Source organism: Cygnus olor, chromosome 3 (assembly GCF_009769625.2).
Source record: "Cygnus olor isolate bCygOlo1 chromosome 3, bCygOlo1.pri.v2, whole genome shotgun sequence".
Classification (NCBI taxonomy): Eukaryota; Metazoa; Chordata; class Aves; order Anseriformes; family Anatidae; genus Cygnus; species Cygnus olor.
Genome location: NC_049171.1, coordinates 51,142,914 through 51,431,271, shown reverse-complemented (window position 1 = coordinate 51,431,271; position 288,358 = coordinate 51,142,914). Strand labels below are relative to the sequence as shown.

Below are 288,358 nucleotides of genomic sequence, written 5' to 3'. Positions count from 1 at the left end.
GACTGTAGCACTGAAAAGGAAATGGAGGATCCACTCATTTTCTTTGCTTATCATTCCACTCTATAATCAGAAACCAAGTCTCCAAAAATTCCCAGTAGACTAGGAATCTCTGGGCCATCAAGTCTTAGAAACACTTTAAAACCAGCCTGGCTTGTGTTGCAATTCATTGCTTTCCTTGAAGTTATAATAGCGGTAGCTGCAGCAATATTCCTCATCTCAATTTCTCCTCCTGTTAAGTTCTATTTATAAGAAGACTTCAGATAATAAAAATGCAAAGAACGAAAATGAGTTCTTCTGGCAATCTATTTTGTGTGTTTACTTTCATCACAGTTTTCATTAAAAATGAAACTTAGTGAGTGCTTAGAATCCAAACTCTTTGAATTTTCTGAGAAATAAAACAACCCAGATCATGAATACTGTGTTAAATATGAATTAATTTATTTCTGTCTATATTATTGCATGTAGACATACTAATACATATGTAGACCATTATGTGTATATTAACCTTCAGAAAAAAACTCTTTAAAGATCTGTTTCACTACACATTAAAATGAATATCTATCAAAATTTGGAGTGTTATTTGGACATAATGGAGTATATAACACTTTTTTTGAATGTAGCATTTGCCATTCCAAAAACAGATCTGGTAAACGCACATACTGAGCTTCTGAGGAGCTTTATATCATGAACTTACAGAACAGAAGAGTCTTTTCTTTCATTGAATAAAGAGCATGTTAAGTCAGACATGGCTGTCTGAAATGTGTTCTAAAAATGAATATATATATATATATACATTTTGAAGTTGAGAAACATAACAATTTGCTGAGAAGCCTTTATCAGGTAATGATTTATATATATATATATATATATATACATATATATATATATATGTTCTTTCAAAATTGTTCATAGTTATTTTTATTGGGAGCAGAAATAACCAGAACTGCCATACTGTAGCTTTGTTCTTGCAGTAGAAAACATACAAACCAACCCTCTCCCTCAGTCCCCACCATGCTAGCAAGAAAATAAGGTTTGCATTTATAACATAATTTTCAACAGGCAAAAACATTGATCAAAATATTCTCTAAATCTAATTAACTAATTGTAATCAATAACAGTCTCAGTATTTCACTCATTTAAGCAGGTTTTGTTCATTTGACATGTTTAATTTTGGCTGCCAAGCACAGAATGGGCTTTCTAGTCATTTAATTACCTGAAATTATGAGTATCTTCTTGATAGAAAATGCCACAGTCATGGTTAGATAGTCAGGGCAGAATTCTTGGCTTTTTTTTTTTTTTTTTTAATATTGCTTCAGCCTCATCCTTTCTTCAAAAGTGTGATTAAGAGAGGAATCATAGGAACAAAATGGGCATGGGAAATGTGGAATGGCATGTGCAGTGTTCAGTCAGATCCTTGGCCATGAGTAGTGTGTGCAGCATCGTAATTTAGAGTATCCTTAAAAGGTTCTTAAATTATTGGGTGGATTTTCTTGACTAAATGGGAATTGTAAAAGCATAGAGAAATGGCTGAAAGGCACCCTCTGCACCAACATTTCTCTAGGTACTGTGAAAGAGTGAATTCTCTGCTGACACCAGTGTAAGTATACAAAATATCAAATTTCTGATATACTAAAAGCTTGAAACAATGAATGCCATTTGTTTGTTTATTTGTTTTAACTCTTATTACTTAATGGCAACCAACATAGGGCTGTTGGAAGAAAAAAGTATATTTCAGATCTTCTCTTGGAGCACTATTTTCTGCTAACTTAGCAGGGCAAATGGTCTACTGCTCTGCTAGAACCAGTCCTGTTATGCTTTTTGACATGAAAAATTAGAGACTGGGTAGGCAAGGAGAATTGTCAAATATAGCAATGGCAGTTAGCATGGATATTAACATTTAAAGAGTGTTATGTGCCTACATAAGAAATGAGACATAGTTAGCTGTATCGTTGCTATTTCTATGTTGCAACAACTCCAGGTCACACAGCAAGGCAGCACCTCATCTAAAATGCAAGAGGGAACAAGTAGACATTGTTTCCATCTATCTTGTTTCAAATACGGTCTCAGTTCTCCGAAGTAAATTTATACAGTTTCATTTCTCTCCCCAACCTACGAAATTTCAAGAATGCCCATTTATTTTTCATACATATTTTTGAGCGTATTCATGCTGAATGCTGGTTTTCATGTTTCTGCAAGTTCAGAGTGCTTGTCTCATGCAACTTGAGATATAATTAATCACACAGGAGTAGGATGATAAGTTTAACACTTTGCCTGTCTTTTGAGAAAATCAAACTCTCCAGAGGCTGCTCTGTTTTCAGTTTAGGAATGTTTATAAGGAACCTTCCATTAGCAGAGATGTTCAAGCAGCTATACATAGCTTTACAGATTCTTATTGGTTTCACAACAAAGAAAAAAAATACAGACTTGGTTACTCTAATGAAATAGAATAACTTGCTTTAAAGAAGTTTTTGATGGGAAAAAAGAAAAAAGTAAATGAATGACTTTTCTAGATTCTCTTCATGGTTCAGAAATGTTTTAATTCAGTATGACTGATACATGATATACACTCACACCAGGGATACAAAAGAAAAAACAACTAAAGAATATTAGGAAAAAAGAATCAGCCATTGAAACCCTTGGAGATTAATTCTCTCTTCTGTAGAAAATCCAAGCATCAGATATTGCTCAAAGGAAGTCCTACAGCAAATAAGGGTGAAAATACCTTTCAATACTATGCTGTGTTAGGCGCTCTGCATGGGATTCATCTGACCAAATGTAGATTTCTATGTCTGAGTGAGGTTTTCTTTATAATTTCTGCATAGAAATAGGCATTTATATGCTTAGGTTTCTCTCATCATGAACTAAACATCTACATCTGGTCAGATGAATCATGCTATATCTCCCCACTGTGCTTCTCTTCCCCAGAAAGTTCAAGGTGACTAGCTCAGATGTAGGTGTCCTTATTGTACTTTCTGACTTTTAGGTGACAAGAATCCCACCCTAACAACATTAGTGACAACTACATCTGCACCTGCTTACAATTACCTTTTACCTTGATAGTTATCCAACTATACCTTCTCAGGCAACTGTGAAAAACACTCCCTGATGGCAAACCTCAGCTGGGTATTATTGCTGTCCCACCTTGTAGTGTCTGATAAAGACTCTACAAGTCCATATGGGAGGAGTACTGATCATCAGACTAACATATTATTTCCAGTATTATAGAATACAAACAATGACACAGTAAGATCAGAAGGAAATTCAGTAAAATGTATAAAGCTATAAAGCTATGAAGGCAAGGCAAAGCAAAGCAAGACAAAGGCAAAGGCAAGGCAAGAAAGGCAAGGCAAGAAAGGCAAAACAGGGCAGGGCAGGGCAGAGCAAGGCAAGGAACAATGCTTCAACTAAGTCAATCACTAATGGCTAAAAATTTGTTGTAAGGTGAAAAATCATAGATAATTTTAATGATGGTTGAAAACCATTGTCCTTCTCCGTTGCACTCTGACCAGAAATCATCTCAAGTCTGACCTGTACAATCCTCCTGAGGGTTCTCTGAGCTTTCACTCCTCACTATTTCTCTATAGAGAATAATTACATTTCTAATATTCTTTTTTGAACTCCATGTTCAAGCTGATACTTATTAGCCTTTTTTTCTATCATTTTATTTATTTTTTTTACTTCCCTCACAACCCACAAACTGATATTCTCTCAAATAATAAATTGACCTGTTTCTATTACTCAAATATAGGTGCTTCCTGACACTACTAAAGCAGCCCTCCGTCTTCTCTCCTGTTTTCAGTTGCACCTGGTCTGTGGACTATAAGTGAGAGGGAAAAGCACAGCTGTTCTTTTAGACACAATATGTACAACACCTTAGTCTCCTAAAGGAGTCATGCCTTCAGTCCGTTTCAATATATATTACTCTGTGTTAAAAAAAATAAAAATAAAAATAAAAATAATAATAAAAAAAAAACAAAGAAAAAAAAGAAGGAAAAGAGAAGAAAAAGAAAAATTATAGGACATGTTGAAGAGTTCTAAATTCTGCTAGGGAAATGACATTCATTCATAAATACCATCTAGCAATTTCTATCAAAAATACTGTGAAAGGTACTTTTCATCATAATGGCGGTAGCTAGAAAGAGAAGCATGATCAACAGTTGCAAGTAGTTGATATGACTAGAAACAACAGTTGAGGGTAATCAAAATCGAACTTGTGCATGCTAAAGAAAGTGTATTCTGAAAACTGTCTTGGGCTGGCCTTGCCCAGAGGAATAACAGAACATCAGAAGGGCCTCCAACTGAGTGTGCCGTCTCCAGCTGTCACTCATACTAGATAACGGGGGGAGAGTAAGAACCGGTAATGTTGTTTCTCTTTACAATTGCTCTAGCCTTCAACATTTTTCATCTCAGAGCATTTCCTGATCCAGAGTGTGTGTGCTTATTGAGTAATCCTAAGTGAATATGCCTTCCAAGGATTTACCCAGTCTACCTTGAACTCCATGCATCCATAATGCCCTTTGGTGAGGATCTCCTCAGGTTTGCTACCTAAAAATTAGGACAGCAGAGTAAGACCAGACACCACTAATGGAGACACACCTATATTTAATTCTTATCATATATACCCAGAATAGCTAATGAGGATTTTCACAAACCTATTGCACCTCCATATACATCTATTTATAAATTATTTATTTATACTGCAACAGTGTTACTCAGAATTTCCTATTACTGTCTCCAAATGGCATGTTCACATCAGTGGACATTCTGTAATGTTTGAGTCTACTGTTTTTGTATAGGGGTAATTCATATTATATTAAAGTAAATGTCACATGCTAATTAATTTAGAAGGCTATCGTACATGTGAGCCTTCTTGGTTTGTTTGTTCATTCCTATTTGTTGTTGTTGTTTGGGGGAGGAGGTATTTTGTTGTTGTTGTTGTTTTTGTTTGCATGTTTATTTGTTTGCCAGAATATCATAAGTGGAGGTTTAATTTTTTGCTGACTCATCCCATAAAATTTCTAACCCCATCCTGTCTGCAGACTCTTCAGTGTAGTGTTTCTTTCCCTTTGAAGAGAAACGATACTGTGTTCTATCAATTTGTAAGCTGCATGAAGGCAACCTACCAAATCAAAGTTTTAGGCCTGAACTTGACCCTTTTAGGTTGGCTTTCTAATTTGCTGTGAACCTTTTTCATTTTGAATCTTTTACTTGTAAGAGAGTATATGGCCTATAAATCACTCTTCAGAAACATACACGGCAGTATCCAACAAGAGAGTAGAAAGCTTTGTGTTTGAATCTTAAAAAGAAACATTTTCAGATGGATTCTACTGGAGCTAGCAGAAGAAATGATAATATTTTTTTTTCCAAAAAGAATAACTTAATAAAGTTTTTGTTTGTTTGTTTGTTTGTTTGTTTGAGAATCAGTAGAAACATAATGCTCTTGTTTCCTAAATACATTGTAAATTATCAACAGCTTATGCCTTAATATTTTTCCCCTTGTGAAGATTTTTAAGTCTCAGATGCCTGGGTTTCAAGGACTAATGATATAGATAGTGTGAGAAAGAACACAGAGGCAATGTCTTTGCATCTTAATTATAGCAGCTCTCTTCTTTCCAGCATCAACCAAGCTATACTCAGAGTATAGGGAGATAAATGTGGGAGCTGTAGGCTTGACGTCTAATATCTGCTACTGAAGATTTGGGATTTGATTTAGTGCCTCTGTTGGAAGGTTTGAAAAAAACAGGTCTTCCATCTTCTTTTAATAAATTCATTTTCAGACCTGCAATTTACCTTTTTGGCAGTTTTACGATTCAAAACAATAGGCCTTTTTTAGTTGTGTAATTTTTTTGGCTGTTTCCGTTTTCTCTCTCATTTATAAGTAGAAAAGTGGTGTTCAGTAATTTACAGAATAGGGAAACAGGAACCATTCATAGGTCCCTAACTGGAAAAAAAAACTCCGGTATAATTCCTGATTGCAGCAAATGTTGGGAAAATATCTGACATTTTTGAATAGTGACAAACTGATACTTGCACATAACCAGGCTACATCATATTAACTCCATATACAATTTTATACTGGAAATTCTGAAAAGCAACAAGTTCAGAAGAGACTCATTACAAATAGCTCTAAGAAGAAGGAAAAGAACTTTTTTTTCAAGGAGTGAAAGAATCCCAAAATAGAACAACTTTTCTTTTTATTCCCCAATAAAATAAAAATAAAATACATTGGTGTGGGATGGGGGGGGGGGGGGGGGGGGGGGGGTGAGGGGGAGGAGAAGTTTAAGTGGACAGAAAGAAGCTCTGGAGAACAGTGATTCTGATGATTCTGAGACCCGATAAACTCAGGAAACCAAAAGCTGGCCAAATTTTTGCAAGGCCACCAACAGACATAACAATGGTTGTATGATTCAGCCCACATGGAAGAAGGTGGTGGCTGCTATGGTTCCTAGAGGCCACTGATGCATGAGTACTGAGTAAACATTTTGGTTGTCCTCTTAGTTGTTGCTCCCATCATGCAGTTATGAGAGAATATGTGTGATTTGTGTGAGGAAACAAGTAAATGCAGTGTACGAACAGTTATCTGATATTAATAACAGATACATTCTTTGAATAACAAAAAATTAATAAATAGAAATTGTTCTTATGTCTTGAATATGATCTACCTCTCCCCAATCAAGAACCTGCCGGGGAAAAGAGAGGAGACAAGTGCAGCCATCACCCCTCTGCATACATGCACTGCATCCTGACTGATGGTGCTACTGAGTAACACATGCATTATAATTGCATTTTCTTAAAGAATTGTACAGTCTAACTCAGAAAATTAATGAGTGGCAGAACTGTTAGGTCAAAATCATCAGTTTCTCTACTGCATCAACCTTTGATACCTTGAACACATTGTTCTACCATTTTTTTTAAACAAATTTTAATTGCCTTTAGCTGTAAAGGAGGAATAAGATGTTCTGCATCCCACATAGGTAAAGATAGCACTATGTAATCACTTCTGTTAACCAAAAGAAAACAAAGAACTACTGAGATTAACACAATGACTCAGCTGTGTCTTATCAACTAACAAACAAACAAAAAAATAACATCATAGTAAACCAGTCTTGTTATGTCTGCAACAAACAGAAGACATCCTGTGCTCCCGGTTCCATTTCTTTGCTAGGGAGAAGCTGCTGGCAATGTCTCTTGGTCAGAAATTAAACTCAGCCTCAAGGTTCTTTCATGTCTTGCTGCACGTAGGCCTAGATAGGATCCCAGGATGTGAATGCTCCGTGTCCACCTACTTGTGCCAATGACATCCCCTGTCATTAATTGTGTAAATAGGATGATTTGGACTTCTATCTGAACAAGATTTGTAATTGGTGTTTATGTGGGTGTTTCTACAGGGAAAACATTTTCCATGTGTCAGATCCAGTAATGGCAAAAAGGCTGTGGTATGTTCTTATTTGGGTTGCTTAGGGGTCCATGAACAGAATGTGTTGTTAGCTATAACATGGATTTGTTTTCTTTTAGATCCTTTTAGATGGTGGGAGGAATCCTGGAATGGTGTTGCACTTAGTATTTATCTAAAAAAATAAAATTGCAACGTTACTCATATAATAAAACATGTCTTCCCACTCTCAAGATTTACAAAGAAGTTTACTATGTTATTAAAAGGGCAACACAATTGCTTTTTTATTTATAATTCTGTTAATCAACAGAATTAAAGAGATTCTGTTATAGGAGTCAGCGCTGTATTCTTGTTCTTTTGATTCTTGCAGTTGACAAGCTTTTCAGTAAATGAGGGCAACTTTGCCCTTCCTATTTACATATTAGGTTAAGCCCAGTAAGAATGGAAGACAAAAAAAAATAAATAATAATAACACAATATAAATAGGACAGCTAATGATCTAGCCTCCACTCAGTACACTTACATATCTCCGATTAACATTACTGAGATAAAGACTCTAAGACTGAAGGATAGATCCCTTAGCTCAGAAGAGAGAATTACTCTTGCATCTGACTGTGTCCTTTTAAAAAAATGACCCTTAAGTTTATCCCACAACAACTATTTTCCTTTTTACTACATAATTGATACTATTCTAGTTTGAAGTACTGTCAGGAAAATAAAATCTTGTTATAAAATTCCCCACCAAATTTGAACCACATGTTTAAAAAATCACTTGGTATTAATTGCAAGATATGTGGAAATAAATTCTATGATACCCATGTGGACCATCTCACAGATGGCAAGGGAGCTATACAGATGTACAGGGAAGAGATACCAATTTATGCTCCTTAATGCAACACCATACATGAATATTTTTGTAGAAAAGGAAAAGGAAAGAAAGGGAATTGGAAATGTTTTACCCCTTTGTTTTCTCAAAGGTTATGATGACTAACAATCCACATATTTCCAGGTCTATATTCTACAGTGACAACAAAAAGGTAAACATCTATATACAGATATGGGCTCCAGTAAAATATATATACATATCTTTCAGATACAGAATCAGATTACAGATTATAGAATCTTACTTCTGTTCCAGCTTCCCACATTGTAGATGAGAGGAAATTTATCTTAGCAAGCCATTTACTGAAACGATTGAAACAATCCTCAAACCTATTTCATTAACTCATGTTCCTCATATCAGCTGACAAGGAAAATACTCAAGGTTTTGCTTTCTCAGCTCTTTTGATCAGCAAAATATTATACCTCCCTCACAAATGTGCCATCATGCAGGGCTGCTTTCAAAACACTTTAAACAAGAAATACTGGACTGGCATTTAAATTCAATCACTCTGTTTAACTAAAACATTCTGAACAAAAATCTCTTCCTTTTCCAAGTAAAATACAGAAATATTTCTAACTTACTGCATACACTTGAATACCACCAGATTGTTTCTACCTACATATACCAAAGATGATCCATTGATTTGATCCCAGGTGCTGTAATTCACTTGAGTATATACAGTTCGATATCTCTAGTACTTCTCTGTGTGAAGTCTGTTATCTCTACAGTAAAAAATAGATGTGTTTAATCCTGATAGCATGTGATTTTTCTGTAAAATTTACTGAGAATGGAAAGTAATTAAATAACTGGTGTGTGGCCTAACAAGGGTAATGCTCTTAGTTATTTTTACAGAAAAATATCTACTGAGGTCAACTGGTGTGTTTGAGTTGGCTTCAGAGACTTCTATGGGTAAAAGGAATCGTTCAATCTTCCACTCTGAACTCGTTCATATTAAGTTTCATCTAATTAGTGAGTTCTCTAGCTTGGTTCTAACTAAAGCATATCTTTCAAAAAGGCATCTGACTTTCATTTTATGACCTTAACTGTTGAAGGACTTCCATACATATGTTGTTCCAGATATTAAACTCTGTGAGAAAATAATATTTAGAAACTTGTGATTTTACATGTTTTAAATTTGCTTCTGTTCAGTTTCTAGAAGTAGGCTATTCTTTCTATCATTAATAAACTTTAGCCTTTTACCACCCACTACTTTGCTCAGAAGCTCTCTCATTGAAATCATTATTTTTCTGTTTTCTTTTAACAAACAACAGATGTGTATGACTTAAAGATTTATCTAGTTCTAGGTAATTAAAAGTTATCTCAAACTAGTTAATCAGTTTCTCTAGTTTAGTAATCTGTCTATAGCAAACATAGAGGATAATCTCATTCTTTTTCTTCTACAATTTTTGGCTTATATTAGCATATATGGAAACAAGAAGACTGGTTTCCAACAGTCTGGTTTAAGTCATAGGTAGATGTAAAATTATCTAAAGATTTCCTAAATCTTGCTCAGAGTTTCTTTGTCTATTGTCCTAACATTGATTTTGTCTTTTTACTGTAACATCACCCTGGACAGGTTCTTTTCTGGACTATAACCAGTTCTCAGAATCATTGCTTTCCAGATTTGTGGTCCCCCATTCTGTAATAACAGTCGTGTTCTTCAGCTTTAGATGTATGACCTAGATCTAAGAAAATATGATTCTGTGTTATACTACTGCTTTGTATTTCAGGCATTTTCTACTGACCTTCAGCTATGCTTCACCTTCAGTTAATAACAAACTTCTGTACAGGATGCTAGCATGACGCTAATACTTAATGCTACCTCATTTTAACTCTGCACAAAGTTATATAGATACTAAGGGCTAGTGACTGTCACTGCTGAGTTTCAAGCTTGCAAGCTTGTATGTTTGAGTGAAAAGAGTAGGAAGTGCAGCGCTAGAAGATATATTACATCATTCTCGAATGCAACTGTGCCAACAGCAGCAGCTGGGAAGAGTATGGGTTTCTAATTACAGATTGCATCAATCTCTGTGAACAGAAGCAAATCTCCTTCCTAGGTTTCAGAGTTGCAGTTTGTTTGGAGAGACATAATGAGTTAGGATTAAATGTTCACTTACAATAGGATGACATTATAAGTTGTAAACAGATGTTGCATGTTAGAGCTCTAATGATATATATTTCAGTGCACCAAATTTTTGAACTTCTAAATTAAGTCTTTATTAACCTAACTGTAAGCATAAGAATTCCTGGCTTTATTTTGAGATGCAAAATTTGTCTTGCATGTTAAGTAAGACCTTAAACCATCTAGAAACATCTTCAAACAAATACTGGGTGGAAGGTTTCCACACAAGAGTAAACCAATGAATACTGAATGTGAAGAGAATCTGTGAAATTACAATAGTACAAGTCAAAGTTTACCAGATCATATGGACAATATGTTATGTCATATTATCATGCTATTTCTCCCATCAAAATATTAAGCCCCAAGGACCACAAATTAAGATAGCTTTTTTTTTTTTTTTTTTTTTTTTTCTAATGCTTTCAGTAAGGAAATCATTGTTATTAACAATGCAATTGCAACTCTGAGATGTTAATGAAATTGCATTTAATAAGTCTGGCTTTAAAGATCACACATTATAATACTTTGTTCAGTTTCAGCCATGTCTCCAGTTTATTTGCTTTTTTTTTTTCCTATTGATCTAACTTCACTGCTACCAGTTTCAAAATATATATATACATATTTCCCACTTTATAAAGATGTTTATTCAACAAAAAAAACATATTGACATCCCCATTAAAGGATGTACTAAAATGAGTGTAAAGTGTTAAGATGGATTTCCTCTGCACTGTCTGTACTATGAAACCAGATGTATCAATGCCCTTGTCCTCTCTGCTGTTAAAAAAACTACTCCAATACACATAACTCTCCAGGTGTTTGGAAGTCTAAGCAGAGTTTTAACTAATAGTGGCAAGGGAATTATTTAGAAGTGGAAAAGTAGACCCCTGTTTCAAAAACCTGGCAAACCTGAGGAATCCTTACATCAGAAGATCTTTAGAGCCAATGTATCTGAGCTTCTTCTGATCTCCAGGAATCATATTTTCCATGAGCATCTTCTCATCAGAGAAAACACTGCTACACCAGCCTTCTACCATTGTAAAGGGCTCTTAGATATATGTGAAAGTTACGACTTCCTGGCACTAAGTTCGTCTTTCAGGATCAGGCAGCCATAACCAGACACTGACAAACCCTCCTTCTCTTGTGCCAAGAGGTCTAGTGCAAGACTGTTGACAGCATCGTCTGTTTGGAAAAACATTGTTTGGACTGTCAATTCAGCTAATGTTAGGGGACAAAAAATGCAAGGACTAAAAAATGAAAATAATCTCTTCTGTTTGCTGGAAAGGAATAAAAAGGAATGAAGAGAACTTTATTTGATATTACTAATAGTTCCTTCTTGAGCATATAGTTATGTTGTCTGAAAACAATATCTTGCTAAATATTTTTTTTCTTGTTTACTAAAAATAAAATGAAAGGAATCATGAACATGCAAAATTTTCAAATGACAAATAAAAGTGTTAAAGTACTTTCTAATGGAACTCCCTAGATAAATTTTATGGTAAACTCTTTGATGTTGTATAGAAGCATCTTTCAAAATAGAAGAAAGAGCTGATAAATAATGAACACTCTTAACAACTACTACTTCCTTTAGCAATTACACTAAGCTACAGATGTTTCAGAAAAGGTTTTATTTCTGCATTACTCTTATATCTGCATTACTCTTATAGTAAGAGTATTCCATGCACTCATTTATATGAATGGCCTACCTTGTACAACATTCATATCAATACAGATTCTGTAAAGAACAGAGGCATCGAGGAAAAGGTGGAGCTGCATTGCTGAGGACAAGTTGGAGCTGAAGGTGACCTGACCTGAGGACAGACTGTCCTGACCATCCCAGACAACCCAAGCAGGGAAGGAGGGAAGGGTGGTGACAGTAGTGGATCTTATAAATAGTCCAGCGAAAATTAAACAAATGTGAGATGAAGAGCCAGGTCCAAGGTCAAGCCAACACAGGAAATTCAACCAATATCAGCTGAGGACAAGGCACAGATATGTCTAAAACACAGCTCAGCAACAGCTGCAGGTGGAGTTCAAATTGGGTGCCCAGGCCTATTGGCAGAGTGTGAGTGAGAGCAACTAAGGCCTGTGGCTGCCCTCAGGGTCCTGACACAGAGACCCTCTTATTTTTTTTATTTTTTTTTTTATTTTTTTTGTTTAATGTTAAGAGCATTTTTTCCTGGGATGTACTTACAATGTAATAATTACTTTTCTTATGTCTTGATGGACACATACAGCCAGCTGTATTCTTCAAATATTTTAAATTCTTTTTAGCATATATATTTTTTTCATTTAAATAAGAGCAACATGTAATACCTATTCATAAATAAGTATGAAACTGAGTCAAATTAGTTCAGTGACAGTAGTTTTTTTGTGTCTAAAAACATCCTATACAGAATTGGCCAGAAAATATGAAGAAAAATTCTCTTAGTGGTCTCTTAGGACCTACGCATGGAAGCAGGTGGATTTATCTAACCACCCATTGCTGCAACAATGACCGAACTGCTGAGCCACATAATTTTCATGAACCACAAAAAGTCCAGTGCTTTCTGAGAGCTCCTGTCTCTTGCTTGCCATTTGTATGCACACACCTGCTTCCAGCAGCATGGCTCCATCCCTACAGGCAATTCCCAGGCACAGTGTGTTATTTTCATTGCTATGGGTTGGAGAGCCTGAATTTAACACTGAGATTACTTTTATTTAAACATTGCACAACTCAAGCAGCAAGAGCTTGGCTTTGACTGCAGACTGGAGCCTCAGGCTTTGAAAATAGAAGCCAAACTTTGTTCTCTATAGCTGAAACCCACATCCTTACCAAAAAATAGCAACTATTCCATGCAGAGCCTATGCAGAAGTTGTACAGTTTCACAAGGATAGATTTTTATTGAGAAGAGCCCTGGCACAGAGAAAATCTTACTATTATCGAAGTACTGAATAAACACGGTGACACAGAGCAAGGACAATTAGCTAAATTTGGTGCACAGTTTCAAAACCCTTCACCTTGTATTGCTGATTATGTCTATTTTTGAAGCATAGCTGCCAATAGAGAAAGACATTTCTACAAGTAAATTAGAACTGTGGTGGCCTGGAGGTGCTATTTTATTTCTACAGTCCATACACAAAGTCTAACTGACTTTCCTATTTTAAATGGTCTGTGCTAGGTGATTTGCATCTGAGCCTAGAATAGCAACTGGTAGAAATATCACTTCTGCAAATCTTTTTTCTTTTCCACCAATGTGTGCTTGAGTTTAGAATAAGATCACCCATCTTTATCAAATGTATGAGAGCACAGCCATTCTTTCCCTCATGTAGGCTGCTCAGGAGTTTGTCTTCTGATCAACAGAACTTTTTGTGTGCCTAGAAGCAGTACTGGGAGGAGACATGGCTGGTAGGATAGGCATGGTGTTGTTAGTCTAGTCTTATTGTGAATCCAAGAGTGATCCGCAAGAGATCTGAATGGTCTTAGATTTATTCTTTGTTTTATGTTCTCACTGAAAGTGAGTACCAAAGTGCATAATATTGCCTGGAAATAACCTTTTATTATTATTCTCCTAGATGTGTAGTTGTTGTGGTTTAAGCCGGTTGGCAGCTAAACACCACACAGCCATTTGCTCACCCTCCCCCCTCCCTCTCTGGAATGGGGGAGAGAAACGGGAAAGTAAAGCCTGTGAGTTGAGATAAAGACAGTTTATTAAGCCAGGAAAATAATAATAATAATAATAATAATAATAATGATAATAATAATAATAATAATAATAATAATAATAATAATAATAATAATAATAATTTGTACGAAACAAGTGATGCACAATGCAATTGCTCACCACCCGCTGACCGATGCCCAGCCTAGCCCCCCCACCTCAGCTAACCACCCCTATATATTGTTTAGCATGACGTCAGATGGTATGGAATACCCCTTTGGCCAGTTTGGGTCAGCTGTCCTGGGTCTGTCCCCTCCCAGCTCCTGCTGCACCCCTAGACTGCTCGTTAGCAGGACAGAGAGAGAAGCTGAAAAGTCCTTGGCTTGGTGTAAGCACTGCTCTGCAACAATTAAAACATCAGCATGTTATCAGCGCTCTTCTCATCCTAATCCAAAACATAGCACCCTACCAGCTACTAGGAGGAAAATTAACTCTATCCTAACTGAAACCAGGACAGCAGTGTACTCAACAAACACTGCTCTTTGTTCTCTCTCAGTTGTGGGCTAATTCCAGTAAGAAACTAAGCACTACACAGTCACTTTCTCATTACCCCCACCCAGTATGACAGGGAAAGAGGAAAAAAGAGTAAAAGCAAGAAAATTTATTTGCTTTTTTGTTTGTTTGTTTGTTTGTTTTGGAGAGCCAGTACAATCTCCAAATGACTTAGCCCTTTTTGAAACTTTTTTCCTGTTTAGTTTCACAACCTTATCAACCTTCCTTTGACATCTTTTTTGTGGCCACCCTTCTTGAAGATCACTTTTCCTCTGTCAACCACCCATGTATAGCTTGATCTATTCTCAGAAACCAGAATATACCTTTTTCTCCTTATCCTCTTCAGTACACAGTATATTCTGTTTGATTTTGCATGCTTGCCATTCTTGCTTTTGTGTTTTGTTTTAAGTTTTTGTCTAAATTGTATTTCTCTCACTGGATGTCTTTAAGGATCTGGTTGGCACAGAGAAAGCAAAAATATAATTACACTGGATTTTTAATGCTACTTGTGGATTACACTCCTATTTTAGACCAGTGCCTTTTAAACTAGTTAATCTAGAGCCCCTCAAGTTAAGGAGACTTGCTGTTCTCATGAAGCACAAATTCTATCACACAACCAGTATTATAAATACATTGCTGGCTTGCTCAGTCAACATCACCATTATAGATCTTATTCTTCTAACTCACTAACTCAACCATTTCTAACTGTAAGTGGACCAAAAGCTGTCCTAAGTACTGCCCCACTAACATGGTTAAAAATAGAAAAAAAAAAAGGAAAAAAAAATAAAAAAGAGAGAGAAAAAGGAAGAAAGAAAATTCCTTTTTGAGAGTTCTTATTCTGAATCCAAGTAAAAGCCTGTCATGGCAATGGCTAGACAAAAGCTATTACCTGCCCTGACTTCCTTTCCCATTCCAAGGCAATATTACTGCACGTAAAAAGTGCTGTTCTTATACACATCTTATACTTCATCTTTAATTTAGACTTCACTAGAATTTGTCAGCTTAAGCCAAAGACTTAACACTGTTTTTATGCAGCTTTTTTGTACTTAACAACAGACAATCCATTCTGCTGCAGAGCAGTAAACAAGCTCACTGCAAGATGCCAATTGGGAATCACAATGGGAAATAACTGATCTCCTGTGTGATATTAACTAAAATGCTATGTCCTACAGCCAACCTTGAGACTTGGTAAAACATTATTGTGTGAGAGATTAACTCACGCTTAACACAATGTACCGCAAGCCCCATGTGTTATCAGATAATACAAATGGGTTTTTAAAACATTTTTTAGTTTATTGAGAGGTGATTAAAGTGAGCAGTCTGGTATATCTGACAAGAGGTGTCTGGGTATTTATAGTTCACATGTGCATGTGCACATGTGCATATGAAGTAAAAGACAACTTTAGATCTGACCTGATATTTTGTTACAAATGATATTGGCACAGTACTGAGGTATTGTTTATTAAATTAGAAATACATAGAAAAATATAGACCGACTTTATGCACAGGTGGCTATGAGATGCAATGGGTCACACCAACATAAAAGAACCATAAATCTGAAATAATTAACAAAGTGGGCTTGGGTCTTTTACTATTTTGACTCAGAAAAAATAGTCCAAAGTGGCTAAAATATGCTAGTGAAGCTGGCAAGCAGTTTTAGTGAAACATTTTCATTACAAAATAGTCAGACTGAAAGAAAGGAAATTGAGGAAAATCCATCTCTTCATATCTATTAAATACTTGTCCTCGCTCAAAAAAAAAAATCATAAAAAGCTCAGATCAAAGTTTAATCATGGTGCATGTTTGGAGGTGAAAGGGTATAAAAAAGAGCTTACTTTAAACTTAATAGATACCAAGGGGTGATATATCATCTTTGAGCAGTTTAGGGTTATTTAGGTCATAGAAAAGGTAAAACAAAATCCAACAATGGGAAAATGATGTAAAAAGAAAACATGACTTAGGATGTGTGAAAAATATTGTCTTAATTTAAACAGGTTAGTTGCGGCCATATGATTCACAATCTAATTATTGTTCTTTTCTACACAGACAAGAAAAAAAAATAAAAAATAATTCTCATTTTTTCCTTTCAAAGCAATCATGAATGTTGCTGCACAAAGCATAGTTGCATTCACTGTGAAAGTATACTGTAAGAAAAATAAAGGAACTCCAGTGGGGGAAAAAGAATTTGTGATGTTAGGTGTCCAGGTCTCTCCTACTGTCCTATTTCGTACAATCAGAAGGCTGTAATTGGAGATGTATCAGCGTACACCAGTCTGCGTTATTCCATTTTTTCTTGCCACCCACTGGCTGAGAATTTCTATCTTGTACTGTTCAAGTCGCTCTGCCACCTGTCAGTGTTATCTTGACAAGTACCTTGCCTTTCCCAGTAAAATGCATAGTAGGTCATGCATATGAAAAGCATTCCTATTTCTTGTAAATGATCAGAGCACACATTATGTCCCGGGGTTATAAAATAGCCCCTATGAATATGTCCAACTGTTCCCCAGCTCAGGTGATGCTTAAAGTTGCACAGTATGAGATTCAGGTATTGCTGCTATTAAATGCTTTTCTCTGACTGGGGAACTTTTATCAGAGGAAGCTATTATCTGCCTTGCCTCCTGGAAAACACCATAAAGCTCAAAATTTTTTGCTGCTATTTCCGCTACTCGCTACATTTAAGTTGGCTGTGCTTCCCTTTGTGTATATGGATATATGAGAAAGTTCCCCATTTCATTCTGCAAATGGAAAATTAACAATAGCAATTATCTCCATTTCTTGCTTAATTGCACTTCCAGGCACAGTTGCCTTTTTAAATAGCACATAAACAAAATGTGCTATTTGAGCACTGATAATATATATTCCCGAAACTCACTTTTACTTGAGGGGAAAGAAATGACAGCAGAAGTAAACATTTCCATATGACGTGCCTATATAAGAAATTCATGTTTAATATTGTACCACAGAACAAAAGAGGAATTTGTCTCTTTACGTTCCTTGCCCTAGAGGCTACCTGCACTATAGGTTTCCGAGTATGTAGGGTGGAGGTCTTGGTACGAGGACAGTATTATTTCCACATGTTTGGAGAAGGGAATGGGCAGTGTTAGCAGAGACAAGGAGGTCAGAATGGGGTGGAAAGGTTTTCTCTTTTCAGATGATGCTGAAGTCATTGAGAACCAGCACACACTGTAAACATTACAGGGTAAGTGGATAAAAATATCATTTCTCATGTAATACAGTTTTTTCAGGCTGTACATGTAGACTAATGGGATGCAAGGGGAACAGTATGCCATAAGGCTCATCCCTTGGAAAGATTAGAGCCCAAACTTTTTACAGGAGAGTACATCGTCATATAGATAAGAAACATAGAGGGAGCATATATTTGGGTGTATTGCAGAGGGAGTCCGAACTTTTGACCTGGGTCTGTTCGATTTTTTGTATGCTATTATCTTCATGGGAAGACCTCAGCCAGGAACAAACATCTCTTCACACTGATTTCACACTGATGTCTTTTGGTATAAGACTACATAAGACTACATGGCTAGATCTTATTATGAAAACAAACAACTGAAAACAAACAACAAAACACACATATATATATTTTTCATTTGTATCATGCTAGTAAAGGCAGAGCAAGGGAAACTAATTTCTATCACGTCACTTCATCATGAGGGAAAAGTGAATTCATTAACATCTCCTGCACCATCTATGTTAAAAAAAAAAAAAAAAAAAAAAAAAAAAAAAAAAAAAAAGTATGCTTTGAAAGAAACAGCCTAAGGAGTTTATATGCCTAATTTCCTAGACTGTTAACAGTGAAGCCTAGAGAAGCTTGGCTCATACTATCAACATGTTTAAAGCTAATCCAGGGCCCTAGCTACAGCCCAAAGTTTACTCTGAAATAGGAAGTTCTTGGCCAAAAATGCAAAGATTTACGTGGTTCAAATCAAGCAATGTAGCAAAGTGAGGTCAGACGATAAGAAATGTGCTATTGACCTTCTTGTAGGTTTTTGTGTAATCATTCAGAAATGTAGCATAGATGACAAGTTCATGCATATTACACATCTTTCCAGTATCAATATGATTTTCTTTTTCTCTCAGACAAATCTAGAACCAGCATGTGAAAGATCACATCCACCATGTCCACCTTACATTTGAATTTATCTCACACAGGTTAGAAGCCTAGTAATAGTGCTTTTGTTTTTCTCTTCACTAAATTCAGGTCATATATTGCATAGAGAAACTGGCTAAGTTCCATCTGATACCCAGTCCTACGCCGGTTTATAGTTGTTATCTGATTCAAAGAATTATCTTACTCATGGGTTGTTTTAGCATTGGATTTTCTCAATAAATATACTGGAAATTGATTTTTTTTTTTCCTGAGCTATTGGATGTGTATATGAAATACTTTGTACTTATTTCTCCTTTTTAGCACTCTAGATGATTTCTCTCAAATTAGTAAAATAACATTAAAAAGCAGAGTAGCAAAACCATGTTTGTTGATCTCAGCAGCAAAAGGTGTTATTTCTTACATGCAATAATGCATAGAAATTCTGAACAGGGAACAAACCAACAATCAAGAGCTGAAGCGTATAAAATGAAAGCTTTTTACATTTTAAGCTGAGTGGCTAGAAGAAAAAAAAAAAAAAAAGTGGAAAAATCCCATAAAGGAGACAAATCAAGTCAATAGGTTAATTCCATATGATCAGCAGCAGTTCTAGAACACTCATTACTGAACCAAATATGTTTCACTGGAATCCCAAATTATTAGATAAGCAAATATTTTGCCTTTAGAAAAACTCTGAATGATCTGATACAGGTCACATGGCACGGTATAATTGTCTTCTGCTTTAATCTCAGCTTGTTGCACTGCATAGTTTAGGACGAATCACTTTTCACCTCTCACCATCTTCTAAGTGTGAATAATTATAGCTATGCTACTTCACAAAGGTGGTATTAGGAACAATTTAATTGATGCCTGTGTAGTGCTTTAAGAAACTTGGGTGGGTAGATCAATGCTAAATTAGAGCAGGCAATTATATTCAGCCTGAGGGAGAGAAATCAATATCCATATGGTAAGGCAGGAGGAATACTTTCATTGGCCTGTTTTAAATCTCCCTTACTCCACTCTCACATCCCTGTATTTTGTGCACTTCCCTGGAGTTACTTCTGGACAGCATTAGAAAGATGAAAGCACAGTCAGACTCAATGAGTCCATGTCTGAGGAGCAGTGACCAAAATGCTCTCTGGGGTGCTGGAAGAGAAAACAGGGAGCAAAAGCAGTTACAGCTGGAGCTGCCCTATACTGTACAGAATGTTTTGATTTCTCCAGTGTTACACAGGCTTGGACTTTTGCCAAGTTTTACTTTTTTGGGGGGGGAACTAATTCTATTACATTTCTAGGAGAAAACTGAAAATGCTGACACTGAGTTTTTACATTTTATGGAAGAGTCTTTTTCCCTTCCTTTCTTTGGAATAATGACCAAAACTTTTATTTGGTTATTGTCTCCGTAAAATTCATTCTTAAATGAAGAGATGCATGACCTGAACCTTCCAAAACAATTCTTTGATTTTATCTTAGAAAAAAAAAATCTAAAGGTAATATATTTACCTAAATATATAAATTCAAGTAATAATATGTTTCAAAATGCTAGATCTATCCCAAAACAATACTAAAACATTAAAACTTTTTTCTCAAGTGGAACGTGGGGAAAAATCCAGTCAAAATTTATGGAAAAGCACACTTCTGCAAACAGAAAATGCTTTATAAATAAGTTAAAATTAATTTTGTTTTCATTCACAGGACCCAGACCTTAATTTGTTTTTGTGATCTCTGTAGCACTCCAAAAGGTTTGGAAAGCTTTTTTAACTGGCAGGTGGGGATTGTTCTGGTGAGGGGTGAATTACAGCATCTACAGAGGTCTATAGTTATTAGAACAATTCCTTTGGGGAAAGTAGGTGACAGCTGGGATTATGCTGGGGTAGCCCTGGAGCTTGAGACCGCCTTCACTTCTCAGATCCTATGCCAGAATTAGACAGCAACTGAGATTTGGGCCTGGAGAGTACACCGCATTAGTACTGACAGATGTCTGTGGAGAAAGTGCATGCGCAGGTGCAGATGTGTGCTGCACTTAGTGCTCCTGGGAAACAGGAGTCTTTCAAGTCAAGACCAGATTAAATTCGAGCATAGGCTTTTCTTCTTCTTTCTTTTTCTCACTAATGAAATGCGCCTTTTGCAAATTTGGTGCAAAGCACATTGAATTTCCACATGCTAAAAAGGCCAGATCTTTTTATCAAAATGTTCTTCTAAAGTTGGGGTAGATCTACCTGAAATGTTTATCTCTACTGTTGCTGATGATGTTGTTGCTGGTTGTTGGGACTTGCAATTAAAAGTTAAGTGAAAGTTTTTGTGTATTTTGCAGTAGAATTCTTAAATATTTATGAAGGACCATAAGACTAGCTCGCCTTGAGGAAATATATATGAATTAATAATTTATGTAGTTGTTTTGTAGAAAATTAAAGGTTGGGAAGAAGTGTTTAAAAATTAAATCATACACAATCTAAGATAACAGATGTTATTTTGTTAAAATCTTGCAAACAAAAAAGTAAAATGAGGTGTTATCTTCTCCTTGGTCCAACAGAAATCTTGACGATTCATTACGATTGAGCAGATTCTAATGCCTGAGGCTAGCTAATGTCAGAATAATGAAGAGGAACTTCAATTACATATCCTAGCTTTTTTTATATTTGTTTTTATTTTATTTTATTGCCTGCAGTGAGAAAGACTCTATCTGTAGATTGCATAATGATTTGTAAGATGTTGCACTCCCACAAAAATCATTGTATATTTCATTAACAATCCTACAGTGTTAATCCCTGCAATTAAAATACGTATGCAGCTATCTATTTATTTTTCAAAAGCAAAATAAAAATAATAATAAATAGGAAAATTTAGATGGGAAAGAGATCCTGCAGTTACTTAACTTAATAGCTAAATGATTCTTGCTCTTTTTTCTCATGTTTTTATTTATGTGTTTGTTTGTTTGTTTGTTTTGTTTATCAGTGACAGCTCTCTCTAACTCTCACTTAGTCTAGACATCATAGCCAATTTCTGGTTAGTATCATTAAGTCAATAGCCTAGGCAAGGTGGCTTTCAAACAAGGTTTATAATAGGTTTCCTTCTTGCCTGTAATGAGCTGTCCTCACAATACAGTTTCATATTCTGCTTTTGTATACATAAACGCCTTCCATAATGAAATCTCTATTCAAGAGATGTAAACAAACTAACTTGCTGGAAGTAAGGCCAGGCATGCAGGTAGTCTTTTTTAATTGTCTTTTTGGGATAGAATTTTACCTGTAACTGCAGTATTGATGTTGAAAACGTGATCTGATAGCTTGGTCTGCTTCTAGATCTCTTTCCAGCACAAGGTTTTATTAAAATGTAGGGAATCCCACCACCAACACCACTCCGCCTCCCCTCAAAAAACAAAAATAATAAAATAAATAAATAAATAAAATCTGTATGTCTGTGAGTGCAAAACTTTACACCAGGGTCCAACGACATCATACATTAATTTCTCCTCCTAATTTTTCCCCCTTTGACACTGATTTCAAACTGCATATATAAAACTTGGATGTTTTTGGCAACTTTAAGACATCAGAATGTCAGTCTGTAACCACAGTTGCAAATCTAAAAGAGATTTTTTACCCTTCAAATAAAAGACCTGTACAGTGGCACAGATGAGAGAACCTTGTGCTTAGATTCCATCTAATAAGAACCCAAAGGACGTCACTTCTATTAAAAATGTAAGTTAAGCAGAGACTTCTTAAATTTAAATAAAAAGCATATGTAGGAAAAATGTAGTCATAAAGCGGTGCTCTTTCAAGATACCATGTGAGGATTCAGCAATGTGATTCCCAAGATGCAAGTAAAGGCAGAACAGCTAAAAACTTGTACTTTGCTTGATAATGTAATTCAGCTCAGCAGTTTGGCATTTTCTGCTCAGAGGAAGTCAAATATTGGCAAGTCATACACATTGATGGTAAAATATGATATAGAAATATGAGATTACAATTGCATAGTAATAATAAATGAGAAAGTTTCACAAAAACTACATACAAAATATTTCATAGATTCAGTCTGTTCCATTTTCTTTCTAAATGTTCATCTTTAATCAACATAGAAAAAATGTATTTTTTTTTCCTGTTTTAAATACTAGTTGCTATTTATGAGATTGACTATTCCTAGTGATTTCAGAGGAAGCTAGTTTTACCTTGCACACATATCTTAATTAAATGACAGCACTCTGAATAAACTGAAGTACTTGAAAGTAGAACCACTTTTGTAAATATTAGATATAAGGGACACAATGTGCAGATTGATTTTATAGCATTAAAAGCTTGCATCTCCTGGCATTCTCTAGATGTGCATTTCCGTATATGTAATCATTCCTTTTTTCAATGTTCTTTTTACTGAGAAAATTAATCTCACATTCCCACTTAGAGAGTTATTTTCATCATTGATTGTGTCTGCGTTATTCAACACAGACAAAACATAAATCTAGTACCTCAGTTTTTAGAATCCATTATGAGATGACAACCATTTTGTTCTCCCTTTCCAAACACAAAATGAAGTTTATGAATGTGATTTAGTTCTGGAGGATTCATACATGGTGCAGAGCATCCCTGTGACAAGTACTAGTACCACAAGGACAAAATATTAGAAATATTCAAATTTTGAAAGCTGGTTTGATTTGCTGCAGGATATGGTTGAAAACTACAGTGATAGCATACAAAAAAAAAAAAAAGAGGACTGAAATTTGTTCTTGTTTACTAGTGGTTGAGAGAAGAGAGGAAAAAACCTTTTGAAATTAGTCAAATTAGTCATGCAACAGAGGAGACCACCTGGCATGCTTCAAAGTATCTGGCAACTCAGTGGTTAGAGAACACACCTCAAATCTTGAAAATCAAGGGTCAGGTCTTTACTATGACTGGTTCAAATTATGCTGAAATCAAAATCTCTGCCTTCCTCTTTCCTTATAAAGTTTATATGAAAATTCAGTTCTTTTAGTTGCAATGAATTATCTTTTCATAACAGGGAAACTACATTTGGACCAATGTTGTTAACTACTGAATTAAATTTTATACTTTTGATTGATTACAGAACAGTTACACCTCTGTAAAATAGACTGGATTTAAATTTGTTTAAATGTCTGAAGCTCTATTAACTTCAGTAAAACAAAAACTTGTTTAATTCAATTGGAGTTCTGGCCCAAAGAATCTAAGTAAAACTGTCAAGTGTTAAATGAAAATAGTTTATAATTTCTAAACAAACAAACAAACAAACAAACAAAACCACTCCTTTTATCTAGAAACCAAAAGTAAAATACAGAAATATTTTAAGAAGGTGATAGCATATTTGACACTTCTTCCAATTTCCAAATGATTTGGAATTCACAAACAGCTGGTTTGCATAATATCTACAAGCATTGCAGATTAGATGCAAGCTATCACTTTCAACAGAACTAGCCAATCTGAAAATGTGTTCTCCTTTACATTTTAGAAGTCATGTTTCATTACACAGCTAATGTTCTATTGCTCTGTCTAATGTAACATGACATGACTGGTAAAAATTCAAGGAAGCAGACAATTTTTCATATTAGAAACCCACTTTTCCTCTCCCTGAACTGGTAGTGGATTCCATTTTGAATGCACCAAACTCTAATCTTATCTAAATCATGTATATGGAAGAGCTAGCTAACATAGCAGCTATCTTACTATTACGGGAAACAAAAGAAAACCTTGAACAGCTTGTCATGTCACTGGAAAAAAAAAAAAAAAAAAGCATAACATATGATGTTTGTTTTTTTTGAAATTGCTTTGAAAGCCTGTTATGGTTGAATACAAGCTTTTTCTCTTCTGTTTATGTATTCTACTACCCATACATACAAGATATAATCAGATTGTGCATTTTTTAATTAAGGGAAACATCACATATATAGATATTAAAGAAAATATATTGCAAAATTTGATTCCTTTTGGAAGGTTAATACTAAGAGTTGAGAGCAGATGGAAATATCTTAGTCCTGTACATGTGACATCTATATAGTCCCTAGAACAAATACAATTCCTGTTAAATTTGGCAAGTGATCAAGTGATATGTTTTGGTAAAGATTTTGAAACATAATGAACAAATAAATCACAGGCATATCTATCTGGAGTATGAGAAGGACTATGTCCTGATCTGAATTGTACTACAGCTACAGCTGAATCCTCAGGGGGTTTAGTTTGATTTTACCAGTTATCTTTGTTAGCATTGACTGTTTTATTTCGGTTATAAGACTGATCTGAAGACAATCTTCAGACTGATACTACTCCAGTCTTAAGACTGGAGACCACAACACAGACTTAGGCCTATGAGGTTTCCAATAATCTGAATATGCCTCCGAGCTATGTGAGACTGGTATCAAAAGGAAAAACAAAAATTTGTATATAAACCTTGATAAAGCTTGATGAAAGAAATATTTTAAATGAGACAAAATAAGACTCAATAAGTGCAATTACGATCTTTCTATAAGAAATGTATAAAAATAATTAGATTCACCTAGCATATTTCTAAATGCTAATGAACATTATTTAACATTTCAGGACAATATTTTCATGATCACAAAAGTGACCAGGCAAAATTAAATCATTTACAGTAACAGAAGCACAATTACAGAATCAGTAATAACAGTAAGGGTAAGTAAGGTAAGTAAGTAAGTAAGGTAAGTAAGTAGGTTGCTAAGGATTAGCAACAATCTTACAAGGGTGGGTTCTCTCGAGTTTGTGTCAACCCTATATTTGTCTAGATCTTAGCAATATTAATGCCTGTAACTGGTGGCATTACTTACACATTGTTAAAAACAATGATTATTAAATAAGATTGTTAAACACAGCCCTATTGCGTAAAAGGAGGGCCCTCAGCAAAAACAAAACAATGCAGAACAAAAGAAAAACAAACAAACAAACAAAACCTGCTCTATTCTGATGTAAAGCAATACTTTCGTTCTCTCTCTCTCTTTTTTTTTTTTTTTTTTTTTTTTTTACCAGTCTTTCAATGTCTTTGGAGACAAATTCTCTTTCATGGCAGTAGATGGGTTATTAATTAGATAACAGTATTTTATGTGCATTAAGTGCAGCTTTGCTAGTAAATCAAGGGAACTGTCCCACTCTACTCTGTGCTGCTGCAGTCTCACCATGAATACATTGTGCATTTTTGAGCACCACAATATAAGAAGGACATAAAAGTATTAGAGAGCATCCAAAGGAGAGCAACAAAGATGGTGAAGGGTCTGGAGGGCAAGATGTATGAGGAGCAGCTGAGATCATTTGGTTTGTCCAGCCTAGAGAAGAGGGGGTTAAAGGGAGGCCTCATGGTGGCCGCAGCTTCCTCACAAATGGAGCAGAGGGGCAGGCACTGATTTCTGCGCTCTGGTGACAAGAAATAAGACATGAGAGAATGGCATAAAGCTGTGTAATAGGAGCTTAAGACTGGATATTAAAATCATAGAATCATAGAATGTCTTAGGTTGGAAGAGAACTTAAAGATCACCCAGTTCCAATTCCCCTGCCATGGGCAGGGACACCTCTCACTAGACCACGTTTTTCAAATCCCCATCCAACCTGGCCTCGAATACCTCTAGGAATGGGGCATCCACAGCTTCTCTGAGCAAACTGTGCCCAGAGACTCAAGTACTGAAAGGCCACAAAGAGGTCTCCCTTGAGCCTTCTTCTCTCCAAGCTGAACATCCCCAGCCTCCTTCAGACTTTCTTCATACGAGAGGTACTTCAGCCCTATGAACATCCTCATGGCCTCTGGACTCGCTCTAACAGGTCCATGTCTTTCTTGTGCTGGGGTCCCCAGACCTGGACTCAGGACTCCAAGTAGAGCCTCACAAGGGCAGAGTAGAGAGGAAGAATCATCTCCTTCAACCTGCTGGCCATGTATCTTTTGATGCATTCCACGATGCAGCTGGCCTTCTGGGAAGCAAGTGCTCACCGCTGTCTCAAGGCAAACTTTTCATCTACCAGAACCCTCAAGTCCTTCTTTAGTCCATCGAGAGCAGGGTTGCTTTCAATGAGTTCTTCTCCCAGTTTGTACTCAGGTCTGGGATTGTCCCAACACAAGTTTAACACCTTGGTCTTGGTCTTGATGAAGCTCATTAGGTTCACATGGGCCCACTTCTCAAGCTTGTCCAGATCCCATTGGATAACATCCCTTCCTCCTGGTCATTGACTGCACGACTTAGCTTGGTGTCATCTGCAAACTTGCTGAAGGTGCACTTGATCCCATTTTCTATGTCATTGATAAAACACCTATCCCAGTATGGACCCCTGAGCAACACCTGCATCACTGATCTCCACCTGGACATAGAGCTGTTGAATGCAGCTCTCTGGCTGTGGCCATCCAACCAGTTCCTTATCCACCCTTATCCTTCCAGTCCTCCTTTCAGATCCATATCTCTCCAATTTACAGATAAGGATGTCATTTAGGAGCATGTCAAAGGCCTTACAAAAGTCCAGGTTCTTCACTGAGATGGTAGCTGGGCACTGGAATGGGCTCCCCAGGGAAATGGTCATAGTACCAAGCCTTCCAGAGTTCAAGAAGCATTTGGACAATGTTTTCAGACATATGATTTTATTTTTGGGTGGTCCTTTGTGAAGCCAAGAGTTGGACTTGATGATTCTTGTGAATCCCTTCCAACTCATTGTGGTGGTTTTATTTGGATGGGCGGCTGAACTTCACCACAACCACTCTCTCACTCTCCCTCCTCAAAGAGGAACGGGGAGAAAATATGATGAAAAGGGCTCAAGGGTTGAGATAAGGACAGGGAGATCGCACAGTCATTATCGTGACGGGCAAAACAGACTCAGCATAGGGAGATAGTAAGATTTATTACCTATTACTAACAAGCTAGAGAAGTGAGAACCAAAGGAAAGAAACCAAAAGCACCTTCCCCCCAACCACCCTCTTCCACCTCCTCACCCCAAGTGGCGCAGGGGAACAAGGGACCGGGGGTTATGGTCAGTCTATAGAGCTTCTTCTCTGCCGCTCCTTCTCGGTCACTCTCGTCCTCTGTCCTGTGGGGTCCCTCCCACAGGATGCAGTCCTTGGTGAACTGATCCAGCGTGGGCTTCCCACAGGCAGCGGCTCTTCAAGAACTGCTCTAGATATGGGTCCATACCACGGGGTCCATCCCTCAGGAGCAAACTGCTCCAACCTAGATCCCCCATGGGCAGCAGCTCCTGCCAGGTCACCTGCTCCTGCATGGTCTCCTCTCCATGGGCTACAGGTCTGGCCCAGAATCTGCTCCGGCAGGGGTCTTCCACAGGCTACAGCCTCCGTCAGTGCAGGTCCACCTGCTCCACCCTGGTCTCCTCCACGGGCTGCAGCGTGGAACCCTGCTCCACCGTGGTCTCCTCCATGGACTGCAGCGTGGAACCCTGCTCCACCGTGGTACTCCATGGGCTGCAGGGGGACATCCTGCTTCACCATGGTCCTCACCACAGGCTGCAGGGGACTTCTGCTCCGGCGCCTGGAGCACCTCTTCCCTTCCTTCTTCACTGACCGTGACGCCTGCAAGGCTGTTCCTCACTCCTCTCACTCTCCCAGCTGCTGTGTGGCACAGTGTTTTTTTTTTTCCCCTGCCTTAAATATGCTCTCACAGAGGTGCAAAACAACATCACTTGTTGGCTCGGCTCTGGTCAGCAATGGGGCCCTTACCAAACATGGGGCAGCTTCTAGATTCTTCTCACAGAAGCCACCCCTATGGCCTCCTGCTACCAAAACCTTGCCATGTAAACCCACTACACTCATATTCTATGATTCTGTGTGGAAGAATTCATTTGAGTTTTGATGAATCAAAGCTTTACACTCTTAAGGGAGGGTTATAACAGCAGTATTTCTACAGATATTTCAGAACACTAGTGAAATCTCTAAGAGGAAAAATAACAAAATTATTTCTCATCACTTAATGACCTAATGATTTCATCTATGCATTTAGTATTTTTGATAGTTCATAATAGTCTTTCCTTAATTTAAGTATACATAACCAATACACAGCATATTTACACCTTGCACCAGGAAATCATTAGAAATATTTCATTTTTTAAATAGAATTTGTATGAAAGATAAATTTTGTTTTGTGGGTCTCTTATAAAGAAAGGTTTATTTACAGTTTACAAAAGGACATCCTTGCCCCATTGCCAGAATTTTTTAAGGCCAGGTTGGATGGGGCTTTGAGCAATTTGGTCTAGTGGAACGTGTCTCTGTCCATGGCAGGTGGGGTGGAATTTGATCTTTAAGGTCCCTTCCAATCCAAATCATTCTGTGATTCTATGATTCTATGACATCTTCACCTTGCATTACTGATCATTCTAAATATATAGTATTTTAATAAACAGAAGATTACACATTTTCCTAATCTGCCAAGTTAAATATACTTTACTTTAAAAATATATATATTACTTGTTGATTTTATTTATTTATTTGAGGTAACAAATACAGTAAAGAGTTTAATCTCGAGAATAAATCTATATGTAAATATACATATTTCATTTGAATAGCTGTATATAAGAGACTGACATTAAAGAAAACTCCTGAATTTTACCTCAGTTTTTATTACAAACTTTCTCTTCAGGAAGGACATACATTTACACTGTTTATGTTTTTCATACTTACAGCAAAAGGATAAATGGTGAGGGAAAAGAGTAACAGAAGTTTGAAGTTTTTGTTAATCACACCATTAATTTCAAGGGAAAGGCAAAACAAAACAAGTAAAAGAAAGGAGAGTTATTTGTTAAATATCTGATACAGCAATGGATAAAACTTTCTTTACATAACTACTAAAACACATTTAATTTTTTTATATTTTTTTTCATTTCTGGAAAGTGTTGACTAGAACCCATTCAATATATGTTGTCACTTCAGCTGTTTCTTTTTTTTTTTTCTTGACTGACCTATTTTTTTCTTTATCTTTCTTTAGTTTTTTTTTTATTTAGCTCTCCCATTTTTTAAAATCATGTATGAAAATGAAATGTTTGAATACCAGTTTCCAGCAACTTGAATACTTCTTGTTCTTTTTATTTCTTTCTCACTTTGTATCATTAATATGCACTCAGAAAACAGTGTTTACTGTGCAACACACCTATCTTGCAGAGTAGCCAATAAGACTATAGACATCCATTCTTGGGCAAGGAATTCCTCATAAATGACCAGAAGGTGACTTCACATAAATAGAAACAGTAAACATTGGGATGTTCTTAAAACAAAATGTTTTGGATAAATACTTTCAGATAAAGTGTTTTAGGGATTTTTGCTTACCAGTCAAACCCCATAGAGAATTGTTTAAAAAAAAAAAAAAAGAAGGTCGGAAGAAGGAGCATGAAATGTCATTTAGTCATTTAGCTTAACTGTTATCCAAAGCACAATAAGTTATGACTATATAAAAAAAAAAAAAAAAAAAGCAAACTGTGAAATATTTATGTACACTGCTCTCTAAACTTCCAATAAAAAGGTTTCCCTGTGTCTTGGTTTCGGCTAGGATAGAGAGTTAATTTTCTTCCTAGTAGCTGGTATGGTACTCTGTTTTGGATTTGGGATGAGAATAATTTTGATAACATGCTGATGTTTTAATTGCTGCAGAGCATTGCTTACACTAAGTCAAAGACTCTTCAGCTTCTCACAGTGCCCTGACAGTGAAGAGGCTGGGGATGCACAAGGAGCTGGAAGGTGACAGAACCAGGACAGCTGACCCAAACTGGCCAAACAGATACTCCATACCATATGAAGTCATGCTGAGAAATTAATATGGGGGCGCTGGCTGGGGTAGGGGACTGCTGCCCATGGATAGGATGGTGAGCAATGCATTGTGTATCACTAGGTTTTATAAACATTATTATTATTATTATTATTTCTGTCTTAATAAACTGTCTTTATCACAACCCACAACCTTTTACTTTTTTTTTCCAGTTCTCTCCCCGAACCCAAGCATGAACAAATGGCTGTGTGGTGCTTAGATGCCATCAGGATTGAACCACAAAACCCTGATATCTGCAAGAAATCTATGCCTATATTTAACCACCAGAAAAAAACTTGTATGGGTTGTAAGCCCTACAAAGAGCTAGTGTCCAGCAGAAGAGAAAAAGAAAAGGAAATTTTTCTTTTGCAAAGGTATGTTTAGGAGAGTTAAAGGCAATAACCCTGCCTGCTATCTGTTGTGGACTTCATCAGGAGAACCAGTGTTTTCTTCTGCTGAAAGGCAGTTATTTACCATTCTAGGGTGACCAATGTTTACGTTCTGCTTTTTTCTATTAAAGATATTCCAAAAATAGTCCATATTTTCAGTAGTCATCTCCTTTCTTAAGTTTTGTATTTGCTGGCTTCCTAGCTGTACACATATATATACAATGTGTGCATATGTTTATATACATACATATGGTTATATAAATACATATATTTACATTTATAATATATACAATTACATATTTATATTATATATATTATATTCCAACCTGACACGTATTTTAGCTGTATAAGAGAACATATCCTTGCTATGATGTCTGTGTGCCAACTGAATTGGTATCTTTTTCTCTTTGTAACCAAGACTATTACAGTGAAATTGTCTCCAATTGTGTTTTCTTATTATAAAGGGTCCTGAAGCTCTGACAACTGAAGGCATTATGATATACTTCTTAGTTAAGCAGACATGGAGAGCAGGGTATTCTGTAGAGCATAAAGATTTATAGACCTGGTGAAACACTCTTCCCCGCTGCCTTCTTAAAATAATTATGACTTTCCATGAATCTCTTTCTAAATCAAGTGCAGAAAGACAAAAACATAAGGAAACAAGCCACAGAAATGTCATTTACAATAATCTGTAGTAGACTTATTTCAGGGTCATATTACATCCTTCTGTGAAAACTGTATATAATTATTTCAAGAAGACTTCTGTGCCTTAATATGTAAAACAAGTATTCATTGTATTTGCTTCTATGTTTCAAAAATTTGCTTTCTGCCTCAACTGTTGTATTCCTATAACACTTCAGTATATTATTAAATATCGAAGGAGTGAACAGGTATGAAGTAAGAAAGAGACATAAAAAGACACTATATGACACAAAATAAACATAATAGATTGACCATGTTTAACAGTCATGAAGAAGTATTCTTATTTACAAAACAAAGTACCCCTAAAATGAAAAAAAAAAAAAAAAAAGTTATTTTTAAAGAGGTTGTTCTTTGTTCAAGCTGCAAGAAAAAGCTCTCTGCTTTTTCTAATCTCTCAGTAGCAGTCAATGTTCTTAAGGATGCCTGGGGTTAGGTAGTTGCTGGCAGGCTGTAAAACCACCCTCACATCTGGCTGGTCAGATTCTTCTGTTCTGCCATCCAGCCCCTCTTCCTTCTGGGAAGGTGTCCCCTCAGCCTCACAAGTGCTGGGCATCACACACAATCTTCCCATAGCAACAGGGTTATTTCACTTTATTAAGTGTCATCCTGCTCATGAGACATCATCAACAGCCTCTTTAATGAGCAAATTTAATTGTCATCCTTAACTGACTACTTCCCTCCTAAGTGTCATTTCCAGGCTGCTGGGGTGATGCTGCTGTGTGGCTTTGTGAAGGCAGGATGGGTCACCCCAGTCTCTTTGGTTTTGTAACCCCACCTTCCTTGACCTTAAGACACTGGCATGTCTTCAGTTGCTCTCTGTGGCTTCTTGGCATGAAGCTGGTCCCTGCATTAAAGAAAAAGTGTTAAATCCATTCAGATAGAGTCCTGCCATAAATAATAATACATGCAATTAAAATACTTAGGTCCAGCAAAAGCCACTAAATGTGGGCATTGAAAAATGATCTGGACAGACAAAGGGAAAAAGAACTAGTGATCTAAACGATTTGCATTATTAAAATACATTAAACCAAAACATAAAATGTTTTATGATGACTTCAAAGAAAACTACAAGAAAAATCCAAAACTTTTTAGAACTACAGAGCATTAGCGCTCAAAACAGTCTTACAGCAGGCAGACATGACAAATCACTTTAAATAAGACTTTGAGCAGTATAATACTAAAAGTTTAATTTCTGCAAAGAAACCAAAAATAACTGCTGAAAAAGTAGTGATATTAGTCCCATTATGTTTGACTTTTTTCTTTAACCAAACATTTCACACTGATAAACTTCTGTGACAGTGGATCTTGGTGGATAGCAAAGTTTTCTAACAGCTTGATTCTTTAATATAAGGCCCATTTATTCTTTTAAATAAAGCATTTCCAATGCCTGTTTACTTGGAAATCTTGCAGCAAAATAATTAAAACTGTGTATCCCTGCACATGCAAGGAGTGAAGAAAAAAAAATGTGTGTGTGTGGGGGGGGGCTAAACTACACTTGATTTGCAATAGAAAAATGCCACGGTTAAAGGTTTCAGATACAAAAAAAAAAAGACTGTTAGCAAGGTCTGTGATTATGTGCTCTGGGGTGGTCAACACTCTGGAGAGACAGGATGTCATCCAGAGGGACCTGGACAGGTTTGAGAGATGGGCCCATGTAAACCTCATGAAGTTCAACAAGACCAAGTGCAAAGTGTAGCACCTGGGTTAGGGCAATCTCTAGGAGATGAAAAGATTGAAAGCATACCTACAGAGAAGGACCTGGGGGTGTTGGTTGATGAAAAACTCAGCATGAGCCAACAGTCCATGCTTACAGTCCAGAAAGCCAATTGTATCCTGGGTAGCATCAAAAGAAGTGTAACTAACAAGTTGAGGAAGGTGATTCTCACCCCTTACTCTAGTCTTCATAGAATAGCTCGAGTTGGAAGGGACCTCAAAGATTACCTAGTTCCAACCCTCCTGACATAGGCAGGGACGCATAGGCTCTCTTGTGAGACCCCCACATAGAGTATTGCATTCAGTTCTGGGGCCTCCAGCACAAGGAAGTAAACATATTAGAAGTCCAGAGGAGGGCCAAGAGGATGATCAGAGGGCTGAAGCACATCTGTGAAGACAGGCTGAAGGAGTTGGGGTTGTCCAGCCTGCAGAAGAGAAGGCGCCAGGGAGACCTTATAGCAGCCTTCCTAAAATACCTAAAGGAGGCCTACAGGAAAGCTGGAGAGGGACCGTTTATCAGGGAGCTTAGTGATAGGACAAGGGGTAAAGTCTTTAAGCTATAAAAGGGTAGATTTAGATAAGGAAGAAATTCTTTATTATGAGGGTGGTGAGGCACTGGCACAGGTTGCCCAGAGAAGTTGTGGATGCCCCATTCCTAGACATGTTCAAGGCCAGGTTGTATGGGGATCTGGGAAGCCTGGTCTGGTGGAAGGTGTCCCCCCCATGCGGGGGGTTGTAGCTTTAATGTCCCTTCTGACCCAAACAATTCTGTGATTCTATGATTCTTTGAGTAAGACAACAGAGGAGGTTGTGCTCATATTTTTGTTCATATTTTGTCTCGCTGCAGTACAGCTTTTTCTCTCTTGGTAGAGAAACAAAACTTAAGAAATAGCTAATGGTAGTCTGAAGGAGTAGAATAGTTTCTGAATTTTGTGGAAAAAAAAAAATCTCCACTAAAAATAATAGGTCAGTAATGCTGTCTACATCTTAGAAAAATTTCTCTCTGCAAAACGACTTGTTGAAATTTGTCTTAGACTCAATGGATCTTTGAGTCATTAAGTTCGCTAACCCATAGGTAAGAATGTTTTTGAAATTCCAGTACCCTTTACAAAAACTGTACTTAGATGAAGAAGAAAACCAACCAATGTACCAATAAAACAGATTTGTTTTCTCATTGTTTGATATATAAAGAACAGCAATCAAAAAAATTAAAACATATGGAAGTGTCACGCAGAGGTACACAAACTGGAAATGAATGCATTTAATGTAGCTTTTTTTTTTTTTTTTTCCCTCAATACTGCATATATTTCAAAGTTCACAGACAGCTAGCTTTGCTGCATTACATATGGTAATTTCCACTTCCTCTTGGACTTGACCACTATAAAAATTGTATCATGCTCAACAAAATCAAACAAGAAAATCTGTACTGTGCTTTAACTGTTAACCTTGCCTATATTGCAAATCTGTCTCTGCTGTACTTGTTGATGAAAGATAGATATTAAGCACTTATAACTGCATACAGACTTAAAAAAAAAAAAAAAAAAAAAGCCTTTTTTGTAGGTAATTTATTCATATGAAACTGTTTTTGCTGTTTTTACAGGATGAATAATACTCATGCCTATCACTTTCTTTTAGACAAGTTACATGGTAAATTATGAAGTTTCATTATTCATCAGAATGAACAAGGTCAAATGCATGTCCATTTTACTTTCATTAAATTCAATGAAGATTTTAATTAGATATGAAAATATTTAACTATTTAATAATGTATTTAATAATTTAATATTTTATATGTATATAGAGAGAATTATAAATAACCTATATATATTATAAACAGACTATACATGATTTGATAAACACTATAAACAGAGCGCATGTCATTATACACTGTTATTGTTATGTAGCACCTATTATTATTATATATTAGGTATGGATATTTCTGTGTACTAATCTCTTATTTGCAATGGCAGCAACAAGTTTCATCCTACAAGACAGAAGAAAAGTTAAAGCAAAAGTCTCTATGCAATTTTTCCACCCAAGATTACTTTTAAATATGTTATATGTATTAACATATATATATAATTATATATTAATACTTTATATATATATATAAAACTGTCTTTTCAGTCAGTTCAACTACTGCACAGGCTCACTCTTAGTGTAGGTCTCTGCTTCCCCTTCAACATTTTACTAGCAATGTGCTATTTATTTTTTCTTGTGCCTTATATTGCATTCACATGGCTTTTGTGTAATTAAATGTGTTACTCCTCACACTCATACAGAAAACTTTCACATTTTAATGGGAAGTGTTGTGTGGATGAAGAAAAGACCTATTTGTCATCCTTCATTATGTCAATTCACCATAATAAATTAACAGAGAAGAAATATTCTCCCTATTTCCACTATGCATTCTATATAGCTCTTTTCCTTCAGCATGTTTAGAGACCAATCTCCTTAGGGAAACAGTACAGGAGTACTTAAAAGCACTTTGCAATCTGGTATCTGAATTATATTCTAGTAAACTCTGTTTGACATTGGATTAATATCTATTTTTTGCTCTGAAAAGAATAAGCAAAACTTATGCCTGTTAAATTGCTTATTTAGGCTGAATATGAGAACAGTTATATATATATATATAAAAAGCTACCAAGAGGAGCCTGAGCTATGGAAATAAATAAATAAATAAATAAACTGCAAGACATAGTAACAGTGGCAGTCCATGTAGCTATGTACAAAAGAAATTATGCAACATAAAAAGAAATTATACAACATACTTGAATGTTTTAATCATCTCTTTCAAACTCTATGCAATATATATGAGCAGTCACAGAAGAAATACAGACATATGAATTATGTTGACAGAAAATGTAATGAAAAGGAGTAGGAAATAACATATAGCCTACATTGTAAGAAAAACGTGTTCTGAGATGTATTATTAATTGGTAAAAAGATCTTATGGGAACATTATATAATAACTGCCCACCATAGTAATTTTGCCTACACGACTTCAGAGAATATTTATAAAATTATTGCATACTATAGATGATTCTTGGCTAGATCATGACCTACTTCTATGTCATATTTATTCTTTGTATCACAATTGCTGAGTTGTTTAAAACAAAACAAAACAAAAATCAATGGCTTTTTTTTGTGTGTGTGTGTGTGAAATGATTGGGGAAATTAATCATTTTCCTGACTCCTATGTGTTATGACCAAAGATCTGGTTTGATTTTGTCACTTTTCAAAAATTTAAATATATTACTTATTACTACCAGTTAACCTTGAGTACACTGAAATCAGTGAAAGAATCACCCCTGATTTTAGTGGAAGACTTCAGCTAAGTAATTGAAAATTTCAGTTTAAAAAATATTTTTCCTGAAAGCTACTCTCGTCTCATTTGGAGAACTAGAAAGGATAGACTTGATTTTGTAGAATCCCCACATGAACCGTAGTACTGAAGTATTCTAGCATCAAAATCATAACTTCTGTTGTGCTTGAGTATATGAGCAGCCACAGATATTTTTAATATAGATGAGAAAGTATTCTTATTGCAACAAAATTAATGTGAAAAACACCTCTTCTTTCCTTGAGAACTATTATGAGGATTTTTGTTACCCATACAGTTCTTTGACAACTTTACAATCTTTTCTAAACAATGTAGTGGGATATTTCATATAGTAGTACTTGGAAAACTATTCCTAAATTTGGGGAAAAAAAAAAAAACAGATTTAAATTAATAGAGAAATTGTAAAATTAACCAAGATACATTCTTTTACAGACAGCAGCATGCACGAGTTTCAGAGCAGTATCAGGCTAGGAGGTGGTATCTAGTTAAGTTCCTCAAAATATGATCTGAGAACTCATCTTGTTTGTTGTTAATGACCTGGCACAGTTTTAGATGTGTAATTATAAAGTTTGCAGATGTCATGAATCCATGGAAGGTAGAACAGAGGAGATTAGAAAGGAATACCAAAAGAGCTAAGTGAACAGAAATAGGAATAGATTGAAATGTAAGGTCATGCATGTGTAGCTAATAAAATGTCCTCCAGTATGCTGGAGGCTTATCAGCTGGAAATGTTTTGTGGGAATGGGATGTGATAGCCAGTCTCTAAATGAATGATCTGCCTGTATGATACTGCATAAAAATGCCAAATGCAAACTTAAAATGCATTGCAAAAAGTGAATCCATGACAGACAGACAGACAATGGTACCATTACACTGGGGTCTGGTTAAGTTTTGCCTGCAGAACAATATTTAGTTTTCTGGTCAAGAAAGGTAACCTTGAATGACAATATATGCAGAGAAGGCTATGGAAGAAAACAGGAGCAGAGGCCCAGTATTCAAGATGAGCCTAAAACTGTTTTATTTTGGTAGGAAAATGTGTAGAAAATGAAGCTGAGAGAGAGGTGATTGGGGTCTGTAAATACATCAATGGATAAATAAAGAAGAAAAAGCTCATTGATTAATAATGTTGAAAAAAAAATATCTACATGGACATAAAGATATTGAGGTGGAAATAAAAAGGTCTGTTAGCCATTACACCAAGCAAAATTTCCTGTGGCTTTCCAGTCAGCTTACATAGGAAGAAAGCTTTTAAAAGCTTGGTATATCTTGGTATATCTAATCCCATTATGAATGGGATTATTTGACATGTACCTGAGCCAGCAGGGAAATGGGATACATGACACATGTCCCTTTCATTCTCACTATGTAGTCTCCAGGGCATCAGTGCTTCTAAATTACTCTAGAAGAGTAATACATAGTTCTGTAACACCTAAACATATAGAGGTTCAGTGATGTGTGTCTCAAGATAAAACTGAGCAAAATCAAAGATTAGATTCTAAAATCTGAGCTTGAAAGATAAAAATAATTGTACACCATCTTCAAAATATGGTGATCAACTAGAAGGACAAATGCACTTTTTAGGTCGTCACCTGCAGTGCAGGTGCTGCTTATCTTTCTCTATTTCTGCCAGCTACACATATCATGAAATGTAAATTTAATTATGTATGTGATGCTGAGTGTTTGGATTTGTTATCAAAAAAAAAAAATCTTAAATATGGAGGTAAATGTAAACAATCACATTCACGGGCAGCTCTTAAAATACATTATTCAACACGTACTTGTACGTTTTTTTTTGTTCGTGGTTGGTAGGTTGGTTTTTTTGTTTGTTTGTTTGTTTGTTCGTTTTGTTTTCCATAAACCTAGAATCTGAGTTAAAGAAATCCAGCTGTTTCCATTGTCCAGAGCTAGTTGTGGATCAACAGTTCAAGAAGGAAACACATCAGCAAAGGTAGGGTGCTGAGATGTGCATGTTAAATTTTGTGATTTTCATAGAGAAGAGCATAGAGCCTAGCTCTTCAGCATCTCTCCACTGTGATTAAAATGCATGGATTCTAATAGGCATGTAGGTCAGTCAAAGTTTAGAGAAGCAGTCTCCAATGTAGTTCCACCAGAACTAGTAAAATTAACATAAAGGATAGCTACAGTAATAGATAGTGGTTACAGAAATGATGAAGAAAAACAGTTCTTAGCTGCCATGACCTTAACCAAGCTGTTCTGGGAATATTACAAATCAGTCTATCTTGGCCAAAAAAAAAAAAAAAAAAAAAGAAAAAAAAAAACATTCTGATCAACAACACCCTAGTCAACAAGGGAATAATTCAGGGGAACTATTAATTTAGAGATTCTTACAAAACTCCACACAGATAAAAGTCCTTCCTGCTGTTTTTTGTTGTTGTTGTTGTTGTTGTTGCTGTTTTTTTGTTTTTGTTTTTGTTTTTTAATCAGAGAAAAAGAAGCCCGTCTCTTGTATGTCAGTCAGATCTTGTTAATCTTAAGGTTTTTGTTCTTCAGGTTCAGTGGAAAATGAATTTGAAAATAACTGTAACATTTCATGTCCTGTTGAAATTCTCTGAAGGCATAATCTAGCAAAGAAGTTTCTTGGTGCAACAGTAACAGAAAAAATGTCATATTTCACTTTTTCTTCAGTGTTTTCAATCAGAAAACAAGAAAGTTATTTTGGCGACTCTTTTGTTAGAAAGCTGGGAGAGAGAAGCAAAGGTTTCCAGCTCCAGAAATTCTAATCAATTTCCATTTCCTCTAGTTCTGCTTGGATCTTTTCTCCCCCTGTAAGTGTAATATCTTAAGTGTTAAAAAAATGCAATGACAGCACCAGAAGTGAAGCAGGGTGTCAAATTCAAAGCTGGAAATTTTTCAGGTACTTTCTGGAAAACAGGCAGACCTTTCCAGTTTAGCTCCAAAATAATTGTTCAGCAAACTTTTAAGTTGTGGATTATTTTGAGAGTTAGATTTTCATGATAATGCAAGAATTAATAAATACTTGGCTATAATCTAAGTTTGAAGCATAAGTGATTTCCAGTTTAGCTCAGACATGGGTTATGAAGGCATTTTTTGTTTCTACAGGACATCTCATCAGTGCATAGGACAGCACATCTCTGGGGATAAATTGAGTTGTGTCAGTTTAAATAATGCTGTCATATATTTTTTTCTTTTCCTTTTTTTTTTCTTTTTTTCCCTGACTTTAGAAATTATGTAGTAAAAAACATTTTAGAATGTTTTTCAGTGAATGTTTCATTCTTAAGCCATTTGAAGGGTGACATGGAGAGCAGAATACTATCACCTTGCATTGCTGGATGGTGGAAAAGCCAATGCTACTGAACTTTCATGTATTTTTCACAAGTTATGAGTATTTTATATTTGGATACACTACTTAGAAGCCTGGGTCTCATCTGTAGACCTCACCTCTGTTCACCTTAAAAAAAAAAAAAAAAAAAAAGAAAACAACTTTAAGTAAAATGTTAATTCCTAGGTTTTTACATGTAATCTCAGAATCTGCAGATACTACTGCTTTAATTTGTTATGTTTGAGTTCCCTACTCTAAAATTGGAACAATGGAAATGCTGTTAGAATAACTTAATATTAATTTGTGAGGTATGTATATGGAATATTGACTGGTATGATTCTATGGTATCGGAGAAATTTCTCTGAAGGTGTAATTAATATTTTTTTTCTCAGTAGTGTTTGAACTCCCATGTTTAAAAAGGGCAGAAAGGGGGAGCCAGGGAACTGCAGACCAGTGAATCTCACCTCTGTGCCTGGGAAGATCATGGTAAATATCCTCCTGGAAGCAATGTCAAGGCACATACAAGACAGGTGATCTGATACAGCCAGCATGGCTTCACCAAGGGCAAATCGTGCCTTACCAATCTCGTGGCCTTCTATGATGGAGTGCAACGCTTGTCAAGGGAAGACCAACTGATGTCATATACCTGGAATTCTGTAAGGCCTTTGACACAGTCCCACATGACATCTTGATTTCCAAACTAGGGAGATACGGATTTGAAGGGTGGACCATTTGGTGGATAAGGAATTGGCTGGATGGCCACAGCCAGAAATCTCCAGTCAACAGCTCTACGTCCAGGTGGAGACCAGTGATAAAGGTGTTGCTCAGGGGTCCATGCTGGGGTAGGTGCTGTTTAATATATTTAACTACAACATAGACTGTCAGATTGAGTGCACCCTCAGGAAGTTTGCAGATGATACCAAGCTGAGTGATGCAGTTAATACAACCAGAAAGAAGGCACACTATCCAAAGGGATCTGAACAAGCTTGAGAATTGGGCCCATGTGAACCTAATAAGGTTCATCAAGACCAAGACCAAATGCTAAACCAGGTTTGGGGCAATCCCAGACTGGAGTACAAACTGGGAGAAGAACTCATTGAGAGCAGTCCTGCAGAGAAGGACATGGGGGTTCAGGTGGATGAAAAGCTCCAGTGCACACTTGCATTCCAGAAGGCCAACCGCATCCTGGGCTGCATCAACAGAGGAGTGTCCAGCAGGTCAAGCAAGGTGGTTGTCCCCTTCTGCTCTGCCCTTGTGAGGCCCCTCCTGGAGTGCTGCGTCCAGATCTGGGGCCCCCAGCACAAGAAGGATGTGGAGTTGTTAGAGTGGGTCCAGAGGAAGGGAACAAACTTGATCAGAGGGCTGCAGCATCTCTCTTATGAAGAAAGGCTGAAAGAGATAGGGCTGTTCAGCCTAAAGAATAGAAGGCGCCAGGGTAACCTTATTGCAGCTTTTCAGTACGTAAAGGAGGCTTACAAAAAAGTTGGAGAGCAACTTTTTGCTCAGTTAGATAATCACAGGACAAGGGGGAATGGTTTTAACCTAAAAGAGGGGAGATTTGGATTAGAGGTTATAAGGAAATTTTTCACTGTAAGGGTAGTGAGGCACTGGCAAAGGTTGCCCAGAGAGGTTGTGGATGCCCCATCCCTGGAGGTGTTCAAGACAAGGTTGGATGAGGCCCTGGGCTAACCTGATCTAGTGGGTAGTATCCATGCCCATGGCAGGGGAATTGGAACTAGATGACCTTTAAGCTCCCTTCCAACCCAAGCTGTTCTATGATTCCTTGCCTTTCCTCATGTTTCCTTGCATTTCATTTCTCTCTTTCTTTCCCTCTTCTTCCAGTTTTTATCACTTCTCTATTCTTTGGTGAAGAATTAAAAAAATATAAAAATAAAATAAAAAAAAAAATCCAAAAACACAGCCTGATACCAGTAAGATTCATCACTGAGATCAAAGTTAGAGCTACAGGACATATTTCTGCCAGTAGAGCTAATTCCAGGATTGATAGGGGTAGCAGATGGTCATCCCTTGTGCAGAGCTGCACCAGAGGAGAGTGAGGAGCACACTTTACAGATTTCAAAGATATTTATTGACAACAGATAAATGCTGAGGTTTGGGATGTCTGGTTCATTTCCAAGTTCCACATGGCAGTATGATCTTGTATTAAAGACTCTTCTGTTTCTTTTTCTGCCTTCATGTCTTTTTCCACTCTCTCTCCCCAACTTCTGGAACTTCTTTCTCATGTTCACATCTTCACTGGCTTGTTTCCACCTGACTTTTTTCACTTAGCCAGCTATGGTCCTCAGTATTTAGATTTCTTCTTTTTCCTTATCAGCATATCCAAAATTATAAACTTCTCACATAGTTTTCCCATCTGACAGCCACACAGTCAGATCTGTTGTCTCTTCTCATGTTCTCTTCCTGTACCCATCAGTTAGTCATTCGAGCTCAGTCATGTAAAACTCAGTCAGATAACTACCAGTTTCACCCAGGTTTCATATCTTTCTCTGAAAGATCATTGAAATCCCTTCTCTTCACTCCAGCTTTGCCAGCTCCCCAGTCTCAAGACAGACAGGGAAGACTGCTTGCATTCTTGCGCTCAGATGAGCAAGCCTCCTTCTCAGTGCAGCTTTGGCTCTTATCAAATGAAGGGCATAGGAAAGACAGAATCTTGCTTAAGAACAACAGCACTGGGTGAGACAAAACTATGCAGCATCCGAATATACCTGGATGGAGAGCAGCTAAAGATGTTCATACAGTTGCATAACTCAAAATGCTATTAGCATGTGTGAACTGAGTTTTCAAATGTTCATGAACTAGGGAGATTTTGGGGGTGTCCTGGCAGATTCCAAGTGGTCCTCAACTAAACTTATCACCCTGCCAGCTTACAAATTTCTTCTCCATTGCTTGCAAGTACTATAGTTCTTAGAAAGTCTTATAAGGAATGGATTAGCAAGAAATGAAACAAAATTAAATCAATCTTGTCCTCAGAAGTAGCTAAGCCATTTTTGTTGGATGTGCTAATAATATGTAACCTGAGGTAAACTTCCAGCATGCAGAATTTCAGGGAAGACCATTGAAGTTTAGCAAAGTTATAAGAAGCTATAAGCAGGATAAGATGATGGCAGTTCAGGGGAAGGAAAACAACAACAACAATAACAAACATGGAAGGGATAGTAAAATAGCTGAGAGTTATTCCTCTTATATACAAGCCCCATATATTTTGTTAATGCTTATATGAATAGAAAACAGGTCAGTAGGATTTGTATGTTAGTTTGGACATGAACAGAGCAGTAAAAACACTATAAAACTTTGAAAATAATGATTTGTATGTGTGCCCAATGACCAAATAATTCTGGGTGCATGTATATATTGATATTCTATTAAAATTTATGTTAGATTTTGTACATCAGATTTTTCTTCCTAAAGGGAATCATGAACGGACATCTGAAGGTAGAATTTGATTCAAAGCCTAGTATCTTTGGATGTTTTTTTCCTAAGATGAAAGTCTCTCTTTAACATGCTAGTCACATTTCACTATGATTTTAAATAATCTAGCTCTCAACCTATTATGGTTTAGTATGTTTTCCTGTATATTTAGAAAGAGTTGTCAAAATTCTCAGGTGTTGCAAATAAGCCTGCAAAGTAGATCTTCAACAAAATAAAGGAGGAGATGGTATAAATTCTGAAATGTGTCAAGGTTAGATTACCTTTGTTGCTTTGTATAACTAAGACTTGAATTGATTTTTCTGGTATAGAAACAATGGGGGGAAGGGACATCTGATGTAATGTTTTGCAGAAACCAGAAAAGTCAATAATATGCAGACAGCTCAAAAATATAATATTTAGTGACTCAGTGAAGCATGTTTTTAGTGGGTTGTGATGGCACGTTCCAGCCTAGCAGAAGAATATTTGTTAGGTTTCTTTAAAATTATATTTATTTTTCTAATACATTAATTTACATAATCCTATAAGATCCTTAAGCACCTTAGTTTTTTATGAAGTTTCTGAAGAGCACAATTATTTTTCCATAAAATAAGGCCATAAATTTATGGCAACCTGTTGTAAATTAATAAAAGGTTAGTGTATGAGGTATTTTAAATGGAACATAATGCAAGGTTTAAAAATATCATTACATAAAATATACCTTTATGACAGACCAGATGTTTAACAAATAAAACCTCACTGTATTCTAATTACCAGAACTGTTACTGGAACCTGAATATAAAACTGAAAATGCAGGCAGAATATATTCCTATTAGCATTAGATACATTATTTTTGAACAACTGAGAGAATGTGTCTACATGTGAGAAAATAGCATGAATTTTAATGGACAGATGATAAATTGCAACCTGAATTCAATATTTTGTCAAAACACCAATATTTTGAGGTACAGTCTTGGTTCCTTTCTTTGCATAAGAAAGAGGAACCATCCTATACCATTCAATATCATTTTCTCCATCTTGTTTACTTTCTTAGAAAACATTTGAGTGTCAAAAAAAGCCTTAAAGGGGTCAATGAGATTACAGACAATGCAGTCATATACCAATTGCAATAGAGGATAGGAGTTCAAATATTCTCAGTCTTACATATGGTAATTGGGATCCAAACTGTTTAATGTCCTTATTAATGACATAGACTGTGGGACCAAATGAACCTTTAGCAAACTTGCAGTTGATAACAAGCTGAGTGGCACAGTTGACCCAATATGAGGAAGGGATGCCATCCAGAGGGACCCGGACAAGCTTGAGAAGTGGTCCCATGCAAACCTTATGAAGTTCAATAAGACCAAGTGCAAGGTGCTGCAGCTCGATCAGGGTAGACACAAGTATAAGTACAGGCTGGGAAGTGAATAGGTTGACAGTAGCCCTGCAGAGAAGGACTTGAGGGTACCAGTGGATGAAAAATTGGGCATGAGCTAATAGTCCATGCTTGCAGCCCAGAAGGCCAACTGCATCCTGGGCTGCATCAACAACAGAGGAGTGGCCAGCAGGTCAAGGGAGGTGATTGTGCCCCTCTACCCTGCCCTTGTGAAGCCCCATTTAGAGTCCTTTGTCCAGGTCTGGGGCCCCCAGCACAATAAGATTGTTGAACTGTTAGAGTGGGCCCAGAGGAAGGCCATGAAGATGATCAGAGGGCTGGAGCACCTCTGCTATGGAGGAAGGCTGAAAGAGCTGGGGATGTTCAGCCTGGAGAAGAGAAGGCTCCAGGGTGGCCCTATTGCAGCCTTTTAATACTTGAAAAGGACTTATAAAAAAGATAGGGAGCAATTTTTTACATGGGCAGATAGTGCTAAAACAAGAGGAAGGGTTTTAACCTAAAGAGGGGAAGTTTAGAATGGAGGTTGGGAAGAAATTCTTCACTCAGAGGGTGGTGAGGCACTGGACCAGATTTCCCAGGGTAGTGGATGCCCCATCACTGAAGGTGTTCAAGGCCAGACTGGGTAGGGATTTGGGCAACCTGGGCTAGTGGGAGGTGTCTGTGCCACCGGAGAGGGGGGAGAGCTAGGTGATATTCCAAACTAAGACATTCTGATTCTACGATTCTGTGATGTATTTTGCTGGATTTGCTTTTTCTCAGAAAATTACATTTTTTGCTTATTATTTTACTATCAAATAGTATTTTTATTGTCATGTTTGTAATAAATGACACATATTTATTCAAGTTACAGTAGTGAAAATGAATACAGTAAAACTTGTAGTAGAAAAAAGATATGAAGTAGAAAAACCTTGTAGTAGAAAAAGAAATATGTGGAAAAGAATATAATTAAAGAACAGAGGGCTCAACTTTGTAATTCCTTAAAATAATATCTTCCAAATATCAGCTATTTGTGTACCATGTGACAGACAGGAAGCTTGGGTAGCTAGGAATATTACAGCTTTGGATCAGCTATTATCTATGTGATTATCGTACACAACATATGCAATATACCCTCTACATCTCCCCTATGACACTGAAAACTCTTGAGTAAGAAAAGAAAAGAAAAAGAAAAGAAAAAGAAAAAGAAAAGAAAAGAAAAAGAAAAGAAAAGAAAAGAAAAGAAAAGAAAAGAAAAGAAAAGAAAAGAAAAGAAAAGAAAAGAAAAGAAAAGAAAAGAAAAGAAAAGAAAAGAAAAGAAAAGAAAAGAAAAGAGGAAAGGAAAGGAAAGGAAAGGAAAGGAAAGGAAAGGAAAGGAAAGGAAAGGAAAGGAAAGGAAAGGAAAGGAAAGGAAAGGAAAGGAAAGGAAAGGAAAGGAAAGGAAAGGAAAGGAAAGGAAAGGAAAGGAAAGGAAAGGAAAGGAAGGAAAGGAAAGGAAAGGAAAGGAAAGGAAAGGAAAGGAAAGGAAAGGAAAGGAAAGGAAAGGAAAGGAGCAGAAATGGAAGGAAAGGGAAAGGAAGGGAAGGGAAGGGAAGGGAAGGGAAGGGAAGGGAAGGGAAGGGAAGGGAAGGGAAGGGAAGGGAAGGGAAGGGAAGGGAAGGAAAGGGAGGAAGGAAGGAAAGGGAAGGAAAGGAAAGAAAGGAAAAGGAAAGGAAAGGAAAAGGAAAGGAAAGAAGGAAAGGAAAGGAAAAGGAAAGGAAAGAAGGAAAGGAAGGAAAGGAAAGGAAAGGAAGGAAGAGGAAAGGAAAGGAAAGGAAAAGGAAAGGAAAAGGAAAGGAAAGGAAAGAAAGAAAGGAAAGGGAAAGGAAAGGAAAGGAAAGGAAAGGAAAGGAAAGGAAAGGAAAGGAAAGAAAAAGAAAGAAAGAAAGAAAGAAAGAAAGAAAGAAAGAAAGAAAGAAAGAAAGAAAGAAGGAAAGAAAAAGAAAGAAAGAAAAACTTTAAAATTTGTGAAGGAAACACAAGAAAAAAGCAACCAGCTAAAATATGCATGCCTTCAATATTTAATATGTTATCTACAGGAGTGGAAAATATTCATTTTTGAGCTATTAATCACTACTCTTCCTAAACAGGTGCAATATAGCCTAAATTTAACGCTTTTTTTTTTTTTTTCAGTGTCGATTTACATCTCTTTTTTTTTTTTTTTTACATCTTTTTTTCTTTCCCATCCCAAAAGACTTCCCTTGAAGCCAAGCATTCTCCTGCACTCAAAACATTCTGATAATGTGTTAGTCAGTTCTTGCATTTTACTATCTTAACAAAAATGGCATCAAGACTCCATTTTTCTCAGATTAAAACCATGCAATAGGCAGCAAAGTCCTGTGTCTTTGTTTCTTCAGAGAAAGACAGCATGGTGGCTGCTGGCTATGGCTGAGGTGTTGGTCAGAGTGACAAAAACAAACAAGCAAACAAACAAAAAACAAACCACCACCACCAACAAAAGCACCCTAAAACCTTGGGGAAAACAAAGATCCTCTGCCAAGAAGTGGGTGAGTTCCATGAACTTAGATTTTTTAGCATTTCCCAGAGTTTCTTTGTGTTTTCTGGAGGACTTTTCTAAGGCACAGATGATCATTGAGAAGGAAAGTGTGTAGCTCCCAAGATGATGTAGGTATTATCTTACACTCCTGGCAATGGGAAGTGTTTTACAGTACAACTTGACCATGAGAAATGACATTAGCATTTTTCTTGATGTCACCTCCTCCAAATGAGATAGCATTTTATTTCAAGGCCCATTTTCCCCTGTTACACCCCAGCTTCTCATATCTTCTGTCTTCACAAAGCTAGCCCTGTTGCCCATCCCCAGCATCTTTCCCATGTTTTTGCCACAGATCCTTGTAAGATCAGTCTCCTTTTTGCACATATTATCTTCCATCCCCACACCAGACAGCTCCACTAAGCAGGGAAAGATTTAAATTCTGTGAATGTAGATTTTCTAAAACAAATATTTTAACACATTACAATTAGGATGTCAGCCTAATGCTAAAATGTCTTAAAAAAAAAAAAAAAAAAAAAAGAGTTGTATTTCCTTATTATTTTTTTTAGTTGTAATCTTTCATATTCTTTCTGTATCTGTAATTCTATGGCTTCTCCACTTTTTTATAGATCTCAGCAGGGGGATTAAGAGCTCTGTTTTTAGCTTTACTTCTTTTCTATACTCATTTTCAATATTATTTTTAAATGATTTTGAGCTATGTTATTTATATACTGGGTATATACATATACAACACCTATGTGTGCACAAACAGTGTATATATATATATATAAAATATATATATTATATATAATATACATATAATATATATTATATAATATATATAATATAATATATAATTATATATTATATTATAATATATAATATATAATAATATAATAATAATTATATTATAATATATAATATATAATAATATATTATAATATATAATATAATATATAATAATATATTATATTATAATATATAATATATATATTATATTATAATATATAATATATAATATATAATATAATATATAATATATAAAATAATATAATATATATATAAATATAACTTCAGAAAATGTATTTGGATTAAAGGACATATATGCATATATTGCCTTTTCCCTGGAGGTTATTTGCCCTGTCCCTGGAGGTGTTCAAGGCCAGGTTGGACAGGGCCTTGGCCAGCCTCATCTAATGGGTGGCATCCCTGCATGTGGCAGGAGGGTTGGAGTTAGATGATCTTTAAGGTCCCTTCCAACCCAAGCCATTCTATGATTCTTTGATTCTGTGATTCTATGATGTATTTCATATATAGGGAATAAAGAAAAAAAAAAAAAAAAAAAAGACATATCTCATTTTCATACTCTAATTGATATGTTGGGCTTTGCTTTGTTTCTCTAGATATTGAACTAAACTTTAAATGGCACGTAGTCTAAAAATAGATAATGAAATAGTGAAGGTAAAACACTTCAAAATACTTGTTATAAAGTATGATTTTTTCATATGTCAATGTCTACCTTTGTACATACTACGTTAAGCATGGGAAAATGTTTTTAATCCAGAAAACGAACACAAAGTAGCTGAAAAACACAATTTATTTTATTCTTACTGCTTTATTATTGAAGAACCCCTTTTTAATTGCAACGTGGGAGAGTGGAGTTTACTACAAAAAGAAAATGACTTGTCTTTAGAACACAAGAATTTGATCGTGTGCTACTGTTGCCTGCCAACAATGAGCTAAAGAGGTTAATGGATCATAGCTCTGGCAACCAGCCATGCTACCTCCAGCTCGATACATTTAACTGCATAATCTGGGTTGAGGTTTGGTGCTGTTTGTTTTTTCCTGTTGGTGGCTTTGTTTTAAATCAGGGCATGAGTCGCTGGTAAATAGAAGTTAGATTTTATCCGATCTTTTCCTGAAAACAGCACCACTCGTCACTGGATTTCCACAGCTGATGGAGCGAGGGACAGCAGCAGTGGCCTCCTGTGCTAGGAGGCTCCTTGCTCCGCAGGACACGGGCGCGGGGGGAGAGGGAGGGCTGTGGGGATCTTTCTTCTTTATTTATTATTTTATTTTATTTTATTTTATTTTATTTTATTTTATTTTATTTTATTTTATTTTATTTTATTTTATTCTATTCTATTCTATTCTATTCTATTTTATTCTATTATTTTATTTTATTTTATTTTATTTATTTTATTTTATTTTTCTTTTAAGGCACAGAGGTTGAGGGAGAGAACTACAGCCGGGAAGGACAAGCACACCAAAAGTACATAGCTCCCCCTCTCCCGTCTTGCACGCTTCTTGGGTACGCTGCTGGAAGAGGCAGGCAGCGGCGGCAGCGTTACAATGCGAATCACAAAGCGAGCAACTTCCAACGCTCTTGTGGCTATTTTGGATTTCTCTCCCGAGAACGGGCTTTTTTTGGTGTATGTTGCCCCCCCTCCAACCCTCCCTTTCCATACGATTGTTATAATTATTCTCTCCCTCCCTCCCTTCTCCGCTGGCTCCCCACTCCCCGCCACGAAACCCGGCAATAAGGATGCACCGTCCTCGGTCCTCTTTCGGCAGGTCATTGCGCTCGGGCGGAAGGTGAGCCGGGTTGGGGAAGGAGAAGCGTTTGCAGGCAGGAGGAGAAGGAGCACCGCACCGCTGCCCGGCTGAGGCGGGCCCTCGCCGCCTCTTCCTCATTCCGCCGCGGTTGCTCCTGGGGCCCGCCGGCAGCTCCCGCGCGCAGCAGCCCCCCAGATCCCCCCCAAACCTCCCCGGCCTCGTCCCGGGGAGGCCAGCCTCCACTTCTCCCGGCGGAGCCCGGCCTCTGCCCGCGGAGGGGCCGCGCAGCGCCGGCGGAGGGCCCTGCCCTGCACCTGCCTCGGCGGGCTGGGAGGGAGGAGAGGAAGGAGGGAAGAAGGGAGGGAAGGAGGGAGGGAAGGAAGGAGGGAGAAAGGAGGGAGAGAGGGAGGCTCCTTCGTGCGCGGGGAGAGGCTCCGGCTCCCAGCTGGGCGCTCCCGGCAGCTGCTGCCGTGCTGCACCGCGGGCGGTGGCGGCTCCCGGCGCGGCGGGAGCGCGCCTGTGCCGCGGGACCGCAGAGCTTCGAGGCGGGGGGCTCGGAGCTCAGCCGGGAAGTACAGCCAGAGAGTTGCGCTGTTTTCTGTTTCTTTTTTTTTTTTTTTTTTTTTTTTGGAGATTAAGCTTTTTTACACCCATTATTTTTAATCACCCCCTCCTCCCTCCCGCCCCGCTCCCACCCGACTGCGGTGCGTGTGCAACCAGGGGAGGATGCGCGGCTCCCCCAGCCCCAGCCCCGGCAGCTCCGGCCGCGGCGGCGGGGCGCGGGGGACCGCGGAGGGCCGCGGGGCCGGGGGCGCGCTGGGCCGCACCTGTCCGCGCCGTGCTGCGCCCCCCCAACTCCGCCACCTCTCGCCGCTGCCCCTCGCTGCCTGAGCGCCCGCTCGGCCGTGCCCGGCAGCGCACACGCACCGAGGCACTCACTCACTGACTCGCAGCACTCTGCCGAGCTGCCCAGGCTGCCGAGCAGCGCCGCCAGGAGCCCCCTTCCTTCCTCCCTCCCTCCTTCTCCTCCTCCTCTCTCGCTCCCGCCGCTCTGGAGGATGCCCGGTAAGTAGCGGCGAGGACCAGCACCTCTGCCGGTGCGTGATCTCACGGCTTAGGGACCGCTTTATAATGCTGCCGCCCGCCGGGGGAGGGCGCGGGGAGGACGAGGGGAGGGGAGAGGAGATGACAGCGATCCGAGGCGGGAGGCAGCGGGGCTGGCCGGGTGCTCCTCAGAAGGACTTTTAGCTGCGCGCCCCGGGCTCGGATGTGGGCGCCGAGGGACGGGGTCCGTGCGCCGCAGCGGGCAGCGGCCGGGGCGGGGGCTCCTCGCCTGCGCTGCGGGCTGCCGCCTGCTGCACCGCGGTGAGTACGTGGCTCCGAGACTCTCCGGGGTCCCCCGGGGACGAGGGAGAGGTGGAGGGTGCCTTGCTGGGCTAGGGGCCCTCGGAGGTGGCTCCGCTCCGCGCTTTGCCGGAGCCAGGGTGCGGAGCGCACTGTGCCCCCAGTGCGACCCGGGGCCGCTGCCCTGGTCTCCCCGCCTCCGTTTTGGAGGCGTCCCCTGGGGTCGTCGGCGGGGTCCGGTGTTTTGGAGAGCCCGGAGATCCGCCGGGCGCTCACCTGCGGGGGGGGGCGGCTAGGTGCCCCAGCACCACGGCCACACCGTGCCCGCTTCTCCCCTGCCCCTGTCCCGTGCCGTGGGCTCCAAAAGCGGCCGTCCCCCAGGGAAGGAAGGCTCGATGTTTGCAAAACGCCCGCCGTCGACTCAGCGCACGGCGGTGCTGAGCTGGGGCTTGCGCACGGCCAACTCCTCGCAGCCCGGCGTCCCAGCCCGCTGCCGAGTGCCAGAGGGCAGCGGGGCTTTGCTTCGGCTGCACCGCCGGGCGTCATGTGCGGGAAAGACAGACAAAAGCTGGTGGGTGCTGCAGGTTGAAAAGTGGGTTTTGGTAAAGTGGATTTTGGTAAAATGTTTTTCTTACTTTTAACTTTGACAGTGGTGTCTTTTCTCACTGCGTTTTACAACCTGGGCATGATCACTCTCGCATTGACTTCAGAGAAAGAAGGTTTTGGGCAATGCAGAGTACTTTTCAAATGAAGGGGACTGGGCAGAAGGCTGTGAGAAGGTGAAGTGAGAGATATATGTAAAAGAAACTTCATTTCAAAAAGATAGCCTTTTAACCAAAGAGATTTAGCTGCACTCTGCCAGAAATATCTTCTGGATTGTCATTCTCACTTTGCAGTGAACAAGTATCAGGATGATTTCTTGATGTGTTTGACATCAAGATGAAATGAAGCCCATTGTTTTACCCACAGATATTACAAAATATTACCAGATTCACGCCTTATACTATTCTGGTGTTGTATATCTTTTTTCTTACTAAAAAGTTAGAAGCAGTGGGAGACCAGATACAAAGCTCGCTGAGGCTACTGGATGAGCTCGCACTGACTTCAGTGGTGTGTGGATCAGGCCCAGAAAGGTTCGATAGAGGGGTAATAGGAGAGATGTGGTACACTGTGTAAGGAAAGGTGTTGCATAAGCATTTAACTCATGATCAGCCTCCCTCTAGGGAGGAGAAAAATCTAAATGTGCATTACTTTCTTATTCAGTTTTAAAGAACTGTTTCACAACACAGATACAAATAAGAAATAATGCTTCTGTTTAATAATTAAAATGCCCATATTCATATGGACTGCAAAGATTTTATGAAGGGAAAAAAAAAAAAAAAAAAAGATCCATTAGCAAATGGAAGCTCTAGTTCACCGAACATCTTCTGTTCAGTGCAATATTTAGACTTATTTAGAATAGTCAGATATATAATTAAATATCATACAAAAAAAATGATATCCAAATGGCAAAAGTTATTCTTACTCCTGTAACCTGACTAACCTCTCACTTGGTTGGAATGTATTTAAAAAGGAAGTGTGAAGAAATGCTTTTATTTTACTTTATTTTCAAATCTGAGTGCTGAAAGAACTCCCAAAATACGGCTAGTTGTCCACTACTTGTCAAGTATCAGAATTATGACCATATCTCATGAAGACTTTGACTATTACATTGTGATAAGTAAGTGTTTCATAAGTATAATAAACTTTCTCAGGGTTCAATAATAATGTTTCCATTCTATGCACAAGTGTGTGTTAATACGCAAGTGTAGAAAAAGTTTGAGGTGCTGCATTTCTCCTTCAGCTTTATTTGTAAGCATCTGGTAAATTTATCGTTGATGATTGAGCTGAATGTACCACATTGTGAAGAGATTAAGATATTCATGTTACAAAGGATTTAAAAAAAAAAAAAAAAATAGAATGGACAAATGCTTCACTGGTTATTTCTTTCTTTCTCTTCTTGCCTTGGAATTACATAGGGAAAATGAAAAATCCTTCCTCAAATGTCATATTATAGGTTCATTTCTGATTTTCCTATGAATTCAAACGTGCCTTTTATCACATATCATATATGGGAGTAAAGGATACATATTTTATGGGACACTGCATGGAGAAAAATTCATTTTGAGTTTCTTTGTTGCTTCTTGTCTCTATTCTATCTGCTATTTACTCACACACCATAATGCCACAATCTATTTTTGCTGATAGTATTTCAATTTCAAGTCAAATGTGAAAAATATAATTATTCCGTATTAAGAGTTTGGGTCTGTTTGTTGTTGTTGGCGGTGGTGGTTGGTTGTCAGTTTGTTGTTGTTGTTTTGTTTTGTTTGTTTGTTTATTTTATGGTTCAAAGCTATGTTTAATTCTCTTTCCTTGTTTGGATGAGGAGAGTCAGTAGTTCACAAAATTGCGATATACACTTGAATAAATTTTCTGTTTTGTCCTGAGAGCCATTGGTGTGAAATTCTATATTCTTTTCACTTTGATGTTCCAGTACTTCCTCCTCATATGTGCATGTGGGAATACAGCCAGATGTTCTTGTGGACAGCATCTGCAAAATAGAAAGTTATTTTTTTTTTAGTTTTACCTGTAACTGAAGAGTATATAAAATTTGATTATATAAGGCAGAGTCAAAGGAAGCAAGATGATGAAGTATAGAGAACCGCTTGGAGAAGATTTTGAATTCCTGTTACTCACTTCTAGCATCTTTATAAACCTCACCCTGTAGAACAAGTGCTGCTTATCTTAATTCGGATATCTCTTTTTTCTAGGCTACTACAAATTTGCTGTCATTTGCCTGACTCTGAAACATGTTTATGGCATTGTATTACTGTGTTATTAAGTGAACAGTCACAGGTGTTTACAGGTCTCAGTGTTCAAATATAGGAAATAATCATAGAGAGATTATTCAAAACTGACTTTGTGATTATTACATCTTTAAAAAACTTTTTCAAAATAAATTTTATCATTTGTTAATGACAGAAGATGTTTGTCAGATAATTTATTTAGGACTATATTCTTATATCCAGCAATTTAAGAACAAAAAGCTTCCACTGTAGCTCAAATCAATCAAAATATTGGTTTTAGGTTATACATTGTACATATGGAACCTGGCATGTAAAGCAGATGGTATGTAAAATTATGCATAGCATGTCTGGAGAGCCATACAATATCCAAATGCAGTGCAACAGAACGAGGAAAGAGTGCCACGTTCACATGTAACTTAAAATATCAGTCACTGGCCTATGTCTAGTCTCAGCTGCACTTCGTTTTCATGTGTGTGTGTGTGTATGTGTGTTTGTGCATGTACATGTGTTCAATTTCTTCTTACTTAATTCAAGACCTTTCCTTTATAGTATGATCTTCCCTAGAAAAGTGTTCAGGCTGAAATGATATGGCATTACCTGAATGAAATAAAGGTGGATAGAGAAGGAAAACTAGTTTGGTTTAGTTTTGGTTTACAATGCAGTTGCACACAAATTTAAAAACTAATCGAGAACAGAAGTTTTAGTCTTGTAAAGAAATTAGCCAAACACTGTTTGCTACCAAGACTGGGTTCTTCTGTATTATTTATGAATTTCATTTGCCCAGCTCCGCAATAGTACTTAGTAGTACTTCTGGCCTGTTACATAAACACTGTGTTAGCACCACACATTCTCTCTCTCAAGTATTACAAATCTGTAAGCTCAACTATTCTTCCTGAAAAAAAAAAAAAAAAAAAAAAAAAACAAAAACTATTACTGTGCATTGTTAACATAGCAGATGAAATGATCATTGCAGAAAGATTCACTTCATCAAAACCCTTAAATAAATATTAGTCTTTAAGCATTTGCTAACTTCAAAGGGACCAAATCACACATAGAAAGAGTTTCGTTGTACACAGATGCTTTCCTGACCAATGACCATGAAAAGCAATATTTTTCCAAAGTTTATTCAAGTGTTTAAATGTGTGCTTATGAAATATAGTCAGTCACACATCTCTCTCTCTCATTTGCAGTGGAAAAGTTTGAAATGTTTCTACTTAAAATAAATAAATAAATAAATAAATGTATATGAGTGCTGCAAGCCATTAACTATTTTAAAAAGATTTGGGTAACAATAGTCTTTGATGGTATTTCTAAACCAAATGTGTTATTATAGACAAGATCTGAAAGATTAAGTTTATAATGAAAGATTGCCACAAAATTAAATATAATGTCAGGAACCAATATTATATAAGGTAGAGTTTGCTAGCTAATTTTTTAAGATCCAGCCATTTTTCAAGGAGGCAAATTTAAGGAATGACCCCCTGTTTAAACTGTTGAATATCCCCAAATATTTTTAAGGTTTTAAAGCTACCTGAGTTGATATAGAATGTCTTATGTTACAAAAAAAAATGTGTTCATTCCTGGTACTTTTCATGCCCTGGCACCTTTAGTCCATATGCATCTTGCTTGCAAGCAAACGTTGCTTGAGAAAATATAACTTTCTGGGGGATTAAAGTAGCAGATTTACCCTGATATGTTACAGAACAGTGTCTATCAATCCATTCCTCTTTTGGAGTTGAAAGAACTTTTATCTATTCTAATCATTTTAATACAATCTTGTATTGTAATGGCTTGAACAATCTTGACTGCACACAGTTGCTGGAGTCTACAAAGGACTGTCATAAATAAAACTATTAGACTCTATTGTAGCAGACATTCAGAATCTACCAAGGGATGACAAGATTCTGCATTGAAGCAAAAATCACTACAAAATGTCTGTGAATACCAAAAAATGATTGGTAGGAGGACATCGTGAACCAATTTATGATCTATATATATATGTGCTACTTTTTTCTTTAAAAATATATAAAGGGAATATTAGTATTACTGGGTTAATCCTATATATAATTAATTGGAAACTGAGCCAACGAATAAGGGATTTGTCCTCTACAATGGTTACTTTAGCTTGCTCAGCAGCACGTAAACTTTCTACATTAGCTGACAGACTCTCAACTTAAATCAAAACCTTCCTTTGCAACCTGGCATTGCTACTATGATGACAGCATCAGAAAACTGGCATTTCATGGGAGTCAGTTTACATCAATGGAAATGGATTTACTCTTCAACCTAGATTCTGTGCAGACAGGTTTGTTTTCATTTTTCCTCCTACCATGTACTAGTACAGAAGGCATGGCTTTTGCCAGAAATGCAGATACAACTGGCAAAAAACGTAACTGAACTTAGAGGCAAAGTTGGAAATAGTGGAGACATGGCAAACTGAGGTTAAAAAATACAAGGATTAGTTTTTTGTTTTCTTTCATGAGAGGAAAAATATATTATTTCATAAAAAAATCTTTAAGAGAAAAGTAAAAAGGAAAAAATAAAGCAACTGAGGTTAAAAATAAAATTACAAAAGTTAAGTTATCTAACATGTTCTTGCCACAGGAACAGTAACTAAAGATAGTAGGTTGGGAGCTTCAAAAGAAGACAAAAGACAGAAAATAACCATTTCACGTCTTGGAAATCTAGATGGCCCCAGCAGATTTTATGTGTATCTGCATACACATTTATCTATGTATTTATACACACTCTTTTCTTTTTTAATATAAAAATATGCATAATTTCCAACTTTGTTATTGTCTGGTTTCCTCATCCGTAGCAGGAATTTGCTGGTTGTTCTTTCTTTCTGAACAAGAAGGCATGGAGGAAGATGTGACAGCACAATAAATAGCTGAGAGTGGTTAAACTCTTTCCTGAAGGTAAAACAACAGGGTTCAATGGTTCTCCTGCAGAATGTTTTAAACCCAAGGCTATAAATAATATCCAGTACTGCCAAAAATAAAAAAATAAAAAATCCCCTAATCCCGAAAAAGGAGAAAACAAAATGAATCTTCACTTCAGTGTCTGAAGCCAGCATTATGCTATGTCCTGAAAAACATGAAACTGAAAGATCTTTTCCCAGCTACAGGCTAGTGTCATCTAAAATCACAGTCAAGATCTTCCTTCTATGGCTCAAAAAACAGTTATAATCTTACATGGAAGAGCCAGGAAAGAAGAAAAGATCATCCCTGAATGCAATGTGCAGCTTTAGAAAAATAGAAGATGATATATTTAACACAATACTCAATTTAACACAGTAAATAGATATACCATTTTTAACATCTATTTCTGACGTTGAAAAAGCAGTTACCTGAATTGAGTAGAGTTAACTCTGGCATGATGTCAGAAGTAAGATTTGGAGAAAACTATTTTAAATAATTTCCTGCTGCACATCTTCACACTTGCAATAGCTGTATAAGTATAAATAATGGCAGAGGTGGCAGCAAATCTCTACTATTTATAATTTCACATTCCTGCCTCTTGTAAAAGGATTAATCTGCAATGTAAAATAAAACAGATTTGCACTAGGGAAAAGGTCTATTGGTATAGACCCTATGAGTAGAGTCAAACAACATGTCTTTATTTGTATTCTGGTGGAAAATTATATTCCTGAATGAAGTAAAATCTGGCTAAAATAATCTATTAGAATCTTTTTTGATAAATAGCTCTAAAAGAGAAAATATGACTGATTAGCTAATTACCAGCCAGTCAGTCTTCACTCAGAGGTAGAAATAATTTGAGAATTAATGAAAATTCCTTCTAGGATTAAGAGCTCTCAGTTTACATATACCAAACAGTTCTGGTTACATTTGACATTACTATCCCCTCTTTCAGTGTCTCAGAGTGGTTTCTAACCTAAGAATGAAATGTGTTTCCTTTATATATAACCGAAGTACCCAGGCTTCAAAAAGGTGAGTCATGCAACTGTGGAAAATGAAATACAGTCCTTCACTCAAGACTTTCCTCATGTAAAATTCTGGAGTGATTGCTTATGGTTGCTTTCCCAGCAGCTCCTTCATGACTGCTATGAGGTACATCCAGGTAAATGTGAATCAACAGCTGTTTGTTCCCTTATATATCAGACCTATGGTCCTGTAACTGCCTTGGCTTGTCTTCTGGAGACTAGCAGACACTGTTTATGATGCAGGTGTTTGGAGAGACATTTTTTGATACCTCCTTTTTACACAACTTAATAGCAAGAAACAACAAAGGATATATCTCATGACATAAGCCTTACTTACCAGCTTTATACCTACACAGAAATTGTTTTCTTTAACAAAAAAAAAAAAAAAGAGTTGAAAAAGATTTTTCTGTTGTTTAGATTTGACATCTTTCTTCTTATCCAACAAAGAAAACTAGAAACTTTTGTGGTTTGTTTGCTTCAGAACCAAAAAAAGTGTATACGCTACTTCAAGATGTGTATATCATTTTCCTTTTCTCTTCTGTTTTTCTTGCTGGAGAAGCAGGGAGGAATTTCAGTGAGAAAAAGAAAAAAAAAAAAAAAGAAAAAAGATAACATTTTTAAGCTTTCAAATTTTTTTTTCTTTTGCACACGGTAAAAATGTCTGCTTAATCTCACTTTATTCTTTCATTCCTTTGAAAATATTCTGTATTAAATTTAAAAATAAATGATGTCAATGCAAATTGGAGTAAACTTTTTTTATTGCAAAAATTTTGTCTTTGAAAATATTTTAGTCAGCTCTGATGAAAATCAGGGAGTTGGTTGAAATTCCTTTGTTATTTGATTTTTCAGACTTAAATCTTTTGAAACCACAGCTGTCTGTAGAAAAGGTGTGTTTTCATGTTTTCTGTGTGCTGTGATCATAAATTAATTAAAGGTATACTTTTTCTTTCTTTTTATTTTTCCCAGCTATAAAATGATTATTTGTAAAAATAAAAAACTGAAAAAAAAATCTACAAAATATTGACACAAGACTCTTGATTTGTCCCTAATCAAAATGTTTTATTTCTAAATTTTAATATTTTTAAATTCCTTTTACGACTTCCAAAAAGAATTTTAAAAACTCTAAATGTGTTTCTGGTGAGTAGAATACTTTTTATTTTGTCCTAGAGCACACATCTCAGAATAGATCACATTTTTTGTCTGATGGATCACAAGAAACTATGATTCTTGGAAAGGTAATCAGGTGCTTTCCTGGAAAGGTACTAGCTAGTGAAGTGCTGGTTATTATTTTATTCCTGAATGCAACTCATGTAATGAGGAAGACTTCAGGTGATAACAGAAAGAAAGGAACAAGAAAGTGTTCTTGTTTGTTTGGTTGTCGTTGTTGTTGTTTTGCCATAAATAAAGAAAACAGGGAGTGGAAAATCAAATGTGTCTTTCTAACAAATTTAAGAGGGGAATGTCCTCTGACCATGCAGTATTTAGGCTCAGGATGTAGATATTAAAAGACAATTAGTGGCCATTTGGAAAGAAATTTAATTTGCCTAGCTTACCGCTTCAGGAATTTAAGTTTAATATATGTTATGTGACTTGACAACGTATCAGTAAGTCATGCTTATGAATGAGACAGCTTGCCTCTGGTCTGGGATGTATACCAGCACCAGTGCACTGGATCAGTATGGAACACACAGCATGGGGAGACACAGCACAGTCCCCAGCACAGTGATAGGCAGAAGCTGGCCACTCGCTTATGTTTATCCCCCAGGGACGCATGAGAACAGATTTGTCAGGGTTTCTCTCTTTTATTCCGGTAATAATTAGACCATAATTGGCAAAATTTACTGTTGGCCACAGCACATTGTTGATTGGAAGCATGGATTTTATTTTTATTTCTTCCTATCACAGCTGCATTTCTGTTCTTTGCTTATATTTTATGAGTGAATAGCGCAAGGCATCCCTCTAGCCTTGATGTCAGCTAATCATGGCCACTTCCATACGGTTAAACTCTTGTAGCCTCCGGAGCACAGGCTGCGACTAACCTGCCTTTTGGGAGCTGTCCCCAGCCTGGGCACGCGCCCTGGCTGTGCCCAGGAAGCCCTTGGGAAGCAGCTGGTCAAGCAGCCAGGATCAAATGAGGCATTGCCTTGAAAAAAAATATATTTTAGAAAACAACAGTTGAGCATGGACTATTTAATTCACTTGCACAGTTGTAGTCTTAATAGTATTTAGGTCAGTATAATGGCTCCATATATATATATATATGTATATATATATATACACATTATTTATTCGTTTTTTTTTTCTTTCTGAATGAGAATGAGCTCCACTGATTTAAGTTGTGTTATTACAGCAGAGCATGATGTCTTTATAAATCATGTAAAACAGCCTTAATATTTCTTTGTAAACAGCCATCAACTGCGGTATATACAATAGTGTTCTGAGAGTACCAGAAGATTTAAACATGACAAAATGTTTTAGGAAATGATAGCTACTTTTCTGCAGTTTCTATTTATAGTTGTTTCTTATTGAATGCTGAGGTCAGTTTGTTGAGAAATTGCTGTTATAGGAAAGCTATTGTCTACAGTACATTTGTTGTCAGAATTTTGTAAAGTATTGAAAAACCTGTTTTAGAAAAGTAAGAGTACAAGCACTTCTTCTTAAAGATATGTTATTAACTTTTGCCAGAGAATAAAAATGTAGACAAAAATGCTTGATTGGTAGTATATTCAGTATTCTGTGTGTCAGAAAAAAATCATGTCAAACATTTTAGGGTGCTGTCTCAGAAACCAAACTCCTTCAGTCTTTAAAATACAGACACCCTCAGCTAACAGTGAAAATTAAGCTTACTAAGGGCAGTTGGGTAAACTTTTAATAAGTAAATGCACAACACTGGACTAATCGCATAAAACAAAATAATACTTCAGTTAATTGTGGAGGAAAAATACTTTCATTTTTACCGGTTCTTATCACAAGTTTTCATTTCTTGGTATTTAGCATCACTGTTACATCTGTTACATATTTTGCAACATCTACAAGTCACCTTTTTTACTCTTTCTTCATATTTTACTGCTGGGCTTTGGCAAAGTTTTATGAGTGTTTCATGGATGTGGGGCAACACAACCTGAAAAATATTGAAAAATGTATCTGGCTGTGGGTAAATCAGTGTCTTACATGAAGCCCAGGAGAGATTCTGCTTCTCACTGCTAATCCTTCAGTACCATTTTTGTGGTTCATGGACTACATATAAAAATTACAGTGCTCCTTGGGGAAGTCCCCTAGCAGAGAGAGGACTTTCCAATAGCAAAATAATGGCCTCCAACTATTATGACCTCAGGTATGTGGTTATACCAAGTCCTGGGGGCAAGGTCATGAGGTTCCGGTGGCTTTTCTGGACAATGCTTTTAGTCAGAGCTCCTGGAGGCTGCATTGATTTAATACCTTTGGTGGTTTGAACGTGGGAGAGAGAACAAGCCTAAATCTTTTAGCCATTTCTTTCTCTTAGTGAGGCTTTTAGGATTTTATCTCTCAGGGTAGTTTCAAGGAATCTTGACTTTACCATTGTGTAAGCACATATATAAGCTACCTGGTGGACCTAACCTACAAAAATGTGGATCTGAATCTGATAAATAGACAACAGTCAAATATCAGTTTCAGTATTCAGCAAGAGCTATTTGGCTTGACTTGCAAAGAAGTGACAAATTTTATTTTTATTTTTTGTAGAAAATTCCAAGGAAGCATATCAGTATTTTAAAATGAGCTTTGTTTTAGAGGTCTGCATGATATATAAATCACTTTACCTTTCTCTTGTAATCACTGAGTTCCCTAAAATCCTTCGTGTTTAGAAAATCATATTTTAAACATAAAAGCATAGTAATAGATATTGTAAGATTCCTGGTAAAAAAATCTGAAAAAAGGTACTGTATGACTATGACATACCTGTAGACACTGATTTTTAATTTGTTCTTAAGTATATATTGTACACACTCACATCAAAACATAAGTGAATTTTATCTGAAGGTAGAGGACGTAATGATTACAGAGAAATGAAAATGTTCTGAAAAGTTTAACATATTTATCAGTGATACTTTAAAAAGAATAGTTAAATAAATAGCTGTCAAACTGTCCTGGAGCTTCTTTTGGTGTGTGGCTGAAGCCTGTCTAGAAACCACAGATGTGTTTCATGTTCTAAAGAACATCCTGCCCCTGGCATATTGCTGTAAGGCCCCTGGTGTCCCTGTCTTTCTCTTCTCTCCCTTCAGTGGGGTCTGCAAGGGTGATAGCTCCCAGCTGGTAACTCCAAGTTATACAGTCCAGGGTAAGAAAAAACTCCTACCAAATGATAGCTCATGGATAGCTGGTCTCAAACTGGGAGCAGAGACTTTACCACAAGCTTGAGGTTTCCTTAGGCATCTGTCTCTCAAAGATGATGCCTTTTCATCCAGACCATTTATTGGAAAAAGCTGCAAAAGTACACTCTAGTTCTGCAAATCTCCCTGCAGACTGCCTCAATCTTAAAACATTGTCACTTGTGGCATTAATATAAGCATCTAGTCAATGTTTCAGTCTATGCTATAAAGGTACTTTGTACAGATATTAGGTTGAGACATCCATTGAGAAAGATCATGGTGAATTTGGTGACAATATCATACTGGTGCCAACAGCTTCTTATAAGCTACAAGGCAGTGCACGTTTCTTCTGAAAAAGCAGCTGTCACTTTGGCCAAAATTGTTCCTTCTTCTCACCTTCTCTCTGTGTGCAGTAGGCCTGACTGACCCTTGCAAACTAACCTTGAAGCTGCCATTATGGTAATGGAGACCTGCCTCTTAGCCCGGTCCTGCAACCATTTGGCATCCTCTCGCAAAATTGTCCTAGACCAGCTGTGTCAACTGCCGCCTCAAAAGTCATCCTGTCTGCTTATAACTCAAAATGTAACTCTGTCATACATACACTTAGTACAGTATGTTTCTTAAAAGGCACTTTAATCAGCTGGCATTTTAGTCTGTAGGCCTCTGGGGGTCAGGTTGAAAAATTACACTAATGCTGGACTCACTCTGATATCCTGGGCAACCTTCTGAATTTTAAGTAACTATCCTCAGAAGGCCATACTTTTCAAAAATTATCTTTAAGTCTGCACAGAGAATCTTGAGCTCAGTTCAGCTAATAGCACATTGATATGCAGGCTAAAATTAATAAAAAGGTAGGGTAAGAATCTGAATTTATAGATACAAGCAGTTATTTTAGTGTTCATTATCTAAGTATCTGCCCCGTAGATTGTTAAGTATTTGATTTCAGTGTTACCATAATTTTAATATTTGCATCTGAATAAACTTTTTTTTTTTTTTTTTTTTTTGGTAACTGCCTACTCAGATATGTGGGATTACTCTCAAACCCTTATAGAAAATGATCCTTTTATAATCTGGAATTATGCAAAGGTTAACACCCTCTTTGTCTTGAGAAAGTAATTTCTGTTTTGTATAAGTATTTTACATGCATTTTCTCCAGTATTTTTACTTCTCCTGGTGCCCTACCTTGTCCTTTTACTGATTCTTATCGTGTAGTGATTTTCATGCCCTCCAGCCCGTATTTTACAGCTTCTTCTACTGTGGGCTCTTCAGTTGCACAAGTATTGCTGAAACTTTGTCATCCAGCCCAACCCACTGGGTTCCTCCTCTGGTCCTCTCCTTCCTCTTCCTGTCTGACCCTGCTCTTGCCCTCAGAATATTTCCAAACCACAGATTGCAGTGGGCATCCAGCCATAGAATGGGACCAGCTTTTGGACACAAAATAAACCGTACTGCTTCCAGGCAAGGACTGCAACCCGTTAGCCATCTGTTCTGCTGGATCGTTAGGGATAAAGGCTACCCAGAGGTAGTTTTTAACAAGGCCTTGAGCAACTGTACCTTTCTGTTTTATCTGAACTGTCTCTTGTTGATAGCCTTAGAGGCATGTTAGATCTAACCTTCTCGATATTGAAATCAAATTCTGAAAAACTGGAAACAGTTCCCAGCTCACAGCACATCTTACTCAGTTTGACTGGAGTGGTTCTCCTCTGGGAGGGGGTCTTTTTGAGCCAGAGGGAAAGGGAGAATGAGCTCAATATATTCTTTGTTCTACCAGCTGCCACCAAATGTATTTATCTTCCCTCCAAGGAACCGTGAGTCCAAATCCATTCACACTGCACACACTGATGAGACAGAGTGACATCTTCCATCACAGGTGATGAGGCTGTAGTTCCAATCTCTCTTTCTTTATCACATTTAATGAAGAATGCCAAAACAGATGTGTTTCACTGTTGTGCTTTCAGGAGCAGAATGAAGTAAAAGTTTAGGATGGCTGCTACAGTCTTGCAGCATGTGAGAAAAAAAGAGGTTCTCTGGCTTCTCAGATAAGTCACAGAGTCAGAGTCTTTTCTGAGTGTTCCAGCAAGCTCTAGGAAAAAAAGGTTTAACAATTATTCATGTACTCTGTGTTGGAAAAAGCTTATTAATTTTGAAATATATCCAGCCCTTCTCCAGTTAGTAAAGAGTTTCTAGAATGCTTCTTTGGTTCCCTCTAAGGTCGTGTGTCTTATTTTTAGATTGACAGCAAACTGTGCCTGGCAGTGACATCTGCAAGCTATTCTTTCTGGGACTGAATGGTTGCTTTTGTGCTAGATGTGTGATTCATAATACACCAGTTCTGCTCTTTGACTAGAAGGAGGGCAGGACTTGCTTCAGAGGGCTTATTTTATCCTTGTCCTGGTCTAACATCATTGACTTCTTAGGAACTGGGTGACTTTTTTGAGTTGTTAGATGAGGTAGCTAACAGTCCTGATTCTTTAAAGGAGTCTTTTGGTACAAATATGCTCCAAATCATGCAAATAAGAAAGTAGTTATATTGTTTTATATTATCAACAACAACAACAAAAAACAAGGAAAAAGAAGATTATACAACCACAAATAATCCATTACTTCATCATAGAAAAAGTGATGTTAATTTCTATAAGCATACAGTTGTATAGAAGATACTAATGTATATCTAGAAAGCTCTATGTCTTTTGATATGTAGACACCTGTTTTGAGTTATGGTCCTCCATGAGTTGGAGCCCTGATGAGGATGGAGTCTTCCTGTAAAAATATTCTGTTTGATTAGTTGTTCATTTTCTCATTTGGGGATATCTTTGCTGGGAAAATAAATAAATAAATAAATAATAACCAAAATGTCATTTCATTACCTTTTTCTTCCTCTTGGGAACACACATACAGTTTTTGTAAACTGCAAATGTGATTGTTATCCGACAGATTCAGATCTTGATAATGAAATAGTGTATTACTTGTTCTCATCATGTTAAGTGATCCATCTCAATTCTTCACTTAGATGAAGAATGACCTATGCTTTCTTACCCTTTCCTCCCTCCCAGAGTTTAACACAGAATTTCAATGTCACAGGAAGAAAATAACAACATTACATTTATGCAAAAATAATCTACTTTATCATATATCATTCTCAGTAACATCAGACTTTCACCTTGTTCAAAATTAGATGATGGATTAATAAATTGGTGTTTGTTGCAATCATAATGGAAAACGGTGACTTCTTAACATACTCATGCCCTCCCTGTAATTGAAATTTGCAAATATTAATGAGATTATGCCTCTGTTCTGCCAATAAATATTATCAGCTGAGTTTATTTATGCTGAGGTCTTGCGATTTCTTTAGAAAGATTTTGCATTGTTGCTCTGAAAATGTCATTATAATTCTAACAGACTGTGACTACCTTTTTTAATTAACTCAAGTCCTCTCAAACTTTATATGACATGTCACTGGGTATAATGTATAAAGCTCTTGCACATATAAGCAGACAGTGAGAATGCACCCTGACATGACTGTTGCTTACGAAGAGTAACAACTACCTGGAGTCTTGCAGTTGCTTCCTTATTTTTCCCTAAAAAATAAGTGAATAGCAGATAATCTAGATTTATTCCACACATAACTTGTTTCTGGGTGAATATATGTCTCTCCTGAGTGGAGGTCAGGAACCACCTAGTTCTGTCTTGGAGGCACAGACCCAAACTCCTACCTAATTTGTATGTGTATTTTTTAATTTATTTTTCAATAAAAGATGACTCTGCAGTTAACAAACTCCTTAGTAACTCATGCAAAGTTGATGGATAAAGATTGCTGTCTTTTCATAACCAAAACTAAACATTCTGATAGAAGAAATGGAAAGACTGTATATAACAGAGTCACTCAGTGACACCAGCCAGCCATAAAAATATTGACGTTGGGATAGTTCTAACCACCTTAGTTATGTTTAATAACTGTGAGGATGCCAACCTCAGTTTTGAAGGAGTTATGAGGTTCTGAAAATCTCTCTTAAATAAAATTTCCTGGATGAACCTATTGCTGTAGGTAGCTGGAATGTTCAAGGAAAATTGTTTCTCTTTTTATCTATGGGGAAAACTCAATAATCACATTAATCATTAAAAAACAAAAGTCTTGGATATTTTTACTGCTTGTGAAAAGAGAAACTTCCAGGTCTGGAAAGCTGAAAAAGGTACATCCAAAATCATTGCACAAATAACACTTTCTTACAATGGATTTTGTCAATTACCAATGTCAATTACCATTGACATTTGGCTGAGACACAGCATTTCAAAAAGTATATACTACAAGATTTTTTTTAAACCTATGCATAAATGTAGTTCTATATATGTTTTTGAAACATACTAAGAATGCAAAGGAATGAGAGGGATATATCGTCCTCTATATTTAGCGCGAAGAATGCCTAATGTGCATTTCCAGCTTTTCATTGAAGAATAATGCTGTCCTGTGGATTTCTTGCAGAAAATGAGGCAGTTCATATCTGAGACAGGCAGTTAAGTGACATTGTGTAATACACAGTCAGCATATTTTAAACTGATAAATAATAATAATAATAATTATTATTATTATTATTGTTGTTGTTGTTGTTGTTGTTGTTGTTGTTGTTGTTTTCACTTCATACCTTCCTCTGATGTTTTTCTTTAAAGCAACATCACCAGATAACCTTGGAAAAATCCTACTGGAAGTCCATTCAGTGAGAGAAAATTAAAGCTGTCATTATGCATAAATGTAAACTTAGCAAAAATAACTTTTATTGCAAGTATTGCCTCCCGATTTTCTGTGCCGTGTGTTTTGGAAAAGGTCAGACTAGATTATCATATTGTTTCCTTCTGACCTTAGAAACTGTGTCAGCACATTTTAGTCTATTGAAACCTGGCAAAGGCATTTCTCTGGTGCTTCTCTGAAAGAAGAAAAGTTCTGTCGTTTCTTTTGGAATAAAAATGGGAAGAAAAAAAAAAAAAGTCTAGCTGTGACAATGACAAAGAAAACTTTTTTAAAGAAATTGAGTTAAGATTATGTCTTTTTTGCAGACAGTGATTGGCACTTGGATTTTACTACTTGACATAGTCTAATTTTAGGTGTGAATAGTCATATTGCTGTTTCTATCTGCATCGGGCATGAATTTGCTTCTGTAATGTGCAAGAATTGTGTCTCCATTTCCAATAGCCTGAATCTTGCAATAAAACTAAGCCATTCCAGATTTTTTTTCAATCAATTGCAAAAGAACTTCTGTGGTATAGGAGACTTTCTGAAGAAATGTGAGATAAAGAGAATATAGATAATAAGAAATTCTTAAAATAATCATTATCCTATCTTTCAAATAATTTTCCTGGAGATTTTCTTCATTATATTCATTTCAGATAAATAAATAAATAGGGAATTACTTCTTGAAATGCATTTTTAAAAATGATTGTAGAAACCGTTACAATTGATTTTTTTTGTCACGTCCCAAGACCCAGTCTTCTTCTAATACTTTTTTTTTTTTTAATAAGCTTTATATTTTAATATTCTGTAGATTACCAAATGTTATTTTAATATTCAGTGCAGTATCAGATCTGGGGAAAAGGTGAGGTTCTCTCTAAAGAACACCTGCACAAGGTAAAATTCACTGCGAGCTTATAAAAATATCTGCTTTTTTTTTTTTTTTTTTTAATTGATCATATATTCATGGAATGATCACATCTGTGTTTTTCATAAGAACACATCCATGGGGTCTGCCAGTGTGAGCATCCTTACATGACATTAAATTCTTAGTCACATTTTTCAGTCCTTTTCTCTCTTTATATACATAAACCAACTTACGCACAGAGTTGTATTTCAGTAGAGACTGAGTTTTGGAAAGATGTTCAACTACTACTATGTTAGTATTTAATACTAATTTATTATCAATATTTTCTTTAAGTATTTCCAGAGTATAAATTACAATAAAAATTTGTAGCCTTTTTTATCATTAATATTCATTGCTCTGTAGATTCCCCTAAAATGTACATTTTAAGAAATTAGCTTTTCATATAGCTGAGTTATTCAATTTATTTTCCTCCCTTTTGCATATCTGTGCATTTTCCTTTTTCAAAGTGTGCTATTCCAATAATTTATAAGGAGACTTAAGATACCTAATGGTACTGAAAGTGTTCAAATACTCCATAAAAGGGTCACTTTTCCACTAGTAAGAGGAAAATGTCTGTACCAGAACTGGTCACTAGCTCCTGATATTTTTTAATATGATTTAAACCACAGGCTTCTCTCTGACAAGACAGACACTTTCATAAATCTATCTCATCTCTTAGTTCACACTCCTACCAGCTGACCAGCGCCTGCAGCAAAGGAATTTTACCGAACAGTGCCATCATTAGACCAAATTACAATGCTTTTCTAAACAAGGAATCTGCTTTTCTGGGTATTCTTTCGTAAAATGAGTTTTTAAAAAATATATTTAAAAAAAATAGTTAAAAATATCCTGCCTAAGAACTCTTCATGTAATTTCCTTCATCTAACACAAGAGAAGTTTCTCCGTTTTTTAATTCAAGTTGGCTACTCCATAGTATTTGCTTCTTACAGGGGCAGGAGAAATTTTTAGAAGAAGGGTAGTCTGCATATTCCACTTCCAGAATGGTGATAGGAGAATGATCCCATTATTAGAGCATTGTTATTGCTAAACCTAGAACCCTTGCCTTGCTTTAGGAGGACGTCGAGGTCTAAAGATTTGACCTGTCATATAAAATGTTAATTAAAGCCTCTGCAGCGTTGGTAACAGTCATTCCATGTAGAGGTAAAGGTAAAGTCTATGGCAAGATGTACAGGCTTCTTTATAAATTTTTTGAAGAATCTGAACTATATTAAGGTTTTAAGCTTCATTACATTGAAAGGTGAAGTGTGTGTGTGTGTGTGTGTGTGAGGAGGGGGGGAGTGTGGGCATGGGGATGGGGTAATGTTTAGCCACAACAGTGAGGCTGTTAAGTTGCAACTGATAGAGTTCATACTCACAATACAGAAGTGTGTCCATAGGTACCTTCATCCTGAGCCCTCTTGACTCTTTATGAGTGATGAATGAGACAAAGCATGTACTGAGTGGTAAGCCCTGGCATGTTCACTGCCCTTGAGGATGAAAGCAGAAAAAGCGTATCTATATGCAGACAGCTATTTTCCAGCAACACCCCATGCACATCACTTTTTTCTAGTCCCTTGCTGCTCCTCAGAGGGGAGGATGGATAATGTCCTGCATCAGCACAGAAACAATCATGATCTGCGGAGAAAGATCTGTGGTGGACACTGCTCTCCATGGCATAGATAGGAACACATATGGCTAAGAAAAAGTATGGAAATGATCTGAGGATGGCAGGAGGAGCTGGCAAAAGTGTATCAATTCATTGAAACAGGCAGTGATCCTTTTGGTTCAAAATTAACATGTGTGGCTAGATGGCCTAACAGGTACTAACTGGCTAACTGTAATTTTCCAAGCACAGTTTGAGGCAGGGTTAAAAGAGAGGCATAGGAGCAGGCATTACCTTTACAATCTGGTAGTGTTAACTGCAGGACTTTCATCACTATCTCAGAAGAATCTGTGGCATGGAAAGGTAGGAGTGTTCATGTATAACCAAGCAGTAAACCCAGATGAAGACTGTAATACCCAACATACCAGTAATTATACCTTCCTTTGAAAACAGGCCTCTCCCTCCCCATTCCACCCAGTGCCTGTGATCTGAGACAAGTTCCATGTTGGGTGAGAATGTGGGAACACAGCAGGCTCTCTGTGGTGGTGGCTCTCCCATACATGGGCTGGTGTGACACGAGCTGTGCTCCCAGCAGGACTGCAGTGCAGGCATCCCTTTGAGATTCCCACATAAGGCAAGTTTTCAACAGCTGCCTTAGTTGCTAATTAGCCCTATCCATTCTTTGATATGTGGTTCAGTCACTAGATGATGAAAAATCTTATTTACATATTTTCCACCTGTGGCCTGTTTTTCTATCAGTCTAGGGGTTCTGAAAATATAATATGATGCCAAGTTTTCCCAAATATTATGACATTATGTTTGAACCTGCACTACTTAAAGGACTCCAATTTTGTACTGTTATGACCCAAACCAGATGCCTTCCAATATTTTATTTTTCAACAGCATTATATTGTCATGTTGCTTTTCCTTGAGTCTTCTTTCCCAAGATGAAATAAGATTAGTCCAGTGCACTAGAAGAAATAAAAGCAAATCAACCTGTTGGAAGTGACTTTTCCTTTATACTGATATTGCATATGAAGAGGGGATGTTTGGTATTACTTTGTTCTTTGTTTTTATTAAAGGGGGGGTGGGGGTGGGGGGAGGGTAGATTAAAGGACTAGGAAAGCTAAAATGTTTCTCATTCTCTTCATGGCATTTATACAATTCTCCTATAAAATGCAGAGGTCTTAAACTTGGAAATTGGCCATGATAATCAAGGGGCCAGCTGAGTCTTTCCTTGCTTTGCAAAACTTTGGACATTAATTTCCTTTGAGTATTTATAACTATTCTACAATTGTGCACAAGTAACTGATATTTCTGTTAAATTCTGGCAGTATATAGATTTGCATAGTATGATGGCACTTGAGTTTTTGAAAGCAAAAAGGAAAAGTAGGAAAAGACAGGAATGCTCTTGTAAGGTGTTAAAGCAGTAAAAAATGTTTCTAAATCAAACCATCCCCAAAATGGCAGCATTTCTCATAGTCCCTTGCACACTATGACATTCACACATGATAGTGAGCTGCCATTTTCCACAGAAGCTTAACCTGCCATGCATTTGAAAAAAAAAAAAAATCCTTTTTTTTACTGGTCTTCCTCACCCACTATAATAATTACTGCACTGTCTTGCCTCCTGTGCTGTGTCTGCAAACAGTGCTGATGGTTATGTCACTGTGAAAGAATGAAATCCCAGCTTGTCCCTATGGATGACTGCTGCCGCTCTTCAGCATTTCATACTTTCCTGCACAGCTCATAGTGTCATATGCCACTGCCCCTATGACTGTCTGCAGCCTGCAAAGTGGCTGCTACAGTTTTGTTGTTGACATACTCACACTTTCTGACATGACAAGTGTCAGCATCTGCATTTAAACTAGAGGACCTGATATTATTTCCATCTCAGAAGCTAGAGGTGAAAATCTTCTCTTGACCACTGATTGATGGTAGATATGAATGCAGAGCAGCACGTTATCTAGCACTGAACCACAGAACAACTTGTCTTTCTGACCATCAGCAGCATGTATACAGGTGACTAGACAGCATGATCTCTGGCCGGAGCAGGCCATTTCTGCATGATTATTAGCTGCATCTTCTGGATTGGAATGGCCTTGTTTTCTTGTCTATCCTAGAAAATCCTGAAAATATCTCTTTTCTTTAGTTGTGGGGTCCTTGCTAGTTATCCCATGCCTGTAAGGTGATATGGGACGTGTGGTTTTGCACCACAACAGACTAGAAACAAAGACCCACACTCTTGGTTTTGTTTCTGTATGTGCTGCAACATTGGTGAACTCTGGGGATGGGGAACATTCTTTGCCTCAGTGCAATGGATGTGTACTGGGAGAAAGAGATGAGGGACCTAATTAGCCTGAGAATTCATTGATTCTTCCAAGTTTATGTTGGAGACTGTCACACATGAATGATTAATGTATTAGAAACTAATTTTTAACTTTTAAAATGTCTATAGTAGAGCATAGTTCCCCAAGAAACCTATTAGTTGATTTGAAATATCTAAACATATTTTTGAATAATTTCATTTGTCTACAGATCCTCTTAGACACAGGCATAAGGGTTTATTTTAAAATAAAAAAATAAATATTAATTTTGTAATTCATGTATAACTTTCCATAATCATATGAATGTACATTCTAATTAACAGTATAGAAATCAAATTATTCTGTTAATCCATGACATACCATTAAATCTGATATTTTAACCATGATGAACTATAATTAGGTGAAATATAATTAGATCAAAATACTGTCCTGAACATTTGGTATAAAAGGGAAAAATATATGGCTGCTTACATATGCACCATTATGATAAATTTATTACAAAAGTACATAAGCTAGTGTATTCTAGGTTGGTTTAGTGGTCTTGCTCAGAACATGGCAGAAGTAATTTAAAAGGAGTTCACTATCAGTTTTATCTGCATTATACATAATGAAACTGTCAAATTGAATCATTAGTAGACTAATTTTAGCTCTCTTAATAATCCTTTTTGTATTGCATAATCCATTTTTATTTTTATTTTATTTTTTGGTACAATGATGGGGAATGTATATAATTGTTGGTTGCACCAACAGCTTGTCTGTATAAAAGGAGAACAGATCTCAAAAATAGCCACTGCTTTCAGTTGTGGAGTTTGAGAAACCTTTTCTAGTCACCCAAATCCAGAAAAAAAAAAAAAAAAATGAGAGATCATGACGTCAAACTAGTAGCTTGTCTTTTAACCAAGCAATAAGCAGGTAAGTAGCCATATCACAAATGGCAAATACTTTACTTTCAGCCCTCTTATGTGGATGCATTATGATTCAGACTTCAATTACGTGAGCACATTATACCTTTCAGAAGGAATCTTGACTCATTTGGTACAATGATTAGAATAAGTTCTCTAATGAGCAACATTTATTTTTCTTTTTATTGTTTACTGAGTAAATCCATGCTTCATGCACTTCATTCTCACATGCAGTCAGAGCCTTATTTTGAAGACAGAAATTCTGATTTTCTTATTGGTGTTTTCCAGTGTTCATCATCAATAATATATATTAAAAATAAGAAGAATCACTAATTAATTTTCATAGACCTTAAAGAGGAAACAGGTTATCATTAGTCCATTTTCACAGTTCAAAACTGAAATTCAACTGAACATAAAGATTATTATTACTCATTGCTATTATTTAGCACGAAATTCTGCAATATAAGTATGAAGAGCTCAAAAGGAAAAATAAAAGAAGTGGATGTTTCCATGTATAAAAAATTGAGTCTTCTGAAGGAACATTCTAGGTGCACAAATATTCAGTTCCAGAACATGAGTCATTCAAGCAAATTTGTCATGTTTCAAACCCAAACTGAAAAACTGATTTGATTAAAAATTTGATTTGAGAGCTTTATTTTTTGAAATAGGGATTTCTCTCAGCCTGTTTTGGGAGACTGCAACAATACCTCTCTAACCCATGAAGTAGTAACGAACTCAGAAAATGTATGAGAGTAGATGGGGATGTGGCTGGGTAATATACTAAAATATTAAAAGAGTACTTGTTGTTGTTGTTGTTGTTTTGTTTGTTTGTTTGTTTGTTTTAATATAGATTGACTTATTTATTTAATTATACGCTTTACTAAAGTCCATAAAAGTCCTAACCAAGAACTATGATAAGAACTATCAGAGTTGTAGAGGTCTATCTATGTAGTTGTAGAGGTCTATCTAAAATCTATATCAAAGATCTACTATCTTTTCAAAATGTTGGGAATTTGAATAGTGGCCAATACACATTCAATAAATATTTTTTATAATTGTTTCCACATACATTGTATCAGAAATAGGCGCTCTATATGACTTCTGTACAGAGTTAGTTTTCTTTGTAGAGGTTCACATAATGATAAAAATACTGTTGATAACAGAGGGATGTTTCAGTCACTGCAGAGCAGTGCTCGCACAGAGCCAAGGCCTTTCCTGCTCCTGGTACTGCCCGGCCAGCGAGGAGGCTGGGGGTGCCCCAGGAGCTGGGAGGGAACACGGCCAGGACAGCTGGCCCAGGCTGCCCAAAGGGATGTCCCACACCGTGTGGCACCGTGCCCAGCAGTAGCAGCTGGGGGAAAGGAGGAGGAAGGGAGGACATTGGGGTGATGGCGTTTGTCTTCTCAAGGAACTGTGCTGCAGGATGAGCCCTGCTCTCCTGGAGGTGGCTGAACTCCTGCCTGCCGATGGGAAGAAGCAAATGGATTCCTTGTTCTGCTGCGCTTGTGCACGCAGATTTTGCTTTGCTTAGCGAGCTGTCTTGGTCTCAACTCACAAGTTCTGGTTCTTTTACCTTTCTGATTCTCTCCCCTCATCCCACCTGGGGGCAGTGAGAAAGTAGCCGTGTGGTGCTGAACTGCCTGCCCAGGTTAAATCACAACACAACATGCTGCCAGAAGTCAGAAGTTCTTGATTTGAAAGGGCTTTTGTTTTATGAATTACATTATTGATTTTCAGTTATTACTCAATTTTGATGCAATTAGAGAACCGAAAAAAAAAAAAAAATCTTCCAAGCAATTTTTTCTAATGGTAAATCTTTTTTTTTTCCTTTTTTATTTTATTTTTTTTTTTCCATAAGGAACTAATGAAACAATGCCCTAGTTTGAGATTGTGTTTGATTTTCACTCGGGCATTATTCTGCAAGGTTCTCAACCTCTCATGTCATAGGAAAAATATGCAATAAATATGCAACGGTACTTTTTATGGGAGCATGGAAGTTTAGCTCTGGTGTCCTGGTTATATTCCAGTTGATTAATTAATATTCTGTATACACTTTTTATAAAATTTTAAATGAAAATATTCTTTATTTAGAATCCTAGCAAATATAATATGGCTTGTACATTGCCCGCTACAAAAGACTACATTTCTTATTGTAGTTTAATTTTTGAACCATTTTCAACTTTGAAGAACAATAATTGTAGAGATGTTAGCAATTCATAAAAAAACTAAGGTTACCTATTCAGATCAATGCTTACTTGTTGCAGGGTGTCAAACCTTTCACAGTAAAATCAACTTTATGTAAAAGACCAAAACTTAAATGAGGTACTTGTGGTACATATGGTACAGTAATATGGCAATGTTACCATATAAAGATAAACCATAATGGATTTGAAGATTTCTGTGACCTTACTGACCGTTATGAGGACAGGAGCAATCAGAATCTTAAGCACAGATGTGCCTGGGGATATTAAGTGGTGCTCTTGACTCGGAGGGAGACAGGGCGTTGTGCACTCTTTCCTTTATATTGAACAGCACAGCTGGCCTGTGCAGATCAGAGCATCTGCTGCTCTCTCTTAAATGTTGTTGCTACAATCCCTTTTCCACAAGCTCTGCGTTATGCTTGACTCCAACACCTACCACTTGGATAATATAACTGAGAATTACCCCAGCACAAGGTAGAAACTACATTGTGCAATCCATAACATCACATTTACACTTTTAAAATCCAATAAGATCATTGTATAAGTAGAGCTAGGATTAAAAAATACAGTTACACAGACATGTTTCATCTTGTGTTTTAGAAAACATCAGAGGATAGGTGAATGAACTGGTTCTCTCTGTCTTTTATCTTATGAAATATAAATACTCAGCAATCCAAATGCAAGAGATGATGAAGATCAATATACTTATATTCAGAGTTAATGAGTCTTTTTCTGTGGTATGAGTAGTAAGAAGGAATTTGTGGAAGGGTTGTTAGCCATGAACTGATGGATTTACTTGGATTTGGTTCTGGTGATATGATTTTGACAGAAGGTGTTTCTGATATGTTTTCAGGACTGTAAAATGCCAGCCAGGCTGACCGGTGGGTGTACTGCATATCTGTGAATTAGTCAGTCAAATCAGGATAATTAGGGAACCCATGAAAATAGAGGCTGAGGCCTTGGCTTCTTCCAAATTCTGTCAGGACTTTGGCCAGGAGCTTTCAGCTGGTCTCTGCAGGAGATCTGGTTCTTCTACCCTGTCGTGATGCCATGTTGTAGTTAGCCCAGGCTGCTGCAGCCTTCCTGGACATACTGGAGCCAGAAGGATCAATTATCATGAAGAGATCTGAAAAATGTTCCTGAAGACTAGGGCTGCCAGACCGACTGTTGGCTCCTGAGTTTTCAGAACTACCAACACACTCATTTTATCTGAGTCAGCTTCCAAAGACTGTGTTGGTGTTAAATCAGCATTGCATAATCCTGGGGAATCTCAGTGCCTCACCTGCTTTAACACAGACAACTAGATGGCTTGGTCCTTATCTGTTGCATGCCCTTCACCGAGGGCTCTGAGGAGGCAGTGATTTGATGATAGCATCTCACTGAGAAAAAGGATTTGAAAACAGTCTTGTTATAAGAAAAAATTGCAAGAAAGGTAGGAGGCCATTATGTGGCAGGGCAGCACAGCTCACCACCAGCTAAACACTTCTCTCTTTGGAGACTGAAAACAAGCAGGAAATAATATCACTCAGAAATGTAACATTGCCCTTGCCTGGCATGGTAGAGGTTTTTTTTTGCCCCTGAGATAGGCAGTTAGTAAACCCCTGATAGCTGGAGGAAAAGTAGAGGGCTCAATGCTATCTCATACTGTAGCTTACTGCAGTCCCAGCTACAGCAAGGCAGAATTATCTGTAGGCTGGAGGGTTAGTGGGGGAAAGAGAGACCCCTGCCCATATGCACAGTCTCCCTAATCTCTAATGATACTTGTCCAAAAGTTTTAATGGTCTCATGCTCCCTGATGACATTGTAACATTATTTATTTATTTATTTAATATCAAGACTTTGAAAAACTCTAAAGTGCTATCCATCACTATTACCTATTGGCTGTAGGTGCTGTCTGAAATAGAAGTCCTCAAAGCAATTCTCAGAGTCAGAAAGGCAAAACAAAACAAAACAAAGCAAATAATAATAATAATAATAATAATAATAATAAATGTTTACTACAGCATGTTTTCCTTTGGAAGGATCATTGCTAGTTGGTCGAGGGAAGTGATTGTCCCGCTCTACTCTGCGCTGGTGCGGCCTCACCTCGAGTACTGTGTGCAGTTCTGGGCACCACAGTACAAAAAGGACATTAAATTATTGAAGAGTGTCCAGAGGAGGGTGATGAAGATGGTGAAGGACCTAGAGGGGAAGACATATGAGGAGCGGCTGAGGTCACTTGGCCTGTTCAGCCTGGAGAAGAGGAGGCTGAGGGGGGACCTCATCACAGTCTACAACTTCCTCGCGAGGGGGAGTGGAGAGGCAGGTGACCTATTCTCCATTATCACCAGTGACATGACCCGCGGGAACGGTGTTAAGCTGAGGCGGGGGAAGTTTAGGCTGGACATCAGGAAGAGGTTCTTCACCGAGAGGGTGTTCGCACACTGGAACAGGCTCCCCAGTGAAGTAGTAACTGCACCAAGCCTGCCTGAATTTAAGAAGAGATTGGACTGTGCACTTAGTCACATGGTTTAAACTTTTGGGCAGACCTGTGCGGTGCCAGGAGTTGGACTTGATGATCCTTATGGGTCCCATCCAACTCGGGATATTCTATGATGCTATGATTCTATGATTTATTCATCACTAGTATCATGGATCTTATTCTAGCCTCACACTATCAGAATAGCAACAGAAGGAGCAATATATTCTTCCAACATAGATGTAAAGACTTTATGCCATCTATGTTGGATATAAGGACTTGATGACATAAAGTCATCTTGAGTCTCTTGAAAACTCCAGTCTCTCAGCAGGAATAATTATTGCGAAGTATCCAGTCCAGACCTGCTGAGGCTGTGCAAAGCTGCTCTGCAGAATACCGTGAAGCATCTCACTGGACAGTTTGACTTTCCGGCAGTGTGGTGGCCACATGGGGACTCTCATCCAGGTCACAGAGCCTGCATGACTGACATGAGAAGTAATCTGTCAGAGCACAACTCTGCTACTTGAAGCTGACTATATCAGAGTCCTTGATGGGTCTGAAGCCAGCTGTACAGATTGGGGATGCCTGTCACAAGGTATAACATTCAAAAGATCAGGTCCATCTCTCTGACACACCTCTCTCCTCTCTCTTCTATTTAGGAGAAAATATAATTATCTCGGTCATATCTTAACATCGTGTATCAGAAATGGGCTGAGGTGTTTACATTTCTCTGATATATACCTGGTGTCTGACCTTCTTTAGGGTTTTGACCATTTTTCCTTCCCTTTCTAATACATCACTCCTGATAGAGAGGTTGTGGTAAGTGAATGACAGTGTTATGGACCAGACTGGAACAGGAAAGAACTGTCGGTCAATATTTTTTAGGTGACATAAGTATTAGCTGATATCTCCATAACACACGTTCATGTAAAATAACTTTTTTTTAAGTTTACAGTAACAAAAATGTATGTAAATTAACACTGAAGGAGAGTATCTCTCTTTAGAACTTTATGGGCTAGCTTGGATCTTGTGCCATCTATTACAAATGCCCCAATCTCCGAAGTCCCAGTAGCTATATCACTGTTCATTAAGAAAAAAGGGATATATTCGTTGACAATGAGGAAAATGATCTTAAACTGGAAGAACACCAGCTTTTCATATCACATTAAACTACTTTGTTATCATGAAGAAAACACTATAGGCTAATGTCTTAAGAAGATGTCAAACAAAATTTGACTTCAGCTTTGAAAGTTTCATGAAAGTAATATTTTTTTTTGAATGATGCCAACTCTTTAAGAATTTTAAAAGTTGCTTTAATGAAAACTATGATCATTGTATTACATTATATATTCAGTAAGAGTAGTGGAACATTGTGTATTAGAATGAATAACTGAAAGCTGGAAGAGACATTTATGCAGTTCACTAATGCATTATGAAAGTGCTTAATCTTAAGCAAACACAACTGTATATGCTCTTATTATGTACCCTTTCAGATTTAGCTATGACAGAGTACCTTACTTAGCATTCTAAGATATTAGATAAAATTGAATATAACGCTTCAATTCATCCTAATTTTAAGTAGGTATGCCTTGTTTTTTTTTAAAGAAAACTTTTTTCCAGTGAATGCAGAAACCGTCATGAGGTGGTACACTATGCTACCACTTCTTTTAGGCAAATAGTTGCATCCTGAATGGCAATTTATTTTTTCTCTCTGAGTTTGCTTAATGATGTTATTCATAGAGAGATAATTTGTCACAGTATGAGGCTGCCTGCTCCAGAGGAACTCAGCAGGGGCTGGGAGCTGCTGCCTCTCTCAGGTCACTCTGCTGTGAGGCAACAGCTTGTATGCCTATAGGAACTTGCTTACACCCACCCCTTTCCCCAAAGACATATCACCCCTCTGTTCCCACTGTCACTTTCTTCTTTTTCAATACTGGGTAGCATCTCAAAAAATCCCCCAAGAAATAGTAAATATACTTCTAAACACTGATGTCTCCACCCAAACGTGGATTTTATAAGTGGAAAGAATGTTCTCCCTGAATGCATAAAGTAGTTCTTTGAAGCTTTGATCTATGTCCATCAACAAATATCAAAAATATTGAGGAAGAAGAAACTTTTGTGACAAAAATGCCAGCCTAAAAGTCAAAAGTGATTAGTTTCATTATTGAACTGAGGAAATCTGCTATAAGGAAAAAAAAAAATATATATATACTTTTCAGTGTCTTTCCAGATAGATATGTCTTGCATATCTTCATCACTGTGCATGTATGTGGCTACTACATGATGATGTCTGACACCAGTATTACTTGGAGTGTTATAGCCAAACACCTGTCTTTGGCAAATGTGTATTTAATTTAATTTCTCAAATTCCTCTAGCTGTTAACTTCCACAGCTTTTTATCTGTGGCCATTTTTAAAAATAGATGGGAGCTATAGAATTTTATTTTTTTTCTCCAGAGTTACCAGAAAATTGTTAAAGGATTAGATGAATGTTTCCTCCACCATTATAGAATAAATTGTACTTGGCTCAGTGGTTCATTTTATAAAGTGGATATTGTAATATGCTCATTTAGCACTTCCTAACGACTTTGGAGAGCCCACAAACTTAATAGATTGGCTTTGTTAGGAAGAGCTGTCGTTAGATGTGAAATTCAAAACTTGAGTCTAGTTGGGAAAAACAAAAGCATCTCTCAATCTCTTCTGCCTTGTGCAGTCCTTTGGAATTTAACACCTCTTTGTAACCCTCCCCCTTCTTCCCTGCTTTCTTTAGTTAGTGCCCCTGTGTACTTATTGAAATCCTCAGCAACAAAACATTGTTAAAATACACAGAAGTGCAGAATTGCTTTAGCACGAGGTTATAAAAAATTGTTTTTTTCAGGATCATTGTGACTTTAGATTTCCTAAATATGCTAATTTAGGTGGAAATGACCTAGACATTCACAGAGGGAGAGGCAAAGGGACTGGGTGGTGGACCATTTTTTGAAAGCAAGGAATCAAGTGTTCTCCTAGACCTATGGCTTCACTTGAAGTAGTGCTGCTTCGCTAGGATAAATGGGAGATGTATGGGTTCAGACTTTGAAAACGAGGTTATATAAACTCTGTAGGGATCCTTACTTTCTTTCATGCCCTCATTGCCAGTGCCATGCAGAAGTCACATGTGTCAAAGAGATTATAGTTTCCTCTCTCCTAACACTTCGTGCCTTCCATCCTTTCTTATCTTGAACTCTGGAGTACACACGTTGTCTTGAACAGCATTCTTCCCACATGCCTCACAAGATTGATTATGCAGCTAAATTTAGACAGAAGCATACTTTTTTTTTTTTTTTTTTTTTTTCCCCTGTGGAGAGGTGGATCTATAATTTATGCTGTTCAGTACTGAAGTTGACTTTTGTTGTAGTACTGTTTTGTGTAGGGGTCTAGAAAGCCATGTTTATTTCTCCCCTCGTGTGAAAGAAGTGGCAAATTAACTGGTTTTATATCACTTGGTTATTCAGGAGGGTGACTCTTCCTTATTGATTTATTTGAGGGTTTTTTGTCAAGAACTCATAATTTAGACCCTCTTTAACTTGCTGCTTAAAATTGGATGTTCATTTCTCTATATCAGAAGAATTGCCCAAAACAATGGAAAACTAGCCATGGATATTCTGGTTAGTTATAAATCATGGACATATACGTATACGTATATATTTGTTACTTGTGGAAGATGAAATTTTAATAGTGATAATTTCAGTGTGGTTTTACACATTTAAATTTAGCAATGGTAGTCAATTAGAGAAGTGTTAATTAACAAAGAATACTTTAGAGGACTTAAAATCTAGGCTTATCTTAATTCTGGCAGTACTATAGACCAACTTAGGTAATAAGGAGAGAGCTAAGTCTGTCTGTTTTTTTTCAGCTTGAGCAGAATTATTTACTTAAGTTCCAGTCAATTACACTCATGCAATTCCATTGCGGTCCTAATCTAAAGACAGTGGGGTGGCCCAGCATTATCTGGGTTTTAATTTTGCCTTCAGAATCTTTATTACTGGTGATGATGTGTGAAAAAGAAAGAGCACAGCTTGGCTTTCAGAAACCAGGGTGAGTTTGTTTGGTTGATGCTTAGGAATAAAAACTAACAAAGCCTTTGTAAACTAGTAACAGATGAAGTAGAAGTCCCTTGAAATAATAAAGATGGGAATCTACTCAGAAATTCATCATTAGAATATATCATCAGTTTAATTTGTAGGAGATGCAAATTTTGTGTTTGCAAAGTAATTATAAAATACTTATTTAAAGGGATAGCTCATATTAAACAAAACAGCATGTAACACTAACTTCCAGCATTTATATCACTTAGATGGCCTTTATAATCAACAGAAAGACAGATACATGTTTAGAGTGTGATTCATTTGGCCTGTTTCAAATAGGAAATAGATGAAATGTCACGCAAGTACCTATTTCTCTTCACTACCTACAGAGAAAACCTAGACTAGATGAAATGCAAATTTATTATTGTCGTGTTTATATTAATGCAAATTAAAAATCAATTTAGTGTTTGAAGTTAATTAAAGATGTGCACTTCTGTACAGAGCTGGCATAAAAGTCATTTTTTATTATGTATTTTTAACTTGAGAATATATTTTTCTCATACAATATTGAGCATTGGTATTTGTATCTTTCCCTACAAATAAACACTACCTTCTGAAATAGCATACTGTTGTGGAGGGCTTGGAAAAACAGAGAGAAAAAGAGTGACAGGATAAAGCAAAATGACAATTGCAAGACTTGCTCGAAATACTAAGTATAATTTATATTGGTATCTAGCAAACAAAATCTAATACAACAAAGCACATATCATCTCCAGTGAGCCTTACTAAAACAAGACAATAAAATGGAATAAAATGTCTCTGATAATATCTTTTCTTAGACTAAGTTTGCCCCTAAAACAATTTGCCGACATAGCCGGGCTGAGAAGGGGTGAGATATTTCACCATCCTGACTGACATAAGTATGATAGCATCTTCCTGGATGTATAAATGCTTGTAAAATGGAAGGATGGAAGGATGGAAGGATGGAAGGATGGAAGGATGGAAGGATGGAAGGAAGGAAGGAAGGAAGGAAGGAAGGAAGGAAGGAAGGAAGGAAGGAAGGAAGGAAGGAAAGAATAATGCTTGCTCTATCTCCATTGTTAGGGTTTACCAATGTGCCTCTAGTGTACAGCTTTATCAGCAGGCCTTTGTAACTTTATTGAAGTCCTTCCTGTCCTTTGAAAAAATCAGCCTTTGTATTCCAGTTTTTTGATAACGTTATAAACATTTTTTTAACATTTGATAACATTATTTGATAACATTATAAATCACCTCCAATGAACAACTTTCCTAAGTGACCACTTGAAAAATATCCCCATGTGGTCTTTGGAACAACTTCATTTGACCTTTTATAGAATACCATTTTTTTTTTTTTTTTTTTTTTTTCTTCTCTACAGCCAATTTACACTGGTCTCTTGAGTGGTCACTTATTAGATATGCATTGTCACTCATTAAAGATGTGCTGTCTAGCTGAATATATGCTAAAATTTTATGAATTCCCCCCCTTATTTCTGCCAAACTGTATGAATCCACTTAATAATTTCTGGCATATTGTGTTATGTCACTATGTATGACCTCAATGTATCCAGACATATATTATATGGAGCCTTTATCTACTCCTTTTCAGTAGGTGGGCGAAAGTCAATTGCTTATCAGGAAACTGCCATGTTTAATTCTTGAGGGTATTTAGTTCCAGAATATAGAAGGATTTGCATATTTGGGATACTTATTTTATGCTACCCTGGCAATTCTTGGTTCTGTAACCTTCTGAAAAGTTTGCAGTTCTTCATAGCACTTAGGGACGAAGGTGTGTGCTACTATATGCCCTAGACAGGAGGTGGCTTAACATTCCTCACAGCAGCACATTTTTCACACCGTTTTAAGTACATCTGCTTTCAGTACAGTCAGACTACAGGGGGGTGGTTGGGCATTGTGGTCTTGTCAGCTTAGGGGAAATACAGCAGTGTTAGAAAACTCAATGTTTTAAATGCTGTAAGTCTACAGGACTAAGCCCATTTGTAATTTCTCTCATTTTAATAGTTTTAAGTTGGATTTGTTTTGTTTTGTTTTCAATTTAAATGGAAAATGAAAAACTACAAAACAAACCCCAAACTTAACCATTATGAGACTATTCATATGAGGTGTTATACCAGTGACATATATGTTTTAAGTAAAAACATCTGTGCTTTTAGAACACAGACAAACCCTTAGAGAGGAACTTTTTATAGCTCACAAAGCCTCCTCTGTTTTTCTGTGTGGCAAAGCTCTGCTACTGTGCTCAGAGGGATCCTGATTTGTACCTTGTGCCAGCTTAATGCCCTACTGGAAATGTTGTTATACTGGGATTTCCTGTGCATAATTTTTTCTTGATGGCTGTCTTTCCTCTATCAGTATAACAAATAGCTCTGTTAGCAAAATTACTTCCTTACTTTTAGTTTACGTGTAAACTGCCTATAACAAAACAGTAAACCCAGTCACAGTTATCTGGACTTCTTCTATCAGATTACTCTGTCTCCTCAATTAATCCAGCATGACCATTTGACTGCTCTCTACATTAAATCTATAAAAATTATCCAGGCTGAAGTCAGAGCAAGGGATATCGTTCTGTGGGATAAAAAAAATAATAATAAAAAAATAAAAAAATAAAGGCACTATTGCATCTGACCTGAGATTTCTGTAGGATCTATGTATCTCAGTTACTAAGCTTTTTGTGAACCACAACAAAAATTCAAGCACAAATTCAGTGTGATGAGAGTACAGTCTAGTAAAAAAAAGCAAGTGAGATCTCATTCAGTTGTGTCTAATAGATTTTTTATGAGAGGTGTGCAGAAAATCTCATCTTCTGTAAAGCCCTTAATAGTGTTTGCTCTTATTACTAAATATTGCAAAATCCCTTTGGGGATTTCTAATACATAACCAACATAACATCACATATCTTACCCTGGAGATTCCTAACATCTTGCTGTCCCTATTCTTTCACCTTATGCATCTTTCTGAGTTAACTCTTTCTTAAGCAACAGCATATCAGGAGAAACAAATTGCAAACAATGTTTGTCTGGCACCTGAGGCTCTTTAATTAGCTAGGACACCAAACTATAATGAGAACAAATTGCTAGAGAGAGCTTTCTGATGTTTTCTTTTGTTTCTCATTGAGCAAGAATATGGTGAATAAAAGATAGCATTGACAAAGTTCAGATAGGTGTTTGGATTTTTTGTTAATAATAGGAACATTTATATCTATATATTTTTTTATTATTATTATTATTATTTTTTACATTAACTCTGCAGACCTGCTGCAATATATGCACCCTTTAGGGCTCAGAGAAATGAAACAGCAGCCTGGTTCTTCCTGGTGCCATGGTGAAAACTTCACAGTGCTAACTGCTCCATGCTTGTCAGTGCCCCTCCAAGAGGTGTGGTGTGAGGAATCCCTAGCTAGCTTCCAGGGCAGAATGAAATAAGCTATAGAAATGGCTTTATCGGCTAGGCTGTACAAAGCTGATCTCATCTGCAATGGATGAGGAAGCAGTTGTATGAACTATAATGCTGGATCTTCAGTGGGAGCAGAAACTCTAGCCAAAGAAGAAGCAAAAAGAAACAGGGTGTCTCGGTAGCTCTGCAGAGCCCAGTAAGTATTTTTTTCTCCAATATACTTCATGGCTGAGCTATGAACCAGTTATGCCTCATTCAGTTAACACTTTGTAAACATGGCACATCTAAATTAGGTGTATCAGGCCCATCTTATATGTTATTTTGGGAAGTATTAAACAAAGAATACTAAATAATGTATCACAAAGCTATTGCCACCTCCAGCTATTGTTGAAATAGTTGGTGAAATGTGTCTCTCTGTTATGTTCTTTTCACCCATTTTATACAACAGTGAAGTTATTGAAAAAAATGTATGCTTACCCACCACTTCTGGATTTACCTCATATTTGGACAGCAAGTCAAGGTACCTAAAATAAGAACAAAAGTGCTTGTAAATCATTATCATGACATTTTTCAACCAATACCCCAGTAAAAATAATTATATGAAATACAAAGTAGAGCCACCAGAGTCAGCCCAAGAGAGTGTGAGAAAGCCTACAAGTACTTACACATCCACTGCATGCATCCTAGCCACACAGGTTAGGTAAAGCAGTGCTGTTCAGATAATTTCCCCGGTATATACCTGCCACCTACCTCAACAGAAGATCTCTGCCTGAGGCAGCATGACCTCAAAATCGTTCTTTATGTAACTTTAATCCTTAGGACAGAATTTCAGTGCCACTGGTCAAGAAGATTCCCTCCTGGTGGATCAGAAATTGTTCAGATTTTCTGTAAGTTCAAGGACTTCAGTCTTTGATTACACCACTGAAAGAGCAAAAGAAAAGAAAAAAGAAAATCCACCCATTGTGCTTGATCAAAAAATCTGTTTCCTCAGTGGAAAATATTAAAATAATTAAATGTTTTCTTTTTGTTTGTTTGTTTTGTTTTGTTTTGTTTTCTAGGCTTGATGTGCTTGAGCATGTTTTCTTCATGTTTTGAGAAGGATTTAAACCAAAATAATTATATACAATTTGGTTTCCTTTTACATTTCAGAACTTCAGTCATATAAGAAAGGTGACCTAGCAGCTGGATTAGGACCAGAACAATTCCAGCGGTGAATTATTTAATTAGTTCTTTACAGCAAGTAACCCATCTGTAATATGGTTGCTTTGATAGATCAAAACCTCACAAAAGGCTATTTTATTTTCTAAAATATTTACTTTAGAAATACATTAGTGCCATTGCTCAAACATGGAAGCTTGCTTCAGGTTTCTGTACCTGAAATTCAAATGCAAACAATATTTAGTTATTCTAATATTTATATAATGTTTAATTAGATGAAGTTTTAAATAAGGAACAAATACAAAAGAGAGTGTAAAGTAAGCCACCCTCCTTTGCCTTCTGTTACTAATCATCAGCCAAGGTTTTCCACCTTGGACTGGATGCAATGTATTAGTTGTTCACTGCTTGAGATTTGCACTTAGTTTTGACTGAAACCATGAATAAAATTAAATTAATTGATTTTGATTCTACTATATATTTGTCTGTATGACAAGACTATCACAGAGCCAAGCATAATTTTCAGTACCAAGGTAGCAGCTGTAAAAAAGTAAAGGTGTTGATAGGCACATTTTATGCCTTTTGGCAGGCTTTTATGAAGACACTTACAGTGTTGTGCATACATGATTTTATTCCCATATCTAGCCAATGAGTTTCCCATTCCTTCCACAGGAGATCTAAGAATTCCTTAAAAATTTCTATATGCAGTCAGAAGTCCAACTTTGAACAGAATATTCAACTGGAAAGATGTAAGGTTCAGGAAACAATCTTCTTTCTTCTTTTGTCTTTCAAATGAAATAAAATAACTATTGGACAGACTCCAGATTTTTTCTGTGTTACCCAAGGTATTTTCTTTAGTATGAATATTCTTGCAGATTCCTATAGATTCTTTATTCTTATGGTCATGATTGAACACTGTATTTTACTACTTTGTTGAAATGTCCAGCAGAGCTGTCAAGAAACTAAGTCTATTTTGTCAAACTCTCTATTCTCAGATTTTTAATTAGAATCTGAGTCTTAACAGAGTTTTAAGCTATTTCTCATATTAAAATGAATTCTGAAAACTTAAGAGCGCACAAACTTCAAAATGGTTCAGCTTGAAAACAGAATGGAGTAGCTTGCCTTTTAGCAGTGTGAGCCAGCAGCGTATCTATTGATTACAAACAACATAAGCTTTGGAGCTACCTGATGACCCAGTTTTAAAATGTTTATTGTTGATTAGAACGGTCATTTCAATTCAGTGGCAGAATACACAATACTGGACCACATCCAGACTCTTAAAACTGTTAATGGCTGCCCTCCTCCGACAGATGGCCACTGTGTTTGTTTTATGGGAGTGTTTGGATCCATGCAGTTAACTGCACTGCTGTCTTGTTGCAACTAGAGGTGCTACAGTTGGAAGAGCCATTTCCACAAGCAGATGACATCATGGCATAATTTATACAAAAAATAAAAAAAAAAAAATCAACAGTCAAACCACTGTAATGAAAGAATTAGTTTCTAGTGATTTGAAGAAAGGGTTGAAATCAAAGTGGGTAAGTCATTACCAGTTGCTCATTCACTGATGGCCCAATTTATTTTGCATTATAATAAATTTGGTAACTGTTGATAGAAAAAGTCATACACAAATGCCTGCTTCCATTTATCTTAATAGTAGTGCAATGTTAAACTGCAGCATGAATGAAAAGCTGGTATGTTTCAAAGCCTTGGCAGCTTGCGGTGACCTTCAGGAGAAATGAAATGCTCTGTTGGCTAGGGAAACAATTGAGCTGAAACCAGTCAGGCGCAGTAAACTCAGAGAGAGTCTTTCCAAATTAAAGGCTGTTAGAAGCAGTTCAAAAGAAGGCAAAAAGTGAGAATATACCATCTTGCTGCAAGGTGATTTTATGCACAGATTACAACAGGAGGAAAAAAAAAAGGCAAAGTTCAGATCTAAAGGAATTCCCATTAACTTGAAAAATTTTGAGATTAGATTGAACATTAGCATCTAAAGGTAGTTGATGTATGAACATGCTGTAGAAGCCATAACCTGTTGAAAAGCACTGAGATAAATTTAGGCTATTGACCTTTTAGCGCATTAGGGCATGAAATAAATCACTGTCTGCAAGTAGTAAATTTGCTACAATCAAAATGCTTTCCAAGTACTTCTAGTTATAGAATTTTGCAGTCAAGAACACTACATATGTGGAATAACCCTTTAATATTTCAATTATGTTTGAATATTATGGACCCAATCCTGCATTGTTGTTTGTTCAAAATTCTTATTAATGTCTATGGGCATGGGTATTTCAAAGGACAAGGAAGAAAAGGTCAGATTTGAAATCAGCCAGCAAAGTCCTCATAAATTAGTGGTTATTTACAAACTGATAAAGAGCCCAGATTAATCTCTAATAAATTTTCTCATATTTCAGTTGGAATGCTTAGGCATATATTATTTGGTGTTAAGATGTGCAAGATCTTTATTTCTTCAATGTATGGGCAGGTACTGTGAGGAGGCCAGCACAGTGTGAGAACGAGCTACTGCTGCAAGTTTCAGCCCATACTCAAAGTTCTGCTGGCTTAAGTGAACAAACTGCATCTGAAAATGCCAACATAACTGGTTAATAGAGATTCTGCTATAGACACAGTTATATAACGAGGTGTCCTTTTGAATATCTTAACAATGTTTCAGAAGTAGATTTTGTAGTTCTGTTTGTTGCGCCTTGATGACACAGAGGAAATTGTGTTTTCACACAATTTTTTGTTTCACATCCTAGCAACACAGCTGTGACAAGAATTTGCTTCAAGATAGTTAATGCTTTGGTCTTCTTTCTGCCCATTGCAGAATAATTTTATGAGTGATATATAAATGCTTACATGATTTTAAAGGAAAAGAAAGTACTAACAGCATGTATTTGGGGAAAGGAATTATATCTTTTTCTGTCCTTGTGCATTTTCTTGGCTTTAATGCCACTTAGACATGTTTCTCTTTGCAGAAGACATAATAATATATAAACCACACAACGCGTATTCATCTATAAATGTCAAAAGGCATTCCTCAACGTGACAAAGGCTTTATTTTTTCCCCTTATAATTGTAATACATACAGTATTAACTAGCCAAGGATGGGTTTTTCCAGAAATTCATGGGAACTGTTGTTCCCTTGGAAGTTTGTAAAAGTTATTTGGGGTTTAGCATGTTTCAAGATCAGATTTTGGCAGAGAGAGGGTGAGCATTGTCTTACTGCAGCATGAGATACAGTTGATTTTATCAATGCTAGGCCTAGTTACATTCTCATTGTTAAAAGAATTTGAAATCTGAATGAAAGGAAGCATAACTATGCTTTATTAGTGGAAGCTCCCTCACTTTACCAGATCAGAAATGTTTCTTGACAGCAGAAACCCTGTCCTGGCCCCCTCCTTGGCTGAAGCAAAGAATAGTCTCCCTTCTCTTCCAACGAACCCTTTAAAAGATTCTAACTGGTGGATAATCAGCTTTTAATAAAAGAAAATGATTTACAGAGTGCTATTATGGATAGGGTCCTGTATGTTATTAATCTCAACAAATAACAGCAATTACCTGATTATGAAATCTTTTTTATATGTCTTTTTTTACCTTTAGTATCCAACAAGTCTATGTAGGCATGCCTGACTTGTACTGTTACATATCCAATATATTTTTCCTTCCCTGAAATAAGTATTCAAGACATATGCTTTTATCGTGCTCATGGGAATAATTCTCCCCAGACAGCTCTCTTCTGAGATTTTCAGGGAATATCATGTAGGAAGTGATTTTTTGCACAACTGTCTTAGAGAACCCAGAAGGCTGAAAACAGCAGATTTTCTTCAATTCTGATGTCATATTAACATTTGAAGAGACAATGAGAGGCCGGGTTCCATATACTGGATGTTATTTATTAAAAAATAAAATAAAATAAAATAAAATAAAATAAAATAAAATAAAATAAAATAAAATAAAATAAAAATTTAAAATATATACTAAAATAAAAGCTTTGGGAGTTGAATCAGTCTCCTAGCTTCCTACTCCTAAGTTTAACAACATTAAGGATAGTATGAACAATCACATGTGCCCTGATATCTACCCTCAATTCCTCAGAGTGTTGCTTGTAGTAGAAATGCTGTCTTTTGCTAGGCCTGCTGCCTTCCAGCAAGGCCGTGTTAAGATCGCACAAAGATAACATGTAAAGGAAAGATTTGTATTCTTCGACATTAATTCAGGGGGAAAAATAAGAAAGAAAATATATATAAAAAAAGAAACCTTTTGTCTTTTTATTATTATTATTTTTTAATTTGACTACCAGCCTGCTTATCAGCAACTTACTGATTTACCTCACAAAATTATAAAAAGTCTATTCATGAAGCTCCTTTATTTGGTCTTTCTTCAGGGTTTGATTACATGATGTCCACAGAAAATCTGAATACAAAACAAGCATGTACTTGTACTGTCAGCATATTACTGGAGTTCAGAGCTCTGTACATCTTATTTGGCTCTCTGCATAATGCCCTGTTTGGCAAAGATATTGGGCTAATAGGTCCTATGTATACAGAGCATTCTAAGAGTTTGGTGAGGGACAGAGTGGGAGTATTTGGGAGGATGCTGTGATAATAGTCGACCTTGCATGCAACAACCAAGGACATAAATAAGTTGCAAGAGTAGTAAAGTATACAGAAAAGGAAACACGAAAGTGGAGAAAACCAGTTAAAATAAAAAAGGGCACCTGAAAGTCAAAAACTTAAGATCACTTTGCATATATTTCTTTTATTTGAAGCTAATTTTCACAGAGATCAAAGAAGAGTTATTTCATCCTAGCCTTCCCTTCTGTTATTGTTTTTTGTCTTTTTTGTTTTGGTTTGCTTTTGTCTTATTGATTTTGTCTTCTCATCTTTTATTTTGTTTCTTTATTTTTAATCTTTCTACTTTTCAGTTTGGGGGGATATTTTTGAAGCTGTGTGTAACATGATACTTTCATGTTTGCCTGTCTAACTTGGTAGCCTCTGATCTATTGACGTTAAAACAAGATTTTAGATTATCAGCTGTTGTTTCAGGTGAGTATATAATTACAGGGAAAACAAGTGTTTTATCCATACATATTTAGAATTATTTGTGTGATTAACCAGCAACGAGTGAGAAAGAAGTGGTTGACCATTAGGTGGTCATGTGTCAGTCTTACAGGAGAAAATATTTACAGTTATAATGTCTGTACAAATAGGAAGCTTGGTAGTTATATTTTCTATTGGATCAGCAAATCACTACTAAGCACAGAGGATTTGCAATAGAAAAGAGAAGTAACAACCAGCATGTTATGTTATTTACTTTCTTTTAGGCATTTTGGCAAGTATTCTCCTTAAGGGTACAGACAATAAAAAGCCACAAACTGCAACATAGATCAAGACAAATTGAAATTCCACTAAATGTTCAGAAGAACATGTGTCTCAAACACACATTCTCAAGTATTCTTTTTTTTTTTATTTTTCTCCCACTGAAAATGTCAAAACTATTGTCAGAAGTTGACAGCAGTTTTCTGGAAAAAACAACACCTGAACTGAACTCTAATGTCTTCTGCGTACCCAGCTTGAAATATCCATAAAAGTCCAATTTTGTGAAGTCCTGAGCACAGCTCATTTAAAATCAATTTCTTGATGTGTGTCAATTTGTACAAACAAAAATTCAAGTACATTAATTGCTAAAGTTTGAAAATCTACACATGGACAAAATTCTTAGTCTAAAATTCCTGATACTCTAGCTCTCAAGTAAAATGTAACTAAAAAGTTTCATAGAATTCTAACTTGTGATCAGAGGTTGAATTTTGGTCCAGGCCTTTAATATCCTTGAAAAGTAGATATTTCTGGAATATTAAGTATATTATAATCTTCAGTAGTTTTCTACAGAGGATCACTGCTAACATGAATGCTGACACTGTCTGTTCTTGCACATGTACAGAAAGTGAAGTACATGAAGCATACAGACCATGCTTCAAAGGGACATTAAATGAATATAATATACCTTTAAAATACTTGTTTTATTCATTTATTTATTGATGTTAATGCCTTATTTTTATAATTATGTTTATTAATTTAAAGCGAAATTCTTCCACGTACATCTTGGAAGTGTCCTTTTGGAATCTCAGCAGAAGCTGCTGCACATTTTTTTTTCCTTGGATAAGAAAATTCCCCTTGCTCTTTCTGATCTAAATATGAGGAATGGCTAGTGGAAAGTCAAGAAGCTCAATTAAAATGAAGACCCTTTGCCTTTATGTGTTACAGACTGTATATTGGTATTTGTTTTGAGAAGTAAAGTAACGCTACGCTCATTTAGCACTGAAAACGGAAACATGAAATTCCTGATTTAGCACAAGCCAAGTAATTATGGTGAGATGCCTGGTAAAAATCAGCCTACAAAAACTGGAGGAGTAGAAAGGTTTCGTTTAGTCTCTTTGTCAATATTAAACAAAGAGCAGGAATCCAAGCAAAAAAGACAGGCACTTTCAAGCAAGACCAATCCTTCATTTCAGAAGAAAACTAGATGATATCGTCCTCTCCTTTGCTGTCACCCAGAAACTTTCCTTAAAGCTTCCTGAGTCCTTCCCAGAGCCAATCCTGCTCATCCTCCCATAGAGCCTTCTTTTCCTTGCTGATATTCTTCCAAGTCACTCTTTGCAGCTCAGATGTGACCTTTGCAACTCTGGCTCATGATAGCAGAGAACTAATTTATTCATTTTTTATTTCCATTTGTTTAAGCTCTATCTTTGTTTTAGATGTGGTAGTTAAAAGCTTAAATTTTCCTGAATCCAAAATGAGCAGTGGGCAGCATCCGAAAGGGTTCTAAATATGAACAGAAAATTGAATTCATCATTTAGCAGCACTAATTAAAATTTTTGTTTGTTCAGTGCCTTCGTTGTTTATTTTAATATTAATATTTTATTAGGCATTGAGAAAAAAACTGCAGTTCTTAGTAAAATGCAAATTCACTTTTGTTGCTTTAAATAAAAATGCAAATTCCTTCTTCCCACTTATCTCTTCAAAAAGAGAACACAGCAATAAAAAAGGAAAAAAAATCTTTCTGCCACCTGCACTTCCTTCTCTAGCCTTGGCCACACAGGAAAGTTACATAGGTATAAACCAAAAAGATGAATTTAAATTGCTTTACTAAATAGGTCAAAATTGGTTTGTGGACACCATTTTCATTAGAATAATGAAATATAAATGAATAATTTTTATGGGTCAGCTGGGATCAGATTTATGAATTAAATCAGCCTTGCACAGATATGAAGCCATGGACATATGAACACAGACACAGAGGTCAAGGCATAAACCAAATCACCATACTTCATGCAAAGAAAAAAAAATCATATTAACCCTCATTTAAGGCAGTGTAGATGACTGCCACTTCAAGAATCCGTTTCATGACTCTAAAGAGTTTGAATATCTTTAGGATGTGGATGTCATTCCTTGTCAAAAATTAATGTATTTGTATGCTTGAAGATTAAAGAATATATCTGTACTGAAGCTACAGAGGCAACTTTAGTTTAACACGAAGACATAGATCTATCCTTAAATTGTATAGATTATGACTAAATTGTATTGGTAGCGGCAACATAAAAATTGCAATAGACTAATCTACTTTACTCATGTGAAATACCTAGATATTCTCCTTTTCACTGTCTGCACAGGTGTCTATCACAGTATAACTATCAGCTTTGACATATTAGGAAGTGACCGGGTGACAATATGTTACCAGGCATCAGTGACTCCATGATAACTGTACATTGTGCATGCTCCATTTGCTCATGGTAAATGTGAGGTATTTGATTCAGGTTACCCTTCGATAAGGAGGGTAAGCTTCTTGACTTATGCAGAGGATGCTGAAGAGTAAGATTATGCATAAGAACATCAGAGCAGCTGATTCACAGTACTATATTTGTGGGTTAAAGCTTTATGCCAGATTGAAATCCAATTTAAGTTAAATCAGTGCAATTCTGCCCCACAGGTGGGACATTAAGATTAGTGCATTAGTACACAATAAAAGCTATACTGGCACAATCTATGATTTAAGTAATCACTCAGTGTTAGTAGGCATAACCTATATGGAAAAAGAATATGACACCAGTTTTGGCCAAATTTGCCTTAGAGGTTTTACCAGCATATATCACCCAAAAGCCTGATGGTCCACCCTTTGGTTGGACACAACTATAGCATTAAAAGCACCTAAAAGCATGTAAAGAAGCAGTTAAGCCAAAAATATGAAGCTTCTGCCAGCAGCATTCAAAGATGTTATGTTTCTGGTCAGTCTAGATATAATATCCCTAAATGAAACAGTATGAAAGCAGAATTGCTAGTTCAAAAGCCGGGGGGAGGGGTGGGGGGCAGTGGTGGGGGGAGGGGGAAATCTGTTAAAGGAGTTGACTTAAGCTGTACCTGCAGGGAAAGCTATTTTATCAGAATGATCTATTTCTGTACTACAAAGGAGAGGCTGGTGTAATTCTATCAGTGCAGCACTTATCGCCAAACCTGTTAAGTACAGCCAGGCTCTCAAGATAACTTATTTATCATAGGAAGAGGAAAGGTGTGCTGGAGTAAAAGATACTGGATGGAGTACAGTTCTGATGACTTGAGTTGCCTTCTCAAGAGGAATATTTTGCTTGTCGTATTCCAGAACAAAATACTTCTGTAGTAGACCTGACCTTAGACAACTTTATATTGTGTAAGTGGTCTTATCAGGGTTATACCAACTATGTATTTAAAAAGTAACTAAAAATGTTAAAGTGCTTAGGCAGTAGCCAACAATCTTTTTAAGGACAGAAGCATTTTTTTTCTTTTAATACCAGCGAAAAGATTGAGCTACAGCTCATAATATGGAAAGGCTAGAGAGGTAGTTTGGGGTTCTCCGTCCCACAAAAACAGGGATTGCACATTATGTAGCAGCAGCTACATAAAACTGCATTAAAAAAATCTCTGTGTAGACCAATATTTAGGCTCCAAATATATTTCCTTGGAAATTGTGATTGAATTTTATTGTAGATTAGCATTTAAGTGGACCTGGTTATTAACTTCATGTGTAATACAGGCTATTTTTAACTTGTTCTTTACTGTAATAAATAATGATCTTATCGTGATGAGACCTGAGAAAGGACCTAGAGCTTCTGATCTCCTGTGCTGTGTTCTGCTCTGCCTGAGGTCTTACTCATGCACTGCATCCTAAGAATTCCAAATTTATGTTAAAATTCTCTGCAAAGTTTCACAGCTATGTATATATGTATGTAGATAGGGAGGACACAAAGAAAATTATAAAATGATTTATTTATTATAAATACTAAATTGAATTGCAGTGGTTGAAAAGAATGCTCAAAGAAAACTTATCTCTTCAGATGCCCATGTTTAATTTGAGATTTTGGCAAAAATTTGTGCTACTTTGTATTTCTTCCTCATTTCTATCCAAGATTTATCACCTTTTGTTTACATTAGCATTTCTTTTCAGTATTCCTGCCTGTCACAGCTTTTTTTTCCTGCTCTGAAGGGTGCCAGAATAAGCTAACAAAGTTATTACTCCAAGTGACTTTTATTCATTAATTTTTCTGGAATATGAGATACTTTTTCTCCGTTCCCATGTTTATTAAGTTCAAAAGAGAGACATCCTCTGTCCCAAATAGAGTAGACAGACAGGGCTTTGTAGTTATTCTATCTCTTTGAAAATAATCACCTAATACAATGATTTCTTGATCTTGACATTTCTAACTTATACCTGAAAAGTATTTACAATTGAACGCAAAACTGAAGAGGTACTGTTTTTTCACACATATCCTATACATTAGAAAACCTATACTCCTGTAAATGCTTTGGCATTTAAAGTGATTCTTACATTTAAATAACCTGCACAAAATCAGAAGCTCAGGTCAAGGACTTTTTGGAAAGAGGGAGGACTCAGTGGCAGTCATCTCCTTGTCCTTTTTTCAGTTCAGATGCATTAACATGTTGTACGTGCCAACCACTATTGTTTGAATTTTTGGTCAATAATAATGGACTAGTATTTTGCATGATGCTAATGAGATTACATCAAGGGTAAATTTAATATTGTGATAAATGCAGGGAGTACTTGTACTTTGATATTCTTAAGAACTATTTATTGAGTTTGTAAACATTTTTGAATAATTATTATTTAGTTGAGCTTTGTATTGAGTAGATAGCATTTTCTCCAGGGATGAAGTATGGAAAATGTGGAAGAATTAGTCCATTGACAACAATAAACTGACTATTCAAAAAAATTTAGCCACTAATGTGTTTTCTTTTATTTTTAAAGTACTGTCATTGAGAAGGTGGCTTTTGTGTGTGTTATTTTTGTTGTTCTTCTTTCTAAAGTCTTAAATTTTGGGCAGTCATGCTACAGAATCTCAGCCAGTGGGAATTTGCATCTTAACCTGGAAAAGTTGTAACTGCCTTGCCAACTGGGGAGTCAGTGTAGACTATGAGCTTTCGTTACATCAATTCCATCTTCTAGGTAGCAGCTCTAGGGCTCTATTGTTATAAAAATAAAATTAAAAATGCAAAAAACATTACTAGTTGAATCATTTCAAAGTTAACAATAATATTAAGACCTTAAGTAATCCCTTTGCCAGGGATTCAACATAGTATCCTTCATGGTTTTCCTCTCTAAAGATACTTGATAACCGAGGTAAGTCATTGCAGGATTTGTAAGATGATTTGTAAAACACTCATTTGAGAGAGAGCAGGAGTGTGTACAAATCTATGCAAATATAAGGGAAGATACCTTTTTTACACAGCATAAAATGGAACTTTTCCCTAGTGAAAAGCTGGTCCATTTATATTTGGGGTTATTAGGTTTTTTTATATATATATATATATATATATTTTTTTTTTTTCTTGAGGTTTTAGTGATAGGCTGTAACTAGAACAGCATGCTAGTTGTTACTGACCAGTAAATTGAGAACACTTTTCTGTGGTCATTCCTGTTCACATACTATCCTTATAGGGATCAAGATCATGGCATCAGGAACGAATGTTTTCCCATCACTGGTCAGTAGGGATCCTCGTGTATATCAGATTTCTCTGCACTGTGGGGTTATGTGAATCCTGTTGTTGAGTTAGCCAGGCATATCATACTTTTTCCCAGTTCTTCCCATCTATTGCTAGCTATTGCTATGGTTCTGAGAAACTGTGGCACCTTAGTTTCTGGTCTTGCCCATAACAAGTTAATCACCTGCAGATCAAAACAATTCAGTCCAGTCAAAATATTTGATTCTAAATGGGCAAATGGATGACATTTAAGAAGCTGCGATATTCCAGAGGTCATACTAAATGATCAAATACTCTTTCTGGCATTAAATTTTCTGAAATCAATGACACATGAGGAAGGAGTGGTGGTAAAGTGAGTTAAACATACTTTCCATTAAAAAATGCAGAAGTTTCACATACTGTTCAGAATCCTTCTGTTCAAGGAGAGAAAATATAGGCTACTTAAAACTTATATGAGAATTAAATAGTATAATTTTTTAATTCTAGTTCCATAGAATTAAACTGCAGCATATTTTATGTGAGCACAGTTAAAAGTAACACATTCTTAATCTCTTAAGAATGTGTTTAACAGTCCAGAGAGTTTAATGGTATCTTTTCCCTCAGCTATTTTGGCTCAACCAAATGCTTAACAAGGTTTTTGGCCATACAAGTCAATTTTATACTAATGAGAATGTGGAGAGATAAATGCCCTTTAATTATAGGGTACTGTGACATTAGTCTTGTGAAAAGCCAAGATGCCACTAATAGAAAGAATTTTGGCAGGCTACATTAGCTAGGAAAAAAAACTAATTTTGTCTGAATGTACTGTCTGTCTCTAAGATCAGCCTTTGGAGTCCTTTGAAGCCAATGTCTCCCAGTTGTGACTGAAAAAAATGTGTGGAAATGTAGTAGCACACAACCTGTTCTAAACGATGATAGTTTTTGTTTGCTTGTTTGTTTGTTTGTTTGTGTGATTTCCAAAACAGAAGATACTGGATAGAGATCAGGGATAAGATAAACAGAATTTTCGCAAATCCTATATGCGTATTGCAGTTGTTTTTAAGGTATGTTTAATTGAAAGGAAACTCTGTTTCTGCTTTATAGAGAAACCAAAGTATTTTGAGCTGTAGAATGTCTGAATAAGTTACCCAATGTCAAATTGTTTCTGAAGCTGCAGGCACTTTTTAATCTACCTCCCTACTCTACCGTAAATTTCATGTCATTCTGTTACCTCAAGGAAATCTCAAGAGAACAAACCTAACCATTTAGCAGCTAAAGATGTTGGTGCTTCCTCCTGGGTCTACTTCTCAGCTGTATGATGCACAGAAGTTAACCTGTGATGAGTTCAAGCATGTCCTCATGCTCTGAGCCTCAGTAAGCCTAACTTGTTTCTTCCCATAATGGGGATATCTCATTATGTTATCAGTGTTGATGTTATCATGCAGTGTACATGTGGCAGGACAGCCTCACTTGAACTTCTCTAAAGCCACACATTAGTCTCCCCTGAATAAATCATATTGATTTAGTGGCTACTTAATTTCTCATGTATGTCAACGAAGACTCCAGTAGTTCTTCTATAGTAACAGTCAATCACTTGATTTCCAGTTAAGATTTTGATAGCACCACTTTGGATAGTGGCCATTGCACACGTTGAAATCCTATTCCTTTTATCATAACTTCAAAATAACTTCAAAATCAAGCTCTAGGTTGCTAGGTGGTTTTGTTATCTGCTGAAAAATACATAATTGTAAAGTGAAGTTGTTTAATAATGGAGTCTGCGAGAAGCAGTGAACATTAGAAATGTATTTCTTTGAATGGAAGAGAGGGATTTAATCAGGACATAATAGTAATTTCTTTTGAGATACTGTTCTGATGTGATTTGTCCTGACATTAAAATTCGAAGAGGATATTAGAAATATATACATCTCAGTTGTACATAAACACTGTCTGAGTTACATTGGACAGAAACACATACACATAAATAAAATAACATACACAAAAAAACACCCCTACACAAAGGAATGGTATTCTGGGAAATACCAGATATGAGGTGTTTATGACATCTTCACAGAGTGTGTATCAAGACATGGGGATCATACGGTCATAGTCTTTTCTCTGTGCCCTCTGCCACTGGCCAGAACAGTGTTCTTGTGATACAGAATCATATAATCATAGAATATCCAGTGTTGGAAGGTATCCACAGGGTAATCGAGTCCAACTCCTGACTCCACACAGGACCACCCAAAAATCAGACCATATGTCTGAGAGAATTGGCCAAATACTTCTTGAACTCTGGCAGGATCAGTGTCTGGACCACTTCCCTGAGGAGTCTGTTCCAATGCCCAACCACCCTCTCAGTGAAGAACTTTTTCCTAATACCTAACCTGGACTTCCCCTCATACACCTTCATGCCATTAGATGCAGATGCATAGTGCCATTCTTTGTCCTCATAGTTTCGTATGTGTACTTACATAATATTAGCTATATATTAGTTATGCCTCTTTTGAATATAGTGGTATGTTTTTTTGTGTGTCTTTCCCTACTCAGGTTTTCATTACAATTTTGTCTTATTCATTCAATATTAATGCTTCTTCTTCAAAATGTCTTGTGAGAAGTACTAGATCCATTTTACAGGTGGATAAGTAATATATATGGGCATTAAAATTTAAAAAGTCAACTGATTTTGGAAGTCCAATTTGAGATGTCGAAGACCTTTTTTTGTTTGTTTGTTTGTTTGTTGTTGTTTTGTTTTGTTTTTCAATATTAGATAGCAGTTTGAGTGCTCAAAACTCAGCATTTTTTTGCACCTGCATAGTCAGAGTTTCTGCAAATCTGGTACCAGCAAAATAAGGAACAAATGAGCAAAGATTAATCTGATTTAAACAACTCTTATAACTTTACATAAAAATTCTTTGACTTGGTCAAATCTCCAGAGTGTTTTTACTATAAAAATATGTTCTGTTTCTGTTTTGGAAGCATTGCTTTATCACTAAGCACCTTCTATCTCCCATAGGAGGTAAAGCAAAAGCCGCTGCAGCTTTCAATCCTCTCTTTTTCATGCTCCAGAGTCACTTCTACAGCAGGTCCATCCCACTAAAAAAAAATAAAACAGAAGTAAAATCTAAAGATAATATGTTGCTTCCTTCAAATATTGTTCTTATGATATCACATACCTCAGCAGAAACAGAAGCATACCTGAAGTATACCTCAGCAGAGCTGAGACTCTAGATTCCCTTCCAAATGTTTCTTACTTGAAGAAATAACTATATATGTCTCTACTAAGGGTACTATACATCTGACAATGAAAGTGTGTTGATATTAACGATATGGATCAGCACTGCAGAAGAAACAAGCACAGATAGGCAGCTGGTTTCACTGATACTTCAACAGCCTTTTCAGGTTCTTCCTCCAAACTTCAGCATACTGTTTCCTAGGTCACCTCACTCATTTGCAGCTCATTCATCTTCTTAGGCTTTCTTATCCTGATGTATACACATTTCTTATTATATTGTGAAATATCTTTCCCAGGCCTTCTCCAGTAGCAGCTTCGCTGATCAGTAGCAGCCTTTTAGACGTTCCTTCATCTATGTGCTCTCTGTTTTTCTTATATCATTTTGCCCTTTCTGTCTTCTTCCTCAGAAGCTGCAGTTTTCAAGTTGGTTTGGCCTTTGCATTCCAACTTTTTTAACCTGTTGTCATCTCTCAAATTCCTGGCCCCACTTCCACTTCATCCCTGACTTTCCAAGTATTTTGGCTGATCAAGTTACACCTCTGAAGTTCTTTGGTGTCCAGTCGTATTGGGTTTATGTGGCAAGATTTTGGTAGTGGGAGGCTGCAGCGCTGGCCTCTGTGAGAAGAATCCAAAAACTGCCCCATGTAAGATAAGGGCTAGTTTCAGCCAGTTCTAAAGGGACCTGCCACTGGCCATTTGGGCCAAGAAGCAATGCTGCTTACATCTCTGTGAGAGCCTATTTAAGAAAGGGAAAAAACCTGCTGCACAACAGCAACTGGGAGAGAGGAGTGAGAACCAGCCCTGCGGACCCCAAGATCAGTGCAGCAGGAGGGCAGGAGGTGCTCCAGGCACAGAGCAGAAGTTCTCCTGCGGCCTGTGGAGAGGCCCCTGGTGAAGCAGGCTGTCCCCCTGCAGCATGGTAGAGCAGATCTCCACACTGTAGCCTGTGGAGGAGTCCACAGTGGAGCAGGTAGATTTTCCCTGAAGGAGGCTGCGGCCCCTGCAGGAGCAGGCCCCAGGCCAGACCTGTACTGGTGGAGAGGAGCCCATGAAGGAGCAGGTGATCTCGTGGGAGCTGCCACCCATGAGGTACCCATGTTGGAGCAGTTTTCTCCTGATGGATGGACCTTGTGGTACAGACCCATAATTGGAGCAGTTCTTGAAAAGCTTCTGCATGAGAAGCCCATGTATGATCAGTTCAGGAAGGACGGCATCCTGTGGGAGGGACCCCATCCTTATCTCAACCCTTGAGCACTTTTCATTGTATTTTCTCTCCCTTTCCTTTTGAGGTGGGGGAGTGAGAGAGTGGTTGTGGTGGAGTTCAGCTTCCCAGCTGAGTAAAACCACCACACCAATCAATACTAGTCATCTCATGAACTCCAAACCTAAAACCCCCTCTTCATCCTGTCCCTGTCTCCCACTCCTCCAGCTGACAGCTTCCTGTTGCACATCCAAATCACTGACTCTTTAACTGCAAACTTTCTTCTTGCTTTTTACTTTCTCCTTCTATCCCAGCGCACACATGCATGCAAGTGTACCTTGCTCTTGTCTTCTTGTCACATGGGTTAGACAGCTTTCCCCCACTATGTTGTCCAGGGTGCCATCTCCTATGCCCATTTCACAAGCTCAGATGGGCACCTGGGGGACCCACACAGCCGCCCAGGGCTGGTACATGCCTATTGACAAGAGGATCTTCAAGAAAATGCAATTAGAATAGATGATCTCTGAAGGTCTGAACTATCCTATCCTACCCTATCCTACCCTATCCTATCCTATCCTATTTTTCTATTCTATTCTAAAAAATAAACAAAACAAACAAACAAAAAAACAGCTACAAAAGTCTATTCTACTAAGTATAATTTATTTTATTTTATTTTTCCCTGTGAAAATATATGTTTAGATATATGAAAAGGTAAAAGACATCTTCATCACAAAAATCATACCTGTACAAGATCTGGGGGTCTTGCTTCCAAACCATTAGGTACACTGAAATCTATAAAATAAATTGTCCTCACAGATTTGTTGGGTTTTGTTTTTTCGTTTGTTTGGTTTTAGGTGAGGTGTTATTGTTGCTGTTTTGTTTTGAGTATTGTTGTTGTCTGAGTTTCCTTCTTTAAAATGACTGAAATTTACCAAAGCATTGCAATCTGAGGCAGATACTTAACAAGAATGTTTCAAATCTCTGTCATTCAAATTTGGGAAGGTTACAAACAACTGAAATTAAGACTTTATGATGGAAAGCATTACACAACTTTTAATTTTCTGTTGCTGAATCAAATTTTAGGTTATCACTTGATTAATAACTATAGAGTTAATACATATGCAGAAGACATAAAAAGAATAAATCATCTCTCCCTGTGCCCTTTGGAATGGCTTAGTAGCTTTGGCACAAATTTACAGTAGGCTGTTGCTTTTTTGAAATTCTGTACACATGAGAGAAGGCTGGGGCAATGATTCTGCCCCACTTATTCTACCTTTGTTCCCCTCCCCCCCCCCCCCCCCCCCCCCTCCAGCTTTCAATGCTTCAAGAGTGGTTTTCAGGCTCTCTGGCTTTATGAATCTCTTTGCTTCCAGCTTTCATTCCTTCAGACCCTAACATAGTACAAAATGTTTCAGTAAACAAAAATATGACACTGCAAATGAAAGTCTGTATTTTTGGTTAAAATATAAGCAATGTAAAAACTGGGGCACAGCCTGGCTTTACATAGTTCTAAAGTCTGGAGAACGTTTATTTTGTCATCAGCTTATTTATCAATAATATCCAACTTCTTTTTGTACTGATGCTGTTAATAACTAGAAAGATATGAAATTGCATTTATTAGTTTTAAATGAAAGGTCCAGTTTTGGTATCTGAGAGATTTGGCATTTGTATACAACTCAGATATCTAGTGTTAAAGATATCTGAAACTGTCTTAAGAATTCAAAGAAGCCTCAAATGACCAGATCTGTTCAACTTGCAAAATACGTTATATTTTGAAAAAATAATAATCTGGCTATATAAAGATTTGGTCTCTAGAGAAACAGTCAAGCTGGAAAAAGATTAGACATTTCAACAAGGCACTCTTCTGTGCTTTATAAGCTCCTGAAAAATATAGAGTATGCAAAATATAGAGTGCATATCCAAATTAGCTTAAATTTCTTCATGTGAAACACTGAAAAAGCCAATTCTGTCCTAATCTATAGTGGTTATTTTGAGTATTTCAAGTATGAATATCTTCCTATCTGTGGTGGTTTCACACCAATGGACATCTCAGCACCACCATGACACCTTCTCACTCCCCATCCTCAAAAGGAAAAATATGATGAAAAAAGTCCATGGGTTGAAATAATGACAGGGAGATCACTCACCAATTACCATCATGGACAAAACAAGCTCACCATAAGGAAGTGTAATGTAATTTATTGCCTATTAGTAACAGACTAGAGCAATGAGAAACTAAAAGTAAAATTTAAAACATTTTCCCCCCAACCACCCTCTTCTATGTCCTCCTCCCAAGTGGTGCAAGGCAACAGGGAATGGGGGTTGTGGTCAGTCCATAAGGCTTCATCTCTGCCTCTCCTTAATACTTGTTCTCTTCCTCTGCTCCAACATGGAGTCCCTCCCACAGAATGCTGTCCTTCCCAAACTGATCCTACTTGGGCTTCCCACAAGCTGCAGATCTTTACATTATGTTTCTACAACATAATACCACCAATGTTGATAAAAGTCATGTATGCATAAATGTGGATGTTCAAGTTCAAAATGCTTTAGAGACCTTTGATTTAAGATGAAGTAGGTATTACTTTAGGTCTTTATTATTCTTTAGCTAGAAGGAATTGTCATGGAGATACAGGACCAATAAAATGGTATTTTATAGCAAATTTTTACTACCTCAGACAAAATTACATTAAAAAGAAAAAACGTTTTTCTTTAATTTGAAAATATATTGAGAATATAGAAATAACCAAAGAGTGATGATATTTCAAAACCCTTTACCAACTGGTAGAAAACAAGGTTATAGCACCCAAACTCCAAAGTTCTGATAAGCTATGCATATCTTGTCAGGTTTGTGTCTAATCTGTTCTAAGAAACCTTTAGAGAAGACTTCACAGCCTCCCTAAGCAGTCTAATCTGCCACCTGTCTCTACTGTTCACAAGTCTAAACTGATGCCTGAACTAAGCCTGTAGTTTCTTCATGCTCCTATTCTGTCAGGATCATATCACATGTGAGATGTGTCTCCCCCTTCCATGGGTGGCCATGCATTCCTGCCTTCCTTTGAGACCTGATGGTTACTTATGCCAGTTCAGCAGCTTTTTGCCCTGACTATAAATTAGACAGATGAAATGGTATGTTTTTATTTAAGGACAAGACTTACGATTTATTTTTTTTATTATTATTATTTTTTTAAACCCAGCACTTCATTCCACAGGTCCAGTTGAGAGCACAGCCACATAAAAAGTTGAATCAGCATAATGGAGAAGAGAGAAATCTCCAAGGGGGAACTGGAACAAGTGGCTAAAAGTAGAGAAATTGAATAGAGTTTGGTCTATTATAAATGGTATGGTTAATGCTAAACTATAGTCTGCAGGGCTCTCATTAAGAGATCAACACATTACTTGCTTCTCTGTTCCCAGTGATTCCTGATAAGAAGCCAAATTATAGACCTTTCAAATAGAAAGTATTGAAGAAGTCATAATGTAGGTGCAGGCAGGTGATGGAGCTGGACCAATGTAACCATATAGCTATAATGAAAGAGCTGGTTCCCAAACTCTGTGCCTGTTTTGCTGTTCCTCTTTCCTGCCCCATCCTCAGCTGTTACCTGCCCCTTTTTCCACTTTTCTTACCACCTTCCCTGTACAAGTTCTGGTGCACCTCCAGCACCACAGCAGTCTTATTCAGCTCACTAATCTACCAGAAAATCACTTGCACTTTTTGCCGAATTTATGATCTGCACTGGTTCAGCAAACTGTCAGAAGAGCAGAAGCAGGTAAGTCAACAGTGTAGCAGTGGCAGGAGTGGGAAGCTGCATTGTAACTGTGTGTAGAAGCCCCATCAACAACATCTTGAACTCCCTTATACAATCAGTAACACCACAGCATGAGTGATTCCTTGTATTAAATAAGTCTATGTAAATGATGCCGTTCTACCTTTCAGGGTCTTTAACAAACAAAACCTGAAGAATTGCAAACCTATGACTGCTTTGTTGTAGTACAGTTCAAGTAACTTTGACATTGATTTCAAGTAATTCAGAACAGTTAATAAGTATTCACACTGGGGAAAAAAAAAAAAAAAAAAAAAGGTTATTATTTTAATCTATAGAATGAACTTAATTTTCCTTAAATCTAGCAGAAATGCTGACTGCAAAACAAACAAGCAAACAAAACAATTAAGAGAAATGTAAGGCACAAACAGAAGTGTTTGAAGCAAAATATTGGGCAAAAACATTTTTGTTTCTCTAGCTGAAGACAAGAGACTTGAGTTTGAGCTCATCTCTTTGTAGAAGAGTCAGTATGACTCAACTCTTCACTTAAGTTTTAGGTAGGTGCCCTTGTCCTGTTACATCCATTCAGCTGTGAAGGAAACAGAACAAGTCATTGGGGAAGGACAAGCTCCAAGAAGAAATCTTCACTCAGAGCATAATTAGGCTTACTGTTAAGATGTCTTAACAGGGTAGAGACGGACTGATGCTGGAGAATTTATTCAATTTATTGAATTAGGAATAATACTGCAGAGACCAACATCTGAAATCCTACTTCCCCTTCAACTTCAGCTTTCATTGTAAACACTGGTTTTCTTCTGGCTTTCTTTTCTCCTTTTTTTTTTTTTTTCCTTTTTTTTCCTTTTTTTTCCCTTTTTTTTTCTTTTTCTTTTTCTTTTTTTTTCTTCTTAATTTTCATTTTTTAATTTTCTTCTGAACAAACAAACAAAATAAAAAAACTATAATAATAAAAATAAAAGTGCAGTTCTACATTCCTAAAGATCTGGAAGCTTAATCTTTGTCCTGGTGTTTAAACTACTTAATTCTAGTCAAAACTCAACAAATACAAATACCGGAAGATACATATAAGTTCCTTTTGGGTATGACCTTGGGCTGCATCAATAGAGGTGTGATCTGCAGGTTGAGGGAGGTGAATGAGACTCTCTCCTCTGCCCTAGTGAGTCCCCAGATGGAGTACTACATCCGGGTTTGGTGCCCCAAGAATAAGAAGGATATGGACCTGTTAGAGTGAGTCCAGAGGAGGGCTACTGATCAGAGGGCTGGAGCACCTCTATTATAAAGAAAGTCTGAGAAAGCTGGAGATATTCAGCCTAGAGAAGAGAAGGCTCTGGGGAGACCTCATTGCAACCTTTGAATACTTAAAGAGGGCTTATCAAAAAGATGGAGAAAGACTCTTTATTCAGGTAGTTAATGATGGGGCAAGAGGGAATGGTCTTAAACTAAAAAGAGAGATTAAGACTAGACATTGGGCAGAAATTCTTCACTGTAAGGGTAGTGAGGCACTGGAACAGGTTTCCAAGATAAGTTGTGGATGCCCCATACATGGAGGTGTTCAAGGCCAGGCTGGATGTGGACTTGGCCAACCTGATCTAGTGGGTGGCATCCTTATCTGTGGCAGAGGGGTTGGAGTTAGATGATCTTTAAGGTCCCTTCCAACCTGAGCCATTCTCCATGACTCCTTGAATGTCTAATGAAATGCTCTTTTTTGTTATTATTTGGTTTCATGTAGCTGGCAATATCAACAGTTAAAGGTTATGATAATTATTTATATGGCTGATATTTAAGATTTGTCCTCAAGTCCTTTTTTTTTTTTTTTTTTGCTTCAGAAAAGTGAGTTGCATCTACGGAAAGTAATAGCTAGCTATAGTCACTGATTTCCTATTTCTCTCCTTTGAAGTTTTTGCTAAAATTAGATTGGTATTGCTGTTAACTCATCCTACAGAGTTGCTGCCTTCTCTCAAACTGATTATACATTCAATGAGATTAAAAAAATGTTCAGCTTGTTGAAAGCTTGAGGCTGTCAACCTTTTGCTGAATTGACAGAAAAGAATTTGTACTTACATTGTGTTTTTCTATGGCAATATCACATCATGTAATACTAAGAAAAAAAAAAAAAGTTTGGAGTCCAGATATACATTCTCATAATACTGTTACTAGTAAGCTTTATAGCAAAAAATATATCTTTATGTTTCTGTAGTGTACAAAATGTTCATTTGGCATTCCTTATCAGCTTATAGCTTTCTGAATCAAAGTTCAGTTCTGCTTAGGATTCTCACACAATTCTGACTAAATTCAAAGGTTTACCATTAAAATTACATGTTCATAAAGCAATGGATTGTTCTATTGACTTAATTGTTTTAAAATACCCTAAATTATTATTCAGTGGAGATCATTCTTATTAAAAATAGCTTTATGTCTTCATTTATAGTGTCTACTCAAAAATTTCCAAGATGTGTCCTTTGATACAAGTGTCCACTATAGTTGTTTCTTCAAGATACTTTCCATGGTGTTTTTAAAGAGAAATATTTCTTTCATAGTTGCACAGTAACTACAAGGATTCCTTCTTCCTAGTTGCCACTATAAGGTTGCTGAAAACAAGTACAGAAGTAAACTGTAGTCATTCTGATTACTTGGTAAGAAAAGTGGATCCTTACTTAAACAGTACAACCACAAATGACTGATTAGTTAAAATCTAGCATACAGTACTGGATAATGCATACCATATAATGATATGGACAGTTTAAAAATATTGAACTGATATACAACATATGTCAAGCAGGTTTTCTGAAGGCTGTCTATCAGTATACAAAATATTGGTTAAAACATTTTTTCTTTACTTTTCTGTCTTATCTGATCAAGTTCTTAAAGAATGCAGGTCCATCTTTGTCTAAAGCTCAAGGTGAAAACTGTAATTTGTAAAGAACATTTAGAACGATACTCTATTCCTTTACTAATGTTTTTGTAATTGTATCTGGAGGAGATCTTTGAATCCTCTCTTCTAAATCTTTCAACTGCTAATTATTCCAAGCCTACACAAAGAACAATAGCATAAAGTATTTGTCATTTTAAGCCTGCAGCATGATATATAGAAGTTATTGGTTTTGGTACAGTGAACACTTTTAAAAGCTGATTCATGCAGTGTTTAATGCATCTTTCTAGACTGCTTTTTGAACACTAATTAGATTGAATCTGAAAATGTAACAGCAATAGCTAACTACAGGAGAGGACTGATATATATCTTATTTCATCACGTTGACATTGTACACATGCATGAAAAAAAAAAAAAAAGGAGAAGAAAGGTTAAAGGGAAGTGGGATTCACAATTACATACTGGATTTTAGTAACAAACAAGAAAAAAATTGAAAGCTTCACCACTGCAGAGTGGCTTCAGTAATTTATGCATCCAGGAAGACTGTCAAGAACTCTACCATTTATCTTTTTCTAACAGAAGTTGATCCTTGTTACTTTAAACTGAAAGCCAAGATCAGTTCTGAACACAAAAAAAGAGTAATGAAAGAAAATAGTTAGATAAATTTTGAACATTGAAAAAGCATTTAAAGATGGAGAAAATATCTGTAATTTCACTGGTAGTCCATTTTAACCTTATGATCCTTGTATTCAGCACAGCACATAAACTAGTTGCTATGTACAAAGGAGTTCAATCTATTATACCCTGACAAGATCTACAACAAGCTCTGTTATGCAGGATGAGGGAAGAAGGCCTTTCTGAGGTTGAGTTCCCCTTTAAGAAGTTCTTGCTCTTTTTCCTCTGTATTCAAATTACAGAGATGGCCTTTTGCTATTGATGATAACTGCACTGCACATGAGATAGTTGTTCAGGTAGGCAGGGCACATGCTAGTGCTCACTTAAAGTAAAAGTAGACCTCCAGAACTTCACTCAGAAGTCACATTGCAGCACCAGCTAAGGAGGGTGGGGACACACTTCTGTGTCACCGTGACACAGGAGGGGTTATTCATTCAAACTGCATGATGCCCTTAGCTTTTATTAATATTTTCAAGTATAGATGAAACAAGAAAGTCACAGCAGTCTGAAAGTGAGTAATGCTTACATGCATATTTAGAAAATTAAGAAACTTTAACATTTTTGCAGGTAGAAGGAAGAGAGTGTCTTCTGTTAGTTCTTCTGGTGACCAGCAATAGAACCTGAGGGAATGGAGTCAAGCTGCAAGAGGGGAGGTTCAGGCTCATTTTCAGGAAGAGTTTCTTCACTGACAGGGTTGTCGTGCACTGGAACAGGCTCCCCAGGGATTTAGTCATGGCACCAAGCCTGTCAGAATTTAAGAAACATTTGGATTATGCTCTCAGTCATATGGTCTGAATTCTGATTTTTAGGTAGACCTGCATGGAGCCAGGAGTTGGACTTGATGATCCTTGTGGGTACCCTCCAACTCAGGATATTCTATGATTCTATGATAATCAATAATAACAGAATCACAGAATAACTGAGGTTGGAAGGGACCTCTAGAGGTCATCTGCTTCAGTCCCGCTGCTCAAGCGGGGACACATAGAGCGGATTGCCCAGGACCATGTCTAGACAGCTTTTGAAGATCTTCAGGGAGGGAGACTCCAACCTCTCTGGGCAATCTGTTTCCATCTTCTTTGCACCCTCCCTTCCTGCATTTGTGTATCTATGTGTATCATTGATGAGCTCCCCCTTAAACCTTCTCTTCTCCAGGCTGAAGAGATTCAGATCTCACAGCCTTTCATCATAGGAGATAAGCTCTAGTCCCATGATTGTCTTGGTGGCCTTATGTTGGACTCTTTCCTGTATGTCCATGTGTATGCTGTACTGGGGGACACAGTACTCCAGGTGTGGCCCCTCCAATGCTGAGCAGAGTGGAAGGGTTGCCTCTGCCTCTCTTCACCTGCTGATGATACTTTGCCAAAAGCAGACTGTGTTAGCCTTATCAGCAATGGCACATTGCTGACTTGTTCAACTTGGTGTCCACCAAGACTCCCAGGTCCGTTTCTGCAAAGCTTTTTTTTCAGCTTGGTGGCCCTGGGCACATACTTGTGCTTGTGATTGGTCTTTCCCACGTGCAGGATTTTACACTCATTGAACTTCATGAGGTTCTTGTCAGCCCACCTCTCCAGACTGTAAAGGTCCCTCTGGATGGTGAGTCAGTCACTCCTCCTAGCTACATGTCATCTGCAAATTCACTGAGGGTGCATTCTACCTAATTGTCCAGATTATTAATAAAGATCTTACCTACTCCAAAGACTCAGAGCAACTTACCATTTAATTCTCAGTTTTGGATTCTCCTACAATTTTAGTTGACAGAACAATATCACATACATACTGTATCTAACATCAAAAGTTTATTGTTGAACCGCAGTTTCAACTTTGCATCTCTTCTTAAAAACAAGACTTTAAAATTTGATCTATGCCTTGTCAAAAAATGCCTTCTTTGAGAAGGTAATTATTACTGCTGTTTTGCTAGGTGCTAGATAAAACACACAAAAGTCACCAAAACTTTATTACTTCTTTCTGGGAATGTTCATCATAGCTTACAATGACTGTATTGCACCTGCCAGTTTTAAAATGTGCATATATGTTAGTATTTCAAACACTCAATATTAGGTCTAGTAACACCGATTATTTTTTATTGATGATCTCTTAACTAATCAGTTGACTTTAGATCTTCTGATAAAATATATTCTGATTATCTCAGAGTTCAGAAGACTGTGGGAATGTCAATCATACAAATCTAATCATATTTAAAGGTCATAAAAAATTTGATGATAGAAAAATGTTGAAATATTTGTTTAGTGTGTAAAAATATGAGAACATTCCAACTATGGAATATACTAAAGTCAAACTGTAATATAATGATGTTTTTCCTCAACTCTAAGTAACAGCATTTTAATGATCTTGTCTCAGAAATGAAATATTACAGTGGGCAGAACACTAAAATATTTTCTGAGAAGAAATAACTGATGGTGGCAATCTGTAAGAGAAAATGATGAGCTTCCACATAAAGACATTTAAAAATCTAGAGCTGTTGAAACATGTGAAAACCAATATACAATTTAATTATGTATAGTGGTTGGTGTTCAAACTCAAAGTAACAACCTGCAGACTGGACCCAACATTAATCTGTGTTCTGAAGATAGGTGTGTGGCTGTGCAGAGGATGCTACTAGGAGCACTTTAGTTTGACTGACCTGAGATGAGGTTTCTTGAGCAGTTGGACAGAGATGACAAAACCACAAAAAGTAGGAAATACAAATTTAAAGCAAACAGGTTCTTAACAGGAACATAAAGGATGCTAATGGATCAGTCCACTGAAAAAATAAGATACATAAAAACATACTACTGAAAAAAAAAATGTAGGAATAAACAGCAAAAGCTGGAAATCTCACTACAAGACCAAAATATGACTTAACTGGTATCACTCAACTCACGTCATAAAAACATTACAATAAAATATTGCAGTTTGAAACTGAAAGCTAGTAGCATTTATGTCTTACTAATCTTCTTCTCTCTCTTCTCTTCTCTTCTCTTCTCTTCTCTTCTCTTCTCTTCTCTTCTCTTCTCTTCTCTTCTCTTCTCTTCTCTTCTCTTCTCTTCTCTTCTCTTCTCTTCTCTTCTCTTCTCTTCTCTTCTCTTCTCTTCTCTTCTCTTCTCTTCTCTTCTCTTCTCTTCTCTTCTCTTCTCTTCTCTTCTCTTCTCTTCTCTTCTCTTCTCTCTGCCCTGCCCTGCCCTGCCCTGCCCTGCCCTGCCCTGCCCTTCCTTGCCCTGCCCTGCCCTGCCCTGCCCTGCCCTGCCCTGCCCTGCCCTGCCCTGCCCTGCCCTGCCCTCCTCTCCTCTCCTCCTCTCCTCTCCTCTCCTCTCCTCTCCTCTCCTCTCCTCTCCTCTCCTCTCCTCTCCTCTCCTCTCCTCTCCTCTCCTCTCCTCTCCTCTCCTCTCCTCTCCTCTCCTCTCCTCTCCTCTCCTCTCCTCTCCTCTTGACAAGATATAGGAAGCTGCATCCCTTCCCTCATTGCAGAGGGAAATCCCCTTCTTTTGCTCCAACACATTCTATCTGCACTGGAGTATTTGCCTGACTTCATGCGTTAGCAAAATCATTTCAATCATTTCAAGCAAGAAAACAAATTTAAAACTCAATGGTTTTATATGTCTTTATCACTTGGATACTCATTAGCAAACTTAATTCACTCTACCAATACTCACCCATCAAACTCACAGCAAATATTAAGATAAATCAGAAAAGCATGTGAAAGACAGACTGTTCTGTGATGTACTTGTGTCAGAAGGAATAACAGGGAAAAAATAGGGCAGAAAAGAAAGATAAAACCCATGGGAATATATCTGACTTTCCTGTTCATCTTGTTCACTGGTTACAACTTATTTAATTTGGTATACACAAATGAGATTTAAATTACATTACCTGTAGCCTAAAGCAATAAGCATTTATTTTAATTTGTTAAAGGGTAAACTATATTTTGCTGTCTGCTTAGTTCTCTGTTATCTAATTTTTGGCAAATATTGACCAAAGAAAGAATCCTGTCTACTTCCATTCTTCCTCGGTGTCTCTCTCTTCTAACATGTATACAGATAAAAGAATATTAATCTTTTAATCTAGTTTTCAAAATATAATGTATGGTCAAAATCTATGAGTCTATGGCTCAGAGCATAGATTTCAGTTTTCTATGTAAGTGGAAAATTACCCAATATGTTTTTGTACAGTTAAGTTTCTACAAGATAGCTACAACTATACAAAGGAAAGTTCTTTTGCAAATGTCAGTTTTCTACTGACATTTTATTCACACGCACACACACACAAAACTTCATTTTTTAATAAAAAAATCAATAAAATAGTTACTATCTGTCCTGGTTTTGGCTAGAATAGAGTTAATTCTCCTCCTAGTAGCTGGTAGGGTGCTGTGTTTGGGATTTAGGATAAAAATAATGTTGATATCACACTGATGTTTTAATTGTTGCAGGGCAGTGCTTACACTAAGCCAAGGTCTTTTTAGCTTCTCACACTGTCGTGACAGAGAGTAGGTGGGACATGCAGCAGGAGCTGGGAGGGAACAGACCCAAGACAGCTGACCCAAACAGGCCAAAGGGGTATTCCATACCAAGTGGCATCATGCTGAACAATTAATATGGGGTGGCTGGCCAGGGTGAGGGGACCACTGTTCCGGGATAGGCTGGGCATCAGTCAGAAGGCAGTGAGCAATTGCATTGTGCATCGCTTGTTTGTACACATTATTATTAGTATTATTATTATTATAGTACATCCCATGGCGGGGGGTGGGGGTGGGGGTGGGTGGTTTGGGTGGAGAGTAAATGGCTGTGTGGTGATTAGTTGCTGTCTGGGTTAAGCCACAACACTATCAAAGTGTAAATAATTCTAAATCAAACAGCATATTTCTTTCAGTGAAGGAGGGTGGAGCCAATGGTGTGTTGCAAAGATTGTTTCTAGGTTCTTGTTTTCTACTGAACAGCAATTGGTGATAATAGTATTCTCAATTCAGAATATTTAAACCATACATTTTTAATAGGAAAACTATTGGAAAGTTCAGCATATACCAGATGCTAAAATTATAATACATTTGAATTATCCAGAAAAGAAATTCACAAAATAAATGGGAAGCATAAAAAGCATTTTCTTTAAAAGAAAGACAAGAGAAGATCAGAAGTCTCATATTCTACACCAGTTTAATAAGTAATATAATTCTATGAAATGTTTGATTCAGGCACTCCAAATGTGAGTGAAAGTGTTTCTATGGATTTAGTAAAAAACTAGAAGTAGGCCTTTATCCAACAGAAGTGTAGAAAAATATTTGCAACTTCCAAGTACTCTAAAAGGGGCCTCACAAAGGCAGAGTAGAGGGGCACAGTCACCTCCCTCGACCTGCTGTTGATGCAGTCCAGGTTGCAGTTGGCCTTCTGGGCTGCAAGCATGCACTGCCAGCTCATGTTGAGCTTTTCATCCATCAGAATCCCCAAGTCCTTTTCTGCAGGGCTGCTTTCAATGAGTTCTTCACCCAGTCTGTACTCATGTCCAGCATTGCCCTGGCCCAGTTGTAGCACCCTGCACTTAGATTTGTTGAACCTCATTAGGTTTATGTGGGCCCACTTCTCATACCCGTCTAGGTCCCTTTGGATGTATGAAAATTTCACAACTCAGAATGCCACCAAGACAGAGAACGCTGCCTGAGACAGGAATCATAACTTCAGGGATCAAAGAGTTAATTAAGTCTAATAACACTTGTGTTGGCCTATTTATCAGTCTGTAAGAGGAGAAAGAAGTTCATTTCATTCAAAATCCCACTTAAAGTATCCTGGAAAAGACTAAAAAGAGCAGTTTTGCATCCCCACACTTTTTACAAAGGGATAAAAATTATTATTAAGTCTAGAATACCATAGGGAATGGCCTGAAGTTGCGTCAGGGGAGGTTTAGGTTGGAAATTAGGAGACATTTCTTCTCAGGAAGAGTAGTCAGGCATTGGAACGGGTTGCCCAGGGAAGTGGTGGAGTCACCATCCCTGGGGGTGTTTAAGAAAAGGTTGGACCTGGTGCTTAGGGACATGGTTTAGTGGGTGATATTGGTGGTAGCGTGATGGTTGGACCAGATGATCTTGAACATCTTTTCCAACCTTTTCTATGATTCTATGATTCTAGATAGTATGTTCACTATATTATTCTTCTCATCACCTCCTGTTTTTATAGCTTTCTCTTCTGCTGTTGTAGTGAAGACCATGCATGCAGTGTTTATAAACAACACTAATTACTAATTTGAAGTTAAAGAGCAGACCTCCCCAGCACGTTTAGCCTTTGGCCAAAGTTCAGAACGCCTCAAAATTATCTTACAAAACCATGCCCTACCCTAGAGATTACATAATATTATACATCTGTGCAAACCTTTAACAATGTTTCAGTCAGGAGACTATACAGACTGAATCAAATTTCTGTGTACTCTCCCTGGGGTCAGTGACAAACCAGCAGCTGCTTGTTTCCATCAATAATATTCCATCTGCTTCTTCTGCTACAAAAAAGACAAGTCTGAATTCTTGTGATTCAGATCAGGCGAGGCAGTGGGGTAGGTGACTGGGTTTACAGATTTTAGACCAGGTGCATCGTTGTCAGCTAAGCAGAATGGATGGTGTTGATGCTTAATTTTTGTGTACTTGCGTAAGTCACAGATCACAAAGTAAACAGAGGAAGAAAGGTTCACAAGGTAAGTTGATCTGTTTAAAATTATCTGTATAGCAACATTGTCTGGAGATTAGAAAGTTTCTAAGTTTAGATTTGTGCTGCTTTATGAAAGCTACTGCAGTATTTGATTTCTATATGATTTTCTGCAATGTGGTTGTATGCAAGAACTTACTAAGTTGCCAGCCCAGGTAAAGACGAATGCATTAAAAACTTCCAATGGTGGTGATAATAATATATACTGTTTCTCCTTTGGGAGTGAAACAGTGGGAGCTTCCAGAAACCCAGTTATAGTCCTTCAATTCTCAAGGGAAAGCTTCAGTTTTAATAATTTATAGCAATCTAAAGAGTAGCTTGCTAGAGTCAAAGTGCTTTCCTTTCCACGCTTTTCCCTGTTCTTTGAACAGCTGCCTGCTAGGAGCTCTCAGAAGGGGTACATGGCTCTCCCACAATAGTGACATTTCTGCATGGACAGCCCAAAGTGAATGTCATAACACAGCAATGTTCCAACAAAACAAATAATACTGTAAATAATCTTCTACAGATATTTATCATAGCTCAAGGGGCTTGGATACATTTTTTAAAAAATGATGTATAGCATCCTTTTATTAAATATACTATTCCATTTAACAGATAACTCCATGCATTTTTTGTTTATTTGTGTTTTTGTTTGTTTGTTTGTTTGTTTGCTTGTCTGTTTTTAAATAACATCTTCTAAAGTCAGTTCAAAGCCCTTTTATCTGGATGGCTTCTGAGATGCAGAATAAGAAGCTTAATAAGATTCCAGTCAGGTTATGGATTTCATTCTGCTATCATTACTAGAGAAATCTTATTATGATTTAAATTTCATATATTTGTTCTTTAAATAGAAAATTTTTAAGATCTCTTGGACAAGATGTTTTCTGATGCAAGACTCAAAAAGGTCTTGTCTTGAAAATACTGTTCAAGAAGTATTTTGTGTTTTATGTAAAGCTCTATCTAAAACCTGACTTGACCTAGAACAGTTGTATTAAATTTATTGCCAACGGAAATGTGGTCTATGAAAAAAAAATCCAAATAACATGCAAAAAGTAACACAGAAAAAAACTTTATTATAGATAGTGCCACTCCGCAAATGGCTTCCAATCTTTTTTTGTTGTTGTTGTTGAAGAGTGTTTAGAGTTCACTGATAAACAAGATTAAGAACTGATGTAGCTGATAAAGAACTGATAAAGCAAGATTCTGAAGAAGTCTCTAGGAAAATTTAAACCTATGATACTTCTAAGTGGCTTCAGGCTCGTAAAAGCAAATATTTCGCAAGTTGCTTGATATGTACATTTGATTTACAGGATGTGAAATCCATCACAAAGCTTTGATGAAGATACTCAATTGAAATTTGAGGCATTTAGCCCTATTTCAAATACCTAATATCCACTTTCTGCTTCATTTGAGTGAAGGTATTCCTTAAGTCTACCCCTAGACTTTTATAAATGTTTGCAATACCACTAGTTTTTGATATTACTAGATCATTCTCGATGGCATTTAGAATCTAATAACAAAGTTTATAGTTTATTTAAAAAAATAGATTATTTTTAGGTAATTAAGTAGTACAAAAATTTAAATGTCAAGTGGACAGGTAATCTTAACTTCATACTGATCAACTTACTACAATTTTTTTTAGATGGCAAAAACACTACATCATTTAAGGGGGGGGGGGGGGGGGGGAGAACATGAATCTGAACAGTGAGTCTGACACCTGAGAAGTCCTAAGCATAGATCCTAAGAAGATATAATTTAAGTTAAACTGATCCAAGCTCTAGATCTACTCACGTGTTACAACAGAGGAAAAGACAGTTCATCTAGATCTAAGCAATGAAGGCATTAGAAGTTCAAAAACATCTCTTAACTGCAAGTGCAGTTATTTAACTTTTGTATGTGTTCACAGTAGGATTTCCTCCATAATATTTAGGAAACTGCATTCATAATTTCTTTTAGCTTCCAAATGATGCACTACTTGAATCAGCTGTGTACTCTTGAAGTGATGAATGCTAATACCAGACTGCACTCACAAGTTATTTTCAGTTGATCAAGTAAAGTGCATATTTCCCTAACACTGACACTTTTGAGACTTCAGCTGAAGAAATCTGTCCAGTTTGGGGCTCCCAATATATCAAAGTTGTTGACACAGTGAGGCAAATCCAGAGGACAGCAACCAAAGTAATAAAGGAGCTGGAGCTCATGAGGTGTATGGAAATGCTAAAGTACTTAGAAGGGTCCCAAGAAGAGAAAACAAGAGGGGTCTAAGGGATGTCTTCAGCTGCCTGGAGGATACAGAGAAGGTGGAACCAGTTTCCTCTCTAAAGTTCAAAATAAAAGGACACAAGTTATAATGAATAATATTCCACTTAAATATTGGGGGGGGGAGGGGGGGTAATAATTTGACTCTCAAATAAAAGGTGGTAAAACATCACACAGGTTTTCCAGGGAGGCTATGGAATGGTCCTTCTTCAGAGACATTCAGAACGACTATATATGACTCTCAGTAGCCTGATCTAAATTCAAAGCAAGATCTAACTTTAAGGGTGGCTCTGCTTTGAGCAGGGACTTGAAACAGATTACCTCCATAGGTCCCTTCAAACCTAAGATGTTCTATGACTCTGTGATATAGAACTACATGCTTCCCAGTTCAACTTTGTTTATAATCTCTCTCTACCAGAACTCCCAAATGCTTCTCTAGACTTATGAAAGACCTCACTTCCTAGCACAATAACTCATAGCAATCAAAAGTTTTACATCTTATGTCTCACAAAAATATCCCCCAAACTACTTTCTTTGCTACTTTCTCTTTTTTTTTTTTTTTTTTTTAATATATTAAAAAACTGAAATACTCATGCGCCTTCTCTTGTCAGCGAAAATACCTACAAGCTGTGTTCAGTATGTTTCTAGATAAGGTCTCTGACTCCAGACAAGACGGCTGACCTGGCTACGTTTTTGACCTAATTACGTGCTCTAATGTCCAGTGTGGATCTTTTTCTAAAACACGTTTGATGGGATATGGATTTGTTATCTCCTCCACATACAAAACATGGAAATCAATGTGCACAAAAATTATTGGTCTCCTAATAGCTGATAATAAAGAATGACAGTTCAAAATACTGACCATACATTCATATCTATTGTCCAAAATGTGGTCTGTGCAGTGTGGAAGAGTAGTAGAAGGGGACTGAAAGTCACTTGTGAATTTTCGAGGCAAATCATCTGCTATTTATTAAAACATCCTTGAAGTCAATAGAGCTATGAAAATTTACAGCAGCTACAAACCTGTCCCTTCTAAGTCTTAATTTTCCACATTTTAGTTTATTTTTGAATCAAAGCACATTAAGAGTCTTCTTTGGAGCTCAATCAAAGCTCACTGAGGTCAATGAAAATGTTCCCAGAAAAGGCAAGGAGCTTTTGATCAGAACTATTACATTTAAGTTACTTTCATTACACTTACCTCAAGTCTGTCAAAATTAATTTACATATTTGTAAATATGTATATATATTCAGGAGCTCTGGAATATACAAAGAAATTATTTTAATAAATATTAATGAAATAAACTAATAGAAAGATTGAGTCAAACGTCTTTGAAATTTAAAGAATCTGATGTCATTAGTCAGGATTTGATGCTTTCTGGAAATTATAATGTTTCTTTTTCCTCTCTTGGTCACAATATCCCAATATATAGCTTTTTCCCCTCCACACCAGCATCCTTCAGCCTTTAACATTTTTTTCTTGTTGCTTTTCTCTGTTGTATGGTTTTTTGTTTCCTTAAGGTCCAGTTTCTTCAATTAAGTTCTAATGGACATGTATTTTGATAGCAGCTTTATCAGCCAAGTGACATATTGGTAGCTGAGAGGCAGTTCAACATCTCAATGGAAACGATGTCTCACAGAAACAGGAAATAAAGTTCTGTCAGTGAAGCCATTCCATTCCGGGTATGGATAATGGAAGAAAAACAATATTAAAAACATGTATTTTTCTTGTACTGTTACAGGGAATATCTCTTACAGCCTATCTCATTCGTTTATTTATTTTCTTTTAATTATTAGTTAGATGTCAAACTTGAACAGCTTCTCAGGTAGCCATAAGGAAAGGAAAGATGGGATTAGAGAGGAGTGAGTATTTCAGTTTTCTGTTGTTGTTTTCAAGACCAATTACACTTTAGTTCAAAATATTTTAAAATGTTAAGTAATAAAACTACCACATGAAAGCTGGATGTGATACTCCATAGGACCTTCTCTGACAGTCCAATTTTTTCACCATATCATAAATATTTGACACTAATTTAACACAAAAGAGTCGCGTCATAACAGAAATAGTATTGGAATTCGTGTTCAGTCTGCTCTTATGATGCATAACTATTAAGAGAATGATAGACATGTAAAACAGCATGAAGGGGAAATGAACATTTATTTAAAAATATATATATTTTTTCTGTCTAGAGAAGTTCTGTCTCATTATTCATACTGTTAGAAATATTTATATAAATAAAGGCACATTTTTAAATTTCAAAAGACAACTTTTCAATTCCCTTCATTAGAAGAAATCCCACATGGAAGCAGCAATTGTCTCCTCCACAATAGCTTTAGATATTGGAATAGTTTCAAATTGCTGTTGTTTTCTAATAAAAAAAAAAAAAGACCTTGTTAAATGTAATGAAAAATGAACATTTGGAGCTGTCTAATTTCAATGGGATTATTCTCAAGGACTAATAATGTCTGCAGTATTAAGGTGACAATTTATTAGCCCTTAACGTAGGATTGTGAAAGAAGTTTCTTGGCTGCTAGAACTTTCGCTACTACTAAAACTTCTCTGCAATAGATTATGGATATATATATATTTTTTTAACAATTGACCATTTGTGTTGTGTACATTTCTGTAATATTGCATTACAGTCTTGAATAATGACAGTTTTAATGAACAGCTTGTATAATAGATATAATGGTCCTTTTCTAAAAATTGACTCTTTGTTCTAATATTGATATACTATATAAAAAATATCCAATTAATTAACTAAATTTATTAGCAGAGATATGAGTTCAAGATGTCTGGAACAAAGAAGGAAATAAGGAAGTAATTTTTATTTTTTTTTAAGTTACTTCTTTAAAACTTTTAAGGTAGCTTACAAATTCTTCAGGTATGATTTCAGCTATATTTTGTTCATGGACAACCTTGTAGGGAAGATGGATCCAGTCTGCTGTTCGGTACTGCCTGTAGAAGACCAGGTTCAGTTTCACTGGCTTGGTATTTTTTGATAGCAGAGTTCAGATATCTTGAATTTGTAAGGGTTGTGCTACATTTTTAATGGTTTCCTTTTTTTCAACAGTGTAGGACAAATTATTGCATTTGGAAGGGATTTATACTCAGTTTCCTATTCTAGAAGGTCAATGTAGACAGGAAGCTGATGCTGACTAGCTGGTGTTACCACTGATAATATTTTAGGTTCAAATGTGAACAAACAAGACAGAAACCTGTGTTCTTCAACTGTGGTAAAGTCTGCCTGATGCAGAGCACAGTGACCAAAATTCTCTGATTTGTGACCAAAAGTGACTGATTTGTACACATTGATCCAGAGAAAGATTTGAATCTGCCTATTGAAACTAATGCCAGCTGTCTGCAGCACCCCTGGGACAAACATGCCAGATGGAGTTTGCCAGAAGAGTATAACCATGTCCTTTCACTGCCAATATGTTCCTTTACACCAGTGGGACTTGGGGAAAACATTTGAGCTCACCCTGTCACAGGGGAACTCCTCAGCTGGGGTTTTCTTATTCCTTGATCCAGGAGATGAAATGGAAATAAATATACAAATATACACACAGTTATATGTATGAAGCCAGTGAACACATCACTACATCTTCCTAACAATTAGCAAATTATCATCATCAAAATTATGGCACAATAGTATTGAGGATGGCATTGCAAAGCTGCAAACATGTTTCCACTTGGTTCTTATTCTGACATTTTCCTTAGCATTTTATCACTTAATGTAGAATTTCAGTATGCTTCTTATAGGTTGTTTGTTGTGTCAAAAAATAAGGCTGCTGTTTGGTCTCAGTACCATAGCCTGTGGTTTTATTTCTTTCAAAATCCTTTACATATGACTTTTCTCAGGACTTAGCTTTCTGAATTTCAAAATAGTTCCACTTGAATTGTACTTGATTTCCAATTCATCAGACAGTGGTTTCTGTAAATCCACTAGTAAATGTGGTCTTTCCCTATTCCTCTTCACTTGTATGTACCTCACTTTTAAAGGCAATGGAGCTGTAGCACAGGCTAAAGAGTTATGGACAGACAGATCTCTTTAATGCTCCTTAACCAGTGATGGGATAGGGCTATCATGATTTTCATTTGGTCTGGTTTAATAGAGGTGCTGTTAACACAGTCAGACCTAACTCAGTTTTAAAATACTTCATACACGTTCAGTTCTACTGTGTCCTTCTGGGACCCTGGCTTTCCACATTTCTAGAAGGGTTCTTTTAAATTTGCTGTTCTTTGGAAAGCATGGTTGTTGTTTCTTCTTGTCCCTGACATGGGTACATGGGAAGAGGTAATCTAACAGTGTGTTATTATGATAAAAATTGTGCTGTCTGCTTCTTAGGTGCAGATCACAAAAAGACTAATCCTGTATGGATTTTCCTGTTTGTTATCAGAGGCATAATAGAAGTCCAATATTCAGCTGTAAAAAAAAGTGTTTTTTTCTTTTTTTTTTCTTTTTTTCTTTTTCCTGCATTCTGTAGAGTGTGAGAGAAGACATGTATGTTACTTTGATAGGAAAACAGTAATTTAAACTAAATAAATTTGCTTATAAATTGGAAAGTCATCTGTCTTGCAAGTTAACTGCATTGTGGCTGAGATGATGCTCTGTATTGCAATGCTTTCAGAAACAAGTTATCGTTTCCACGTAACTGAGGTTACCTGTTGTCCATCAATGGTGTGTTAAGTTTACTTTTCTTACTTTTTAATTATGTATTCTTACAATCACGTTGTACTCTGTTATCCATGTTTTTGTATTTTACACACATTTGTTTAGTGAACCTGCCTTTACCACATCTTACTGTGAGTGTTAGAAACCTTCCACCAAGAGCAGAGGCCTTTATGAGGAGACCATGGTCCCACTGCTCCCTTCTAGATGGAGACAAAGCAGCTGGGAGTTCCATGGGCTTAGAGAGATGTACATAGGCAAAGGTTTAAAGGCTCTTGGGGACCGGCAGTCAGCTACTGACCTCCAAGTAGCAAGGAATGGCCATAGATGGAATATTTTTATATTTACTATTTTCTATCAATTTTCACATTTGTGTGAAAGACTTTGTTGAAGTTCTGCATTCTCACAATAAACCCAGCTGCTGTTTCAAGGCAAGAGACTGCATAATAAACTCAGTCTCTGCTGCAGGATCCTTATAAGTGATTAGTCATTACTGGAAGTGGTATTCAGTTGCACAGCTAGTGTCTCCTGCCCTATCACAATGATTTTTTCCTACCTTGTTGTAAAACAATAAATAAATAGAGTAACATCAGTTTCAAACAGTAAAGTATATCATGGTGACTTCAGATTTTGCACACTGCTAGGTTTTTGTTTCCTCCCTGCCCTCCCCCTTAATGAGTGGTAAGCTACTGGTGATCTATCTGGATTGTCTGGCACTCTGCAGGCTATTTCCTATTACTTCACTTTTCATTTTGAAAAATATGCAAACTTCCATCTGTTTCTTGAATACAATCCTTCTGAGATCCATGCATGTATGAGTTTTTTGTGCTGAAGAGGCAGGTTTCTTAGGACTGTCATTTTATGTAAATGCATTTTGACATTAGTTTTCTGCATCCACAGTCATCCTACTGAATATTGTGTTTTAGGTGCCACTCAAAGTAATCACTAAACTTCTATAGTGTTCATAATGCAATTGGACAGAAATGTTATGTACAAGTGAGGGCAGACCTGATCAACAGTAAAATCTCAGGTTTCTGTTTTTAGCCGGGGTGTATGTGCTGGTCCTCTACAGCAGATGTTTCTGCTTTTGACACAGCTGTAATGCCAAGCTATTTTAAATTATTCTACATGAACAAGTAAATTCATAATTAATTCTACTTTCAATTTTTCAAGACTTTTTTTTTTTCTTTTTTTCTCACTGAAGGAGAATGTGTTACTTCCTAAAACATAATCCCTGAGAGTTTACATAATCCTTGTTTCATCAGATGATGTTTCAGCAACAAAGGATAATGTGTTCTGACCAGAGGTGGCTTTGATTCATACCTAACACTGCAAGGTAGGGCATGAGGCAGATAACTAAAGACTGTCACTATATAACTTAAAAAGTGCATATCAGCCAGACTCTATTAGAACACATTACCTAAAAATTCTGTATCTCTTTGAGACGGGTGATAGAGACAAGACTTTTCTCTCTGCTGTCTGTCCATATAAACTGTGTTTATTAATTAAGCTTGGGAAGAGGCTTGCTTTGTTTGGAGACCCTGATCATGCCACATCTCCTCAGAACTCTCTGCCAATTTCACTGAAGTTTCAGGGTACCATCTCTAGGTGAAGAGAGGCCACTCTGCCGAACAGAAATAAACGATACTGGCAGCTCTCTGTATGCACTTGGACCTTTTCTGAAGGGATGTTTTTATGGCATCTCCTGGTGTGGTAAATGAGTTGTTGTGTTGACTTGTGATAGCACGTGCCTGTTCCGGTCTTCTGGAAGGAAGACGGGGGAAACTGTGGAACTGCAAAAGGCATTATCGTCTCTGGAGTGGTTTAGTGTTATGTCTTGATCCAAAATTAAAAGTTACTGGTCCAAATGAAACTGTAGATTTTAGGCAAGTTAGCACAGGTTTGAACACAAACAGATTTAGATAAAATTTACTGAATAGACACAAACAAAAGGAAAAAGGCACCTGTGAGAGTGTGGAAAGAGCTGTCTATTCAGCAAAGACTACTGAGATGCATCAGCCTCAGGTGAGCTGATATATCTATATAGCTCTGTGCAGTGATGTCTGATTGTATCCCAGGGGCACCAGGGTGGCACAGGGAGATGTCGGGACAATTACCTTTGTCCTCTAGGATCTAGGACATCTCTTGGATGTAGGATATCTCTGATCCAGAGGTGTAGGTCTTAGTTCAAGCTGCTGAGTGAAGAAGTGACACACTTCACAGATATCCTATGACTTGAGATACTATGTTCACGCTATGTTCACATCCTCATAACTATTACCTTGCCTTTTTCCTTACCTCTGGGATGGCTGGAATTTTATGTATTATTATTGTTGTTGTAGTTGTTGTGTGTGTGGTATTAAAGTGATGGGATCATGTTTTTTTTGTTTGTTTGTTTGTTTTTTTCATTTAAGGGTTCTCAGTAACCAGATTATAGTATTTGTAATAACTATTATAGTATAAAATTAACTAGAAAAACAAACAAACAATCAAACAACAACAACAAAATTTAACCTGAAGAATATGGTCTCTTGGATAAAAATACACCATTGAGTAAGGCAAAGTAAGTTTTGGGTCATGAAATAGCTTCTTTTTCACTACTTCAACATAATCTAGTGGTGGTGTACAGTGTTAGCAATCAACCCTTAGGGAAGAAAGGAAAAATCACTAATGCTGACAGCAGGAGCAATTGTTCTGCATGGCCTTGTGGATTTAAATTTCTTTTTCCTTGCTCCGGTGTGTATATTTACATTGTGCTTATTCTTGAGGATTTGCATGTAGGAGTACAAATGCATCTTCAGACAATATAGTAACATTTTCTGATCAAAGGATTGCTAAAGCATAAAAGCTTCTACAGCTAATATATTTTATCTTTTTATATTCTACAATGAGGGGAGAGGTGGGGAGGGAAATTTGAGATTTTATGGTTCTAATTCTCTTTCATGTAAGTCTGTATTGGGTTTTAATGGCAAGCCTTTGGTAGCAGGGGGGCCACAGGGGTGGCCTCTGCGAGCAGAGCCCAGCAGCTGCCCCAGGTCAGATCAGAGCCAGCTCCAGCTGGCTCCAAAGGGGACCTGTTGCTGGCCAGAGCTAAGCCAGTGGGCGATGCTGGGTGAGCCTCTGGGAGAGCAGACTGAAGAAAGGGGAAAAATCTGAAAAACAGTAGCTGTACCCATGTTGGAGCAGTTTGCTCCTGACGGGTGGACCCTATGGTACGGACCCATGTTGGAGCAGTTCTCGAAGAGCTGCTGCCTGTGGGAAGCCCACGCAAGATCAGTTCGGGAAGGACGGCATCCCATGGGAGGGACCCCACGTGGAGCAGGGGCAGAGAGTGACCGTGAAGGAGTGGCAGAGACAAAGTGTTAGGGACTGACCGCAGCACCCATTCCCTGTTCCCTTGTGCCGCTCGGGGGAAGGACATAGATCAAGTTGGATGGAGAGGAAGGTGGTTTTAGTTTAGTTTTCACTTCTCTAGCTTGTTAGTAATAGGTAATAGATTTCTTCAGTCTCCCTATGCCTGTCCTTATCCTAACCCTTGAACCCTTTTCATCATATTTGCTCCCTTTTTGCTTTGAGGGGAGGAAGTGAGAGAACAGTTGTGGTGGAGTTCAGCTGCCCAGCTGGGTAAAACCACCACAAAGTCAAATGTTCTTTTTCAAATAGATATACCATTTTTCCATAAATGCTAAGGGAACATTGGTCCTGATAATCAAATAAAAATTATATTAGTTAGTTTCAGGTCCAAAGTGGCAGAACAGAAAGTAACAAGTGAGGTGAAGAAGATGGGGGATGGTGGAATAAAGAAACAAAAGCGTTTTTTGAAAACACAAACTGTGTGTCAATTGACTAAAGCAGGAAGTGACAACTACATTTTATTAAATATATATGGAAATGAGCAAACTTATAAATGCTGTGTTCACATAGCCCCAAGTCAATGAATGACTCAGTATCAAAGACTTTGTTTTTCATTTCAGGAAGTGATGTCTCAGACACAGGCTAATTCCTGGAGGCAGCCATTTATCTAAACAGAATTTGTACATAAAACCAATGGCTTTTAGTCCATAATAGCAAAGAAAAATAAAAGTGTGTGAGAATACCAGATTTCTTCTCTTTCTTTCTTGAATAAAGAATAAAAATAAATTAATAAATAAATAACTTTTTCTTTGACTTGCCTTTACTAATTGTCTATGGAATTAAGTGCACTGTCAAACTTCTTGTCCTGACTGCTCAAAACACTATTTGGTCAAGTTGGCAGCTATTATAAAAGCCTTTACTTGAGTCCAAATCATCTTTTCATTGCTGCTGAAGTGCCTCGGAGAATATGAAACAAAAGTGAATGTGTTGCGTTTTATAACTATTAATGAGCCTTCTTTCTAAATGTATAAACTGTCAAAAATGGTAAAACATTGTACAAAATCTCTGCCTATTTAATATTTCCTAACATTGCCAGATCCCATCATTTTTTTGGCAATCATTCATGTTATGTCAGTTTTAATGCTTTTGAACATGGTAAAGGATTTCCCTCGGCTTTAACCTACTTTTACTATTTATGTGAAGTAATTTTCCTTTAATGTAAATGACAGCACCTTCTTTTCAAATGTTTTGTAACTTATTATTTTATTTTTTTTTCAGATACAGGTTATATTGTAACATTATTTTCTACTTACTTCTTCAGTAATTTATTTTTGAAAAACTTGAATGAATTAATTTGTAGCTGTTAGATTTATATAAATAGAATCTAAATTAGTTTGTGCAAAAGGCAGACTAAGTCCCAATTCCAGAAATTTTGTGAAAATGTCCTTAGATCAAAGTACTTAAGACCTACTTAAGTGCTATTCATTCCTGTTCACATCCTTGGTTTATATGAGAATTTAGCTCAAGTTTAGCTTAAGCTTCGCTGTTCAAAAATCATGATCTAAAAATGTGGCAAAACAAGCCACCAACATTTGCATTTTTGTTGCGTTTTTTTTTTTTTTTCTTCTGTTTTTATATACTCTGATAATATTTTCAGATTTTTAACACGTCTATTAGGACTAGCAATATGCTTAGCAACTGTAACTTAATAATTAAGCAAGCATAACTTCTGGAAGCTAGTTCTTTAAGAAAACCAGGAGATACGCAAAAAGTTACAGATGCTCTCAATGTTACCTTGAACAAACTACTTGATGTTGAATTATGGATTATATCTAATAGCAAAATGAGTAAGCAAGTGTTTTAACAGACTTCTTATGCCAGGCTAGCTTTTTCCCCAGGCTTCTGTTTGGCTGGATATGAATCAGCTCTGGTCCAGGAACTACATAACTATGTCTGTGTGTTGCTAATTTGCTCTGCTATGTCTCACTTACTGTCTCCCTGGCCTGGGAGGCTGGTGGGTCTGCCCCCTCTCTAAAATGCCATAACTGAAGGTTTTCATGTTTAGAACACTTAATCTGAATATTTTGGTAATTCACATTTATTTCCCATTATTTTAAAGCTGTTCTGGTTCTCATTAAAACATGTAGCCTATGTTGCGGTTGGTATTTTTTCAACAGTGACTGTTTTGAATTGGCTTCTTTTTCATTACAGTGGGTAACAAATCACTGTGCTGAGGAGTCTCACTAACTGTTAATGTTTTATAAATACATGGTCATTATATTGCAGTATGTTACTTTAAAAATAGCTCTTTTCATATTATTCTTATAGTACAAAGGGGAGAATAAAAGGTAATTATGTGATGCTTCACAAATCTGTATTTAAAGTGATTAAAAATTGGGATGATGTTTTCCATTGTGAGTCTTCTTAGTAATGACAATTGATAATGAAAATACACAAAGAAATGGAATTAAGTATTCTGCATTATTTTGCATATCCTGTTTTTTTTTTGTTTTTGTTTTTGTTTTTTCCCAAATGTCTAAATAATAGCTTAGTTTTTGAATAACATTTTTTTTCATGTTTATTTCTCTTTGTGTTGTGGTTAATTACTTTTATAGTGATCAAAGAAGCTTAGGAATCTTGATTTACAAGTGCTAAGCTAGAAGTTTTGTTTCTCGCAGTTCTGATTCTTCTGTGATTAGGGTTTATTAATGTTGCCAAAGACTTAAAAGTGCTTTTGAGGCTGTGGCTTACTTTCAAATAAAGCAGAAGCTGTGGGAAGTATTAGAAAGAATGAACAAAAGCAATTACGTTATTCCACTAGCATAGGCTATAACCCTATTGCTACATTGTGTTGGTTAGTGTCTTCAGGACTGTGCACATCATCTAGGCATTTAAGTCAGATGTTAGCAAAGGGCTCCTGCCAGTTCTCCTTGGCAGTACTGTCTGAGGGTGGGATTTGTTTCACCTAACTCCAACTGTCAGAAAATCGGGTGTCTAAAAAATATCAGTCACCTATTGTGGCACAAATGAGATAAATTCACATGTGTAGAGATTTATCAGCAGGTCCATAGCTGCCGGCATACATTGACAGTTGAAGTTAGATTTGGGGGGGAAATAAAAACAGAAGAGAGAGACAGGAAAGAGAAAGGAAAAATCATCCCCAGTGGGCATAAGGGGAGAAAACTGACAAAGTCCACAGCTGAGCGCCCCATGGTCCCAGCTCAACTCTCATCAGAGCAGGTGTTTCCCAGCACACACACACAAATTTCTCTAGTAACTATCTTCCTTCAAGACCTCCTCAAACATCAGTTCATTTGTAGGCATAGAATCATGGAAAAGACCTTCAAGAACACCAATCCCAACCATGAGACTCGGCCTACTAAGTCTCATCACTAAACCACGTCCCTTAGTGCCGCACCCAGACAGGGACTCCAACACTTCCCTGGGCAGCCTGTTCCAATGCCTAACCATCCTCTCCATGAATAAATTCTTCTTATTATCTAATCTAAACCTCCTCTGGTGCAACTTGAGTCCTTTTCTTCATGTCCTGTCACTTGTCATCTGAGAAAAGAAACCAACCTCATCTTAACCTCCTTTCAGGTAGTTGTAGAGAGTGATGAGGTCTCCCCTCAGCATCCTCAGACTGAACAGCCCCAATTCGCTAGGTCAGTCATCATGAGTCTTATTTTCTAGTCCCTTCACCAGCTTTGTTGCTCTATCTCTGCATATACTCAAGCAACTCAATATCCTTCTTGTAATGAGTGGCCCCAAACTGAACACAGTAGTCAAGGTGGTCTCACCAGTGCCGAGCAAAGAGGGGCAACCAATTCCTTAGTCCTGCTGGCCACGCGATTTCTGATGCAGGCCAGGATGCCATTGGCCTTTTTGGCCACTTGGGCACACTGCTGGCTCATATTCAGCCAGCTGTTGACCAACAGCCCCAGGTCTTTTTCTGCCAGGCAACTTTCCAGCCACTCTTCCTTCAGTCTGTACAACTGCATGGGTTTGTTATGACCCAAGTACAGGATCTGGGTCATAACCTTTGCTGAATGTCATGCAAATGACATGATGTTGCTAGCACTGACAGAAGCACACCTTGAAGGACAAGGGGTATGCTTTGGTTAAGCTATGTGTTATGTGTGTGCATACATGTTACTGTGTGCACTGAGTAACAAAAAGGTATGTGGAAGAAGGGTGATTCTCGCACTGGTGGAAGTTGTTTCCCACAAGAACACACAATAACAATTTCTGAGCTTAGAGATGCAAAGATATGAGAAAAATTACAGGATAATACTGTCACAAGGCTTTGGAAAAACGCTGCCATGGGACGCGACTTATGTGAGAGAGCTATGAGTGAAAGGTTGACTTCAGAGTTGCAAACAGAAAGCCATTGGCAATAGAAAACCCAAAGGTATCGTGTTGCACTAAGTAGGGAAGGAATGGGCACCCCAGGGGAGCTGCCTGTCTCCTCTGTCTGCAGACAGGCTCCCATTACCTACCTGAAGTTTGTTGCTTAGCTTTTTTTACTGGAAGTTTAATTCTATTCCATATACACCTGACAAAATGGCTCTTTCAATGTAAAATGCTGTTATATATCTGCCTTCAGGAATCTTCTTACATCATGCTACTGGTAATACTATATATATTTTTTGTTGTTGTCGGTATGCTTATAGCTCTCTTTAACTTAGCAGCTTTCAGTAGAATACTTTTATTTATATCAAAATGAAATATTGTGTAAGGAATTGACACTCTTCTAAAATGATCTGAGTAGATGGCCTTGTCCACACACACCAGTTATAGCACTTCAACTCTGTCTGGAAGCTAAAAAAGGCCTGTGTGCAATAACTGAAAATGATGCTTAAATATTTCAGAAGCTCATGTTGTTATGTCATCAGTTATATCTTACTTATCCATGCCTATTCTCAAAGGTTTTAATGAACTGCTTATACTGGTAGTATTTCAGTCCCATTAGCAGCAGGAGAGGTAAAAACAATTTCAGAGGAAGGAAGCCCTTCCATCATAGAAATAGTTACACAGGCACAATATGTCATGTAGAGCAGGGCTAAGAAACCATTGTAGGATGATTTACTGACTAAAGCACTGTGTTGTTTTTTGTTTGTTTGTTTGTTTGTTTTGTTTTGTTTTGTTTTTTAATTCTCTTCCCTGTCTTCCACCACCTGCTGTACCCAGTGTTTGAGTTGGATTCTTCCTTTGACAGAGCATCACTCATGCAGATCACTGTCCTGTTACAGTTATTCTGATATATTCCCTTTGTGTGACTGTGTCTCTGAAGATCAGACCCTTCACCCAAGTCTTCCAGGTTGAACAGCTGCCTGCTGCTCCAGCTATGATCTCTAGTTCAGAAGTGAAAGGAATAGCAGGAATAAAACTAGTCCCTGGACTTTTTAACATGCAGTACCTCCAGTACAGTGAACTGGCTTATCTGATCCCAGCTCTTGTACTACTCATCTCTGTTTCAAGCAGATACTGTTATCTTTCGGTGGGTGCTACATTAATCTGAAGTTCACTCTGCACCATCACACACCTACAAACACATGAATGCCAACACACACTGCAACATCCATGAAAGAAGCTCTAACAGTCAGACTGATAATCAGTAATCCACATACCTATAATTTTTATGATTTGGTGGCAACTTCTGCTCTCAAGGATTAAAGATATTCACTATTTCTATCAGCAGTAAGACATGCACTTGATGACCAGAAAAGGGTAGTAGTAGCAATAGCAATAGCAATAGCAATAATTAGTAATAGTAATAGTAATAGTAACTAATAGTAATAGAACATATAACACAAATGATGCACAATACAATTGCTCACCACCTGCTGACAGATGCCCAGCCAGTCACTAAAGAGGGACTGTGTCGCCCCAGACAACTCCCCCCAGTTTTGTTCAGCATGATGTCATATGGTATGGGACATCCCTTTGGCCAATTTGGGCCAGCTGTCTTGGCTCTGCCCCCTCTTAGCTTCTTGTGCACCCCCAGGTTCCTTGCTGGCAGGGCAGCATAAGAAGATGAAAAGTCCTTGACTCAGTGTAAGCATTACACTGCAACAGCTAATACATCCTTGTGCTACCAACATTATTCTCTTCCTAAATCCAAAACACAGCACCATACCAGCTACTAGGAAGAAAATTAACTCTACCCCAGCTGAAACCAGGGCAGCTGGTTTGTTTGAAATATGTATATTGTGTCTTTAGCAGTCAGGTAGTAGCACTTTTTAAAAGCTTTTTGACAAATAGTTATCAGTTTTGCAGGTATAAAACTTTAACAGAGTAATGTTTTTTTGACAGTTTAACTAAGAAAGAAAGCATCAAGCATCGGCACTCAGATAATGACACATGCAGGGATGTTTTTACTGCACTAGATGCCAATTAAATTACTGATTTCATAATTATAAATCAGCATGTTGCAGTGGATAATTAATGTTGTCACACTCGAGCTGAAAAACTTTATATAAGCCTAAGCCTTTCCTCTGTTGATTTGCTAATTCAGGAACCAGAAAATATTGCATATCATCTTTTAATATTTGAATACATATCTTTTAGGATTCCTGTTCCTGCCTGCAGCCAGGGTATGATACTCTGGCATTTAATGGCTCAATTTAATGAGTGCGGACAGTGTTCAGAAGGGACATAATGATCTCTAGAGAGAATAGTGTTCATATAAAACTAAGACTAGATTTGAGTGGGGGAAAATAAAAAGAAAGAAAAAAAACTTTAAAATAATTGACAAATTTATTGTTTTACCAATAAGAAAACCTGTTGGAAGGAAAGGCAGTTGGCAATAGCAAAGACTTGGTACAGAAAGTTTTATCTGTTAATGTGGAATTGTTCTAAATTATAAATGAGAGGGTGGAGAGGAAGTCCTGCAATGAGGACTTATAGTCCTTAGCCCTGGAACAATGAAATATAATGTCCTCAATTTTCTCAGCTAATTGAACATAGTTGTGGTCAAGCTGATGGGTTTTCCATTGATAAGTCACACTAATAAATCTATACAGATCTTGACCAAAGAATACAGGGTAAACTTAAACTATACAGTAAAACACTATTGTCCATCTTCAAGCAGATAATAGGGTTTGATAATACATTTTGATTTTTTTTTTTCTTGCAAACAAAAAAGCAGTGGTTAACCACTCATCAGCACAATGCTTCTAGTTGTAACCACAGATGTGTTCTATTGATTTGGTCTAGGAAGTGGGAGGCCAAATCTCAAGGCCTTTCCTGTTGTCAGGGAGTTTAAAATCACAGCTGCCCCCACCAGGACAACACTGACTAATGGACTTTCTTCCAACTCTCTCTTGAAATTGGGCCAGTGTGAAACTAAGAATGCAAAAGTGGTGAGCTTAGGAAAACAACTTCAAGACATTATTTCTGGTTTACAATTGAAGACACTCAATTTATATTAGCCAGATATGGGGTTCCAGCCTCTTTGAACTGTTTATGCCCAAACAATATTGCTGTATTAAAAATATACTATAATTGCTCTGCCATTATAAGGAACGAACCTTACATGGGCCCATCCAAAACTGCACTTTCTGGGTTGCTATGGGATCAGGCATGCATGGGATCAAAATATAATCAGAAGTTTCCTTAGCCACCATTTGTCTTCACCATCTACTGTTTCTAAGGCAGTAGAACAGTAGAACCCTGCAGCACGCTTTCCAATATTCCTTAGTATTGCTTTAGTTTCCTAGCTATTGCCTTTTTTGTTTGTTTCCCTTCTTTATCAAATTACTGAATTCTGTTCATAAAGTAGAACCACACTCCTGACTGCTACACTGCTTCCTGAACCTTTGAAACATTAGTTTTTAAATCATGGAACACACATAATCCACAACTTTTGCAATTAAAGACTGAACATATTTTTGGTTATTGGGACAAAAACAACACTCTCGTTATAGATATGCATATATACCCAAAGTTAATCAGTTCACTGTTCTGGAATTAGCTGACTTGTTTGCCTTGGTGTGTCGCCAATTAACAGAAACCCAGGGATACTGTCAGCTGACAGCTGGAAAGAGATCCCCAGCTCTGCAGCATACTGTTCGCTGTGTTAAACAAAACCCTGAGCTGATGGTATTAATGCTTTAATATTACTTATTAGAATTTTCATCAGCAATCTGTCTGCTACTTTTTAATGAGCAGAACACACTGATAGAACCCTGGAAAGAGCTGTTCTCCTCAAAATCATACTTATTTTGGTGTCTGAAATGCAGCTTTTGGGTTGGTATAACTAAAAGGACTTGGTGACAAGAAAAACAAAGCTAGAAAAAACACAACAGATAAATAGAATGGAATGGCAGGGGGAGGGGGAGAAGGAAGGTTTTTTGCTGTTCAGGAAGTTGTATAATTCAGACTGTTTCCTGAATAAGAACAACTTCAGATTTTTAAGTTAAAAGGGTTTGTTCAGAGCAATATAGTTTTAAAAGAAAAATATGTACTTTAAGAATTAAATGTTTATTATTACTTAATGAGGTTATATTTTTGAGGTCTAAAAGTGGATTCAAATATTTTCTTCAATAAACAGTTGTGAATGGTTGACTTTTTCTGATATAGCATATAAATGCATAAATATTTTACTAACATAACAAGTGTGATATAGAAACACAGTTTGCTTCTGTTAAGATTTAGAATAAATCGTAGTTATTTTCCAAATGTGTTTATGCTTGAAGGGCTGGATAAATAAAACAAAATCATCTTTTAGGATCAGAAAGTTAAGCCCTAAAGGAATAAGCAACACTGGAGAGACATTATTTATTTTCCATCCTTAACTTTATTCTTCTCTAGAGAAGAATATATTCTAGAGAATATATCATCTATATATCTTTATATGTACTTATATAGAGAGAATACACTTGTATATCTTATATAAGCCGTAAAAGCAACCATAATGTTGTATGCTCCCACAGTCACTGCCATGGCTCAGAAAGCACAGCCAGTCAGAACCTACAACTCAAGATGTAGCTGAAGTTATAAATAAGAGTTCTGTGAGAATTATACATAAACAATTCAAGATTAGTATTGATCTATTTTTGCATTATTTACAGTTGCCCTTGAGTCTGTGTGCACAGTTTTAATGGAGCTTAGCTGTGTTAGGATTCAAGCTAAATACCACATTAGAACCCCCCCAGGGAGAAAAGCTTTTTGAGTACAGTAATAATGGAAAACACATATCTGTGGAGTGCTAAAGACAACTATATAACCCCCTGTGTTGGATGCTACATGGATTAATGCAGCTGTATAAAGTAATAGATATTTGTTGATAAAATAGGAGTAATATGTGTAGTTAATGGCCTAAAATTAAAAATGTCTTGCTTTGTCTATAGAAGTTTAATCACTGAATTAAAACATTAGGAGACTAAAATAGAAGTGAAGGAAAACTTTTTTTTTTTCCCCCCCCCCGTGGAAATTTGAAAAAAAAAATTGTGATGGGAGTGAGTGACCTTGCATGTTCCACAAACTTAAAGAGGCTCCTGCTGGCAACATGCTGTTGAAGGGCAGATAACAATCCCACTGTTATCATTAGGGATTGCAATCACTGTCACAGAGCTTGTCATGTGCTGTCTGCAGGAATGGCAGCAGACAAAAGTGCAGATTTGAAATCAGCATTATCTGTCAAGAAAGAGATTTCTTAGTGAGTTGGAGTGTTTTGAAACACATATCCTGCATTTGTGTTTTGGCAGTTTGAGCTGATCCATGAACAGGACTGCTATGTCAGCATTTTCCCTGAAAAAGCTACACAAAACCAGTTACATAGAATTAGGAAAGATGTGTATAACCTATGAAAGGAGGAAGTGAACAGGTATGGAGGTGCAGCCACAGAGAAAGTAGTGTCATGTGTGCAGCAGCAGTTTAAGATCTTGCATTTTGGCAAGGCAGGTCAGCCAGTCTTTTTGATGGGATAACTGGAGATGTGGTATTGGCACCTCACCATTTTCCAGGTGTACTCTGCTTTTTCAGTATGCGAGCTGCAAGGGTAGCAGTCAGCAGAGTAGTCTGACTCCACCATAGGATGTTTTCCCTTGCGTGGGACAATTTTCTAAAGGTATGATAATTTTAAGGAGCAGTATATGTGTAACTAAAAGCAGCTCCAGCTTCTGAGTTACAAATATAAGAAAAAGGCAAGTTCATTACTAGGTCAGAGCAGAAGACTTGCTAGTGTGGGATTTGTTAGCAATTTTTAATAATGGGTTGCTACTGAACAGATGCAATATACTTCTAGCCCCTCTGATTTTGGCCCTCCTCTGGACTCTTTCTAAGATGTCCACATCCTTCTTATGCTGGGGGCCCCAGAGATGAATGCATTACTCCAGGTGGGGTATCACAAGAGCAGAGCAGGATGGGGAGGATCACCTCCCTCGACCTCCTGGCCATGCTTCTTTTGTTGCAGCCCTAGATATTGTTGGCTTTCTGGGCTGCAAACTCATCTTGCTGGCTCATGTTAAGCTTCTCATCAACCAACACCCCCTGGTCATTCTCCTCAGGGCTGTTCTTAATCCATTCTCCACCCAGCCTGTATTTATGTTTGTGATTGCCCTGGCCCAGATACAGGACCTTGCACTTGGCCTTGTTGAACCTCATGAGGATTGCACAGGCCCACCTATCAAGACTGTCAAGGTCCCTCTGGATGGTATCCCTTCCCTCCAGTGTGTTGAGCACACCACACAGTTTAGTGTCATCAGCAAACTTGCTGAGGGTGAGCTCAATCCCACTGTCTATGTCATGGGCAAAGGTGAGACCAGGATGTCAAGAATTTCATGACTTCTTTTTTCACTTTCATTTTTAACACAAACTTGATGACTCTGAGTGAATGTGGAATTTAGGTATTTTTGAGAGTGAAAGCTATATTTAATATTTGGTCATTCATGGGCATTGGGTTGCTTTGAAAAAAGATTCAGATCACATTTCAAACAACTAAATTTAGGCATCCACATATAGGTATTCAAATGAAATAGATTTCCAAGATCTCGTTATTGTCAACAGGTCATTAGTGAAAGGCTTAATACAGTCATTGGATCCTAGAGAGCTACCAGTAGATATTTACAGCAGCCAAAAGCATTATCACTGGTGTAAAAATACCCTCTCTCTGGCTACTTGGCCTATTCTAATGATGCTGATTAAAAGTTTCCCGCAAGACTTCACCTGATATCAAAGCCCTGAGGAACTAGCCCTTGCTTTTTAGGGATACAGGTGTTTTTGTTGTTGTTTTGTTTTGTTTTGTTTTGTTTTGTTTTTCCAGATCCAATAGAAATTACTAATGAAACTTAGCCATCTTAAATAGCATTTATTGGGTATCTATTCAGCAGAAGAGCTATACTATTGAGATAAACTGCTGCAGGCAAAGAAATTCCATTAACATACATGTTCAAGAAAATGAACTGTTTATTCTAAAGCTTGTCTAGTACAGAAACACTTTTTTTTTTTTTTTGGTCCTATTAAAAATTAACTAACTGCTCAGAAGATTTAATCATATTTTGTGAGGTTTGAGTGTTTGTTCATCTGCATATCTTCGGTGCTCAGCCTTCAAAGAAGTTGTGTAGTTCCATGTCATGTCACCCAGTATTTGGATAGCAAGAGCACTGGGACAAAAGTGAGGTGCCTAAGAGAGAGGGGTGGTAGAGGAAGAAAATAAAAGATGTGATGGGAAAGATAGTCAGAAGACTCCTATTATTTTGGGGTAAGAGTTTTGTCTTCTCTTTGTTTTCATTCTGATCCCAGATGCCTAAGGCCCTGGTGAAAGACACTGAAGGGGAGAAAAGCTACAGAAATTTATATGGTGGTGATATCCTATCCTTGAGTTGAGACAATGCATTCCTTTTCAGCAATTTGGACATTCTGTGGAAGACACATTTGTGCTAAAACTAATACATTCTGCTAAGCAAGCCTGACAGCACAGTCATGACTACACTGTTCCTTGAGACAGCTCTAATGCTTCTACATCATGTAGTCCAGCACATATGGCTCCAAAATTATCTTTAGACAGACAGTGGAGCAGAAAAGGAGTATCTATCTGTGCCCTCTGCTTAGGAAAGCCCTTTAATGTTATGCAGGTTTTCCTTTCTGAAAGGCATACTAACATTTTACTGGCTACAACATCCTAGGGAGTTATGGCAATGGAATCAGCCAAAAAGTCCTTAGGAAGTCAGAGAAAGGTCACGAAAGACTAACATTTTTCCATCACCGTTGACCCTGCATTGTAAGTCAGGAGAGCTGAGACTGCTTGTTGCTGACCAATTCTTCTACAAGGCAGTAAAGTATGTCAGATTGCAGGGAATGGGTGCTGCAAGACAGTGTTCAATAATGGCACCTCAAACATATTTACCATTATTTTTTTCTCACAGTCTTCCTCTCCCTCTCCTTGGAAAGATATCTGTAAAATCTGTGCTTACTAGTAGTTTCTTCTAAGACCTCTTTAGTTCTTTCATCCTTTGTGAACAACACAGTGGAAATTCTGTGTAGGAGAACACTGCTAAAAAGGGAATGTTAGGTGATGTGTACTGTGTCTGAAATGACATTTCTTCTGTCTCCTGGAAATGGTCCTTTGCTTCCCACAACACCTCACAACTCCCAGGGTACATGCTCACCATCAGCATTCATTTTTATGTTCTCTGAATGTGATATGGAACCTCAGCTGAAGTTCAGCCTTCCCCCAATAAACCAAGGATCCACTTTGTCAAGAAATCTAGCTGGACATGGTGGTAAAATATGAAATGTGTTTGTGAAATGAGCATCTCTAAATAGGAAGACCAAAAAAAAAAAAATGTGCCAGAAATAATTGTTAAAAATTGTTAAATTCATTTTAACATCCCAACATATGCAGATATCACTTGCATTTTCTGATTTGTTTTTCCAACCTCGATGCATTTTTCTAGCATCTGTTTTTATTGGTCACATCTTGTTGTATTCCTTTCTCATTTTTCCTCAGTGCTCTCTTCCTTGTAGGCTCACTGTAGTTTATTGCCTATGTTACTGTGCTTTGCATACATCCCTGCCACGTGCAGGAACTTGTTATGGATGTTTTCCAAAGATTGTACTCATACTTTGTCTCTAAATATTTCTTTCACCAGTAGGCAGGATCTAGTCTTGCTTTCTGTACAGTTTTCCCTATTTAACCCATTCCCTATTTAACCTATTCCCTATTTCCGGTGCTTTTAGTAGGAAGATTGTTACATATATTCTGAAAATGAATATCACAGATCCAGTGTTCTGGGAGAACACACAATTACTAATCAACAGTTAAAGAGTAATTTTTAGCATTAATTTACATCTAAGCAGAAACAATAAATTCTTGCACTGAATTAAGTTTTCTGTGGGATGCAAACACCCAAAAAGTGTACTTCACAGTTGGCATTTCATGCCATAATTATTATTTTGTAAATACGCAGTAACACTTGCCAAGTATTACATAAGAAGGCATTAGGGACCTTAAACATGTGTAATTGATATCATCAGATGACATCACCAAAAACTTTGACTAAGATTGTTTTTTAAATTGATCCTTAGCTCTCTAAGCCTAACATCTGACAAAGCAGTTCAGTTCAGCGAGATGCCCTGTTTAGAAGATATCTTTCATTAGATGATTGACTGTCATCACAGGTTTTGAGGTTTTGCACTTATGATATTCCAAGCTCCATAGAAATTCTTTGAAGAATTCATCTTAATATGTTTTCAGATTGCACTAGAAAACTATAACGTTACCTTCTGTCTTTAAAAAACATCAGGCAACAGATTTCTTTCAACAAATTTTTAATAAGGTGATGCCAGGACAAGGGAAAGAAATAGCTGCCTACCAACTGATCTCATAAGTCTGTGTTCACTGTTTAACTACTTGCTTTGTAGAGCTAAACCAGATCTTGCAAAAACTCCCAGCAGATCCATGAAAAAGGAATATATTTTGACTTATATATTATTTACTACTGTAAAGCTTCTGCACTTTTCATAATAAAATAGATCCTAGTTTATTTAAAAAAAAAAATCAATAACGACTATTTTTTCATTACTTAGTTTTATTATTTAGTTCTGTCCTGTATGCAAGTGTCATATTAGACAAGCCAAACCTTCAAATAATCATGTTTCTAGAATGTTTCTACCAGCTGGTCTCAGAGCTGAGGTTTCCCTTGGGAAAATGGCAAAGAAATCCTAGGGGTCCTTCATGCAGTTACTGATGCACCTGCTGGATCAGTCAAGCTCACACAGCCCATGGACTGTATGCGTGCGTTGCCATGCAGCTCTGTTTTATACCACCCAGCCTCTTTGGAAACCTTATTTCCTTTTTGATAATATGAATAAAACAGTTCCCCATTTGTTGTAGCTTTACTGGTGGACAAAGTAGAAGATTGCCTATCAGTACACAGCAAAGAATTTAGCTGATTTATCTGTACAAGCTGCATTTCACTATAGTAAGCCTGATATACTGTATTTCTAGATCCTACCTATTCCACACACAAGTGTCCATTTTCTTACTGAGGAGAAAAGTTAAAATAAATAGAATATTTTTTCCTTAGTTTTTATCTGTCTTCTGAAGATATGAAAGCATGTTCAGAGAATATAACAAAAAGGTAGATAAAATGTGAGCAATATTATGGAACTATCACACACACACACATACACACACACAAAAAAAATAGAAACAAATCATTGATTTCTAATCTTTAAATCCAATCATTTCAGCAACAGTATTGAAGGAAACATGGTTTAGTTGTTTTTTTTGTGTTTTTTTGTTTGTTTGTTTTGTTTGTTTTTGTTTGGTTGTTGGTGTGGTTTGTTTTTTTTTTTTTTGGTCTTAATATTTTCTCCAAGACTTTTAGTAATCTTAAAGGAAAAGAGTACAATTATTGTTCTTTTGAGGACAGGTACAATAGGACACTAAAACAAAATAAAACAAAACAAAAAAGTTTTCTGTATTATATAATATTATTCTGATTGAAAAAAAAAAAAGTAGGTGGTAAAAGAAGTTAAATAGCTTTAAGAAAAAAAAATCATGATTGACTACTCAGAAACTCTTGTATTACTTGTTACAGGGACTTTTTTATGATGATTCATAGCTTTGACAATTCAGCCTATTGATATCAAAACCACTTTGTGCAAGTGCTGTGTGCTCCTTTGTTCCTCTGACAATATGCAAAACCTTTCTTATACCACTCAGGATGTTTTACTTTTTGAACTTTGAAATTTCTAGCTTCAGTCACATATTTAATCCTTACATTTTATAAAACAACAATGCTTTAGGGTTGTTTTCTGCTGTTCCAGACAACACTAGCATAAGTAATGACAGTATTTTTGTGGGTTTAAGTTTAAAAGTGTGTTTTTACTGTCTGTTGCTGAAAACTACAATTATATTTCTTCTGTGTTTACATTCTGGATATGTTACAAAATGACTATAATTATGTAGAAAAGAAAGTGATGATTATATGGTCGGCTTTTTACATTTCAAAACTATTAAAATTTTATAATAACATTACATGTCTGAGTTACTCTTATTGAAAATTGAAGGGTTCTAGCCTTAAATCAGGCTGTTTGTGGTGTATTTAATATCAAGTTCCAGCAAGTACCGCAGTGTCTCAGTGTCTACATGATGAGCTCAGTGGATGTTTTAGGCACCTAATAGGTGTAAAAGCAAAATAACTTTGAAATATGACTTTTTTTTTTTTTTTTTCTATTAAAGATATTAACTTAGCAAACAACTAGACACTGATTTTGTTTATCTGGCCTGGCAACCAACATCCCATTCAAATTTCACCCTCAGCTGGATTTTGATCACTGACAAATTAAAATAAGATTTCTCCTTTGTATTATTGGTTAAGAAATAAAAGCATGTAGGCAAACTGGGTGTGTGCGTATTATTAACTGGTACCTGGACAGGCAAATTAGTTTCTCTTGCATAAATTACTTTCATAGGTTGCTCTGTTGCATAATAATTTTACACATGTTACACTAGGGAAAGAATTTTTAAAATGAAAAACACTCTTTCATCTGACCATGTTATAGGTTCCAGTTCAGTCAAGGTGCAAGGTTATGACCAAGGAAACAAACACTTAGTAAAATGTTTTCTTTAAATACAGGCACAGCCATGACTCCTAGTCATGGCAGATTCCCAGCTTCTAAACAAAAGAAACTCAGTGCCTCTGACAAGAGGCAGGCAAGCACACAGGGTGCCTGGGACTTTGTTCTCTTCAGTGAGGAGAGTATGTGAGACTCTTTGTTCATAAATTCTATGTTCTGGATTGGGCAGTAGTGTCAAGCAAGTAGTTCAGCAAATGCTTTGTTTGGGAAAAGGAACCCAAAAGGAAATTTCAATAGCAAGAGAAAATTGTGTCTTTAAAAGTGTTCTTTTTATTTTTTCCATACTCTTGTATGGAACCTTTTTTTCTTTTCTTTTATCAGCTTAGCTTTCCGTGTAAGCATAGAGTTCAAAATTTAACTGGGAAAAAAATACAGAAAAGCTTCTTTCCTAATGTCAAGATAATCTTTTAAACATAAAACCCAGAGGATAATTATAGGAATGTTACCTCAGAAACTGGGTCACTCACCACTCTTCTTAAGAAAAGTTGTATGTTATACTTCTTTAAGTCTAGAAGAAAAATAGAGTACTTTGATAAGAGTAAATGAATAAATAAATAAAAGAATCCTACTAAAACAGCAGGATAGATTGCAAATTATTTTAATTATTTCATCTCACCTGGTTTTCTCTGGTTTTCTTTTGAAAACTTTTTTTTTTTTTTTTTTTGAGATTGAGCCAAATAACACTTTTTCGTTATTCTTTCTTCCTAAATGTTAATGACGAGAAAATAACTTTATTTGTACCTGGAGTCATATAATAAAACTACATAACTTGTTTCCCAGTTACTACCATAGGTTTTCTAAACAACAGGATTTTTTATTATTTTTTTTCCAGAACAATTTCTTTGTTGTTCTTTCTTCATGTCTATGACAGTGATTGTCTCAATCCATAGTATGGAGAGGAACAATTGTGAATTTCTTATGTCCTCCTCTTATACCCTGCCTAGCTCAAAGTATAGATGCTCATTTGCTAATTCAATACTTCTGCTCCCCTGGAGAAAAGCTAAATAAAATTTGAAAGAAAAAAAAAAAAAAAGGCATTTCTTTGGTAAATAAATGCAGCATTTTTTTAGGTCAGACCCTCATTAGTGGAAATCAATGTATCATCATTGACTTCCATGGAGCTATGGCAAATTACATCAGCTCAGTCTATATGAAGTGATGATATTTGTTGAGGCTTTGAACAAGAGCTGTAACGCTTTCATATGGAACAGATTTGTTGCACTGGGAGTTCTTAAGATATTCTGTTTGGAGTGTTTGGAGTTTGCTCTTTTTCAGATTCTCAATAGTTCTATAGAGTATCTTATTACTTGCTCTGCTGAGATTTCCTAATTAGCAATGCTGAGAAGGAATTATTTTGAATGTAGTAGAAACTGCTGCACCTCTGTCCATTTTACACATTTTAAAGTGAATTTTTTTTTGATCAGAAATGTGTCTATGGAGAATAATTAAATGACCACATCTGTTATACCTGAATTCTTGAATCTAAAAGTTTGTCTATGCAAGTACTCATTTGAGAGATACAATTCATTTGCATAAATATATTTGTGAATAAGATTATTCTTTTGTCTTTTCAGCAGTTTGTTTGAAAGGTTTAAGATTTTGACCCCCAAAATGTAGAAAAGTATTTTTCCTAAATGATTTTCCTTTTTTTCACTATGTCTAATTTTAAGCTTATTTTACGGCTAATCATCATTGACCATATGAATAACCATGGGGCTTGTAACTGGTGAGCAAGCTGAGCTTCAGAAAAATGTGAGTGGAAGTTATCTGCATGCTGTGACAGTAATAAGCCCAAAAGCACAGCCTTCTGTTCTGGAGAAATAAGGTTTAGGTTCTTTGAACCACCTGTCTCTTTAGAGAAGAATGTAAAAAAATAAGAAAGCACTTTTTGACATGGATCTTCTCAAACATTGATTTAAGAATGATTTTTTCTGCTTCCTTCTGAAAATGTTCCTCCTAATAAATTAAGTACTCCTAAACAGAATAAATTTAGTAGAATAACCTCTTTCTCATATGTCTGTCACTTTGTACATGCACTGAGACCATACATGGCCATAACTACCTGAGCTCACTCTTAAAGTCTATTGCCACTGCTGCAGTATTATATTAGGTGCTGGTAGTGTCATTTATACCTGCTGGGCTATGGGACTTGGCTGCAAATACGTCTATGACTGGACAGTATTTAATTCACTTCTGACAGGTGACTTTCTCTTGATGCTTCAAGATACTAGAGGTAGAAGTGGAAGATTTGCTGAAAGTCAGTAGTGTCACTTTAGCCTGAGCGAAAGGGAGCTAAAAAAACAGCTGAGATTTTGGTAGTCCCACAAAACTGTTCCCATTTGCTGGCATCCAGCTGTCTCTGATATCCATTGTGGTCTTTGCTGCTTTATGCAGAATGGTTACTGATGAACTTTTTGGGTCACACAGTGGCAGATCAAACCAATCTGCTGATAGCTTGTGTTGTGTAGTGAAAAATTAAATTTAGGCAGAACTGTAAAACAAAAACTCTCTCTCCATAAACACTTGCTTTGAAAAGATGATGTTTTGCTGATGAATAGTTTGTTTTGTGTTTATTTTCAGTGTTACCAGTGTTCTTGATTTGATTGTAAGTCCTTATTTGATCATAAATGATCATAATATGATCATTTGATCATAAGATCACAGTCCCACATGACATCCTGGTCTCCAGATTGGAGAGAGATGGATTTGATGGGTGGACCATTAAATGGACAAGGAATTGGCTTGAAGGTCACACCCAGAGAGTGGTGGTCAATGGCTCTATGTCCAAGTAGAGGCCGGTGATGAGTGGTGTCCCTCAGTGGTCTGTCCTAGGACCAGTATGGTTTAATATCTTCATCAACGACATAGACAGTGGGATCAAGTGCACCCTCAGCAAATTTGCAGATGAATGATGCAGTTGATGCACCAGAGGGAAGGGATGCCATCCAAAGGGACCTGGACAGGCTTGAGAAGTGGGTCCACATGAGCCTAATGAGGTTCAACAAGTCTAAGTTCCAGGTGCTGTACCTGGGCCAGGGCAATCCTGGACATGAGTACAGACTGGGAGAAGAACTTGTTGAGAGCATCCCTGCAAAGAAGAACTTGGGGATTCTGATGGATGAAAAGCTCGACATGAGTCGGCAGTGCACGCTTGCAGCCCAGAAGGCCAACTGCATCCTGAGCTACATTAAAAGAGGAGTAACCTGCAGGGCAAGGGGGGTTGTTGTCCCCTTCCACTCTGCCCTTGTGAGGACCCACTTGGAGCATTGCATCCAGGTCTGGGGCCCCCAGCACAAGAAGAATGTGGGGCTGTTAGAGCAGGTCCAGAGGAGGGCCACAAAGATGAACAAAGGGCTGGAGCCCCTCTTCTATGAAGACAGGCTGAGAAAGCTGAGGCTGTTCAGCCTACATAAGAGAAGGCTCTGGGGTAACCTCATTGCAACCTTTCAGTATTTGAAGGGGGCTTATAAAAAAGGTGTAGAGCAACTCTTTGCTCAATCAGATATTGACAGGATGAGGGAGAATGGTTTTAAACTAAAAGAGAGGAGATTTAGATTAGAGGTTAAGAGGAAATTCTTCACTCAAAGGGAGGTGAGGGACTGGAACAGCGGTTGCCACGAGAGGTTGTTGATGCCCCATCCCTGGCGGTGCTCAAGACCAGGTTGGATGAGGCCCTGAGCAACCTGGTCTAGTGGATGGCGTCCCTCCCTGTGGCAGGGGGGTTGGAACTAGATATCTTTGAGGTCCCTTCCCAAACAAGCTATTGTATGATATGATTCTATGATGAGCCCAATGACATTTTGTGATCTGTTGTGACTTTTGTATGGTCACTAAAGCACGTAGTCAAGTGAGCATATAAGAACCTCAGCTTTCGTTGAAGAACAAATTAAAATTTACCTCCTGTTTCAGGAAAATTAAAACCTAGAAAGCATGTCCTGTTTGCATGGAGAAGGTTTGGTCATCTGAAAAGGACAGAAAATAATGCCTGTTTTATTACAAGGTGGTGGGAAATTCTGTTCTCTTTTTATTTTAATTCAAACTTTTTTTTTTTTAATCCACACATTATTTTATTTTGCTACAACAGTGGTGAGAACAGGTAGGAAAATGTGTATTCTATGTGTCCTTAGAGCTCATGGGTACATGAACTTGTAGAACACATGCAGATCTAAATCAGTGTGCTTTATGTCCAGCTGGAATGAGGGCTAGCAAAGTCTTAACTTCTTACACTCCTTTTGCAAGATCTCTGTGCAAAGTATTCACATTAATGTAAGTGGAAAGGCTTTTACTGCAAAAGGTATGGTAGGGTTGCCTTTAAGGCTTCTTGGCACTGTCATGTAACTTGCAGTTTAACAGATTAATTAGGAGATGCTATGGCTGAAAACTAAAGCTGAAAGAGCAGATTTGTTGACCGAGCTTTGTGGCCAAAAAACCCTTCTATGCATCTGCAGGAGCTCTACCACACTTCTGCACAGCATGCTGAAACATTATCACAAGTGGCATTATTTCAATATATTTACGTTCTACTCGTTTCAAGTTCCTGTGTTGTTCTTACCACACTAGTACCTGAACACCCTAAAGATATACATTTAATTTACAAAACTGACATGCATGAAATGTAATATGGTTACTTACTAACACTAATTGGCTTCTAAAAACAAAGAAAGAGAAAAAAAAAAACACAAAAAGTGTTTCAGATGGTCTTGATCATATGATGCTTAATGGAAAATATTCACCAAAGTGGGAAGAAAAAAAAAAAAAAACAGCGACAAAAAACACCTTTATTCAAACATTCATCTTCCTTTCTCAGTGAAGCAGCTTCTGTCACTCACTTCCCTTTCCTTGACAATCTTCATTTATCATATCCCTCTTTTTCATTTGTTTTCCCAGCCTTCCTATCAGTTTCAGCTGATGAAACACCACAAGCAAAAGGCAGCAATCAGTGGTGGTCTGTTCTAGAGGATTCATTGTTTTTTACAAGAACTGGTAACATCATGTGAATAGAAATAAGACTGGAAGTGTTCCCATTTGGGGAGTGTTATCAACTGGGGTGAGCTTAAGATAACCCTGTTTTCATTTGAATTGCTTTCTCAATTTTTAATGAGAACTATCTCCCTTTTTCTGAAGGAAAAAAAAAAAAAAAAAACAAAACATATTTCTTAAGCAGCATTGGATAAAGAAGATCCAATGCTTTCTATTGCTCTCTACAACTACCTGAAAGGAAGTTGTGGGGTTCTGGGGGTCAGCCTCTTCTTGCAGGTAACTAGCGATAGGACCAGAGGGAATGGCCTCAACTTGCGCCATGGGAAGTTCAGTTTGGAAATTAGGAGACATTTCTTCTCAGAAAGAGTAGTCAGGCATTGGAAGGGGTTGCCCAGGGAGGTGGTGTTATTACTGTCCCTGGGGGTGCTTAAGGAAAGTTTGGACATGGTACTTAGGGACATGGTTAGTAGGTAGTACTTGTTGTAGGGGAACAGTTGGACCAGATGATCTTGGAGTTGTTTTCCAACCTTACTGATTCAATGATTCTATGATTCTAAGATCATATGCATATGTGAAAATGAACAAGCAAGTTAGCTCAGTATTTTGCTGGATTAATACTGTTCTCATTCTTCCAGGTAACCACAAAGAACAGCAGGCCACCTTAGAGCAGATAGTTATTTATTGATTGATTAATTTTGCATAAGACTGGATGGTATATTGCAGCTGTCTGAGCAAAGTATTTATGTATGTATGTATGTATTTATTTATTTATTTATTTATTCATTTTATATTCTTAAGTAAAGCAAATATGAGAATGGGGAAGAACTATTGTATCCCAATAGGCATGATGTTGATCTTTTTTGTACCAAAGTAAATCAAGAATATTTTTACCAATGTCAGTACAGCCACATCAGTAAAATTCTAGTGGGAGTATAGAATATGGCACAGTATCTCTGTAAAGAATATTGAAAAATTGCAGTGGGAATCGATGTGCCTTAGTATCTCTGCAGGAAATCAGTTGGGTTTGGTATTTTAGATAGTTGAATAAAAGAAACTTCTAATCTTAATTAATAAAAACTGAGTTAATTAATTTGTCATGTGACAGGAGAACACTGTGAAACTTCAACCATTTCATCTGAGACTGGACTGAATACCTCTGGTCTGGAAAGGAAAAACACTTTTCAAATCTGCTGTTAATATGATAACGGTTGGCAGTGTTTGGGCAGGGATGGGAACTGACATAAAAGCAAATTGGAAATAAAGACTTCTGCTCTGTCTCAAACATGGCTGTTATGTGGTATAGAGCAATTCTTCTGCGTGTGTTTATTAAGGAAACCAGGAAACAGCAAGATAATTCTGTTAGCACAGGCAACTTTTCTGCATTCATCATGGCTGACAGTGTCTCAGTGTAAAACTCACTTGTGAAAAGGTGGTCATTTTGGCTGTTTAAACAACTGACTGGTTAATGACAGGCTGTTTTAATGGTTGTGCAGATACACAGTGCATACATACCCACAGCACTACCTCATGCACCTGGCAGTTGTCCTTTGGCATGCCTATGGAAAACTCCTGCCTCTCCACCAGCTGCAGACATTGCATGGGGCTAGCTGCAAAAGCCAAGACAGGAGGGGTCTGCAGGCAAGATGCTGAGATCAAAAGACACTGTCTTTGGGCAAGGGGTATTTAATCAGATCCCAGGAGGTTCTATACAGGATTAGATTGTTTTTACTGCCTGTCTGGAAACATAATAATACCATTCCCAACCAGATACATAAAGGAGAAGTGAAGCTGATGAAAACACGGGTGAAACAAATAAGTCATCCAGTCAGAGAAATTAGAGCTAGAAAATATAAATTAATCTAATTTATATGCTCAGCAGCTTAGGGAGGGAAGGTGGCAAAGGAGAGCCATTTAGCTCATTTTATGATTGGCTTGTGCTTAGCACAGTTGCATCCCCAAATGAGAAAGAAAATTTAAATGAGCAAAGGTGCTGAAAAGATAAGCCATAATGATACTTGCATTGAGAACATATTGACTGCTCTCTAAAACCTGTACATCTTTGTGAGTCAGCTCAGGTCTGCAAATAGTATAGTTAAGTTTGCATGAGGTTTGGGATTTCGAGTACTTCACTCAGAAAGATAAGAAATATTTTCCTCTGTAGAAATACCCAAGATTTTGTGGGAAGCAGTTCTGCAACAGTGTTTGATCTGCCAGAGAAACTAGTAGTTCTGCTCAGCAGAATTATCTGTGGGGTAAGATGCCTCAGGTAAGAGGCCTTAGGGCATCTCTTGTCCAACCTCCCACTGAAAGCAGATAGCTCAACCTTGTCCTGCTGAGCTTTGAATATCTCCAAGGATGGAGATTCCATAACCTGTCTGGGCAACCTGCTGCAGCTTATCACCTTCACAGTGATTTTTTTTTTTCTTTTTATTAAGGCAAAATGTTCTGTGCTGTAACTTGTGACCAGTGTTTCTCATCTTGCACCTGTGCACCTCTGAGGAGGGTCTGGTTGCATTTGCTCCACACCTTCCACTTACATGACTGCAGTCTATGTCTCCCCTTGGCCTTCCCTTCGTAAAGCTGAACAAACTTTGTTCTCTTTGTTTTGTTTTGCCTTGTATGTCCTATGCTCCAGTAATGGATCTTCTGTTGTTGTTTTTCTGGACTTAAAAAAAAAAAAAAAAAAAAAAAAACAGGAAAATTGAATATTTGGAAATTTCAGTTAAGAAAATAGAACACAGGACCAATTATACAAGAACAATTTACACACCGCCTAACATGATAATAATGAAGAACTTGCCTGTGACCTTGAACTCATGGGTCAGGAAAGACAGGGTACTAATAGCATAGCAATGAAGAACCCCTAGTACTTTTTTCTGCTGTTCTCTTCCACTTGCAGGCAGTATTAGGTAAATCTAGTACATGGCAATATCTAGGAAGTCAGGCTGAAGAGATGGAGCAGCAGATATTAATATTTGTTCAGGCTTTGAAGGGAAAAATTTCAGTAGTACTTACGATAATATATACGGACTTTACACTCATCATCTTGCCCATAAATAATTAGTGTTATGAATACATGTATTTGAATGTATGTGAACATAGGAATACATTATTATGAAAAATATCTTCAAAATAAATGTGTCTATTTTAAATATAAGAACCTAAACTTCATTCATGAAATCTTTGAGGTAGCTTGTCTGTTTGTAGTGTGCTGATGGGTATGCGCGAGTCCCACTGACCATCTTCCTCAACTCACTGTCACACAAAGCTGCCAAGGGTCAAGGGTCATCAGTTGCAGACTCCCGTTCCCAGAAAGTGTGGTGTACCTCTGCTGCCAGGGCCGTGACATGAACAGTGTCATAGTTCCATCTAATCCTTGTGCCCTTTTACACTGTTTCTCATGTTAGTGTGATAGAAAGGCATCTCCCTGCACACAGGTTTGGATGCTGGACCACTGGCTGTTCCTTTGTCTGACTCACATGGAAAACAGTTTTCCTGCTTAGCAAATCTACCTTGGTCTTGTGTCTGCAGTGGTGTCTACTCCAAGAAGATGTTTTCTATTTATTTCCTCCATGAACTAGTGATCACCTCACAAAACTGACTCATTTCTGTAGGTCATGTGCCAGTTCAGCTTCTGTGGCTGGCTGTACAGTTGTGCTGCTGTGCTGAATTTACATTAGCAGAGCAGCTGCTCTCGTCCCACGTAGTAAGTTGCATTGAAAAACTATTTCAGAGCTGGCGCAAAAGAAATCACATAAACTGTATGTGATACATGTGTATAGTATATGTGGTGTACATATAGAATATGGTGTATTAGAGGTATATACATGCTCTTTTGTGGTACTTTGAGCTGAACTCGGGTATAAATGAGGTCTTGCTTGTTGTACATACCTCTCTAGGAAGGTGTTTTGAGAAAGTTGGTCCACGTATGTTTCATGTTTGTTTTTATTCTTAAACCACACATTACATCCTTGCTATTTCAAACTACTTCCTCGAGAATATTTACTGCATATTTTACTGTTTTTAAAGTACTTTTAGTCTAGATTTAGAATTTTGTGACTTGTTATAAATGTCTTATGCATAGAAAGACACAATGCACTAGGTTGACACTTTAGGAACAAATTACTCAGCATGGTATGCTGACGTCACTTTTTGAGTGACAATTAAACAGGAGCAACAGGAGGTTTATACATATTTTGAAATTTCAACACTTTAATGTAGTGCATTTAGCAACATGTATTACACATTCATGCAAATAGTCCAAGCCAAGTCACACTGAATCTGTGCTCAAGAGGAAAAATGTATATTTTTGAAAACAGAGGTTGCTAGTATTTGGCTTCTTGCTGTGTTGCTTGGAATTCATTCCATTCCACAATCAAAATTTAACTTGGAACTGAAAAGCTAGTGATGAACATGGTGCTGTGGTGATCATGATGACATATCATGGCTTCACATGTTTCTAAAACATTTTGAATAACAGCTGAATGTGTACTAGGTGGCATGTCAAAATTTGCAAGAATGGAGGATGGTTTCCCTTAGAATAACTGTGCTTCACCCATATGTGGCAAGTGGAAGAAGCAACCTATAGAAATTCTTCTGAGATTTCATCAAGAGTTCCTTGACTGTGTGCAGTGAGCTCTGCAGGTCTGTGCTGGAGGGCTTACCAATGCTACCGCCCTAAGTCAACCTGTCAGAAAAGTTTACCCCAGAGATACTAACACTGGAAGCCCCGAGTTCTTAAAAGTTAGGGCAGTCTGACTATCAAGGTTGGACATTTCTAGGGACATTATTCTGAAAATGATTTTCACTGATCAGGGAGCAGCCAGGAAGTGGAGATCTGTGCAAGCAAGCATCACAGATATTTCAGATATTTCATATTTCATTCTCCTTTGTCCTCAGTCCCATTTCTTTAGTTCTCTGTATGTGTTTTTGTGGCGTTCACGGCAAGTTCATCGCTTTTGTGGAGACCAGCTCTGACTGTGACTTGAGCCTCCCTGAACATCCCTGATATGTGATGCCAGGACAGCCTCTTCAATGCCAGGGAAGAAGCTACAGCTGTTCTGTGTGCTTTTTTCACAGCAGTGTCTAGAAGGAAATGTAGGCAATTGACTGCTTTTTATTCACCTGAACTGTTTCATAGCTTCCAGTTAAAATACTGAGATGTGAAATGTTTTAGAAAGATGCACATGAACTATTCTATTATTAAATTATAATTTCTAGATGTGGGTTCAATACAATACTAAAACCTTCTAAGTATTGTTCATTTGGTCTTAGACCTTAGGTTGTTACTATTGTAAGTTCATAGTGATAAGTAAAAGAAAAAAACTTCTATCCTTTGAGATCTAGTGCTTTCTGTCCCACTCTGTTGAGGCAGCATGTATGATTCTATCATGGTTTAATCTAATGCATTTTGTTTTACATTGCAATGGACTAGGCATATGCACATGATCAGTTTTAGTGCATTATTTGAAGCAGAGTAACTTTGATGTGTGGAGAAAGGTCAGTTCTTAAAATGTACAATTGTTTAGTTGCTTCCTATTTTCTGAACTGAAAAACAACAACAAAAACAACAGAACAAACAGAATATTTATTTTTAAATACTATATTTTCAGAATCAGGATACTCCAATATTTTCTTATGTTTTATAAGATTTCCTGCAGAGTGCTTTCTTGTCCTTGAAACAAAAAATAAATAAATATTTAAAAAAGTGAAACTAGCAAGTTCAGAGAAGGAAACCAGTAGGTATCCATTTCAATGGTTGGAGTCCACAGAACTAGATGCAGGTGCAGCCACACCTGTAGCTAAAAGAGGGGAGATTTAGATTAGATGATAGGAGGAAATCCTTCACTCAGAGAGAGGTGAGGTACTGGAACAGGTTGCCCAGAGAAGCTGAGGATGACCCATCCCTGGGGGTGTTCAGGACCAGGTTGGATGAGGCACTGGGCAACCTGATCTAGTGGGTGGCATCCATGCCCATGGCAGGGGGGTTGGAACTAGATGATCTCTGAGGTCCCTTCCAACCCGAGCCATTCCATGATTCACACAGCTTTGTAGAGTTACCACTCTTATTAAGGAGCCTGGTGCAGGAACCAGCTCAGCCTTGTGCAAATCTTTATGTACTGTAGATGACTCCTGTTGAATAGTTTTTGAGACAATACCCTTTGCTTTCAATTCATTGAGCTTTTGAAACGCTTTTAAATCATTAAGTGACTGAGTGAGGCTTTGCTCTCTTGATAGAGAGCTGTGATACATTTACACCAATTGGTTATTTTCTTAGTTGGCCTCTTCTCCTTTCTGTCTACTAAGTGAATGGAGGAAAGGCAGGAATTGTGTCATGAGGGCATGTGGAAGTGTGTGAAGACCACAGCTGGCTGGGTTATGGTAGAACAACTTCGTAGGACAGAAGATGTCAAGCCAGACAATGTCTAGTCCTTATCACCCATAGGGAGTGATGCCCAAGAGAACTAGGGCCAGTATGAAGCCTAGGTTTCATGGGAGGGGGAACCAATTGGCTCCTTCCTAAAGGGGTCCCTGGAGCAAAATAAGGTGAGGCAGTGGAAATGGTCAGAGGACCAGGACCCAGCAGCAAGTCATGGACCAAAACAGTACCTGATTCTATCTGCACAGGAACAGTTTGGATCCCTAAAAATTTTTCTTCTTTCCTACTGATAAAGCCCCTAGATATGTCTGGGTGTGTCTAGTTTTTAAGGAAGCCAGCTAGAAGGTTTTTGCGTAACAACAGTGACAAAACTTACTAGTTAATAATTCTGGTACTAATTCTAACACCCTTACAAGAAAAGCAGTCAATGTGTTGAATGGAATCCTACTCCCATGGGGAAAGAACTAAAAGTGGTTGGGGCTATCATGTCCTTTTGGCCTTCTGTGAGAGACCTTTATGGATTATGGACGTGGAGTCTGAAAGGGATACATAGTGAAAGAGTCTAGCCTTAGGTACAGTGTTTAAATGCACATTGAAAATGGGCATTCACTAAAAAAGATATGTTGTTATTTCATTAACACAAAGAGTTCAATGAAAAATAAATAAATAAACAAACAAACAAAAATTAATGATGTTCCCCCACCTAATTTGACTTTTTCACTTCATATATATTCATTTAAATTGTTTACAATAAAAAAATTGGTGACATTTGTGATCACTATATATAATTACTTATATTGATATTTGAATATATTCCACAGGTTTGAATTTTGGTCGTTATTGGTAGTTCTGTCATTCCTGGAAGTTATGGTTTATAATCAATATGATATTTCATCACATAACAGAGGACAGATACTATTGCTAAATTTGAAAACAATCTATTCTTGGCAGAATGTGTGTTCATTTAAACTGAACAGTATCCATTTTATAAATAAGTCTACACATTGTTGACTAGTCTCCTTAAGGTTGATGGGAAACCAGTCCATTCTTTAATTATAGATTGATTATAAAATGATAGGACTTTCAGAAACATTATTCTTATGGAGATTGAGTGATGCCTCAGAAAATTTTAAGCTACTTAATTCATATAATATCTTTATAGGAAAGAGGGGTAATGTACATTTGCAGCTTTCATTTGAAAGGGTTATCAAATCCCCCCCATTTTCTCTAAGATCTCAGGGATAATGAAGATTGTCAAAACATTGCCATTGAAATGCATTTTATTTTCTTTGTGATTAATTTAGCTGAAAATTCTGAAACTCAGAGCATGACTTACTTGTGATAAAGCAAGAGAATTTGAGAGTACCCTTTTAAGGGGGTTATCACGTTTCCTTCCCTCAATGTCTGTGTCATACATATGTGCAATGGCAAGCACTGTTTGGATCTAATGCTATAATCCTTATTTCAAAGTATCACGGATATCAATGGAATCAGATCCTTCTGATTTCTGAAGCCCCATTTAAACATCTAAGAGAGGAGTGTATTTTTCTTCTTCATGTGACTCTTAAACTCATTTCCAGAGAGAATTTGTAAACTTAACTTGCAGGGAATTTTTGCAGGCTGCTTTTGATGCTGGTGGTGGTGGGTTCTGTTTGTTTGTTGTTGTTTCTTTCTTTGCTTTTGCTTTTGTTTTGTTTTCTACAGACAGCCTATTAGTTTTCAAAGACACTGTTCATGAGGTTGGTAGGATTTCACAGAGCAGTAGCTGAGATGTGTTTTATTAGTTATTTGTATTGAACATTTATTCTATGAAACAGCTGTCAAAAGAGGGCTTTGGGGACATTAACAGTTTGGTTTGATGCATGAACTCATATTATTGTATCATCATAACACTGCTTGGTGTCTTTTGCCATAGATTTACTTACTTTTTTTTTTTTTTTTTAATTGCTCAATCAGAAAACATTTATCTGATAAACTGTTAAAAAATAAAAGTTTCTGATGCACGAACAAACAATTCAACATTGTAAATCATGTATCATACATGAAACAGCAGTCAGAGGTAAACTTCTATTAAGCAAAGTAATTTATGAAACGTAGATGGAAATTATGTAGGGAAATAAACACTTCTCATTAAAAATATCTTTTTTTTAAAAAAAAAAAAAGGACATTTTCTAGACTTATATTGGATTCTTCTGTTTCTACATTGTACATTTCTACAAACATACATTGCACATTTCTAAATTATTTTGTTGGTGTGTCAAACGTGAAAAAAATTAGTTTTAAGTGTTCAAAGGTACTTGCACTTGTTAGACTCCAACCATACTGAAAAGAGCTCATCTGGTACATTCTTCCTATTGTTTCTGTAGAAAACTTTTGATTTAATTATGTTTCTCCATTCAGAAGTGTTGTTTTCCTCTCTAACAAAATAGTTATGGAGTTAATGTCTTTTGGCAGGTCATGTTGACATCTATGATTTTGAGGGTTTAACTGTATTCCAAATTCCTTGTGTCCTGGTTTATTTTGAAAGAAAGTAGATTTGTTTGTGCCTAAAATTGGAAACTGTAGTATCGGGGTAGGGGGGTTGCAATTAAATACCATATTTACACTGGACTGGTAGGAGATGCGGCTGTCAGGAGCTGTCTTGGCAGTGACCATGAAATGATAAGAGTTCTCTGTTCTTGGTGAAGTCAGGAGGGGTGTCAGTAAAACTGCTACCTTGGACTTCCAGAAGGCAGACTGAGTTGTTCAAGACACTGGTAGCAGGGTCTCTTGGGAGTCAGTCTTGAAGGGCAGAGGGGTCCAGGAAGGCTGGATGCTCCTCAAGAAGGAAGTATTAAAGGCGCAGGAGGAGGCTGTCCCCATGTGCCGTAAGATGAGCCCGCAGGGAAGAAGACTGGCATGGTTGAACAGGGAACTTTTGCTGAATATCCAGGAGAAAAAGAGTTCATGTCCGGTGGAAGAAGGGAGAGGCAACTCAGGGAGAGTACAAGGAAGTTGCCAGCATATGCAGAGAAAAAATCAGGAAGGCCAAAGCCCAGCACAAGCTCAGCCTGGCCACTGTGGTTAAGGATAACAAAAAAGGTTTTTACAAACATATTAAGAGTAAGAGGAGGGGCAAGGAAAATCTCCATCCTTTACTGGATGCAGTGGGGAGCATGACTACTGAGGATAAGGAAAAGGCTGAGCCTTCTTTACATCTGTCTTTACTAGTCAGACTACTTATCCTCGGGGTACTCAGGTGGCTACCTGACCTGGAAGTCTGGGACTGGGAGCAGAAGAAACCTCCCACAGTTCAGGTGGAAGCAGTTAGAGACCTGCTGCTCCACCTGGACTGACACAAGTCCATGGGGCCAGATGGGATTCACCCAAGAGTGCTGAGGGAGTTGGCAGATGTGATTGCTGGGCCACTTTCCATCATCTATCAGCAGTAATGGTCATCTGAAGAGGTCCCAGATGACTGGAGACATGCTAATGTGACACCCATCTATAAGAAGGGTCATAAGGAGGACCCGGGGGACTACAGGCCTGTCAGCCTGACCTTAGTGCCAGGAAAGGTGATGGAACAGGTCACACAGAGCATATGCGGGACAACCAGGAGATCAGGCCCAGTCAGCATGGGTTCATGAAAGGCAAGTCCTGCCTGACTAACCCCATCTCCTTCTGTAACCAGGTGAACTGCCTGGTGGATGAGGGAAAGGTTGTTGACATAGTCTACCTAGACTTCAGCAAAGCCTTTGACATGGTCTCACAAAGAATTCTCCTGGAGAAGCTGGCAGCCCATGGCTTTGAGAGGTACACTCTTTGCTGGATTAAAAACTGGCTGGATGGCTGTGCCCAGAGAGTGGTGGTGAACGAAGTCAAATCCAGCTGGTAACTGGTCACCAGTGGTGTTCCTCAGGGGTCAGTGTTGGGGGCCATCCTCTTTAATATCTTTATCGATGATTAGGATGAGGGAATTGAGGGCACCCTCAGTAAGTTTGCAGATGACACCAAGCTGGGGGGAAGTGTAAATCTGCTGGAGGGTAGGAAGGCCCTGCAGAGGGACCTGGACAGGATGGGTTGATGGGCAGAGGCCAATGGGATGAGGTTCAACATGGCTCCTGCACTTTGCCCACAACAACCCCATGCAATGCTATAGGCTTGGAGTAGAGTGGCTGGAACGCTGTGCAGAGGAAAAGGATCTGGGGGTGCTGGTTGATGCATGCCTGAACATGAGTTGCCAGTGTGCCCAGGTGGCCAAAAAGGCCAATGGCTTGTATCAGGAATAGTGTAGCCAGCAGGTCCAGGGAGGTGATCATCCCCCTGTACTCTGCTCTGGTGAGGCCACACCTCGAGTACTGTGTTCAGTTTTGGGCCCCTCACTACAAGAAGGACATTGAGGCCCTGGAGTGTGTCCAGAGAGGGGCTATGAAGCTGGTGAGGGGTCTGAAACACAAGTCCTATAAGGAGTGGCTGAGGGAACTGGGGTTGTTGAGTCCGGAGAAGAGAAGGCTCAGGGGTGACTTTATTGCTCTCTGCAACTACCTGAAAGGAAGTGGTGAGGAGCTGGGGGTCAGCCTCTTCTTGCAGGTAACTAGTGATATGACTAGAAGGAACAGCCTCAAGTTGCGTCAGGGGAGGTTTAGGTTGGAAATTAGGAGACATTTCTTCTCAGGAAGAGTAGTCAGGCATTGGAACAGGTTGCCCAGGGAGGTGGTGGAGTCACTGCCCCTGGGGGTATTTAAGGATAGGTTGAATGTGGTGCTTAGGGACATGGCTTAGTGGGTGATATTGGTGGTAGGGGTATGGTTGGACCAGATGATCTTGGAGGTCTTTTCCAACTTTAATGATTCTATGATTTGTGTCTGTGTTCCATTTCTTCAATATGGAAGTATATTTAGATCATAAGTACCTATAGTTTACAGAGAAAACAGGAACAAGACAAGAACGGTCAAACAATTCTCACTAAATACTGTTAACATTTTCTAAAGATGAGTCTGGCATTATTCTCAGTATGAAAGTAATTTTTCCAGTGATTTACAAAATGGCAGAAAATAAATTTCTGGTCAATGTAAAGAGTAAAAGGCAGCAAAGTAATAGTAGTATACACAGTATTTTCCCTCTTGCTAGTAAAGATCTAACATTCTTTTTTTTTCCTGTAGCCTACTTAAAAATATGTATAATTTACAATTTTCTGTTCTTGGGAATGTTTTTTGTGTGTTTGTTTGTTTGTTTCGGGGGGGGGGGGGGGGGGGAGGGGGGTGCTTTCCGTTATGATACACTTGTGCTGTAATTTTCCTTCCCTTTCACTTTCCTCCCTAAAATGTCCTCCAGATTCCTGTCTGTCAATATTTGCAAGATATCGAGACAGTACTTTCAAAAACTTGAGCAGGCAAGTACTACCTGTGGGGCCCTGCTGCACAAGACTTCTTTTAGGTCTTAAAGAGAGAATCCAAGTGTTTATTTATTATTGATGTCATTAATTATTTTCAAACATATAACTAGCATCTTCTCTTTTCATACAGGCTCAGCGAGTTGTATACCATTTCAGCAGAGATGTTTGATTTTTCCATCTGCATATCTGGAGTTTCTTTATGCCTTCACCGGTCTTTTCAGTAACCACTAAAGACTTCTTGGGACTGAACACTGGAACAGATGTGTTAAATTCTTCCTGAATGTTCTTCATCAAAAGCTGATGTACTAGACTTTCTGGATGTGCACAACGACACAAAGGTTAGTGTACTACTTAAAAGGCTAAAGTTTCAGGACTGATTCACTTACCCATTACCAGCTCAAAATATGTTTCCATTTGTGGCTTACACAAAGGCACAGATTGATAAAATGGTGAATGATGTCACATATATAGTGGAAACTATGCTTTAAAATGCCAAGGAATAAATTTAGGTAGTGATCTAGTCCAACTTACAGCATTCTATACGACTTGCTAGTAGACAAGAGCAAGCTCTATGCATGCTCTGAGCTTGATTACCATCAACCATTTTTGCTATATTTTTTCTGAGCTTGGGTTTAGTCCATGGCAATCACATTCATCTGATTAATGACTGGTAAAATGGGAGGAGGAGAGTATTCTGCTTATCTCTGTTCACATGACAGCCCTTGTTTACAGTCAGTAGGAATGTGGGGGTAGATGTTTTCTGTGTGTATACTTAGTTCCTCTAGCTGACATGTGGGAGACAGGAGAATACTGAAAACATAGATAATGCATCAGGAAAATCAAAATTCTTTCTCATATCGGCCATACATTTCCTGTAAGTTGTGAGATTTTATTAAAATGGTTTATCTCTTTGTTGATTTCTGTTAAAATATCATATAATCTATGGGCATTAATCTATCACCTCTTCACTACTGCAGGAAATCACCCTTGATCAGAACAATTCAGTGACATAATGCTGTATGACTGAAAATGTGGAATAAACCATTGTGCAAACACGTATATGCTCAGAAAGGTGATGGAATGTGTGTGTGTATGTGTGTGCACACCAAGTGATGTCTTAGACACATAACTGACAAGGAAAGTAGCAAGATCATAAAGATACATGAGGACTTTCAGCACCATAACCTTATGGGGGAAAAAAGGCTATGTTTATAATTATGTGGATAATGATATGTACCGTAGAGAAAAAAGTGAACAGTCATGTAACCTTGAGTTTATCTATGAATGCCATCTGTTTTTCATCTTTCTCAGAATATTCTTCAGGATTTGCTCTACGTGGGTAAAAGGGAGAAAAATCCTTTTCAGTCTTTTTATTAACCTTACCTTATTTGATTTGTTTTGTGTTTGTTTTTTGTTTGTTTGTTTGTTTTTCTAATAATTAGTTTTACAAATATATTTTGTTCATATTCAACTTCAATTCCAATTCAACTTTCTCATTTTTTGTGGAGGGATTCTAGTGATATCATCTGAATAATAGCTTTCTAATCTATCTCATTCTGTCTGCTACTCTAGCTAGCATCTGTGTGCATTCTAAATGCCTAGTCCCTCTATAAAGTAAATAGAAGATAAAAATATCATCCTTCATCAAAAGGAATTGTTTCCCGATTGACACCAATTGTCTATTCCAGAAAGAAGAGGAAAAAATGTAATAATGCAGTTTTGCTTCATCTAAGTTCTACTGAAGTTACTGAGAGTTTTTGTAATGGTGTTCAGTAGAAGCAATAACATGGATATAAAAATATAGATTCCATTTAAAAGCAGAAGGTTAAGGGAGCTGCAAGACTTTGCAAAGATTCCCATATGGAGGAGTGCTATGTATTGCCCTCACTGTGGTGCCTAAATATTTCCCAAGAAAGTCAAATTCATATAGGACATCTACCTATTGTAGCTTTAATGTGTAGACTGATTTTTTACATCTTTTATGTGTGTGTATGTACAAAACATGTTTGAAAGAGGTGAATATCTCACACAGTTACAGGTCAAATGTCAAAAGTGTTGTGAACTCTATTGCATTGCACTGCATGTGTGTTTGTACTTTTGTTTGGGGAATTGTGTAATGTGCATTTGTGTGGACTGCTAATTATACAAAACATACAGAATTACATGCTCTTCAAACTCAGTACAACTATTGACAGAACCTTCCTATATTAGGACACGTAATGCTGAAATATCCTAGGTATCCTTAATTTTGCCTTACAGAGTTGCTATTACAGCACACAGTCATTAATACCAATATATAAATTTGGATAGTAAATTATGCAAATAAATAGTTTATTATTCATTTTTATTGATTTTGTAGTTCATGCTACTACAGACATTACAAATGTTATTTAATAGACCGGAGAACAAACTTTCTTTGATAGGTAATGCATATGTCCATTTAAGCAGTGCAAATCAAAATGAATGAGCTAAATTCTCTGACTGGCTACAAATTCAGTGGAGTTTCACCCATCTGAATTTTCCATGATGAATTCTGCTACTGGCTTTTTCATTTTGCAAGAATGTAAGTGAAGCTAGGGTTATTCACAAAGCCCCACAGAAGCTTAGGTAACAAACATAATAAATTACCTTGATGTAAATGAAAAAATGATAGATATGCTGAAATGAGTACCTAGCTTACTAAGTTAAAAGAAACTGGGCATTTAGTGAAGAAATGCGCACACACACACACACACAAAGGTATTATGGCTCATGAGGTGGGAATGTTAGGCATAACCCCACATTTAAAAGGGATCCTGGACATTTTCTGCATATAGACTAAGTCCTGGAGGCAACAAAAGCCTCCTGGAGGATGAGAGTATCATCCCCTTACTTGAGGAAGACAGATGTCACTGTCATGGGAGGTTGACCTAATGAGCAGAAAAAGGATTTCTAATGTCAGCTATATTTATTTATTTATTTATTTATTTTTGTGGGAAAAACAGAAGTGATATTTCCACCACTTCAGAAGTAGGTCAGATATGTGAATCCTAATCCAAAACAACATGACTGCAACTCAACATAAGATGCTTTGAGTTCCAGAAAAGGGGTTATATTTAAGCTATGTCTCTGCCCTTGTCATCACCTTTGCCTGGGTTGTGACTCTCCTGAGAACCATCTTTCACACCATAATAACCACATCTTCACCTAAACCATTATGTCTCATCAGCAAACCTAAACCTATATATTTGCAGCAGCAAAACAGGCCTTGGACATTAGTTTGAGCCCTGGCGCCTGTTCATCCATCCCATCTGTTCACATGTTCCCCAGCAGCATTTTCCCACGCAATCCCATGCAACTTCAGGGACCAGTATGGGATAGGGATAGATTCCAGGAAACAGATAAGAATACAACTACCTTGTTTGGGGATGGAGAGACAGGATCACCTGCATACATATATGTGTTTATACATGTATGTATATGTTTTAGCTTACTGGTGTGTTGAGCATCATGCCCATTAGTTGATTTTGATGAAATGTTTATATTACAATTTCCTTTGTACAAAATAAGAAAGTTGTCAACATTAAATTTATTTCAGTGATATATAATAGGGAGATATAATAAGCTTTATCAATCTAACAATTAAATAGTTAAGATCAAAGTATAAAACCATGAATTCTAGATACTTCTGTCAAAAATAACAATATCAAACAGCTTTTACTAGAGGAAGTGAAGGGTATACAGCTTTCTTTTTTCCATAATTTTAGTCACATACGATTTCAAAATTATTTGACTTAAGAAAATGTGGGCATTTTTACTCACTTAAAAAAAAAAATTTAAACAGCAGGATGTAATTTCAGACTATTTGCAGTCAAGAGGCCTCTGCTGAGCAAAATACTCATTCAATTTAGGAATGCAGATTATAATAATTTTCCTATCTCTCTCACAGCAGGATTCCTGCCATCATTCTGCAAACTCATAGGTTGCAGTATTGAAAGACTAGCTAACTTCAGTTCCAGGTAACACATGCTTCAAGCGTATTCTCATTAGCTCAACTTAGTTATAATGCAAAGCTGCTTAGTTTCACCAAGCGAAATGGGATACACTTAAATTGCCTCATCTAATATAATACTCCTTAATACATGCCAAGTGGTTTATGATGGCAAAGCTTGTAGAGCATGAAAATCGGCAGGGAAAGTAAGTTTTCTGACTCAGACTGTCAAATAGAAGTCCTATTTTGTATCATTTCTTTTTTAAAGAGGTTAAGAATAAGTCAGGAGAGAATGCAGTAAGAAATAATCGATCTAGAAAAATGTAAATTTAGTACATTAACCTTTTTAATACATCAGCTCTACTAAGCAAGAAAATTGTAAAGTAAAGCTGTTATTTCAGTAATGCCTTCTGTACCATAAAATTAAATGTAAAACACACAGTGGCCAAAATATATTGCAGTAAGAAACAATATTCTTTATTCTGTTTTATATTGTGTACCACGTTTCCATTTGCTAATAACATTAATTCGGCTTCCTGTAGTTAATTTGCAAGGACTTTTTAATTTCAGACTTTGATAAGGAATTATTTATCTTTCTTCTTCCTTTAAATGCCAAGTGAACATATTCCAATCTTGTATACCTTGCAAACACAAAACCTCATTCCACTAGGACCCCAAAACAGCAGTGGTAAAATTGTTTTTTCTTACCAATATCCTGCACCTGTAGCCTGACCACAGGGCTATAAATCCTTTTTATACACCTCTTTCCAATGCTTCCAGAAGACTGTTCAGAGAGGGGCTAAGCTGCTGCAGGCTCTGCAGATGACACCCAAACCTATATCTCATTTTCCACAGATGCAACCAGAGCCATCACAAGGATGTTGCATTGCCTAGAGGAAAGTGGCTCCTGGAGAAGAGCATCTGGCTTAGATTGAGCTTGGGTGAGATCCAGACAATACTATTTGAAAGCCAGAAATGATCTAGACAGCCAGTGTAGCAAGATTTCTAGGCGAATGCCTTTGAGCATTAGTTTCCAATGAGACTATTCATATCCTTGGAAAAAGCAGGGTTAAGAATGTTGCTCAGCTGCGGCTCCAAAGAATGAACCAAGAACTCTTCCCAGTCCAAACAGAAGTATCTGCAACACCGGGGTATTTTTTTTTTTTTTTTTTGGTATTTCTTAGATTTTTACCAAGTTTAGAAAATGAGCCAGCAAAAGTGACAAAGTCTCGAAAACTCTTCTGTGCCTCCAAGACATAGGCCTCTATCAGTAGAGAACTGTGTACATGTTGTAAGGATTTGATCTAAATCATTGTGTCCAGGGCTGGTGCACTCTACAATATATGAATATTGCTCCTGAATTGCAGTGTCTCTAAAGTTTCCAATCTATTTGCATAATGCATCTCTTCTATTTATTCAAGTGAGTTTTTAGGGTCTGTATCCACTGCAGAGTACTTTGGACACAGAATTTTTCTTTCTGAAGTTCTGTATATCTGCTAACATCAAGCCTCCTATACTTTATGGGAGGATGGTGAAAGACAGGTGACTTAAACACTGGGAGGTCATACAAACATCCCTCATCTGTGAAACACGACACAAGAGTAGGAACCTATTGAAATTAATAACTGGCCAGTAGAGGTGAAAACATACATGAAAGCTTCTAGTAAAGTATAGAATCATAGAGTCACTGAATTGTTCAGGTTGGAAAAGACCTCTGAGATCATCTAGTCCAATCTTTAACCTAGTGCTGACAAGTCCACCACTAAATCACGCTAGTCCATGCTACTAAGTTCTACATCTACACGTTTCTTGAAAACCTACAGGGATGGTTACTCAACCACTTCCCTGGGCAGCCTGTTCCAATGTCACACAACTCTTTCAGCAAAGAAATTTTTCATAATATCCAACCTAAACCTCCCTTGATGCAACTTGAGGCCATTTCATCTTATCACTTGGTGTTTGGGAGAAGAGCCCAATCCCCTCCTCACCATAGCCTCCATTAAGACAATTGTACAGCACGATAAGGTCTCCCCTGAGCCTCCTTTTCTCTAGGCTAAATAATCCCGGTTCCCTCAGCCACTCCTCCTAAAACCCGTTTTCTAGAAAGTACTAGAACTACTCCCCAGGCAAGACCACAGTTGGAGGATGTATACATGATTCATTTGGGCATCAGTGAAAAGTTACAGGCATCTTTAAGGAGGACGAATAACTGCAAAACTGTTGGTATGTGGTGGTTTTATTCAGGTGGGCAGCCAAGTTCCACCACAACCGCTCTCTTACTCCCCCTCCCCAAAGGAAAAGGGAGAGAAAATACACTACAAAAGGGCTCAAGGGTTGAGATAAGGACAGGGAGATCACTCAACAATTATTGTCACGGGCAAAACAGACTCAGAGTAGGGAGATTAAAGAAATTTATTACCTGTTCCTAACAAGATAGAGAAGTGAGAAACAAAGAAAAACTAAAAACACCTTCCTCATCCACCCTCTTCCACCTCCTCCCCACAAGCGGCGCAGGGGAACAGGGGAACGGGGGTTATGATCAGTCTATAGCGCTTCTTCTCCACTGCTCCTTCTCGGTCACTCTCATCCCCTGTGCTGTGGGGTCCCTCCCATGGGATGCCATCTTTCCCGAACTGATCCTGCGTGGGCTTCCTACAGGCAGCAGCTCCTCAATAACCACCCCAACATGGGTCCGTACCAGGGGGTACATCCCCCAGGAGCAAACTGCTCCAGCACGGATCCGCCACGGGCGGCAGCTCCCCCCTGACCCAGCTCCTGCGTGGGCTCCTCTCCACGGGCTGCAGCTCGGGCCCGGGGCCTGCTCCTGCGGGGGCTCTCCATGGGCCACAGCCTCCTCCAGGCCAAATCCGCCTGCTCCACTGGGGGCTCCTCCACAGGCTGCAGCATGGAGATCTGCTCCATGTGGGACCCATGGGCTGCAGGGGGACAGCCTGCTCCACCAGGGGCCTCTCCACAGGCCGCAGGGGAACTGCTGCTGCGTGCCTGGAGCACCTCCTGCCCTCCTGCTGCACCGACCTGGGGGTCTGCAGGGCTGGTTCTCACTCCTCTCTCCCAGCTGCTGGTGTGCAGCAGTTTTTTTTCTCTTAAATTGGCTCTCACAGAGACGTAAGCAGCAGTGCTTCTTGGCCCAACTGGCCAGCGGCGGGTCCCTTCGGAACTGGCTGAAACCGGCCCTTATCTTACATGGGACAGGTTCTGGATTCTTCTCACAGAGGCCACCCCTGCAGCACAGCTACCAAAACCTTGTCCCATAAACCCACTACATTAATATTCATTGTCAGAATCTTGCACCTTCCACCTGGCAGCAAAATCTTTGCTTTACTCAGTTCCCCCAACAGGAAAAAAGGCATTCTGGGGTTTCACTGGTGAGGATTTTATTGGTGTAAATATGGTCAACTTCAGTATGCTTGTTTATTCCCCTGGATATTCTAAGGTCTCAAAGCGACCCAAGTAAGATATGTCATTGTTAATATTTTTCTTGTATTTCCTCCAGTTCACATTTGAGAGTAAGCAAGAGTAAAATGGTGGTACAAGTCATTACCTTTTAGCTTTTCTTACTGATGAATGCATGGTTTTGATTTTTTGGTAACGATTTGTCAGAGAAATTTCTGTCCCAAAAGTGAAGATATTTTCAGACAATATTCAAGTCATCCTATTTATTACCAGTGTATATATTCTGTGTATATGAACTGGAGCACCACAGTTAATTGGTTAATTCTTGGGCCCCATAATTAAAGTAGTTTCCTGGAATATTTTCCTCCTGGTAATTCCTTCCTTGCAGTCTCCACTGACTCACCAGCTGTACTGCTTATCACAGCTTCATTCACTTTCCAAAAATTATTTAAAATGTTGTCCATTAAAAACTGTGTAGAAAACTCAGTGCACATTTGTGAGGTACTTTGTAGGAACATGTAGTTATTGGGAGGAATAAAGTAAAAAATACAAAACTACTATTCAGTTGGTATGTGTACAGCTATGCTGTACTTATTGCTATCATGAATAAAGCATTTGTTTTTCTAAATTGTGTGTATATTCCTAGAGGGGTACTTAACAGACAGAGCTTGTTAGAGGAGGCATGGAAACAATGCAGAATTTCTCCCATTTCAGTACTTGAACCATAAGGGATAATCATAAATTCTGACTGCAGTCTGACCAGCTAAAGGGACACAGGGGACGCCTCCTGAAATCTGGCAATTCCTTTTCCTTGACCATTTGTGTAACCCAGGTCCTTTGAGGACTGAATGGCTAATGGATCTACTTTAGCGTCCCAGCTCCAGCAAGTCCCAGCAGAGCCCAGAGCTGTGAAGACCCCAAAATTCTGCCTGGTCAGCCTGGTCAGTCTCTGACAAAAAAAAAAAAAAAAAGTGTCTTTAAAAGCCAGGGCTTGAGGTGTGAATGCTTTTCTCTTGAGGAGCTGTAATGTGGGCTGGTTTGCTTTGATCTGCTAGGAGATTTACAGGAAACATTTCCATAAAGTACTGGATTCCATGGGGAATTTATGTTTGGTGATCTGCTTGGTTGTCTTTCTACATTTCTAACTGTTATTTTAAAGCCTAAGTCCTCCTTCCTTCCCTAAAATTGGATTACAAAATCAGCCACAAAATGTGTATGCTACAGAATACCAAAAGCTTACTGGGTCTTTTCTTGCTGTTCTGGCAGGGGATGGCATTTTCCCTCATTATTATGTTGATATCTTCCTTGAGATCAAGAAAACTACTATCTTAATGGGCCTGTAAAACTTGTTTTGACAGCTATTGTGTATTGCTTCAAATACTATTTTTAATATTTCAAGTATACAAAAATTATGTACACATTGCTTACAAATATTTAATTGCAAGTTTCTTTTAAGTCAGTAATGTAAGAGAGAAAAAATATTAAAATAGCTCTCTTTTTCTTGCTGTTTTTAATTTTCTAGCTAACATCACTATGTGGCACAAAAAGCATTTTCTGATATATTTTTTTTTTCTCCTCACAGATTAATATGCATGGAAATGAAGTAGGAATAATATTTTCTTTCCATAAAGCAATTCCTTTTACAGTTGTACATATTGTGTGATTCCAACACATGGTAATATGCACACATTACTATGTGAATATGTGAATATCCATTGCAGCTTCATTGAAAATGTCAGCTGTGCCCTCATATGAAGCTTACCATAAACAAAAAGGAAAGAACTTTCTGAAGTAATATTTTTGTCCAATGTCATGTAAGACTATGTTATTCTAGAATAAAAACAATGCTCTTCAGAACAAAAATCAATATTGTTAGATATGTTTCTGGATTATTGGCATGATCCTAGAAGCATGTAGATGACTGAAATAGAGTGCAAACAAAATTTAGATACAGAAACCTACCATTGTAATTCCAGGGGGGTTGAGTGTTGGGGGGAGAAGAAAAAAATAATAATACAGACTCTCCAATGCCCGCATAATATTTGAAGATTCACAAATATCTTTGTTTGCAATAAATATTGTCACTTCAAATCTAGTGATAACATAAAAAAGAAGCATTGCTGTACCAGTTGTGCTGAACACTCATAGAATCATAGAATCATTCAGGTTGGAAAAGACCTCTGAGATATCTAGTCCAATCTCTAACCTAGTGCTGACAAGTCCACCACTAAACCATGCTACTCCGTGCTACTAAGTTCTACATCTACACATTTCTTGGAAAGCTCCAGGGATGGTTACTCAACTACTTCCCTGGGCAGCCTGTTCCAATATCACACAACTCTTTCAGTAAAGAAATTTTTCTTAATATCCAACCTAAACCTTGCTTGGTGGAACTTGAGGCCATTTCTCCTTTTCTTATCACTTAGTGCTTGGGAGAAGAGCCCAATCCCCATCTCACTACAACCTCCTTTAAGGTAATTGTAAAGTACAGTAAGGTCTTCCTTGAGCTCTCTTCTCTCCGAGCTAAACAATCCCAGCACCCTCAGCCACTCCTCATCAGACTTTTTTCTAGACCCTTCACCAGCTTCGTTGCCCTTCTTCAGGTAACTTTTGTGTTGTTCAAGCAGTTCAGATCTCACAAGCCGGGTATCCTCCAAGATCTTGTGTTCTGTATTGACCAGACACTGAAAGTTTCTCAGTAACTTGGTGCTACTCACTTGAGAACACAGACAAATTTTGCCTAGTTTGAATACTTAGGTGACTTTAAGTCAGTTCGTTATTCAGACCTTCAAACCAAACTTCCTGTTTGAGTTACCAGATAAACAAGCTTTACTGAAGCTGGACAACTTTGCTACCAAAAATAGATGAGCAAGTCCATGCTTAGTGAGGACATAACAGAGAAAAAAATGAAATACAGTTTATGATGTCATTTGCTTATACCATTTTTATGGTTTTATTTAATTTTTTGTTCTCTAATGATTGCTTTTCAATTTAAAATTAGGTACTAATTGGGCAAAAAAATAAAAAGAAAAAAGAAAAAGAAACAAGGACTGGATTCTAGAATTTGCATGTCCCTTGTTTTCAGAGGTACCGAACAGCAAGTCTGCTTCCCAACACCAAATCAGCAGAGGTTGTGAAGCCACAGGATAACATACAGAAAATGTATTTTCTAAAACACTTCACTGTTCAATTTTCACTACCTTATGTCCCTGAGTTTGTATTCTTATGCTATCATGGAATACGTTGTGGCTCAGATGCAAATGTTCAGTTCTTCTCAATTTGGTGTTTGAAAAATGGTATGGATCTGAAGACTATTAAAAAGAGAGGGAGAGAGAGAGACTTTATATCACTGGAAAGATGAGTATGCATCATCTAAATAGCTATAGCTTTCATCAAATATATCAGAGATTTTAAGTCATTTTCAGAAGATATTATAGCTTCATCTGATCCTCTTATTCACAGTAACTCTTGGAACCTGGCAGCTCTGTCAGGTGTGAAAAAATCTCATTTTTCTAAGCACTCTAAATATTCTGGAATTTGTGTGCTTTTTTTTTTTTTTTTTTTTTTTTCCAGTGAATATATGGCATGAAATACTTTTCTATTTTTTTAATCTATATTCAGTCCAATATTCAGTCCAAGTATTACTTACAGATAACAGTAAATCAACAGAGAAGAATGGAGAATGGAAATTTGAAGACCTGCATTGGATCCTTTGTCCCTGTTTCTAAAGATCACGAATCCTTTATTTAGAATATGACTATAACTCAAATATAAGCTAAAAATAAAATAAGGAATGTTTTATTTTTATTTTTTTTAATCCCCTGACTAACTGTGTAGATCTCACAGGCCCAAACTTGAATTGTGCAATCTGTTACTTGGCCTCATTGGAGGGACTGAGGAGTTTTCCTGCCTAGAAGCATAAGCATGGAGCAGAAGTCTCTAAATTGAGAACTTGCTCATTTTAAGCTGATTCTGTAATCAGCAGCCCAGATCTGAATCACATTCTGGAAGCATTTGTTTCTTGGAATTGATTACAGGGGGAGTTTAAGGTGACTTCATCTTCCAACTTAGGCACTTAGAGGCATCATAATGAAGGATGAAGGATAAATCTAGACCCTCAAGTTGCCACAATCCTACTCTGGTTCCTATATGAAAACCTGTTGTAGCCGAAGCTGATGGGAGTTGTGTCATTGACCCCAGGCTGCTAGAAGCTCTCCTTAGACTCTCCTCAGATTTAAAACTTGTCAGAATGTTTAACCTTGGAAAATAGGGATATATGGATATATTGACACAGCCTTGAATGCTCTAACTCAAACGTGTCTGCAGTAAAATGTATCAAGCTTGTAGCTTTGACACAGGAATGGGATGACGCACAGCTCAAAGAATACAAGAGGTCTTTTCCTTTGAAACTCCAGGCAGCAGTGTTCTCTCAGCAAAGCTTAACAATATATTGATATCTCTTTGTCACTGTCATGAATGCTTGTTTACAAACTCTTCAAGCCACAGAGTTCAGATAAAAATTGACAGGTAACATTATAATTGAAGGCCCATGCATATATGCCACAGTGTTTTTATTTGTGCAGTGTTGTGTTTGGCTGTGCCAAACACACTGAAGAAATGGCACCATTGCAATCATTTTAACAAGTTACTTGGCTGCATGCATGATGTGATTTGCTTCTGGGTCTTGCCAATGCATTCAGCTTTATTTGTTAACCTAGCAGAACATTATTTATTAATGAGTTCTTCATGCTTTATTAAGCCTAATGTCAAAACACCTCTGTGGGACTCTAGGCATGTTCTCTCTTTGTGTTAAAGTGTTCCAAAGAAAATGAAAAATTATGCAGCAAAGCTGCAGATAAAACCCAGAAGATATCAGTTCAATTACTCTTTCTTGATCCTGGCAGATGACGTTTCTGAATATTTGTGAAAGCACAGCATCTGATTGTGTGCTGGCTTAAATTAAAGCATTCTGCAATCTCAAATGTATGTAATTAAGGCTCCTTAGAAACCTAACAAGGCTACTGTGGTCTCCAAAGCTGAGTGGAGCACTCAGATAGCAAAAACTAACAAGTTCACCATGGAAGTATAATTCATGCTTTTTTCTATGAACTGATGTTTCATATCAGAGGGGGACGCTTCTTCATGGGAAAATTAAAATGATTGAAAATAGTAACAGGGTGAATTATCTGTGATTTTCTGTAATTTGACAGGACTGTTATGGCTCAGGAAATTCATAGTGGACTTCAACAAACTTTTTCACCGTTGATCTGATTGAACACCTTATTTTGTAGCACTGACATAAAATTCAAATCAAGTAGTTCTGCATATCTTAACCCCTAAGAATGTTCTAGGACATATATCATGGCTCTTCATATGTGAATTGGTATTTATCAATGGTTAAAGAACAGTAGTTTTTACACCACAGAAACAGAAACAGACTGGAATAAACATGATTTTATGTAGTTGAAAAAAATGGCAATTTCCAGAAAATCAACATATTCCTCACTTATTTACATGAAATTGATATATTTTTTACACCTGTAAGAAGCCTTCAGATAAAGTTGTTAGTTTGCTCTCACCTTATATTTGAACAACAACAACATTTTAAACATATTTTCTATAAAGATTTTGGTTACCAGACTCAGCGATGACCAATCAGGATCCCTTGATTTGTCATAATAAGCAAAATATTAATCTATAAGAGTGGGAAAAAAAAAAAAAAAAGTTGAAGTCAGTTCATTTTATGAGTGCACAAAAGAACACATTTAACACCTGAAGAGACAGACAATTTAGCTGTTAAAATGTAAGTTTTTCACATTTGAGATGTCATCTTGCTTTCACAGAAGGCAGAGATCTGTTATAGGTTTTAATGGAGAGTACAAATAAGGCATAAAGCTTTAATTTTACTAGTAACACCAGGCTACATTTATATAAAGCAGCAAAATCTAGCCAAAGATATAGGCAAAAATGACTGGTTCACTTTCAGACCCCAGCAACAGAAATCCGTAGAGAAAATATCCTGGACGGAATTGCACATAGATGATTTGGACACTGCATAATCACTGCTACTTATGAGGAATTTTTATTTCCTATTTTCTGTTTGTAATTACTGCCAGTTATGAATATTTTATGCAAGCTTGTTTTGAGCTTTTCCTTTTTCTTTCATCTTGTGTCTCTCATCGTCTTTTCCAACATCTGAGAGATCAATGTAAGGCAATGGGATGGTAGAGGAACATACCATATCTTTACCATATCACAGCAAACATAAATAATTGGGAGAATAGAGTGGCTGTGAGTAGAAATCCGTAGGTTTCGGTAAAATCTGGCTGGTTAGTGACTGTAACACTGAGACCTCTTGGCATAAAGATTTGGGTAACATCAGCTGAAGATCACCAGGCCCTCCTGCTGGAAGGTTTTGTCCTATTTGCTGCCAAGTGGTCACTGGAGCCTGGTTTACCTCTTTTTAAGTGGGTGCCTAATCATCAGAGAAAGAGCTCTGCTTGTCTGGTGTGTGTTTTTTCTCTGGCGCTAACTACAAAGCTGTGAAATAAACCAGGGATGGTAGAGGAAGGATCTGTTCTTTCTCCTCTGGTTATCTTTTACGATAAATAATAGGTATTGCTACAGATGTTAGTTTGCAAACCTCAGTGGGACAAAAGCACCCTCTGCTAATTCTCACACACACACACACACACACACACAAAAAAAAAAAAAAGAATTACAGTACAGTGAGGCAGGATCAAAATCTAAGATACTTACTCTCCATTGGTGCTTCCTATTGTTTAACTTGGTTAGCTGTATATGTCATTTTGTAGATTTTTTTTTTTTGGAGGGGAGGGATTGTTTGTTTGTTTATCTGTTAGCACAGTTATGATGGATTTTCTTCTTTTATTTTCTTTTATCTTGCATTGCCTATATATAGAATGTGGAAGGCAGAGCATAGATGATGAAGGGGTATAAAGGGCATTGCAGTGCTGTTCTGGATCTGGCTCAGGAGTACTTGGACTATACAAAGTCCCAAGGAAACAGGTACCTTGGCTTCCTGAAGGTCATAAATTAATGCAGACTGGACATCAATCCCACTGCAGTCAGACACATCAAAGTCATTGTTGTTTTAATGGACAATATTTGTGAGCTTTACACTGTTGGTTATGTATGATTAGTCTTACACTAAAAGAAAATAGATCACACTGAAGCATATATATATATATTTAATTATTTGTTTTAGCGTAAAATAGATATCAATAAAAATACATTTGACTCAGAACCAGCTAAACATAATTTGTCACTAAAAACTAGAGTCCAGAAACTCAGCAGTAACTGGTCTTAGACCAAAGGGAATCTGTTAAGAGCTTGTTATGTCCCTGTAGACTACAAGGGAAGCAAGAAAGTCTGCCTTGTGCAGTCTTCCCAGGAGAACACAATTAAAAATCATCCTGTTCAGGAACTGATTTTTATGCTTTTGTTTTTAATAAAGCCCTTTGAGACCAGGAGCAGTGTGTAATATTCATCCAGCTTTTGGTCTGTGTATGGTCTTTATGCTGCTCATCGACAGAGTCTGCCATGCTTTCTTCTTAAATGTTTGCTGTTTAATGAGCAAACTTCTGAGTAAGTGGAAAGGTTATCTGCTTCTTTCGCAGCTTCGGTCTAAATGCAGCATGGAGAAATGTTATTTCATTTCTGTGTTTTCTGGAAATACAAATCCATCTGATTAATGTGCTTTCGTGATATGCAGGTTCCTGAAAATACATCGTTTCTGCAAAATACACGTTGTCTGTTTACAACTTACAATGGCTCTGTCTGCAGTAGCAGAGTCCCGGTAAGCCTAACTGGCCTTAGCCATGAGCTGATTTTGGTACAGACTGCTGCTGACATGGTGATTGGCACACTGCTGTAACTGTCTGTGCTCTGTTTGTGAGAGCTGGCATGGGATGATGTGGCCCATTCCTGCCTGTGGAGGTGTTTGGAGAAACCTGCTATGGAAGGACCTGTTGGCTGTGACAGGGCTCTGGTGAAATCGAGATTCAGTCCAGACCTTTGAGCTTGTGAAGCAAAGGAAGCCTTGCATCTTCCCTCTGTGCAGTTACTGGGACGTTTGTTCTGGAAATCATAAAGAGAGCAAATTTGCTCAAAGAGACTGAGTTTTATGTAGTGTCATCATATGGCAATTTCACTTAGTAATTTTTACCATTTGCTATATAAATGTGCAGACCATCATCCTACATTACACAGTAAAATATGACCTATTACATGTGCAGTAATGGGAAGGGAAACTTTCCAACACATGTACTGTTAATGCTGTAATTGTAGGACTTTTGCTTTGTTTTGTTTATGTTAAGGAGAAAAGCGTATTTGGAAAGATCTTCTATATCCTCAGTTACTGCTGCTCCAGGCTATTTATGCTGTTCTAACAATTCTGATAAGCCCACAGAAGAGAATCACCTTTTCTGTTGATGACACATTTGCTAGTATTTCTGCAGCAGTGCAGCAATGTCTTTATTGTGTATTGCTGTATTTTAATAGTCAATTAAAATTTTTATTGAATTGACAAAATGGACTGAGGAGTTTCTGAAGACTATTCGCCTAAAAGTATTCATGAGACTGTTCTGATAATCACTGCCACTGCACTATTCAAAATGACTCAAAACCCCAACTTTATTACACCAGAAAAGTAGTGAGGCAAGAGAAAACATTTTAAAAATGGAATGCTGTTGTTGAATTGAATCTCATCACTCTGCTCTGCTTGTCTCTCTCTTTTTTCTTTTTTAACTTCTCCAACCCCACCACCACGTTTCTTCTTCCTTTTGTCCATCTTCCCTGCTTCATCATTTGTTGTTGCTCTCTCTCTCTCTCTCTCTCTCTCTCCCCCCTTTCTGTTTTCCTTTCTCTCTTGTGTTATCTAATAATAACAAATGGTGCATTGCCTTTGTGATGAGAATGGAAAGGTGATAAAGAGTCCTGTAGCAAGATTTCAGGGACTTCGTACAGAGTTTGTGTAATTTTATTCTTTTCGTAATAAATGTGTTTACAGCCTGAAGGTTAAAATGAATGAAGGTAACAAAGAATACATAAGATAAACTCTGTACTAGTAAGTACAACACCAACAGAGAACAAAGCCTGCAAACACATGAATCATTCCAGCTCCTCCATTGCTCACTTCTGCCATGCCCATAGTGTTATCTTCACTCTCATGGTACTTGATGGGTTTCTTAATGCCTCAGCTCCTGGAATCCCTTAGTGCTTGAAGACATTTGCTTCCATTCAACAAGTTTCTCAAGTGTCCCAGTTTCACTAGAGGATTTTATTTATTTTTTTCTAGATGTCATCAGTAAATATTATTTTGGTACTTTTATGATGATTTCCTTAGGGCCTTCCCCATACAAAGAGGCAACAAACTTATGTAGTGTAGTGTGCTGCCAGATGTGTTGTGGGATCATGCTCATAATATCAAGCAACTCTTGCAATTGCTCCACAGAGGATGTGTGTTCCAGCTTTTGCAGTCAGACTGCAAGCAAGGCAAATGACAAAACTCTGGAAAACCTGTAAATAGGTACCTCACAATTTAAGACACAAACAAATCCATAGAGCTACAGTGTTAGGAAATAATAATAATTTTAGCCTTTCAAAAGACAAGGGCAGACTCAACTGCAAACAACATTTCAGTCTTCCTCATTCTATTGCCTCCAGCCTTTTGCTTCTTCAGTATAGTGTGTAAATAAAAGTGAATTGGTACTTTCAGATGTACTCCTGTAACCTTACAGATGTGTTATTAATGTGTATTTTTCAAGTTTGAAGACACAAAAAGACAGTGATTGAATTATATGAAAGCATAAATAGAACAGACATCTGCTTAGAGGGCATTTCCTTCTATTATTTACTACAAATTGTGAAAAATCATCTTGAATGGAGATGAATTTGGGGAGAACACTCAAACAAGCTTTTAAGGGGAATAAAATCCTGGAGATGATAGGCAGGGGAGAGTGAAAAGGGTGGAGTATGAGGAGTAGTCAGCACGGATTCACCAAGGGGAAGTCGTGCTCGACCAACCTCGTTGCCTTCTGTGATGGCATCACCAGCTGGGTAGATGGGGGGAGAGCAATGGATGTCACCTACCTTGACTTTAGCAAGGCTTTCGATACTGTCTCCGATGACATCCTGATAGCAAAACTGAGAAAGTGTGGGATAGAGGAGTGGACAGTAAGGTGGGTTGAGAACTGGCTGACTGGCTGAGCTCAGAGAGTGGTGATTGGTGGCGCACAGTCCGGCTGGAGACCTGTGACTAGCGGCGTTCCCCAGGGTCAGTGCTGGGTCCGGTCTTGTTCAACATCTTCATCGACAATCTTGATGAGGGAATAGTGTCTGCCCTCAGCAAGTATGCCGATGACACAAAGCTGGGAGGAGTGGCTGACATGCCAGAAGGCTGTGCTGCCATTCAGCGAGACCTGGACCAGCTGGAGAGCTGGGCAGGAAGAAACCAAATGAGGTTTAATAAGAGCAAGTGTAGAGTCCTGCACCTGGGAAGGAACAACCGGACATATCAGTACAGGCTGGGGGACGACCTGCTGGAGAGGAGGTCTGTGGAGAAGGACCTGGGGGTCCTGGTGGATGACAGGTTGACCATGAGCCAGCAGTGTGCCCTGGTGGCCAAGAGGGCCAATGGGATCCTGGCATGCATTAAAAGGAGCGTGGCCAGCAGGTCAAGGGAGGTGATCCTCCCCCTCTACTCTGCCCTGGTCACCTGGAGTACTGTGTCCAGTTCTGGGCTCCCAGGTACAAAAAAGACAGGGATCTCCTAGAAAGAGTCCAGCGGAGGGCCACAAAGATGATACGGGGCCTGGAGCATCTTCCCTATGAGGAAAGGCTGAGAGACCTGGGTCTGTTCAGCCTGGAGAAAAGAAGACTGAGAGGGGATCTCATCAATGTGTATAAATACTTGAGGTGTGGGAGACAGAGGGATTTGGCCAACCTCTTTTCAGTGGTTTGTGGGGATAGGACAAGGGGTAATGGCCACAAGATAGAGCACAGGAAGTTCCGCACCAACATGCGAAAGAACTTCTTCACAGTGAGGGTGACGGAGCACAGGAACAGGCTGCCCAGGGAGGCTGTGGAGTCTCCTTCTCTGGAGATATTCAAGGCCCGTCTGGACACCTACCTGGGCAGCCTGCTCTAAGGAACCTGCTTTGGCAGGGGGGTTGGACCCGATGATCTTTCAAGGTCCCTTCCAACCCCTTCAATTCTGTGATTCTGTGATTCTGTAATTCTGAGTTCACAAATGTCAGAAGCCGTGAAGCCCGTGGGAGAATTGCTGCCAAGTGAAACAAGGGTTTGCTGAGGGCAAGTGTATGACACAGCAGCAGAAGGACAATCAGCAGGAACTAAACTCAATGTTTTTTAGGTGCAGCATTTCGTTGTAGTGTAATCATGTGTTCCCCTGGTGAAGTGTTTCCTTCCTTTTCACCAGTGGGGCCTTCAGAAAGTAGTGTATGCTCTTAAGGCAATGAGAAAAGACTTACGCCAGTAAAACCACTTGGGGGAGCGGTCTGGGTGCTCCCCAGCTCTCTGATGACCCAGAGAGGCTGCTGTGTGCTCCAGAGCACTTCACAGCACTCCCATCCAAAGGGGAAACCACTATAGTATCCTTCTTACATACAAGTCCAAGCTCTCTGCCAAGAAAAGACAGGGTACATGGAGAAATGACAGGCTTTTGTTCTAAAATGCCTCCAATGTAGCAACCAGGGGATCAGTGCAGCCCAATGCAGCTCTAACTTGCTCCTCTTGAGTGTCTACATTATAGTGCAGTCTTTGGTTCATTATTATATACGATTTGTTTCAGATCTGAGCTTCATTCTCTGCACAGGAGTGACTATGCACTGAGAACAAGCCAACAATACTCAGAAAAAATATGCTAATCTCTGGAGGATGACTGTCTCATACATGGCAAAAATGGGAGTTATATGACAGCTAAGGCAGGAAAATGCAGAAAGAAAAAAATTACAGCACCTGAGGTTTCCAAAGTAGGTATAGCAATTTTAGCAGTTACTACCCAACAGCTGTTCCTTACTATCCTTTAGCTGGAGGTTTCAGCCTCCACAGGTGGTCTGTATTCAAAGCTGGTTGTTTAGAACAAGCCTGATGCCTTTGTACCAAAGCAAATTCAAACCCTTGAGGGTATTAAAGCATTAAAGGTATTTAGTTGTGGATGTAGTAACAGCAGGGGAGGGCAACTTCTTAAACTGCTTCAATGCTATCCACAAGAAGAAGTATACCTCTGCCTTGGTTTCTCCCTTCCTCTGACAGAGGCTTCCTGGTGACAGTGGGCAGGTGACAAAAATGTATGTTTTCACAACTGACCAATAAGTGTGTTTTATTCACAATTCTCTACCTGTGGCTAACCGAAAGGCTAACAGTTGGAGTCTGACTGATAGAAAGAGTGAACAGCCCCAAGTACAGCTGCAGTCAATGGATACCCTTCCCTGAGAATTCTGGTAGAGTGGGGCCAGGCTGCAGCCTTCCAAATTGTCTTTCAAAGTAGCTGATACTTCTTACAATTTATCTTGAACCCCTACGGATCTGTTTCCTGTCTTGTAGGAATGCAGACAATACTCTCATCTCATATGGGCATTATTAAGGTATATCCATTAGTGCTTGTAAAGAACTTCATTATGGAAACTCTTGGTTTAAGAAAACTGTCATTCCTATTAGAGGTATAAAGTGAAATGTAGCCCATCTGTTGTGTACCACTGTCCGATTTTATCTTTTTCACTCACACTTGTAAAATTCCTGAATGTGACAAAAAATGATATTTTTTTAAAAAGTTGCCCTTCATAGCATGTGGCAAATGATGCTTGGATATCCTTTTCACACTTGCAATGTGTGAGTGAAAGGATGTATAGACAGGCTTGTCTGTCTTTGCTTTGCTTTTATTTTTACTTTTTTTTTTTGGGGGGGGGGGGAGGAAGTGGTTTTTGTTCTAGCATAGACAGCTTCCTCTCAATATTATAGATTGCCTTTCTGTATGTGCCCTGTTTTCACATTGTTTATCATTATTCTATCAACTCTAAGTAGTGTTGACTCGGAAATTGATATGGTTACTAGCAAACTATATTTCATGTGTTGATTTCAGTCAACAAGACACATTTTCTTAATAGTAGTTAAGCTGATAATGTAGTAAAATACATGGTTAATTTCTTTTCAGGAAATTTGCCTTATATCATCACTATATGTTACAGTTGTGTGCATTCCTATGATCTGATCATAATACGGTGAATGAAACAAGACTCGTTGGCTCGGTTGTTTTCCTGTGTATAGCTTAATAGTGACTCTGCATTTGGGATGAAGAAACAGCAGTTTGAAATATCCCCTACTGATAGTGCCAGAAGAAAACTGGAAAATCTCCAGAACTCTCTCATTTTAAAAACATTGCTGAATTTCATTGTGAACATATGAATATACATGTCTTGCTTCTTTGAGCAATGATTTTTTTTTTCTCACTTGACTGTACTTTCTTCTTATAGTCCATATTGGTTCAGAAAGAGATGAGAGCTTACCCCATGTACTGAGGAGGGTGAGAGGTGGGAAAAATTTAGTGTTATGCATATTAAAAATAGGAAATCTTTATATATACGTATATGTATATCATTTTGTAGAGAAGGGGAAAGTTGGAGAAAAGCATACACTAAGTATTAAGCACAACTGGATTGTCACAGTTACTGAATTGTTCCAGAATTAAAGTATAGTTGTTTAAACTGGGATATTGATTAGAAAACTGATTAACAAGGCTGTAAAAACAAAGGGCTTGGTTTCTACAAGAATTGCAGCTCTCCTGTTTGAACAGAGACTGAAGAACAAACTAAGAATTTTTTTTTTTTTTTGTATGCAAATTCATGTAGAAGAATGTCTATACCCCTCATTAGTTTAGGTGACAGTATGTATTTTTTCTTCTGATAACGGACAACATGCCAGAGGGATACCTCAAGCTTTGGCCAGAAGCACCAGACACTTGGATCCTGTCGCTGCCTTCCACCAAGAAGCTGGGTAGGAAGGATCTCTGCTGAGCAGGGCTCAGCCTGGATTTACCCCTGCCAGTGGCTTCATTTCAACCTCTGTCATTGCTCAGGAGCGACAATCATAACCAAAATTACAGCAGAACTTAAAATGAAAAAAGCCTGAGGGTAGTGGGTGTGAACTTGGGAAGGAGAAAACTTCCTCTTTTTCCCCTGATGCTGAGCTGTCAGTCAGCCAAAAGAAATCATAAAGTCAAAGTTTTGGCCCGTGTGAAACCACTAAAAGGAGGTACATTAGAAATGCCCTCTCTTTTCAAACCCAGGTGAACTGGATGCAAATTTAACAATGTTATTGCTCAGTGAGGAGGATTTCTTAGGGATAAAAGGCAATAAGCACAGAAATATCTCTGGGCAAGTGTTAGTCTCTAGTGTGACCTGAACAAACTCAATTTTATTGTGAGCCATGTTAACAAGGAGCTGAGCTCATAAGCCTTGTAATAATAACAAAAAAGCAATTTATGCAAAATGGGGGCAATCCTCATCTCATAGTATCTAGAGAATATGCAGTTTTATAGGTGATTAACTTAAAAAAAAAAAAAAAAAAAGAAGGAAATAAAAAAGTCTTGCATAAGTTATTTAAAAGCCTTTGAGTAGACTGTTACTGGGGAAGTATTAAGAAAAATATAAATGGTATAACACTTGAGGAAGCAGCAAAGCATTTGGGGAATACAGTATGAAATAAAACAGAATTCATTTATGTAATTATAGACACAATAGTTATACAGTAGCTAAAAGTTATGCTATTCGTCCCCAAAATAAACTAGTCATCATGAAAGTTTGGGATTCTTCATCCTTTGTCTTTTCTACCTGGCATTTTTATTGGAAGTAGAATAAAACTAAATGCATTAAAAATAAATAAATAATAATAATAATAAGTCTATTTCTAAGGCACTCTTCCAGGTTCAGAGTTTGCTTTTTTTTTTTTTTTTCTTCAGAACATCTTCAAAATGATTTAATCTAGGCATTGCAAGCATAGCCATTCTGAAAGAACTGCCTGCTGCTATCTTTATGTATATTAATCAGTGAGTTGAAAGACATATAGACTTACATTTTCAAAAACAGTCAGTAATTCACACCATGAGAGCTTCATTTGATATGCATAGAAAGAAAACACTGAGTATTAAATCAGCATTTAATATCAGGTTTCTTTAAGTATGTAAACTTACTACCTGACAACATTAATCAATTTTGGTAACTTATGCTGAAAATATTTACATTTGTTTTTAAAGTAATAAACAGTCACATTTGCTGTTACCATACGAAATATTAGTTATGGTTAAGACTTTCAGAAGAGCTGCAGGAACTATAGACACCCTGCCAGTCATTACAGCTAGAAACAATAAAGGACTTGGAGTGAATTTCAGAATTCACCTTAAGACTTCAACACCAATGTTATTTAGAAAAAAAAAATGGAAAAGGAAATCCACATTTATGTTGCCACTTCTGGATGCTGAAAGACTTTCTGTAGCTGTTTATTTCAGTTTGTAAAGTTCTTGATTCATTTTTAATGTTTCTGCACAGGCACCAAAGGACTTTGGCCTGAGGAGGGAATTTAAATATTTCCTCTACACTGGAGAGTGCATTAACCACCAACCTCACTTGTATTTTGCTGTAGCCACAACACAATCAGCAGAAGTCTCATATATCTTACACTAACTATTTAAAGCACTAAAATTAGGAAAGCCAACCTTCAGGTCTGAAATAAAGCAGCATCTTTCCATGTTTTTAGTGAGTTCAGACCTAACTGATATGCATTGGTTACTGGTACACATCTCATTACTCTCTGAGTAATTTTTCTTAGTTTTTGTTTCTTAGTCCCGGGGTTATGGAGATAACTACTCATCACATGAGCCAGCTCCTGAGCCTGAATTGAGGCCAAGATTTTACACATACACCTGGGCTTGGTGTTTCCAACTGTTTTGCTCAAACAGCTCCTGTTTCACTTGCTACTATGCCCAGGCACAGAACACCATCTCTGTGTTGTAAGACACGTATTAGATCATCCATTAGATTTCTGACGGTATTGTGTGCCCAGCATTGAAATTCCTAACTGAAGCAATTATTTGCCTATGAAAATAGGCACAGTGTTCACCATGTCCTTCAGCCAGGAGAGGTTCCCATCACCCAAAAAACATACAGACTTATAACCACCCTTGGCATGTTGAGCCAAGCTTGCTTCAGGGTACACCATGATGGGTGCAGTGCCCAGCACTGCCTTCCTGCCTCAACAAGGCACTTTCATTGCTCATCCTCCCTTCTCCAGTGAGCACCATGCCTCCTAGCATGGCTGGTTTCTTACTGCTGGTCTCACTACTCTGGGAGAAGGAGGTGGCATGTGGTATGATGGGGAGAAGTAAAGCTTGTGAAAAAGTTAAGGCAAAAGCCTGCTGCCCTCAGCTCTACCGTGGCAAAAAAAAAAAAAAGTCACTAGAGGATCATTTGCTGTATTTCATACCTGAGAAAACAATCACCATATTCTAACTAAACCCTCATAGTTAGACTTGATTAAATAGTATGGTGATAGTATGATTAAATACTTTTGGTATATATATGTAAGCAATATTTCACTCAAATTTTACAGTTTACAGAGAAACTGGTGATTGAACATTAGAAATGTTCCGTCAGAACATGGCTATCAGTGAATTAAGTTGTAGCAGCCTTTTAAAAGCCTGCTTATGTTTTCAAGACATTTTTACATTCTAAAATATTTATTCCAGACTATGGTTTTAGAACAAGAGCAAATTATCTCTGCAACTAAGTAGTTTATACTTTCCTTTAATTTATTCCAACTCTGTCACTATACTGTCCTTGAAACTATTTTCTGTCACTGTCAAACATGATAGCCTCAGGACAGAAATGAAAGTGTGATAATATATCTCCATGAGCTTTTCTGGTGAAATATTTTTGAAAGTTTCTAAATGCAGACATTTGGATTTAAGCAGAAAATGGAAGAACAATGAAGCTAGGGCATTAAAGGAACAAAAGCAATTATTTTAAATGTTATCATTCTAACATTCCAAAATTAATCCTTGAACACTGTTATAATTATACCAAATTATTTATATAAGTAACAGGAAAATTATTTTATGTTACTTCTCATATTCCTCTGTGAAGAATAACATCTTCTTTGTCAGTCTGTTTTCTCTTAATTATGATTCCCAGAAGTGTGTCACTGTGACATTTTTTCTAAATATGGTCTTAATCAGAGGCTTAACATTAATGGTTTAGTGCCTTAAAACTTTCATAAGATTATCAAACCAATTCTTAAAAACATAATATATTCATTTTCAGAAAGCAATGTAAGTCCAATGTGTGCTATTTTTCCATTTCAGAGATAACCTAAATAGAACAAGGAAATCCAAAATGCAAGACTTTCACTGTTGAAATAGTGTGTGGAAGAGCAAGGGGAAGAGATTAGACAGATTCTTTCACCCTGTTTCTTCTGTGTGTATTATAGAATTTATCTTTTTTTTTTTTTTCTCATATGCTATCATTTTAAGAGATTAATTTTAAATGTTTTTTTTTTTTTTTTTTTTTTTTAACTGTGCTTAACCATTAGTACATTCTTTAAACTGGAACGTCCATCATTTGTGCTTTAAATTCCCACAAACTGAGATGCTGAGAAGCAGGGTTAGGGAAGCCATGTCTTAATCTGCAAGAAACACGATTCAGAACTTATTGCATTGCTTTAAACTTTGTAATGGTTTCTTTACAGAGGATTGCCTTTGCATATTTGCCTTTTTTTTTTTTTAATTTTCTCCTTGATTAGCATTAACAAATTCATTGGTCACTAGGGGGAGGGAGATGGGGGGGAGGAAGGGGGGAAACACAGGTCCTACTCCAAAAAGTCCATAAAACAGGCCCAAAGAAGAGATGTTCCAATGAAGGAATGGAGGAGAGGCTATATAGATGTTTCAGTGCTTTAAATTTCTTCCAGTTGTCAGCTGAACTGAGACTTTCCTGCATCCTGTTATTTTGATACCATTTTTGATGAGCCAGAAATGAGAATATGGTAAATGGTTTATATCAGATTGGTGAATTTGTGTAGGAGCTGAGAGCATAAGCCTTCACCCCATCCCCAGCAGCATCCAGGACAAGGCAGTTGGTTTGTGTAGATGGGGTGGGGAAGCCTATTTATTTTGTTGGTTTTACCACAATACATTTTCTTCATCTGAAGGGGCCTTCGGTATACAATGTTTCTCTTAGATCATCCCTTTAGCCTCTTCACAATTTCCTTAGAATACTAGCAAGTTTTCTATTTTTTCCTGAAGAGTGTTTGTTGAGTATACATGAAACATGGAGCATTAATTCAGATTGTCTGTTACTGTACATGACTCAGCTACTTACTCTTCAGCCAGCTAATACACATAGTGGGAGGGATATTATATGAGTGAGTGTATACACACTTACTTTGAAACAGAAGAAAGTTCTGGTGATGCTCTACAGTGTTCAGACATTGCTGGTTTATTTGTCTTAGACACACATATAGACACAAAGACAACTAAATCTATCTTTATATAAATACATGCATATACCTATTTGTGCATAGACAAGTCTTTTTGTACATATTCACAAACAAGTTTTTAAATTCAAGTGCATAGGTTTAAAATTGCAATTAACTTCCATATATTAAAGTGATTGAGAAGGCATAAATAAAATACAGCCAATAATAATGTTGAAAGCAACTGCTGTCTGTGGAAGCATGCTGACATAACAGGGAACTGCATTTTTCAACATTTTTTTACTATGACAAGATTTTATGAATCACTGGCAGCAAACATGCATGTTCTATATACCAAAAAACTGTTTACCCACACAGATGGATGTATGACACTGAATCACACTGAAATAAAATATTTTTTCATGAAGGAATATGTAAATATTAACCAGTATTTTTCCAACACTTTTCCCAGTAATACAAAAAATAATTATACCAGCATTCTTATAAAATTTGCTTTAAAGAGAAAGAAATTCAGGCAAAGGCATATTTATAAACTGCCAATTACACTCGGGTAGCTCAGGACCTGGGCATCTGGCTGGGAAATCCTGCCTTGTAGGAGCGCCTGTAGCTGTGACTGACCAGACAAGGTATTGGGGTGCTTCGTGTCATTGAGACAAACACAGGAGAGGCCATGAAAGAGGGATTTGTCAATAACAGGTTTAGAAAGTGCCAGCAGATGGCACGCGTGAGTCCATTGCGATGTGTTTTTTTTTTTTTTTTTCAAGTTTTTGAGGGGGATGGTTTTGAAACAACAAAACTTTCTTGAGTACCTCAGATGACATGCTGTGCACAACTTCTGAATGCTACTCTGAATATTGAGATTTCTGAAGGTGTTGTGCTAGGTAATAGAGGAAGAAAAATAAAAATAAAAAAGAACCCCGAATTGATGAATACATTTGGGAATGTCTTTGTCTCCATCGTTAAAAAAATATATGCATCTACAGTACTGAGAAAGCTCAGTTCCTATTACAGATACAGATTAAAGATGCTATTTGTATGCAGTTCTTCTTGATCTTCACACTTGTCTTCTTTGTTGGAGTTTTATAAAAACACATTAAAAACATCAGCATTGCAAAAAAAGGATTTAAAAGCAACTCATCTTCTGGAAAATGTTTGTTTCACTGATGTTTGAGCTTGCACAGAAGGAGTAATAGAAACTGCATCTCTGATCACTGGAAAACGGATTCTTGTCAAAGGCACTAACTGTCCTAATAGTGTGATGCTATGTCTTGCTCTGTCTCACTGTCGGGCTCAGCTATAGAAACAGCGTAACTATATGAGTAGCAACAATTCCCTTATCTAGTACAAACACTTGCTACTGCTAACCACATTTCAATGTGCTGAAGATGGAGCAGAGAATTAAAATTTAAGCTGAGTTTGCTGGGTCTTTTAATCCAAAGGAGGTTGACTTTATATATATATATATATATATATATATATACACATATACACACACATATATATAAATAAATAAAAGACATCTTTCAAAATCTTCCCATTTGCAAAATCTGCCCAGGAGCTGGTGATGCTAGCACACCCGTAACATCCCCAGCTTCTCTTGCCCAGGGCATGCTTCCTGCCCTTGTTTGTGCACAGTTTGCTTCTTACCCCGTCTTGATGAATTTCTGTTCTGCATGACTTCCTGTGCCACTACCATTGCCATGACCTCGGGTCTATGTCATTTGAGAACTAACTTTTTCAAATAACTTCAGCAGAGTATTCTCCATTTCTGTGTATCATTGCCCCATATTTATATTGAAGACATTACTACCAAATCAGTCTAGATACCCCCATGTTATTCTTAAAGATAGTTAGCCAATTATTGGCACAAGAATCCTGATCCAAAGCTTATTAATGTCAATGAAAGTACTGCCACAGAGAAGTCTGAGTGCCATAACAGGCAACCAGAATAAACATTTTCTATTCGACCTAACCCATGAAACTATATGGATATTGAAATTACAACAGTGAAGTAGTTGTAATGATATTAAAAATTAGTGAACTTTTTATATGATAATATCTAGTTGCATGAGTGTAAAAAGCAGTTATTTCCAAAGCATCTCACACAATTGCTGAAATAACAAATACCTCTGTAGAAAGGGAAAAAGAAAAAAAGAGAGAGAAATTTGACTTAGAGTAAGGGGAGCTAAGAATGATGACTCAAAATTCATTGTATATCGAACAACCAAATGACAGTGATTATGGTTTTTGTCATCACAGAGTTGATGAATATTTTGCAAATCAAATGGAAATTTCCATTGTAGTTGTCTAATATTGCTGTATATTAACATCTCAGAGCACTGCAACAGTGTCAAATATAAACAGATTACTGTAGAAAATCACCAGCCAAAACCAACAAAGAAGCCAGATTACATCTAGGCCTTCTAATGATCAAAGACTTAATATGCTTTATATTCTGTTTTATAAATAATGAATGTGAAATAGTTGTGACAGTAACATCAAGGCTTACATATTTTTGTAATAATTATTTTAAAATCAAACATAAGCAAACATATTTAAACCAACTGTAGCTATTAAATACAGAGCCTGAAGAACCGAATACAAATAAATAACTAGGAGGCAATTTATCATCTGCAGGTCACTTGTATTCTATTTGTAATGATTACTGCTATGAAAAATAAAAACAAAACACTGACAAAAAAAATAAAAAAGGAAAAAAAAAGAAAAAACCTTCCATGATTTCATAAAAGTGTCATCTAGCAATAGATAACCATTTCTTTGAAATGATTTCCAATTTGTTGCAGAGCTTCAGCTTTGCTGTTTTAAGTATTTTGCTAGTCTTGTTCAAATAATATACCATCTTCTGCAAAATAGAGACCTTTTCAGCAGTAACAATACTGCTATAATAAACTGTTCAAACTGGAAATACACAGAATTCCTTATTATTTAACATGGCAAAATAAGCATCCTTTGCTGTATAAGCTCTATAGGTAAATAACATCTACATTTGAACAGTCAGCTTGCTCATGTTATCTTTGCCTGTACTTTTAAGAAAATTAAGATAAATTTTCAATGCCCTGCCAAAGAAATCCAGGTGAAGGTTCAGTAAAATTAACCATCCTTGCCATACTAATGAGAAATTAATACTCAAATCATCTACATTTTACACACTTAAGATTCAGCACTGTCATTTAAACTTTAAAACTGCAAGATTTATGAGAGCTCTCAAGTCAATATTGATCTAATGCTTTCAGTTCAATGACAGTCATTTTTTTTATTTTTTTATTTTTAAGATAATACAGGAAGTACCTATGCTCTTTGCAAAGATATATGGCAGTAAGGTCCTCCCATACAAATTGAAAAAAAAAAAAAATCCCGATTTTTGTTTCCATTGCAGCTGACTCAGATTTTTAACTCAAATTATTTATAGGTTTTCCTAAGGAAAAAATAAGAAACAACTTCAATGCATAACCTTTAGACTATTTAAGGAAATAGATTTAGGCTTTAATCAAAAATCCATTATCATTTTCTTTCCATTTTTATGGTTGGAACTATTATTCCTTTCCTATTTTTTTCCCTTTTAGTATAGTGTACCTTACCTATTACTGGCCAGTGCAATATCTGCTGTATTCCATTCAAATTCAATACATGAAAAGCCATCACAAACCTTACATTTGGACTTTCTTCTTTCTGTCTTTACGGGGAAAACACAGTGTCACAGTGTCACATACCTATATCTAATGCTACATTAGAGGGATTGTTTCCAAGAATATGGGTGAGCACAGCACAGATGTAGTGGGTCACTGCCAAAGTTCTCCACTGTTCTTCTACTGCTTTCTCAACCTGCCTTCTCATGTGGTCCATGAGGCAGGTCAGATGCCTTCTACCATTTAGAAAGACCCTTAGTGGGTGTTAACAGAAAACCATCTGCATATTATTGTCCTATTTACATGTTGGCAGATCTGCTACATGAAACAGGTTTTAATTTTCAGGTGTTTGTTATAACAGAACAAAAAGGTGTTGATTGACCCATTCTACAGAGCCAAGATTTTTTTTTTTTTTTTATGCTTACTCTGAGACTGTGGTCTAAAACAAGTCCTCTGGGTTGTAGCTGTTCAAATTTGATTATGCATTTATTAATATAATACTTGTGATAGTCATAGCAAATCTGAAACATAGGATAGTTCTGCAGATAGTTTTTACCCAAACTCAAATTGAATTTCAGTATTGTCTTCTGAATGAGAATTAGAAAAGAAAAAAAACTATTACCAGATTGGATTTGAAGAACTTTTAATATGAAGATTTTTAAAAATTTCCAGTACAGGAAGTGGCTGTTGCTGCAGGAAGTGCCACTGTAGCTCTGTGCTGCTCTGGCAACTCCATGGGGGATTTCTCATGCTGCCCTACAGTACACCCACATCATTGTTTCCTAGTGGCCTTTTAAATGAACTTTTCTCCTGTGCACCGGGAGTGCCTCCAGAGCTGAGGTGTCCATACCCTGGCTTGAACTTCTTGCTCCCAGCCTGCCATGTGACACCTCCTGTTTTAAAATGTCTTTTTCAATGAGAACCACTGAAACATAACACCCAGCCTGTCTTCACATACTGGAAAATAATGATTGAAATGAGAGTCCACACAGGACCCTGAGGCAACCTACGAACATTTAAAAGGTGCTATGTCCAGAAACTGGGGCCTTTCTTGAAGGGAAAAGACCATGCTATCGCTTCCATCACACACATCAAAAGCTTGGGCATGTTGAGTCTGTCTGACAGTGTGGAATAAAAATGTGGCTGGTCTTTGCTGTCAGCTTTTTAGCAATACAGAGGATATATGGAACTGGCTTCATATTTTGTGTATCATCTGTTTGTTTGTTTGTTTGTTTGTTTGTTTTTTACACAGATGTGCATATTGCTTTTAAAACCTCACAGCTGTTGTCTCCCCTTAATTCTCTACTTCATCAGCCCAAGGAAAAACAGCTCTATTCAAAATGAAAATGATAATGCATTGAGAAATGTCAGCAAAAAAAAAAAAAATCTTTCTCTAGAGGACTCTTGCTAAAATTTGATCCAAAAACATACCACCACAACAAGAATCAATAATGCCACACACAATATATCTAAGTAGAAGGTGGCAACAACTTTAATGGGACAATTTAGCTATTGCAAAACTTGTGTCCTTAAAATCTCAGCCTGCCAGAAGAAAACAAGAATCACTACAGCTGGTCGTTGCTTCCAGTCTTCCAGTGACCTTTGAGTTCCTCTGAAAGAACAGCTTCTGCGTATATTCAAGTATCATGGGTATGGATGTTCTTCCAGTCAGAACTGAACTAAACTAAACTAAACTAAACTAAACTAAAATTAAATTAAATTAAATTAAATTAAATTAAAATTAAATAAATAAAATGAAATAATAAAATCTCCTAGCAGAGTCCCCCGTTGGAAAAAAAAAAAAAAAAAAAGTCCTGAGAAATGTTGCATAATTAAAACTGTTGGAGGAGAAACTTAACAACTGTTTTACAAAAGATTAGAAGTTAAGATTTTATTCTGGAATTTTACAAACAGAGGAGTTCTGCCTATTTGTTTGTTACATTGAAAAGAATAATGTCTCGTATTGCTGCATATGATCCCATTTTAACCCCTGTAGGTGGAGGACTGGTTCACCTGCTTAGACATAAAACTTTTCCCAGCTGATAAGTGGAATGATTACTCATGGGTTTGTTGAAGATTAGGAAGAACATACCCTGAAATTAGGTAGTGGAGTATAACTAATAAAATGGATGATCCTATCATCCATGTATGTTGGGATCAATTAACACAGAAAAGAGCAAGTTTCTTTAATATTGTTAGGGGAGGATTTCATGTGTTTGTTTTCTCTATTTTGCAATAGATGTCAGTGTTTTATAGTGATCACTTCACTAATAATTCATTCATTTGCTCATTTGATTGTAAATAACACAAGCTGTTGTCCTGTAAATCATAATGGGAAGCATCATCAGGAAGCAGTCTCTGGTACTGAGTGGTATGCACTCCACACCAGGGATTTAGCAACAAATTAAATGTTGGCCGTAAAAATTACTATAAGAGGGTTTCCCACTTCTCTGACCCTGGGTCCCAGAAAGTACCTGTGGAATGCAGGCCAAAGGGTTTTGTTCATCAATAGTATAAACCCAGACAAAAAGCTGTTACCTTTACTTACATCAAAGTGCAGGCCTGATTAAGTGCTCAAGCAAGGAATGCAGTGAGCAACATGGACAGCTTAGATTCATTTCAATACTTTCATCCAGACCAAGCCAAAATAGAAAATGAAAGGATGGTGATCATGGTAACACCTTTCACCTCTAAGATTAGGTCTTTCTAAGTGTTTGCTCTTCATGAATAACTGAGACGCCACCAATTTGGCAAATGAAACATTTCTATTGTCAGACCAGCAATCTTTGTTTCTAGCAGCACGCATAAGTCAGAAATTAAAAAATAAAATAATAAAATAAATAAAATAAAATAAATAAAATAAAATAAATAAAATAAAAACTATTGTTTTTATCTGCTTGTTTCCCATATAGAGTGTCTATTTCTAAGGTAACTCTTGCTTTAGAAGGTTGTAGCATACTGTCATCTCTGCTAGACAAAACCTGTGTCCAGTATTGGCAACAGGCATATTTCTGGTTTGCCTTTGACAAACTTGAATTTCTACTAGTATAAAAATATTCTTGGTGACTGTTGATACCACCACTGCTATTTTCCTTTCTGCTTGACTCCAAGGCCTTCTCAGTGCCTTTTCTTCATTTTATACACTGACTTAAGTACTCCTTGCAACAATTTTTCAAGACTTGATGTCCCCGAGAAGCAGTAATATGCAAATGACCCTCTTCCTCTCATGCATAGAGAGTCTCATGCCTATACTTAAGTGAATTCATGTGGAATTCCTATCTCCTAATTTTTATCATAGTATGCTAATGGATTTATATTTGTTTTACTTCTTTCTCTGGAGCATGGTACATGGATTAGCAACATGTTCCTATACAATTCTCCAGTCACTTGATTACAAGCCTATGCTTTGTTCACTTTCTTTAGAAATGCTTCTTGGGGTGAATCTACATTAAGTAATAATGTGGGTGACTATATCCCCTTTTGTTAATTATTAACTGTAATTATCAATAAACAATATGTTGTGAGCTGGTCATTCAGCTGCTGTATCCAAGATACCAAAAAAAAAAAAAAAATGGACATCAGTTAATTACGGGCTAAATGTTGTAAACTATTCTTTGCAGATAAGCTTCTGTATCACATGGAGACAAAGTAAAATCTAACTATAGAACAGCAAGACATACTTCTGCATCCTTTGCTTCAGTATTCTATGAAACAATCTGTAAATAATTGCACCTAATGCTTTTTAAGTTACAGAATCTTTTAGCTGAGTAGGAAAAACAAGAGATTTAAAGTACAGCAAGTATTATTGAATTGACTGGATCTATAATAATAGCTTCTATAATAACATATCTAGAAAACTGATATAATCTATGAAATATATATATATGTCCTTTTATTGTGCTATTTTGCTTACTATGTCCTAGTGAAAGCAGAATACAGAGATCCATCTCTGACATTACCTGTTTAATGAATTTATGACCTAGACATGCTCAAAAATTGTTTTATGTTTTTGTGATTTTTTTATCCTGATGCTTAGATCATTGTTCTTAAGTAAGCCTCATATATGAGCAACCAGTGTATCTCATTTTAGCTTTTTCATAGAGAAATGGAGAAGAGTCTTTTGGAGAATAACTATGTGTAATTTTGCTAATGAGAAGATGCATGTTATGCACACCATTTCGCATGGAAGGATGTGGCTGCTCAATCAGAACTTAATGTAATAGGAACTGTTCCCACTATAGGTACATCTGCCCTGAACAATCTTGGCTAGCTAGTGTCTCCTTTCATTGTTTTTATTGGCAAATTTCTTCCCAGTCCTCATCTGAATTTCTCACATCAGAGAAACAAGGTGTTGGGTAGGACATTACTGTGCTACTTGCCACAGACCAATCCTTACTTCAGATCTTTTCCCTTGTGCATGTTGTGGCATTCTGGGCTGGAATCTCTCTTAGTTCATTGGTTTTAGTGACCACTTGAAACAACACTTAGAACTTACTGTTTCATTGACAGTCTCTTCTTTATATACATATTACATCTGAGCTCACCACTTTGTGGATAATGGCAACACACTTATCAGCCTTGCAGAAAGCTTTGTTTTCTCCCAAATGCTGTGCTACCCTATATCATTCTATTTATAGCATTAAGTACATTGACTTCAGCTGGCTTAAAAAAATAAAAAAATAAACTTATTCTTTCTAAAACACTCCCCTGATCTCTAATCATGCCAGAGGTTGTTTGGATAAATTTTATAAAAGCAAAAGCTTTGGGAAGATGTGCATCACACTCTTTGAATAGGTCCTACATCTTCACAGGGTTACAAATTGTGTATTTTTCTGTCTGAGATTAACATTCCTTCTTCTTTTAGGCATATTTTTGGAGAGAGAAAGGCCTTCAAAATTACCATAATATTTTAACGTCTTTTTGTAGACAGGGAAATGAGTTCTGGGGCAGATCAATTCTAGCAGAAGTGGTAACTTTTAGTGGTTTTACAATTTCATCTCTCCTACAGACATGAGATTTTGTCTTTCTGGCACTTTCTCACTCTCTTAATCTTTTAATTTCTTTTAACTAGAAATTCAGTGTTTTTTTTCAATGGAATATATTCAGTGGTGTATAAAGAATATATATGTATATTGTATTATATTAAAACCTCAGCCCCTCTCACTAGCAAGGAACATAATTTTCATAACATTTCAACAAAAAAGTATGCTAAGTGTATTTTGTTTGGAGGAGATTCTTAAATATCTATTTCATAGATGAAAGATAAAGGAGAGAAGGAAGTGCTGCTTCATGCAATATGGTCTGTGAAGCTGAACTGTTGTCATAGCTGGTATCTCATTTTAACTTTGCAGGTTTTGATGAAAAAGGATCTGAGTTCAGTCAGTTATTGAGCGTATGCTCCAGTGACTGCCAGATTGATGCTTCTGTCATACAAGAATGTGACAATAGTTGCTATGGGTTTTCTGATTCACTTAATTAGATTTTTCCCTGTATAATTAGCACATCTTTAGTCTGAACTTCAAACTATGTCACCAATTTATTTTGAAATTAGAGAAAGTGTTGGAGAGGACTTTATACATCTCATTTCTTGTAAAAGCCTGTGTTAAGACCCACTAGGAATATCATAGAGCAAAATTATTAAGAGGTCAGTATGTGATGTGAAAACAGGCTGTTTGACCTAGTTTTGTCTATGGCTGAGACATCCGAACTGACTGAAATGCAGCTGTGGGGAGAATCTCTTTTTGTTTTGTTTCTCAGGAATGAGGTGAAGCTGGTGGGAAAGAGTAAAGTGGCTTTGCAATAAAATATCAATTCAGTTCTGGGGGTCATCACACACAAAAGTATTATTATAGCACAAGAAAATCTGGTTCACCATGCTGGGAGGAAAGGAGGAAAGGAACATTGTAGAGCAAAGAAAGGTAGATACACAGTATGAAACTTTGCAAGTCGTTTTTTTTTTTTTCATACATGCAATCACAGGAATTACAAAGCTTTGGATTTGTCTAGTAATGTTTCTGTCCTTTCATGGGCTCTTGAATAATAAATCACTTTGTTCAGACAATAAATTGCTGAACTATTGTAAAACTATCAAAAGGTCAGTTTAAAAAAAGCCTTGATTTCACACTACACAATATAATACACAATTGTACAATAGGGTTGTGACATTCCCCAATATGACCTCAACCAACATGCAACAGAGGCTGAAGCATCCTCAGCTCTCTCTCCAGCACCATGGTCTCATGGGCCTTCCGGTGTCCCTGCAGTAGCTGTCTTCTGTGCCACTCATCCTCCTCATATCCAGCTGCTTTCACTGCCTTTAGGAAGAACACAGTCGACTGAGCACACCTTTTCCTCCATCTTTTTGCTATGGAAGCACCAAGCACTTAGGTCGGCACTTCATAATGCACCACAGGTAGACCTTTCAAAGGAAAGTGAGAGAGAAGTGACATCTGCTTAAATGTGGATGCTGCAAAGCAGGCCAGAACACAACAATCACTTTTTTGTTGTTGTTTGTTTGTTTGTTTGATTGATTGATGTTTTTGGTTGTTAACTTGAGCTAACATTATTTTCCATTGCAACACAGCTCCCATACTGGAGAAAAAAGGATGGCAGTAAAGATCATTCTGCCACTACCAAACACTTTTTAGCACATGTGTATGCCACTACAGGCTGCTCTTACAGATACCACTGACTAAACTTTCATTAATCCAGAACTATGATTTCAAAGCAGAAGCACTGGAACTGACATTGTTTATATAAACACAGATGGCTTTGATATTCATTTGGGAAAAAAAAAAAAAAAAAAAAAAAAAAAAAGACAAGGGATTTGGGGAAAGGCAAAAGGTAAAATAAGTTGACAGACTTAGGATGGGTTACTTTTCTTAAGGAAGTTGGTTCCCATGTTTGCCTTAAAACACATTGATATCTTCAATTTTAATGTTATTGATTTAGAATCATGTATTGCAGTGTAATAGAGAGCAGCCTTTGCTAGTTCTTCCTGAGAACTTCAATTCCCAATTACATTCTTCAGCTATTTAGTTCCTAAGAACATCTTCAAAGTTTGATAACAATTTATGCTGTCAGCCTACAAAGTCAATTTTACAGAATCCAACACAACTAGTGCCTACTTATGTGAAGCCTGGAGCCTACTTTGGTTCTCCACGAAGGCCATTTGATATCTGCCACCTTTTATGGTTGACCTTGAAGGAGGGTTCAGTTTGGTAATTTATGGCAAACATCATCCAGGAAGACCCATTTGCAAGATTCACTGTCACTTAGTGCTAAACGATCGCTCCCGACTCTGAAGACAATCTGAGTCCCTGACAGAGCAATCCCATAAAAAATATTGCCTGGCCGCCCAGGTGTCTTTTCCAATTATCTGGAGTAGAAATTAATACTTTTAAAAGCTGCTAGTTTTTGAAAGGTTATTACAATTTATTCCAGCAGTTTCTTTTACACATTATGATGAATTGGTTTATTACGCTGTTATTTTCCATGTCAGCTTTTTTAGAAGATTGAATCATAATGTTGAAACATTAGAGTGAATGGCAAACATATTATTTTACAGCTGAGTAATATATTTCCTCTAAAAATTTGTGCTATGTTTTTAATAACAGGTAATTTTATTATTACGCTGCTTAATACTGCTGTCCCACATTATTTATTTCTATGTAGTAAGGATTGGAGGACTTCCTTTTAAGATGCCAATGATATCTTGGTCAGGACACAAAATATATGAATGTGCAACAGCCCAAACTGTGAACTGTGCTTGGAAGCATAACAATTCATGGCTTCTCAGTATCAGTTTAATATATGGAGCAGCTCCAGGGAGAATAAATGGTTAGAATCACTTTAGTGGGCTTCTAAATTTAGAAACAAAAGGTATTTTAATCTCATGTATTCTTCTTTGATTTTTTTTTCTTTCTGTGATAATCTCTGGTTTTGGGTGCTATTTTTGTTCCCCGAATCCTCTCCAACCAATCTATAAAAGGATGGTAATTAGCATTTTAATGGGAATAGTTGAATCTCACTGTTACCCTGCAGTGAATGTATTCCTATTTATGTAGAGCTCAGCAATACTAAAAGACAAAAGAAATTCAACATTTCATTTCTTTTTTTGGAAGCAGGTTGGGGGAAGGGAGAAGATGTAGCAACATGAAGGCTTCCACCCATTTTTGACACTGTGTCTGCATATAGAATAGTTTATTTTTTCAGCATGAATTCTGAAATTTTGGCACTTGATCATCAGTTCTGCAGGGGGCTGAGTACTTTGAACTCCCATTGACTTCTCTCACAGCACAGTAAAATTTCCATCGTAAGGTGCACAGCAATGCCCTGCACATTTTTTTAAATTGGAACAATTAACTTAGAATGGTTTAGTATGAAGTACTGTTTCAAAAAAAAAAAAAAAAAAGAGAAAAAAAAAACTTCCTGTAGGTAAATGGTGTCAATTTAAAAAAGTTGTAGGTTACTGCTAATGAGGGTCTGACACTATTTTTCAAGCAAGCACATGTATAGATAAAGCCTAAATGTTTAGAGTGTATGACAACTACAGCTCAGATAGGAAGATAATGGCATTGAAAACAATCTTCCCTCAAAACCAGAACTTACCATTCACTGTTAGAGACCCTATTTATGTAAGCATGAAGGGCAACCTGTCGTTAACTCTGAGAACCTCATAGATATTACTGAATTTCATTCTCCATTTCATTAGGCTGGTTTGTATGGCAGCATAGAGGGTAAGGCCCTGATGAACTTATCTTCTGTATGGTGTAGAGAAGTTATTTAAGTTTATAATATGCAATGCTTGAATTCTTGCTTTATGCCTTTGCAACAGGTTCTGTGCAATGCCACAGTTCACAAGAGATGGAATGGGTTTATGGATAAGAACAAATTATATTACAGGAGAGCAGGTCCTGGCTTAGCTGGGAGAAGCTCAGGGTGCTGTGTGTGAGACCATGGTACTGGACTGCCTCTGAGCCCCACACCAAGGTGTCTATTCCAGCCTTACCCAGACCCCAATGTGGGAGACCCCAGAGTCCCTCCACATGGTTCAAATATGGCCTTTGTGAATATTCAAATGATATTGCTGAACAGAGCTGCTGTGTGTACATCATGAGGTTCCTGTTTCTTACCAGACCACAAATCAGTAAATCTGTGGCTATGTTGATCAATCTGTTCATTCTTAAAAATAAATGCTTCCTGACTGTATTCAGTATATCCCATGTAATGCTGGTGAAGATGAGTTAGAAAAGACAGTTTTCCCAGTCCTATAAATATTTTTTCCACATTATCATATCAATCTCAGTGAAAAAGATGACGTACCTGAAATTCACATCCATGCAGAATAGATTTCCAGATATTTCTGGTAAAAACACTGAGACTGTAAATAACTACATAGCAGTCTCTCATTTTTTCTGAATATCAAGATTTATTTCTCCTCAAGATAAATATTGACCTTGGCTTTAAATTGGTCAGAATTAATCTTTCTAGTCAATAAATCTTGATGTTCCCTTCCACAGAAATCAATACCTGCTTAGTATATCGGATTATTGAATGGAATTAATAAATATAGCTCTGCATGAAGATTTTCATAAATGGTAAACAGTCCAAATTTAGGAGCTTTCAAAGAGGCTCACAACATGTGAGCTATATAGACTATTTCAGTTTAATGTTAAGAAACTGCTGAACAGTGCATTAAATAAATTACTGTATTGCTAAGAGAGTTACAGTAAGGTCTGTTAAGTACTTATTTAAAAACTTGGCAACAGTGAACAACAATAAATAATTCAAGTAACACCTCTAATTTTACTTTTTTTCCTCCTTAATTGGTTTTACACCATTGTTTTGACACCCTTGAATTTAAAAACATGTGTATGTGTATGTGTATATACTTATATATACTCACAAAGAAGAAAATGCGTGCTATGCACTAATCCAGCTGTCAAATTGTAACTTATAAATTGATGTATCAGAGCAGCGGAGTAATTCCACTCTGTCGTCAGAGCTGGCAGAGCCCACTGTGGGTATGAAGCAGAATGAGTTTCTGGTGTTGCAAGAGAAAAAAAAAAATAGAGAGAGAGAGAGCAAGAGAGAAAAGAGTTAAGACTTGTTTGTTTATACAGATGTACATGTTCAAGCATAAGGTTATTTTTAAAATATAGAGCTATTGTATCATCATCTCAGTGAGACTCCAGAACAAATACGCAAGAGGTTACATCTGACCCATCACCTAGAGAGGCAACTAGATGCCAAAAATTTGCCAAGAAGAACTGTCAGATGCAGAAGAGGTCAATAGCTGGAAAACTCCACACTTAAAGAAGCAAAGCCAACACTTTTGCTGACCAGGTTTTCACAACCTGTTGAGATCTCTGGAATGACTCTATACTTCAGGTTTTAAATTTAACGGGATTGTTTCAGGATGATTTAACTCACCTTTTGAAAGGGATAAATAGTTGTTCTTTGTTTTTTTAATTGTGTACAGAATACAAGACATAGTTGGCTTCTGCCAATTTTTCAAAATTTTGTGTTTATTTTCTTTTAAGCAACATTTTTCATTCAAAATGAAAATGCTTATGGCAGGATTTCTTTCAAAATCCTTTTTTTTTTTTTTTTTTTTTTTTCTTGAATAGGAGAATAGTGAAAGAAAAGATATTTTAATTTCTTTGCATTTAAATTTTAGTATTTACTTTTTTGGAGGATATGCAAGATATGTTTGCATGACTCTGTGTGGGGATGTGTGTAGGTAAATAAATAGAGCACAAGATGTAAAACTACATTATACTGGCCCATTTTGAGCAATGTATAAATATATGCAAAGCACATAATGATCCCCAAATTGGTAAAAATATAGCACATACTGCTTTCAGATAACATATTGGCACCTCTTGGAACTTCAGATGGAAGTATTAACACTTTTGTCATGTGCATATCACCTCCATGCATGATGAAATATCTATGCATTTTAAGTCTTTTTTTCCTCTAACAGTAGCGTATGTTTCTGTATGTGCATCCACAATAAAAAATGGCATTTTCCAGCACATGCTTCTCCTTCTTTAATTTCAAGGAAATGGGTGTTGTTTTGTTTTGTGATTTTTGTTTGTTTTTGACAGCAACATTCTTATTTTTAAAGATAAAGCAACTGTTAATCAATGTAAAATTAAAGTGTTTATTTTTATTACACAAAGAAAAGTGAAAAGACTCTTCTCACTTACCTGCAAGTTCTCATGCTGCCATCCTTCCTTTTAACAGGATGTCATTTCAAAAAACTGTCTCCTTTGTACATAGACCATCAAGTTGTTTCCAGTGTGCAGAAGCCCTGCAATAGCTCCCTAGAGAGATATTCTACCGAGTAGTGGAAGACTGCAGTAAATGTTATATATTCGCCTCTGACAGTACTGAATTTCCTCTGACTTCATTGTGATATTTGGTTGGGGTGATGCATATTCACACCTCCCCAGTGAGTCCAGACACTTAAGGTAAAACCTACTGCTCTTATTCCCCATTCAATTTCCTACATTTGTCTATCAATAAGTATCCTTGTGAAGTTTAATATTCTTACCATATTAATTCGTTCACCTGTATTATCTATATTTAATATTTGACTCACCATGAAACGTGAAACCAATCTAATTAGTTCCACCTTTGTTCCTAGCCAGGTTATTAGCAATTAATTATTAGGATAAAGTAGCTTTCATAAACAGTATTTAGCCATCTACAAGCAAAGACTGCATTGCTAGATCTGCTAATAGCTTTACAAATGAACTGGGGTAAACTCTTGCCCCGTTCCCTCATCAGGAAAGAAAAAGATTTAAGATGAAGTCCTTCAGAGACTCTTCTGAACTTTGGGGAAATAAAACCCTATACATTTTTAATATCCATATTGCAATTGTGCCCCAGTAGAATAACTGGGTGGGATTCACCTCACTTGACATTGGCTGAAGAAGAACTAAGTATCAAGCCTGAGTCAGATGGTTAATCATTAAAACTATCTCTCTCTACAGAGAATGATAACCTTCCACAAGTAAGTCCACTATCTATCTTAAAATAGTATCATTGGCAGAAATGAAAGGCCATTGGGAAGTACTTGTTTTTCTCCATTGACTGCAGAGAGAGCCTCTATAGCTAAACACCTGGATTTATCTTCAAATTTTTGTTGTTTCATGTAAATAAATATTTTTGTCAGTCCATGTTATGTATATTCACGTTAATATTCTTTGCTATTTAGCTTTTTACGTAACAGAGTCAGTCATGATAGTAGGACTAAAACAATGTCGGAGTTAACACCCTTAAAAAATTATTCTGGTCTAATCTGATTTCATTTCTTTTTTTTTTTAAGAACATGTTCTGTTTGTAAACGTATGATTTGTTCTCTAAAATACTTTTTTTCTAGAATGAAACAAAATAAAAGGGTATTGATCTACTTTTGCACTTTCTAAGGCCTGTCTACCTCACAAAGACAAATTGTTTGGGAAAAGGAGGTGACTTCTATTTTGTAGTTTGGCAAATATCTATTAACGTCTTAATTTCATAAAACTGCAGACTGGCCTCCAATTGACCATGCAATTCGTAAACTCAGATGAAGAGTTAGGTAACCAGATCAGCTACCACTCAAGAGAGAAAAAGCAGTCATCTGACCAATCTCTTAAATTCAACAATAGATAAATCATAGAACTATAGTTTTTGGATGTGGCTTTAAAATGAAACCTGGAGAGTGGGAGGGGGTTGCTTTGCCACTACATTAGCTACATTCCAGGCACTCTTTGGTTTGGACAACTTTGCCATTTCCTTGAATTTACAATAACCAATCTAACAAGCCTAGTTCTCATATCCTTAGAAAAACATCATATTGGGAAGTTCATTTTCTCAGATAGTTTAATTCAGCTCCCATTAGCCAATGAAATTACTTTGTTGGCTTAAATGAAATTTGAGTTATGTACTACATACAGAACATCTGTACAGAATTGCTCAAAAATGCATTTAATCTAGTGTACCATTTCTGGCAAGAATAAATAAATTGTTTTTAAGGAGAAGACTAAGAAACAAGACAAATACAGAATGATACTTTAACATGTACCTTTGCTACTACCAGCAATTTGCATTTGCGAGACTTTGTGAGCTGTATGTTGTAATCACATCACTCTGTTTAATAGCTTTTGAAGGATCTTTCACTGAAAGTTTTCAACCTATCTTTGAATCCACTTATATTTTTGACATTCACCATGAGTTCCACAACTCAATTACGCTTTATTTGAAAAAGTACTTTCTTTTATTTATTTTAAATCTCCTAATGATAATCTCATTTGGTTCTTCCTAGTGCTGAAAAATAATGGATAATCAGTCCATGTTCAGTATCTCCATGCAATTTGTGATTTTATAGACATAAATCATATTCTCCTTCTAACAATATTCCTTTTAAATCTGGAAAGTTCTAGTTTACTTAATTACCCCTCCTAGGGAGGTCATTGACCAACCTTATTGTTCTTCTTTGAAGAATGTTTAATTCTACTTTGTCTCTTTTGAAGTAACATAAGCAGAACTATCTGTAGAATTCAAGATGTAGGCATGCCAGGAATGCACACAGTAACATAATGATGTTTCATCTCTTATTGTCCTTTTCTACCATTTCTGTGTTATTTTAACTACCCTGAGCACTAAGCTGACATTTTGCATAGGGCTATTTGCATTCATTTCTTCTGATGAGTGAAAGCTGATTTTCATGACTATGTTTGAGTGTGCATGTATACTTAAGGTTGTTACTACCAACACACACTAGTTTGACTTTTTGACAAAGTTTTGTCTGCCATATCATTTTCCTGTCATTCAGTAACGTGAGATTCCTTCTGTAATTCTTCTCAATCAGTTTTTGTTTGGAATAACATGAAAATTTTCTCATACCAACAGTATTAGTATTCAATCTCACTATTCATCTCAGTTTCCAGGTCAGTTTTGTCTTTGTGAGATAACACATTACAGCGGAGACTTTTTCTTTGTATTCTCAGTTATCAAATCAATGCAATGTTTCCTAAAAGAAAAATAAACTGCCGTAGTGTAATTTACCATAAATCTAGCAATATGTGTAATCAGAAAGATTACATAACTAATGACTTCAGATTTTTCAGGCAGAATCAAAGGTGTATACCAATTACATAGCCAAAAGAGGATTCAAGGGAAAATCTATTTAGAAGTCATGCTACAGTTGACTGGAAAATGAAATACATATTCAATATTTTCCTTGGCCTCTATTTTTGTTTATGTAGGCTATAAAAATTATGTTCACATAACAGCTACAAGTACAGATATTGGCTAAAGTATGTTTCAGGTCAGTTTTTCACTCGTGATTGTTGAAATGTTTACAATCTTGAAATACATACAGTGTCCAATTAATATTTCCATTTACTTCACAAAGACTTGAACATCAGCTTGAGACTTGAAACTATAATTATTCAAATAGTGCACTTAATTATTTTTAGACGCGCTATACCTTTGAACAATGCTCATTTCTTTTTGTCTCTTGTTTTGTGTGACAGTAACACTATCAAAGCTTATACAGAAACAGTTTAAGAGTATTAAAAAGCAAAGTTTGAGTTCTTAAACAACAAAAAAAGCAGTGTTATTTTATTTTATTTTATTTTATTTTATTATTTTATTTTATTTTATTTTATTTTATTTTATTTATTTTATTTTATTTCTATGATAGATATAGTTGTTGCAGGAATTATGAATTTAAAAGAATTACGTGGACACCTTGTCACCAGGAATATCTGCCCTGAAACACACAATATAATGTCTGCCCTATGAAATTGTTAAGCTAATGATGACGTTTCTGCTTCAGCAATGTGGAGATCAATTATGATTGTTTTAGAAAAAGATAATGGGATGTTGATAATTTTGTTGTGTAAATTTTGCACCCTTTTTAAAAAAAAAATCTTTATTGGTTGACTGCAGTGTGCCTTCTAATAAAATATTGCAATGACATAAATGAAATAATCAAACCTGAGAGACCTGAAAATTATATAATCAATAATATGAATATTCTGTTCTTTGGGTATTTCTTCAAGTAGCGTTAAGGAACGACATTAGTTGCCCACTAATTACACTTTTGAAAATACCTCATGATTATCACGGAATCGTCTAGGTTGGAAGACACCTCCAAGATCATCTAGTCCAACCTCTGTCCTAACACTAATAAGACCTCCAAAATCCGCGAAATCGTCAGCGCTTGTTCTCTTGGGGGACTTCAACTTCCCAGACATATCCTGGAAGCACAACACAGCCCAGAGAAAGCAGTCTAAGAGGTTTCTGGAGAGCGTGGAAGATAGCTTCCTGATGCAGCTGGTTAGAGAGCCTACCAGGGGAGGTGCCCTGCTAGACCTTCTGTTCACAAACAGTGACGGACTGGTGGGAGATGTGGTGGTCGGGAGCTGTCTTGGGCAGAGTGACCACAAAATGGTAGAGTTCTCTATTCTTGGCAAAGCCAGGAAGGGGACCAGTAAAACCACTGTCTTGGACTTCGGGAGGGCTGACTTTGAGCTGTTCAGGACACTGGTTGGCAGAGTCCCTTGGGAGGAGGTTCTGAAGGGCAGGGGAGTCCAGGAAGGCTGGGCACTCTTCAAGAAGGAAATCTTAATGGCTCAGGAGCGGTCTGTCCCCACGTGCCCAAAGACGAGCCGGCGCGGAACTAGACCGGCCCGGCTGAACAGAGAGTTGTGGCTCGAGCTTAGGAGAAAAGGGAGGGTTTATAATCTTTGGAAAAGAAGGCGGGCTACTCAAGAGGACTACAAGGATGTTGCGAGGCTGTGCAGGGACAAAATTAGAAAGGCCAAAGCTCATCTGGAGCTCAATCTGGCTACTGCCGTTAAAGATAACAAAAAACGTTTTTACAAATACATCAACACAAAAAGGAGGACTAAGGAGAATCTCCATCCTTTACTGGATGCGGGGGGAAACTTAGTTACAAAAGATGAGGAAAAGGCTGAGGTGCTCAATGCCTTCTTTGCCTCAGTCTTTAGTTGCAAGACCAGTTGTTCTCTGGATACCTGGTACCCTGAGCTGGTGGAAGGGGATGGGGAACAGGATGTGGCCCTCACTATCCACGAGGAAATGGTTGGCGACCTGCTACAGCACTTGGATGTACGCAAGTCGATGGGGCCGGATGGGATCCACCCGAGGGTACTGAGCAAACTGGTGGAGGAGCTGGCCAAGCCGCTTTCCATCATTTATTGGCAGTCCTGGCTATCAGGAGAGGTCCCAGACGACTGGCGGCTAGCAAATGTGACGCCCGTCTACAAGAAGGTCCGGAGGGTAGACCCGGGGAACTATAGGCCTGTTAGTTTGACGTCAGTGCCAGGGAAGCTCATGGAGCAGATTATCTTGAATGTCGTCACGCGGCACTTGAAGGACAACCAGGCGATCAGGCCCAGTCAGCATGGGTTTATGAAAGGTAGGTCCTGCTTGACGAACCTGATCTCCTTGTATGACCAAGTGACGCGCTTGGTGGATGAGGGGAAGGCCGTGGATGCGATCTACCTTGACTTCAGTAAGGCTTTTGACACCGTTTCCCACAACATTCTCCTCAAGAAACTGGCTGCTCATGGCTTGGACTGGCGTACGCTTTCTTGGGTTAAAAACTGGCTGGATGGCTGGGGCCAAAGAGTTGTGGTGAATGGAGCCAAATCCAGTTGGAGGCCGGTCACTAGTGGAGTCCCCCAGGGCTCAGTGCTGGGGCCAGTCTTCTTTCATATCTTTATCGATGACCTGGATGAGGGGATCGAGTGCACCCTCAGTAAGTTTGCAGATGACACCAAGTTAGGTGCGTGTGTCGATCTGCTCGAGGGAAGGAAGGCTCTGCAGGAAGATCTGGATAGGCTGGACCGATGGGCTGAGGTCAGCTGTATGAAGTTCAACAAGGCCAAGTGCTGGGTCCTGCATCTGGGGCTCAACAACCCCAAGCAACGCTACAGGCTGGAAGATGAGTGGTTGGAAAGCTGCCTGGCTGAGAAGGACCTGGGAATACTGGTTGATAGGCAGCTGAATATGAGCCAGCAGTGTGCTCAGGTGGGCAAGAAGGCCAACAGCATCCTGGCTTGTATAAGAAGCAGTGTGGCCAGCAGGTCTAGGGAGGTGATTGTCCCCCTGTACTCGGCTCTGGTGAGGCCGCACCTCGAGTACTGTGTTCAGTTTTGGGCCCCTCGCTACAAGAAGGACATGGAGGTGCTCGAGCAAGTCCAGAGAAGAGCAACGAAGCTGGTGAGGGGTCTGGAGAACAAGTCTTACGAGGAGCGGCTGAGGGAGCTGGGGTTGTTTAGCCTGGAGAAGAAGAGGCTCAGGGGAGACCTCATCGCTCTCTATAGGTACCTTAAAGGAGGCTGTAGAGAGGTGGGGGTTGGTCTATTCTCCCACGTGCCTGGTGACAGGACGAGGGGGAATGGGCTCAAGTTGCGCCAGGGGAGGTTTAGGTTGGATATTAGGAAGAACTTCTTTACTGAAAGGGTTGTTAGGCATTGGAATGGACTGCCCAGGGAAGTGGTTGAGTCGCCATCCCTGGAGGTCTTTAAAAGATGTTTAGATGTAGCCCTTAGTGATATGGTTTAGTGGAGGTCTTGTTAGTGTTAGGACAGAGGTTGGACTAGATGATCTTGGAGGTCTCTTCCAACCTAAACGATTCTGTGAAATTATCTTCTTATCACCTATTGTAAAACAAATATTCACACATGGCAGTTCACACAAACATTATGTATTACAAGCAGTGTAATTGGCAGAACTTATTAAAAGTCACCCACATACTTATAGGCGCAACAATAATCTTAATATCTGCAGGATTTACATGTTGCCCATTATTCTGTAAGTACTATATTTTTTAGTTCCATTATGCTTATCCTTAGTCCTTAATGTTACACCAGATACAGTCACTGGAACCTGCTGAGTCAAGTAGAAAAGGGTCTGTGTTGTGTTCCTTTTAGGTCAGAATATCCAACAAAGTTCTGCATACCAAAGAAACTCGGAAGTGAGCTTGGAGGAATGGTTCTCACAGTTATTATTGCATATCCTCACTGTATATTACTAGATTATATATGACATCATATGAAATACGTGTGACCCTACCCATCCCTCTCCATCACAAAACCTTTCCTACAGAAAACCTCCAGTTTCTGGGATGTTTTAATTGATGCCAAAGTATTGGTGCAGAAGCAGAGGGACCGTGGACATCCTGGTACTGGAGCAAGGATAAATATTCAAGCTATATATTATCCAGGGGAAAACAGACTGTTTAATTATATTCTATGCCTATTCTTTGTAGCTATCATGTGTACTAAATACAGTCAAATATAAGGTTATAGCTCATTAGTGATTAAATCTGTTCATTAGAAAGAACAAGAATTTTGATGTAGTTCTTGTGCTGAAGCTTTAGAATGTGCTGCTCCACCTGTTTGTGGAAATGCATCCTCTGAAAAGAGTCCCTGTGTGAATTCCACCTCTTCAATCCTTCCTTTTTCCTGATACTCCCTTTCTCTACCCCTTTCCTGTTTAAACAAATGCCTCTCCTGTGACAGATCTACAACTGCTCATATGCATTGGCATACAACAGTATTAGTTTCAGATCAAAACTTGGATTACACAAGTATATTTTCCTACAAGGTATATGTACAGCCTGTAGTGTAGGCAAAAGAATTTTTCTGCATCTATAGAACTACCTAAATAGTTCTTAATACAAACCCCATGGAAGTTCAAACAGTAATCTAGGTATATAAAGGAAAATGTCATATGTCAGTACAAGAAATAGTAGTCAAGGGAGGTCAGGTGAGGCTGAATCTTGCTTCCTGTGAAGGATGTCTCCATGATGCAGGACAAATTATAGAGCTGAATCTCCTGAGTTAAGGAGCTGTGGAATAAACAGTAGGAAAACTCAGTTCTGGGGCTTTCTACAATATTTTAAAACACTGGATAAAGCTTTAGATATGAATATGAAATCATCAAGGGTTTTAAATAGAAAAAGTGAGATGTGAAGTAGCAGAAGTAGATCTAGCACACAACATATATTACTCGGTGAAAAAGCACAGATATATTAGGTGCATCCCTACAGGAAGCTGTGACAACAACAAGCCCCTTGAAGTTAAAATGTTATCTAACAAGCTTTAATCAAAAGCCATGTGGACCTTTTGGATGCTCTCTTCCATCATTGCTGTGATTAACATCATCTGTTCTTTTTGGCAAGCAAATAAATAGATAACTAAAACATGCTCAGATGCTCTTGCCTGAAATGTGACAAATATGCTTTGCCAGCAGATGAGAAAACATCTCTTTCCCAAGGATGGACTAACCTCAAAAAGTTGTGAGGCTTTTTTTAGTTTATGTATGCATGTGAAATTTGGGAGTATAAAAAATGATATATATATATGAGTATGTCTCTTGAGCAAGAACTGATACCACACATGTCAGGCTATGTGAATTAGTAAATGAAATCAATGAAATTTTTCACTTTTTATCTCCCCCCCCCCCCCCGAGGAAAATGTGTTTTACTTTCATACGCTTCCCATATTTGTCTAGAAGGCTATTAACTCTTGAATCCATTGACCAAATCTGACGGAAGATAGAATACTCAGCAATAGCTATTGCTTATGAAAATAAGCAATGAGGTGGAGAAGACCTTCCCAAGAAGAAAAAAATCTGAAATACGAGCTTACTCCTTTTAGGTAGCAGAGATTAGGTACTAGGAGAAGTCTGTCAGTTTACATTACTTAGATACATTTAAAGGATCACAATGAATGACATGGTGTGGCCCAAAAGTAGCTTACTGAATTGCAGTTCATCCAGTCTAACCCTTGTTTTTCAACCAGAGAAGATGTCTCACATGCTATAGCCTGCTCTGCCATTTTCTTCCTGAGCTCCTGCCCTGGCTTCCAGTCTCCCTCAGGGTCACTGCTCCCACTGCAAGCCCTAGCAAACATGGTTGCCTCTTTAGTCAAGACCATGTTTTTACTGCATATTTATGGCTTTTCCTATGGCTACATCTCATCTCTTAATACTTCTCTCTCACCTGAATAAGACTTGTTGGTGAGTCTTCAGCTTGCACCTAAAACAAGTCTTACTTATCCACTTGAAATGACTTCCAGTGGCTTGTATGCTATGTGACTTCTTTATGATTCCCTCTTACGATACTTTTAGTTGAGCTAATTTATACCTTCCCTACCTCCCGCTGACTTAAGTAGGGGTTTCATGATGCTGCAGATGCTGATTCTTCTCTGGTAATTGTCATGGTTTTGGCTTGGATAGAGTTAGTTTTCTTCATAGAGGCTTGTATGATGATGTGTTTTGGATTTGTGATGAAAATTGTGCGGATAACAGAGGGAGGTTTCAGTTGCTGCAGAGCAGTGCTCGCACAGAGCCAAGGCCTCTCCTGCTCCTGGTGCTGCCCGGCCAGCAAGAAGGTGGGGGTGCCCCAGGAGCTGGGAGGGGACACGGCCAGGACAGCTGGCCCAGGTTCCCCAAAAGGATGTCCCACACCATGTGGCACCATGCTCAGCAAGAGCAGCTGGGGGAAAGGAGAAGGAAGGGGGAACGCAATCTCCGACTTCAGTGGGCACTGTGTATTCCATCACACAGCAAGACTTACCCTTTGGAGAGTGATTTCTAGAGCACATTCTCTGCTGCTAATGAAATAGTCAATCATGTAATCAGTTCTATTAACCTGAGGGTGTAGCCATGTTGTGGGTAATTGCCATAGAAAAGAGATATGTGTCTTGAAATATCTGTCACTGAATGTTACTCAAGAACAAATGTATAGTTGTAAGATGACTGACTAACTTAGAAACTATTAATGGTGAAGGGACAACAGTTTCTTCTAATGACAGATATGTATGGGTGCTGCCCAATACAATGGAGCATATTAACAACATAATTAACAGAAAACACTGCTTTCACAGGTATTTTTACAGATCCTTTCACTGCAAACCTTTCAGATATCCCTTCAGATAACCTTCACTCTTTTAGAATGCTTTTCCTTGGAAGTAAATATTAAAATTATTTTCTCTCTCTGAGAGTGCATACTGAGGGAAATGATTTTGCTAAGATACAAAGTCAAGCAAATACTCCAGTGCAGATAGAATGTGTTGGAGCAAAAGAAGGGGATTTCCCTCTGTAATGAGGGAAGGAACTCAGCTTCCTGTATCCTGTCGAAGAGAAGTATTTGTCTTTAACAGTTTTACACATTTTTAAACAGAAATTTTAAATACTTCCTTGTGTTTTCCCAATTTTTTAGACCTTAATACAAGAAAATCAATTCATGGTTCAGAGGTTGGTGTGGTCTACATATCTGGAGTTCTCCCCAGGATATCTGAAATCATTCTGAAACCTACTGAGTGGTTTGCAAACCTCTAATGATTTTCACTTTCGAGAAGCAAGTAATCATTACCACTTCAATAAACTTGATAAATTGCATAGATTTAGAACAAAGACATGTTCTACTAGCAAAAGAAGCAATTCTTTAATGTTCTTTTGAATGTATCAGAAAGAGTCAACAATGAGACAATGCTGCCTTATTCCCTGCCCTTTTGCAGCTTCAAGTCACCTTGCACAAGTTTGATAGCAGACTGCATGAAATAACTCCTAGTCATATACTACACCCTGAAAATGGTAATACAATCAATTTTCATTTTATGAGCATCCTAGCACTCAATTCAGGTCCTATCCTTTCCATCTGTGCATACTTATTTCTCTCATACTTTCTCTCATACTCTTTCTTTTACTCTCCTTTCTGGCTTCTATAATTGTGCCCCTTTCTCTGTCCTCTCCATCATAACTTCCTTGTGTTTCTTTCCTTCTTTCCTTTTTTTTTTTTTCTCTTTTAATTTTAAAGAGTCATTCTTCAATATTGGTTCTCTTCTTATTTTCTGAAACAGATGAATTATTGACTATGAATTTTCCATGCCCAAAATGCAGCCTGAAAAAGCCACCACACATGGAAAATTCAAGCCTATATCTTCAAAATCTTGGAAAGTTTGAAATCACGAAATGCACAATCTAGTGCTAAGAAATATGAAGATTTTTTTTTACTAGGGTCAGCCAAATTGACCTCACCTTTATTAAATCCTTTCTTGCTCCATAGAACAGGGTAGGTGCCTAAATAGAAGGGTCATGTTCAGGTGCTTGAAATGTATATCGGTTGGATAGAAGACCAAGTAAAACCTATTCATTTCATTGTCTGACTAATGTCATGATTTCATTTAAAATAATGTCAGGCTTGTGATGTTGAATTACTTTTATTCATATTGAGTTCAAAGGGGGCTAATGACTCTCAGCCCTTCGCACAAGCAAGAATTAACAAATAAGTTGGCCAGGCAGAGGTAGGACCTACAGGATAAATACCTCTAGACAAGGTGTCCAACTCTTTGGAGCAGGAATGGGTTCCTCAGGGCTGGCAACCTGGAAAACAGCTGTCTTGGAAAGCGGGAAATGTCTTTTTAATCACAAGCTTCAGTGTCAGGCCAGCAATGGGGTTGGGGGAAGTTTTATGTTTGCATGTTCTCCAGTATCTGAAATTTCGAAAAATTTTTAGTAGTTAAAACCCCCAAATGGTCTGTCTTATCACTCATTTGTAGATGGCAATTTGAAACAAAGTTTCATACACTATTTAAAACCTTGTGCATTTATTATTTCCTTAAGGCCTTTCCAATTTCAATATGTATTTCTGTCTGATAGAATTTTCTCAGGGTAGTTGTTTTGAAGATTTAGGTTAAAAATAACAAGTATTTCATACAAACAGTAAAATGTCAGAAATTGGTAGATGAAATTCAGAAGATTCTTAAATGTTAAAGCAATGTGGAAGGCTGATGCAGATTTTAATTTCCAAAGACTTCAAAAGTGTATATCCACATTCTGAGACACTGCAATGTATTATCATTAAAGGAGTGCCTTGTTAAGCAAGTGTTAATTTTTAAAACTTCCTTACAATGATAAGGCCACATGATAGGACCTTTTAATTTTCACACAAAATGGGTGTATGCAGTGCAAAAGGAGGCTCTTGCACACCCCTGCAGCACCGAGCAATGCAGAGCAGCTGTGACCATGCTGAATGCCTGAAACAGTGCAAGTAACCACAGTTAAAGGTGTTTCTGCCCTGTGGTTTTTCACATCTAAGAGTCTGGTTGGGTATACAGGGAATTGCATGTGGGTTAGTTTGTTTGTTTTTCATGGAAAGTCTCATGTTGTATAAGCAGGACATCATTTACCCCAGTTAACAATAATATAATAGATGAGGAATCTAGAAATATTGCTGTCTCATGTACTTTAAGGTTAAAAAAAAAAAAAAAAAAAAAAAAAAAAAAAAAACTTTACCTCTTTACCTTGATACAAGGCAAGTGAAAGACCACTGTTGCCCAACTTTGAAAAAAAGAGGTGTGGTAAGCACCCCTGTGGTCTCCACTGCCTCCCAAAAGGCACAGTAAATCAAGAACTCTGCAGATGTAAGGAGGAGTCACTCATGAAAAGGGGAGCTTCCCAGCATGATTTTCTGCAGCTGCTTACCACGCTGGGGCTCTTCCTTCCTTCAAAGACTTTTTATTTGGTCTATATATAGAAGAAATGCAGATGTCTGTTGTGAGGGGGTGGAAGGCACTGTGGAATAGTTGCTTTCCCAAGCTGAAGATGTTAAGTTGCTTGTAATAATGCACTTGATTCATCCCATACTTGGCAATGAATTGGTGTCTGAGAGCAAAGGAGAGGCTGCATGCAGCAAGGTCAAAAGCATCTAGTGATTATCAGCCTGACAATATTAATAAGCAAGTACATCTTATTTTACTCACTTTAGGAAAACCATTATGGGAAATGGTTATTCAGGACTAAGGGAATTCTAACCACTATTCCATTATCAAATTAGTGTCATGCAATGGGAAGAGGTTGTAAACTGGGGTATGTTCTCCAATGTCATATCTGAATCCTGCTGTCACTACCATGGCTTATCGGATGAAACAAGCAGTGCCATTCTGTGGATGCCCCCCAGACTTATGCCTCTGGATTGAACGAAAAGCAAGGACACAAGAAAGGCATGGCTCTTGGCTTTCTGTAAAACAGTTGTTGGTTTTCATAATTTCTAGCTCTTAGAAGCTTTCTGTCTAGAGGATTGAGTTTGTTTTTTACAAAAACTGCACACTTTTTTCAGCTATTACCAGGGGGGACCTAAAATGGCCTTGAAACAAAGGTTAGTGTTTCATTTCCCACTCACTCTTATCCATATGTACCTGAATGTCTATTTGACTTACGATTAGATATTCTAAGATGCTTTTAAGGGGATATCACCATCGGGAAACTTCCTATACTAACACCGAAGTTAGAGTACACAGCAGACTCTTAGCTCTCCATTCAGCTTAGTTTTATGCAAGGCAACTTGAGCTGAACAGAAATGCTTCACTAGCCTACTGGGAGAATCAGGCCCTTAATATTTTACCTAGAGTTTGTTGGAAATTTTTCATATGAAAAGATTTTCAATAAAAAAGGGGACATTAGTGATGAAAATATTTGTGATTATAATCTAAATTATGAACTGCCACTTGGAATAATTGTTTATTTGTTTTTGATGGTGTCTGTCCAGCTGGCTAGAGAAAAGTAAGTAACTTTCAGATTTTCTTTCCTTTTTTATTTTTTTATCAGTCTTGTAGTAGAAAATACTGATGTGAGAAAATGACAACAATGAGGAATAAAGCAGCATTTTTCATAACACTGCTTGTTTAGAAAAATGCTCATTTCTCACTGTTTGAAATTTTAACAGCTCTAATTCTTATGTATACATGAAAAGAAGAGAAGAATTGTTCCACTAACTTGCTCCCGTAAGCAGAAAAGCTTACCCATATATCTTTCTTGCTCATGGCTTTTAGCCATTTTCATCATATTTTGCCCATTTTCATTTATTCTCCACCCCTTTCATAGACCTTTCAATGTCATTTGCAGCACACTTGCAGGTGCTGTTTATCACCAGTATCCCCCTGGCTGCTACTCTGCTACCATGACTGCTTAACGCAGCATTCTGGCAGGAGTCCACCCAGAGCCCTCGCCAAGATTTCCCCACTCTCCCTTTTGGTATACAGATGAGTGCAAAATAAACTCAGCAGGAATTTGCATTCAGGCTTACATGACTATGGAGCTTGGGTGGACTGACCAGACCTAATGTCTAAGTTTTCACTTCTCTTTCAGTCACAGGTTAAAACATTTTAAATTTATATATATGTAAGACCTGCATACAGTTAATGAAAGTCATAGGAGCAGTTCAACTGTGTTGTTAGGCTCAGAGCATGAAAGATCATATATCACTGTAACCTACCTAACCTTCCCTGTACTAAATGACAAACTGCTGGAAATAGCCTTTGGGTCAGGTCTCACATTCACTAAAATACTTGTCCTTCAGCTGAGGACTCTGTTGAACTCATATATCATTCAGCATCTTAAATCACAGAGACTTGCATAAATGCTAAATACTAATTAAGATTAAAAAAATAGTGAAAGGTAAAGTCCATGAAGCAGGTCATATCAAGGCCTAATTACTTTTAGAATGTATCTTTTTTTGGTGACCTTAAGATATAAGACTGCAATTTGTAGGAGTTTATGATGTTGCTACTGTACTTTATTCTGCAACTCAGATCACCTTTACAGCCCATTCAGGCTGCCCATGGCAACATGTCTGCGTTCATGGGGGCTTGGCAGATGTTGAGAAACTTTTCAATTTTTCCTTAAATTGTTTGATTAATGGCTCCCAACAAGCCATTCTTCAAAGGTTTTATTTCACACACAGGGCATCATTTGCTGAGAAAATGCTGTTTCTTGAAACGTTTAAAGCATGGATATAAAAATGTATTTTGGAATAAAGTGGGAACTATCAGTGGTGCCTTATGCATTTAGGTGCACAATGATGTTGGCAATTATTACTTAAGCACCACTCCGTGCATGCTAAATGCTTTCTGAGCAGTGTTTCTGCCCTGAGGAACAAACATGCTGAAGAGACACAAAGGCAGCAGGCAGTGAAAAAGGGAAGACGAGAAAATTTATGTATCAAATCAGTCACTTCCCTGCAAGTAGCATGGCAGAAGTGTTCTTTTTTTCTTTTTTTCTTTCTTTTTTTCTTTCCTTCTTTTTTTCATGTGGCAGAAGGCAGGGAAGTAGCAGATCTGCTCAGGGAGGTCGGACAGTAAATATGGAGCTTTTTAGGTGATGGAGCAGCTGACAAACAGGCTGCTTTGATGTGAATTGGATTGCATCAGGGTTTTCAGAGCTGAATAATATGACTTTGTGTAGGGCACATGGTATAAATAATGAAAAAGAGAAGGAGAGCACGATACTGAGTCATGTTTTGAGATAAAATGCAAGTTACTGGCAGAGAGAAGAAGGCTCTATTCTGAGCACCACTGCAGAGAGGACTCAGACAAAAGAGTGGTGACAAGGAAGGGGAGAAGGAAATGCATTGCAGTGGGTCAAGAGGAATTACATACACATGACAAGCACTTCAGCATTTCAAAATGCACCATTAGAAAAGTGAATATATTTGAAAATAACAATATAAATGAGTTTGTTCCTGTTTTCTGCCCATTTCTAGAAATCAGACACAAAGGGTGGCATGGCACTACTTCAACTTACTGTTTGTTGTACTCCCTTCTATACCCAGGCTTCCAGAAGGTCATTGTTATTCCTAGCCTTGGAGTCTAATTCAGCATCTTCTGATGCAGAGGTGCAATCCCCTCTTGCCCACACACTATTGTGTGTGCAGTGCTGTCGTAGTCCACAGTTGGGTAGTCCCTAGGAAGCTATTACCAGCCAGTGGAGTATAGAGAAGGTCCAAACTGTTTTGAATTACACCCCAGATGTGACTAATGGCAGAACACAGTGCAAACTGAGCTTCTGCGAACTGCAGGGCAATGTCATGCAAGGCAAAGAAGGAAAGAGTCACGGCTAATTTTTCCCTTCTATCGTTTAAAATGTCACAATGTATGTGCAGTTTTTAAAATCCCAGTTAAAAATAATTCAGGCAGAATTATGATTCCTGTATGTTTGATATGTCTTCTGATCAGTCTTTGTTGGAATTATCTGTACTGCAGAATAATTATCTTTACACATTTCCTTGTATTAGCATTGTAACATAATCACATTTATATAGCTTTCTGTCTGACTTTTTTAATTGGTTCTGTAATAGCCTGAGTGTAAAAACAGCAACCTGAAGTGATTAGTCATTCATTTTCCCTGTCTCTGAGTCAAAAGAAAAAAGATGAGCTAATCAAATCCATACCACCATGCAGTCTTTTCCAGGAGTAGCTATAAGTGACAGAAGTTGCTTTTACAGTGCAGAAAATCACTTCAGTTCTTTCCCCAAATGGCTGCAAAAATTCAGTGTGGAGTTCATGCAATAACTTCCTTGAAACTGCTGTGGGTTTATTTACATCAGAGAGAGAATTCATGTTTTTTTGTAACACAAAGTCTTATTTAACTGAAAGGAGAACCATATTCCTTTTATGTCCAGCACTATCTTATTGACAGGAGGTCTTTTTCACTAGATTAATAAATGTTAGAAGGTAAAATATGGTACTAGTCAAACAACATAAATGATAATAATACATAAAACATTTATAATGTGCAGCTAATTACCCTGGCTTGTATTATGAAGTGAGATGAACCAGCAATATCTTGTGAAGTTAAATACATTATGGCTAAACATCTAGCCATGTATCTTGGGACAGAAAAAGGATACTATATGTAAAATTTATTGTTTTATATTCTTAATTTCATATACAATTTGTTACATATGTATAATATGTATTTTGAGTATTTTATACACATGACAATATTTCCCCTTTTATATAAATTATGTGCCATTTGAATGTATCATATAAAAACATTATTTAAAGGTATAGATGACCACTATTAGAGGCTAATATTATTGAAGGTATGATGTCAGTATTTAATTTACTAGTGCAGATGTAGCCAGTGCACTCAGTACAAGAGACCTCTTTATGTTAATCATTGTAGATAGCTAGAGAAAGTCCCTAACCTGAACAGTTTGAATCTAATTTGATGAGATGAAGAAAGGAAATATTTTAAGATATGGTACTGAGGCACAGATAGACTTAGTCACTTCCCCAATAAGATGATAATAATTAGGTAAAAGGGGAAAATGGACTTGGATGTCCTGATTCTTAATAAAGTATCTTAAATGCAATGACTGTCATTCCCTGCTAATTCCCATTGTATTCTGTTATTCTTTTCATCTTATTTTACACGGTGCTGTATTTTTTTTTTTCAGCCAGATTATATAGTGGTTAAAGATAATATTTGTGCCAAAAGATAAAACTTACATTAACAAGCTGATGATGTCAGATGCTGTTATCAATTTATTTATTTAAAACTGCAGATCTGTCAACAGAAAACTGCAAGGGAACTTATATTTGCCTGAGTCATCTCCAAAAGATTTAACAACTAAGCCACAGGCATCAAGCTGGACTGATGTTATGCAAATGCTAAAGAGCAGTTGCTCAGCATCTCCATGGGCCCAGTGCTTTGCAGCTTTTTCTTTCATGGGATCCCTCCCAATGGTCAACTCACCTCCCCTGCCCAGTGGCTCTATGGGATGTGAACTGGTGAAGTATCCTCTGGTGCCAGAACTGAGGAAGAGGCTTCACTGTATCCTCTTTTGCCCACAACATCACCATGTCAAGCCTTTCACATCCACAGCCTGTTGAATAGCTGCCTTCTGACATAAGATTTACTTGGACTCAGTGAGGTCAGACAGAATATCTAGTGAGGCCTCAAAAATCATGATATTGCTAAAATCTATTTTAAAAGATTGTCTTTCAACATTGAGCTTTAGTTCTGGAGAATAATTCAAAAATGTTTGCAACCTATTCTCCACAGCCATTAAATCTGGTTGGTCGGTTACTGATATGTTGAGTGGGTCTATTTTATTCTGTTTCTCCAGTTTAATCACATGCATCTAGAAAATGAGGTTTCATTTTAAATAAAAGCAATAATAATAAATCACTGAATATTATCAGATGTATCATTAAAAGTTGACAGTGCACTACAGAATGTAAAAACATCCCTTACTGAAGGCAACAGAAAATATCACCCTTGTAAGGGCAACAGGCGTGGTTCGAAGGGAATTGTCACCTTTACTACAGATTTTTTTTTTTCCTGTAGAATTTATAAAAGAAAGGCATTATTACTGAGCAATGTTTTATCCAAATACCATTAATCTGTTCTATCCATATGATCACAATATTAACAGATCATAAGGTTTATATGTCCTGTTATCAAAACATCACATTTTCTTCCTTGACTGGACATCTTTTGTCATTTCAGCTAGTAACATTTGGCATGTTTTAAAGCTAGGAACTACAGCATGTAAATTTCTCACTGTGATTTAGATGTCCAATTAGTGTAAGCACAAGTCATGTCAGGAAGTACAGCAGAAAATAAATACAAGGAGGCAGCAGAAAAAAAAAAAAAAAAAAAGAGAAAAAAAAAAGTGTACAATAAGTGTGAACTTGAAGACTGAAAGGAGAAAACAGAATATCTACCTTGTTATTGAGTTAACAGAAGCCAAAACTCTACTATGTTTTTTTCTAGTAAGATGTACATATTTTTAAGATATTTTAAATGACATAAGAGATAAAGAAAATATCACAGCTTGAAATCTTTCAACATGGCTTTAGCAGAGTTAGTCATTTTAAATATAAGAGCCTTTTTCTAGTGTTCCTAGGTACTGCTACATGTTAAAAATATTAATTATCCAAATTAGGTGATAACATTGCAATGGATCTTGTTAAGATACAGGGATGAGGTATCTCCAGAACTCAATAGAAACAGATAAAATTTTCTAAGCAAATATTTTAAAATATATACAGATCTTTCCTTACGTATGTCTGTGTATATATATACATACATGAAGTCCTTTGTGACCTTCCTACTTTTCATGGAGGAAAAACTCTAGGAATTTGAACCGTTACAAATCCCTAATCTCACTCTCCACTACACTTATATATATATATATATATATATGTAATTTTTTTTTTTTCTTTCCCTGATAGGAAACAGTTGTCTTCTGAAAATTACAATCTGTGGACTACATTCTGTACTTGCACACATGGGTTTCTCTATTCCGATTGCCTTGAAGATGGGCTATAAAGGCAAGCATCACAGGGGGACTCACTGAGGTGTTGTCTGTAGTGAGACTGGTGTACATCTGTGATCACAGAGAGGGACAGAACCATAATAAACACACAAAGAGGAGCATTAGAAACTGGATATCTGAATTATCTACAGTAAATTTCCAAATTCTCGTTCCAGTTGCAATTTCAAGAGTAGGATGAAACAGAAATGGAAGACACTATTGTAAAGAAACATCATGGTAAGTCTGTTTGAAGGAGTTGTTTTCCCTGCAAGAAGCAAAAGAAAGCAGTATCCCTGTGTGCTGAGGGAAAAGCAAAGTATGAAACTACAGCCCCCCAGGGTGCTGTCAGCAGAGCTCCTTCTGCTGGCCCAAAGTGCACATGCTCTGCTCTTGATAAAAGCTGTAGAGAGCAATGATGCTGCTGTAACAGTGTCAGCGGCTCAGCAGATCTGCAGCTGGTGTGCTCCTGAGTGGCAGCACAAGCTGCCTCCATTTAGCAGCTTCTGCAGCATTTTACCCTAACAGCCCCATTTGCCTCACTCTGTTCCACACATATCTGGTAGTTTTGTAGCTTCACAATAATATTTGGCATATTTTAATACCAATATGAAGGGAATGGCTCCTCATTTACATCTTTCTAACATCTTGTATGTTTTCTACAACCAGGCTATATTAACACAACTCTGTAATAATAATAATATATTAAAAAAAATCATAATATTAAAAAAATAATCTTCCTTCTTCAGAAATAGGTGGGTAAATCTTCTGTCAATAACTCTTTAAAACTAAATTGGACATTTTGTCAAAAAGTGATTGCTAGAAGAAAGCCTTCATGGGAAATATAAAAGTAAACTAAAATGTCACTTTAATCTATTCTTTCTAGAGAAGAGCTCAATAATTGAACTAAAAGTATCCCTGCCTTTCACAAACTTATTTCCTATAGAAACATATTTGATGATTCTCAACTAGTTTGCTTCTAGGTCTGGCAAACACAAGAGATTTTTTTTTTTTATTTTGTGGAACTGTAATACTGCAAAACTGCAACCTTTTTTTCTTTGAAGGGATCTGTTTCATGTTTATTTATGCTTATCTGATACATATAAACAACTGATGCCCATTCACCAAGCCACCATCTGTGTACAAGTAGGCAAAAAAAATATGAACCTTTCAATAAATCAATGCCAAAAAATAGTAGTACAAAGTATTGTAGTACTTGGTACTTTTAGTATAGTTCCTTCAGGCAAGAAATGAGCAGAGAGGTGGATGGAAATTTCATTTCTTTTTCTCTCGCTCACCTTCCTCACCCCCTAGATTGTCTGATCTCAGTAAAGGTCCAAGATCTCAGTGAAGGACTCAGACTGTTTGCTGGATGGTCATTGGGAGGTCTTTAGCATAATATGATCATGTGAATGTTTATCTTCAGCATATGGTCTTTCTTATCAGTGGAGTCCTCTCCTTTCCCACAGCCTGTTTACCCCCAGTATTCCCAGTCCAAGACTAACTTTATTTGGGAAAGAAAAGAAAGCTTCTGTCTGGGAAGGAATGTCTGTTTTACAGCATCCCATCCTCATGAGGAAGCCTTGGGGATGAACCCAAAGCCACCAAGAGCAGGCAACACCAGTGGAAGTGAGGGATTGTACAGAGCAGAGCAGTCCTGGGCAGACAAGTACGGCAGGCTGCACCTACATCACTAAGTGCCAGGACAGGGGCTCAAGCACTATCCTTCGGTTGTTCACTAATTGCTAGTGTGCTTTCCGACATCCACTTGGGTTCTTGCCAAGTAACACTCTCTAAGCCAGTGCCCCAGCACCATTCCAGCTATTCCCAATAAGAAAAAATAGATGAGGTCACCTCTATTTAAAAAGTATTTAGCTGTATGGGTGAAAACTACTTCCAAGACCACAGACTGCTTTATTTATTAGTCCAAATGCAGTGGTGGATGCCACTCGGTGGTAATAGCATTTTGTGACTTCAGCATCTTTTGGCACCATGTAAATACAGCTCTGTAGAACTACTGGTGTGTGGAATATCTCTCTATAGCTTGAAGGAGTTGTGCATCCAGCCGCGTGTGTAGTCATGTGACTGGTATGAATATGCTGGAATAAATACTCGTGTTAAGACATGTAAGCCTACACTCTTTATAGTGGACAATCCATCTCTCTAACCTTATGTCTCTAGAGAACTGTTTAAAAAGTTTTTTTGTGCAGTATAAAAATGCAATATTGTACTCTCTAATTCTTAGGTCTGCTTGTGGCAGGAAAATTGTTCTCTTAATCTCTCACTCCTGAGAAGCATAACGAAAATAAAGGCATCATTATTAGTGCCTGGACTCTGAAGAGATGTCATTACATTTTTGTCACTATTCTACAGAGAGCTCTTAACAACATCAGATTTTTAATTGCTCTGAACCAATGCAGAGTTCAGTTAATTGTGTGTCTTTTAAATATTCCCTTCCTGCATAAAAGTAAGCTAAAATATTACCTTAATATGATCCCCCTAAACAAGTTTTTATTGCTGGGCAGACATGCCTGCTATCCTTACTTTGCTTTGTAAGTTTTACCCAAGCTAAAAGGACATAGTTATCTCATCAAATGTAGGATATGCAACATTCATCTGTACCTTTGCACCTACTTATCTATTTCTATATCTATTGAAAACACTCGTATAGACCTGCTTCCCATCATGTGTCTTCATCAGGGTAATAAAAATAAAAAGATGGATTCTTGCCTGGGTTGTCCAAAGCAGATGTCTTCTGTCCACCTCTTCCACGCATGAGGCAGCAACATCTCAATGGAGGGCCATGCTGCTGGCAAGTCAAAAAGAGGGATGCTGCTGATGAATATTTCTGTTACTATGCTCCTGTGAGCATGCAGGCCTTGTTGAGCAGCAAAGTATGGCCCTGCAGAGAAGGACTCAGGGGTTCTGGTAGATGAAAAGCTCAACATGAGTTGGCAGTGCGCGCTTGCAGCCCAGAAGGCCAACTGCAGCCTGGGCTGCATCAAAAGAAGAATGGCCAGCAGGTGGACAGAGGGAATTGTCCCTCTCTGCTCTGTCCTTGTGAGGCCCCACTTGGAGTACTGCATCCAGGTCTGGGGCCCCCAGTACAAGAAGGATGTGGAGTTGTTTGAATGAGTCCAGAGGAAGGCCACAAAGATGATCAAGGGGCTGTAGCATCCTCCCTATGAAGACAGGCTGAGAAAGCTGGGGCTGTTCAGCCTGGAGAAGAGAAGGCTCCAAGATGACCTCATTGTGGCTTTTCAGTATTTAGAGGGGACTTATAAATGAGATGGAGAGTGACTCTTTGCTCAAAGAGATAATGACAGGATAAAGGGGAATGGTTTTAAACTAACAGAAAGGAGATTTAGATTAGAGATTAAGAGGAAATTCTTCACTCAGAGGGAGGTGAGGCACTGGAACAGGTTACCCAGAGAAGCTGTGGATGCCCCAACACTGGAGGTGTTCAAGACTGGGTTGGATGAGGCCCTGAGCAACCTGATCTAGTGGGTGACTTCCCTGCCTATGTGAACTAGAAGATTTTTGGGATCCCTTCCAGCCTGAGCCATTTTATGATTCTATGGCAGCTTTTCTCATGCTCCAGGACTCAATATGTCACACAGAGCTTATCACTAGTTGATACATGTGACCACAGAGCAGGGAAGGGGCTGTGGCACAGTGCTGTGAACAGGCGATGTGCCAGCCTGGCTGGAGTGGAACAAGGGGCAGAAGTCAGTGGTAGACACCTGATGCTCAGGTCAACACAACTGTCAAATGTCCAAGATTGCCTACGTCTCAAACTCAAATTTGAATCAAAAGCCCTCACAAAAGCCTTCTCTCTCTGAAACTTTCTGATGCCTAACTTTCTATCCTAACTTTTGATGACTAAATTTCTGTCCTAACTAGAGCCCATGGCTTCGCACAAAATAAACCTGTTTGTAACACCAAAGTTAGTCAACTGCAAAATTTTGAAAGTTGAGATTTCTTTAAAAATAGTAAACAAAAGAAAAAAAGGATGCTCCCCAAATTCTTTTCCTTTAGCTGTATCTTGACTACCATTGGATTCTGTGGTCTCAGGGCTAGAATTATTTCATTTCTGACCTTTAAAGCCAAACCAGAGAAGTCATCATCAGGACTTTGTCTTGGGTTTTCTGACATTTCCATAGAGGCCAGAAATGTTCAGCTCTGCAGAGGTTTCTGCTCAGTCCACTTTCACATCTGTACAGGGATCAGAATGGTTGAAATAGGCATTATTATTTTATTTTTTTTTCAATTGCATTTCAGTGTTAATGAAGACAACACCTGATCTGATTAATAACCATGGTGTTGCAAGCCCCAGCTGACTCAGGAATAAATAATTAGCCAGTGAAGCTTGTTGTCAAAAGAAATGATTGAGAACATGAACTGAATAGGATTAAATGTTTTTTACATAAGAATTTTAAAGCATGCTAGCCCGAAAATGTCATGTATTGAGCATAAAACAATCAATGACTGAGAGGATTAAGAGCTAACTTAACCGTCAGACAGGTTCTTCTAAAAAAGTACACTTTGTTTTTTATTGTCTTGTTTCTTGTTTGTTTTATACCATTCAGTTCCAGGGACAGGGAGAAGGAGTAGAAAGAAAAAATCCAGCAGGCTTTGGACTCCATTGGAAACTGCTGTGAATAGTTTGGCACTGATTCTCTCAGTGTTAGGGGAAATAACAGTCCTGAAAACAAGGGTCTGACCCTGCCTGCCTGGAGGCAGAAAAGCCAGTGTTGAGTCAAGCATGATCTGTGAAGGGACAGTAGCATCAGGCAGCAGGATGTACCCGAGGCAGGTTTTACAGTCTTTAGTCTTTCATTTCAGGAAATGTGATTTGAAAGAATGGGGCAGCCTATAATGGGGTACTGCATTGGAAATTAGCCTAAGTACTACCTTGGGTCTGGTCATTTGCAAATATTTTTTGGGTAGTGGCTTATACTGAATGGCAACTTATTCTGAGAATTATGCCACACACAAAAATCATCTGCCTCTGTGAACAATCATAAGGCATAAAAAAAAAATGTAATACTTGAATCCTGGAAGTGAATCCTGGAATTGCAACCCCAAGAGAAAATTTTCTTCTGCAGATTGTGTGCTAGGCCTTTTCTGAATGATTATCACAGATGGTGAAAAATTCCCATGGCCTTATCCTCATGTTCTTTTCATTCCAAATGCAGTCCTCTGTGAAATACCAGCCTGACTGCATATGTTTGAACTCTGACTGTCCACTTAAACGTATGTTGCACTTCAGTGGTATGGTCTCCAGAAGAGAATGTTAGGCTCTGTTTCAGATTTAGAGCAATTTAGCCTCACCCGAATGCCATTGAAACTTTGCCTAGTATTTGCCTCTGTTAGATTACACTTCTGAACTAGGATAGACAGAGTTGAAATAGTCCATCATGTTGAGCTTAGTGCAATAGACCTGGAAGCTTCCAGAAGACAGCTCCAGTCTCTCCCTGTCCTCCATACACAGCTCCATGTGCCCATCACCTCCTTCAGCTCTCCCCTGAGCAATTAGCTTCTGTCCTGGGAAAAGTTTTTCAATGCTAGTCTATTTCTCAGTAATTAAGGAGGAAAATTCAATTTAAATTTAACTGACAAGAAAGCCAAATTTAAATTTACTATGGTGATCTTGTATCTTACAATTTCTTCTATCAACAGATATATAATGCTCATTTGATATTTTATATAGCATGTATTCAGAAAGAATTTTGAAAGTACATAACACCAGAGATGTATAAAAGCAATCACAGGAGCTGTAAGTATTCTTGTAATAGATGTGAAATTTTATTTCTGCTATAAATTTGGCATAAAAGTGCTTCTCATACTTTGTGTCTAAGTAGTCGGCGAATTTCAGAAGGTGTGGGGAGGAAGCTGAGCAAAGGCATTGCAATCGTTGTGGTGTGCCCACTGTTTGTCACCTGATAGGGAAAGAACTGGGCTGCTGAGCAGTGCTTGGGTCCCAACCTCCCACTGCTGCTGCCCTGTAGCACAGCGCTGATCGCTGTATTGTGCACTGTCTGCATTTCTAACTTGTGTGATAGCCAATCCCACTAAATAGGGGTAATTTGACTCAACCCCTCTTGGTGAAACAGTGTAAAACAGCTGGAGTGTGCTTATGGACTTGACATTTAATGGGCTTTCTGGTGAGTAGCAGTACAAGCCTTCTGTGTCTGCTACTAGTACATGGTGTACAAGTCATATCGAAACAGATCTGTTCCACAGGAAATGTGCCTTTATGCTTTCTAATTAAGCAATTAATATGAGTTTTTCCTACTATTTTGTAAATGTCAAAGGACAAAGTTGAGAACAAGTGCATGTTGTTATTTGTATTAAGAACTGAGGGCTAAAGAATAGTGCAAAACTGATGGTATGCAGAGCTGAATTCCAGATTAATGTTCAGATACATTGTAATTGGACAGTTATTTTTATTTGTTTTTCTTCACTGGTTTGATATAATATGTTTTTAACACCCCTCTCCCAAACGAATAAGAATACAGACTTAAAGAAAGCCTTTCTTATCTTCTCTCTGTGAATGTCCTTGAAAGTCCTTCTTTATTCTTATTACAAGTCTGTTCTTTTCCACTGGGAAACGCACGTTGTCCTGTAACTCTAAACTCCTAAGAGACAAATGTCAAGAAAACTTAGATTGTCAAATATAAATTGATTTGCATGGTCCAAGACTGACAGCTGCTTCATAATTTGGGCCAGACAATGGAAATTTTGAAAAATTCACAACTAAAAAAATCTGTCTCAAGGAAAATATTCTCAATGTGTTCCATTCAAATTATACTAATTTTATCCATTCAATAAGCTTTGGTTCATTCACAAAAGAAAAAAAAATATTTTGCTTAATAAGGTGGTCAGAAACTTGTTCAGTATGAACATATACTAATTTATTATACATTATTTTATTGCTATACATATCTATGCATGTACATAATTAGGGAGAAAAAGAAAGAAGACAAAGGGTCAGCATTGTGCTAGGTGTTACATCAGTTCTGTTTAAAATGTTCCATTAAAAAAAAAAAAGTCATGATTGCCCAATTTATGGCATGTTGTACTTCCCACAGAGTCTGCTTCTAGCAAAGAACATTTCTAAGGTATTACATGCAATAAATGTATCCTCTAGGCTGTTTTTTGGAGTGTTGCATGCACTTCTCCAGCATGGAAACTTCTGTGGAGGCTTCATGAGCTAGAAATACTCCGAGTTGATGTGCTGAGACTTCAGAAAAACATCTGATTATGTTGTATCTCTGGGCATCTGTACTCCTAGTCTATCTTCAAAATTTAATGTATATTAAAGACGTGGTTTTAGAAGGTCCACTGTATGCAACTGGCTATTAAATATTAATGGTAGCTTAGGCAAACTGGCATTTGTTAAGCATATGGGTAGTATTATTAGCATGACATATGCCTGGCATTTGAATAACAATCATCAGTCTGGCTGAAACAGAAGGTGTCTGCTTCATGGGTCAGTTCTCTGCTGAAATCTGGACAGTTGAATTGAAACTAAGTAGTATTTGAACCCAGCTCAATTTGGAGAAACTATCTGGTCTCTTCATCTCCCATGCAGAACTGAGCTTGAAGAAGTTGCAGAGCTGATTGAGGAGACTTATTCAAGGAAAACAACTAAGATGATATAGATGCCTTCATCATGCAAATAACAAACGTGTAATAACAGCGCATCTGCAGTGTGATAAAGTGCCCAGAGTTTCAGTGGCAGCAGCTCCACAGGCTGTGTAATGTGTATTTTGAAACTAAATCTTTCTTCCTCCTATTGACTTCTTGCCCTCTGGTACATTGAGTTGGCTGCTTGAGATGCTTTCACTAAGTACAAAGTCAATTGACTGTAAGTGGTGATGAAGAAAACATTGTGTGATTAATATTACAGTTCAAGCTCTTCTGATCAGTCACAGAAAGAGCAGTCAAATAAACTCAACTTCATTTTGAAGAACCACACTGTGTTAATGGCAGAGAGCCTGCCTTGAGCCCAAAGGGAAGAACAAGTCACTTGAGGCAAATCTCTCTTCTTTTACATAGAGCAAACTAGTTGAGCAGTGTTAAAAGCTGCTTATTGATTTGTGCCCAGACTGAAAGCCATGCAGGGATGTAAATGAAAATGTGTCAAGAGTCAATATTGATTTTTTGTTCTGTTTCTTCTTCTCTCTCTCTTTTTTTTCTTTTTTTTCCACAAGACCGCTCTCCACCCCCACCCCCTGGGACATACTGTTAGATATACTTCTAGACTTGTCAGTGAGTGAAGTAAGACCCCTTTCCACAAGACTACACATGTCCAGACATCAAATTTCCTTCTTTTACTGAAGTAGTATGGACACCATGCTGCAAGCAGCAATGTTGACAAAATTTATTTTTTGAGAAAATAGCTAGGTGAGGAAAAATAAATGACAAAGAGAAGAAATCAAATGTTAGAGAAGACAAATTTTCCAGGCTGAGCTTGCAGTCTAATACTTGCAGAGCAAACTCAATTTAAAAAAAAAAAAAATCTTTGCTTGCAATAAAAATGTGTACTGATATAAATTGCACTCAACAAGAACCAAGGAGAGGAAAAAGGCAGAAAGGGAATCCTGCTATCCCTGGGGAGGCATGCACTCAGATGGAGAAGACATGAAAAGAAATTTCCCTTTGGAAAGTTGCAGTCTACAGCAAGAGACCATACAAGATCCTTTCTGTTGGGTGAATGCTAACAGAAGAGAAAGGGATGATCCCAGAGGGGTAATCCAAATATACTATTTGTTGAGTTTGCATCATCCTCAGCTAGGGATATACAAAATAGTTTAGGAAAATACAGAAAACAGTTACCTCTCTTCTCTCTTCTCTTCTCTTCTCTTCTCTTCTCTTCTCTTCTCTCCTCTCTTCTCTTCTCTTCTCTTCTCTTCTCTTCTCTTTTCTGTTCTTCTCTTTTCTTCTCTTTTCTTCTCTTCTCTTTTCTTCTCTTTTCTTCTTTTCTTTTCTTTTCTTTTCTTTTCTTTTCTTTTCTTTTCTTTTCTTTTCTTTTCTTTTCTTTTCTTTTCTTTTCTTTTCTTTTTTTTATTTCTTTTCTCTTCTCTTTTCTCATCTCTTCTTCTCTTCTCTTCTCTCCTCTTCTCTTCTCTTCTCTTCTCTTCTCTTCTCTTCTCTTCTCTTCTCTTCTCTTCTCTTCTCTTCTCTTCTCTTTTTTCTTTTCTTTTCTTTTCTTTTCTTTTCTTTTCTTTTCTTTTCTTTTCTTTTCTTATCTTTTCTTTTCTTTTCTTTTCTTTTCTTTTCTTTTCGTCTCCTTTCGTCTCCTTTCTTCTCCTTTCTTTTCTTTTCGTCTCCTTTCTTCTTTCTTCTCCTTTTTACTTTTTTTTTCTTTTTTTCTTTTTTTTTCTTTTTTTTCCCTTTTTCTTTTTTCTGCAAAGAGTCAAATACAAACTGCAATTATCACTTCTCTCTAAATCAATGTTATAGCTTTTTCTACTGAATTAAAAACTGCTACTAGGCTCTTTTGACTAAAATTTCTACCTTGCTACCTCTTAGCAAGCAATATTCCTCCAGGTCTTTGACAAAGAATCCTGCTTGTGAACTAATTATTTATACCTTGCTTAGAGGTGACAACAGGATGTGGCAGACAGTCTATTGCAGCTCAGATCTTCTAAGAATCAAGAAAGGACAACAAAGAAGGGTTGTATTTAGTGTGGAGGCAACCTTGAGAGAGATGTTCTTTACTTTATTGGCATTTCTTCAAGGCTTTAGATACTTTGACAACTTCTAGCTTGCCCTCTTGGAATCCCTGCAGGCCATACCTCTACCAGGTGCCAGCTGCAGAATCTGGCACCATTCTCACCTCAACTGTTGTTTCCCCAGGACGACAAAAGAACTATTTCTAACTGAAAATAAATATAGAGAGAAATGATATTCTAAATTGTACAGGAAAACAGAGCAAGTACCACAGAAGTAACCTGGTAGTCTTCCAGCCACTAGGGGAAAAGTGTGTCCCCAAACAAGAAAAATTCTGGAGCAAATTAAAAGTGTAGCCCCAAATATGTTTCGGTGTGTGGAAATGCTCCTATCAATTTCATATTGATGTGGTTCAGGTTCCTGCTGATTAAAATTATTTAAAAAAAAATCATTTTTATGACTCCAGCAAATTGAATTTGGTCTTCTATTAAAGTCTGCAACTGATTTATAGATAGATGCCCAGTTATATAGGCTGATGAAATAAAAGCAGTTGAAAGAAAGGTGTGCACATGACTCCCTTTTCATTTTTCATCACTTTAAACAGCTTTTAGTCCCTTTTCATTTCATTTACTTTTTGCTGCCAAACAAAATGAGAATCATAAATGCAGGGGCTTTTGTTTTTGTTTTGTTTGTTTTGTTTTGTTTTAAGAGAAGAAGCAAGAAGGTAACATCTTGTACAAACTTGGTGTAATTTGTCACAAATCAGGAAAGGATGGTGATACTCAGATTTTTCATGCATTCTAGTTTGTCAGGCAGGTTGCTTTCAGTTTTGTATTCATAACTATTCAGACCTATTATTATTAAAATTCAGGCAGAGGGATATGGAAGAAGATATAAAATTATTTTACTGCTATGTAAAAAATGTGCAGAGATAATCACTCGGTGGAATTCTACAATAAAATAAATTAACAAAAAATATGAAAGGCAAAACACTTATGAATTGGATGCATTTTATAAATCTATTTTAAAAATGCATGAATGGGAAAAATCTGACATTAACTACTTTCCAAACATTTTACTTGTCTCATAATAATGTTCTTTGCATAACTGATTTTATTTTGTCAACACAACAATTTCCAGTGCTGTCTCACACTTCTGTTTTCTAAGAACAATAACTGAAAATAATGTGTATGGTTTCATCCAACTTTGGAAACACCTGTTTCTTCTATACATCTTAAGAATTAAATAGGAGAAGGGACATAGGTTATACCTACCTAGATTCAGGTAGAAGATGTGTACTGACATGTAGAGTATTTAACTAACATCTCCTGGAGTCCTCAATCCCTGGTGCAGTGCTCCACCTTGGAACTGCACAGGAAAGTACCTAGACAAACCAGGAATTAAATGAAGAAGAAAGAATCATTTACCTCTGGCTGGAGAGACATCTTTCTCTCAATATTCTTGGACATAAATTCTGCCCTACTGCTAGGTGACAAAGCCTTCCTTCTATATTTGGTGAACCAGACACATTTCACATATTTCTATGACATTTCATCCATTCACCTAATGTGAATAGAGAATTATGGTTAATTATTTGTTCTGGAGCATGGACTTGAATCTTGATAACCCAGCTAAGTGACCTAAGAGTTGGCAGTACTCCATCCTGTAACCCTTAACTCCAACCTTAGGTACGTTCTGAAGGTACTTCTGTGAACCAGCGTGACTAGGAAAATGGGTAGACAATTGTTTTGTTTGAGAATTCACCTTTGGTTTGTGCTAGGACTCTTACCTGGGAAACTAGTGCTATCACTTTTCTTTAAGCTTGCCCAAAAAGAGATACTGACATAGTTTTACCATCTCTTCCACCCTGTGAGAAGAACCAGTCAAACACAAGTGCAGCAGAAAAGTAATACAGCTGTAACTGAGTCCTGAGCTTTCTGAGATGTGTTTGAATTTTGTGGTTACCCAATGAGGCAGTGACCTGACAAAATCATGCCCTAGCAAATACCCAGTGCCAGAAACTGCCCCAGTGCAGCAGACTAGAAAAGACTTCTTTTTCTGGGATGTACCTAACCAGTCACCTGGAACATGAGGGCTCACATGCTTCATCAGCCAGGCCAGGGGCAAGGACTCAGCTACGTATTTAAATTAGAGCAGTCACTGATTTAAATAACGTGTATTCTTTGAAGCAAAGAACAAAAACCAGGTGTTTCCTGTCCTTGCTGCACATCTTAATTGCTGCCTCTAGTCATGCTCTGTCCTGCTCTCTGGCCCAAGTAATCCTTAATTATTTAATGTAAAATAAAACCGCTTTCTTAGAAGCAGTGCAGTGTTCTGTCTGTCCCTCTGTCTCTGTACATTTGCACATGTATGCACATACATAGAGACACCAGCCCATAAATGGAAAGGTTGTAATTCTCTTGGGAGGTGAGATATGTGAGTTTGAATCCTCTTAGGCTGGAGGGTAAGGGAGGATTAATTTTGTGGGTTTTTTTGTGTGTTTTGTTGTTGTTGCTGTTTGTGTTTTGTTTTGTTTTTATGTTTTGTTGTTTGTTTTCATACTCATACTACAAGAGAGTTTTAATGGAGGTCTTAAAGGAGGATGGTAGAGTGACTTTGGGAATATTGCATGCCTTGTATTTTGTTGAATAATAAATTTTTGAAGGGGAGAGAAGATGATAAGTAGTGGGAAAGAGGCAAATCAAGTTATCCCAAAACTTTATTGGTGAAAATAATCATTTAAATGATCTGGTGTGGGTGCTTTATTAGATGCACACTTTGATGTGTAAGTCACTTGTCATTTTTACAGATGCAGTGCTTTGAAGTCAGTGTAATGGTATATCCCATTTCTTAGCACAGGACATGGAGAGGAGACATGATAATAGCGTATCTGTTTTTACTCTAAAATGAATCTATTTGAAATATCTTCAAGATGGAAAAAAGAAACAATAATATGGATGAAATAGCAGCTGAGAGAACATTTCAAAATTCTCTGAGAAATCTTTAAGAAAAACATTAACAGTCATGCTGTTTAATGCTGTATTTTCTTATTTAGGTGTTTATTCAGGAGTGAATTCAGTGTGTAACATAAGAGGCTTTACCTGAGCTTCAGAATATATATACACATATATATATAAAACTCGTGTTTTTGACAAAAGGGGGAAAAATATTACTCTTTTTTATCTCCTCCCAACTAACACTTTAACCCTCATTTAATGCTTGTCTTGTTTTAAGCACATGCTCCTGTGTTATTGAATCCAATACAGCATGTTTAGTTTTTAACTCCTGGAAGAGTATGAGTTTCATTGCTTGGGGCTGGACTGAGGGACAAGAGGAAAATCAGAGATTTGTGTTTTGTGTAGACAAAAAAGAGGCAGGGGGGGAAGGAAATAATATGTGAATAGGAAAAAAAGATTATGCATTCAAAAGCCTTTCACAAATCCAATCCACCTTCCTTCACCCCTCTACCCACCCCATGAAATTATTGTCTTTGATCCCATTTTTTGCCCTCTCCCTTTGTTCAGTGACGCAAGTATTTGACCCATGCCCTGAAAGGTAGCAATTCCCATTTCCTTTCCTTCTCAACTCACATAATGAAGAGGAACTTTTTGAAAATAAATGTTTATGAAATTGCTTTTTTACTGTGAGCTCAGTACATTTGTGAATATTCATGCCAAAAGAATCTAACATGACTGATTACTTAGAAACACAAACAAATACAAATAGACTGGGAACACAGTTAAAATTTGATTTCTAATTTGTTGTAGTGGTTAGGAGCATATTTTAACTCAATTTCCCATGCTCTCCATGATTACTGTAGGCTTGTCAATAAGAAAAACTTTTACCAGTGAAATATCTGGATAGTTGCCCTTAAATAAAACAGTATTGTTTATGCCTTCTAATCAAGGATACTGTTTACAGGGCAAATAACAGTTAAGTCTTCTTTACATTATTGACTATATGATTTACTTCTTTTTGCAACTGCATTTAGAAGTGCTAAAACCTCTCTTCACTCTTTATCATCTCATTGTCTTGCTGCAGTGCGTGAATGTAGCATCAGTAGTCATATAAGACAGGTACAGATCAGAGTCCAAGCCACTGCTTGCCTGCAACCAACGGCTGTGGCACTCTTTATATTATTTGTTTTCTGTTCTGTAGCAGAGCCTGGAAAGATGCTTAGGGAATAGCACATTATTGGACATAGGCATAAAGACTTCATCAACTTAATGGAACAATTAACTCAACTATTCTGTTGCTCTTGATCTGCAGAATTTTACTTCAAGATTAGAGTGATAAGGTGAAGATTAACACCTCTGGGTCAGTGGGACTGATGAGACATGATTTATTAATCCTCAAAGAAAACCTTAATTGGACACTGGAGCACTCCTTCCTTCATCGTTAAACACTGCCAATTCCCTCGATAATTAGGGTAGATGGTGAGCGTGATTGAGGCTTATTGTAATTAGATGCACCAAAACCAAGGTAATGATTTTTTCCCCTGGGAATACCATGTGTTATTTTCTCCACGTAAATCAGCAGTGATGTTTGCAGTCACCTGAAAAATGTCCCCTACATATAGCCATTGAAGACCCAAATATAACTTACAGAAGAGAGGAGAAAAACGGTATTCATATTAAAAAAAAAAAAAAAAAAAAAAAAAAAAAAAAAAAAAGATTTAAAGGAACTGTCTTAAATCTTGGCTTTCAGAGCACAGAGGATTTACTCTTCAAGCAGGTTAATGAGCAGGTTGATTCATTCTTATTTTTTTTAGCTATCATTACTCATTCTCTCATCAGGTTATTTCCATTAAGAGACATTGATTTATAGGAATAAGCACTCCTCTAAGGAGTTTGGTTGGTTTTGAAACTAAATTTTGGAAATACTTTCTTTTTCAAAGAAATGCCCTTGTGCAGGCAATCTAAAAAATGTCTTCATTATAATGCAGCTGAAGATGGGAGAAAAGACCGTTGGAATACAATCCTAGCTACTGTACCCCAGGCTGAAGAAACAGAGCTGCATGACTTCAGGATTCATTAGGAAGCTTGGTGTAGTGCAGAGCTGATGAAATAAGTTAACGTTCTCATTAGGGGACTGGAGCAATCACTTGGAAAAAGCCTCCTTTGCTACGTTTGTTTACTGTGTCACAGGAAACATGTCCTCAGTCAACTGGGATAATCATTGTCAGTGTTTTACATAGTTACAAAGCAAACTAATAAGCCAGATTGTCGAATTATGTCAATCATGTCTAAACATCAACAAGCAAATTGCTGTATGCAGATGGGAAATTTGTAAAAAGCCTAGATACTCAGTACAGTGTGAACTGTGCAGACTGAGATAGTGATATAAGACTACCATCCAGGGGGTTGTGACTTTCCACCATGTGTCTCTGAAGTCAGATTGCTGTCTGTATTAAATTGCTTGGTGACACTTTTGACATTTAGGGCACTGACCAGGGAGAACTTTTATCATTAAGTGTTATGTCCTGCTTCCCCTACCCCATCACTTTACCCACAATATTATCACACATAGTTGTTTTCTTGTTGCCTCCGCTGTGGTCCTCAGGATTTATTGCAGCTTCACACCTAGACTGGCTTCCCAAGGCTCCAGCTGAAAGAGAGATGAGGACCAAGAAGTGCTGTCAGAATATTTTCTGTTAAAGACAAAAGAAAATCATATATATTCGTACACAGTCCTGCTGGGGATTGGAGTCAACTTTTAGCCCAGTGTTCCTGATGTCAGTTTTCTGAGTGACAAAATCCTTTTGGCACTTGTCATCTTTGCACCAGACACTACTCTGGGGGGGAGAGGACCTGTTTGTGGCTGGTAGTTGCTGAGTGCTTGTGTGATTTCATCCCTATCCAGGCTGATACATGAGGGACAAAAGAATAAAGAGTTTAAAAAATATTATAAAGCTTTCAGAATACTTAAATAGACTGAAGTGAAGAATGCACAAGAAGGCAAGATAAAAAGTAAGACATTAATCTGTAGAAAGAACAAAAGATCTATTAAATTAATCAATAGGTCTTTTACAGTGGCAAATATAATTTAGTTAAGGAAAACAGTGCAAGAAGAATATAATGAGTTTTCTACCCCTTTTACAAGCAAGGACTGAGAAGAACAGTTAATGACTGATAGGTATATTCCTCAGAGAGGAAAAGAGTCCTCTGGAGGGTGGGCTTGGAGCTCTGATGAAGTAACAGAGCCCAGTGCAAAGTACTGTCCTTTAGGAATGCAGCCTTGGACCCACAACAGAAAGATGTCATCTCATCAGGAAGACTGGAACATAACACACACCAAAACCAGTTTCAGTCTTTCCTCATATTTTGAAGGAAATAGCAAGGAAGAGATATGTATTAATTCCCCAGAAAATTTAACTGCCCTTCAAGAACATAAGGAAACAATGGGAGAAAAAATAATTTATACTGTAAACAGGAACAGCTGTCCATGGCTCTCTCTAATAGGATAACCTCTCTGCTATTGTAGATACCTCTGTAAGTCACTCTTTCCATTAGGCAAGTGCCAAAGATTCGATGTTGGTTCTGCCCAAAATGTAAGTTGGATTGTTCAAATACAATGAAATGTGGATTTGTTTATTTATTTATTTATTTTTACTGTGGGGAACATTGTATGCCTTTATCCAGTTTTTAGATTCTAATACCAAAACCCCATCATTTTCATGGTCATTCTTTAATGAATGACTGGCTTAATATTGATTTGTTTTTCCAAGGATTCACTCACAGTGCTGCAGATTTTTCACTGCTAAATGTCCTGTTGTATTGATTTCCACTGATCCATGATCATTCTTATTCGGGATTTGTTCATTCATACTGCATAGTACAGAGTGCTTGCTCCATACTGTGTTTTTTTCCTTTACTAACATCCCCTTGAAATGCTGTCATGAGCTACCAAGAGTTCAGGAATTTGGAGACTCAGACTTTTACAACATCTCTTCCCCGTAGCATCAAAAGACTTAACTCCAATATTAGTTATATTTTTACAACTTCTCAAGAGTTTTAACTGTCACAGTCTGAAACAGGGTGCAGTGTCCCTTCTTCTAGTGTTGAATGTTCATGGCCAAATACAGGCAACTGCTATTCAACAACAGTTTCCTAAAATTTGGGCAAGGGGAATGCGAGCAGCACTAAATTAAACTATTAGTGCAACACACAGAAGGGGTGGGGGTGAACAAACTTAACAACTGTATCATCCCCCATGTGAATGGAGTGCTGATGTTATTAATTTAAAGCTGAACCAGCCATCTGGGCTCTTTAGCATCCATATATGTTATGTTAGAGTCCGATCCTCAGAAAGGAGGAACCAGGGAAAACTTAATCTGCCATTCTGAAGAAAGGCGATGATATTTCCTTTTCTCAGTATGCAGCAGCCTTTGCAGAGCAGGAATTTAGGAGACCCATGGGGTCTGTATGTGCTAGCAGGCACAAAGGCTCATTTTAACTTCATCTGGCCCTTTGGGAGAGAGTAAACACACAGAGCATTTTTCTTTCTGCACAACTTCATAGTAAACTTCCAGAGGAGCATAAGCTTGACAGACCTCGCTGTGCCGTTCTAACTAAAATAGATCTTCCTTTAAACAATTGATTACATTAAAATAAATATTAAAAAAAAAAGAAAGAAAGCACAGTCTTGTTTCAGTTTCAATCTCATTAGAAAGACAGCTATCGCTAAGCTATTGTATCTTGTGGAAAAAAAAAATGCAACTCAATTGACTTTAAAATGCAATCAATGAGAAATCACACTTGACATTTTTGATTGGGACTTAATTTGATTTGGAATGGTTTTGTGTCCTTGTAGACTATTAATTAGAAATAATAATAGTATTGTTCTTCTACAGAAATTTCAAACACATCTGCCTTTCTATAAAGCAGATGGTTGGTACAGCTCAATGCACTGCCAGTCACAGCGAGGTCTCAGCTCGATTACTTCTGTTAGCTAGCAGGGGAAGGATCTGATGGAAAAATGGTAACCCTGAGCGGAGGAAGAAGTTGTCAATGGAGTGTATATTTTCCAAGCTGCAACTTGAGAGGCAGCCATAGGCAGGAGGACCTGTCCTGTTATCATAACATTGCAGCCATCAAGGCTTGGGACACTGTAGGGAAATGTATAGGAATGACACCATCGTAGCAGCAAGAGCCTGCTCTCGAATCCCAAGTATTAAATTGGTGTCAAATAATCTGATCCACAATTTTATCCAAAGCATTATGTTCCCCTCTGAATAGACCTTCCTTGGCCAAAAGCAAACTCAATTGCATTATCTTCTGTTTCTTCAAGGGATAAGCCTAGCAGCTGCTGTTGTTGTGTAACATTTATATCCTTACAGAGGCTGCAATAACAAGAGAAGCTCCGTCTGCTGGGGCTGGCCCCTGCAGTAACCTTGGAAGTAACAGGATGCACAGTGTTGTGCAGAACAGGCTCTCTCTGATAGGAGACAATTGGGTGGTTCCCTATAATTTCTTTTCCTTTTTACCTTTACACTGCAGAGTAGATCTTAGATACTAGTCTGCGGAAGTGCTTTCCATTAATATTCTGCTGACAGACTTCATTTCAAAGCAAGTGTTTGTTATTTTCATAGATGGAAAGAAGCTGTTAGTGTTCTAAGAGATAAGATATTTTTTTTTCTTTCTTGCCTGGTACATCAAAGGGTACAAACATGTTCATAGTTCTGTGGCTGGTTTCTGCAGCGTATGCTGATAGAGCTGTGAGGGCTTAGGACAAGGAGCGTGAACGTGCATAGAGGGTTGGTTTCTTTTTAATCATCCTTGTTCTTCACACAGCAGTGTGAACAAAGCCTGAAGTTGGGCTGCCTGGGAGCATGGGCAAGTTGGGCAGAAGCCCAAAAGCTTCTCCCTGGAAAAAAAAAGGCAGCTGGAGAGAAGAGAGCAGGGGGAGCAGTGGCCTTACATCAGGGAAACATTTTTCTGCCTAGGAGTTGTGTATTTGCATAAAAAAAAAAAAAAAAATTTTGCTCCTGGAGTCCCAGCAGATATGGCTCTCAGGCACTGAACTGTTCCTCTGACAAGGTGTAGTTAGAGAAACTTTCTTCTGCTGAGGCTAAGGTGGCATCTGTTCTGCGAGTAGTTTTATCTGTCAAGGACTCTGAACAAGCACCCTTCAGAGGCAAAAACTATATCTACAAATTCAAAGGAAAAGGAAAGAATAAACATTAAGTATAAACATAACAACAATCCTTTGCAATAGAAGAGAGCAAGGTTCTCTTCATATATAAAACTTCAACTCCATGGTACCTTTGTACCTACTGTATGTCTATGCTTTATAAAACAAGTTAGAAACTTCCCGTGCTGACCTAACACAACATAAAGACATCACTGCAACATCATAGTCCATAGATAACTATTAAACAGATAACAATAAATTGGAGTGAGGTGGTACCCTCTCTCTTACCACATTTTCCGGAGTTTGATTCTGTTGTTAACAAGAATGTGGCCCCTGCCATCATCCCACCTTCTTGGATTCTTAATTGTTATTAAGGGTACTCAGTCCCACAGACTACTAGATACATTAAATTTGATCATACGCAATACAATTAATACATTTACAAGACTAAAAGTTCCTGCCCCCTCAAGAAGAATTGCTCAGGGAAGTAATACAGGACATTGATTTTTAAGAAAATAAATATTTCTAATGAGAAATAAGGTAGGTAACAGTAAGAATTTTCATGGAGTCCTGAGAGAAGCATCTTCAAAGACTGAAGAATTAAGGGAACCTGTAGGTCAGACTCTGCTACCTGAAAGAAATTGATGAACTAATCCACATCTGGTACTAGTAAAATTATCTTAGGTAACACTATAATATTGCTTTCTTCTTCTAGACTGTGATCTTGCATTTGAGAAAGCGGTGCCTGTTGCAGAGATGCCAGGAGGAGAGTCCTTCACCTGGGTGGCTGTCAGCACAGGGGAAGAAGCACATCACAGCCATCCATCCCCAGTCCTGACAGCACCCTTGCATGGGGATGCAGCAGAGCTCAGCAGAATCAGAATCAACATTTGTTTGTGAACATATTGTACACTCCGGTGGGGGGAAAAGACTAGTGTCTCTTTTACTCTCTTTAAAGTGAAGTAATCGAGAAGCTCCTCTGTTCAGATACTACTGCAACCGGGAGGCTATGAGATGAAATACTTCAAAAATTAACTTCCAGGAGATGGACTTGAAGTGTATAAAAGAGGATCCTTCTCTGAACTTAACCATCATAGCACATAATTCACTAAAGCTTTAGTGGTGAATTTATGATGTGGAAAAATTTATTTCCTATCACATCTTCTCATTAAAAAAAGAGAGAGAGAGAAAGGAAAATAGAAATATTTCCCACATAAACTTCAGTTGCTTCTGGTGAAATGGCAGGATGAAAAGAGTAATTAGGATTCAAGGTCAAAATGGAATTCTTTTTCCATCCCAGTCCTTCACACATCATTCTGCTAAATGAGAGAACTGTAGAGAGGAAGAATTAACTGATTTCTTTTAAGGTTAGTAATTGTAAATGCAAAATGAATATCGTTCTGCAGACATGGTGCCAGAGGACAACGCGAGCTAACGAAATAATGGTAGGCCTGATAAATAATTTATGCACCATATCAAAAGCTGAATGAGATAAAGAAATGGAGAACCCATTTGAAAATTTAGAAATTGCTCAAAGCCCTTCTTCCAGTGACTCCCAAGAGGCTGAGCACAGAGCACTAATAAACTCTGTGACCGTGTATAATTCATAAACTTTCCCTCTTTTTTTTTTTTTTTTTTTTTTTTTTTGATTTTCAGTGCTTACAGTTTATATTTAACAAAGCAACAAAGGATGGAAAAACCCTGGTAGCAGTTGAGAGGAGGGCATAAGCCAGCTGATTCCTCCGCTTAGTCTATTCACAAAGGGCATCTGTTTTCATCCCAAACTACACATATATCCACCATTAAACTTAACACTTTGAAAATGGGAAAAGAAAAGAAAAACAAACAAACAAACAAACAAACAAAACAAAAAACTGCTCATATCCTCATGCTTAGTTTTTATTTGTGTCTTTATGCCCGCTATTACAAACTGAGATTACAGTACAACAGAAGCTATGTTGAAATTATTTTTATTAATGATATTCTTTTACAGCTCCTGGTTAAAGTTCAGACTGGATTTGTAAATGATCCATTCAATGGCCATAAAGCAAACTCAGAGCAAACCTGTGGATTCTGTCTGAAGGCAGTGGGATGTTTCTGAATGCATTACACAGAAACTTCCATCTCACTCAGCCACATTAGAAAGATATTAATAAATATTACTAAATTTCCCCACACACACAAATCTAGAAATTATTTTCAAATAAGATTTGCCTTGAAATGATTTCAACTGTCAAAGTAACAAGCCTGTGAAGTCATATTTGAAAAGACAGGGTGTCAAGGGGGGTATTTTTAACTCTTTACATGTCAACACTTTGTCATGTGATTTCATGCACAGCACGATTCAGTTGCACAACCAGACTTTTAAAATCTGTTGTGGATCTCAGCAGCTTGACAATTTGCCCCTTTAAGGATGCACAATGAAATAGTTTAAGCTGTTAAGATTTTTTCTCCTAGATTATCTTGGAGTTTTACTTTTTATTTTTGCAGTCTGTCTGGAAATAAGGGGCACTGCCCTGTGGCTTTCTGAGGGAAACCCTCTGCTTCCTACTTTGCATGCACAAGCAGGGTGCAGCACATTTCTCAACCGTGTGACACATTTCAAGCTGCTGAAGGGCTGTGATGGCACCTACAGCCTTTGCTAGCACGTGTCAGAAGCAGACGGTCTGCAGACACCAGCAGACTACTACATGAGGAATATCCAAGCTGCTTCCCACCAAAGACAGAGAAACCACCCAGCACTGTCAGGGCACCTTTGGTGATTTATTGGCCTTGGTGGGTAGATGAGAAAGAAGGTGTTTGCTATCAGCAAACTACAGAAGCAGCTACAGGGCAGCTGCACTTTGGTGATGTGCTGCATTGGTGCACAGCCTGTCATAAGGCTGAGGAGAACAAAATCCATTCCTCAGATCTGCCCTGCCTGGGCCTGAGAGCCTGTTCAATGTTATTTGAATATTGTTTACTTCATTAATTTCCTCCTACCATCAATTGATGAATAAATTATTCATAAGTAAATTTATAAATTATTCTACCAACTCTATTGACGATTGAATAATATTGACCAAATAAATTATTCACTCTTTTTTCCCCCACCAATTGACAAATAAATTATTTGTATCTTTTCCTATATTATTAGATCAAATCTTCCATCTGTTGAGACATTTGTAACGTCACTCCCTGATGTCTCCACTAGTAGTAAAACACTGTAGAACTTTTTTTTTTTTTTCCCCATAGGAAGTTGAATTAGTTTAACTTTATTTCATACACGTAGTGCAGTTGTTTTGAATACAAGGTTATTTTGAATATAAATTGACATGTGGAGGTGTTTTTTTACATTTCAAAGCCAATTAAACAAAGCATTGAGATATTTTGCAGTCAATTCTCAGCCAACAATACATTTCAATATATTTGAAATTGTGCAGATTATTTTACAGCTTTCTATATTTCTACAAAATAACCAGTGTTGAGGCTACCACCAGCCCATAATCCCAATAGGCATTATAATGTAAGTTCTGTAAATGAATTTCAGGGGCAAATGTAGCCAAACCAGACAGATATCTTGAATAACGACCACTACAAACGTGAACTGCATAGGCCAGAGGTTATTTCAAATTCCTGGATAAATCACTACAGCTTCACATCTAGCTAAATCCGTTGATTCTCTCTCTTCTTTCACTGATTCATGACTAACTTACGTGGTATACAAGTGATGATCCTTCACTGTGGCATCATTTTTAACATATATTACCATGCAAGCAAAATTTGTCTACATCCAAAAATATGGATAGTCCATGTGGTGTCAGTCACTGTGTTAGGTCAGGAAAAAATAAGGTTAACTTTAATAAACGAATATATCTTTAGGAAAGTGATGCTAAATCATAATCACCCATAAAGGAAGGATTAGATTCTCTCTGTTCCATGGAGCTAAACTTAGTCTAGCAAGCCAATCAAGCTGCATTAGTGTGAAATCAGGATAAGAGAAGGACCATGAATAGTACACCAAAAATATTCAAGTCGCTCTAAAGAGATAGATAGAGAAGGCATCTCCTGCCAGCAGAGGAGCAGCCTGTCTATGATTTTTCAGGTGTGACTGTGGTGAGGATCAGAAGCACACACCTCTCTGCTGGCATCTTTCTTGCCTCAGAGACCTACCAGTAAAGGATGTACAAAGAGGTTTTGGTTGACTTTTTTGTTTGTTTTGTTTGTTAGTTTGTTTAATTTAAAACCATGGGAAAGGCTTATTTGCCAGGCTGGATACATGCAAGAGAGTGAACACAGCCCCGAGACAACAGTTAATTCTGCAGCTCATGCTGCCCAGTGGGAGGAAGATGAATGGGCTGTGCAAGGGAAACGGGACTGCTTAGCAAGCAGAGAGCTCATTTATAGAGAACTCTCTGGCACTGTGCAGTTCTGTAACACCTGGTTGCTACAGACATGAGCTGTCTCTCCTTTTCCCCTTTTTTTCCTCCCAGATGGGGGCTGTAAGCTGTCACTCAGGCCAATATAGCAGTGTATTATTGGCCTTTAAAACACATGCACAGCAGAAAATCACAGCTCTTTCATTTTCAGAGAAAACTGTTAATAGGTCTCCCTTTCTCATGAAGGTGTTATAACAAGTCCCTGGTTTAACTGGAATTGATATTTTCACTTAGATTTCATCATTAAAATAAGGAGCACTTCTTAGGGAGATGTTATGACTAGGACCTACAGAGGAATAAGCATCTAGACGTTATATTTTGAAAATTAACTGAGTTGTCTTTGGGGTCTAGTCTTTAAACTCCTGTTCTCCCTGTGCCTCCAATACAAAACCCATGGAATACCAAGAAATAGATATATACAGAAAGGCATTGAGAGAAAGGGGAAAGACAGAAAAAAGATGCCTAGACAAATGTGTGGTCAGAAACACAGGCTGTAAGAATGATTTTGGCAACATTGTCCAGAATGAGTGTGAACAGAGCAAAGTTATATTTGCCAAGGCCAGAGGAAAGACCACTGCAGTATTTAAGATAAAATGGTGATAGGAATCCATGGAAAAAAAAATATATATATATGTGTATATATATATATATATATATATACATAAAATTATCCTTTATACAAGGTTTTGGAGAGTAGTCTGAGCTGAAGATGGCTCAGACTAAGGGTCTGAGTAAAAGATTGACGCTACTGATCCGGAATGTGTGCTCTATACTAATTAGTGTGGTGTTTTTTCATCAGTAGTGGAGCAGTCCAGGATATAAGTTTGGACAAGAGAAAAGAAATGAGCAAGTGATCTACCTAAGGATATGCAGGTGGGCAAGAGAGAGCTGACTGCTCCGCAGGATACACAGGGAAATCTGCAGCTGCCGAAGAAGCAGATCACAGAGTCACAAACACAAATCTTGCACTCTGAAGTCCTTAAAGAGCTTCCAGCTCTGATCAGTTTCTTTGTCCCTAAGGACAGTGTCCCAGGGGATGTCATCCACTAGGTTAACAGCTGCAAGTTTGCTCTACCAAAGTTCAGGGTCCTGACTTTGCTTTTTGCCAGGCTCGTATTCCTTGAGATGACAAACTCAACTAGGGCTTGGTTACTGCGGCCCATACTGCCTCCAGTCCAAACTTCTTTCATGAGTTTATATGTACTGGTGAGGACCAGGTCCAGTGTGCTTCTCCTCTGGCTGGTTTGTTTAAACCCTGGATCAGGAAGTTATCCTTGACACACTCCAGGAGTCTCCTGGATCACTTACAGCCTCCTGTGTAGCTTTATCAGTGAGCAGACAGGGGATTGAAGTCCCCCATCAGGATGAGAGCCTGTGAGCTCAGTGCTTCTTGCAGCTGAAGAAGTAAAGCCTTGTCAACAGGCTCCCCTTGATCAGGTAGCTTTTGGTAGACCGTAACCATACCTTTATTCGTCTGGACCTTAACTTTCACACACAAGCTCCCAACCTGTCTGTGTCTGTTTCTCAGAGGCAGCTCTTCACAATATATCCCTTCCTTAACACAGAGGGCAACACCATGCCCCTCCTTCCCTGCCTATCTTTCTGAAAAACTTGTAGCCCTTAATTGCTGTGTTCCTTTTGTTTGATTTGTCCCATCATATTTCCATGACAGCGATTAGGTCATGGTTTTCTAGTTGCACAGTGGTTTCCAACTCCTCCTGCTTGTTTCCCATCTGTTGTGCATTGGTATAGGGGCAAAATAGCTGGGCTATAGGCTGTATCACCTTTTTGGAGGAGCCCTCCCTAATTCCTTTGGGACAATTCACAGGTATTTCCCTGTTGATTCCTAAAGTGCCAATGTTCCCTAGTTCTTCTCTGTCAATTTTTGGTTGCAGCTGTCATAATGCCAACTGGAAGAAATGAGGCTAGCATTCTCTTTTGAAAAGTGTGAAATTAGTATCTATTATAAACTTTCCACAGTCAGAAATCCAATTCCACGGGTTTTCTATCACAGCATCATCAGCTCCAATATTCCTGAGAAATGAAGCAGACAAGAAAGGTGCTCATTTCAGAAGGAAAGAAGGGAAGTAGCTGGGGAAACGCCATTAATATGAAGAAAAGGGCTAACCCTATCAGATTAATCTTGTGCTCTATGAAGAGCAATGCAGAGTAATATACACCAGGATGCTGGCAAGGAGACAGGCATATGTATTTTGGACTAATGAAGTCCTATTAAGATCTATGTGTTTGGAAGTGTTCCTGGAGCACTGTAGCTAAGCATGGATCATGGCAGCCTAGTCATCTTTCAGCAGAACACAGCCGCCTGCCTCGCTGGCTCAGAGGCAATAAGGCAGTTTTCCTAAGCAGATGTGTCTGAGACCTCAAGGGCATCAAAGAGTCTGAGATTCCTAACTACTCTGACAGTCTGGCAGCAGATCTGTTTGGCACAGGGCAGCTTTGCAGTTGTTTCTCTCTTTCGATTACCACTTTGCTCAATGTCTTTCATTGAGACTGAAAAAAAAAAAAAAAAAAAAAAAGAGTTTGGACTGAGAAAGGAATGAAAGGAATGAGACAATGAAGAAGAAAAGAAGAAAAGAAGACAATGAAGAATGAAACTACAGATAGGTGAGCACTGGAGGTATCTAGACTGAGATGACCTATGGACAGTGGACTAAATAACTAGCCTCTACTGTTCTCTGTAGGCTTCAGAGAACACAGACATCCAGGCATACCACCTGAGCCAGCCATGATAGATTTCAGATATGAATCACAAATGTTTTCCTTCAGCACTGATAGTGTGCTAACTTCTGTGAAAGAATCACGTCTGTTTACCTAATATCTGCATACAAATGCTGAGTTTGTGGATGGTTTCCCAGAGTAAAACAAACTTTCTAGAGAAAATATATTACACCTTTGTTACACAAAGAACTGGCTTCAAGGGCGGCTTAAAGGCAGTTGTAAATGTCAAAACTCTATAATAGCAGATAGGAAAAGGTATTTTTAAGTTATTGTCACAGCAGTGGCATAAGATTATAGGAAATCTTTATGTTGGAGTTTATCTGCATCCACTACTATTTTCTGCCAACTTTGCTGACATTTTCTTCGCCACTGTTTCACTGTTTCAGTCAATATGAGTTATGAGGAGAAAAGGACATGTTTAGAAGGCAGGGACATTTATGTGAATCTGTGAACTTGCTCCCTGTAGTGAAAGGGTTTCCATCTTCTCTTCCTTCAGGTCCTGAAATGTGTACTAACATTACTTCATCCCATTTAATTCAGTAGTATTTAAGAGAGAAAAAGAATGAAACGCTGTAATTACTCATCTGAAATTAAATTGTTTTTTGATATTGCAAGTATGAATTACTAAGGAAGATTTTTGAAAAACTGAAATTGAAATTCCCTTTCTACAGGCTCAGACCTTTGTCCTTCCCACAGAAGATTCGTATTTTCAAAGCTTTCTGTTTTCATTATCTATTTTGTGGTACAATGTTAAAAAAATAAAAATAACAAATAAAATAATAATAATTGTCAGTTCTTAGGCTATTAGGAATGAAAAATCCTCTCTCTAATGAAATGTCATGTTCTGCTTTATCATGATCATTGCAACTCTTTAGTGCATTCCACATGATGCGTTAGTATTGTTGCAATTAAACTGTCTAAGCAAAGGGTACTGGGAAAAATACAGAGGGTGTGTATCTTTTCCTTGCCACTGGCCTAGACTGTTATAAGTGGTGACCTTGCACAAAGGGAAGGAGACCTAGAGGAGGCTAAAGAAAGAGCAGGTGCATGACTGGCTATTTCTGCCAGAGCATGCAGATCATGAGCTGATAAGCTGATGCACACAATTTGAAGGATAAATTTCATTCTTTCCCTAACGCTATGAGTTTTCTAACCTCATACAAAGACTAAGTGCTTGATTTGTATGAATTTTACTCACAGTGAAAAATGCAAGAAGCTGTAGTTAACTTTCTAGAAACATAATGCAGAAGCAAGAGAAATGGAAATGTGCCAAGTGGTCAGTTCCGTGACTTGTTTTCTCAGTCACTGTTTAAATCCCACATAAACACAAAGATATTTTTGCAATGCATGAAGACAAATATTTGTTGGTCAACAGATGACCCCTGCTGGTGTGCCAAACAATAAAAATAATAATAATAATAAATTTTTAAAAATCCAAATGATTGATAAATTCAATTTTAAAAAATCTTATTTATTATTTCTTCAGCCTCCTTTGTGCATATGTGTCAGTGGTTTGTACTTCACTTTGATTAGCACATCACATCACTCCATCAAGACTGTCTCTCTTCAACCTGCTTATTCAAGGATTGCATGTTGCCTTCCTTTCTTACACCTCTCTCCATAGTCAACCATGCTTTATTCATTTATCAATAGCATCTTCTCATCTCTGCCCCAGGGGTCTAAAAATTTCCCTCTGATAATTTTCAAATAACTTTCTGATGGTTTTGCTGCCTCATTGTCTGTTTATTTGGAATAGGTTATTATAGCAACAACTTCTGGTTTCAGTGCTTCTGGAAATTTGTTATCAAATTCAGACTTATATTAGTGGTGGCATCATTGTTGATAAGGTTTTGTTTTGTTTTCCCATTTTCACCCATTTGTGTTAGCCAATGGACTAAACTTTTGACTTAACCACTGAACCTTTCAATACATTTAGTCAATGATGTTGTATAGTGGCATATGGGGGTATAATTCCTTCCCTCTCACAGAGGGCAGGCCATTTATTTCACTGCCACCATGTTTCTGTCTTGGTACTCTGGAAAATTCTTAATGTCCTAAGTGATTTTAATTTCGTTTGTTGAAATATCATGGGATTCCTGCTTCTTAAAATTACACTTAGGGCATATGTCTTCTTCAATCTAATTGGCACCCGTTGTAATGTGCCTTATGTCACTGTCTTTGCTTTCTTTCTTCTGGGTTGCCATTTCAGGTCTTTAGCACGGCCACCAGAGTGAATGATGCTGTTGCCTGATCTTGTCAGCCCCATATCCCATAAAATATTCCTTTTACTTCCACATCCATCTAGCAAGTCTTTATAAAGCTTCTGATTATACTTATATTTTACATCTTTAATTTAAACTTAATTTGACTTTGACGTAACTTGAACCTAAAATTAACTTGTGGGAGAGTTCACCAAAAATTTGCTCTATTTGGCCAGCACTTGCAACATCTTCCTCTATCCACAGTCATCGTCTCCTTAGGAACAGTCCATCTGTTTTTCAGTTGGTATTATTATCATAGTTCTACATGGTCTTCCTCTGTCTTCTCTTGGCAATTCATTCAATAAACACCTTCTTCTCACTTACATTCTCCCGTGGGAAATGGGGCTGAGTGAGGCATACACATCAATACACTAAATTAAGCCTCTTTATTTAACTTTTCCATGCCAATCTAACAGGTTAGGTTAGTTGTTCGTCTGAAATTCACAAATCATCTTGATCTTCTTCTTCTTTTTTTTTTTTTTTTCTCTGTTGAACACAGTTTCATTTCTAGAAATTACATGTTCTAAATTGCGAATTATGTTGTTCTTATGCATTGTGGATATCCAGGAAATGACTTTCTTTGTGTATTTTCATATTTAACTGGATTGTTCAAGATAGGTGTCTGTGATGTAAGCCCACTGGAGATTTGCACCAGTATACTGTCATCTCATTTGGTAGGAGGTTCCACATTCAGCATCCAGCTACTGGCAAACTTCTGCCTGCTGCTTCCCCAAGCCTCCTGCTGCTGTTCAGAAGCTGGTGTTTGAGTTCAGTCATGGTCCCTAACAGAGATCAAAATTCCAAAAATAAAATCCTTATTTGCTTAACTACTAAAATCTTGTCACTTTGGATTACATTTTATCTTGCCTTCCAGCTTCTTGTTAGGTTTAAAAGTGCACATTCCCTACAGTAAACTTTGTGCAGCTTATAATGTGTCCCAGAATTTTTGTTTCTTCCATTTTTAAGTGTTGCTGTGTTAGTCTCCAACAACATTTCTGCCTTAGGGACCTTCACTTTAACCACATTCTGATTGCATTAACTCTGTGGCTTCAATACCACTGTTTCTTCAGTGCTCTTCTCTGTCACATGGAGCTGTCTCAGTACATCCAGTGCAAGATGTAGCCTTTTCTGAAGCTGAGATATTATTTTTCAATATTTTGTTTTATGAAAACAGCTAACATCTGAGAAAAGTATTATAGTGGACACAGCCTCTCTAGAATAAAGCTCCTTCTGTGGACTTTAAATTAAATGCTGAAAGTAATAACAAAAAATACTTAAGCAAATAAATAATGTTACATTGGCATTTCTAGCGAGTGTTCAATACTTGTTATTCTGCCAAAAAGGTTTTCATATGTGGAAATACACTCAGGTACATAGAAACACAGAGCAAACAGAACATTTATTTCTTTATTTTTTCCCATTGAATTTTATTGCACACATGAATATGGAACGAATAAGACCATGTGGAACTTACTTCCTGAAACAGCTTGTCTTCAGTTTTGTCTTTAATTGATTTCATTATGGTCTGATGACCTCCATAGCCTCAGGGAGACCTGCAAGGAGGAATTAACTATAGTCCAAGAGTGTGTGAAGGAGGACATGTGGAGAGCACTTTTGTTTCATGTAGAGGGCTGTTTCTGAGAGAGGAAGTTCAGAACCAATTGTTGTAATACAGACATTATACTTTCATTTGGAGAGAGTAGCACTGAAGGATTTAAAACTGGAAGCCTATGAGAATTTGGTATCCTCATCATGATCATCATGTCTTTCTCTTTCCCCTTCTTTAATTAAATAAATTAGAAAAGTAATTAGCTGTAGCATATTAGCAGTGATAAAGTATCTGTGCATTTTTCTTAATTATTAATGTTCAGCTGTTTTTCTCTGCCTTGTTCAATGTCTAGCATTCCTCCTCCATACAGCATTTTTATGTCTTTTGTTCGATGTTAAGAAAAAGTATACTAAAAAAAAGAAATGCTTATCACGTAGTTAAGGCACTAGATAGGAATGCAGGCACTTCACACTGAATCCCACTATTGCTACAGGTTTTCTCTATGACCTTGAACAAATCACTTAATCTCTCTCAACCTTTGTTTCTCATTTATTTTTAAAAGGATTATAATACTCCTGTCTTTCTATTTACATTGCAAACTCCTTTTAGTCTGTTTTATATGATTCTTTTTGCAAAAAGAATCTTATTTGAAAGTTCTTATTATAGAGTTGCTTTTATCTATGTGGAAAACAATATGTTCAGTATGATAGGTTATACGTAGCTATGACTTGACTATTTAAGGAGTTACTGTTATTATTAGCTCAGCAGAAGTGTATTACAGACTCAGCTGGACTCAGAGCTCCAATGTTGCATGCAACAGATGATGGGTTAGAGTTTCAAAGGCTTTCTCTGTACCAATAAATTAAATGTGCTTCGGTCTGACTATACTACTGCCCTGAAGAATATCCATATGGAGTGACCTGCATCCCTACTATTCAGTTCACCTACACCTAGCACTGAGGCAGACAGGCTGCATGCATGCCGGTTATTGGGAGTGAATGGTCTCTGGCTTGTGCTAGCTGCCAAACTGTATCCTAGAATCCTGTGAGACCTTCCTGGGCCAAAAATATAACAGTATGGTCAGGACAAATAAATATTTGCAAGCTTTTTTTAACAACAGCCAGTCACACCTTGTACTCTTACTACCTTTTGTGCTTCTGCATATAGTCATATACTTCTAATAATCTGTCCCTGTCTTGCCTGATGCAATCCCAAGGGTGGGAAAAAAATAAAATAAAGTGAATCGCAAAGGGAGGTTTAGTCACAAAACTTAAGAGACTTGACATCAAAAAATCATTTAAAATAAGTTGTGAAAATTCAGAAGGAAAAAAAAAAAAAAAGCTGTTTTTGTTGAAACTGATCCACAACACATGAAACATTCCCTGGTCTAGGGAGTGACAAATGAATGAGTGGTTTATGTTTATGTTTTTTATATCAAGAGAATTAATTTGGTGAATAAACATTCATCTGGCAGGTAGGAGATATGAGCCAGTGAGGGGACTTGTAACTTAAGTCTCCTGTACACTTATAAGAAAGTCCAAGACTGGAACAGAGTGAAGAACAGCATCGTCTTTAGCTGTGCTCTGAAAGGAAGGACTGCTCTTTCTCTTCAGTTCTCAGTAACAAAGTATTTAGGCATCCAGTCTAATGAGTCTGCTAAATAGGTTTGCAGTCCCAAGCACCAACTTAATTTCAAGCGAAGAGTCATGGGATATTCCTTTTGCGAATTTGGGCCAGCTGTCCTGGGTATTTTCCCTCACGGGTCCTGCTGTATCCCCAGTCTCCTTGCTGGCATGGCAGCAAGAGAAGTAGGAAAGTCCTTGGCTCTGTGCAAGCACTGCTCTGCAACAGCTAACACATTTATGTTTTTTGGATTTTCATCACAAATCCAAAATATAGCACTCTATGAGCTAGTATGGAAGGAAGAAAAAAAAAAAAATCTTTGTCTCAACAAAATCAGGACAGTGGGCTTTCGGTAATCTTTGGCACACATCAGAAAAGGAAATTTAAGTCCATGCTTAGTTGTTCCTATAAGCTGGGAATGAGTAAGGACATTCTCAGATCAGAGACGACAGTTTGCATCCCACCAGGTCCTAAGGTGACAGCCAAGGCTCGTGTCAGGCAGATGTAGTGCTTAGGGGGTTCTCCAGCCAAAGCTGACATGCAAGGAGAGCTGACAGGATACGTCACACACTGTCGCACTGCTGTTGAAAAAATGTCCATGTGCCCAGCCTAGCTACATGCTTCTCAGGTCTGCCACCATGAACTTGCTGGCACAGATCAGGAAATGTAGTGGTTTAGATTTCTGTACAGTTAACATTCTAATAATATAATAGAGACACAGTAAACCTGCCCCACGCACTCTGTGCACAGGATCTTCAAGCCCAGTTCTTGATGCTATTACAATATAAACCTCTTACACAGCCAAGCCCTAAGCTGTGACTATTAGAGAGCCCTAGTGATGGTGGTTGTAGCTGAAACATTACTTACAGAATTATCTCCCTTGTCCAGATGCACTGCCTGGTGTTACTATGTGGGACAGAGAAACAGTAGCAAACAAACAAAAAAGTTTTAACTACTCATTTTGCAGTTTTGAAAAATTTTTGCAAATGTGGCTTAATTACTTGCAACAACTGATCAAAGGCCTGTTACGAAACATCACCCTGCATATTGTTTTCTGATGAGAGCTTTATATGTTCTTTTCTCTGCAGACTGAAGAAGTCCTGAAGATTGATGGAGGGCCATGCTATTCAAACAGCAGGCGTTGCTGAGACAGAAGCTCTTTGTGCTCGGCAGCCTTGCTATTGGAAGTCTCCTATATCTAGTTGCCAGAGTTGGGAGCTTGGATAGGTGAGTCGTTCAGTAGCTGCTCTCTTAATTGTAAATGTGCTCAGATTGTCTGAGCTTTTGTTTAAAAGGTCTGATTTTTTTCCTTTTCCTTCCTTCCTTCCTTCCTTCCTTCCTTCCTTCCTTGCTACTCATATATAGAAAGACTGTCCATCCTAATACTGATTTTCATTGTTCTTTCCTTCCCTTTGGAGAACAGAGTAGAAAAATAAAGTTGCAGGTCATCCCTGTCAAAGTATTTCTGTCTGCCCATTTGTATTCTAAGCACACTGACACTTGTTTTCAGAGAAGAAATAAAACAACATCCAGTAAAAATGCCATTACGGTAGTTCATTTTTGTCTGTGTGCATCTGTGTGTTGACCTCTACTTTCAGCAAAGCAGTTATGATGTATTTATATACCATCTTTACTAAATTTATGAGCTAGCAATTAATGTGCTACAGTGGTAGTTAAAATTAAGTATGAGCCTGCAGAGTAGCTCGTCAAGTTTTGAATATTATTTCACTTGAAAGATTGCTGCAGGGTTTGAGAATTTTAACTGTATTAATTAGCCAGTATTTTCTAGAGTTGAAAGTGCTAAATAAGTAAATTGTCTCTGCAAGTGATTTCCTGGAGAGCAGTATAAAGTCCAGAAGAGGTAATCAAAGAGTATTTGGCACTTTTGACCAGGCCAATTTTTGGCTCGTTGTTGACAGTGTAACAGTGGTGTTACCTACACCGACCATGCTGGTTCTGCCACCTTCACAATGGCCTGGGACTACTCTTGTAGGTGCTGCACAAATACAGTATAGAAAAAGCTGTTTTGAAGAAATGAATGAAACAAGACTTCAAGATTGCCAGAAGTTGGTAGACAGTTTGTGAGTGTCTTATTAGTGATCTTTTAAAAAATGGAAAATATTAGTTGAGTTCAAACATGTGACACAACACTGAATAAACAATGCATGGAAAATTATTTGAAAATAGATATACCTAACATCAACTGAGTTCCATCTAAGGTCAATGCCTGCCTTCTTCATCTGCTTAACCCCACTTCAGAAGAAGAGGGAGACCATGTTCTCAGCTAGGACTAACTATATTGCAAATTAAGCTCCAGGATTTATCTTTCTTCCCCTGGTGGTCAAAGCATCTCTGATGCTCCAGAGGTGAAAACTTCACTGAGATTACGGTGATTCCAGAAATGGAGGCAGAGGTCCTTATTGGTCCCTGAAACAGTATATTTTATGCTGGAAGGCATGAAATCTAATTAACCTTATGCTATTGTCTACGCTTGCACATCTACAGGATTTACTGATGACCATAAAATTAACTCACCACAGTATTTGACTCATCGACCTCCTGTGGCAGTGAATTCCGCAGGTTTCATATATAATGTTGCCAATGGCAATAAAAATCAGTTTCATTTTCTTGCATTACCCAATGTGGAAAATACCACACTGTGAAAACAAAGCCCTTTATTTGCACTTGTTATGAAAAAGAGATAAAAGAATCACTAGAAAACATGAGACAAGGATTAATTAACTGGAAATGTTCCACCTCTGCACTAGGGCCCAGTCCAAACTTGAACAAAAGATCTGAGGATTGCTTATTTAACAGCCTCAAGAATTATTTGAGTTTTCTTAGGAAATTACTGATAGCTTATCTGATTCACTGAGTCATAAAGTCTGATCAACTGAGCACCTCCCACCATGGAAGTCCCCCGTCCTTCAGATCCTGAGTGCATGGAGCTACTTCACTTGTAGAAATTCAAACAATTTTTTCCCCTGGAAGTTTTGAGAAAATCTGGATCAACCTTCACGTTGCTTGATTCTCTAACTGGCAGCATGAGGAGCCTCCACACTCAACTTTGATGCTCCAAATTGCTTATGCTGGAACCAGTCTCCTAATCTTCTGCCACTGTGAAATTTGTATTGGGAGCAAATTAGCCACTGTTTTGGATCAGGAGAGACAGTGAAGGCAGCAACACTACTTGTTAAGATTGCCCAGACTTATTTTAGCTGTTTTGATATCATTGTGGTTTAAACCAGACGGCAGCTAAGCACCACACAGTAGTTCACTCACCCTCCCCCCTCCCTCTCTGGGATGGGGGAGAGAATCAGAAAAATTAAGCCTGTGGGTTGAGATAAAGACAGTTTATTGGGACAGAAAATAAATGAATATAATAATAATAATGATAATAGTACTACTAATAATAATGTGTACACACAAGTGATGCACAATACAATTGCTCACCACCCACTGACTGATGCCCAGCCTATCCCAGAGCAGCCGGTACCCCCACCCCGGCCAGCCCCCCCATATTTATTGTTCAGTATGATGCCGTATGGTATGGAATATCTCTTTGGCCAGTTGGGGTCAGCTGTTCTGGGTCTGTTCCCTTCCAGCTCCTGCTGCACCCCCAGCCTGCCCGCTGGCAGGACAGATCGAGAAGCTGAAAAGTCCTTGGCTTAGTGTAAGCACTGCTCTGCAACAATTAAAACACCAGCATGTTATCAACATTGTTCTCATCCTAAATCCAAAACATAGCACCCTACCAGCCACTAGGAGGAAAATTAACTGTATCCTAGCCAAAAGACAGGACAGACATTTATCAAAAATATAGTTTTCTGAGATTATCTATGCCGGATTTTCTCAAGAAGAATATTTGTGAAGTTTTACCATAGCTGTTTGAGAAACTGACTGTTTTGGGAGAACAGCTTCAATGATACAATAAAGGTCACATATTCTTTCTTCACAAACAACTCTGTTATTTTAATGCGAAAAAAATAGAGAAGCAAAAATATTAGTATGGTAAACAATTGTATCTCAGAGTTCAACTACCCACAGCTGATGCCTGTTTAATCCCTCAATAGCCATGGTCTTTTAAAGAATATTCTTATTGTTTAGAGAGAGAAGAAGAAAGGGGAAAGAGTGAAAATACTGAAATGTAAAGTGTTGAGGAAGGACTCTTAACAACATCCAATCTTTCCCTTAGGCTACAGGATATCTAAGTATTTATTTACTTTAAAGGAAGCCACCCTGTTTGACAAGCTGTTGTGTTATGCTGAAGGCAGTGCTAACTGTCTTTTTGAGGGAGAGATAAAATTAGTTGAGATGGGTCTGGAACTGCTGTTGTGGAATCCTTTTTGCTTGAAAACAAATAACAACTACACAGAAGGAGAGGGAATAGAAGAACAGAGATAGCAATTGCAGCTTCTGTTTCTTATGTTTTTAATTGCCACCGTGTTGCAGCAGAAAGACTCTTACCAGCCACACCACAGTCTGACCAAATAATATCACAGTCAAGTTGTTTAAGATGTTGCTTTCAGGCAGGTTTGCATCTGTGTTGCAACAGTTTTTGTGACTAAGTCAGGCTCTTACTCAGTAGATGGCAGAGAGCAAATGAAGAGAACAGAAACTTAAGAAAAGAAATAACAGGAACTCACTTCTCATCACACTTTGTCATTAGTCTGCAGGACTTATCTAAAGCTCATGTGAACCCAGCAATTTCATCTGGGTTATTTCCTCAGCTCTGCCTGAACAGGGCATATCTCTCAGCATCTGGATAGCCAAGGAAGCAGCTATTGGGTCATGCAGAGGGATCAAACTTACTTTGTCCCAGCTATCAATTGTCCTAGCATCAGTGTCAAATAGGAGACCCCAACAAGCAGTGATGGATGGAAAAGCCACAAAGAAATAAATAATTCTGTCCTGAAAGCAAGGTTTGAATAATATACAGTAAATGAGTGAGGGGCCACATGCTGAGGAACCAGAATAAATACTAAATACCTAAACAGCTATTAATGAGCATTACCCATCTGGTATACTGGCTGAGGCAGGGGTCCTGTGAAAAATAATAGCATGTGGTCATGTAATTTAAAAAACGTATCATAATATACTTGCACAGCGAGCTCATATTAGAATTGCCTAGGCAACCTTTGTTCTTAGATATCTTTAATTTTAGAGAGCATGTCTCTGCAAAATTATTAATGTTATTTTTTTTCTGTAGGACCTTGGAAGTTCTGCCTATGTACTGATTTCATCTTCAGTGTAACATTGGCTTGTATAAAGAACAAAGCACTGATTTGGGAGTGGAAATGAGGGATTTTTCAAGGTCCTGTAGGAGCAAAATTTTAATATTTTTCTTACCGACTCATTTCTTACATTCATTGACATCAAATACAAGAAGGAAGCAGTAGAAAAGTAGAAATTACATGAAATAATTGCAGGTGAATGTAAAAGAATAGCACAAACAAACAGGGGAAACAGAAGACACTAAAGCACAAAAGGTTGGTTCAGAGAGAGGATGCACAAATGATGATAAGAAAATCATAGGTATAATGATGCAATAAATGTATTTTTGAAAATTTCTCTTCTTGTTTTTTTCTGTTCTTCACCAACCATGCCTGATTCAAAACCTTGGTCTCTATGATTCTGTCCCAGGAAAAACAATGGATATCTTCTAAACAGGAGGGAAAATATTGAGAGTTGATGCCTAGAGAGCTGTTTTTAATTTGTTTTTCCCCTCTTCACTAAAAAGGCTAACTCTGGATCAGTAGCTAATAATGCTATGAGAAATAGAGGAAAGAATTCAGGCTAGAATAGGACTAGTGGTGGAAAGACAGTACTTAGATGAACTGGATTTTTGGATCAAAATGACCAAATAAAATTCATATTAGAATGTTTTAAGAACTGCTGAAGCAATCTCAAATTAATCAGTAATGTGGGAGGTGAGGTAAGGTTCAAGAAGCTCCAAGAAGAATAATCACAGTGCCTATGCTTGAAAAGAGCAGAAGGGTGGAGGAATGGGTTATTCAGACAGATCATAGCAAAATACCAGAATAAATAATCAAACCATTTGCACTAATGTTAATCTCTGGCAAAATAAAAGTTGAAAAACACCACATTGCAAAAGGTTTCTATGAACTGTACAGAAATCTTGTCTTAAAAGCTGGCCTCTGTTTACAAATACATCTTCTGTTGATTACAGACTGCAGCCCCTTTGCCCCATCGATGGTCAGTTTGGATCCCGTGGCCAGGAAGAAATTGCACTGCGAGCTCTGCAGTTCAAGCGAGGGCTACTCCACGAGTTCCGAAAGGGCAATGCCACAAAGGAGCAAATACGACTGCACAATCTGGTTCAGCAGCTTCCCAAGGCCATCATCATTGGGGTGCGGAAAGGAGGCACCCGTGCGCTGCTAGAGATGCTGAACCTTCACCCCGCAGTGGTCAAAGCTTCTCAAGAGATTCACTTCTTTGACAATGATGAGAACTATGCCAAGGGGATTGAGTGGTACCGGAAAAAAATGCCTTTTTCTTACCCTCATCAAATAACAATTGAGAAAAGCCCTGCATATTTTATCACTGAGGAAGTACCTGAGAGGATTTACAAAATGAACTCATCTATCAAGTTATTGATCATTGTCAGGGAACCCACCACAAGAGCTATTTCTGATTATACTCAGGTGCTGGAAGGCAAGGAAAGAAAGAACAAAACCTACTACAAATTTGAGAAGCTGGCAATTGATCCTAATACCTGCGAAGTGAACACTAAGTATAAGGCAGTGAGAACCAGCATCTACACAAAACATCTGGAGAGGTGGTTAAAATACTTCCCAATTGAGCAATTTCATATCGTAGATGGAGACAGGCTCATCACAGAACCACTACCAGAACTCCAGCTGGTCGAGAAGTTCCTAAATCTTCCTCCAAGGATAAGTCAGTACAATCTATACTTCAATGCCACCAGAGGGTTTTATTGTTTGCGATTTAATATTGTATTTAACAAGTGCCTGGCAGGTAGCAAGGGACGCATTCATCCAGAGGTGGATACCTCTGTCATTACCAAATTGCGCAAGTTCTTTCATCCTTTTAATCAAAAATTTTACCAGATCACTGGGAGGACATTTAACTGGCCCTAACCTAAACTTCATACAAAACTTTCTGTTGCACCTGAGACGTGCAGTAATGTCTCTGCTAAAATATGCACTTTTCATAGACACGGCTATCAAAGTGACTACTTTTCATGCATACATGTACATACGCAGTGTGTGACCAAATATACAGTGGGATAAATTTTTTCTACAGAGTAGTAACTAACATAAATTTACCATCAACATATTTGTGTCTTTTAAGATATACTAATAAAGGAAAAGGAGGTATTTAGGGAAACAAAGTCAGACACCATTAAAAGGGTCAGTGTTCCTCTTGCTTGGTGAAGTGTTTGTGTGACATAATTATTGACCTAAGCGGAATGTTAGTTTATGCCATACAAATTCATGTCAAAAGTCTGTGAAGCTGTGAGAAAGAATAATATTCAGGCTATATTTGGTATGTATATTGCTGAAGGAATACTGACACTTTAAATATAGTGCTGAATTTTTACAATGAGAGTGGATGGTACTATTTTCTTATTATTTGAAATGAATAACTTATCTCATACAAACTACATTGTTTTGGAGTTCCTGTGGTGAGTTTGCACTATTGTTTTAATGTATGGACCATAGTGTCACTTGTAGCATGTCAATCATGTGTCAAAGAAAGGTCAAATAAGTTTTTCTTCTATGCTTGTGTGTCAACAAAGATAAACATCGTGTACATAGTGTACAATGTTTGTAAATACTGGTTTCACACTAAGTAATTCTATTTTGTAAACTGAATATGGCTATTTAATTTATTGTGAAAATTAAATTTATTGTGGTATTTAAAAATGGAATGGATTAAAGTTACCTATATGTGCAACTGCTTTTTACCTTTGTTTGATGTACATCATTGTGGGGCTTTAGCCCAGATAAATCATGTGCACGTACATGTGAGAGTTGCATGTGTATATTTGGTTTCTAGACAGTCAAGAATACCGATACATGAATTGAAGCTGAGTTTATTAAAAAACTCGACCGTCTGGGAATCTGGTGTTATACACAGCTCAAAGAACATTATTGCTGTTCTGTTACAGCACTTTGCAATAATTAATTCAGTTGCAGTAGCCCATGAGGCTAAAGAATGACTGTAAAAGATAGCTATAAACAGGTATATCAGAAACACAGAACATCCATTGAAACCAATACAACAGACAGACAAAGCAGATTAGGAGTTACAGAGATTTCATCACTGAAAGCTGGTGATGTTTCAGAAGTCAGGCAAAACTGTTGTGATTCTTCTGCTTTTATCTGCTACCATATGCATCTGTTCAGAAAAAAACACAGAGTTGTTATTACCTGTGTAAACATATAGTTCATGTATCCATTCAGTAAGTTACAAGAAATTAATAGAGGAAATGAGTGTTTTAATGCTTTATACATTGTATTAGTCCTAAGGTGAAAAAAAAATATATATATATATATATATATACATATTTAGTATATTTTAAAATAAGAGGAAGGAAGGAAGGAAGGAAGGAAGGAAGGAAGGAAGGAAGGAAGGAAGGAAGGAAGGAAGGAAGGAAGGAAGGAAGGAAGGAAGGAAGAAAAAGAAAAAGAAAGAGAAAAGAAAGACGGGAAGAGAAAAAGAAAGAGAGAAAGAGAGAAAGAGAGAAAGAGAGAAAGAGAGAAAGAGAGAAAGAGAGAGAGAAAGAGAGAGAGAGAAAGAAAGAAAGAGAAAGAAAGAAAGAAAGAAAGAAAGAAAGAAAGAAAGAAAGAAAGAAAGAAAGAAAGAAAGAAAGAAAGAGGAAAAGGAAAAGCAGTTTAAAACCAGCCCCTAAAGATTGATAAGGACACAGATTTTGGAAGGTATCCAGAACATCTGAAAATTCTGACCTATGATAGCAGAGTAGTTGGTAGTTCAGATTATAATAAGATCAAGTTTTCCCTGTGGGCTGTTTATCTTGCTCAGTGATTTGGAAGCATCAGTTTTCTAAATAAGTGATTTTTAAATCTCTTGTGAGAGATCGGTACTTGTCTGGCTGTATCTTTAATCATATGTGCTAGCACTGTGAGCAACGTGCCCTTTCTTCATGTGAGCAATGTGCCCTTTCTTCATGCTGATTCAGAGTCTTGCCAACACAACACAGCAAAGCATATGTGAAATTTTCTGCAGTAGCTACAATACTACTCACTGTTTTCCTGCATGACAGCCATTTATCCTGCCCACATCCATACATAAAGACTGAAACATTTAACTCACCTAACAGTCTGCAAAGAGAAGACTTTAACCAATCTAAAATTTGCATAATTTTAAGGTGTGCAGTCAGATTCCAGATGCAATTTTGTGATACTTACTGGTTTAAGGTAGACCTGTCAACAAGCTCCAGCCAAGGGCTAAGATATATTTGCAATGAAAGGGAAAAGTTACCTCTAAGTTTGAAATACTCTTCTGAAAATAACATCTCCTTGAATTACCCAGAAAAACAAACAAACAAACAAAAGAAACAACAACAACAAACTAACTCAGAGACTGCGGTCTAAAAGGCAAAAACTACTTATTGAAGTTAACTGACTTTACCTCCAGCTTCTCATTTGCAATCTTGGAGACACATGGATAAATGCAGACAATATCTTAGACAATATCTTAGAAAAATCATAGAATCACAGAATAGTTGAGGTTGGAATAGACCTCCAGAGATCATCTGTTCCAAACCCCCTGCCAAGCAGGCCCACCTAGAGCATGCTGCAGAGGATCACACCCAGGTCTTTTGTCCTGTCGCTGGACACCATTGAAAAGAGACTGGCTCCATCCTCTTGACGCCCTCCCTTCAGATATTTGTACACATTGATAAGGTCTCCTCTCAGCCTTCTCTTCTCCAAGGTAAACAGGCCCAACTCTCTCAGCCTCTCCTCATATGACAGATGCTCCCATCCGTTCATCATCTCTGTAGCCCTCTGCTGGACTCACTCCAGTAGCTCCATGTCCCTCTTGTACTGGGGAGCCCAGAACTGGACACAAAACTCCAGGTGTGGCCTCACAGGGCTGAGTAGAGGTGGGGGGTCACCTCCCTCGACCTGCTGGCAGCACTCTTCCGAATGCACCCCAGGATACCATTGGCCTTCTCGGCCACGAGACTGTCTCATGGTTAACCTGCTGTCCACCAGGACTGCCAAGGTCCTTCTCCTCAGAGCTGCTTTCCAGTAGGTCAGCCCCCACCCATACTGGTGCATGGGGTTATTGGGCCCTAGGTGAATGATCCTGCACTTGCTTTTGTTGAATTTCATGATCCTCTCCAGCCTGTTCAGGTCCCTTTGAATGGCAGCACAATCCTCTGGTGTCTCAGCCACTCCTCCCAGCTTTGTGTCATCAGCAAACTTGCTGAGGCCGCATTCTGTTCCATCATACAGGTCATTGATGACTAAGTTGAATGAGACTGGACCCAGTACCGCCCCTGGGGGACACCGCTAGCTACAGGCCTCCAACTAGACTGTGCCACTGAGCACAACTCTCTGAGCTCTGCCATCCAGCCAGTTCTTGATCCACCTCACTGTCCACTCATCTATCCCGCACTTCTTGAGCTTGCCTATGAGGAGGTTATGGAAGACAGGGTCGAAAGCCTTGCTGAAGTCAAGGTAGGCAACATCCACTGCACTCTTCTCATCTACCCAGCCAGTAATCTCATCATAGAAGGCTACCAGATTGCTTAAGCTTGATTTCCCCTTGGTGAATCTGTGCAGACAACTCCTGATCACCTTCTTATCCTCCACATGCTTTCAGATTACCTCCAGGATGAGCTATTCCATTACCTTTCTAGGGATGGTGGTGAGGCTGACTGGTGTGTAGTTTCCTGGGTCCTCCTTCTTACACTTTTTGAAGATTGGGGTGACACTGACATTCTTCCAGTCCTCAGGCACCTCTCCTGTTCTCCATGACCTTACGAAGATGTTGGAGCGGCCTAGCAATAACATCCACCAGCTCCCTCATAATTTGTGGGTGCATCCCATTGGGGACAATGGATTTGTAGGTGTCAGGTTTGCCTAAGTGATCTCTAACACAAGCTTCCTTGACAAAGGGAAAGTCCTCATTTCTCCAGACTTCCTCTCTTGTCTCTATGGTCTGAGATTTCTGAGAGCTGGTCTTAGCAGTGAAGACTGAAGCAAAGAAGGCATTTGGTAACTCTGCCTTCTCTGTATCCTTCATCAACAGGGCACCCACACCATTCAGCAGTGAGCCCACATTTTCCCTAGTCTTCCTTTTGCTACCGATGTATTTGAAGAAGCCCTTCTTGTTGTCCTTGATACCCGTTGCCAGATTAAATTCCAAATGGGCCTTGGCCTTCCTCGTCACATCCCTGTATACTCTGACAATGTCCCTATATTCTTCCCAAGGGCTTGTCCCTTTTTCCACATGCTGTACACTCCCTTCATCTGATCAAGTTTTGGTTCAAAAATCTGGTTCAAAAAAGCACAGAGGAATAGTCAGGAATAGCAGGGGAGGTAAGAGGGATCAGAGGCATTGCTAAGTAATAAGAAGCCTAGAAGAGCAGAATACTGATTCACTTTCATGGAGACTTCAACGCAATATCCTCAAGTCTTTTTGACATTACCTAGTGAAAATAAAGTTTCAAACCTGGGTCTTAATACTCAGATTCAGCGTAACACCCAAATCACACTCTTAGGTTAATGGGGATTTTGCTGCAGTATTCATAATTGGTTTGAAAAGTTCTGACCTTATAGTATTTACCTCATGAGCAATTTGTGAATAATTCATTTCAGCCGCTTTGCTTTGCTTCCAAAATCCTGGGTGAATCATTTCTATTCAAACTGATCATGAGTGTTCAGACTGGGAAGAGTGCTCAGAACTTGAGTTTATGATTGCAGAGTGATGCACAGTTATATTAAGTTGCAGCTGTTAACTTATGTCATTCAAGTTCTTTAAAGACATTGCACCATTTGTATTTTCTGTACTGTAAAATTGCAGGCTTCACAGCTCTGATAAATGTTTGGATTAGAACTTCTAATATTTCTGTGCATTTTTATCAGATTATCCCAGCTGCTATTTATACTCTATAGAACAACAATTTTCAGCATAAAAGAAAATGAAAGATAAATTTAAAATTGTATTTTCAGAAATCATTATATAGATAGCTAGGGGACTGACATTTGGAGATCAGTGATTCATTTACCATTAACCCATTATACTGTCACTAACCCATTTACCGTTAACTCATTTACCACTAACCCATTATACTGTCTTTTCTTAAGGAAAGCAGAATAGACATGATGAAAATGTATTTGCTATATTTTAATGGCATTATTTTCTGACATGATATCTGAGAATATAGGAGAGATGAGGTTTGTGGCAACATATTTCATTGGAGTACTCCAGGAGTACTCAGTACCCTCTATCATTAATGTTCTTCTTGACATCAGTGTTACACAGACTACAGAGAAGGTACAAGCCCAGTGTCACAAGCCAGTCCAGTCACTGATCAAACCCAAGCTGTGGAAGCATTACTGTGTGTTTGCTCTCTGGCTAGTTGACCTAACTCACATTGGGAGCCTCTGCAACTGATTGGAGCTCTCTGATCAGAGAAGAGAAGGAAGTAACTTAGTAAAAATCTCTCTTTTTCCTATCCTGGATGACCTCAGCAGGGCTGTTGAGTGGTAGAGGATATACTAATACAGATTCCATAGTAGGCAATCTTCAGAAAATAGAACTCAGTGATGCTCTTTTCAAGAAATTCACATTTAGTAGTATCTCCTGCACAGTGTACTCCACAATAAGAGCCTGAGGTATACCCATAAACTTGGGCAATAGAGCCATTAAAATCTGTTTTATGAATGCATATTATTCAAATTCTTTGAAGTTCCAAATTATATTGGTAGCTACGTAAACTGGGTTTGTAATGCCTTAGGGATATATTCAGAATGTATGCACTGCTAAGTGAATGCAAAAAAATCATGCCTGAATGTACATGATAAGGGTTTAAATTACACTGATTTTGCCTTCTGATTTCAATTATATGTAAGATCAAATTGTAGATCACAATAAAAAAAAAAAAAAAAGTTCAATCAACCTAAAAAATCATGAGAATAAAGTTTTAGAGAAACTTTCTTTCCCTGTCCTCAATATAGGCTCAAAGATGTTAATAAGGTTTATTGAAAGCATGATTTAGGAAGTTAGATCTATTTTACTCTAAACAATCAAATATTAATAACAGAGAGAATAAAACTCCTATAAAATTACCAGGAGCTGGTTTGCATGAATTTTTCAAACAGTGCTTTCATAACAGATAAGAGTTTACCACTTAAATGATCATGCAATATTCAAGCTCCAAAACTCAGAAATTTCATGAGTTTTAGTCTTTCTAGCTTTAATTTTTAGTTCATTAATGACAGTCTTACAAATCCCTGCTGCTGGTTCTGGCACAATGACTGAGAAGCCTTCAGTGATCAGGAAGTTCACAAATGACCCTGCTTCAAGTAGAGTTCAGGAGTTGAATGTTACAGGGAGTGGTCTCTCTGCTTTCATTTACAATGGGATACACAGCTATTTTTTTCCATATAAAAATAGCTTTGAAAACCAGGTTTGTAGAATGATCCTACAATCTCATGGTGGTTTTTCAACCCACTTGCTGTCTGCTAATATCTCAACATCCCTGCCCATAAATTGTGCTCTTTCCCTCTCTTGTGCACTGACTTTCATGCTCACCTGCTCCTTCCACATGGAGCTGCTTCAGTCTACTGTAGAAGCAGAATAATAATCTGATCTAAAAATTAAGTAACATTGGTAAAACTGTGTTCTGAGTCAGTGCAAAGTTCTTCTCAAACCAGGATCTGTCACTAAAAGTGACCAACACTTAATGCCTCAGAGAGGGCATAAAGACAATGAAAGAATTAAGACATTTCCAAGCCCCAAGAGTCTGCAGTCATTGGAATTCTGCAGTAAGAGAGTGTGGTCATCACAAGTAGCAGCAATGAGTGCCTTTCTCTCCTGTGTACTCACTCAGAAACCCATTGAGCCCACTGAAAAGTGTTCCAGAGATGCACTTTATGCCCTCCTATGTTATCAGTTCGCAATAATAGATGTACAAAATGCATTGGAAAAGTTTGGGTAGTGCCTTTAAAATCTGAGGATGAACATAATAATATGGCTATAGAAGTTTTATTTTCCCTCCTAATTCACTCTGAAAATGCTATGGCTTTCTTTATTACAGGATCATAGAACCATAAAATATCCTGAGTTGGAAGGGATCCACAAGGATCATTGAGTCCAACTCATGGCTCCACACAAGACCACTCAAAAATCAGACGTTATGTCTGAGAGTGTTGTCCAAATGCTTCTTGAACTCTGGCAGGCTTGGTGTTGTGAACATTTCTGTGGGGAGCCTATTCCAGTGCCTGACCACCCTTTGAGTGAAGAACCTTTCCTTAACACCCAGCCTGACCCTCCCCTGTCCCAGCTCCATGCTGTTCCCTCGGGCCCTGTTGCTGTCCCCAGATAGCAGAGCTCAGCACCTGCCCCTCCGCTCCCCTCTTGAGGGAGCTGCAGGCCACCATGAGGCCTCCCCTCAGTCTGCTCTTCTCTGGGCTGAAGAAACCAAGGCAATTCAGCTGCTCCTCATCCGTCTTCCCTTCAAGACCCTGAGCAGTCTCAGCTGCTCCCCATATGTCTTGCCCTCTATATCCTTCACCATCTTTGTTGCCCTCCATTGGAAACCCTCTAGTTCCTTTAAAAATAAATAAATAAACAAAAATTTTTAAAAAAATAAAAAATTAAAAAAAAATGCCACAATATTTCAATCTTATTGGAGATCTTTGAGCAATCTTAGTTCTCAGATTTTTGAAAGACTGCAGGAACCGAACAAAGAATAGTAAATTTGACTTTTTTAAGAATTTGTTTGCAGAGAAAAAGACTTCAGATAGATGCTTTAAATAGAAATCTCAAACAGTTTTTCTTACTGTACTTGTCAACTCCAGGGAGACCAACTTGCTACCAGGTTACAGTGCTGTTAATCTTCTATTTCAGTGTCACTGTTTAGAATCTACCATGTAAGATTTATTTCACAGAGGAAAAAAAAATAAACGATTTATAAACCTTGGCAACATGGATCTAAATAGTCTCAGATTGCCTTATAAGGACTTAATTTTGTTACTGAAGACTCCTGCATAGTACTGAAATAGAGATATGCCTAGGCTCACTGTCATCACTAGCCATGAGCTGGTTTTTCTTTTGTTTACAAGTTTCTCTGTGGAGATGCTAGATGTATGATATTTCATAACACTTCTACCAGCTGATCAGCTCTGGCTAATCTGTTCTTTAAACCCTGATTTACCTTCTGACAACTTTGAGACAGAAACAATAAATCCACCTTCAGAAGTACTAGCTATCACTAACTTAATTTACATTTATAGAGAAAGGAATTTCAATTATTTCTGCAATAATGCACTGATGAAAGAGTCAAGCCCTTAGAGAACATCCATGTGTTATCAATCTGGATACCAGCCTTTTTTTCTAGGTCTTGAATTAACAAGTGCAAGAAGAGCATAGAAATGACTAGAACACCATCGTCCACCTGCCGAACCTTGGCCAGCATATTTTTAATAAGATTACCTGCTGTTCTGAGATCCCTATTAAAACTGGCAGTGGTGTGACTTTTGGAGCAGATGTTGAACTACCAGACTTTTTAGCTTATACCTAGCTTGCTTTCTGTTCGGCTTTGACTCTATTTACCTTTATATCAGCTACATACTTCCCTATCACAGTGCCCAGTGATCCACAGCTCTCACTGAAATGTATGTCTAGTGAGACAGAAGAAGATACATTAGCAGAGGCTGTCACAAAGAGGCACAGTCTTTGCCACTGTGACTGCAGAGAAAGACTGTGGCACACAGCATTTCATCCTGTCGATGGCTTTGTATTTAACTGATTCCCTCCGGCAATTTTCAAAATAATCTTCCCCTATAAGCAGTGGTCAGTGCTTTAGAAGGTTAATGCTTCTGTGAAAATGTCCTGGTTATTGATCAGGATTCAGGCAAAATATGAAATGACTATAATTTGAAGAGTTTGTTGTCCTTTGGTACATTACATATACTGTAAATATAACACACAGCACATCATAGGATGTGACAAGGAAACAATGGCACTTCAAACCATCTAATGTTATGCCTCAGGCTGATTAAATAAGCAAAAAGAAACATGACAGACTCATGCACATCTTACTCCTGGCCTTAATTGCGAACAACTGTTTTGTAATGTATGAGGCCTTTGCCATCCAATTCCTTGGCTGATTTTCTACTGATGAAAGACTTTCCACTTCATTGAACTGTGAAGGCATCATTTCTATTCCAAACCCATGGAGACAGAGAAGAATTAATTTACAATTCCCTACTATATGAAAAAGTGATAGGCCTTTCATAAGAGGTGGGACTAACAGCAGCATTACTACTAACTTCATCTTCAGAAAATTCTCTCCAACTCTTCCAAGCTCCTCAGTGTAACTCCACTACTAATAAGGCTTTAGGAAAAAAAAAAAAAAAACTTTTTACCTTTTTTATTTTGTGTGGTTCTGATGTATCACACTGCCTTGTAAAGAAGCAGTCCAGACCTATAAGGCTGGTGAAATGAAACCATCATTTGTCTTAAAAAAGGAAAAGTATCACTTTTGGTATGCATCGAAAAGGCCAGTCTGTCTCTTTTTTTTTCTTTTTTTTTCTTTTTCTTCTTTTTTTTTTCTTTTTTTTAAGTGAATGGTAAAGTCAGTCTTCTAAGAGGTAGCCACGTGTAATTATCATTGCTATCAGTAGTAATTAGCTATGCATATCCAATACTATGGGCAGTTACTGTTACACCTTCAGGCTCTTTTAAATCAATTTGCTTTGAAGGACCTCAGGATTAACTGGAGGAGAAACTTGCACTCAGTGCTGATTAGGGAAAAAGTCTGACTATGCTTCCATCCTGGAGTCCAAAACTGCCACCTGCATGCATGTGGTCTGCCTTGGTGGACTGCCAATCTCTCTGCTGATACCAAAAGTGAAACAAGTACAGCAACTCATAGAAGTTCTTCTATATTTCAGATCCAGTAAAATTTCCTTTTGCAAAGCCACACAGGCTCTAATATAAAATACTGAAAATTCATGTTAAGTATTTCACAGCTGTCATGTTCACTTCTACTTCTGACACTTAAGTATTACAAACAATCCAGAATATAGGTACTCAGAAACCTTATCAAGCCTTAGAACTACCTAAATACTCTAAATTCCTAATTTTACTTGTTATGGATTAGAATAGCAATGACACAAAATGCTAAAATACTTGACAAACAAAAGTAGCAGTGCTGTGGTTTAACCCCAGGAGGCAGCTCAGCACCACACAGCTGCTCGCTCACTCTCTCTCCAGGCTGGGCGAGGGAGAGAACTGGAAATGCAAAAGTACCAGAACTCATGAGTTGAGACCAAGACAGCTCACTAAGCAAAGCAAAAACCGCACACTTGCACAGCAGAACAAGGAATCCATTCGCTGCTTCCCATCGGCAGGCAGGGGTTCAGCCACCTCCAGGAGAGCAGGGCTCACCCCGTGGCACGGCTCCGTGGGAAGACAAATGCCATCACCCCAACATCTCCCCTGCCTCCTCCTTTCCCCCAGCTGCTATTGCTCAGCATGGCACCACATGGTGTGGAACATTCCTTTGGGGAGCCTGGGCCAGCTGTCCTGGCCGTGTCCCCTCCCAGCTCCTGGGGCACCCCCAGCCTCCTTGCTGACTGGGCAGCACAAGAAGCAGAAGAGTCCTTGGCTCTGTGTAAAGCACTGCTCAACAACAACCAAATTCATTTAAAAAAAATAATAAAAAATCATATAAGCCTTTACAAAGACAATTAACTCTATCCCAGCCAAAACCATGACAAGCAGCAATGCATTTTTATGTTGTATAAGACAGTAGAAAAGAACACAGGAATAGGATACAATTACAGAGATTTTCTCTTCCTGGTTGTTGCTAAGAATTAACCTGCAAGATCCTTCTTGCCAGTGCTTTTGCTTAATCCAAAAATGTACCGAGCTATATTCAAAGGCTGTTTCTGCTTGTACCATGGTTAGGATATTCTTTTAACATATGAGACAAGCATTCAAATTCCTCCAAAATGAGGAAAAATTGGAATGCAAGGTAGCCATGAATAAGGGGAAATGTAAAACAGAAGTGCTGGCGTAACATTAATGCATTCTATGAATGTTTGCTAGACTTGCTCAGCACCCACTAATCTTGTACCACCTCCTCGGGGAAGTCTCACTTGTGGATGCCATGAAGTCTTGGAGAGGTAAGACACTGTAATGATATTGCTTGTGTGGACTGTATTGGTAGCTGAATCATTAGAAAGCACTGCCCATGCATACGTTAAGGGTAATCTAAACACATGCTGCTGCGTCACAAATTCCACAAGGTGGTTAAAAGTTTAGACATTGCAAGAATGAGCTGCAGTTACCCCACGTGTCTTGGAGTGACAGCCTTGAACTGGTTGTGAAACCAGGTTCTAAATCTGTGAGTTAACAGCTAGCTTAGGACCATCAAAGCTTAGCAACACGCTAGCAGTCTGCACAATGAAACCAACACTACCACTGTTTCCAGAAGAGACATCAGGCCAGGTACTCTGCAATATTGCATCTCTGACTAGTGAACTGTAGGGCTGGAATTATATGTGTTCACATGGTATGGGGAAACCTAAGTACTCTGAGAGGTTTGGTCAAGCAGTTAAGACACAGAACTGTTCTGATACCCACCAAGCAATCTTCAAACCTAGTAACAAATTAAAAAAAAATAGAATAAAAATTTTAAAAAAAAAAAAAAAAAAAGAGCTGATCTGAGTACCACTGGCGATCTGATTTCATCTCCTTTATTGCTCTTAATTAGTTACAATTCAACAGATCTGATGTCCTTTTAACTTGCACAGCTTTCCATGTAATCAAGCTGAAGGTGCAGTAGCACTTTATATTCAATTAATTTCAGCTATTTTGTTGCAGTTTTTTGGTAATGCATTCTGAGAATCCAGAAGGAGTTTATTTTCTCCTACAGAAATAAAAGTCAAATCCAAGATAGTAGCAGAACCCATAGGAATGAAATACAACTGCCTTTAATGTAAGAGTCTCTATCTGCTGCACCTATGGTAAAATTAGTGGGAGATAGCTCTGTGAAACCCTATTTTATAGCCCTGTAGAGAGAAAAGGTAAATTCTGGATGTGAAGAAAAGGGGAGCACCAGCTGATGGAGACATTATTCAAAATAATGTATCCTCAAAGACAGGTCAAGGCTGTGTAGTAAATATGCTTTGTCAATATTGATTTTTATCATACTTATCATACTCAGCCAGTGTGTAATTACAGAATAGAATCACCTAGGCTAGAAAAGGCTACCTGGACTGAACTCCATTCACTATGACTCTTTGGGCCTGGCCATTCAGCCTGTTCTTCACCCAGCGAACAGTACATCCATCCAAGCCATGAGCAGCCAGTCCCAGGAGAATACTGTGGAATATGGTGTCAAACACTTAACTGGGGGTGCAGCAGGAGCTGGGAGGGGACAGAACCAGGACAGCTGACCCAAACTGGCCAAAGGGCAGGACAGTGTGAGAAGCCAAAGAGTCATTGACTTAGTGTAAGCACTGCTCTGCAACAATTAAAATATCAGCATGGTATCAACATTATTCTCACCCTAAATTCCAAACACAGCACCCTACCAGCTACTAGGAGGAAAATTAAATCTATTCTAGCCAAAACCAGGACACTTTGGAAAGAAAGAATACATAGAAGCAAGCATTGATGCAATTTGACAAGAAATAGGAGTAAAAAGATATCACTTTAAGTATGATAAAAATGAAGAAAGGAAAAGAGAAAAAAAAATCAGTTGCCATATGTGAGGGCAAAGTGTAAGCAATAGAAATAAGCAAAACAATGTAATGCCAGTCAACATATTTAAGAGGAATCAGAATGTCTTTTACAGGTATTCTGAAGAAAGGAAATACTAGAGAAAATAAATTGATAAATAAACCAGGGCATGAGTTCACTGATGCAGGAAAAAGACCAAAGAAATATTTGGACATGAAATTTAACAAGAAAAATACGAGCTAAAATAAACTGAAGATGCATATTGTAGTTTGCACTTTCTGGCAGTTTTTTCTCCAGGTAGACACCTCTGTAATGTAGGTCATGTAACTTTGTATAATCCTGCTGTCTGTGCCAGGCTCGTGCTGTCTGATGAGACTGGCTGAATTCTGCACACTTAGGTTTGTGTGAATGAGGGCAGAGGCTCAGCTCAAGAGTGAATGCTAACTATTCTGCTTTCCTAGTTAAGAACACAGGAGCCTAGCAAAGACTTAAGTCTCCAAGTCCTGTTCCTTCTTATTGTAACACTTACCTAAAGCAGTCATGTTCAGTTTCATACAAAGGGTTTTGTTTGTTTGTTTATTGTTTTTCCATTGTTGCTCTATAAGCCAAACTTTTCAGAGATCCACTAGCTCAGCTGTGAGAGCCAGGCTTCCCCCTCTTCTCTGAGCAATCTCACAACCCTTCCTGCTTCTCAGTCTATGTCCAGCAGAGGGACTGAAAAGCTGGATACTTAGGCTTGCATTTCCTCAGGTTGTGGAATCTAAAGTCTGTCTGCACTGGCAACTCTCATCATCCATCCGAGTTTTATAGAACAGGTGAGCATGGCTGTGCTTCACATGGATCTCTTTGGAATAGCAGCTGCTTTTTGTTTCTTTGTTCATAAGACACCTGTCAAATGGGATTCATAATTACATGACTTTAAGCTGTTACAAAGGCAGGTAGTCTTAATTATTAAGAAATAATACACTTGTAATTCAAAGTAATAATAATAATTAATAATAATAATTAATAATAATAATAATGATGATGATGATGCAAGTGTACCCAACAGAGCCCGAGTAGAGAGCTGTCTATTCATTGCTCAGAAGTGGAGATGTTTGTTTTCTATTCAAAGGCCAGAGTCATAACTAAGATAAAATCCCTAAGCAATAGGCCAAGCCAAGAAACAAAAGATCATAACCCACAAACTAAAAATAAATAAATAAAAGCCATTAGGACTTCAAACTATGATCTTATCCTCAAACCCCACTACAGAAATGCACTGTAGTGCCCTAGGATAGAGAGAAAATTTTACTCCCCATTACCTGTCACAGAGATTCAGATCATTCTGCGTTGCAAGAACATGAATTTTTTGAAAATAAGAATTTCAGTTAGCAACATAAATTGTACTTGTGGTGGAGTATTGCTGTGCATCTGTTTCAAGCCACTAAATCTACACAGACAATGGAAGGGATGTCTCCTTAAAAAAAATGTAAGTAGATGAAGTAGCAATCACAACTAATGATTATGCCTGATGGCAGTTCTGCTGGAAAGCTCATCAAATTGAACAAAATTTCATTGGAACACCTTATTAGTATGATATTTTACTCTATTATTTAATAATTAATTATAATTTTAAACACAAAGTTCAATAGCTATTTTTTTTTATTTTTATTTTATTTTATAATATATAATATATATTATTTTTACCAGCATTGATGAGCATAAAAGTTTTCCCCATCCATTTCCAGATAACATAAAAATGAGTGAGAGAATAAACAATCGGAAAGCCAGCTACTGCTACAGAATGACTGTATTTTATTGTCATTTTGACCAAAAATATTTCACTGCTTTATTGAAGCTGTCAAAAAAAAAAAAAAAAATCAGTTAGTATGCAGAATTGCTCCATCATTGTCAAGACCATTTACATTATGTCTCCTTCAGTATCATCAGCTCTCCTTCCAATTTTGTTATACGATTTTGCATAAGTCCCTTTAGTGCTATCTGCCAGATCAGTTCATAGAATCATATCATCAAATCATAGAATGGCTCGGGTTGGAAGGGACCTCAAAAATCATCCAGTTCCACCTTCCCACACACCATAGGCAGGGACGCCATCCACTAGACCAGGTTGCTCAGGGCCTGATCTAACCTGACCTTGAACACCTCCAGGGATGGGGCATCCACAACCTCCCTGGGCAACCTGTTCCAGTGCTTCACCACCCTCTGAGTGAAGAATTTCCTCTTAATCTCTAATCTAAATCTCCCTTCTTTTAGTTTAAAACCATTCCCCCTTGTCCTGTCTTTATCTCATTGAGCAAAGAGTCTCTCTCCATTTTTTATAAGTCCCCTTTAAGTACTGAAAAGCCACAATAAGGTCACCCCAGAGCCTTCTCTTCTGTACGCTGAACATTCCCATCTCTCTCAGCCTTTCTTCCTAGGAGAGGTGCTCCAGTCCCTTGATCACTTTTGCGGCCCTCCTCTGGACCTGCTCTAACAGATCCACATCCTTCTTGTGCTGGGGGCCCCAGACCTGGATGCAGTGGGACCTCACAAGGGCAGAGCAGAAGGGGACAATCACCTCCCTCCCCTGCTGGCCACTCTTCTTTTAATGTAGCCCAGGATGCAGTTGGCCTCCTGGGCTGCAAGCGTGCACTGACGACTCATGTCAAACTTTTCATCCATCAGAATCCGCAAGTCCTTCCCTGCAGGGCTACTCTCAATGAGTTCTTCTCCCAGTCTGTGCCCATGTCTGGGATTGCCCCAACACAAGTGCAGCACCTTGCACTTGGCCTTGTGTCGTTAGGTTCACATGGGCCCAATTCTCAAGCTTTTCCAGGTCCGTTGGATGACATCCCTTCCTTCTGTTGTATCAACTGCACCACTCAGCTTGGTGTCATCTGCAAACTTGCAGAGGGTGCACTCAATCACACTATGTCACTGATAAATATATTAAACAACGCTGGTCCCAGGATAGACCCCTGAGGGACACCACTTGCTATTAGCCTCGACTTGGACATAGAACCATTGACCATCAGTTATCAGGATTCAGGTTGGTTTTCATAGCTGTCTGGGGGTTGCTATCTTTCTGTTCTTTTGCAAAAGTCTTCACCACAAGTGTTATCTCCACTGGGCACAGCAGTTATGCTGACAATGTTAAGATATCCAAACATCTGGCAGCTCAGCTGGAGTAGGAACTCTCAACTTAACTTACTGGAAGTGCTGAACGTCCACACACCTTAGCTCTATGGCTAGGATCCTTAAGTCATGGCTGGGTCAAAATTGCTTGCACTGGGTTAAAATTTGTAGGGAAAAAAAAAAAAAGGCACATATTGTAAGAGAACAGCATGTTCATCTTCTGGTTTTTCATGATGAAGCCTCAGGATTTATCCCTTAGTGCACATGAAAGACCTTTGTTAGACAGCCCCATTGACCAAAAGCCTCCATGAATAGTACCAAATAGTCAAGAGCAGTGTGAATTTCTCTATAGTTACCCATAAGTACAGGACAAAGCAGGAAAAAGGAGAGAGACAAATCTAGTCTTCATGCCACTTTCAATCCTTTGCTTGTGTGACAGAGTCACTGCCCATTGAGAGTAAGACCTGAGATCCTCAATCCCTTTTTTTTTTTTTTTTTTTTTTTTTTTTTTTCTCCAGTAAAGTGAGCCAGGAAAATGGACATAAGCTGTCATAGCTAAGGTTTCTAAAGGTAATGGTAGTTGCAAACTGGTGAAAATTTCAGTGGCAATTTTTTTAAAAAGATCACTGAATAAAAGTTGAACAGAGATCCCTGAAGACTGAAAATGGACCAGTTTAATGTTATAATTCAGATGAAATCCTATGGGTATTCCAGAGATTACAAAACAGTTAGTCTAACATCTTTTTTAGAAAAGCATTAGTTACCATTTTTTAGAGATCAGATGGGAACAATTTAAAAAAAAAAAAAAAAGAAAAAAAAAGAAGAAGAAAATGTCTTGATTTAAGGGTAGGTGGCCCTCTTGAAGAGAGGTATAATCATGTTTCACTTAGAAGGTAGTAAGTGGCAGTTGACTCCCATTAGTCTTAAGTAGATGAAAAGGATACAGATAGCATAATTACAATTTCAGGAAGCGCATATGGAAGTTTCACAGTGGTTGTGAAGGGCTAGGAGTTGTGAGAAAAATGAAATAAATTTGTCTGGAATTAATGTAGTATAAGCTTTTGACAACAATGATACTTCTATGAATATCTATATGGGATTGCCTAATTAAATATAGAAAATGAACCCTTCCACAAGATTAGTATTAGTTCCAGTTTCTACATTACAAATAAGAATATAGGAAGAAAATGTGTACAGGAGCTTTCCCACTTTCCAGGATATATGTTACAACTTAAAGCAAACATCAACAGTATCTCAAATGAAGCAACACCAGAGAAGAAGCTGAAAGGCAAGATATTTATGAAAGTACACACAAATATGGATTTATGTTTCTAACCTTAGGCATTCAAGCTAGAAATTATTGGCTTTTAAGAAACATACATGATCTGATAAAAAGGAAGGCTTATCTTACTGTTAAGGCTCTGCCTAAAAATGCAGGAGCTATGGGCTGAATTTCTGGCTCTGCTTCACTCTCCGCATATGACCTTTAGCAGGTAACTTGTGCCTCACTTTCTTCTCTACAAAGTGCAAATCGTGTTTCTGCACTGTGTAGAGTTTATACCAGGTAAATTCAGTAACATCCATGCCTGACCATGCACAGCAGTAAGGAGTAAATGAATTAGACATGTATCAGAGAAGTCAGAGGCTATAAAAAGATGCGTTAGTGTGACAGGAAAACAATTTCAAAAAAAAAAAAAAGAGAGAGAGAGAGATTTTTTTCTCCCTTGATATTTATATTTGCTGAACTTTTACCAAACTGCAAAATGTCTTCTAGCTCCAGTAAAATAGCTTTAGCATTAGGTATTTACGTACAAAACAACTAAAACTTGCAGTTTTTAGAAGTTGAACTGTTATCTCTATCAATATTTTGGTCTATTCATGGAGGTAGCGAGAGTGTGTTGAATGACCTTACAGTTAATTATACCTCTTCTATGAAATGTATGTGCTTGTGTGTGTACATGTGTGTGTGCGTGGGTGTGCAGCTCTTTCTTTGTGAATCTATAGATATGTAGATATTTTTCTTATTTTTTCTCTCAAGAAACTGGTGGATAAAGTAGTAACAGAAAGTTAATGTTTGTACAAATGGTTGGAGCCAGATGGTGAAATATTATAAACTGAAAAGTTCATAAGGTCAAACAGACATATGGTTGAAAGGCCAAAATGTCACATTAGGCCAGAAAGCACCACCACAAAAAGAAATATGCAGGAGTATTTCTGCTGCTTCAAAAAGGGATAGGAAAGCAATAATGATCCATCACTGAGCTAAAAACCCAGATACCTTCTGCTTTTTGTTCTCACAGGTCCCAAATTACAATTGGCTCCAGTCAATAGTATTAATTTAGCTAGTGGGCATGACTGACTAGGACAACTCCTACCTAACAAAGGAGATGGTAACACTTATTTTTTTGACTGCGGATTTACACACTCACCTCCTAATATTGCAGTAGTCTCAGTTTTCCTTCTGATCAGTGTGTTTTACCAAAAGCAACTTTTCAGTCATTTGTCTATCAAACACCTGACTTTCCTGAGGTAGCATGCCATAAACCACATAATCACCATGACCCCTCTGCAGGTTATTCTACTTTAAGAATTTAAGAACGAGTTGTAGTCATGGTGTTCAGTGCTTTAGAAGAATCATATCTGAAGAGTGTCAGGGTCAGGAGAGATTCCATTGGTGCTTCAGGGTTTCTTTCCCAACAGCCACCTTTTCCATGTGTAATTGCAAATGCAATAGAGTTTCTTTGTACACTAACTCTACCACCACATCAGTAACTGGCAAACATAAAGAATGAGAATATAAATATTCCATGTTTGCAACTAATAACCTGAAAATTCTTTGGGATATGAAAGACTTCATAGTTCCTTCAGAGTAGATAACTTGAATCAGAACAATGAGTAAGGTGGTGTATATATATGTGTGTGTGTTTTTATATATATATATATATATATATATTTATATTTATATATTAAAAAAAAAAAAAAAGGAATGGATGGAAATCTGGAGATCAAAATATAATTATTTACCAAAAAATGTATTGAATGCGAAGTATTCTCATTGCTCTGTTTTTAGCAATAACATCTTAGCAGTTAGGAGAGCTGTCCTTACATTTCTTTTCTCAAAAAGAATAGGAAAATGTCTCCAAAAAATTCTTTAGGCCAAACTGTGGGAAATATAAGCATAAATGTAGGAATGTCTCTATAAAATGATACCAAAGTCAAATGTTGATAGAAATGAACAGCAAAACTGGTTAAAGCATTTTTTATTTTCAATAACAAGAAGATTTTCATTTAAATAAACAAAAATAACTTGCAAAAAAACACAACAAAAATCCACACCAGAAGTGTTTTACCTTGAGTTACAACACAAGTAATCTCTGCAAAGTGGGTCTGTGAAGAAATAACTAACATACACGAGCAAATTACATGTATGTTCTGAAAAATAAGTGTTTTTTATTGTATGAGTCCTTTCTGAATATACTTACAACCCCTACCTGAACTACAACACATGCAAAATTATCATGAAAATCAAACTAAAGGGTTCCACTCTATTCTATGTACCATTATGTAAACAGCTGTTGCTGCTCATCTTTGAACAGCATACTAATAGGTAAATCTGAAGATTGGCAGCAGTCATAACAGGGAAAAACAACTCAAATTAAAGTAAATATTTATATAATAAATGAAAAAATAATAAATAAAATAAATAAATAAATATATATAATAAAAGTAAATATTCTCAAATAAAAAGACTTTTGTGATATTACCAGTACTTATTTTCAGGAGGTAAGCATTAATCCATAGAAAGAATATATGTTTACATTGAAAATAAAAGGAAAATAATGTCTTAACCTTCATATTTTTCATGTTTACACGTTTAAACCTAATTTGTACAATATGCCTAATGAACGACACATTTGCAAAGGAAAGGAATACTTCAGCTCTCTTTGCTGCCTTTTATTTCTGTTTGATTTATGTTTGCTTGTGAGCAATGCTAGATGCCAAACTAGTAGGCTTATTGTTTATTGATTTCTTGTATTATTGGGTTTTGCATACGCATGGAAAGTCAGAATCCATGGTCCAGATATTTTTACTAACTGTGCAGTGAGAACTATACACAGGAACCTTTTAGCATCAAAGTCAGTGAAATACCAAGGAGTTAGGGCCAGATCGTGAGTATGCCTAGCCCTCTTGGACCAATGGTGCTAAAAGGTTTCACTGCTGCAGTTATCAAGGTAGAATTATATGGAACCACAGAAATGAAGCTGAAATCTAGGTCATGCTGCATGTTTGTCATGGGGTAAAAGCTCACAGATTCCTGAATGCTGCAGCTAGCCCTACTACTATGTGACCACTTAGTCAGCATTAATATGCTATCACTGTGATCCAGTCTCTACCACAGACAGCTAGGACCAGCAGTTTGACTTTACAATGAAAGAACTGCAGTGCTATCATCACAGAATCATTTCGTGCTGTTACTTGTAGAGGACTGTCAGGCAGTTTTTCTATTCTTCTATAGTCATGGAAAGAAATGTTCTAGAACTTCAAAAAAATTTCCCAATATAACTGCAGCAAGGGCGTGGCTGATGAGATCTTTCATTAAAACATGATATTTTCAACACAGCTCATGTTGTGAAGTAACCTGCAGAAAATACGTTCAGGACTTTGAGGTAGGAGAAGAATAATTTGCCGTTGTTTACAGCCTAATAATCAAATGAAAATTCTCAGAGAGTTTCATGGCTGAGAAACATTAGGAGTTTTAGGTTATTGATAATAAGACTTCAAGAGTTGAATCACACACCTACTTAAGATGATAGTTACAGAGCAAGCTAGACAAGCAATTTATCATTGCTGAGTTGTTCATCAAGGAAATAATTTATGCCAGGAAATGCTGACAAATCTATGTGCAGCAAGACTTATCCTTTACAGGCAACATCTCACCTTTGTGTGAAGTGAAAGACAGAAATCAAAAAAAAAAAAAAAAGTCATAGGAAAAAGTGAAAAACAATAAATACAGACTATGTACCATTTAAATATAGTTTAAGGAAATAATAAATCATTACAAATTTATTCTTTATCCTTTAAACTTCTAGAAAATAAAATAAAACTGAGAAACTGCAATGCCTCATTTAAATAAGGATGTTGATGCAATAAGAGGTGCACCAGGAATTTGTTAGAAGGAAAACAACCTATTGAGCACTGTGCCTACATTTCTATCAGTAATCTAAACTGCATCAAATCTTGTTCTAGACCACTATCTCAACATGGTCCATATTGCTAGCATTCCCCATGTCAAGGCAGTGACTTGTAGCCACAAACACTCTCCAAACCTCTTATTTATTGATATATATGCAAACTATAATACCAGGGTATGAAGCATATGGAAAAGCTAGAATATGCTTAAGTTAAGATGTATGTAACATTCACAATTAAGGACAATCTCTGTTGGCCTTTTTTCTCAGGTCAAAGCCAAATAGATTATCCCTTAGCCTTTGTTAACTGGAACTTTACCACTTTACATTCCCTAACACATGAAGTTGAGAGGTCTCAACCCTCTCCCACTACAGTCACAGGAATGTGTTGGCCATGCTCAAAAGGAATATCCAAAGCCTCATTGCAGTTTAGAGTAGTTCAACACAAAATGGATGGCAAAGTTAATGGTAGGAGCTACTTCAGAGACGGGAGTACAAGAATCCCTTTGAGGAGTCATCCTGTGCTGGAAAGCTGGGATAAGCAGCAGTAAGACTACCTGTGTTCGATGCCAGACATGTTCAGAGACCTGTGCAAGCAACTTTGTTCCAGCTCCTGAGATTCAACAGTTCAGTGAGACACAAACAAAACCCACAAGCATAATGCTGTTTATTGCTCAATGGAATACGACAAACCCAGACAGCTACAGATCAGTCAGGGGCTATACAATCTACACAAATCTGTCTTCAGGGTTTTCACTTCAGTTAGCACTGTGCTGTCCCTCTACTCCTGGTAATATCAACCACAGCTGGAGTATATGCTGTTCCTTGGCTGCATGGGTACAACTGATGGCATTGACTATCACCATGACTACATTCTGAAAGTAAACAGCTGCATCCAAAACACTTGCAGGACCTCAACATCAGCCATTGTCACCACAGCAGCAATCAGGTGACAATGAGCTGTTCTAGTCCCACTGAGCTCTGGCTGGCAGGAGGCAATGAGCTGCAGCCTCGCCCAGAGGGGAAATTCTTGCTGTAGTAGGGACATCTTGCACTGTGATGAACTTCATGAACCCAGCAGGAGCTGGAACTGCTGTTGCAGCTGCACATGATGATTGTGGAAGGCTGCCATGGAGCAGGTGATGAGCTTTTAATTTGTGCATAGGCAAATGAGCATTTTGCTTTTCTTTTGCTCCTTATTTTCAGAACATTTGCCTGAGAGGCAAGATTCATGATCCTAGGTAGTCCTGTAAGTCTGGTCTGTTTCAGCTTGGTAACTTTCCTCAACCTTCTTGATAAAGCCTTCCTCATCATCGTGAACAAGGACTTGTGTTTGACTGTATATTCTGCAAATTAGGAGTTTGTGTTAAAATAAGTAAATAAATAAAGTTTAAATGAAGACTAAAGTGCATCTGTAGACTAATGATTCCCTTATGACTGCACAACTCCCCTGTGTTTGTATATGGAAAGCAAGTGAAAATGGGTAAAAGAATAATACAGCATATTCAGGTTGTCATAAGGGAAATTAATCTTGTTGCATTTATTCAGATAGGAATAGATATATCTTAAAGAAATAAAGGTTCCTTTCTTTCCAGCTTTACACAAGCTCTTCACTGCCCAAAGGCTGTCCAAAGCAGTATTACAGCAACCTTGTGACTGAAAAGGCCATAAAATTATTAAAGTACTTGCTACTTATGTATTATTGCACAAGATATGAAAGTAAATCAATGGCATAGATTTCCTATCCAAACACTTTTTTTTTTTGGGGGGGGGGGAGGGGGTGCAAAAAAAACCATAATAAGGATGGGAATCAATAAAGTCTCAATTTTTAGCAAATTAATATTTATGGAACCCATTCCTCTACCTTTTATGTTTATAAAAGGTAAAACTAATGCTCAGGCACACCTGCGCTGATAATCTGTTTCCAGATGGCTAAAGCAATAAGTTTTTTGTTGTTATTGTTGTAGTTGTTTAGTCTGTTTTTTTGTTTTTTCTCTTGGAAGTAGAGAATTCAGTAATAGTTAACACCTGGAATGCAATTATAATAGCATTAAAACTAACCTTCAAGTAGAAAAAAAAAAAAAAAGTGAGATACGAAAGGAAAATTTCTCAGTAAGAGAAAAAGTTTTAAGATTCTACCTTACTGTGAGAACCTCTGAACCTTCAGCTTAAAATGTAGTACTGTATTCAAAAGTAAATGGGTTAGTACTCCATGCAGAATCTGTAGCACTTTTGCATCTTTTTTCTTGAGGGCTGAGAAGAATAATATTCTTTAAAATAAGAAAAATTTCTTATCAGAAACAGATTTCTCTTTCTGTGTCATAAAATATATATTTTTTTAATTTAAATTCACTGAAAATTTTATTGCCAGGAGGGTTGCTGGGAAAACACAGAAAAGTAATATATTCATTCCAAGTTGGAAGAGTCTTAGAAAGTCAGTATACGCAAATATCTAGAGCTGAGAGAACGGAAGCTGATTGCACCATTGTGCTCCCCTGAAGATGACACTGAAATCCTTGTTACAGAACTTTACAGTGTACTAATTGAGAGAGGACAGCTGGAAAAGCAGTGTATCAGCTAGAAAATTAAGCTTGTTACATATGAGTGAGAGATTTGTTCCATCAATTGGCTTATTAGCATCTTTAGAAAATATAGCTTTACTTCGTCATTTTTTTTTCTTCAGTGTATTTCACCCTCACTTCTTTTCATTAACTGGAGCTCCCCCTCAAGGAATACAATGGGAAACTAGTTTTGCAATAAGAGGCAGATTTCTCATTTTAACTAAAGCAATCTTGATATCCTAACCTACAAAATCTTAGAGATTTTCTTTAGGGCATTCATTCGCTTATGGCTGATATTCAGTTTGCTAAGCAATTTCATGTAGAAGTGAGGCTGTTCTTAAATAAAGAAACCTAGGCCAGAAAAGATTAGAACATTGATCTGAGTGACTTTGGGGACTTACATATGATTGTACTCAAACTAAAATTTTTGTACTATAAAATGGCTGATACTTTCCTCTAGTACAAAAGGCCATAATAGTACAAAAGGCCATATCTAATACAAAAAGGCTCACAATTCAGCAAAACCTAAATGACACCAGCATGAGGGAGAAGAGAAGATTGTCAGCATCATCAGGAATGGGACTTTGTTCCCTTTTCAGTGCCTCTAGCATTCCAAGCATGCCCTCACTTTGACTCATCATAGGTCACACACAGTGACCAGCCACACACCTATATAAATAAGTTACATGGGAGAAGATGTCCATGCCTCTTAGGATTTGAACAAGATATCCTCTGCAATAGTTTTGGTGGTATTAGAGATTTATCTGCTTGACTGCATTCATTGACATCTTAGGAAATACAGTATTTCAGGTTATCCAAGTCCTACTCTCAGCATTCTGTGGTACATCTCAGCATTGCATGATCAGCTAGTCCAGAATGTGCTTAATTTTACTTCTTCCAGAAAATGAAGTCATGAAAATGACCTTGGCACAGTATTTATCACTTATTTTCCTTTTAATGCTGTACAGTAGATAGGGAGAAAAATACCACACTCTCTCAGCCCCAGCAACATCACTTCACCATTCATCTTGACTCCAGCAAACCCCTTAAACTCTTCAGCTCCCCAGTATTTTTATTGCACAATATTTACACTGTGTATTTTGCAGACCTTCACGGTTTTGCTGTAGCCTACAGCAGGCGTTGGGCATACAGCCATGCTACTGAGAAAGGTAACCATCTGCACCTCTGCCCTGGCTGCTAAATACTGAACCTCTGCTGTGGGATATTGCCCCTTAAATCTTCTCAGCAGACAGAGTGAATGTTCAGTCATTGAGGACCCAGATTGCCAGAGATCTAATAGTCAATCTTCACAAATTATGCTTATTTGTTCAACTGAAACAGCTGGGAAGGCACAGCCAGCATAACCACAGGGTTTCCCAGGACCTACCTGGAAATATGATGCAGCTGTAGATCTCTGCTGAGACAGAGAAATTGCTTTTGCTCAGTTCAAAAAAGTTGGAGTAGCCACTGTTCAAAAGTGAAATAAGCTGCATTTAAATGGGCAGAAGGGATCTAATTGAGTTAATTATGTCAAATTTAGTTAATTATTGTTCATTTGGTCCAGACAAAGCTATTGTTGTATCTTGCTACAACAAACTCTTTAGAATTTAAATTAAATACTTATATTTTTCAACTCTTCCAAAAAAAATAATGCTTAATATGACTTTCCCCTGAAATCAAGTTCTCAGTTTATTTTCCAGCTCTAACATTACCCCTTTTCTGGCTCTACCGAGCACAAAAACCTCTTGCTCAGTCCTTCAGCAGTTCTTCTTCCTTGTGGCAGTATGGACAAACCCCTCAGGCTCCTGGCTGAAATTCAAGTGGCAAATATATTGGCCTTTGAGGAGACAGCAGAAGCTATACTTTTCCTGTGCTGACAGTCTTCTTCTGCCCACCCACACTTTTCTGAGAAAGAATCAGAGAGTTGCTCTCCTTTCCTCAATGCTACAGCCTCTGGGATAAGACCTGAGAAGCCTTAATGCTTCAACTTACGCAAGTATAGCTGGAGGGAATGTTCAGCAGCCAGGCATGTTTCCGTGCAGAGCCACATGAAGCCATATTATATGCTTTGCAAGCTGTGCAATTGCAGTAGGATGTTTGTCTGCTTCTTTGTTTGCTTAATGTAAATGAGTTCCCTCAAGTAAAGCAATCCATATCTGTCCTCAAAACAGTAGAAATAGCTTACATACAGCAACACTATGTAGATATGTTCTAGACAATATTTACTCTGATTTTTCTTACTATCTCCATGCTAGCTAACTGAAACTTCTCCTTCATCACCTATATCTTTATTCCAATGGATATGCAATATACAGCCTTTGCAAACAGTTCAGTTATGTTATCATTGTATTCATATATAATCATTCTCCTCATTACTGACTGCCTCCGTTTGATTTGTCACAAACAATATGCAACTAAACAACTGCAAACCTTTAACATCCATTCTGCACCACAAATTTCTACTCATGCAAGAAGGAATAATTCTGTGCCCTGTGCACTAGTCAAATGGCTTTGTAGTTTGCAAAGGCTATAACATCACAGGCTGGTTAGAGAAGAAAGGAAGAATGCAGAAAGTGTAGTTGTTTTTGCAACTGCTATACCCACTGAGACGGGCACTTTCACTTGTCTCTGTAATCTGAAGGATCTTTCCTGAGCCCCAGGTAAATTGAGAAAGAATGTGTGCACGGGGGGTCCCTACTGTGTGGTTACCCTAATGTTTTCAGGACTCTTCAGATATATCCTGCTGAATTAGATGCATAAAGGAAGAACTAATCCTGCTGAATCAGGAAATGAGACAATGGGGATATTCCATATCATTCCCATTACCTTTATATTATAGTCTGCAAAGGCTACCGCTCTGAATGTATATGGCTTGTCTAATTCCCACTGCAGTCAATTGGAGTTTGGGGTACATGTTCAAACATGCATGGGGAATGTGGAAAACCCTGGTGACATGAAAAAAAACATTTTCTTTATTATTCAAGTATTTAGAGTCTATATCTCAATGTTTTGAGTCTTCTCTATAAACTGAGATTATCTAGGCTTCAGAATAAAACTGAGAAACAATTTACAGCCTTGTTCTTTAATATGCCTTAAGCTTCTGATGGTGTACCATTAAGATAAAGAAACATGGGGAAAAAGTTCCATTATAGAGCAACAAAGTTCATTTTAACTCCAGAACATATGCTCCAATATCACCTATGTTTCCATATTGTTAACTAAACTACTGGCATCAACTTGATTTGTTGAATAAATAGATTAATTAATCTAAGTGAGACATCCCTGCATCCCCATTATTCTCCATTCTGTGCACAAAAACGAGCAATCATGATGTGCACTTGTATTAAATTTTGTCAGTAAAATATGCTTGCTTGATATTGTAGGCATTTGCATTTTATATACTTCAGTTACCATCTGCTAATGGTAATTTAATCATTCAATAAATAACACTAAAGAGAGCAACATTAATGAAGATTGGAGAATTTTTTAATATAATGAATAATTTTTGGTTTACTTCTGAGAACTGCAACTGCAGCCAGCAATAAAAAGGATAATCCATTTAAACTAGAGCACAATAATCAAAGCTGTTGTTATGGTTCTGGCATAGTGGATGACCAAAGGGGATTGTAAATTCCCAGAGTGATGACTTCCCCTACACTTTACTGAGGAATAATGTGTGAATCATTATGTTATAGACAGATGGGGCTGCTCTAGAGAGGCTGTGATTTCATGCTAGCCTAGCAGAAGTTCCGGGAGGCATTTGTAGCTCAGAAAACTGCAATATCTATTGCAGGGCAGGAGAAACCCGGGTATAGATGAACCCTTTTAGAGAGTACAGGAGTCAGATCGCAGCTCAAGAAAGAACACCCCTTAGGGAGGGCACTTCAGGGCCTGCTAAATAGTTGTCGGCTTGACTCATACACAAGTTTAAATATAAATGTTTCTTTACAGGCTTTTCATAATAAATGTATGCTGAGATATAGGTATTTCTTTGATACCTAAGACTTTTATCCTATTTTAGCTCATTTCATTAATGCATGATAAACCTTTGGCTCAGTTTTAAATGTACACTGAATTTGATTCTGTTTGTGGGCTGGGGTAGGGCTCAAACTGCTTCTTTACTAAGACTCCAAACTGTTCTTTTAGTAAGATGGAAACAGGCTTAACCCTAAAATATAGAGCTCTGATGTCTGCCAGTAAATTCTAGTCCACTAGAGCCTACACCTTCTTACTCACATCTGCACTGAACACCACCTGCAATGTTACATGTGACAGGTTCATATTGTAGCTCTTTGTTTCATAGGTCCTCTTCCATTTCTGTATTGAAACAGCATATGCACAGCTTTCTAGCAGCTCCATATCTGAGTACACCAATACCCAGGCAGAGGTCGATAGTGACATATCCCAGACAGATTGGTGTGATGTCAGATGAGTCCAAAATCATCCTCACGGTCACAACCAATACTATAATATTTCCAAGTCACTACAGGGGGCAGTAACTTGTAGTTATTCAATGCAAGGAGATGCTGTTTTAAAAAAATAAATGAATAAATGAAGCTTGAATATCATGAGACTAAAGACAGCACAGATTAATCCATCGGATCTCAATTTTCTATGAGGAATTTCACTGAGTATTCCATGTAGTCAGACTTGACAGGCTTTTAAGGCACTTTGAGAAAACCAGAAGAGACTTAGAAAACAATGAGATCAAAGGAGTTGAGACAGGTCATATGAGCAGCAGAACTACAGTGGAGGATCCAGGAAAAGTGTTAGAGTTACAGCAGCGGTAGTTTTGCCACCAAAAAAAATGGGTTAAATAAGAATTAGTGATAAAAAGAGATGTCCTATGGGATCAGACCAGCTATTCATTTGCCAAGTATTTTCCCTTTGGCTATGTCAATACTTAGGGAGATAGCATGAGCATTATTTTACCCATTATTCGCTTTGCCCATTCAGTATCGATGTTAGAAGGCACATCCCTGACTGTTTCTTCACCATCCGTCTATGGACATGTTATCAATTAATTTATCCAATCCTCTCTTGATTCTGCTGATATGATCTGCATCTCTCAAGCCCCTTTAGAAACAAATTCCAAAAGTATGTACAATCACAAATTAATTCAGCTTGGTAGGCATCTCTGGAGGTCACCTCGTGCAATGACCAGCTCATTCATTGCAGGGTTAACTTCAATGCTAGATCAGGTTGCTCAGGTCCTTGTCTCTGAGCTTTGTAAATCTCGAAGGACAGAGATTATGAAGCCTCTCTGAGCAACATATTCATGGATTTAACCATGCTTACTGTGATTGATATTTTCCTAACCGGAAATTCTCTTGCTTCTCTTCCCTCACTCTACTTTGTCAACCTTTGTCTAATATTTTCTAACCGCTGTGTAAAAGCTATTTTATTTGTTTTAAAACAACGTCCTAGCTTCAGAGATTGCCCTCTAGCGTGGTCTTGTGGTGAGAGCCGCCATTAGTCTTTTTTTACATTGTGAGTGAATTTTCCACAAACGCAAGAGGATTTTGCTCCTTTGTGAATATTAAATGCAGTGAAGTGGTCTATGTTTCCGTTGAGACGGAAATGTTACTGTACCTGAGCCCTTTGATTATTTATAATCCAAGATGAACTATGACAGTACAATTAAATATGTAACCAACGATTTATTCTCAATTGCGTGTGACTGATTATTGCTAAATAATTTATTCAAAACCAAGTTTACAGATAGATCATTGTCTGCAGGTACAGGAATATGTAACTTTAGCAAAAACTTTGTCCTTCTTTTGTGTAATTCCTCCTGAACAACCTATGGTTGTAGTAAATACAGAATACATTAAAAAGCCTTTCGCCCTGCTCAGTGTGTGATTCAGTATTGCTGGTCTGTTTTCCCAGACCAGGGTGGCAATGTCCATGACAGGTGAGTCTAGCTCAGCATCCTTTGTATGCCAGCCCCATCTGCTTTATCTTGCCTGTAATGTTTTCATGCAGATAAGCTTTTAAGAGGAGGAAATTTCCCATTACCTTTTCTTACTCACACAGTTTTTGCCTTTTAGTCAGAGACCTGCTAAGTAATTGCTTTTCAATGAATTGTTTTTGTTTTTCCATTGATTGATGTTATTCTATTATAAAACCAGAAAATGATCCCTCATTCATTCTGGAATTTTCAGAGAGAAATATTTTCCTGCATCAACTACTGCACTAAATAATTAATGGTTTATGATCTTCCATTTCCTCTAGATCAAGGCACCATTTCTTCAGTATAATTTCAAAATAAAACACAGTAAAATATTTTATTATATTCTTGAGTAAATGATGACCTCTCAGGCAGGTGTTTTTGAGGCACAGCAGAGAAGAGATGAAATACAAGCAATAAATATAGACAATTGTAGGAGGTTTAAAGTGCAACAGTAATGCAAAATGTTGGCAAAGATAAACTTGCCATTCTTTTTAGTGACAAAGATCATTTTTTCACTGCCTTTGCAGCCTGAGTGAACCACTGTACTCCTGTCAGTCTACTAACGGAGACAGAAGCTCTAGGCAGTGTTGGGGGGGAGAGAAGGAGCAATATGTTGCAGGAAGTTTTCTCAGACTCCAGCTCATGTATCAGACCAGAGATGGGTGAGGATGGAAAGAGAGGAGAACAAGGCTGTAATGGCCAAAAACTTTTGTCTGGGTGTGTGTAGCACAATGCAGGTCCCTGGAGGCCTGGAGCTAGTTGAGATCTCTGTGTTCCTGGTGGGTGGAAGCGGGGATCTAAGGGGGAGCAACTGCAGCAATTACAGCTCTCCAGTGGCTGCTAGTCTACTGGGGACTAGCACAGCTCCTCACTGCAGTCTGTGGAGGCAGCGAAGCCTGAGTCCATCCTGGACAGGGCTGGGCAGATGCATGACGGCCATGGTGAGACGGTGACTCCTCAGGGCTCATCGGCACGATGTTCAAGCTTTCACCCACTGTAGCTGCAGTGCTGGCACCTCACTCAGTCCTAGAGCAGTAGCTTGGCTTCCACTCAGCTTCAGGGGATGCCCAGCACCTGACACTTAAAGCCTCCTGACTACTGGTCAGTTCAGAGGGTCCCTCTGGACACATGGACCTACATCGTAGTGCTGCAGCCCACTCCTGTGCATGGCTCTGTTGTACATGAGGATTAGTCAAACCAGCACACATGGGATGGACAAATACATTTCCATTCAGTGTGTTTTGTGTGCTGTGCTAGCATCCAGGTAAACCAAGAGGACTGCGCTCAGGATATCCCTCATTTCCTTCTTCTCCTGAACTCAGGCTAAAGGCATTTTGAGGACAAAAAGGGCTCCACTAGACAATGCCTCCCTCTTATCATTTGTTACCCCATTTCTCACTCCATCCTTTAGCTCCCAAAGCACTGCTTTGACAGGGAATGGCTCTGCAGTTCTCACTGCTTCTTAACAAAAGTGATTTAAAGTTTTTCCCTGTAGCCTGAAGGGAAGATGACTGTTGCCCTCAACAGGTTAATATAGCCTGAACCTAGCTGAAGGGTGAAGCCAGCTGCTATTCAGACACAAGTGAAACGGAACTGAGCCCCCTGCTATTTCTTACAATCCATTTTAGTGAATTTAGTTCCCATTGGAGGCATGGTGAAAGCAGCTATAGACTACTTTGTTCTGATTATTTCTAGCTTGCTCTAAAAGTAATTTACTGTAGAATAACCTATGTTACAGGCTGTGGCTCTGCAATTTTACACAATGCATGTATAACTTAAGAATCCTTCCCACACTGTCCTAACAAAGAGGAGTCATTTCCCACGTTGAGAGAGTGGTTTGCTCTTCATGCTCCTCCAGCACCTGGCCTGTCTGCTAGAGCATCCAATACGGTTGCCACTGGTAACAGTATTTTATTTGGGATACAGAATATTATTTTTTCTAGGTCTAACATCTGACATCCTTATTAGTTGTG

At 37.7% G+C, this 288,358-nt stretch overlaps 1 protein-coding gene across 3 annotated transcripts; it reads left to right on the top strand.

Moving 5' to 3' along the window:
- Positions 1 to 49,434: 49,434 nt before the first annotated feature.
- HS3ST5 (heparan sulfate-glucosamine 3-sulfotransferase 5) lies at positions 49,435 to 257,562 on the top strand. 3 transcript variants are annotated; one of them, XM_040553065.1, is made up of 4 exons: positions 49,435 to 49,795; positions 158,663 to 158,870; positions 250,716 to 250,854; positions 255,818 to 257,562. In XM_040553065.1, the coding sequence occupies exons 3-4, from the start codon at positions 250,748 to 250,750 to the stop codon at positions 256,746 to 256,748; spliced, it is 1,038 nt and encodes a 345-aa protein (XP_040408999.1). In that variant the 5' UTR covers positions 49,435 to 49,795; positions 158,663 to 158,870; positions 250,716 to 250,747; the 3' UTR covers positions 256,749 to 257,562. The 3 variants fall into 3 exon arrangements, with proteins under 3 accessions (XP_040408999.1, XP_040408998.1, XP_040408997.1); XM_040553064.1 differs by lacking the exon at positions 49,435 to 49,795 and adding an exon at positions 50,593 to 50,821; XM_040553063.1 differs by lacking the exon at positions 49,435 to 49,795 and adding an exon at positions 50,965 to 51,121.
- Positions 257,563 to 288,358: the final 30,796 nt, after the last annotated feature.

Bases quoted from the DNA above. Each gene is read 5' to 3' on its own strand.
- HS3ST5 (XM_040553065.1), top strand. From the start codon at position 250,748: ATGCTATTCAAACAGCAGGCGTTGCTGAGACAGAAGCTCTTTGTGCTC. The intron at 250,855-255,817 runs GTGAGTCGTTCA...TGTTGATTACAG, and splicing joins AGAGTTGGGAGCTTGGATAG to ACTGCAGCCCCTTTGCCCCA.